The sequence below is a fragment of the Equus asinus genome, chromosome 12 (genome assembly GCF_041296235.1).
Source record: "Equus asinus isolate D_3611 breed Donkey chromosome 12, EquAss-T2T_v2, whole genome shotgun sequence".
Lineage (NCBI taxonomy): Eukaryota > Metazoa > Chordata > Mammalia > Perissodactyla > Equidae > Equus > Equus asinus.
Window position 1 is genome coordinate 27,507,273 of NC_091801.1, and position 288,358 is coordinate 27,795,630.

At 40.5% G+C, this 288,358-nt stretch overlaps 3 protein-coding genes across 23 annotated transcripts; 1 reads left to right on the plus strand and 2 right to left on the minus strand.

Annotated features, from left to right (window-relative positions):
* Positions 1 to 31,376: 31,376 nt before the first annotated feature.
* Positions 31,377 to 144,878, minus strand: LYN (LYN proto-oncogene, Src family tyrosine kinase). 2 transcript variants are annotated; one of them, XM_044744194.2, is made up of 13 exons: positions 144,581 to 144,878; positions 90,924 to 91,060; positions 87,825 to 87,870; positions 86,887 to 86,992; positions 84,792 to 84,890; positions 84,567 to 84,670; positions 83,886 to 84,035; positions 82,624 to 82,776; positions 72,735 to 72,917; positions 70,883 to 70,959; positions 43,316 to 43,469; positions 40,458 to 40,589; positions 31,377 to 32,843 (listed from the first exon to the last, which is right to left on the minus strand). In XM_044744194.2, exons 2-13 carry the CDS (start codon positions 91,053 to 91,055, stop codon positions 32,641 to 32,643), a joined length of 1,539 nt encoding a protein of 512 aa, XP_044600129.1. In that variant the 5' UTR covers positions 91,056 to 91,060; positions 144,581 to 144,878; the 3' UTR covers positions 31,377 to 32,640. The 2 variants fall into 2 exon arrangements, with proteins under 2 accessions (XP_044600129.1, XP_044600130.1); XM_044744195.2 differs by having other exon boundaries at positions 90,987 to 91,060; positions 144,581 to 144,733.
* Positions 144,879 to 195,227: 50,349 nt separating this feature from the next.
* TGS1 (trimethylguanosine synthase 1) lies at positions 195,228 to 240,853 on the minus strand. 4 transcript variants are annotated; one of them, XR_006512059.2, is made up of 14 exons: positions 240,389 to 240,853; positions 233,270 to 233,334; positions 230,938 to 231,110; positions 229,504 to 230,323; positions 227,103 to 227,220; positions 225,526 to 225,612; positions 223,066 to 223,240; positions 221,046 to 221,352; positions 218,744 to 218,902; positions 216,984 to 217,127; positions 212,648 to 212,864; positions 211,628 to 211,706; positions 209,183 to 209,310; positions 199,319 to 199,456 (listed from the first exon to the last, which is right to left on the minus strand). XR_006512059.2 is itself a non-coding variant. In XM_014857750.3 (13 exons), exons 1-13 carry the CDS (start codon positions 240,490 to 240,492, stop codon positions 199,328 to 199,330), a joined length of 2,577 nt encoding a protein of 858 aa, XP_014713236.1. In that variant the 5' UTR covers positions 240,493 to 240,853; the 3' UTR covers positions 195,228 to 199,327. The 4 variants fall into 4 exon arrangements, 3 of the variants coding, with proteins under 3 accessions (XP_014713236.1, XP_070337337.1, XP_070337338.1); XM_014857750.3 differs by lacking the exon at positions 209,183 to 209,310 and having other exon boundaries at positions 195,228 to 199,456; XM_070481236.1 differs by lacking the exons at positions 199,319 to 199,456; positions 209,183 to 209,310 and adding an exon at positions 210,735 to 210,947.
* Positions 240,722 to 280,386, plus strand: TMEM68 (transmembrane protein 68). 17 transcript variants are annotated; one of them, XM_070481247.1, is made up of 10 exons: positions 240,986 to 241,339; positions 242,443 to 242,500; positions 245,649 to 245,699; positions 248,000 to 248,044; positions 248,648 to 249,041; positions 259,267 to 259,434; positions 262,227 to 262,420; positions 267,395 to 267,455; positions 269,225 to 269,364; positions 279,189 to 280,386. In XM_070481247.1, exons 5-10 carry the CDS (start codon positions 248,717 to 248,719, stop codon positions 279,291 to 279,293), a joined length of 993 nt encoding a protein of 330 aa, XP_070337348.1. In that variant the 5' UTR covers positions 240,986 to 241,339; positions 242,443 to 242,500; positions 245,649 to 245,699; positions 248,000 to 248,044; positions 248,648 to 248,716; the 3' UTR covers positions 279,294 to 280,386. The 17 variants fall into 17 exon arrangements, with proteins under 17 accessions (XP_070337345.1, XP_070337344.1, XP_070337343.1 ...); XM_070481240.1 differs by lacking the exon at positions 242,443 to 242,500 and adding an exon at positions 250,148 to 250,281 and having other exon boundaries at positions 241,201 to 241,339; XM_044744190.2 differs by lacking the exons at positions 240,986 to 241,339; positions 242,443 to 242,500; positions 245,649 to 245,699 and adding exons at positions 240,749 to 240,956; positions 250,148 to 250,281.
* Positions 280,387 to 288,358: the final 7,972 nt, after the last annotated feature.

The following is a 288,358-nucleotide window of genomic DNA, read 5'->3' on the forward strand; positions in this document are numbered from 1 at the left end:
GTCAGCCTTTTTGTTCTATTCAAGCCTTCAACTGATTGGATGAGGCCCACTAACATGAAGGAGGGCCATCTACTTTACTCATCTACAGATTTAAATGTTAATCTTATCCAAAAACAACCTCACAGAAACACCCAGAATAATGTTTGGCCAAGTATCTGGGCACACATGGCTTAGTCAAGTTGACATATAAAATTAACCATCACAAATGGCAAACTGCGTGTTCCCACAGGAAGCCCTCTTGTGTTTAGTGCAACTACTAGTCCATGCCACCATCACTTCTTCTTTTTTTTTTTTTTTACAGTTAAGACATAAAATTTAACACCTTAACTGTTTTTAAGTGTAGTTCAGTTGGGTTAAATATATTCACATTGTTGTGAAACAGAGCTCCAGAACTTTTTCATCTTGCAGAACTGACACTCAATGCCCTTTAACAGCCACCCTTTCCCCCTCTCCCTTAGCCCCTCGACCACCATTCTACTTTCTGCTTCTCAGAGGTTGACGGTGTTACATACCTTATATAGATAGAATCATACAACCTCCTTGCTGGTCTCCCTGCTTTCATTCTTGTCCCCAACCCCAGGCTCATTCTACTTTTTTCCATGGGTGCTAAAATTACCTTTCAAGTATTTAAATCAGATTATGTCATTTTTCTGTTTAAACTTCTCCAACAGAGGCGTCTAGTTTCTGCTTGGAATGTACAAAACTAGGAAGAGAGTCACTCCCACCCTTACAACAATAACAGAGGCTAAACAAACCTCAAGTTCATGACTTTTCTTGAACTCATCAGGGAGCTGAGGTCTTAAGGCAACCAACTAACCAAATCTAAGGAGAGACAGGCACTTTCTGGGAGAGACAGAGGCAAGCATTCACCTATCTGAGGAAGATGCAGCTGCTAAGAAGAATAAACATTTTCATCTTTTATAATTTCTAAGTTTCAGGAACATGTCAATTAGGGAATGTTGCTTTCTCAAAAATAATTTTACAGAGAAGTAAAGTTTAATCCTTTAATTTCCAGAATTATGGAAGGTACCAGGAGACCAAAAAGGAGTGGACTGGACTGGAACCCATCTAGGGCCCTGGTCGGGCTTGTACCCATATAATTGTACTCATCTGCCCTTCCAAGGCTTTGAGAGCATATCTGAAGGACTACACGCCCACCAAACTCAGAAAAGTGGGCACACCCATCTGGGTCTAGTTATAATGCTTTCTTAGAATTCTGTATGGTATTATACCATGAACTCTTACTCTACAACGAGCTCTTCATTTAGGATCTTTGAGTCTCTAGAAATCTGTGGATGGGCTCCAGTGAATCTACTTTGAAATTATAAAAAAATTTTGTAGCTGCTTATGCTTGAATATTTTCTGGAAAGCAGGTTCGGTACTTTCATCAGCTTCTCAGAGGGAATGAGATGGGCTGAGATGTTACTCTTCTAACTCCTAAGCAAAAGAAGTGATGAAGAAAGTTACATTAGTCTTCTAGACAAGCTCAGTTTGAGCTGAGCATTAGGTATAAATAAATTCAGAGAACGAAGTGCAAGGGTTACTTCTCAGGAATTAGACCCCGAGGCATAAGTGCACATCACACTCAAGTTTTGGCATTCTCTACACAATGTCCTTGTTTTTCTTCACTAATATATCATGGACGCCATTTTATTTTTGTGTTTATAGGAATATTCTAATCTTTCTAAGGATTACATAGGATTCCACTGTATGGCTATACCATAATTTATTTATATCTGGCACGCCATTGATAGATATTTAGACTTTTTATTCTAGTTATTTTTTGTCATAAACAATGCTACACTGAATATCCATGTACATATGACTTTGCACAATGTATGGCAATGCCTTTTTGCTCATTCCCTTGCCACACAGGGTATCACTATTATCTTTTGGGCATTTTCCAGAATGATAGGTGATAACTATGTCTTTTACTTTTGCTTTTTATTTATCCCCTTAAGATTTCCATATGTTTATGGATTATCTGCATTTGTTTTTCCGTGAAATGTATATTCACATTTGCCCCAATAAATATGATATCTCTAAGTGTTAAGTCTTATAAAGTGAGAAGCTCAGAGTGTTATGGGAATGGCCCCCATTTACTAATGGATATATGATTTCATCTTACTCTAGAATAAATTATCCATGTCTCTATTTTCTATTTCTAATTATTTTTTGCAAGATCTTTTAAGAACAGCTGGAAATCTGATAGAAAAGTTAATTGCCAAAAGTGTAATGATGTACTGATGCACTAAGTCAAGATATATTAATATCCAAACTAATATTTCAGGAAATAATAGGAACAGAGCAAATTGGGAGGTAAAAAATTCTATAGCATGACCCCAACTTGAGTTAAGTATGAACCTACATGAGGAAATGCTCATAATAACTGCCATATTTCTGTATTTTTTGAAGGTAAAGAATTTTTTGTGTAGCAATAGCTCTCACTATTATCTACAGAAAAATAATTTTATGTCCTACAGTGAAAACTTATAAAACTTCAAAAGGGTTGTGATTTTTAAACACAAACTTTGAAGTTTTATTCCTTGAGTAATCTCCCTGAAAGTTTTTGGAAGTTGGTCTACTTCTTTTAATATTTTACTTGATTCTTTGAGAGTATATTAAGAATTTGGTTTCATATAAGGAAGAAGGTTGAGCTCTGTGTTGAAGGCAATGCTTGGTAAATCATATGTTTTCCTGTAAATTTCAACATGGTTATGATAAAATCATGGTTTCAATTCAATGAGTATTTGTTTTATTATCTGCACAGCTCAAAGCTAGATGTTTCACCTAACTCAGGCTTTTGGAGTTTGCCAAGGGCCTATTAGCAATGTGAAATACAAGTAAAAATAAATTAGATTGTGGGCAGCGGGGTGTGTGGGGAGGTGCCAAGGAGGAGGAGGAAAACAGGAGAAGGAGTGTCCCAGGCGGAAGGACCAGCTCATAGATGACAAAGAGCATGACACGTTAAAGGGTCTGAGAGAAGTGAGCTGTGAGTGGAATATCTAGTCTGGAGTTCATGTGAGGAGAGAAAGAGGGCCAGAGAGGTAAGACGGGTCACGTCATGCAAGGGCTTTACTCTATGCTGAGGAATATAGACTTAATCTTCAATAAAGGGGAGAACATTGGAAGGTTTTGGTCAGAGGAGTAAGATGATGACACTATTAGGAATGGACTGAAGGGGAGGGAGAAGCCTGAAGGCCGGGAGCCCATTTCAAGAGTGCAGACAAGACATGAATGCACTTAAACTAAAAGAGTGGGAATTGGAACGAAGAGAGTTCTATCACTATGAGAAGTTTTAAGAAGGCAGAATCTACTATATTTGTAAATACATTGAATAGGAGGAAGAAGGATAAATGAAGAGTGATGCAGTGTTTTGAGCATTGAATAGCTTGAAGTCCATTAGATTTATCAAAAACTTACACAAGGAGAGCTTCAAAAAGGTGATGGGGATGTGAGGTAGATTGTAGATGGTTGAGGCATAAGAGGAGAGAATGGAGACAGTGAGCACAAACAAATCTGGCAAGTTTGGCTCTAAGGGAGTTAAGAGATAAAGAAAGAACTGGAGTGCAGCAGCGTGTGGTTGAGAGTGGGCTTTTGTGTTTTTCAGATGAACTTCAGGCTGATGGGAAGGAGGCAGTAGAGAGGCAAGAGTTGAACACATGGAAGGAGATGACAAGTGAAGGAGAAGGTGATGATGGATGACATCATCATGGGAGAAAGAGATGATGGAGTGAGGTTCCTGGGAAGGTGAGAGGGATGGAATCCAGAAACAGGCGGAGGGATTAGCTTCAAGAAAAGGAGGGACATCTTACTCCTTTTCTGTTGTAAGTAGAAAGAAAGAGGAAAGGACAAGGTCTATTGGCAGGTAAGTTCTCTTGTTTAGTGCCTGAAGTTTAGTGCCATAATTTCTCATGTGTTAATTCCCAGGGTCTCTGTGAATAGGAGAAAGAACCATGAGAACATGAGTAAGGAGGGAACTGGTGGGATCCAAGACTAGAAGAGAATAGAGAAAGTTTGAAAAGCTTGAGGCAGACCAGGAGAGAGAGACAGCTGACCAGAAAACAGAAGAATTACTGGAGTAGTAAGACTTTGATTTTATAATGACAGCAATCTGAGCCATTTTATTACTTTTTCTCTAGTTGCCCTTGGTGATCAAGATTTAGAAATGAGAAAAGCAAATTGTTGTGTTGATTCAGGATTGGGGTTTACCAGGTCATGACAGTGGTGGAAGACACGACAAGGGAGTGGAGAATGTTATCAAGAATATTACCAATAGCAAAAAAGCTAATAATCCACTTTAAAAATAAGCTAAGAACTTGAATAGACATATTTCCAAGGAAGACATATAAATGGTCAAGAGGTATATGAAAAGATGCTCAATGTCACCAATCGTCTGGAAAATTCAAATCAAAACCACAGTAAGATACCACCTCACACCTGTCAGGATGGGGCTATTATCAAAAAATCAAAAGACAGCAGGAAAAGCATGCGGAGAAATTTGAACCCTTGTGCATTGTTGATGGGAATGTAAAATGGTGTAGCCACTATGGAAAACAGTACAGAAGTTCCTCAAAAAATTAAAAATAGAACTACTATATGACCTAGCAATTCCACTTCTGGGTATTTATCCAAAGGACATGAAAACACTGACTCAAAAAGATACCTGCACCCCATGTTCATTGCAGCATTATTTTTTTTTTAAGATTTTATTTTTCCTTTTTCTCCCCAAAGCCCCTCAGTACATAGTTGTATATTCTTTGTTGTGGGTCCTTCTAGTTGTGGCATGTGGGACGCCGCCTCAGCGTGGTTTGATGAGCAGTGCCATGTCCGCACCCGTTGGTTCGAACCAACGAAACACTGGGCCGCCTGCAGCGGAGCGTGCGAACTTAACCACTCGGCCACGGGGCCAGCCCCTCATTGCAGCATTATTTACAGTAGCCAAGACATGGAAACAACCAAGGTGGCTATCAATGGATGAGTGCATAAAGAAAAAGTGGTATGTGTGTGATATATATATATATCATTATATATATTCACATATACATGTCATTGACATATGTATATATGACATATATATTATTCAGCCATAAAAAAGGGAAATCCTACCATTTACGACAACATGGATGGACCTTGAGGGCATTATGCTGAGCAATATAAGTCAGACAGAGAAAGACAAATACCATATGATCTCACTTATACATGGAATCTGAAAAAAAAAATAACCAGCTGGTAGATACAGAGAACAGATTGGTGGTTGCCAGAGGCAGGGGCTAGGAGGTGGGTAAAATGGGTGAAGGTGGTCAAAAGGTACAAATTTCCAGTTTTAAAATAAACAAGTCCTGGGGATGTCATGTACAGCATGGTGACTATGGTCAATAATACTGTATTTCATATTTGAAAGTTTCTAAGAGAATAGATCTTGAAAGTTCTCATCACAAGAGAAAAAATCTGCAACTATGTGAGGCAATGGATGTTAATTAAACTTACGGTGGTATTTTGCAGTATATACATATATTGAATCATTATGTTGTATACCTGAAATTAATATGTTATATGTTAATTATATCTCAATTAAAAAATGAAAATATTTTTGGAATAAGATCAACAAATTAATTAAACCTTATACTTCATCTATAGAAAGACTTTTAAAACCTGCCTTCATAAATCACACGTCTTTTCTTTACATAGAAAAAGATACGTATTACGCCACAAACATCTCATGTGAGAAAATAATTATTGAAAAATTCTGTTCGGAAAATAAGTGGGCTTGCTTATTTATAGAAATGACAATGGAAATAACATCTGAAGAATACAGTAGTTTAGATGGAAAAGGTATTCACTCTGCTGAGGAAAGAAAATAGCTCTCTGATCTTTCTTTCTCCCTCTGAGACCCTGCCTCAGTTCCCCTCCCCAAATACAAGTCCCTGACCGTCACCCCACCCCGTCAGTCTCAGTCGCCGAATGCACAAATGTACACACTCTCCTCAGTGGGAAGCAAGGTCTCAACTAGGATTCAGGGGAGGGGGTGGCCCTTCCAGTAGTTTATTTTCATCAGCTACTAAGACATACTTCTAAGGGGAAAAGAGAACTCCACAAATTTCATCCAATGCCAAAGAGCCAGTGCCAAAGAAAAATAATTTTTCAGTACAGCACAGAGTTTGTCACTATTCTTCAACTGCCCAGCTTTACAAACACCTGAATTGTAGTGAAAGGAGAGGTCTCTATAAAAAGCGGAAGAAAAATCTCTGTCAGACATTGAGAACAAAGGAAAGCCTTGTTTCCTAAACCAGATAACAATTCAGAGTGAGGAGTGGATCCCTTGAGGACACAGCCACCTTAGGGGCAAGTGGGTCCTGCCCATGCTGGCGCCTTTGATGGGCATCAGCAGCAATAGCCTTGGCTGACACTGATGGCTTCCGCGGGCCCTGGAGTGATGCTTAGCATCTCTGGCAAGTTCTGCATCATCCGCTTATTCACCTTGCACCTCAGGAAGGAAGAATTTGAAAGGACTGCTAGTTGTAAAACAGTTGATGGAGAATAGGGTGAGGAAAATATTGTTTTGTTATTGCTGTTTTCATCCTACTTTTTTCCTGAGCTGATTTATTCTAGGGAACCACAGATTACCAGAACTTCTGACACCACCTTCAAAATATCTCCAGCCCCCACCCTTACTATTTCCTTTTCCATATTACTACTTAAGCTTTCTTCAGCTCTCAGCTGTGCTGTTGCAATAGCATCCCAACTGGTTTGACTGCCTCCAGCCTCTCCCATTTCTAATCCATCGAACACAGCTTCACTAGATTGTCTCCCTAACTAATCATTGTCACCACGTCTCTACGAGATGAAATTATGTACAAACTACTCACCATCTCCCTGATAATCTGGTCTCAGCTCACCTCTCCAGGCTTGAGCTTTGATGAAGCAGCCAGTTTCCCTGCTCTGGGTATCTGTGCTTAGGTCTCTGACTCTTCCCCATCTGGGTTCGTTATGATCCTCCCACTTCTTCAAGGTTTGTTTCAGAGAACAGCTTCTCTATGGAGCCCTTCCTGGTTGCCCACAGTCTCACCCACGTCTGAATCCCCACAGCGCATTGCTTGCACCTCTCTCCTCCAGCAACAAGTACTTATGAAGCATCTCCTCTATGCCAGGCAAGGATGAATAGACGGCACCTTGTGTCAAGGAAGCGAGATAGACACTTCAACAGCCAGATTGTATGGCAACCTGATAACTGATGCATCAGAACTGAAACACAATTTTACTGAACACTTGATAACACTCTCCGGTAAATGGCAAATTCAGTCTGGTCCTGAGTGATGTGTGTATCTCCCACACCTCCTACCACCAACTGACTGCATTGGTCACAGGTTGCCTGGGAATGTGTCTTACTCCATCTAGATCCATGGCAGGAATTCACACAATGCCTGGCACACAGACATTTTTTTCATTCAAATGAATTTCAATTTGAATAGAAGGGACAGAAAGTCCTGCTCATCTCCAACCCACATCCCTCTATCATCCCCAGTGGCCTGGGAGACCTATGTTCACCTTGCTCTCCGAGTGGTAGAAACAGTACAGCTTCACCACGTGCAGGGGTACTGAGTAGCCTCCACTCTCAGCTATGTCTATGTCTGGGTTTGGAAAGCTTCCTCTACAATATCAAAATCTATACCGGAAACAATTTTTCCCCAAGCCCCAATACCTTCAATTCCTTGAAATAGAAACAAGAAGCAAAAAATAAAACATAGGAAACAAGGAACAAAGCTAGATAATCACACCGGTGAAAAAAACGTAGTATATTTAAATTCCACGGCATTGGCATTAAGTAAAATAAGGGGATAAAAAAAAAGTCAAACCCGTAAGAGCAAAGAATGGAACTGTGGTTACTAGGACTCGGGGGAAGGGGAAATAGGGAGTTGCTAATCAAAGGGTATAAGATTTCAGTTATGCAAGATGAATAAGTTCTAGATATTTGCTGTACAACATTGTGCCTATAGATAAGAATACTGTGTGGTACACTATAAAATCTGTTAAGAGGTTAGAGATTGTGTTGTGTTTTTACTATAATTTTTTTAATTTTTGTTTTTGTTATTGTCGTTGTTGTTGTTTTTTGAGGAAGATTACCCCTGAGCTAACTGCTTCCAATCCTCCTCTTTTTGCTGAGGAAGACTGGCCCTGAGCTAACATGGTGCCCATCCTCCTCTACTTTATATGTGGGACGCCCACCACAGCATGGCTTGCCAAGCAGTGCCATATCTGAACCTGGGATCCGAACAGGGGAACCCCGGGCAGCTGAAGTGGAACATGCTAACTTAACCACTGCGCCACCAGGCCAGCCCCTATAATTTTTTTAAAAAATGAGTATTACCAAGTGATAGACCATGAAATCCATGAATGAAAGGGAAGATGTGCAACAAAGGGAGATTCAATAATTACATTCCGGCAGAATGAAAGAAAGTCAAAGTATGTGTTGACAATCTCAAAGCAGCATTCAAATTGTGATTATATATAATGTAAACATTCACACGATATGGAGTTGAAAAGGGCACAAGACTTCGTATCGGAAGATATGGTTTCCAGTTCCTTTTCTTCCCTCTTGTTTTTCCTTGAGCAAGTAATTTGACTTCTGTGGGACTCAGATGCCTGCTGCATCAAGGTTTAGACTAAATGATCTCAGAAGTCCCTTTCAGCTTTGAAATTCTAGAATTCTCTGATTCTATTGAAGAGAAATAGTTTTCCCATGATCCTAAACGGATGTGATGCTAACTTCCTCCTGTGGCTATTAAACATAATTAATAGGAATGATCATGTACTCTATCATTACAAGAGGACTTTCCATCCTTTTAATTATGACTAGAGCCCAGAGAATATTGGCATTAACAAGCTTGGAGAAGTGTTAGGATTTTTATTTTAAAGTGGCTACAGCAAAGAATCTAGTTGCATTCAATAAAACAAGTTTTTTTTTTTAAAGAAAGGAGTTCTAGTAAATAATAGATGCAAACATTTTTCATTTTTAAATAAATATATACAGTACTGCAAATCCAAGGAGATGCACAGAACTATAGAAGTAACAAAGAGTCAATGTGAAGAGAAAAAGGAGTTACTCTAAACTTATCTCTTGGCTTTTATTGTCTTTTATGATATGACTATAGCTATTAGTAAGGCTGCCCATATATCCCAATTTGCCTGGGACAGTCCTGGTTTACGTCTTTTTTCCCCCCACATAATTAATGAAATCTCTCCCTTTTATTCTCAAAAATGTCCTAGTTTGGATACTAAGTTATAAGGTCACCCTACTGTTAGTAGGTTCATTTCTGCTTGGCTTAATTCCTAAACCCACTTCAAAAATACTCTTCAGCTGGTTCTCAAACGTTTCTTCAGATGAGCCTTATGAAAATCAGTTGCAGCCAGAAGAGTAGGTTTTCCTCTTTCTTTATTTTTCATTTCCTAGCTGCAGCATTATTAAGAGCCAAATTTGCGATGATGATCAAAATTGCTGATGTTAAGGCAGTTTCTGCTCTGACATGTAAAGAGCTCAGAAGTCGTTACTGCCCTCTTTATGACAAGAAGAAGCCATACAAACTGAAAATAAAAGAATTTTCTTGTACTTAGAGAACTGAGGCCACAGGGCAAAACACAACCCCCAAATCTGGAGAGTTGGTCACAACTAGAAAGACACCTGGAGCGGAAGCTGCCAGATGCCAAGCTGGTAGGAATATTTAAACAGCAATTTTGACAAGTTGCTGGAGGCTGAGTGCAGACTAGCATAAAGGTGAAAATCTCCTGGGGGCTACAGTCATGGGGTGGGGCCCACACTTTCACAGGCCTTTACTTGAGGGACCTCACCAGATTCTCAGGAGGAGGATTCCAAAAAGCTCCCCAAGTGAACTGTCAGGGGTAGGGAAAGAGTTGCCATTGTGAGACCCTCCCAGACTCTTTTCCCTAACAAAGGGGAAGTGCCGAGGAGACAATTCTGAAAACTTATCCCAGCTGAAGAAGGGAACTGTGCCCCTCCAGCCTGCCTCAGCCTTTCTGTCTCACCTAAGGAAAAACAAATAAATAAATTCATAGTCAGCAGGGTAAGGGACTTTGAGGAAAAAATCCGAGGATGCTGAAGCCAGGAAGGGGACTGGGTGCAAAGAAGGGGGAAAGCTCTGCTGGAGGAGAAGGGACAGGCACACTTCTGAGTCACACTCCTGAGTGGGACAACCAAAAGATTGAGACTTAATTAGAAAATTAAAGCATTTTCCCCACAACCTAGCACTATACTAACAAAAATAATAACTGCAGCCATAATGGATTAGAGCTGAAAGAGCTGCAAGACACAGCAGTTGAAAAGGAGGCCCCAAAATCAAGATGGGAAGAAAAGACAAACCCACTAGAGGAATTTGAAGCTTCCAGTGCTTATAGCTGCAACAAACACTAAATACAGCCCAATTCTTAACCCAGGTATCATAAATTGTTACACAAATGACCTATTTACCTCAGTTCTTATTACCTGATTAAAGAGTCTCAGCTTTCAAAACAAAAAGGCACGAAAAATATGCATGTAGAGAGAAAGCAACCATCAGAACCAGACTCAGATGTGACACTGATATCAGAATTATAAAAAATGTAATTAAAAATAACTATGACGAATATGTTAAAGGAAAAAGTAGATAACATGCATGAACAGATGGGTAATGTAAACAGAGGATGGAAACTCTAATGAAGAAACAAAAGGAACTAGAAGAAGTCAAAAGCACAGTAACATAAAGAACGTCTCTGATGGGCTTATCAGTAGACTAGACACAGCTGAGGGAAGAATCTGTGAGCTTGCAAATAGGTCAACAGAAATTTCTCAAACTGAAATTCACAGAGAAAAAAAGAATGAAAAAACAGAGCAGAACATCCAAGAACTATGGGACAATTATGAAGGGTAACATGTGCATAATGGAATACCAGAAAGAAAATAAAGAGAGAACGGAGCAGAGGAAATATTAGAAGTAACACTATCTGATAATTTTCCAAAATTATTGACAGACACCAAACCACAAATCTAAGAATCTCAGAGAATACCATATTGGTTAAATATCAAGAAATTTACAGCTAGGCACATCATATTCAAACTGCAGAAAACCAAAGACAAAAAGAAAACTGAAAGAAGCCAGAGAGGGGAAAATACCTTATCTATACAAGAACAGGAATGAGAATTACAGCAGACATCTCAGAAACCACGCAAGCAAGAAGAGAGTGGAGTGAAATCTTTAAAGAGTTGAAAGAAAAACTGCCAACTCTGAGTTCTATATCCAGCAACATTATCCTTCAAAAATGAAGCAGAATAAAAGCTTTCTCAGACAAACACTGAGGGAATTCACCGCTAAAAGACCTACCCGGGAAAGTTAGAGGAAAGTCTTCAGGCATAAGGAAAATATACATCAGAAACTCAGATCTACATAAAGGAAGGAAGAATGTCAGAAATGGAATAAATGAAGGTAAATATATTATTTTATTTTTCTTATTTTTAACAGACCTAAAAGATAAATGTTTAAAGCAATAAACCAACAATGTGTTAGTTGTTTATAGCATATGAATAAGTAAAATGAATGCCAGCAATGTCACAGGGATGGAGGAAGGAATGGGGATGCTCTGTTATAAAGTACCTGCACGCCACATGAAGCAGCATAGCCTTATTTGAAGGCAGACTTAGATCATTTGCAAGGCGTATTGCAAATTCTAGGGAAACCACTAAAATGTGTTTAAAAGAAGTTAAATAATATCATACAGGAGAGATAAAATGGAATCAAATAAAATGTTCGTTTAAAACCATAGAAGGCAGAAAAGGGGGAAAAAGAAATGAAGTACAAATAAAACAAATAGAAGACATTTACAAAGATGGTAGATTTTAATCCAACTGTATTGACAATCACTTTAAATGTGAATGGTCTAAACACACCAGTTAAAAGACAGAGATTGCCAGATTGGATAAAAAATAAATAAATAAGACCCAACCCAGCTTAAAAATGAAGACTCACTGTATTAACCATGTTTCTAGCTTCCTTAACTTGATGCTTTAACATCTACCCTACATGTATGTGCTAGACATGTTTTGTTCTAGACAACCTGTTAACGTGCCTGAGTTACCTTGCCTCAACTTCCTGACTCCCTCATTGCCTTCCTCCCAGAGGAGTATGCTTTTCAAATACAAACCAATTCATCCAGAGTCCATAGCCCCACCCACTCTTTTATTTGGCTTTCACCCTCCAAGTCATTATCCCCTTGATTCATCATCAGGGGCAGGTGCTCCTATACCCCAGCATCCACTGAAATTATTCAAACTAGCCAAACCTGCCTGCCCTTCCTTGCCATTTCTGTCCCAAGGAAACCACAATAAAGGTTCTTGCCCATAGTTCCCCTCTCTCTCTGCCTCTTAAATGATCCCAGTCATTCTCCCTGTGGCCCCTTGGCATGGCGTGCCCCATCCTCTTAGGAACTGTGAGCAATAAACTATATTTTTAACGGCAATCATCCCCTCATCTATTGGCCTTACTTTACCTCAGATTTTCTATTAATACATTATATTTTGAAACACTCAGATACACACAAAGTAAAAAAGATAGAGAAAGGTATATCATGCTAACGCTAATTTAGAAAAAAGCTAGAGTAGCTATGTTAATTTCAGACAAATTGTAATTATGTTAAGATAGGATGAGGGTTTCTAAGCCATTGCACAAGCGCTATGATGTGATGAGACTTCCGTAATCTCTTGTAATTTAAAAAAAATGCTTGTAATTTAAGGTTCCTGTCTACCAGGATAAGGCATTAGGCTGGAAAAGATGAGGGGATCATGTTTTGCATTTGGCTCTAACATGTGTGCTGTGCATAAAAGCATTAAGGGTGAAGATGGAGAAATTACACGAACTTTCTCAGAGACCAATGGGCTCTGGAGGACTAACGAGAACAATGGCCTGGGACGGGTAGCATCCAAACAAGTAGATGACCTGCTGGGCTGCATGGGGAGTGCATTTACATTCACAGCGAAATAGCCAGTGAAAACAACTCCCACTTCACCCCTTATGTGAACAATGATTCAGATTTAGAAACAGGACAGAGTTCAGCATTTTCTATTCTGTAATGCATACTTGTAATGAAATACTATTTGACGTCAGTCTGAGATCTAAGCCAGATTAAGAAGGTGTCAAAAAAGAAATATTCTCTTTGTGGAAGCTAAATATAGAGAAAAATTTCATGTCTTAGAACTCAGGGGTTCCCAATCCTTTGTAGAATGTCTGTATCCTATGAACGTGTCCACAAATGACCATGCTGTCATTTATCCATTCAGGTGAGATTAAAGAAGCTTAACATTTTACATAGTGGGCTGTAGTAAATGAGATTATTTATCCTGTGTACAAGGACACCAACCTTGGCGATTAATTATAATTCCCATTGAAAATTAGTATTAACAAAGGTCCTGACTCTTTGCTCCTTTCCCCCTCACATACGAATGCCCTTAACTTTCCCAAGTACAGTGTCTTTCTTCTTCTCCTTTTTTTTTTAGCTGAGGAAGATTGGCCCTGAGCTAACATCTGCTGCCAATCTTCCTCTTTTTGTTTTTAAGATTGGTACCTGAGCTAACATCTGTTGCCAATCTTCTTTTGTTTTTCTCCCTTCTTCTTCTCCTCAAAGCCACCCAGTACATAGTTGTATATTCTAGTTGTGAGTGCCTCTGGTTGTGCTATGTGGGATGCCACCTCAGCATGGCCTGATGAGTGGTGCCATGTCTGCACCCGTGATCCGAACCAGTGAAACCCTGGGCCGCCTTAGTGGACCACATAAACTTAACCACTCAGCCACGGGGCAGGCCCCCAATCTTCCTCTTTTTGTATACAAGCTGCTGCGACAGCATGGTCACTGACAGATGAGAGGTGTAGGTCCTGGCCCAGGAGCTGAAGCTGGGCCACCCAAGCAGAGCACCCCAAACTTAACCACTAGGCCATCAGGGTTGGCCCAGTGTCTTTCTTCTTGACTTAGTTGGTTTGCTATGCCTCTCCCTTTTGTGATTCTGAGAGTGACCGGCTAGGCTAATCTTGGACATCTTTTTCTTTTCCTGTAAATACCCTGAAAAAAGTTCAACCGTCCCCAAGTTGGATCTAAAATTTTTATCATTCATTGGTGGATCCTACTGAATTGATTTGGCTAGCACATAGTAGAAATCAGGGCATGCGTGCCCTGATAATTTATGAACTGTTATAAATTTATAAACAGTTAGCTTTCTTCATTCTCTTCGTACTCTTCTACTTTTACTTTTTTAAAAAGATCCCTTTTCTTTTCATTCCCATATCAGCTCCTCCCTTCTCCACAAAAGGGTAAATGTTTATCATTTGTTTTTTCTTTTTGATGAGAACATGGACATAAAGCACTTACCCCAGTACCTGCCGTAGAGTGGATGGACAAGAAATGTTAATTTCTATCCCTTCTCTAGGGGAAATTAAAACCAAAAAACCCAAAAACCTTCTTGCTTTCTGGTTCTCTGTCGACTCCCCCTTGGAAGAAGTTACATCCATGGGAATTCAAACAATCTGATGTTGTCAAGGGGCCCTTCTCTCTCTTCTTTCTAGGCTTCGTGTGGCTCCTTGGGCCCCAGGTTGCACCCATTTCAGCCCAGGGAATGCTTTGCTCTTTTTCGGAGGATGGGCCTGGAGTCCTGAGTCTGGGGCCTGTCCCTGGGAGCCCGGCTTCTGGCCTGTCTGCTGAAGTGCTCCCCTTCATATGACATCATTCTCTTTCTGGTTCCCAACGGCGCCTCATGGATTTAATCCTAAGGAAGAATTTTCCTCCCACTCTCTTCACCCAGGAGAAGTCTTTTAAAGAGTATTTTATTTGAAAAGAATTTAAGTTGATGTGGGGTTTGGGGGGAAACAAATAAACTCAACTTGTGTGGTGGGATTTTATTCCCTCTCCCAGCCCACACATGCTCTGATCTAAACCGTCTCATGGCTCTCAGGGCCTCTTTCCCCTGTCGAGAGACGCTCGTGTCAGGACGTGTCCCGTGCACACACCACACTTCTTTCTTTCCTCATGCCTGGCTGGGAAGGGAGACCTTGGAAAGGCAGGATGGCGAGTCGTCCAAGTTATGCTATGATAGTCCTAGAAAATCTTCTAGATGTTTCCTTTTGGTGAATATGCAAGACCCCTGTCTACTCTGTGGGACACAGTAAGGGTCCATTACTGACTTTGCAAGATGATCGGCTGTCAACATGACTGGAGGGCTTTTGTAGCCACAAAGGTGGAGTTGCCAGAACCCCACAACTAGTGAGGGCAAGAGGGACCCAGGGAGCGACAGGTTAGCCTACAAGATAATTCATCCCCTAAAAACAAAATAAAAAGTCTTCATGCCATACGATTCCATTTATGGGAGATTTTAGAAAAGGCAAAACTATGGTGACAGAAGGTAGATCAGCAGTTGCCTGGGGCAGGGGTAGGGGCGGGAGCAGGAACAGAAAGGGAGCATCTGGGATGATGGAACTGTTCCATATTTTGATTGTGATCATGGTTAGATAACAGTATAGACATGTCAAAACTCATTGAATTGTACATTTAAAATTGTTTGTTCTTGTTGGTGCCATTGAGTCAATTCCAACTCCTAGCAACTCTGAGTGCAGCAGAGCGGAAACCTGTCCGGTCTTTTGTGCCGTCCTCTTATGGTCTGGTGCTATGTCAGACAATGCTCCATGCTGTTCATAGTGTTTTCATGGCCATTTTTTTCTGAAGTGAGTGGGTGGATGCAGAAGGATAGGTCCTAGTCTGTTTTAGTCTGGGAGCATCACTGAAACCTGTCCACCATGGGGACCCCACTAGTATTAGAAATACTGGTGGCATAGCTTTCAGCATCACAGCAACACTCGGCTACCACAGTATGACAACTGACAGACAGTGGTGTGATTCCCTGATGGGAAACAAGCCTGCACCGCGGTGGTGAGAGCACCGAATCTTAACCACTCGACCACCAGGCCTGGCTACGTTTAAAATTACACTTCTAGAATTAGCTGATTTTTCAAAACATCAGTGTAAGAGACCTTCATTTAAAACAGGCGGGAGAGACAAGGATGCAAACTGAAGCACCTCCTTTCATGCCTTTCCTCCCACATCTGGGGATCCCCTTCACTGGAGAACACGGTCCAGATGTCCTGAACATTGACCCGAGAGAAGGAGCCCTACTGAGTGGAGCTGATGGCTTTCCTTATTTTCTCACTTTCCTTGAGGCTCCAAGGTGCTGTGGAGGGTGACAGCAATACATTGTAGTAATGAAATAAATCTGGAATCATGTTCGTCTCTCTTTTCCTCCTAACTTGGGCCTTCTTGAGAACCAAGGGTAATCATTCCAAAACCCCCAGATTCCATTTTGCCACGTCCTTCTAAACACAGATGCGATGGCATTCACTCTCCTTTGCAGTTTTGCTGGGGCTGGAGAACTCGGCGTCCCACCCTGGCACTGCTTGGCCCCTTATAGGGAGTGGTGGCATTAGACCAGTCCTCAGGTCCTCTCTACCCACTCTGTTTCCTTGAGAATGTCTCTTCAGTTCTTCAGGAGATTCTAGAACTTACTTACAGCACCGTATATCTTTATATGTTTTTATTAATTCCGGGACTCCGGATTGGTATGAAATTTATTAGAGCAAAATTAAATCATTGCACAATTTAATCTCAAGAGATTCCTGAAGAGATTTTTTTTACTTAAAAATGTAATAAAATAAACCATTGGTCATTAATCTGCCTGGGCTGTTGGTGGGGAATGTGTTCTCACCTGCAGTGACTTCATTTAGTTATAAATCTCTATGACCTCAACTCACCTACCGATGGCACCAAAAGTCATGAAAATGGTTTAAATCTACTCAACCCTTAGGGGATATATCGTTATGTATAAAATTTTGCAAAATCATTGAACAGTTCCTGAGGTTATTTTATAACAAACACCAAAAGGTTGAGGAGTTGCATTAAAATTGAAATCCTACTTCATTCAATCAACAAGGAAATGCTTTTATTGTCTATAACTTTTATTTATTTTTAAATCAACTTGTAACCATTATGAAAGGACATTTTTCAAAGAAAATTCTACTAAATCCACAGTGCCTTTTGATATTGAGAGTGAGGAAGAGGTGTAGCTGTTGAAACCTCACTCTCTCGGGAGAACACGAAGGGAGAGCAGAAGCCCACTGGGGCTTCCATTTGTTGACTCAGGATTTGGACACAGAGGACCAGGGGCCACTATGTCAGGAGTTTGTGACTTTTTGCTTCATAACATCTGTTTCTCTATGTTAAAGTGAAAAGGGCCTTATCGTCATCTTTGGAGACAGCAAGAAAGTGGGAGCTAAAGAGAAGTCTGTTTTGGAGGACGAAAAGCCCAAAGGATAGACTCAGTGGTGGCCACCAGTGAGAGGAAAAGATCCTTGGGACCCTCAGCAAAGAAGAAAGGAGAGTACAGGAGCTGGCCTGGGTCTAAGGTGCAGCGGGTAGAAAGTGTCCCCCACGTCACCGCCTGAGGGCTCTTGGTGGCCTCGTGGGAGAGAGGAGGAAGTCATATTTCACTTGGCAGGAGCCCCACCTAACACCTGGACTATGCCTATTGGATGCCCAGCATTTCTTCCTTGTAAGTATCCTTAACGTCATTTTCTGAGATACGAAAAATAAAATCTTTCTTGAGCGTCCATTCTGTGTCGGACAGTATGGTAAACATCTTCACACACATTAGCTCCTTTACTCCTGAGCATAGCCTGTGAGGCAGACGGTCTTATCCTCAGTTTACAGGTGAGGTTTAACTGATGAAATCCAGTGATAACAACTGTCCCATTAGCTCCCCCATGAACAGCGATGGGGAGTCCACAGGCCCAAGGGTCCCTGCAGGTGAGACCTCCCCGCAGTGAGCCCACGGGCTTGCTCCCACGTCTCGTCCCCACGGGGCAGCTCTCCTGGCTCTTTGCTGGCACTGTTCTGCTGTCTAGGAGAGGAATTCTATCTTCCTCACCCCAGGACCCACTATTCTTCACAAGAACATCTTAGCACAGCAAAAGGCTGTTCCCTCCCGGCGCTGCTAAGATTCCAACCCTCTCCTCTTAGCATCCCGGCCAGTGTTCCATTTTGTTTTCTCTTTTGGTTGGAGTCGGTAGCGATGCTGTGTCCCGGGGAAGCCGCCTCTCCTTCGTGTGCCTTGGACGCTTGTCTCCTGTTCTCCTCACAAGGTACCGATACCCTGATGCTAAGAGATCTTAAGATGGTTGAAAACCCTTAAATCTGTGAAACCGTCAGAGTACAGAGCATTTGTGATACAGACTCAAAAGGAAATGCACTATGTCCCAAGCTTTTATTAGACTGATAACAGCAGTTCCAATCATTTCTTTGTAATGTCCTAGAATTTGAGAAGAAAAAAGCATAAAACCTGCATTGCCATAAAATAAAAGCCTGTCCATCTTTAGTCATTGTGAAACCTGGGCTCTATTCTTCTGGGGCCTGAGGGCTCCTGAGGGGTTTGCTTGTAATACAGGCCAGGTTTTCTCTGTTGAACACTTGCTCCAGCTTGGCCCTTGGCCGCTTCAGCTCAGCAAGGAGAGCAACACCATCAAACAGTAACGGTTGTTCTGATAAGTTCCTGTTGTGAAAAGGAAAATGTTTCCCAAGGACTTAATTGTGTCCAGCGTAAGCTGGCAGGAGGAAGACCCCAGCTCCGTGTCCCGGGCACTTCTCAGGCCTCTGCCCCAGCACACTGCGGCCGGTCGCCTGCGTCCATGTGCATCCTCCCCGGTACTTTCCCCATTCTTTAGAGCCTCTGTTCAGAGCCTCATGGGCAGAGGGCCGTGATCCATTGCTTCTTGTTTCTGTGCAGATTCCCAGCACAGATCAGAGCCGTTATTGGATCAGGATGGTGGTTCTGTCCCAAACTCCTAGCCTCTGCTCCAAAGCTTCACTTTCTGTTCGTTTCTATCGCTATGAAAGTATCTGGCTTTCTCTTTCTGTTCTGGGGGAAACCAACTCTATTTCATCTCATAAGTGTCGCCATTGATAAGATGGGATCAGGAGGACAACAAAGCGTGGCTGACCTGGGGCTGCTGGACAGTGGCAGGCCCCTGGCTTGTGCCTCTTTGCAGCCTCGAGTCCGGGTTAGAGCTGCCCAGGGCAAGAGTTGTGGTGAACGGGGTGGATGGAGCTGCGTGCTTCCAGGTGAGAGAAGGGAGACAGTCCCCAGCGATCACCAGGCTGACTGTCAGAATCAATTTGTCCAAATTCTTGTCCTGTGCTGTGTTACCATATAGTTCTCTGGAGGCGAAACCTTTGAGGAGAAAATATCTACACCCCTCTGCTATGTGTTTTACATTTTAGAACATCTTCTGTTTTCTTGCTGTCGCTGTTGTTTTCTTTTTTCAAGAGCCTGATAGTTTTAGTATTTCCAGGGTAAAGGCATTAACTAATAAAATGGAGTAAATTGTCAGCAGTCACATCACAGCTCTGAGATCATCATTTAAGTTAGATACTAAGTTACTCAATTTCAGGAAAACTGTTAATCCCCAAATCTAAGAGAAGTTTTTATGTGAAAAAACAAACCCCAAAACTAGAATAAATTATAACCTGGATAAATTGTTACCTGTGACTTTGAACTCTCTGCCAACTAAACTTTAGTGAAATCTGAAAAACAAAAACCAATTTTAGCTGGAAGGTGACTTCTTAACACAAGGACACACCTCTTAATCTCAAGTGGAGGGACATAATTGCTTCAAGGGCCTTTGGAATACGTCTTTGTGGTCAGGAGGGGGTAAGAAGCATCATTCAAATTAATAACTGGAGTGGGGTTTTTCCCTACCTATTCTATATGCCAAGTATTTAGGAAATTAGGGGGGAAAAGTAAATTCTTGCCATTTATATTCCAGGCAAACTGTTACTTTGGTTATTTGTGATCGGAAGGTGTGAGTTATTTCAGCTGTGTTTCTTTTTACGACACATTTCAAAAAATAATTCAGGTTCAAAAACAATATATATTACCTAATCGCTTGAGTTTTTTCACTTGAGACGTTTTAGACTTTTATTGAGCCCAGTTTTTTATCTTTTACTGTTTATTCTTAATAAAGCTATAACTTTATGAATAACAATCTGATATTAAAATAAGCATGGACTTATTAGGCGAGGGAACTTGATGTAAGTGCTGGATTAAAGTTAAATAACACAGTATTAACTCGTCAGAGCCTCACACATTCCAGAACTGACACTTGGAATTGAGATCTGCTGTCTTATAGGGCTTAAGTCATTTTATAACTTTTAAAAAGACACTATTATTATTTTTTTTGTGAATTTGTATTTCGGATAAAATCTCTTTCAAAAACATTTTTGGACTGAGTTTTCGAAAATAGAAGTAAGCATTTTATAGGCAGATTCTAGGTTGAAGTTGTAAATGAAACCAAGTTATTTCAATTTGATTACTTGAGTCATTTGAGATTATAGGCACTTTCTTGGGGATACGCTTCCGTTTCGTTGTTCTTTCCAGTTTTTTTTTTCCAAGAAAGTAAACAAATCTATTCACAGGGGGAAGAGACTGCATAAACAAACACAGACGGCAAGGAAGGAGGTGGCACAGTCAGCAGAGCCGAAACTCCTCCTCCCCACCCAGGAAGAAATGTTCTCCCTCAACAAGGTCAGGCAAGTCCTCAGGGTTCAGACCAGCATTTCCACGTGCCACTGAAATGTGCTGCTTTGCAAGTTCATATTATTTTGAGAAAAAGAGAGTTCATGGCAAATAAATTTGAGAAACAGTGGCCCAGTTGAAGTTAAACAGGAGTTTTTTTCTTACTGCAGGACTTCTCAAAACTTTTATTATTGTGACTGTGTACAGTGAATCTCCAGGAGGGCTGACAGTAGTCGGCACTTTTCAAACTTTCTCAACCAAAGGTCCTTTGTGGTTCTTTTCAGCTCTGAAATCGAATGTAAAGTGCTGTACGTATGTGGCAGTCGAAACAGAAGCGACCAGAACCACCTGTGGTTCGTTTACATGAACAAACACTAGATGGCGCTGTCCCCCGAGGGAACTGACTACAGACCCAAGCGTCTTTTTAAGGCTATCGTCAGGGGTTGGTGTTATTCTGTTTTCCAGAAGTCAGATACAAATATTCCCTTCACTTTTTGTTCTTATGGAAGTTTTAACTTTATGAATAAGCATCTACACATTAAACAAACATGGACTTCTTGAATAATGTAACTCTAACATGTTGGGTAAAGGTAATGACAGGACAGGAACTCTTTCTGGCCTCACAGTACCAAGAACAGACTCACGGAACTTGTTTACCTTTTAGTTGTTGTTAAACTTTATCTTTAGAACAGTTTTAGATTTACAGAAAATTTTCAAAGATCACACAGTGAGTTCCCATATAGCCTGCATCCAGTTTCCCTTATTCTTAACGTCTTACATTATTGTGGACATTTGTCGCAACTAGTGAACTGATATTGATGCACTATTAATAACCAAAGTCCAGACTTTATTCAGATGTCCTTAGGTTTTACTTAATGTCCTTTTTCTGTTCCAGGATCCCATCCAGATTACTACACTGTATTTAGCCCTCAGGCCTTCTTGGGCTCCTCTTGGCTATGGCAGTGTCTCAGACTCTGTTTGACCTTGATGGCTTTAGGGTTACTAGTTGGGTATATTATAAGTTGGCCCTTCATTGGAATGTGTCTGATGTTTTTCTAATGATTAGACTGGGGTTATGGATCTGGGGAGGAAGACCACAGAGATAAAGTGTCACGTCATCACATCATATCAAGGGTACAGACTATCCAGGGGACTAATCACTGTTGATGATGTTGACCTTGATCACCTGGCTGAGGGGGTGTCAGGTTTCTCCACTCTAAAGTGACCTTTCCCTCCCGCTTTATACCGAACTCTCTGGAAGGAAGTCACCATGCGCAGTGGACACTTCAGGTGGGCGGCAGTTTACTTCACCTCTTTGAAAGTGAAATATCTACATGAATTATTTGGAATTCTTCTGCATGGGAAAATTTTCTTTTCTCCTCCGTTTACTTATTTATTGAATTATTTATTTATACCAGTGTGGACTCATGAATATTTATTTTACACTCTGGGTTTTAATCCAATACTACTTTATTTTGTTACTGAAATTGTTTCAGCTTTGGAGCCTGAGAGATCTTTCAGTTGGCTGCTGTGTCCCTTTCATATGCCCCCATCAATGTGAGGTTTTTTGGGTTTTTTGTTTTATCTGTGAGGAAGATTGGCCCTGAACTAACATCTGTTGCCCATCTTCCTCTTTTTCCTTGAGGAAGATTATTGCTGAATTAACATCCATGCCAATCTTCCTCTATTTTATATGTAGGACGCCACAGCGTGGCTTGATGAGTGATGTGTATGTCCGCGCCCAGGATCCAAACCCACAAACCCCGGGCGGAAGTGGAGCGTGTGAACTTCACTGCTATGCTGCTGCCCCGGTCCCGATGTGGGGGATTTTTAAACAGCAACTTGTTTACTTTTTAATAGACTTTGTTCAGTTCAAAGGATGGAAAGATATTTTAAAATTATTTTTTTCTCAAAGGAGAGACTCCAGTCTTTGTTCTGCATCGCTCGGTGTAATAACATGGGAGTTTCTAGGTGGGGTTTTACATTCAGATTTTCAACCTCACGCACATCGTTGAATGTCGGTTTGGGGATGTGTGTCTAGGGGGGATCATCAAGCCGAAACTCTCCTCCGGGAGGAGCTGGAGGAGATTTCGCTTCTTCCTCTGCCTCAGGCTTGTGTCCTCTCCTAGAGAGAAAGGCCCTATGTTTTAAACCCCAGCAATTGTCCCAGAAGTTTGTATATATGTGACTCACTCCTTCAAAGGATTCTTTGTTAGAATATTGCTTAATAAGGAGAAAAATCCTTATTCTCATTTAATCACTGGAGTTGAGAGTTTTAATCTTTGAAGTTTTTCATCCTCTCTTTTATCTCCTACCACAGACTGAGCAGCTGTCTGGAGTATGGTTTGGCTATTTTTAAAGCCGTTGACAGATGGGAAGCTGCTATTCAGAGAGCTAAGTGACAACGTAAATCCCTGGGGGCGTGTGCTGGGTGGGGAGATGTCTGCGTATAGATGCCCTTTAGCATGAGGTACATTCCAAGTCGTCCAGCACGGGCACAGAGCCTCGCACACAGCAGGCAATCGAGAAATAGTAGTTGGTTGAACAGATGGATGAAGAGCTGGTATTTTATTGTTGTACGTTTCCCATAGTTGAGAATAATTCACTTCTATTTCCTATCCTTGAGCTCGGTTTCTTTAGGAAATACTTTCAAATGACAACATCAAGAACAAAACACCACAATCTCTGAGGATTGTGGCAAGAAATATTACGCAAGTGTTATCTCTCCCGAAATAATTTTATGTTAATAAAAGAAAAAGCTTGACATACTTACAGATCGTTTGGAATAATGATATAGTGGAAGATGAGGGCTACTGATGATAATTACTACCTGTGTGTGTACGTGCGTGTGCGCATGACTGTGGATGAAAATACCTGTGCTCATTGTGTTTTCCCATCCGAAGAATCAGAGATGACTCTGTGGTTGTTGCCGGTGCTGCAGAACTCTCTACCCACCTTCCATTCTCCCTCTGGCGCCCAGAGCTGCCTTAGGGGTCCCAGTGGGGCAGGCTCAGCCAGGTACTTCCTCAGGGGGCCTGACGAGCATTTCAAGCAATGCTGCTCCTCACTTCTGACGTTCCTTCCCTCCCCTCCCTTCCTCTCATCCTGCTTCTTCTTCCCTCCTCTCCTCTTCAGCTTAAAATTGTCCTTATTATAAGCCCCCACGCAGCAACCAGTTGGCTTCTATGCCTTGCACGGGCCTCCAAGTGCCACATTTCCGAATCGGGAAACGTGACTTCACACACTCGATCTGTTCGTGCAGTGGTTCTGCCGACGGCCTTTCCCAGTTACCGCGACCCGCACAGTCCATTGCAGACTGGACGCACTTCCAAGCCATTTTCTCAGTTGGTACTCACCAGCCCCATGCGCCTGGGGGAGCAGGTCTTGAGCAAACTAGGCTCGGGGAGAGGTTCAAATGGCCTTGGGGTTGGGCAACCCAGGGGTGGTGGGTGGGCCTGGCAGTTGTCGTAGGGGAATATGGACAACCACGCCGCTCTACCCAGTTGGTGCAGTAGGATGCTGTCTGGTTGCCTCTTTAGTTCAACATTTGCTATTTCCTGAGAGACTGACTGCTATGCTGAATTGTGTCCCCCCCATCTCCCAAATTCCTATGTTGGAATCCTAACCCCAGCAACTCAGAATGTGACTGTGTTTGGAGATAGAGTCTTTACAGGGGTAATTAAGTGAAAATGAGGCCGTGAGGGTGGGCCTTAATCCGATATGATCAGTGTGTTTATAAGAAGAGGAAATTTGGATGCAGACATGCAGAGAGGGAGACCATGTGAAGAGACAGGAGGAGGCAGCCATCTGTAAGCCAAGGAGAGGCCTCAGAAGGAACGAACCCTGCTGTCACCTTGATCTTGGACTTCCAGTAGCCAGAGCCATGAGAAATAAATCCCTGTTGTTTAAGCCCCGCAGACTTTTACAGCCTTCCTAGCAAACTACCGCACTGAGCTTCCATTAGAAGTCCTTTGTGTCGGTTTATGTTCTTTACGCCAGAAGCATTCCTGGGGCTGTGGCTGGAGCACTGTCCTGGAGGGGACCAGGGCGCAGCTTCCAGCATCAAGAGGTACAGGACACGCTTGGTGATCAGTGGCGTTGATGGCTCTGAGCAGTGCCAGGCTCTCTCCCTGGTGTGCTAGGGGCACACAGCTGCACTCAGTGCAGGGTTTCCATTCATTCACCTCTCACACTCACCTCAACCTTCCAAACCCTGGGTGCTGTCTCCACAGGTCAGTTGCATCCATCACTACCATTGTGTGGCTGCCTCTTCTGCTGAATAGACAGTGCCATCACCTCAGCCCCCATCAGATCCCCTAGCCTCTTCACTCTCCTCCTCCTCCTCCCCTGTTATCTCAGCAGGGAATATCCTTTTTACCTCCTTCTCTTTAACTGTTTGAAATCCCCTTTCTCCTCCGCCCACTTCCAGAAACAGCTGGGGCTTAGAGGGGCTCTGCTGGGTGCTGGGGATGGGACACTAGCTTCCTGATTCCCGCCTTCAGGAAGCTTATTCTCCTCTCGTGGCAAAACCCTTCCATGCTCTGCCCCATGTTTGTCTTCCTCCACCTTGTTGCTGCCTTTGACGCTTTGTCTTATTCTTGGGTTTTATTTTGTTTTTTCTGTATTCTGATGCTTGGACATCTGGGGCCTTGCTGACCCTGGAGGACTGCCCCTCCCAGGGTAGCCAATTCCTAGAGATAGGAAATGACTCCCCTGTGAGCTCGCCTTTCACATGCAAACCAACCAATGCAGAGCCCACACCCCAACACCTCCTTTATCTGCCTCCCACTCAGGGCCACAGGCTCCCTGCCCTAAACACCTCAGCGCCAGCAACCAGACAACCAGGGACGCCCTCCTCCCCAGAGCGGGCTGACGTCATTCACACCAGCCTGTCCTCAGCCTGCTCACCCTGCCTGCCTTTCCTGCAGAAACCACAATAAAGGCTCTTGGCCACATTTCCCCTCACTCCCTCTGCCTCCTGACCGACCCCAGTGTTTCCCCGTGTGGCTTCGCCTGGAGTGGCATGCGCTATTCTCTTGAGAACTGTAACAATCTGTCTTTTCAATGGCAATTGTGTCCTGATCTGTTGGCCTCACTATGCCTGAGTAATAATAAAATCTGCATTTGAAAACACCCTGCTGCCCAGCCACATCCTCTGAACCCTGGATGGCACACCATCAGCTCACCTAGTGTCTGCACTACCAACCTTTTTTTGTCTTGTTTGCTGGCCCAGCTCTCCTCTTCCTGACTGCAGATTCTCCCTCTTTCAGTTTTCCACAATTTTCTCTTTTATTAGCCGCTCCTAAAATTTCACTAGTCTACTGCATTAATTTGCTATGACTGCTATAGGGAAGTACTGCAAACTAGGTGTTCAAACAACAGAAATTTACCGTCCCACACTTCTGGAGGGTAGAAGTCTGAGTGAGATCAAGGTTGGTTCCCTCTGAGACTGTGGGGAGGGACCTGTTCCAGGCCTCTCTCCATGGCTTGTAGACGCTGTCTTCTCCCTGGGTCTCTCCTCAGAGTCTTCCCTCTGCATATTCTAGCACTTCTCAGGGCACCAGTTATATTTGATTAGGGGTCTACCCATGATGTCATTTTATTTTAACTAATCACATCTGTAACAACTCTGTTTTCAAACAATGTCACCTTCTGAGGTACTAAAGGTTAGGACTTCTACATACAATTTCAGGAGAACACAATTCAACTCCGAAATTCACTTCCCTAGTTGAGTTTTTCAAGGTTATAATTTGAATGCTTAAATCAATATCACAAAAGGGGGTGGTTGTTCAAAAAAAACACACAAGCAGATTTCTGCACCCCACCCCAAAACCAAAGAAACCCAATCTCTGGGCATCGGGCAAGGCATTCAGAGGGTCTGCGGCTAAGCGTCTCCCACAGCAGGCCCACACGGAGTTTGGGAGCTTGCTTTTCTCCACTGGGATGGCCATAATAGCCTCCTTGCTGGTTTTCCCGTCCGCCCATCCCTCACACTGCTCACTGATTGGACGTCATAATATGCTTTTCTGACATTGCATTTTATTTAACATCTTGATCAACAAACATCTTGATTCCACGTCTTTATTTCACAAACACACTGACTTAACTGTGTGCCTGGCTCACAGTGAGATATTACAGCATTTGTTCCTGTAACAGCCCTGTGAGGTGTTACTCCTCTTCTTACCCCACTTTGTAGCTGATCGCAATAAGCAGAGCTGGGGTACAAAGCCAGGCAATGTGGCCCCGCAGCCCATGGGACGTTGGCTCTGTGCTGTTCTCCCTGGCATGAGGTTTCTCAAGTGTGCAGGGTCTAAGAAAGTGCAGGCTCCTCACCTGGGACTCCACATGTTCTCCAAGATGTGGCCTCATCTTGGTCAACTGGGGTCCCCTGCTGCTGAGCATCTGTACATCCAGTGGGTCTCCAAGGGTGGTCCAAGACCAGGACTGTCAGCTGCCACTCTAAAGTCTCTCCCTAGACTTATACCCCAGAACTGGAAACTCTTTGGGGGGCAGGTGGTGGGGGACCCAGTGATCTGTTTTAACAAGCCTTCCAGGCGATTCTGATGCACACTCGAGAATTCGTCCCTAATTCTACCAGTCTGGGGGGCTCTGCGCTTCAGCGCTCCCCACGCTTCTCTGCCTCTTCCTCTGGCCTCGCTGCACTTTCTATGAAACTTCTCCCTGCAGTCTCCTTGCGCCTGCCAGCACCCTTCCATCTTCAAAGCGAATCCTGAATGTCACTTATTTCTGAAGCTTTTTTTCTTTACCTCTATGCCTGTTCCTGTAACCAGCTCTGAGATCTCTCCTCAGAATGATCTCCTCCATATTTTGCACCTATATTTTTCCGTTCTAATATTTTCTTGCTCTACCTATATCATCACTCTACTTCTCCCCTCAAAGCAGGCAATTTGAGACTGAGTCACTCACACATCTACTACTATCCCTGTGTTCAGGAAAGTGTTCCATAAAGCACTGTATTGAATGATTACTATTAACCCACAGACACCTTATTTAACGTTGAGTACTTTGACCAAAAGAGATTAGGAGTAATGATCCACTTAATAAAAAAGTCTTACAAAGAAGGATTCAAAATTTAATTCTTTGACAGAGCAAATGTTTTAAAATGATTTCATTTATTTCTCCATCAGAACATCTGTGCCATGGCTCCCATCAACTGCCCAAAGACTTCCACGGTGGACGTGCTCCCGGTTCCTTCATGTACACCCATGGCCAAAACAAAGTGACTTTTCTGGGGCAGTTAAGACTTGAGAATCTGCCTTGGAGAGTTCAGAATTGAATTAATGCTCCCGCATGGTGTGACTTTTGTGTTATGAAAGAGCACCTCTTTTTGTGGGTGGCCTCTTTCGAGCTCCTAACGCAGCCTACTACTGCATTCCTTAGGCATTTTAGCGACCACAGCAAACTGGTAGCTCTTGTGGTCAACTAAAACCATTAGATATTTATCCCCACTTGAACTGCTAAGCAGCAGACCTCCCAGAGGAGGTGTATTTGATGAGAGATTATTTTAATGACTGTCTTGTTTCAAAGAGATGCACAAATATTTTCCATCTTGCAACACAGCTGCATAAAATGGGTTTTGAGTAACTCCAATCCTGACGTCCTCCATTGGAATCAGATACACCACTGGTCATAAAAGGTCTTGCACATTCTTCAAGCCCTATGGATATAGATCCATCCCCTTACCCACAATTTAAAGTCCAAAAAGTCTGAAAACCAAATGTTTTTAGACCTCATTTGGTGGCAAAACCTCACCTAAAGCTATTTATAGGAGATATTCATCCCATTTTGTATGAATTCAGGCATTTTTCTGCAGAAATGTTTTATTCAATTAAAGGTTTCTTCTCCGGTGTTCACTGAGGACTTACCACCAGATATTCGGTACTGTGTATTCATTGCATTAACCTTTTAAATAAAAAAACAAAAGCCAAATCTCAAGTCAAAAACACAGTTGATCTAAGAGTAGCAGGTGAAGGATTAAGGACTGTCCAAGGCTGGGACAAGTGTAATAAAAAACAAATTCAGATTGTTTTCTTGCCTTGTGACAGGACATCTACTTTTGGTGCTGTAAATAAAGCCCCCTTTGATTCTAGAAGTTCTGTGTTAACACTGCACATTGGCCAATCTAGGTTATTTCTGACTAATCTTTCCAATGACCTAGAGTTGGGGGCCACCAAGACTGTCCCTATCATTTCCACATTTAAGGAAAATACCCGAGATCACATGGTGGCCACCTTGGGAACCCTGTGACATTTTTGGCACTCACTCCTACCTGAAGTATTTAGATTCACAAGGACACAGGAAATTAAATTGGAAGGCTTTCCTCCTACATATCTATCAGAATAGGACTTTTGGGGATTAAATTATATCAGTTTAGTACAATTTCATGTTATGAAATGGAGCATAAATGTCATCAAAGCATTTTATTCAAAGTGTAGTCTCTATAAATAGTCCTTTTAAAAAGTGTCCGTGGTGAGTTGAATTCGTGAATGAATTCTCTTCCAAAATCAAAATTTCTTAGAAGGAATTTTCCCTCACGTGTGTGGACCCCAATGGAGCATTTTGTAACTAATTCCTCTGCCCACTTAGAACACCCACCCAAGCCAGGGAGATTCCACTACAAAGGTGTTTCATTTGTTTTATTTCACAAGGAAACAACATGAAGGGAAGCCAATCTGTTCCTTCTGTGGCCTTTGATTTCAGATGATTGTGTGCATCTGATTTCTCAGCTGTGAAACAGTGACAGTACTGTCCATACCTTCAAGGGTTGTTGTATGAGTTAGAGGTAATTTGTATAAAGTGCCAAAGCACCAAAGGGAGCACTGAGCAAATGGCGGCGGATGGGTGTCTGTGTATTTTATCACCATTTCCATCAGGAAGAATGGCAATTCTCGTCCTCAGTCTAAAAACTTCAGGTAACCAAAATGTAGGCGCTAGAGAACTGGAGTCTCCATTCAACTGGTCAGAAGAAGAAAATGAAGATACTAAGGGGAACGGTGGGTGTTGGGATCTCCTCTGAGAGATGCTGTTGGCTAAGAATGTAAGAAACTAACTGGTTGTGAAGCATGGCGGTTAAAATCACAAAGGCTGGGGAGCTGAACTATAGGATGAGCATTTGTTTTAATTCATTCTAACAGATCAGATGCCAGTGTTTCAGCACAGAGTATCTACGTTTTAGCAGCAACTGCCCCAGATGTAGTTTGTTGGAACAATGGAAAGATAAGGGAAAGCCATCACCACAGGCGAAACTGGAAATGAGTTTATACTTAGGTTTCAGTGCCCTTGTGATCTGATCTATCCCAATGTGTAAGCAAATAAATATGGCCCCTGCTTTTATGGACCTCTTATACACTCTTGGGACAGAAGTCAAGTCTTCTGTGGTGGAGGATCTCCCCTAGAAGGCCTAGGCAGTATGCTTTTCCAGTGGGATTCCAGCAGAGCCTAGGGAGGGGCCTGGAGGGGCTCGGAAGCACCGAATGTCCCCTTCTACCAAGGATGCTGGTGTCAAGCTTTCAAGTTTTACTTTAAGTCCAGTGGGTTTCAAGTTCATAAGAAAGGAAGAACGTACATTTTCTCCTCCTCTTTCCCCGTCTACTTCTACATCCTCCCTTGGGAAACCAAGCCATCTGAGGAAAGAGAAGGCTGGTCTTTTGAGCAGATAACTTTGCAATATGTGTCAAAGCAGGAGAGTGGCCTCCAAGCCTGGGTGTTCCTTACATTCACTGGCGAAGCTTTTCAAGTACGTTGCCATATATCCCTCACTGCAGACCAGTGAAGGCAGGATCTTGGGGCGAAGGGGAGTGGGGAGTCTGTTTTTCAAGTTCTCAGTAACGACCTGGGATGTGATGATTTAAGCCACTCTGCACACCACTGGAGACCCTAAGATTTTACAAACACCCCCTCAGTCCCTCATTTTGCCTGTGAGTCATGAGGAGGTTGGAATTCTACTGCCAAAGGAAGAGACTGTGCTTGCTGTCCATTGAGTGCTACGTGGCTTGAGCACACGTTGAAAGTGACGAGGCCCAAGGGGATGAGGGGGACACTTGGAGGAAAGGATCACATACTTGACTGAGAGGGAAAGTTGAGTGTAAAATTGCAAAAGGAAGCAGAATTGAGAGAAGAAAAACAAGGGGAGGATGAATTTAGTAATTTTCTAGAGATTTCTTTTTGCTTTAGGGATTCTTTATGTTGTTTCTCCAAGCAACATGTTGGGTCATACGCGTGATTCTGAAGTAAAATATGAACAGGTGGGTGTATGCGGAAAACTTACCACCGTGAATCAAGCTTCATAAACATTATACGAAGATAATATTCTATCTTTGTGAATGCGGCACTTGTGAATTGAGAATTTTAGAATATTTTAGAAAGGACATTAAAAAAATGACACAGGAAAAGAAGTTAAAATTTAGGGGAAAGCAGAATATTTTATCCCTTCCCCTAGGCACCTAACACCTAGCCAGCCCATACCAAATGAAACCTTAGTGGTGCCTGCTAAGCCTATTTGAGAACAGATCCTACTTGCTCCCATCAAGGGATGTTCAGGTGTCCAGGCCATCAACTCCTCAGTTCTCCAATCTGAAAACACTCAAAGGATGGAGGGAGAAGTCGTACAAGTTTTTTAGACAACGTAACTATATGGGGTCACCTCTCATTTTCCCCAATTTGTACTCATTTTTCTATGTTGACGATAGTTGGAAATGTTAAACACAAGTAAAAAGCTTGAGACGTTACTGGGCCAGGTGTATTAAAATAAAACCACAAAATAGAAACATTAGATATATACACAACAGCAGAGTGACACGTGATGTGCCACAGCGTCTCCCATTCAGCGCTTACAGTAGGAAAGCTCAGTAAACAAGACCTCTCGTATCCCTTGCTACAGCGGCTCATCGGAGCCTCAAGTCACTTACTTTCCCTCACATTCTTGTATAAATAGTCTCACACATATCTTACATGATTTAGAAAAGATTGCTGAATCACGAAAATAGCCCCAAATATGGCATTTTTACTTTTTAAAGTACAACTAAAATTAATACTTGATCATTAAAATAATGTTCAAATCATCTGAAGCAACAAAGAAAATTCTTAAGTTTTATAAGGCCCTAGAAGGTTCTGCAGAGATTAAATCTTGCTGTTCTTCCACACTACACTGTCAAAAAAGTCTGTAGGTAGGAAACGGTGGAATTGAAAAGCTGGACCATTAAAAACATCCCTTTGGAAGGGAGAGCAGTTTCTGAGGCTCAGCTCTCTTTCCCGGGGGATCTGGGTGGGCCCGGCCGTCGGGGGCTCCACGTTGCTTAACGCAGCAGCTCTGCAGGCTCACAAGTGACGCGTTGACAGGGAAGAGACCAGGAAAGTGCTGCTGCTTCCCATCCGGGGGTTCCAAGCAGCCTCCAAGGAAGGAAAATGTTTAACAGTCTCAGACTTTGGGGGAGGGGAAATCACTGAAATCTTGGAAAGACATTTTTTAGCTTCTGACTTTACCTGCAAAATCTAACAGGTTGGATTAGTAATTTTTTAACAAATCAGCCAAAGCACAGAGAAAATAGAAAGAAGTGTCATAATAGGCATCTTGTTATTTTATCTTTATGAGTGAGTTTAGTTCTGCTGCTGTTGGGGATTTATTGAAACGGCCCCTGAATCTCCGAGTCACACAACCAGTTGTAAACGAGGGGCCCCAGTGGGTGCATTCTGGATAGGACAGGTGTTTTCTTCTCAGAAGTTCGTGTTCAGATCTTGGTCTAGCAAAGCAAGATGGCCAGCTGGGGGCCATCCGAGCTGCAAACCATGGGCATCGGCCTATGAGAAGAGAATACCTTTCCATGTGGAGAGTGTTCTTCCTGAGTAATTTAGCCTCACTTTCAGGAGCAGGGACGGTCGATGGTCCCAGCACATGAGTGACTAGTGCAACCAGGGATCACACTTTCTCTTTTCAGTGAGGCAGCCGTCCCTGCGAACGGCTGGAGTCTTCCTGCGCTCTAAGGCTGCTGCTGATACTGCCCTTCCGTGGCAGTGTAGAAATCATCCAGGACGCTCTGTAAGTAATCAAACGTCGGCCTCTCTTCCGCCTTTTCTTTCCAGCACATTTTCATGATGTCATAGAGCTCATCTGGGCAGTTCTCCATGCGGGGCATCCTGTAGCCCTGCGACAGGGCAGTCATCACGTCGGCATTAGTTCTCCCTAAGGCAAGAAAAAAAAAAACCCGTGTTATTTAGAAACCTGACTGAGGTCAAGCATTGCAATGGTCTTTTTGCTACCCACATCCTGCATCCATTACTGAAGCAAGCTTTAGAGGCTCTTATGGCTGAACCGTGTTCCCCTGCAAATTCATATGCTGAAGTCCTGGCCCTCAGTACCTCAGAATGTGACTGCATTTACAGACAAGCACTTTAAGAGGGAATTGAGTTAAATGAGCCCTAGCCCAGGCTGACTGGTGTCCTTATTAAAGAGGAGACTGGGACGCAGAGAGATGCCGGGGATGCGGGTGCACAGAGGAAAGGCTGCGGGAAGACAGGGAGGAGACGGCCACCTGGAAATCGAGGAGGAGGCTCGGGAGAAACCAACCCTGCCGACACCTTGATTTCACACTTCTGGCCTCCCAAACCTTGAGAAAATAAATTTCTGTCGTGTAAGCCACCCAGTGTGCAGTATTTCGTTATGGTAGCCCTAGAAAATTGATGGAGGCTAAGGACATTTCTGTAAGGAAGAAGTATACAAGTTTCAGGATAAAGGGGATGAAGACAGCATTCAGTTTGCCAAAGTGTAAACAGGCAAACGTGGTAAGTAGAAGACACAGCAAGCTCTCTTTAATGATGAGAGGACGCTGGACTTGACTGACCTTTTCAGTGAACTACTCAGGCTCAACTCTAACCTTTAATCTCAATTTCTTCTGTAGTATTTTTTTCAGCTTCATACATACACCAAAAAAATTCATTTTCACATACATTATCTCATGCTAGTACTTTTTTAAAAAATCAGCTTTTCGTTGTAAGTAAACTTAAAGAAGTCAGGACCCTTAAATCAGCCAGATGGATTGATTATGTCCCAATCATTACATTGTCCCAGTTCTCAGCACCAGCCAGAGTCAAAGCTCACAGGGCCCCTGGAACGTGCACCCTCTCACACCGGGGAGGGAACTAGCGTGTTCACTATTCCCACTGAGCTCTCCAAGAGGACTGCCACTGGAGGATGGGTTTTAGTGTGGTCCAATGTGTCAGGGTACTTCAGAAGCTGAACAGTTGATATTTGATACTGAGAATAGCTTTAAGGAAAAAAATGATCATTTCAATAACATTTCCCCTCATTATTAAAATGGGATAGAGAAATGTGCCTATTTGGCAGTTTTATCAGTACCTAACCACATCTGTATGTTTTGCCTGTTTTGAGGGTACCTTATTCTGTATGGATATCGCCTCTTCTAGAGAGGAACTGTATTTCATGAGGAATATTTTCATGTGGAATATGTACACTATCTGGCACATGAAGAACTCCCCCATCGTAACAATTTCTTTTCCATAGCTCTCTCCTTTCCATCGCCGGAGATTTGATTGCCAGTGGTCACTGGAAAGACTCTAAAAGAGAGCTAGTACTTTAGGGGAAATGTCCTTTACTAGATTTGAAACAGAACCTTCTTTTGAATTTATTCTCTAATCTGTTTTCAAATTGTGGGTCACCACTCAATTGGGATCAAAAAATGGTTTTTTTAGGGAGCTACCAGTGTTTTAAAAAATAAATTAGAATAAAATAAAAAAGATCAGAATGCACTGCACGTAGTAAAAGTCGACGTGGTTTTGTGAAATGTTCATTTTATATATGGAGCAGGTTTCTGCAGATTTGTCACTGTGGGTCATGACCAGGGACCACTGAACTCCTCTGGCCTTAACTAAGCTTTCTTCCTCTAAGGACACAATGACTGAAGGGCCCTGCCTGGATTTGAACCCCTGAAAGAAGACATGGTTATTTCCGTCTCGGAAGAGCCCTTGTTTTTGAAACTGAAAGATCCAAGCAAACTTTATAATCATTAAAGTCTCTTGAGAGTTATTTACATGGTGAATTAATTTGCTCAAGTCTACTTCTGAAACACCATCTTCAAATATTTGTGTAATTGGAATGTTCTAACTGGAAGACTTCATGTGATTCCCATTGCTTGAAGCCAAGGGGCCTATTTGCATCTCTTTCTTTTTTTGGAGTTCTGGTCTCCAGAAATTATGTGGCTTCAGTATTGCTCTGGCTCTTGTAACTAGCCAAGCTCACTTGGATAAATTTCAGAAGAAATATCTGTGTTTACTTCTACATGGACATTGGGTGAAGTTCTGGGATCCTGGTGGGAGGACTAATATCCAGGATGACGGAAACAGCAGCTGGGATCTGCAAACTTGGTTAGGAAGACCTCTTTCACTTCCTTCCTGGAGAACCCCCAGTTGCATAAAAGGTCAAAATGTGCCCACAGATGATAAACCTTTCAAGGCCTCCCCTTGCTGCACCACAGATTTTTTCTTCCTTGTTCTTGTATGTTCTCCTAACTCTGAAAAACTCTTTCAGTGACGCAGATAAAGGTCAGGCATGAGCCATCCTGCCTGGGGAATCTGACTTGATAAGAGGAATAAAAACAAGGAAATCTGAAATCTATCTTTTTATGTACAAGTAAACTGACAAACAAAATAAGGCTTTTAAATGACAAGTCTTATGGAAGAAAGAAGGAGAGGGGCAGGAGAGCTCCACCAGACCTAAGATTAAACCTGATACTTGGTAACTGGTCTGTTGGTGGGTTAAAGAAAGCAAACACCCATTGGCTGGTGATCTAAAAAGGCAAGCAATTTCATATCCCATCCTTCATCCTATCAACAAGCATTTATTGAGTACTTATTATGGGGCATGAGCTAGCACTAAGTTCTAAGAGATAGAAAGATAATTAAGTCAGAGTCTTGTCCTCACATGGCACACAGCCCAATGGGGAAGATACCCTTAGCAGAGGGAGGTGGGTGGGGAGTAGGAAGCGACATCTGAAACGGACAGGAATTAGCAGAAACTAAAAGTTGGTGAAGGAGCACAGGAAGAGGAAAAACGCAGTACAGCAGAGATTAGAAAAGGAATAGGGGCTTAGTAACAGGAGATGGGAGCCCAGCAGCTCTAGGAACCATCACAATCTTTGAAGACGCAGGGGCCTTCTGTGTGTGTGTGAGAGAGGAAGTACCGGCTACCACAGGATCACAGTCTCACACTAACAATACTTCCAAAAGGGAAAATTATTTTCTTTCCGAGCATTGCTTGTGACTGACGTGAGCATTTGCAGCAGGATGAGTTTCCTGATTCTGAGTCACTTACAGCATTAAGATGCTGGATATATCTGGTAAGAAACAGCCAGAAAAGACATGATGCTTCAGAAAACTTTGTCATTTTCAAATCTCCATTGTCTTTAGAAGAGCAAAGCAAAATAAAACCCCAACCACAAAGATCCCTCTATTCACTAGAAAATTCATACATAAATATTAATACAGTTTTGCTTTTAAGATAGTGAAGTAAGAATCTTTTGCCCTCCCCTCTTTCTCACCTTTAATTCATCCCAAAACAAAAAAGAGAACAAGAAACAGAAACTTAAACTCCCTCTTTGATGAAAGCAGGAGACACCTGTCAGCCAGAGGCAGAAGTGGTCTGAACCAAGAGGAGGAACGTGAAACCAAAGTGCCTACAAGAGAGGGACACCAAGAACAGACAAGATGCTTTATCCCCCCAAGTCCTGGGAAGGCTCCACATGGAGTTACCACACATGCAAAGGAAGGAGTGAAGCCAGTGGCCGCAGGCAGGACTGCACCCAGAGCCTGCCTGGCAGGTACCCAGGTTGACGCTGGAGAAACTGAAGGAGAGAAGCTCCATGCTCAGGAACGCCTGGCCCAGCGGAGGAGCGGATAAAGTGTGGCTGGACACTGGGGATGAGGAGAAAGGCTGAACACGAAAAAGTGAGACGCTTCTGACACATGCCACAACATGGATGAGCCTTGAGGACATTATGCTGAGTGAAATAAACCAGACACAAAAGGACAAAGACTATATGATTCCACTTACAGGAGGGACCTAGAGTAGGCAAATTCATAGAGCAAGTAAAACAGCGGTTGCCAGGGGCTGGGGGGAGGAGAAGTGGGGATTTAGTTTTTCATGGTTACAGAGTTTCAGTTTGGGAAGATGAAAAAGTTCTGGAAATGGATACTGGTGATGGTTGCACAAGATTGTGAATGTACTAAATGCCACCGAATTGTCCACTTGAAAATGTTTAAGATGGTAAATTTTATTCTGTCAATTTTACCACAGTACCAAAAAAAAAAGACATTGATGCCCCCTCCCCAATGAGCCCCCAGAATGCTGACAGCCAGCTGGTACCCACAGACAGGGCCTGGAAAATTCTCTTCTGAAGAAACTAAATGGTCCCAGAGAACAGACCTAGAGATACTGACCCATGAGGGGGCTGACAAGTAAGCTGAGTGGTCCAGAGACCCTCATTCCCAGGAGACCTCTTATCAAAGGAAGGGCAGGAAGTACAGAAGGAAAGAATAACAAGGACAGAAGACCAGATGTGAGACTCAGAGAATCCGTCCAGGAGGTCTACCATCCTGCCAGCAAGTGACTCAGAAAGAGAACAGAAAATGGAGAGGGGGAAATTCTCAAAGAAGCAATACTATATGAAAATTTCCCAGAATATATGGCTACAAGTTTTCAAATAGGAGAAAACAAGTACCCAGCATAACATAAAAACGGCAAAAGCACCACACCAAGGTACACTGTCCTGAAATTTCAGGAATGAAGAGAGATCCAGAGTTCTTCCACAGAGGAAATGAGCCCCTAGACAGAGGACAGGATTCAGAAGCCATCAGCCTGCGGCCCAGACATTTCAGAAGCTGGATTCAGTGGAGTTGGTTTAAAAATTCTAGGTGAAAATGTTTGGTATTCTAGCATTAATAACAGGCAAATTTGATAACTGTACTTATTTAGCTATTTAATTTTATTTAAGTCATCAGTCTCTCAAGAAAAAGTCCTATTTGGGAATGTATTCTATCTTCTAAGTATGAATTAGAAGCAGAATATTAAGTTTGATGCCTCAAATTTTCATGAGGAACGACTCCAAAATCACGTACGGCAACAACCGTGAGAAACCATCTTTACTCGTTCAACGCTCACTCATCAGTGAGACCAAGAGACTGCTTGAAGGAACAATTCCTCACAGCTTTGAGTCTATGGGGGCTAAACATTTTAAAACACAACAACAACAAATTGTTGAAATGGACCAACAGTAATTGAAGACAAAGCATTTTTGAGATTTGCACAAAATATGATTAATAGATGCAAAGCCATTTTCTAAAAAGCAAGTTACAAAAAAGCCTTTTCCTAAATTCTATTTGATGTGCACAGAAGTTCATGATATTAGATGTGCCTGCTCAAAGTATCCATTTCAATGAGTAGGACTGCAAATGGGAAGTAACACTCGTATACTATTCTACCACACGTTTAGTATTTGACTACTAGAATTTTAGTATGGAACTTTTATTGACAAAATTGCATACATAATTTTTCTCGTATTCCCAGAGGTTTGTCTATGTTGATACTATCAGTTTTGGCATCCAACCAATATGTGTATTTGGTACACCTTTAATTACATGTGCATGGATACTCCTAGAATGATACACCAGAAATTGATAACGTGGTTGCCTATGGGGGGCGTTGTGTGGCTGGAGGACAGGGGTGAAAGACACACCTTTCACCATACACCTCTCTGTATCTCTTGAATTTAGAACCATGTGATAATATTCTTATTTAATAATAAGTAAAATTGGGGAAAAACTCTACTTAAGAATAACAGTATGTGGATAATATTTAGAACTATGAGCAGCAAATATTAGAATAAATAACCAAGATTCCCGAAAGCAGATGCCTTTGAGGAGCATCAGCAAGCAAGAGGCCAGGGAGGCAATTTTTCACTAGAAGTCTTTTTGCACTACCTGATTCTTTAATGCACATATATTACTTAGACAAGAATGAAAATATTTAATAAAAACCCAATCTCAAAAACTAGAAATTTCAGAAATTTATTAAGAAGAAAATTAATATTACCTATTACCTCATTGCCCAATGATAGTAACATTTTGATACATTACACCTTTTAGTTTTTCTTTCCTCTAAAAATATGCATTCACTTTAAATGTGGCTTTATTTTTTTTTTTGGTTTTCCCCCCTCTTTTATAGTATTCTCTTTTTATTTTGTAAAGCTAGGCACACAGCTTCTAAACCACTTTAAAAAAAGAACAACATATCCAGCACCTAACCAGTTAAAGAAAATATTCTCAGACAACTCAATTACCAGTGGAGTCTCTCCCACAAGCAGTTTTACAACAGATGGAAATGGCATGTGTTACAATGTTCACCAATTTCTGTGCTATCTGTGAATTGAGTCCTCTGATATTTAAGTCAATAGGATTGTTCAACACGTCCTCACACGAGAGGCTCTGCTAACACACAACTCTTGTGACTGGAAACCTCAGCAACCCAGAACTCCCAAAGGTATCTCATGTCCCCAGTCCTCGCAAAGGAGAAGCCACCTGGAGACAAGACCAGCCAATGGTTTCTGGTTGATCTTATCATATATATTTTTTTGTGATTTGCACCCTTTTTCTACTGGTTCTTCTACACTTTTTATGATTTTTCACGCCAAATATTTTTAATCCTGGGTACTGAGCACAGTGGGTGAGAGCCAGATCTTGGGAGGCACATGGGTCTTGAGTTCAGAAGCTCTGCCAGGAGCTGGCAACGTAGTTCTGGGCAACAGTCTCATTCTCAGACAAGAGGGGCCTCGTCTGTGCATCACTGTGGAGCATGCTGTACATATCACGCATCATTTGATGAGTATAGGTTTATTTGATCAGGTATCAGATTATATATATATACAATCGCTCTTCTTGCACATTCCAGCACAGATCCTGGAAAAAGGGATGGCTGGCAGAATCTGGGATTCTCCAAGGGCTTCAGGTGCTAGGAATCTAGACACACGGAATGATGTCCTCATATCCATTTACTTAAAGATCTGAAGGATCTGTCACTGATAAACAGAGGTGGGTATTTCCTGAAGAGTCAGAGAGTCTAAAGTACTTTATACAAACCTCTGTTTTAAACTAACTAACTGGTTTAACTGCCTAAAAAGGCATCACAAATCCTCATTTCTATGTCTGTTTCCTCTTCCATCAGGTGCTGTGTCTAATCCTCTAATTTATCTTTATATCTGCAACACCTATGACTGTGCCAGGCACATTCTAGGCATTAAGTGGCAGAATTAGTTAGTGAAGAACATGCACTCAAGCAAGTCGGAAGGCAGAGAAGTGTCCAAGCATATTTTAGAACCCTTTCCGCTAAAGACAGTCAAAATCAAGTTCTAGCACAAAATGCTTATTCTTAGCTTTTGGATATGGGTTTATTTTTATTTTATTTATTTATAAAAGATTGGCCCTGAGCCAATCTGTTGCCAATTTTTCTTTTGTTTTTTTTTAGTTCTTCTCCCCAAAGCCCCCCAGTACATAGTTGCATATTCTAGTTGCATATTCTAATTCTTCCCTGTGGCACACCACGTCAGCATGGCTTCATGAGTGGTGCAAGGTCCGCACCCAGGAGCCGAACTGGTGAAACCCTGGGCTGCTGAAGTGGCGTGCAAGCTTAACCACTTGGCCATGGGGCCATCTTTGGGTTTATTTTTTTATGCCTCATGCCATTTGGCTTTTTCTCATACACACCTCTTGAATGGAAATAGGTCAACCATACCTGGGTAGGGGATTTTCCCATAGGTGACGATTTCATACAGGAGGATTCCGAAGGACCACACGTCAGACTTAATAGTGAAACATCCAAAATTGATTGCTTCTGGAGCAGTCCACTTGATGGGGAATTTAGCACCTAAGGGAGAAGACAGTGAGTCTTACTTGGGCCTCTGAGCTGAAACAAAAATGTCATGGGCATGTGACCCTCACACTTTCCTTCTTTTGGGAAAATTTTAATTATTTATTTGAATAGGCAACATACACATAATGCAAAAGAGAGATGGTACAAAATGTTATACTAGCAATGTGGGCCTCTCCTCTCTTTCCCCTTGGGGCATTCCCCTCTTAAGAAGCAAAGTTTCCGGTGTTCCTCCAGAGACACCATAACTAGCCCACATCACACGTGAAGAACATGACACAGAACGGAAAGGCATTTATTCTTAGGTTGTACATTTCTCCCTCAACACCAGCCTCCAAAGCCTGCATCTTCAGTGCTCACATTTTCTCTAATGAGCCCATACCACGTTTATAGGGAATGTCAACGTCTCTTGATGTGTACATTCTCGTGGATAAATCTCTTGAAGCCTGTACCAATAGGAATTTTAGATGCCACTCTACACTTTAATGTCTCACGCTCTCACTTGACAGGACCAAACATTATTGCACTTTCAGGAATCGGGTAGGAGGATGATGTGCCCAGAATGAGATAGTGATGACACTAGGTGTCTCATGAGGAGTTGGTGAGGCTAAGGGATACTTAGTCACTGGGTCACCTGAGAGGCAAACCTGGCTGGGGGCACCCACGAGGTCACCTTGAGGAAAGCAGGGACTCAGGTACAGACTCATTCCTACTCCCTGGAAAGGCAAAGGGTTTCAACCAGCCATACTTTACATTTTTAAACAGATTTGCCTTTATTATGTTTTTGCTTTAGAATTTTGGGTGGTGTCAGACTGAAACTGGAAATCCGAATAAGAACAATAGGACACCAGAGAGCCTCGTGGAGCAGCTCCTGTGTGCCAGGCACTCACTGCGTACAATCCGGCGTTAAACCCCACCTGCTCCGGGCAGCGGGGGCGGGGGGGGGGAGCAGGCACGAGGGGAGGGGAGGGGCGGGTGGGGGCACACTGGGTCTGCACCGCGCAGCCGGAGTTTGGACACTGTTTCTGCTATTCCAGCTCGGTGTGACCCTGGCAAGTGACTCATTGTCTTTGTGCCTTCTTGGCACCTCCATCTGTAAAATGAGGACACAACAGAACCTCCCCAGGTTGCTGTCAGGGTTAAGTGGGTTGATTTGCATGCTTGGCACAGTACAAATACCAGGGAAAGGTAAACATCACTAGGGTTGCCCTGCAATGGCTACCGTTTAATTCTAGAGCCCAGCTCTCTGCACTAGGCCACCTCTCTCGCATGAGAACAGTTATTTTTGTGAGACTCTGGACTTGTCAAATTCAACAAAACTAGTGGAATAAGTTCTAGCTCGCTTACTTTGAGGCTAGATCTCCTGGGTTTGAATCTTGGCTCTACCATTTACTATGGGACCTCAGAAGCTGCTGAACCTCTCTGCTTCCTTGTCTATAAGGTAAGAATAATATAATAATAATAATACTTATCACACAGTGTTATCGTAAAGATAAATGAGATAAGGTATGAAAAGCACTTAGAGTAGTGGCTGCCACACTGCAAATGCTCATTACATTTTAGTGATTATTTTTTTAACTCCTTCTCCTCCAACTCTTCTCCTTCGCCTGGCTTTTTTTTTTATTTTTTGCTGAGGAAGATTAGCCCTGAGCTAACATCTGTGCCAGTCTTCCTCTATTTTATAAGTGGGTCCTTGCCACAGCATGGCTGACGAGTGGTGTAGGTCTGCGCCTGGAATCCAAACCCATGAATCTGGGCCGCTGAAGCAGAGTGCGCCAAACTTAACTACTAGGCCATGGGGCCAGCCTCTCACCTGCCTGTTTGCTGAGGATAATGAAGGTCAAGGATAAGTTATCACCCACCTAGGAGAACACAGGCTTAAGGCAGGAGGAGAACCACCTTAAACATGACAGATGCAAGAGATGCTAAACAAATCAAAACAATGTTTTCAGACTCTTTGTCACCTCTCTAAATCCTGTGGACATCTTCCAGAAATCACACACATGTAGTTAAAAGGAAAATAATCCTTGTTTAACAATTCTTAGGAATGTCAAGAGAGTGCTCGGCTCTTTCAGAAGAGAGAAAGCACTGCAAAAACATTGACTCAGCTTTCCTGAGCAAGCCCATCAGAATCCTCAGGCCATAAGCAAGAGGAAGGGCCATGGGCCCGGCCATAGAGCCACATGCCAAGGACTGGGAGATTTACGCCTCCCTGTGCGTTTTTGGTTCCTGTGTATAATATGGAACGTGGGAAAATAAAGGAGTGATTTTTGTAGCATTATATTTACTTCCATGGGTGTGATAATTTCTATGTTTTAATTTGTTATTAAAAGGCTAGAATATAGAATGATTGTTACAAATATTTTCTGTGTAGTTAAGGAAAGTCTACTTCATTGTTTGGGTGAAAACACATAATATAAACATATAATGTAAACAAAGAATCTTGATCTTGCCAAATCTCTTTTTTGTTCTGCTTCCCTTAATTGAAATACAAATGATAGCATTTGTAAACTTTATAAAAGTCTCAGGTGGAGTTAATCAAGAAGGTAACTTTTTAAAACAGTTATTAAAATAGAACCACAAACAGCTCCTGTGGTACATTTTGAATACTTTACCAAATGAGTTTTTTTAAATGATGACTATTGCAACTTTGTTAAAAAAGGACAAAAACAAAATAACACTAAACAATAACAAAACACCTAAAGATGGTCACGAGAACATACCTTCCCTTGCTGTGTACTCGTTATCTTCAATCACTCGAGCAAGCCCGAAATCTGCAATTTTGCACATGAGCGACTCGGAGACCAGGACGTTTGCTGCTCGCAGGTCCCGGTGAATGTAGTTTTTCCTCTCAATGTACGCCATTCCCTCTGCAATCTGAAAACAGAAAGGCTCTCGGTTTTTGATTAGGTCATCATAGAGGCCATCAAGGAAAACCAAAAAGCTTATGAGTTCCTGAAATCCTTTCATGTATATTATTCTGCTCATTCAAGTTTTAAAAACAGTGGGTAAATTACAATCACCATCTTGATCCTTTCTAAAATAACTTCCCCCCCAATCTCCGATGATGGCGATCGCATCTCAACATGATTTCTTAAATAGCTACCTGTCTCAATATTGTCTAATGTGTGGAGAATCTTTTCAAGTTCTTGCACGTAGATATACAGATGTCATTATCCCAGTTTTTCAAATGAGAAAACAGAGCTAGAGAAAGTGACACGCTGATACAAAGAACTGCCTGGGGCGTCAGGAACAGGATGTCCTTGGTCAGCAGCATCCTTGCTGTCAGGTTAATCAACAGCCCACAGAACTGGTTCCCCAGGTTTTCTCTGCACAGTCCCTCCTGGATGGCCAGAAAGATTCACTCTGACAACAAAGTGCGACAGCCGGAAGGAATTAAGGGTTTAAACAAAACAAGAAAATGGGGGACGAGAGACTACTACTTACCACTTACTAGAAAATTGGGTTTTTCAGGAAATCAAAATCAGATTTTTAAGAAAAACTTTAACAAATTATAAAGATAAGGATCTGGAAGGACGGAAGGAAAGAAAGAATGAACCAAGCAGCTGTATCTGGTGAGCAGTTAGAGGGGAAACTCTAATTAGGATTATGTCACACAGGAACGAATGCATTCAGACAGATTTTACCTTGAATTCCAGGTGGCTCAGCTTAGAGGACCTGACTCCCCACTCATCCACAACGGCACTGCTTGTCTCAACTCAAACCCCGGTTTCAGCCAGGCCATGTTGCTTAGCACCGGTTTAGCTCCTTATTACTGGGCATGTTTCTCCTTGACCTCCTCCTGGAATGCCTTTCCTCCCTTCTTGGCCAATCCCTAGGCTGACCTTCTGCCCAGGGGGCCTTCCCTGAGTTCCTCCTGGATGACTTCTGTTCACTCTATGCCCACCCTCAATGGGTCAATTTGTATAAAAACCATCTGCACCTACTGATCATAGCTTTGTCCTTATTTCACGCTGTTTGCTGTGCTTATCATTGTCATGCCATCCGGACAGGAAGCACCTTCAGGGCAGAGGCACACTTACATCTTTTCTGTTCCTGCTTGTATCTAGTGGACCCTTTAACCCTGTCACCAAACCTCTTCTCAGAGGCAAAGAAAGTTCTTTGGAAAATGTGCTGGGTTTTGAATGCTACCAAAACACTATGTTGTTGACACACCGCTGCAGGAATTTGGCAGATGATGTTTTTGTGGTCACAAAACCTGGCATATAATAATCAGTCTCTGATTATTAGGTCAGTCTCAAAGTCCTGTCAGCCCAGGAGTGCACGTCTGACCAGCACCAAGGAATATTTTCTTGAACAGAGAAAATCATAAATCAGAAAGAACAAAAGAGGTCTGACCTTTTCCTTCAGTTGAAATGACAATTTAATAATGTAAAGCTTCTATAGCAAAGAATAATGTGTGCAGCACTCGAACAGCGCAGGTAAAGTGGAGAAGACCCAGGCTATGTGACGCCTGCTGGCTGAACTCGCATCCAGTCCCTCCTGGACAGCTTGGCCAGCCCATACTTCTGGAGTAGTTTGGGTTACCACATCCCTCCCCAAGAATTCTTTAATCGTTTGTGCAAGTCCAACTGGGTCACTGCCTACTTAAAACTAACCTCAGGACAATGTCCAAACTCCTTAACACTGCTGCTGAGGCCCCGTGAGCCTGACCCCTGTTTATCCCTCCTGCCTCCTCACCATGACGGTCTCCTCCCCTGGATCCTGGCTTCCACACCTGCCTCTGCTTGGAACATTCGCTCCCTGCCCCTTTGGCCTAGCTAATTCATTCCGCAGGTCTCAGCTGAGACGTCACTCGCTCTAAGAAGCCTTGCCCAACTCGCCTTCTCCTCTCGAGTGTGGTCCCAGGCTCCCTGCTCCTCACCTGTATACCTGTCTATGATCATCTCAGGAATGTAAGGACCCTAGGGAGGTATAGGATCTGCACATTGCTGTTCTTAGGTACTTACGTAACATTCCAATAATTATATACAAACTGGCCAGGAACCTGAGAGAGCCAAAGTTGGCTGCAATTCCAACTTACGCGTGAAATTGCAGCTGACAGTAGCAATCAGGAACGTGTGCCAGACACGCCTCTGCGGATGCTGACTGACCCACAGATGTGTGCTGGTGGCACTGACAGAGCCTCTAAGGCATGGCACCAAGGACCCACATCTCTCTCATTCTTGGTGATGGATTTTAATGATCAGTTTGTTAGAAAAAGCATTCTAAGAACTTGTTGGTAACACATCTACCCAAGTTCTGCATTTACACAAATCTGAATGCATTTTTAAAAATGATTCTCTGAAATAATACCAGACTTGCAACAAGCCCACTTTATGTTGGCTTTCTTTTCCATGTCAGAGTGCTTTACGGAGCTCGTGTTCCACACAATAATAATAGTATTCACCAAGACCAAGATTCGAAACAACAGCATTAGCCAAGTTGAATAAATAATAGATAGGGAAGCAAAATCAAAGCTTTTAGATATGACTTGCTTTTGAGGTCATAAAAGACTACGACTCTCTTCTTATATAAAAATTATTCTTTCCCTGGTCTACGTATATTGTTCTTTCTTGGTTTCTTTTTTTTCAAAACTTAATTTTTTTTTTTTGGTTGTTGTATTTACTTTGGCTAAAGTAAATCTGGCTCTATTTTGCAACAGCAGGAAGAAATCAGAGACTACTTTGGCTAATGGAATCTAGAATCAACTTTTCTTTCACGGAATACCTTCTTCCTCCCCAGGCCTCCTGGTCTAACAGTTGTCAGCACTGCAGAAAGAGCTGTCGCATAAATACGGGGACTGAGGGAGAAGGGAGCACTCGCCTCCCACTTTCTATTGCTCCATTAGCTCAGAAAGGCGACTCGTGAAGGGTTCTCTGGAGTTGGACCTGATACGGAGGTCTGGTGAGGACAGACTCTGATTCAGGAGATTGTTTTGTGCCCACAGATATTTTACTATGATGATGATGACAGGTAGGTAGATGATGGATAGGTAGATAGATAGATGGATAAATAGATATTAACAACTGCCACTTCTTCCACCATGAATTGAGCACTCATTATGTTCCAGACACTGTTTTACATTCTTTATACCCAATTCATGCTTCATTTGAATAACAAATCTACCAAGTAACTTTTATTTCAGTTGTACAGATGCAAATGTGGCTTAGGTACAAGAACCTGCTGAAAGCCAGAGGGAAAGAGAGAGCCACGACCCACACCCACGTGTGTCTACCCTCAGCAGCCATGCTCTCAACACCACATTCCAGGATGTCACATCAGCAAGAGAGCTCAGCGTTGGAGAGATAACTAGACGTTTCTGGAACTCAAATTTTTCATCAAAAGAATACTTTTTTACTGAGAAGACAGGAAGATGCTTTTGAAGTTTTCTCCTAGAATTCGTTGTTAAGCCCAAATTTCATTCCTCTGAAAAGGTAGCACAAACTTTCCCCAGCTAGAGTTCAGGAGATCCATCTCAGGAAGTACATACAAGCTTAGTTTGGGGTGTCTCTGACTAGAACAGTGTTTCTCAACCTTTTTCCATTATCACCCCCTAAGAAGAAAAATTTAATTCAATTAAAATTTAAAATTTTAGTTAAAGTTAATTTATCCTTAACAGGGGAAATTAAATACAAAGAAATCAGATTTTGTTGGATAGATTTGAGATTTGCAGGGCCACAAACTATTGTAATATCTAAGATTTCCTCATCCTCCAAGAACCAATTTTCACTCCCTTGGGGGCGATCTTGTCCCCATTTTGAATGCTTGGTCTAGAAGATGCTAAACCGAACAAAGAAGGTTTAAAGTCAATTTTTCCCTATGACTCAAAAGTGGAAATAAGATGGATGATGATATATTCTTGGCTTGGATGAGGTTAACACTCTGTCAGAATGAAAACAACCAGGCTAAAATTAAGCAGGAAAATATTCTTTTATCCAAATAGCCCTATAAGTTGTAAAAAAAAAAAAAAAAAAGCAATAACTGTCATTCCCTTTGGAACTTTGATGGGGCCAAAAGGAAATTACTTTCCCAGAGTCACACCACAGGTTAGTGCAATGGTTTGGAAGTAAATTTAATTTCCTTTCTGTGCATTTAGCAGTTAAATTAAGGTTTAACCCTTACACTAGTATTTCTTAACTCTGGCTATGTCCCTGGGGAGCTTTTAAACACTACCACTGCCTGGGCCTTATCCTAAACCAATTAAACCCGAATCTCTAGGAGGGGGGCCTCCCAGGTGATTCTAATGTGCAGTGCAGGTGGAGAATCGCTCCAGGGCCCTGCACATCATCTGAGAGCTTATCAAAGTGTGGCATTATGGACTCTGACCTCATTTACTCAATCAGAATCTGAATTTTAACCAGCTCTTTGGGTGATCTGTATGCACATTCAACTTGGAGAAGCACTGCAATAGATCATATGCTTTTAAACTTAAGCTATTTTAGGATTAAAAATTCTAGAATGATTGGAAAGACATCTCGGTCTCAATGCATTGCCTACAAACGACCTCACCAAGTGGACTGCTGTCCTCATAATGCTCAGGAAAGGAAGTCCTGATATGACTCAAGAGAATGAGCAAGATGTGTGTAGCCGCCATCAAGAGCCCAGGGCAGGAGACGGCAGGTGTCACGTGGGAGCCAGAGAAGGTACAGGGCCAGACAACAGAGGTGCTGGGAACACCCTGGCAGGAGTCCTAGTCCATCAACAGCTCAGAAATGTGTCTTGACCTTCATTTTTCCTATAACTTAGGGAGGACTCCGTCGGCCTCAAAGCTCAGAGGCAGGGCACCCCAGCATCTCTCCCACTCTATCATGGCTCTGGGGCTGGGCCATTGCTTGGATGGTTTAGGAAACTGACTTAATCTTTAGGTTTTAAATCATGAGGGGATTCTCTTCATCTTGGGCCATGCCAGCATCACAATGCCTGGTGATATACAAACACGAGAAAACCTCGACTTTCTAAGCTACCTGCCAATGCTAAGGAAGTAACTAAAACTGTTTCTTGTCTTCATGTGCTAATTTCTAACTCTGCACTAGAGTCTGTGTGCGAAGCTACTGGAAATTTGAAGTAAAAAGCCCCCCCCATTGCCTAAAATGAGAACAATCATTTAAGAAGACAATGTTAGTGACATTTTCCCCCTCCTGTTCAAAGCTAACTGGTTCAGGTTTAGACGTGCTTTGCATTTCTCCTGCTCTTACGCTCAAATAGCACGGCCAACGTGCATTTCTTAGTTCCTCTTTTTGTACCTTCTGTGGAAACATATGATGACGACATTTTCTCCCTTTCGTGATTCTGTGTGTGTGTGTTTTGCTGTCCTGGGAGGACAGACAGGAACTACTAGGTAGGAGAGTGAGCCACCGAGATCCCAACTGGAAGCCGTAACGAGATGGGTTCTCGTGAAATTCTAGGCATCTAGCACCTGGTGGAAGTTCTAGGACAGAGAAGATATTAAAAATGATGTTTCCTGAGTTAAAGAGCAGTCTTATCCTGTCAGGCGCTAAATAAACAGACTCCCAGTCTCAAGCAATGCAGGTCTCCCAGAGAGGCCCTTCAAGTGCACCGTGAGAAGGAAAGGACTCAGCCGTCAGATGTCTGCCAGTCAGCTTCCACAGGCAGAGCTGCGAAGGGGCGGGAAGCACGTGTGTGACCAAAGAGAGAAATAAGGAATTATCGAATGTTCTGACCACAAATACGCAGGCCTGCCTCTCCCACTGCTGGTGTGAATAGGAAGTGTCAACCCTCCCGGCAGACGACCTCATGGGGGCCCACAGGCACCGTTTCCTCCAGGGGGAGGTGACCCAGCTATCCTGGCCGGTGGGCGAGCTGGATCAGGGATTGATTTCAGACCCTCATCAGCCTCTCAGAGGACCATTATGGACACACACTCTGAAGGGTAGTATTGCCAGTATGTGTCTATTTTTTAGTATATCCATATCTACATACATGATTTACATACACACACACAAATACATACAATCCTATGGAAAGTTCAGAACCCCAGCATTTTGTAAAGCATTATCGCCTCTGTGCTCTCTGCTCATCGTTTTCTACCATACACACACACACACACACACACACACTTATATACATGTACACTCATGATGGGCAGGGTGGGGACAGAACACAAAACCTAGAGTCCCATTTACTTTGCAAATACATTTTTTTCACGGTATGAGGTGAGAAGCATTAAATCAGACTAAAGTTGTCAGAAGCATGTGAGGTGAGCATACTGCTTTAAATTCCCTCTCCAATATCAATGTTTAAACAGAAAGTCTGTGTTCCTCTTCCCAAAATGAGGAGTTCCTGTTGTGAGCAGTCTCAGCAAACTGCCTTCACACACCTCTGCCTGGACTCCTCTGAGGAAGCCAGCACAGGTCCCTCCATCTCAATGAACTACAGCCTCGCGTCATCAACTGCATTTACCAAGAAGTGGGTTGCCAGTGACTAACTGGGGGCTCGCAGTACAGTTACGCTTGGGACAGGAAATACCTCACAACTATGGTCCTTGGGTATACATAAGATAGACATTTTATGTGGAATACAATTCTAGAGAAAAAAAATCTCAATTATGTTTTGCATATCAAAACAGAGCTCGAATAATGCTCCTTACAAGTGACCTTCCTTGTTAGTAATGATGACAGAGGTCACTCATCTTTCCCTGCTTTTCTCAGAAGCCCAACCAGATGTCTGTCAACCCCAGCACCCCACACAGGATGCCCCACCTTCCAGCAGGTTCGTCCCAACCACACTCTGTTCAGATGTGAAGGCTCTGAGGCACTGGCAGCGTTGGCATGTATGTGCTCTATGAATGGTTTCCTCAGCACACAGACTGGGCTGACTTCAACAGTAACTTGAGTGATGCTTTGGACAAATAACAAAATGTTTGTGTGGATGGTCTGCTCTGGAAGTCTCGTTTTAGCTTTCTTGTGTTCATCCTCATTGTTATCACTTTTCTGAGACACTGGCAAATAACAGGCTATCTTGCTTAGTGAGTTATTTTTTTGTTTCTTTGGTTTTTTTATTTAGTGTTTAAAGTTAAACCTTTTTAATTTGCGTAACTTTTTTCTTTTTTTTTGGTGAGGAAGATTGGCCCTGAGCTAACATCTGTGCCAATTTTCCTCTATTTTGTATGTGGGACACCACCACAGCATGGCTTGACGAGCAGTGTGTAGGTCCATGCCTGGAATCTGAACCTGCGAACCCAAGGCCTCTGAAGTGGAGTGAATGAACTTAACCACTATGCCACTGGGCTGGCCCAAGTTATTTTTTATTTTAATGGGAAGAAACCCACATTTGAGTCAGATGACGGGGGGAATAAAGGAGTGAAAGGATCCTAATTAAGGGAATCAATGTGCTCTCTCAAGCAAAGCTAAAATCTACCCCAGGAAATTCCAGCTTCAATGAGAAACTGGAACTGAAAATGCAACGTGTTTTAGAATTGGTTGCTTGGAAAGCATTTGTCATCTAGACAAGAAGTGAGAGAATTTAAACAAGAAATCTGCCAAAAAGCAGGAAAGATAAAAATCTGGTGTTCGTGATACTTTATCTGTTCTATTAGGCATTGTCTCCTCATTCTCTAGATATGTATTTCCTTCCTACACTTGGGAAAAGTATAATTCAAATAATTCTTTACATTCAAAAGTCCTAGGAAGCCTATGAAATAGTGATACTGATAATATTAATAAGTTGGAACTGAACAAATGAGTAGCAATTGGGTGAAAGCTCCAGTCTCCCTGATGGGTTCTCGGGTCTCTCTGAGGGTCCCTTATAACAGGGAGCCCCTGGGTCCATCCCAGACAGACCTAAGAAGACCACTTAATGACAACAGAAAAATAGAATGTAAAGGAAATGGGGAGCATACAAAAAGAAAGTTTAAGTAAGAACACACGTCCTCAGTACTCCAAATACGACAGCACTTGTTTGATAGCACTTGCCCATTCTCATAGAAGCATTGTTCCATCTGTTATTATTCACTGATCCTCCATACTGGATCCCTACACTCTTTAATCCATAATTTGGATGGAGGAATGGATAGAACAGAAAGCTCATTCCTTGCTATGTTTTTGGGTCAAAATTTCTTAGAAATTTTGTTTTAGCTTTATTGGGTTATTATAATATTCGTCTTTATTCCTCTTTTCCAAGCAAAATTGCTAAGAAATAATGAAGTCCCTTACTTTGATGATGATGGTGATGATGGTAGCTACCATGTATTGGCTGCTTGCTCTGCCCAGGCACCTTGCTAGGCATTTATAATTCTTACAACAAGCCTATGAAGGAGCCATTACTTATAGTAAAGATGAAGAAGCTGAGTCTTGGAGAAGTTACATTTTTTTCCTAGATAGACTTGGATTTGAACCCAAGTCCGGCTGGTTCCACTACCTGTGCTCTTAACCATTCAGCCACAGTGGCTTCTTCCTTTAAAAAGAGGTACAAAGAGTGGAATGCTCATAAGGCAGTGCCAGGAAGAAGGAGGGAAAAAAGAAATAAGAAAACTAGGTAATTTAAAAGTGGCCAAGTTAAAGTTTGCAGTGTGTCATATCTTCATAGTTTAAAACTAAGGGGAGAGTTTGGCACATACAAAGTTGGGCTGGTGAGGTCTCCGTGAATGGTCAAAATTTAATCAATCCAACAGCACGCAAGGAACCACAATGCCACAGTCAGACATGATTTCCATAAAGACAGCTTTACTGAACATCATATTTAAATCAGTATGTCTCCATGAAAGGGATTTACCTTTTCTAGCAGAAAAAAAGAGAAAAATTTGGCAATTAATTCTCATAGACTTTCTCTTGGAAAAACTTATTAGACCACTTCACATCCATTAGCATGGCTATTATAAAAACAAAGAAACAAAACAAAACCAAAAAATAGAAAATTACAAGTGTTGGCGAGGGTGGGGAGAAACTGGAACCCTTGTGCATTGCTGGTAGGAATGTAAAATGGCACAGTTGCTGTGGAAAACAGAAAGATGTTCCTCAAAAAATTCAACATAGAATTACCATATGAACCAACAATTCCACTTCTGGGTATATACCCAAGAGAAATGAAGGCAGATATTTGTATACACCTGTTCATAGTAGCATTATCCACAATTGCTAAAAGGTAGAAACAACCCAACTGTCCATTGATGGATGAATGGTTGAACAAAATGTGGTATATACATAGAATGGAATATTATTCAGCCATAAAAGGAGTGAAATTTTGACATATGCTACAACATGGATGAACCTTGAGGACATAATGCTAAGTGAAATAAGCAAGTCACAAAAGCGCAAATACTGTATGATTCCACTCATATGAGGTACTTAGAGTAGACAAATGCATAGAAAAGTAGAATAGAACGTAGAATAGTGGTTGGGAAGGGCTAGTGGGAGGGAAAATGGGGAGTTGTTTAATGGGTACAGAGTTTCAGTTTTGTAAGATGAAGAGTTCTGGAGATAGATGGTGGTGAGGATTGCACAACGTGAATGTACTTAATGCCACTGAACTTTGCACTTAAAAATGGTTGAAATGGTAAATTTTATGTTACGTATATTTTACCACAATTAAAAAATAAAACTACCCTGGAATCTTCCACCTGTAGACGAGCAGGAGCAGAACCTAGCAAAGGCCACTTCCTGCAGGGAGACCAGCCGGCGCTCATCACCCACCCCTGTGGAAGTGCGGCTTATGACCAAGCAAAGCGTTTGGGAGCTCATGGTGGCACACTGGATGGAAGCGCCCACACACACCTGGGCAGGACCAAACCAAACTGGGAATCAAAGCTCCTCCCATGTCACTCCCTCCCCACAGGCTGCCCCTCAATCCAACCTCAAATAGACCTGGCTGTGATGTGACTACCTAATTAGGGATTAGCAGGAGGGAGAGTACCAATGACCCCTCAGAAGATAGCTGGGCAGTGTGACTGTGGGTCAGAGACTGTAGAATGAGTCAACTTGGGTGTATATAAAATGGGGCCAAGTTTCTTCTCAAAACTAGAGCTTTCCTCTCTGCAAAATGGCAATAATAATAGCATCAACCTGGTAGAGTCCAGATGAGATTGAAATAGAGAATGAAAGAATGCTCAATGCAAGATAATCATTAATTGTTACTATTATTAATATTAATACAAATACTATCAATAATGAAAAGCCCCAAATGCAAATTTAGTTTATAATGGTGAAACAACAAATAGTAGAGCTGCTCTTTTAGAGCCAAGGGTGGGAGGCTGCCCACAGGTACACAATGCAGTCCTGGCACACGGTCTCCCTTTTGCTGAGTGACTGTCATCAACCTCGGGATTCTGGTGTGACTAGGCTCCCTTTACCAACTGCCTAAGAGTGTAAAGGGATGCTCTATCCATGACCCACCCTCCTACCCATTCATGAAAGAGACTCACCACTTCTGTACAACCGGGACAAGGCAGTGAATAAATGACATTGTGGGACTAGAAATTTCCTTTGATTACTGTCCCCTCATCTAACCAATTTCACTGCTACTACTATGATCTGAATGACCTGCCCCTTGATGTGTGGCTAATGAGCCCTACTTATTTGAAAGGAGAAGAAGGAAGCAAAAAGTTCTCAACTTATCCCAGTGAGGGTGGAAACCAGAGAAAAGCCATCGGCTCTTATTTCATTGCTTTTGCAGGAGACAGGAGGTGCAAATGGCTGAATACTGATCGCCTCTGAGGTGAACAGGAACTGACCCAGTACACCCTCAAAGACCTCAAATTGAGAAGCAGTTCGCTCTACTCAAATGCCAAATTTCGTTCAGTGAAAACAGGCTGTGAATGTCAAGAGACTTAAAAACATTCATACTCTGATCTTGTTATCTGGCTACTGGGTGGGGGGGGATCTGCGGTAAGGAAATAAGGTGAAAGAAATAAAGATCTGTCCACAGAAATGTTTTATATTATTATTTATACTAATGAAAAACAAGATTCTCCAAATGTTTATCTATAAGAGAATGATGAGGAAATCATGATACAGCTATAGGACTAGAATATTATATTGTAATTGTACATACATGTTTATGGAGAGTTTTTAATAAAAGGAAAAACTATAATATTCAGTTCGATACATACAAAACAGCACATATGGTACAAATCTAATATGTAATGAATAGAATAATTAAAAAGGATGGACGGTGATGAGCTACCAGAAAAAATGGGCAAAGGGCTTAAAGGAAGAGTTCCCAGAAAAATAAACCGCAAAAACCAAGAATAAATATAGGAAAAGATGCTTGACCTTACCTATATGAAATAAACACAATTACAATAATAGAAAACTAAATTTGGCCTATCAGACTGAATTAGAGTGAATTAGAGTAGCTGGTTTGGACAGAGGGGTAAAGAAAAGCTACTCTCATTTTGTTGGAAAGAATTGTAGGAATAACCATCAAATTTAAAATGCATACCCACTTTTGATAAAGTAGATCTACAACCTAGAATTTATCCTTCAAACATATTTGCACAAGTATATAAACATTTAGAGAAGGATCATCACCATACACTGTTTGTTACAGTGAAAACAAACAACTCCCCCCAGAAAACAACATGTGTCCATAAATAAGGGAATAAATAGATCATAGGGCATCTATATAGGAGAATACTGAGCAGCTTTAAAAGAATGAGGAGGATCATTCTTTAGTAATGTGAAAAGACAGCCAAGATAATTAAGCTATAAAGTTGCAACATAATATATATTGTATAATTCCATCTGTGGGGGAAAAAAAGGCCATTATCTATGCTGTTATATGGAAGGATGCATTAGAATTGTTAAAATAGGTACCAAGAAGTCAGAGTATAAGGTTTTTAGTTTATAAGCTATAGTAGACTTTGACTTTTCTTCTTTTATAATTCATCATTAATGCTAACGCTTTTAAAAATCATTGGAAAAATAAAATAAAACAAATATAGCATAAGAACACACAAAAATGCCTGTAAGACCTGCCTTTGGAATCAAAGGACCTGAGTGCTATTTTTTCAATGATTCTTTAATAAACACCCACTGATTTCTAAAGAGAAAAAAATAACAAACCCTATTTTAAAAAATGAGACCTGATACAGATTCACATTTTCCCAGAACTTCCCAGAGCATGAATACTTGTTTTGTGCTATATGAACTCTGAAAGACTTCCAGGATTATTCACTAAGGCTATATTGACATATTCACATTTATATAACCATATCAATACATGTATATGCCACAATGAGTTAGAAAACGGCTGGGGGTGTAATTTAGGGTTCTGGTCATTCATAGCTTCACTAGATGCTATGCCTGGAGAAACTCATGTAGTAAAAGACTGAAGGTCACTATACTTCTGGGGCAGAGTCTTCCATTAGCCTAAGAGGACTGTCGTTCATTCTCCGTCCATTTACATACAGTCCCGCCTGCCTGCTCGGAGCCCAGCCCCGTTCTAGACACAGTGGGTGACTGAACGCAGTCTCTGCCCTGTGCAGTTTACTTTCTAATGGGGCAGACAGAAAAGAACTCATCAGCAAATAGATATACACGCGTCAGACAGCTAAGATGTGAAGAAAATACATAGTAGGCATGTGCGCTATATTTCAACTCCAACAAAATACCTTAAAGAACTTGAGTTTGGGGGGCAGAACGAATTCCCTTGCAAAGCCTGAACTCCAGCTCTGAAATAATCCCTGACTTATTTGTCCTGTGACAAATTTAAAGGAAGTCTGTAAGGAGAACTGATAAATTCCAAATATACTTAAAACAAGTTTGCTATAATATTTACGTGTATTTCAATTCTTTTGAAATGAGTTTTCAAAATACCATGTGTTTATCAATGGAGCCTGTGAAGGTTTGCTCCTCGTGGCTGCTCGTGTGCTTTCCTTTTCCTAAGGGTACGGGAGCAGGAGGGCAATAGTGCGGCTGTGGGGCTGGAAGGGGCTGATTCGGAGGAAGCAGCACCGTCAAGCATTTTGCTCACCAGGCAGAACTCCTCCAAACCTCATGGTCTGGGGAAACAATTACTGGGCTCCGCTAACTTAAAGTAGGGAGGGAAGTGCACTTCCTCCCCAGTGGCTCTAGCTGTATGAGGAGGGAAAGAAGCCTTCCTTTTTAAGATGTATGACCTAGGAAAATGATCACTCCTCAGTGCAGCAAATTCTCCAGGGCAGTGCTTCCAGACTCACCCACGCCTCCAGGGCACCCGTGGCTTGTCCAGGCCCTACTCCTTAATTACTGATATCCAGGAGAGGGACCCAGAATAGGTTTTTAAACAAGAGCCCAAGGTGAGTCTTATGATTAGGCAAGTACATGAAACTCTGCAACACAGATTTCAAAACAAATAAGAGCATAAAAAATTTATGAAAAAAGTGACTTCTGAAGAGAACCTATGACAAGACTAAGACTGCAGGCAAACAGCCTTTATGGGGCCTTCAGCTCGTATTCTGAGTGAGGCAAGCAGCACACGGAGGCTGAGAGGAGGAGGGTGTTGATCTGATTTTGTTTCAAAAGCAGCACTCTGGCTGCTGTGCTACCAGTGGGCTCTGAGGAAGCAAGAGCTGAGACTCAAGACTAGTTAGATAGTTACCAGGCAGTTCATCCTGAGAGAAGGCATTTGACGGGTCAGAAGGACAGTGGTGGCGGAGTTAAGAATGTGAGTCTATTTTTAAGGTAGAATCAGCCAGATTTGCTGAAGGATTGAATATGCAATGTAAAAGAGAGTCCAGAATGACTTCAAGGCTTGAGGCCTGACAACTAGAAGGATCGAGTTACTATCATCGGAAGGGGAGAAGCCTAGGGGTAGCAGTTTTGGACGGGGAAGGACAGGTGCTCGGTTTGGGAAGTGTTCAGTTTGACATGCCGGATACACATCCGCGTGGAGATGCTGAGTAAGCAGTTAGCTCAGGGGAGCAGTTTGAACTAGAGAAGCAAACTTCAGAGTGGTCAGAGTATAGACAGTTGTGCTGCATCAAACAGTGTCCCCCTCTCTTGCCCCTCCCCCTATCGAATTCATGACCACCTGGAAACTCAGAATGTGACCTTATTTGGAAACAGAGTCTTTGCAGATTTAATTAGTTATGGATCTCGAGATGAAATCATATCCTGGATTTAGGGTGGGTCCTGATGACCAGTGTCTTCGTGAGCAAATGGCAGAGGGAGACTTGAGAGACACAGTCCAAAGGAGAAGCCACGTGAAGAGGGGGGCAGAGATTGAAGTCACGCTGCCACAAGCCAGGGAGCCAGCAGGAGGTGGAACAGGCAAGGAGGAGCTCCCCTAGAGACTTTGGAGAGAGCACAGCCCTGCTGATACCTTTATGTAGGACATCGGCTTCCAGACCATGAGAGAATAAATTCCTGTCTTTTTAGCCCCCCAGTTTGTGGTAATTTCTTATGGCAGCCCTAGGAAAGCAGCACATCGCTTTCAATGAGATCACTTAGCAGGTGAGTACGGAGAAAGGGGAGGTCTGGGGATGGAGCTCTGGGACCTTCCAATGTTTAAATGTGGGGAAACGAGGAAGTGACCAGCGAGGTGGAGGAAAACCAGAGAATGAAGTCCCAGAAGCCAGGTGAAGAGAGTGTCTGGGAGGAGAGAGAGACCAGCCGCACCAAACGCTGCTGATGGGCCACCCGAGAAGAGGCTGCGGAAGGCCTGTGGACTCAGCATCGTGGGATCACCAATGACTGTCAAGAGAAGTTTGGTCAGGTGGTGGTGGGTTCAAGAGAGAGCAGGAGGGGAGGACTGGAAAAAGTGAGTACAGTCCTTCGAGGACTTTTGTTGTAAGGGGGAGGAGAAAAATGGAGGCATAGGTAGCTGGAGAGAGATGCACAGGAAAGGAGAGCTTGATTATAATTCGTGTGGGAGTGGTACAGAAATGAGGGGGGAATGCTACTGCAGAATTTCTAGAACAATGTCTTGAAATGCCAAGAGAGGACAGGACCTGGTGTACAATCCAGGGTTGCTGTCACACCAGGAAGGAGGAGTGTACGGGGGTTTTCTGCGATGGCTTTTTCCCCAGTAAAAGAGACAGTGAGGAAATCCAATGAGAGCTAAAGGGAAGGAGGAGTTAAGGTTTGGGGACAGAGGAGAAGGAGAAAGTGAGAAATAGTTGTGTAGGAGCGTGAATGGGATCACTAGGCGCCTCGGTTACTGGTCTTGAATTAGAAGTGCACAAAAGCCAATACGTGCCATCAGCCAAGCAGGTCACAGCTGACATGTGGATGCCACAGCAAAATGGGTAAAGAGCTGACTTAAACAAGGCATGTAAGACAAAGGGAGCATACAGAAGCCAGGTAAGGAGGGAAGAGAACACGAGGTGGGTGGAGGCATGGGAAAAGGTGGAAGGTTGGATGGATTGGAAGTGCTGGGGAGGGGGTGAAATAGTCGGAGTACTAGGGAGGAACCAAACAGACGGGAGGCGATAGGCTGGAAGGGCATCATGGAGGGTCAGGGTTATTGGTCAGATCCACAGAGGGGCTCATGGTGGCGGGAGGAGAGAAGACAGAGTACTGGAGGAAAGGAAGTCAAGAAACAAAGGCCTGAGTTTGAAGATCTACCCGCATGGATCACTGCACACAATGGCAGGCTGTCCAGGGGTTGGAGAGAGAGAGTGGGCCAGAGCACCATGTAGCAATGAGAGGAAGTGCCCAGGGATCCAGGACGACTGCGGCGAAGAAGGACCATGGACTGATGGACCTAAAAGCTGGGGTCCTGGGAGGAGGGGAGATAGGAGGTCTGGAAATGGTGAAGAGGATCAACGAGCACAGCTCCTTGTCATACATCGAGATCTTTAACACACCATTGGTCCTGTTTGCCAATGCTGGTATAAATATGATCTTTATTAACAAATGTGTAAGTCCTTCTAGAACAGATAGCTTTTACTCAGATACTTAGGTTATAGACCCTGAGGGAGACGTGGCAGAATAATTAACAAGAGCTGGAAATCCTGACTGAAATCTGCCATGACCACTAGAATTCCAGCATTATGGCCTCTGCCAGCTTGTGCAGTGCGGACAGAAGGCGCTCCCAGCGCCAAGGGAAAGGCCACAGAAGGACCTGAAGGATGCCGTGAGAGGAAAAACTTGTTCATGTATTTACTTTTCCCAAATTAAATGCATCTGCCACTGGCTTCAGTGTTAAATATTTCATTTCTAATTTCTCATTCGTCCTGGTGTTCTTTATTACACAGAGAAGGCGAAACAAAGCAGCTCTTTATCTTTTTATGAAAGCCCAGCCCTGTATTCTACTTCCTTCTTTTCTCACTTTTATTTCTACCAATAAGGTAAGTTTTGTGCAGGAAAGTAAACAGAGGAGGGGGAAGAAGAAATGTATCAGGAACATACCTTACAGTTAAAAACACCTGAATAGTGACCCAGAAAACATTAAAACCACGTGTTCTTCTAATTACTCATTCAGAGCTGTATGAAGCAGAGAAGAAGGGATCTGTTGTTTTAAAGTGAATGTTGGCAGCTCCCACTTTGGTCAATATAGTCATTCAACAAATATTTATTGAGCACCTACTACATACAAGGTGCTCTGCTGAGTGCTGAGCATACAAAGATAACAAGAACTTTCCAAAACACTCCCACTGCAGTAAGAAACAGCAGGAGGACAAGATGGAGAGGAATGGGGACGGGGGAGGGGATGGGATGATTTTAGGTGGGATGGTCAGGGAAGGGGTCCTTGGCAGGAAGGGGGCACGGCACGGAGCAGAGGGAGTAGTTTCCAGGTGTGGGCTTGGGAGGGACACTAAGATAGGAAAGAGCCCGGTAGGCTCCAGACCTGAAGAAGGCAGGATGATGCGGAGTTGTGCCCACAGGCTCAGGAGCTTTTACAAGTGTGACGGAATCTACTGAGGCGCTTAGCAGGGATGCAGAATCATCCAGTTGGTGAGAGACCGCCAGCAGTTAAATTCATAGAGACAGAGAACAGATTGGTGGCTGCCAGGGGCTGGGGAGCGGGTGTTTAATGGGTGGGGCTTTTAGTTTGGGAAGATGAAAAAGTTCTGGTGATGGGTATTGGGGATGGTTGGACAACAATATGAATGTTTTCATATCGCGGCTTAATGCCACTGAATTGTATACTTAAAAATGATTAAAATGGCAAATTTATGTAATGTTATGTATATCTGACCACAATAAAAAATGCAAAAATGGATTTATCCAATTGGCTCTGCCTACTCCATGGAGCTTGGAAAGAGGAAGCCAAAGACACAGGAGGGAGACCCATTAAGAGTAGGGTTGCCAGGTAAAACACAAAAGAAATACTTCTACTAAAAAATTATTTGTTGTGTTTCCAAAATTCACATTTAACCAGGTGCCCTGAATTTCTACTTGCCCAGTCTGGCAACACAAGTTAAGAGGTGACTGCAATGGTCCAGAGGAGAGAAAATGGTGGGTGGGAGGCGGAGATATGTTTGGGAAGAAGGAAGGAGAGGGTTTCCTTAACAGCTCTCTGGGCAGAGTGTGAAGAGAGGCTCAAGGAGACGCCCCTGGAGTGGGGAAAGCCAGGCGGGAGCCATTGTTCCCCGAGACAGCCTGGCTGGGAGGACTGTGCAGGCCCACCTCCTGGGGACTGGGACCTCCCTGGTGGAGAGCCACCCCTGCACATGCAGGCTCTGGCGGCCACGGGTCCCCAAGGCAGGGACTCTAGGGGGCAGGAGGTTGGGGCCAGCGCCTTCCAGGAAGGGATCTCTGTGTGAGGAGGGGGCAAGACTGCGTGGTGGCGCCATGGCAGGGGCTCCATGGGGTCTTGGGCACTGCCTAGTGGCCCCCTGGTGGCCCAAGGGCACTGTGGCATCCCTCAGTCCCTCGGGCAGGACCTCAGGCTGGCTGCTGAGGCCGAGGTGAGGCGCCTCAGACAGGGCATCAGGGAGGCCCGAAACATCATTTCCCAGTGGGGGACACTGAATCAGGGCTCTGCTTTGCCAGGTGGAGGCTGCAAACCTGACCACAGGGAAACCGGGGAAATGCATTCCCAGTGCCAAACCGATCTCAGGCTAAACTCTGAGACATCAAGACGTTCTTCAATTGGGGTGGGGGCTACTTTTGGTATTTTTAATACCAAATACTCAATTTAAGGCAATTATTATATTGTATTTTATGAAACCCCACGAGCAATGTAACACAAATGTCTTAGGGGCTGGCCCAGTGGCGCAGCGGTTAAGTTCCCACGTTCTGCTTCTCAGCGGCTCGAGGTTCGCCGGTTAGGATCCCAGGTGTGGCGGACATGGCACCACTTGGCAAAAGCCATGCTGTGGTAGGCGTCCCATATATAAAGTAGAGGAAGATGGGCATGGATGTGAGCTCAGGGCCAGTCTTCCTCAGCAAAAAGAGGAAGATTGGCAGTAGTTAGCTCAGGGCTAATCTTCCTCCAAAAAAAAAAGTCTTAAAGCACATGTTTCAAGGGTGGGAGAAGAATGTTTTTTTCCACAAAAGACTACAAAACCGTATTTTTCAAAGCGCAATCATTTAAAAGCCACTCTTTAAGTAATTTTATTTCATTTTTTTTTCTTCATAGAAAAAATCAATATGAATCTGCTTTCAAATTAAGGATTTCAGTCCATTTAAGTAATAGTAGAAATAAGTATTTTCAGGAGTGTGGAGGGTATACAACTATGTACCCCGGCGGGGGGGGGGGGGGCGGTTTGGGAAGAAGAGGAAAAAGGAAAAAATGAAGACTGGCAACAGATGCTAGCGCAGGTGCCAATCTTTTAAAAAAAAAGAGTGTGGGGGCTGGCCCCGTGGCCGAGTGGTTAAGTTCGCGTGCTCCGCTGCAGGCGGCCCAGTGTTTCGTTGGTTCAAATCCTGGGCGCGGACATGGCACTGCTCATCAAACCACGCTGAGGCAGCGTCCCACACGCCACAACTAGAAGGACCCACAACGAAGAATATACAACTATGTACTGGGGGGCTTTGGGGAGAAAAAGGAAATAATAAAATCTTTTAAAAAAAATAAAAAATAAAAAAAAAGAGTGTGGAGGGGAGTGGTCGGGGAAGAACCAACACGGCAGAGGAAGCAGAGGAGAAAGAAGAGGAAGAGGAGCCAGCCAGGTTCGGAGAGGAAGCTGTGAAGACAAAGTAAAGGTTTAAGGAGTCGGGAGCAGCGGAGCAGAGCCAGCAGCAGGGAAGGGAAACCAGGCCAAGCGTTTGGCTTCTACTTAAACTGTGACACTGAAAAGAGTCTAGCCAAGTTCTCCAATGACTTCCTTGTTGCAAAATCCAATGGACATGTCTCCATCCTGAACAGGCCCTGCCTCCTCCTGGAAGCTCTCTCCCAGGACCACGTTCCTGGTGTCCCCACCCTGGCCTCTGCACGTGTCTCTCTTGGCTCTTTCCCGGGGGGGTCTGCTCTGGGCCATCCTCTGCCCCTTCACACATCCTCTCAGGGACCTCATCAAACCCCCGCTGAAGTGACTGTCCACAGAGCCGAGCTCCCAGAACTCTCTTCAGCTCACGTCCCTCTTCTCCAAGCTCCAGACATTTATACTAAAACATCTCACAACCTATGACATCTCGACCTGGGTGTCCCATGACACCTCAAATCCAGCAAAACAAAACTGATTTCATCAACCAGCACCCTGCTCCCAGCCAAACCCGGTGCTCGTGATGCCAATCGCTCCGCTGCTCAAGCCGAACACCCGAGCAAGTCCTCTTTCTGCTTCTAACGCAGTTGGGAGGCGGGGCGCTAACTTCACTCAGCCTTGTCCTCTCTCCCCGGGTTCAATGGACTCTAACTTACTCCTTTCTCACCATGTTTGTACCCTGTGGCCAGGGCAGGACTTATAGTCCAGATCTCATCACCTCATAGCCCTGCAGAGATGTTCAATTGCTCCCCATTATTCCCCGGAATAAGGAGCAAACTCCAGCCAAGCAGTGTGAGCGGATTCGCGGCTCCAGCTCTCACCCCTGCTTCACGGGAAGCCACTTGGTTGAGAGGTTTAATTCTCTCCAGACTCGGTGTGAACTCCCTCAGATTTCAGTCTCTCAGACCAAGGTGCTCTTTGCCTTGAGGACAGGAAGACTGGTGCTGAGAAATCTAACTGACAGAAAAAGTTTAGAATGAGTCCTGTCCGTTTCAGGCTGTATCCCTTAAAATTGAGCTTGGACTGGAACACAGGTTCTGCCATTCCTTTTCCATCCCACCTTTCCTAGTTTCAGGCTTAAAAAACAAAACAACAACAAAAGAACAAAACAAACTCTGAGGAGCAGAAAAGCAGAGCCCTGTGGTCCTCAGTAGTCAAAACGGAGTAGTTTCTGTAGTGAACATCTCGGTTTGCGTGTGTGTGAGGCGTGGGTGGGGAGGCACAAATACATACACATTGCATACAAACAGCACCCACTCAAAGGTAAAATAAAACTAAAAGAGTAAAACTAAAGAGTAAACTAAGAGTAAACTAAAACTAAAATAGTCTCCTGGGAGACTATTTGCTGAGCATAATCATTTTCTGTTTTTCTCAATCCTTTTTTTCAGTTATCTACAAAACAGCTGACTGCTCCTCCTACGTAACTCAAGAGTTGACAACACCTGACATTTCCTTAATGTCCACATGTATCTCTCTCAGTGTCCCCCGTCCAATTCTCTCCACACACCCCCATTTGCACCCCCTTGTACTCCTTTTCTGTGCTACATCCAACCCTTTTCCAGGCTAGCAGGGCGAACTGTGGCTCTTAGGGTCACCTCCTCCAGAAAGCCTACCCTCTCGCTGCTACCCGGGCCCACGGGGCTCCATCCTGCTTCATGCGCTCTGACAGCAGCCTTCCGTGCCTGTCCCAGACAGCCCTTGCTGAGTGTCTAGTGTGCGGTCCACCGCCCCTGCCTGTACTTATCTGACTCCCACACCAAGCCATATGCTCCCTGAGGCAGGGATGTGTCTTGCTCATCCCATCCCTAGCACATGCCTGGCTGTGCTCAGTCCATGTTTGGGTGAAAAAGAGAGAGACATACCAAGAGGATGAGAGGAACAGAGAGAAAGCAAGCTAAGCGCTTAAGACGAAGATCAGCTGGAAATTACCCTCTGCAGTTCCCTACAAAGTACTTTCGTCACCACTTTGAAATTGTGAGCAGCTAGTACTGAACTCAGCCCTCTCCTAAACTCCTTCAGTTTAGCTCTGGCCTGGCAGGCTTCCGTGACAAGTAGCTGAAGAGGAAATTATTTTGTGACTTACAGTAGCACTGATCAGAAATTGCCACTCCTAGACGAAATAATACCCAGATAAGAGGCAGTTCTGGCACGCAGACCAAAAGTCCCACTATCTCCCCTTTACATTAGCATAAAGCTGCTTATTGGTGCTAGAAAGTTCTCCAATCAAAATGAAAACAAGCATAACTTCTTCTGCCTTATTTGCTATTTTAAACAACCAGCCATGGTTCCTCTGCTTAAATATGCTAAACATCCCCAGCACCACCTACAAAAAAGAGTTCCTGTTTTATACTATTTTTAAATGACAGTTTCCTATTCTTTCAAATTTTCAGAAGGAAACTGCATATAATCCAGTTTTGCAATTCTGACAGTAACTCTAGTTTCATTTGTCCATTTTGTAAGTTTTCAAGGCCAAAGTTTAAGCCTCAGACATAAAAAACATTATACCAAAAAGATAAATAGAGCATTTATATGTATTTATATGTAGTATCCTGACACAAGGGTACTATATTCATGTGAGGCATTCATATTCCTTTATTTAGAACCATGTCAAAATCCTATACCAATGTCATCTGAATACACTCAAAATCATTAATTATAACTTTTGAGTAATGATTCACATTTTGGGTAATGATTCTAAGTAGGAGGAGATTTTTTTAGTCATGGAATATTAGAGCTGAGGCTGTGGGAAACCTAACTTGTACCTCTCATTTCACAGATGAGGACACTGGGACCTTGAAGTGACTGTCCCCAGGCAGGAGCACATTTTCCACCTCTCACTTAATGCTTTCTCCACCATTAACATCACCTACTGTTCCATTCACAAAATAAAGTGATATTTTTCATATTCTGTAGAAATTGATAACTACCATGTCTACAAGATATTTTACATTGGGAGAGCTATGGCTTCCAACCAATGGTCCTTCATGATGCAAACTGGGGGACCACCACCTCCTGATGGCCGTGTGGCCCATTCTGTCAGAGTAGCATTGGCTCAGATTATTTTATGGAATTAATTAATTGTCTCTTCAGTGCTGGCCTCTTCCCCCTTGAGGAGGCTCTGGTGCTTGCAAGAAGAATTGAGAGTGTGGGCCCTCAAGATGGAGTCACATATGAGAATTCTCGTGTAAAGTGGTGAGATTAAATATGGAGTGGGGAGGGGATCTGGCATCCTGGATGAAACGCAAACCAAGTCTGTCACCTGAGGTTTCCACTTGCCACCGAATCTGATTCAATATCTCAATGAAATTCTTCCTCCAGTTTAAGTCAATTAACTATTAATCAGGGGTTAATATTAATAAAGCTTTTGAAAATAAAGTAGTTGTTTCTCTATGATATTGGGGGTGGGGGTTGGAGGATAGCCTTTAGCTGGAAAATGAGAACTTATCTTTTAGCTTCCTTACAAAGAGGCAGAATCAGGATGCCCATGTCTGATGGTGTTGAGAAATATTCTAGAAATTTCCCCAGAACATCTCCCTCCAGACACGTCAGACCTAATTTACCACATCAACAGACTGGTGGATCCCAACCTAGAGTTATTGCAAGGAATTCCCAATCTATATATTTTCTCAGTCCGTAGAGACTATAATGAGGGAATACTCAAAAAGCTCTGACGTCAAGAGGCCGTCCTACGCAGAAAGTTTAAGAATTACATAGACAGACTGAGGCTTTCTACCTTCCTCAGTTTACCAATTTCCAACTTAAAATGTGGCTTAAAATTTAATAGTAGGGGGCAAAATATATTTGAGCGTAATCACTGTATGACAGAAAGATCTATGTCTTAGCAATAGAGTTTTTGGGGGAAAAAACAAGCTAAAGATATGAATTCTGATAAGCAAAATCCCAAAAGGGGTAAAAAAAAATGCATATCAGCATAGTGTCAGGTGCAAAATGATCACAGGGGCAACTCTGATCACGCAATGACAGCAGGGTGCAGAGGAAAGAGTCAGTTACCTAGAGTCAGAAGACCCAGGATCAAGTCTAGCACTTCCCCTACTAGCTCTGTAACCCTGGACAAGTCCAAGGTCACCTTCTGATATGTAAGGTATATTAAGTAACAATCTAAATGCTTTCAAGGTTGTTGGGCTCAAACTAGATAACAGAAGTGTAAAAGCTTTATCAACCAGAAGGAGTTAAAGAAATGCCACTTGTTTTCATGATCATAATGACAACTTTGATTTTTTCGTTTTTATTGCAGTTTTACTCACACATAATTGTCCATTTCACTTCTGGTAATTTTTTCACTTCAAGGATCTTGCCATGAAAGAACAAGAAACCCTTTGACTCACTTGGGCTGAATCATAAGACGATTTACCTGACCTTCACATTGCAACTGTGAGTTTCCCCCTTCTTTTTCCTCTCAGTATTACAAGTCTACGATTCCATTTCTGCTTGGGTTGAAGGAAATTCCCAGAGTTTTCAACCCCTCCTTCTCTTTCCAAGTTCATTTTTCTTCTCTTACATGAGGCAAAGTCTGGAAGGGAATGAGGCAAAGTCTCTGCTCTGAAAATATCAAAATTCCTTTGAAAGAGGGTAATTTTCCTATGTCAGCACAAAAAATACAAAACTGCCTTATTTAATACAAGAAGAAAAGCTCTGGGTAAAGCTGCTTTAGTTGGAATTTCTTATTCTCTATTAAATGGAGAGGAAGACAAGAGGGCTGAGGGGGCGATGGAGAGTGTGGATGATGCTGGGCTCAGAAGAGCCTTTCAGAACTCATCCTGAGACAGGAAGTGATGAAACCAGCTCTCACATGAACTGAGAGGCCATTATGTGCACTCACCCCACTTCCCGTCTCACATGGCATATGCGGAGAATAGTGAGGGGACAGTAGAGCATGGAGAAGTAGGTCATGGGGACAGGGAAGAAGAGGCCAGATGAGAGACTGTGGGAAAAGTCCCACTGCTGCCCCTCACCCCTGATCCCTTACTCTTCTGCAGCTGGGAGTAAGTAAACGGGTTTATTTCCACTCTCAATCTCTCACTGTGAAAAAGTGCTGAAGTTAACTATATCCTCCTGTGAGCACTCAATTTCCCAACCCTTTAAGGCTATTGACAATGCTAATGGAAGGAAGAAAGCATAAACACATTTTACAGCCTACCGATTGTTTAGTTAGACTTCAAATGCCAAATGGACTTCTATAACTCTTCTGCTGCTTTCCCCTATTTCCACCCTAAACAGTCAAGTAGAGGAACGGTAGAGGAAAGGCTGGATTATTAAGGATCTGGGCACCAGGTATCTTCTTATCACCTTGGACCAGCTTTACTAATAGTTAGTATGCTCATGTTATTCACTATAGAAAAATTGACAAAGTTAACCAGTGGCACGGGATTCAGAGAAAAAGGCAAAAAACATCAGAGATTACTTTCTTTTCATAGAGAGATAATCTCAGAAAGGTACATGAAGAGGAAGGAGGGATGTTGGGTGGCACGAGTCATAAAGGGAATTGATGGCATAACAGGTGTGACAGGGCATCAGCGTGTTTAACAGAGAGCGGACGGGTAAGGTATGTGATCTCAGACAGAGACGGAGGTGTACAAGCCCCACTCCTTGTTGCCAAGGTTCAGATGCCCTCCTTATGTTATCAATATTCTAATAAGAAAAGCCACAAGCAAATGAAACAGATGATAATGAAGGATGTGGCAATAGGGGATCCCAGGAGCTCCACCTTGAGGGAGGGACTGGAGAAGAGTCTGGGTGAGGTTTGCACCATGAACAAAGATGAACTCAAAAGGAGATGGTATTTGGTTGTAAAGAAAGTGGACTTTGTGCTGAACCCACATGCTTGGGGACTTCCTGGTTGCTGCTGACCTGCTAACTCTCCCACTGACACCGAACACTCCATGCACTTAAACTAGATGTTCCACAGTTCTACCCAAGGTCACTGCTAGGAAAGGAACCCTGGGACAGGCAAACAAGGGCTCATCCAGCAGGAGCTGGATTTGGCACACTGGTTTCATGGTGGCCTTAATTGCCCCGGCCCCTCCTGTCACCGAGGGAGCTCAGCCCCATCACAGCTGACAGGAGAGTCAACTGGAGCTACCTGGAACCTACAATTTGAAAGTCATAGTCAATGCCAGGCTCTGGGATAATCTTCCTTGCAAGCTACAAAGGTGTAGAAAGCAATTTTTTCCCCAATTTATTTCTAAGTTAGAAAAAGTTACCCTCTGTAGTAATAGTAGAAATTTACTACTAGTAAATTTACTACTAGTTCAAGAATACATACAGAGACCTTGAGTTGGACTTTAAAAACTTTGACTATTTCAAGATAAGGTTTTATAAGATAAGATATGCAAAATCAAACACAAAATACCCATGTGACAAAATAAAGTCCTTCTCCAGGTATAGTACACACCCTGATATGCATAATTTCTACCCTACAGAACTGTAGGCACAGATCCGACCCTTGGGCAGACAGGAACAGCTACGAGGGTTCAGGCCTCCAGCCCAAATGTCCCACTTCCCCATGTCCTTGTCAGCCCCTTTCCCTTTCTGAGAAGCAGATATGACAAACCTTCATTACACTCAATTCTTGTCCAATAGGGGCTCCCCAAATCACTGCCCTGAGTAGAGGGCCTCATTTATCTGTGTCAAGTGTGACACAAGTTTACGGGACTTCTACTTTCTCCGCTTCCTGACTCCCTTTCTACACGGGATCTAGAGCTGCATCCACTCAAGTCATCTTCCCTCTTACCACAGAGCAGTGGTTTTCAAACTATGAGCCTGGAACCCTTGGGGTCCCATAGAGCTTCTTGGGGGCCAGCTTGCAGAGTTTGAGAGGGTTACAAAGTCAGGACTCTTGGATCCTTTCCCTTCCCCCAGTTGCACCACAGCAATTTTGCTTCCTTCCATATTAGATATGGTGGGTCCAGATCATATCTGAATTTCATACTCAGATAAGGAACATACTGAGCTTGCCAGGTTCTGGTAGATGAGACGAGGGCTGAGTCGGATGACTTCATCACACACCTTTACTGGAATGATGGGGACTGTCATCCCCAAGGTTTCCTCAGCCTTCACCACCAGGCTCTGAAGTGCTTGTGTCTATGCCAGTTCATTTGATTGACCTTCAACATCTCCTTAAAGGAGGAATTACCATTGCCATTTGATACGTGAATAAACTAATCTAAAGAGGCAAAGGACTTCCTGAAAGGGGTATGGCTACTGAGTAGCAGAGCTACGACACACTCTAGTCTTCAGGTGTTCAACCCCAGCTCTGCCCACAATCTCCAATGCAGAGCATCTGTTCTCATCCTATCTTACTGGAAGTACTTTACCTGTGTACTAATTCATTCCTTTGATCTCATCTTCCCAAGAAGGCCTTATCTTTTAAGAGGGTCTGAGGGAAGAAATGAGAGTAAGAAATGAAGATCATAAAGACCACTCTTTCCTAGAACTCCTAGAAATCTCTTGTGTTGCCTGTGCTTTATGGTACGCGGCCTTCCCAACTTGAACTACTCATGGCCAGTATTGAGAAACAAAATGAGCAAACTACTGAACATGACTAATGGACACAAGGAAGCTATGAAAAGTCAGTAGTTGGCATCATTCAAACGTGCATTTCCTTGATACACCAGGCACATTGCTGGATTTCCGAGTAACTTCCCTCTGCTCTTAAATACACTTCAGGAAACGTGATGCCAAAGTAAACAAATTTGCCACTTGTATGCTAGTACTAGAAATATTATAAATGACTATTTCTCAGAATCCTAAAGACATATCCAACAAGAAGGTTTGAAGAGGGGTAGAGTAGGAAAAGAATATTGTTCCTCTGTTTTCAAGAATACTAAGGACTTAAAGTATCAGTAGATTAGATTAGTAACTGAAATACCACAAACGCACCATTTAGAAGGTGCTGTTCTAACACTGAGCGGAACTGCTTCTCCAAAGTGCAGCATAAAGTTATCAATTCGGCTGCATTGTTACTATCGCTTGTGTGGAAATGAATATAAGTATAAAGAGGTTGACTTGTCTTAGAGAAGACCACATCCAAGTCAAAACTCGACGCGTGCACACACACATTCCATTTGAAACACCCACTCCTATCTCCAAGGAAGTGTACTTTGGAAGCTCTTTTGCTCATAACCACTACTGGGAAACATCCAACAGAAATGCTTTCCCCCTGGAGCAACAACCTCATCATGAATCTGAAGCAGAGAGGTCTTTGCAAATTCACATACGCACTAGCTTTTTAATACTTCACCTGAGCAGAAAAGTCGATTAGCTTTGGAAGTAGCACTTTGCCCCCTTCGTCACTCTTCAGGAAATCCAGCAAACTGCCTGTTGACAGAGGAAGAACAAGTCAGTGTAGTTGAAACACTCAAGAAAAAAGATCCAAAGGTAATTTAAACGATCGTTGCTGTTGGAGGAGGGAACCCCACAAAGTGATTGACTTTGCAAGTCTTGCAAGTCCTGAGGTTGGTCAAAGCCAGTCCTCTCTAACCTGTTACCTTTGACTTGTTGTGACATGCACGTGCGCTCCAGGGAAGAAAGGGTGGTGGTGGACGCTGCTTTTCCCGCTACAGGTGTCTGAGAGCAATGCATTTCAGAGCACTTGGTACCTGCCACCACCATACACTTACTGCAGCACCTGATCTTCAGAGCTTCTCTGGGACAGAAACCAGCAAGGCCTCCTGGTGGGCCTGCCCATAACAGGCACTCAGCTGGGCCCGCTTCTATCTGTGTCCAGCAAAAGCACAGAACTGGATACATGCTGCAGGTGCTCAATGAGTACCTGATGAATGAACTGTGCTTTAGAAAAAAGTTTGACCTACCTAAAAGGGAGTGTGCCCACCGACAGACTCTCCTGCTTCCTATGGCTTCATCTCAGAAACAAGACCTGCTCTTCCCCTCGAACTTAAAGTGCCAACCGGAGGGCAGCCTTGGGCCAGTTACTGACCTCGTCCGAGTCCCTGTACCATGGGCATGTCCTGGCAGCTCTCCCAGAGTCCTCGGGAGGACGGATTTAAAACTCAGGCCATAGTGCTTGGCAGGTAGTAAATTCTCAATAAACGTTCTGCTGCCTCAGCCACAACACGGAACAACAGGACTTAGCCCTCAGACCGTGGAAAAGACTAAGTGAGAGCACCCAGGGAAGGCATCAAGAATAGTCTGGAATACAGCAGGTGCTCAACAAAGGTTAGGTATTGTTATCAGGAGATACTCTTATTCACATTGATGATTAAGATTACTCTTAATTAATTCAACCAGTGTTTACCGAACTCCTACAAAGTATCTACCCTGAGTCTCGTTTCTGGGCTTTAGCAACTTAAGCCATAAGTTTTTTTTTTTATTTTAACAATGTCCTTTTTTGGAAAAACTAATATTCTGAAATAGTAACATATAATATTCATCTTTCTAACCTATTTGACTAAGACATCACACTATAATCTCCATCATGCATGAGAAGATTGTTAATCTTGGATTATTGCTAATATTTCTTTCCTTCCTTCCTAAGACTTTCAAAAAATCATTTGGCAGTCTATTAGCATCTCTGCTGAACTGGCGGGAGAAGGATGGTGATTCACACCCCTTTAACTGAAGCTGTAACAGTGGGAGAAAAGACAGTTGCTCAAAACCTCCTCTTCAGTGAATCTATGATTACACAGGAATTTAATCTCGACAAGTTTTAAAAATATTAACATTTTGAAGTGATACCCTGAACATTCAGATAATGCTAAAGAGGAAAATGAAATAGTTTTAAAATTCTGAGAACTTACATTTTAAATATATAACAAAAATACTCTTATTTGAAATATATATTTACTTGGCAAGTATTTATTGGGGGCCTACTAGGTATGGGGTACTATTATTTGGGCTAGTACATATATGGAGACAAGTGTAGAGAAAATAGGAAGATCATATATTAATTTTCTAACATAGATTACTTGCAGAGAGGTGGTTTATGAAAATCCTTTGTTTTCTCATAGTTTCTGATTTTTTGGTAGTAAGCAAGCTGTTTTACAATTAAGATTATCTGAGGACTCTCTGAATGTCAGACATTTTACTTCTTGAGGTGTGAGCCTTTGAAGAGCACTGGGTCCTGGGGCGCTCACCCTTGGCCATGTACTCGGTGATGATGTAGATGGGCTCCTCTTTGGTGACCACAGCATACAGCCTCACCAGCTTGTCGTGCTGAAGGGTCTTCATGAGGTTTGCCTCTTCCAGGAACGCTTGCACAGACATAGTGCCTGGTTTCAGGGTTTTGACAGCCACTTTGGTACTATTGTTATAGTAACCTAGGAAGAAAGAAGAAGGGAGGGCATGCTTTACAAACCCAAAATCAAAAAACTTCATGCAGAGTTAGATGAAAATTTACTTAAAGATAGAAAAAACTGGTATAAAACTCTACATAGTTCTATTATATAAAACTCTATATAGTGTTAACGTTAAGGAAGGCCAAGGAAAGGATATATGGGAATTCTCTGTACCATCTTTACAAAAAAATCTGAAATTACTCCAACATCAAAAGGTTCTTATAAAACAATAGTTTAAAAAAGAACACTCTATATGCACTCCACCATGGGGACTAAGGTTTTTCTCTAATTAATAAAATTTTTTTTTTTAAGATTGGCTGAGCTAACATCTGTTGCTAATCTTTTTCTCTTTCTTTTTCCTCCCCAAAGCCCCAGTATACTCTTACACACACACACACACACACAAACAATGGTCTAGAAGAAAATACACCAAATACTGGCTATCTCCAATGATGCAATTGTAGGTGATTTCAGTTTTGTTCACCATACCTTTACTTACCAAATTTTCTACAACAAATATGTATTATTTTTATAATCAGAAAAAAAAGCTCTGTGCTTAAAATACATATATATACTAACTTTTAAGTACAATATACTAGAGCCAAATAAGCATTTCCCAAAGTTTTCAGTGAGAACCTGACTTGGGTGATTCTCCATGAACAAAGGGTCCTGTGCTGAAATGTCTGGGAACCACAGCCTGCCACACCCCTCCCTGACCCAGGAGATGCAGCACAAGCAGTGAGAGCCCTTCAGGGCAGAAACCTGTCTGACTGGGTTAGCCTTAGCATGTCCTACATTTTACTGACCACAGAACACCTTCCATGTACTTTCTCACACCCATGGAACACACTTTGGGAAATACCAACTCCTTAATGTACTTCCTCCAAGGCACCACTTTTCTGGAACCTGCTTCAATGATGTGCTTAATTCTGAGCCTGACTGTCTCCTGGGAAAGCCTTTTCTCAGTGGTTTGCCAAAGCAGAAACATTCCCCTTCCCTTCCCTCTGTTTCCGTACTTCTCTTGGAAGTGACGAAAAAAAATGAGGGAGTGGCAGCTGGTTACCACCTCGAGTCTCCCTACCAGTTACCTCTATCTGGTGCATTACCGTTTCATAGAACCCGCCCTAAGAAAAATACAACTCTAAGAAATGGTGACTTAGAGCGTCTAGTCCCCTTTTTTGGGCCACGTAATTATCTGTATATGTACAGCATAGAGAGATGACTGGAAGATGCTCAGTAGAACGTCAACAATGATGATCTCTGGGTGGTAGAGTTTGGCGTGACTTTTACTTTCTTTTGTTCTTTTCTATTTTGATTAAATTTGTGAATGAGTATGTATCTTTTTTTTTTTACAAAAGGAATTTTTTTTAAAAGAAAATCAATTATGTTTCTATTTCCACAAGTTCAAATGGGCAAGAAAAAGTACAGTTTACAGCTAACAGTCAACCCTAGTTAATAATTTTTCTTCTGATCATTAACACTGATTTCTCTGTTAACACTTTTTCCTGTATATTCCACATAGTGGTAGCATGCAGTGCCCTACAGAAAAAAGAAGAATGTAGTATATAAAATAAAGTAAGTGTTAAAACATATGGATGAGACAGTAAGAGAAAGCTGACAAAATACTGTCCTATTCATTTTCAAAAGCCTCAACCTACACAAAATAACGGAATCATGAATACATTAGATTAATCTTCCATCTAAATGGATAATTACAAACAATATAATCTATCCTATGGCTCTTAAGAGTAAATACAAAGCAAATTCCACAGACAAGATTCCTTTAATATTACATTTGAATCAAGAAGATTCCATCATAAATTTGCTTAAAAGTTTATAAATAGGTCCTCAGTTACGTGAATATATCTGTGGCAAAGCATAGCAAGAAAATACATTCCTTTTGGCACATGTAACCAACAAAGGACTAGTGTCCAGAATATATAAAAAATTCCTACAAATCAATAAGAAAAATAAGCAAAGGCTTGGATGGGTATTTCAAAAAGAAGAAATCCAAATGACTAATAAATACGTGAAAGGAATTCAATTATATTAGTAATAAGAGAAATGCAAATAAATAGATGGGAGAAAGCACCATCTAGCTCGACAAAAACAAAAAGGCTGACAATCTCGAGTGCTGCTGAGCACATGCCCCTTGGTGCATGTGCCCCTTGGTAAGGAAACTAGGGCAGCCCCCTGGGCCCTTTTCTGTGCTCTTTTCTGAGCATCACTGAAATTCAGTTGCAAAGTTTCTGTCTTTAACAATATTCCCAGGGGCCCACGAAGGATGTTGACAGAACAGCCTCCTTTCAAGTGCAGTTATCTTGAGTGACCACACACACACACACACACATGGGCTGCTCTGACATGGGGCCCACATCCTTCTAGGTACAACTCTGTTGGCCAGGAAGTGGGACACTGAGAACTCTTGTATACTGCTGATGAGAGTCTAAACTGGGACACACACTTTGGAAACTAAGCTGGCAGTATTTGGTAACGTTGAAGATTCATACTCCTGTGATCCAGCAAATCCACTAGAGAAACCCATGTATCCTTGCGACAGTATGAAAATGTTCATAGCAGCATTGTTCATAGTAGCCAAAACCTGGAAACAATAATTCCATCAATAAATAGTGAAATCAATGGATAAACTGTTGTACACCTTAAACACACACACAACACAATACAATGTAGCAACGAAGATGAATGAACTGTAGCTATACCCAAAAATGTGGACAAATCTCACAAACATAATGTTGAGTAAAAGAGGCAAGACATAATAAAAGAGTATATTGGGGATGATTCATTTACATAAAGTTCAAAAACAGGCAAAACTAAACTATATTGTTTGGGGATGCATATCCTCATATACAAAAGTAGCAGAACTATAAAGAAAAGCCAGGAAATTATCACAAAAGTCAGAATTGCAGCTGCCTTTGGAGGAAGGTGAGGTTATGGCTGGGAGGGGATAAGTGGGGGCTTCTGGGTGCTGGCAAGTTTCCAGTGTGTGATCTGGTGTGGCCACCACAGGTTTTCACTGTGTAATTACTTGTGGTCTTGAATATCTGTGTTGTACACTCTTTTCTGTCTGCTGTTATGGTACACAGCAATAAAAGAGACAGAAACAAAACTATTCTCCCCTTGTCATCACAAAAGCAATGGAACTCACTGGGACTTTTACATAACATAAAATTATGGATAAAGGATGAAGAAAAAAAATGCTTTCCAAGGGTAGGGAGAAAAGTTATCAGGAAATATTGTAGCTGCTAAAGATATTAAAAATGCTGATAAAGAGTTTACGATGAACAGTGAATAAAGCAGCTGTGTCAAACACAGCTCGAGGATGGCAGCAGCTTCCGCTAAGTGGTCTACACTAAGGGCTGTGACATTTAAACAATAGGGTAGGTTTTTATCTTACACTAACAGAATCACTTTTATTCAGCACTAAAGATCAAATTATACTTTACCAAGATACTCCCCAGTAGTGTGCAGGTTCAATCAATCTAGTCATGGAGGTTTGGGTTGGCATTAAAAATGGAAAATGATTTTTAAAAAATCTTTTGAAGGTACTAAAGAATTTCTCATGGAGTGTCACTTTGCCACGGTTAAAGAAAACTGGTGTGACAATTTGAGAAAGCTCCATTTCCAAGTGTGATTAACTTCCTAAAAAATGCCTAAGTACCACAAAATGGAGGGTGGTCTTAAAAAAAGATTAATGCAGTTGATTTTGGAAGTTGGCTGGTGATTAATTTTAATGCAGCTGGCTCAAATGAAAATTATTCAATTCAAAATAAGTTTCCTTTCTTCCTCAAAGTCTCTTCATAGGCCAAGCGGTAACAGGAAACATCATCCTTAGCTTTCCTGCTCAGTCATTTGCTCAGAATCCAACAATCCACAGAGGAAAATGTGTCACCAAACCAGATGTCAAGAGGATCACACGAACAAGAGGAAACAGCTTGAGAGAGAAGCTCCTCTTTCTTTTATCCCCACCCCCTCTGCCCCCAGAACAGGTCACTTCCTAGTATTTGTCCACTGTATTTCAGACCAGAAAATGTGAGTGGTAGTCTATGAACCATTCCTCATGCTTCACAAAAATACTAACTCACTTGATTAACAGTGATGTAATTTTATACCCAAAATATTTGGAAGCAGAATCTCAAAAAGATATTTGTGCACCATGTTCACAGCAGCATTATTCACAGTCACCAAAAAGTGGACACTATCCAAGTGTCCTTGGATGGATGACTAGATAAACAAAATATGGTCTATACACACAGTGCAATGTTATTCAACCTTAAAAAGGAATAAAATTCTGATACATGCTACAATATGGATAAACGTTGAAGACATTATGCTAAATGAAATAAGTCAGTTACAAAAAGACAAATACTGTATGATTCTACTTATTTGAGGTACCCGGAGCATTCACATTCTTAGAGAGAGAAAGTAAAATGGTAGAGACAGGTGCTGGGAGGAGGCAGGAAAGGGGAGATGTTGTTTAAAGAGTATAGAGTCCCAGCTTTGCAAGATGAAAAGAGTTCTTGTGGTATGAATGTCCCTAACAGTACTGAGCTGTACACTTAAAAATAGTTATGATGGTAAATTTTATGTTATAAACATAGAACAATTACATATTTTCGTATGCCCCATTCTCACCTCCTTGTAACTGAAAGTTCTCTAGAATCAAAGTGTGAACATTTAGCACGTGGCCCAGTGGAAGCCCAGGAATGGGAAAGGGTAAGAAATGGGCAGGAGGATCTGGTATATCTGGAATTGGAAGCAAAGAGGTTTTCTCAATCCCAGAAAGGAGCAATGTGCTTGAGCTCCAGGTAACAATTTTAGTGCAGGTTTGAGCCACTCACGACAGAACTGTACTGTGAGCAGGCCTAGTCAGGCTTGTCCTGCCCTCCCCCAACTGCTACTTTGCTCTTGACTTCCCGCCAGCTAACATCCCAGTCAGTTTCTTAGGAATGGATGAGTTGGGCGGGCAAATGGCACCTCAAAGCACCACTGTCATGGAGCTGGTAAAGAGAGTACCATTCAACTTGCTAGCAGCCCTCAAGAAAATTTTGAGAAAACACAAGAAGACTATCATAATCTCTTCCCCCTCAACGTGATAACTTTCCAGACCAGTAGATCTTATTTCTTATCTCTCGGATGCAAACAGCACGCCGTTCGACGACTTTGTCCTGGCTTCACAGTGGAACACGAAGAGATTGGAACAAAACTCCAAACCATCACTTCATATGTTTTAGAGCAAACGAGTACACCCCAGTTAAGCTTCCTCTACTTTTCTCTTCATAGCTGATATGCAATTCCTTTGCCAGCAAATATCCATAGGATAGTCTAACTACATTATTTATAGTTTGAATTCATGATTAAAATTGGGAAAAAAACATTGAAATAAAGCTTCCAGCGACTATAGTCAAATACAGTAAAATGAAAATAATAATAAAAATAGAGTGCACCGCCAAACTCTAGAGGAAACACTTCAGTACATCTCATTCTTCCTTTCAGCAATGGATGAGATGGTTGTTTGCCCATCTTACTGATGAGGAAACTGAGGCAAGGAGGTCTAAGTTAACTTACAGATAGCTTAGCAAGTGAGTCCAGGTCTCTGGGATGCCAGAGCAGCCACCTTCCCCACTGCCTTCAATGACTTTGGACAAGTTGCTTACCTGACTCTCAGTGTCCTCATTTATTGAATGACGACAATAACTCCTATCTTACAATGTTATTGTGATAAGTAGGTGAGATAATCAATGAAAATGTACCTAAAAGGGGCCAGTAGACACTGTACAACTGGGACAGTCTTTTCTCCCCTCCTCCTGTTCTTCTTCCTCCCCTTCCACATCTTATCATCTCCTCCCCACTCAAAGTCACGGCAAATATGGAGAGGAAAGCGCACTCAGATGGACTCAGAGACATAGAGGACAATTAAATGTAATCCTGAACATGTCTTCCTGCCAGTACTCTCAATGAAGAGACAAGGCTGGAGAGGGAAGGCCAGAGAGAGAAGGCAGAGTCCCTGGTTACCGAGGTGAGCCAGGAGGTTCGAGTAGACACGTTTAGGGGAGCGTGGGAGGAGGACAGGGACGACGGCAGCTTTTTAGAGAAGTTATGGCTTCTAAGAGGGAAGAGAATTCAAAATGAGCAGATGATGCCCAAACCATTTGGGGAAAGTTCTTTCAGAGCACAGGATATTTACATAATTTTAAAGAATCTCCTCACAGATTATTAATTAATCACAAAAGGGAATTAAAAAGTAACATTTACAATGGAGAAATCTGGTGGACCTCCAAATCAAACAGAACACCAGCAATAATGGGACCACCTAATATTCTGTGCCTCCTGATGGATGGCACTGAGGACACAGCATCACTTAATACTTAGATATTACTCAGGCACAAAGACATAACCTGAGCCAAATCACGGGAAACACCAGAAAAATCCACACAAGGGACATTCTACAAAACAACTGACTTGCCTTCTACAAAATGTCAGTGTCATAAAAGATGAAGATGGGCCAAGGGACCATTCCAGGTAAAAGGAGTCTAAAGGCATGTCAACTAAAGGCAAAGACATGATCCTAGATAGCCACAAGGACATTATTGAGACAATTAGGGAAATTTGAATATAGACTCTAAATTAGATAATAGTATATATCAATCTTAAATTTTGTGAAAATGATCACTGCATTGTGTAAGATAACAGCCCTGCTCTTAGGAGACACATGCTTAAGAATTTAGGGGTGGGGGCTGCCCCATGGCCAAGTGGTTAAGTTCACACGCTCCGCTTGGGCAGCCCGGGGTTCAGATCCTGGGCGTGGACATGGCACTGCTCATTAGGCCATGTTGAGGTGGCGTCCCACATGCCACAACTAGAGGGACCCACAACTAAAATACACAACTATGTACTGGGGGGATTTGGAGAGAAAAAAGCAGGGGGGAATAAAAGAAGATTGGCAACAGTTGTTAGCTCAGGTGCCAATCTTTAAAAAAAAAAAGAATTTAGGGGTGAAGAGTCCTCATGTCTGCACCTTATGTTCAAGTGGTTCAACAACAACAAAAAAGGTATGAGTATGCATGGGTATATGCACAAAAAAGATAAAGCAAATACAGCAAAATATTAACTGGTAAATCTAGGTGAAGGGTATACAATGTTTATTATACTATTCCTGTCCCTATGCTATAGAGTTGAAAAAAAAAATTAAGAAATAAATATAAATGCCTGGGGGAAAAAAAAAGGTGGTATGTTTTTTATGCTGAGTGAAATAAGTCAGAGGGAGAAAGTCAGATGCCATATGATCTCAATCATAAGTAGAAGATAAAAACAACGACAAAAAAAAAAAACCTACATACCATTGGAAATCAGATTGGTGGTTACCACAGGGGTGGGGGGAGGGGAGAGGGCAAAAGGTGTGATTAGGCTCACATGTGAGGGGATGGACTATAGTTAGTTTTCGGGTGGTAAACATGATGTAATGTACACAGAATTTGAAATATGATGTACATTCGAAAATAATTAAAATAAAATAAAATGAGCAGACAACAGCTTGATGGCTCCTCAAAGAGTTAAACATAGAATTACCATATGACCCAGCAATTCCATTCATAAAAGAATGTATATACCCAAGAGAAATGAAAACATTTGTCCACCCAATAATTTGTACATGAGTGTTGATAGCAGCCTTATTCATAATATCCAAAAGGTGAAAATAACCCAAATGTCCATCAATGTTCATCAGGTAAATGAATAAACAAATTGTGGTATATCCACATGTAATGGAATATTATTCAGCCATAAAAAAGAAATGAAATTCTGACACCTGGTACAACATGGGTGAACCTTGGGGACATGCTAAGTGAAATAAGCCAGGCCAAAAAGGACAAATAGTATATGATTCCTTAAATATGAGGAATCCATATATACTTATATGAGGTACCTGAAGTAGTCAAATTCACAGAGACAGAAAGTCGAATGGTGGTTGCCATGGGCTTGGGGGAGGGTGAACGAAAAATGACTGCTGAATGGGTACAGTGTTTCCTTTTGGGGTGATGAAAATATTTTGGAACTAGATAGAGGTGGTGATTGCACAAGAATGTGAATGTAGTAAATGTCATTGAATTGTTCACTCTAAAATGATTGACTTCATGTTACGTGAATTTTACCTCAATAAAAAAGAAAAGAGCAGATAGAGAAAGGAGGAGGATAATATTACGACTCAGGCAACAGAGTGTGAAGGAGAAGAGACCACATCTAGAGGGAGCGCTCACACTCATGAATCCGCTGACTGGAATGGAGAGTGCCTGATACGCACTGCCAACTGGTTCTGAAATACCCCAACCAAAATGAAGAACGTGAGATTGCATAATGATAATTTATCTGAAATTCTGTAAATATGTTCACAAAGACGTACAGTACAGTAAGAATTAATTACATGCTGAGTCAGTATCCACCATATTTAAAAGACACTTGGGTTAACGCAGTGACAACAGGAGAAAGTGGACAAAGCTGTGATGTGAGGAGCCAAGATTTTAGAGGACAAACCTCTCCCTCACAGACCCCTGGATGGGGAAGTGAAAGGATACATGGCTGCGGCAGGCTGGAAGGGTCTTAGTTTCTGCTCGCCTGGGGCTGGACAGTGTTTAAAATCTGTCTACCCCAGGGGCCGGCCCTGTGGCCGAGTGGTTAAGTTCGCACGCTCTGCTTCTGCGGCCCAGGGTTTCAGATCCTGGACCCGGACATGGCACCACTCATCAGGCCATGCTGAGGCGGTGTCCCACATGCCACAGCTAGAAGGACCCACAACTAAAAATATATACAACTATGTACTGGGGGACTTTGGGGAGAAAAAGGAAAAATAAAATCTTAAAAGAAAAAATCTGTCTATTCTTTCTTCTCTTGAGAAATCACGTTTGCTTTCACTCACACAAAGCTGGCACCCAGACAGTGATCCAGCATGATGTGTATGACCTAACATATTATCCTTTCCAGAAGTTTCCAGAAAAATGTATTTTCAATTAGAACCATGAAGAGAACATGAAGCTTTAAAAAAAAAAAGCTTTTTTTATTCTTATCACAAAAAACAAAGAAACTCCCATTCACTATAAAAACTTTAGAAAAGATACATGGGCAAAAAGAATGGCCTGGAGAAAGCCACTGCTATAATTCTGGTCACCTCTTACCAGCCTGAGCAGGCAGCACTTAATGATGAGGACGGACTCATTAATGATGGCATTCTGAGCCTCTTCAGAAAACTTCCTGGTGAGAAATTGCAATAACTGTGAGGCCCCTATGAAGCCCGCTAGTAAGGACGGTCCTAAACCCAAGTGCAGCTTTCCGTGAGGCGGAAGCAAAGTTCCTGTACTTGAAATGTGTGTCCAGAGAACCTGGTGATGAGAGAGTCACAGAAGAGTAGAGAGAACAACCAGGATAAACACCTGCTGCTCTCTTCCTTATAAATGTTCACTTTAAAAGAGAATTACTAAGTCACAGGGAAGAGGAAGAGTCTTATCAAATAATTCTGCAGGCCAGTTCTTGGTGTAAGGTGGATGGAGAAAAGCAAAAGAAGGGAGGCTTCTGACACAGTTGAGCGTTTGGCTGAGAAAAGTGATAGAAATTGGCTGGAGCCCTCACTTCTCCTGTCGTCCCCCTGGAGTGGACTCAGCCTCCAGAGCCACACACTCACCCATCCAGACTTCCCCAAACTGCCCAGCACCGAGCCTCTTCACCAACTTAATGGACTCCCGAGGGATCTCCCAGGCATCTTTATCCCACGGCTTCTGTGGTTTGGGGCTGATGCACGCCTTCTCCAGTCTCCTGCACAGGCCGTCTGACTGCTCTAATTTGAAAGAGAAAATCAAGGTTAAGAAAGGTCACACTTTGCATTTTACTGGTATCTGTAGAGAAGTTTTCACTATTAGTCTTATAATTTCCAATGTGTCAAAGTCTATGAACCTAAAATGCTCATGGGACATCTTTTGGATCGTGACTTTTGAAATTCTTAAATGAAAGCTAATTTAAGACACACACAATTTGACTCATTAGTACTGCTAATCTATAAAACAAAGACAACAAACCAAATAGATAAACAAAGGCTGACAGGTTGTCACACTTCATAAAATGTAATTTCAGATTACTGAGCCCATGTAAGTGCCTCAGGGCCCAACAGGGGGGGCTTGGCCATGTCACCAGGGGGCCCCTGGCCCCAGAACAGGGCCAGAGCGCCACCAGCTCTCAACATGCATGCCAGACGAACAAGTGAACGGGGATGACAGAGGGAGGGAGAGAAGATTCCACAAAATCTGGTGTACCTTGCTCTCTCCATATTTTGAGGCCTAAGCAAATTGTATAATATGTATTCCTTAGAGTAGGTTGTAAAAATAAGCAGTAACAACAGCTGCCCACTACAACCAACTTCAGTTCATTCACAGCAGGAATGAATATAAAGGCTGGTCACAGCATAGCATAACACGGTTTGAGAATGTCATTAGAGAATGGGACCAGTGACTTGCCACTTCTAAATATTTTGTTGTTATTTCTGTCTTCTTTTACCAAGAGTACATGTTACTTTTACAAACATATACACACATATACACAAAGAAACAGATCTGCAAATCTGCATTCCTATTCCAAATATTTAAAGATGTGTTGTAAAAATACGCATTACACAAAAATAATATTCATTTTCCTCTTTGTGATGCTGGAACATTAACTTTCAAATAGTGCGGACCAGGTGGGAAGGACTGAGATAATTATTCAAAGATCAAATCTGACTTTGAAGGTATTTTTAATAAAAGATTAATTTAGAATCAATTACAGAATATGATCCTCTAACTTTATCCAAAAGAAATAGGATGCCTAAGAATTTTAATGTAAAAAAGTGTTTGACACCATATATTTATCATAATAAACATATTTTGTCTTGTCCAACTTTCAGTTTTGACTTACTTTGGTAATGCTTAATCATGTCACTGATACAAGGAAAAGTGATTCGTGGAGAGATGTAATAACCGCCATTGTCCAGACTCCTAATTTTGTAGTGCTTAATGACATCACCATGCACGGGGTCATAGTCTCTGACAGACAGAGAGAAACTTCCTGGAAGGGAAAAAGTACAGTAAAGATTACACTTATAGTCCATAAATAAGCTCTGCACTATACAACACTGTGGTACACATTTTGTGTAAAAATATGCAAAATATAAATTAACTATGTATACAGTGTATTATTTTAAAAGTCCTATAAAAAGTCTACTGAACAAATGAATCTAGCATTTGTTTGCTATGAAGCTTATCAACATGCCATTTTCCTTCTTCATGACAGTTTAAATTATTTCACTGAATTGAAGTTATCTTGATTTTCTTTCTCTTAAAATTTCAAGATTTACTCTAAATAATAATGTAAGAGGCTCAGCAAGCAGAAAGCATGGTAAGAAATGACCATAGCTATGTCTGCTTCCTATGTTACTTTTAGTAGCAAAACTAATCATTTCAGTTTATTTGTTATCAACCTATAAAACTTTCACTACTAGAACACAATATATCCCTTCTTCAAAAGATTCTAGCCCAGTTTCTAAGAATGATTTGCTGCTAATTAGTGTCTTTTAAGAGGGCTTCAGCCACTTCCTACCTTTTAATGTCTCACTTTCTCTGATGAGAAAAGCTCCAGGGCTGTTCCCGGGCGCCAGCAGCTGCCTCTCTGCGTCTTTCCTGGTTATATCCTTGAAAAACCACCTGAGGAGACATCATAACATTTCATGGGTGTTATGCTCCAGGGAAGGAAACAGATAAAGAATAAACAAGAAATCCCACACAGTGCACAAAACCATCAAGATGACAACATGCGAGGACTCACTCTTCTGTTTCCAAGGTGTTGACTTTGGCGACGTAGTTGCTGGGGATGAAGCCTTCTCTCTTTGTGGAGAGCGACTTGGCTCTCCACCACTCTCCATGCCTGCAACAGAAGCACATCTCAAAAACTATTTGTGTCCAATGACTCAGGAACTACAGGAGCAACTGTCTTAAGATGTTTGATTTTTGGGGGGAAGTGGGGGCTGTGACGGAGGGTGGGGAAGATCCCTGGAACCCCAGAATCCAGTAGGAAAATTCACTCCCCTTGCTGAAACAAAAACACATTTAGAGACTGCAGCAAAGGAAAACAGCCTCACAACTGAAGTGTGGGTCACTGTGCTCAGCACTACACAAAAAAGAGTTGGTGACAATGGTTCCTATGGTGCAGAAGCAAAACGTTTGTAACTCCCCCAGGATAGCTAAGAAATGCGTTAGGATTCCTACAGAAATGGGAATCCAGGAATAATGATCCATAGTTTCTGTGTTATAAACTCCTTTGTTAAAACATCTGGTTTCCATGGAAAAAGGAAACAGAAAACCATAAGATAATTCCAAGTAGGTAGGCCTCATCACTGTGCTCTTGCCCTCAGTGAGGAGCCAGGAGGAGGCTGGGGTCAGTGAAGGAAGCAGGACTGGATGGGGTCCTATGAACCTCAACTATGCTCCCCTTCAAATTCCCAAGCACAGATGGGACCCCTGTCTGTAGGACGTGAAGGACGACCTTCTTACTACATGCCTATAAAGTAGTCCCCCCTTATCTGAGGGGGGTACCATCTAAGACTTCAGTGGATGCCTGATACGGAGGAGAGTACTGAACTCTATATATAGTGTGATTTTTCCCATACATACATACTTATAATAAAGTTTAATTTATAAATCAAGCACAGTAAGAGATTAACAATAGTTAATAATAAAAATAGAACAATTATAACAATATACTGTAGTAAAAATCATGTGAATGTGGTCTCTCTCTCTCTTATCTTACTCTACGGTACTCACCCTTCTTCCTGTGATGATGTGAAATGACACAATGCCTACGTGATGAGATGAAGTGAGGTGAATGACACAGGCATTCTGACACAGCACTAGGCTACTATTGACCTTCTGACAATATGTCAGGAGGAGGATCATCTGCTTCCAGACCGTGGTTGACAGCAGGTAACCAAAATCACAGAAAGTGAAACTGCAGATAAGGGGGGACTACTGTGCTATATTTATATATATGCATACACACACACGATCCTCACATCAACACCATGACAGGTATTGCCGTTCTCATTTTATAAGTGAAGAAACTAAGGTATAGAGTTGAAGTGACTTGTCAAGGTCACACAACTATCAAGTGACAGGGCCAGCCTTAGGCCCAAGTTCGTGGTCAACCAGTAAGTGACAACTGCTCCCAACCACTTAATGCCTTATACTTAATAAGGAGTCTCCTCCTCCTTCTAACCCTGGTCAGCAGGCCAGGGTGACAAAGTATGCAAAATTAGTAGGAAAAGCAAGCAAGAATTAAGAGACTTGGAGTTCCTTATTCTCGGTACTGTCCTGAGCCCCAAGGCCACAGGTCTGTGAGTCAGCATGGAGGCGTCAGGAAATGAGGATGTCCCAATGTCTTCACAGAAGCATCTTCACAGAAGTGTCTTCGCAGAAGTGCCACAACTGCTGAGCAAGGGCTTTTCCAAGATGACTATTGCTTCAGCACAGGGTCCTTATAAATCACACCAAGTTGGGCCCATACACCAACTCTGAATTTTAAGTAATATAACTAAATAAAGATGGCATTTAAAAAGAATATGTCAATTCCACACAGACCTCAGCTTCTTTAGGCAGCACAGATGGATAAAGAAACTGGTGTCTATCTTCAAAGGAAACCACCTAGAGAGTGCTCACAGCCAAACTTAAGAGGAAAACCCCTTTGGCCCTACTCCTCTCACTCCCAAAGCCCTCCTGGCAGCAAGGAGGCTGGGGGGACCTCACGCCCACCACAAGAGGGGTATCTGGCAATCACTGTGCTGCTGGAAGCAAAAGGAGGGGGACAGCATGCAGGACTCGGTGCCTGAGCACAGGAACAGCAGGCACCGTGCACTTGGCGCACTCACTCTTCCAGCACTTTCATCTTCTCTCCTTTCTTGAAAGACAGGTCGTCTGGGTGGATGCCATCATAGGGGTACAAGGCTACCACAATGTCTCCTTGCTCCTCTGGATCTAAAAATGAAGAATACAAGCAAAGACCTTTACGAACCCATCAGCAGAAACCTTTTAACAAATGCTCATCAGGCCCAAAAGGATGAGATGACGGGCTGAAGAGCGGGGCAACTGGAAATAATGAAGTGTGTTTCCTCCCTAGTGGGGCCCAGGGCCTAACATGGTCTACACAAAGTAACATGCTGTACACACCAAGTACAGTATTTGTTATCTCAAATCGTACAGACCTACAGCTATAATTAATTCCAACTCTATATTTAAGAAATGATACACCCACGTGCATAGCAGCATTATTAACAGTCGCCAAAAGATGGAAACAACCCAACGTCTGGTGACAAATGGATGGATAAATAAAATGTGGTATATACATACAATAGAATATTATTCAGCTTTAGAAAGGAAGGAAATTCTGACACATGCTACGCCATGGATGAACCTTAAAGACATCATGCTAAGTGAAATAAGTCAGACATAAAAAGACAAATATTGTATGATTCCACTTAATGAGGTTCCTAGAGTAGTCAAACTCACAGAGACAGAAAGGAGGATGGTGGTGCCAGGGGCTGGGGAGGATGGAGGTAAGTTGGTGTTTAATGAGTATAGACTTCCAGTGAGATGATGAAAAAGTTCTGGAGATGGATTGTGGTGATGGTTGCACAATAATGTGAATGTGCTTAATGCCACTGAACTGTACATTTAAAAATGGTTAAAATGGTAAATTTTATGTTACAAGTATCTTCCCACAATAATAAAATAAATAAAAACACCCAGGACAACTACTTTATGGAGTCTCTAACAGTGAAGAAACTACCATGTTGCGATGAAAACATACCTTTAGTTTGAAACCTCTGTCCTGGTAAAAGCTGAGATTCTGAAACCTAGGAGAGAATATTTGTTAGAAAAAATTTTTATGTTTAGCTTTTCTTACATTCATGTTGTAGGTGACATATTTTTCTAACAGTAGCAAATGAGGTTCAGATTTACTAATTTATCAAGCCAGAAATGAGAGGCATACAGAGAAACCATCTTGTAAACTAGTCTTGACCTACACAGCTCAGTGAAACGGCTCTGCTTTCTAAAAGGGTCATTTGCCTGCAGTCGCAAGAAAAGAACAGGGCCCGAGGCAGGGGCTGCGAGAGGCTTACCCAATCATCATTCTCCCTCTGATTTGGTAACAGAACCCTAATATTATTTAGGTTGGCAACTTGCCCAGCTAAATGACAATGCTTCCAAATTCTCTAGCATTCTACGCAGATGGCAGCAGGGAGTGTATCTTTTACCAAAACAGTTGTGTGGGCCTTGGGGCCGGCTCTCCTTTCCCTTGCCCTCTTCTTTCTGCCTAGAAACAGGTGAAGGCTGGAGGCTCAGCAGCCATGGAAACTAGACACCAGGGACAGCAGAGCAAAAGATGCAAGTGGTCTGGGGCCCTCGTGGCTTTGTGAAATTGCCACCCTGGCCCAGGACTGATGATCTCCACATTTCCCAGACTTGCTTAAAAAACTGTGGTTGGGACTCTGTTACTAGCAGCTGGAACAACTCCTACCCAATCCGGGCTTTCTGTGGCTGACCCTGATCCCATCATGGGGACAGATGCCATCCCGTGTTCTTTTAGTTGGGAGGTGAATTATCAGGAAGGGTCTGGTGGCACAAAAGGCCACCTCAATGACCTTTTAGATCAAATTCCCTTTTCTCTCAGTGACGAAGGGGAGGACGTACAAGGCCTCTTGGGCCCCTTTTAAGGAATGTCCTGTCAGAGGCCTATACCCACAAATCTAGCAACTTTTCTCTTTGATTACAGTGACTTAATGGAGTGGGACTAAAATAGTTTGTACTGAACTTTAAATTTCTGATGAAAGTCAGCCTACAAAACCCCTAATTGCAAGGTTGGGGCTGGGAAGATTACTATATTTTCTGGCATTGGAAACTCATGGGTCCATATTATCCTTCAATAGTTATTTCAAGAAGTTTTATACTGATTTTTAAAATCATTTAGATTTGCATAATTAGGATGTATGATCAATTTTAAATGATTTAGAGGAAATAATTAGAAGATGAGAAACTAATTAAATCATTCTAAAAGCACCAAGCTGATTTTCAAATATCAGAGTCCTTAATTTATAAATGTTTTAATACACTTTTTATAAGACCAAAACACACATGTGCAGTTCATCTACCATTTTTCTTTGTAATGTCTTTTCCTTAGAGGGTTGTTGAGTTTGCACCCATTCAGCCTCATTGTCTCATCACATCTCTGGAATCAATCCAGGGCGCGCATTTTGGCACATCTGGCCGGAGCTGAGAGCGTTATCTATAGCCACAGGATAAAACCAAACCAACTGGCTCACGAAACAAGGGCATCGGTGTCCACAGAAGGCACAGACTAAAATACTTTATGGTATACATGAGGGAATTGAACGATTTCTAACATGTTGACTACTTCTGCTTTCTAACTTAATTTTTAGCCTCTTTTACTCTAAATAAGAGGAAAAATGGTGTGTAAGTTTATACTATTTCCCTTTGCTTTTCTGAATAAAGGACATCTTCGTTAATCATTCAAAAACAAAAGAAAACTTAGGTTTTAAAGCAAGTAAAATCTGGTATATGTGATACCAGCAAAAGTCGGAATCTTTTTATGGGATCTTTGAAGTCTATAACAACAAAACTATTTGTGTCTCCAATTCCTTACATCATTTTATTTTCCATTAATCATATTTATATAATATAATTTTATACCTATATCTATTTATATAATGTTTTTAATTATTATATGTATTTAGTATCACTAAATTATTAAAGCTATTAATAACATATATTTTGAGTTTCTATATATAAAATTACAATGTTAATTTATCTATCTAGAAACATCATGTATGATAATTAACAGCATGCTGTATTCACTCTTCATCTCCACTTCTTTTTAAGAAGGCCAATGGTGATTTATAAATTTCAACAATGATACATAATACTGACATATGTCATACCTGCAGGATAATGGGGTCCGTGGGGGAGGGGCCTGGCAGAAGGGCTTGGTAACATAACACAGTTAGAGAAGGCCAAGGCATTTGAAAACATGTCAAACTAGAGAAACTCTGAAAATTCTTAATAAAGGCATTTGGGCTAACCCGAAATAAGTTGTTTCCAGCTTAAATGCAGAGGAATTCCATAAAAACCAGGCTATGGGAAGATATATATATATGGTATAAGATAGTGAGAGAGTAGATGGAAAGGATATAAGATCTGAAATAAAGTGCACTTAATGTTGTAATTATCCAAAGTCTGCTTCTCTTTTCCACGAAATGCGGTAAGAGTTCTTCCTTTGCCAAGCATTTCCGAAATGCATTGAACAGCACATAATTCACATAAAATTTCTGGTACAGATATTTGTCCAAGGTTGGGGGCAGTTTTTTAGCTATGTTTTTTCTTAATCTTTTAATTTTCTAGAATAAGTCATGACAACTTCAGTATCTGTACTATTTGGAATTAATTAAAGAGTGATAAGATTGGATAAAGTACGATATGCCAAAGGACATTTTAGCTATTACTTATTTTAGCTTCTGACTTGACTCCAGCATTTCCTTCTGCTTCCAGACCACTGCACTAATCTCACGACCTGTCCTATGTCACCCGAGCTCGGAGAGACAGATAGATCCTCATATAAAGAGTGGGTCTTCACTCCAGTAATATGAAAGATGATTTTCTCCACACACAAGAAGGTGACCAAAGGCCGCTATACTGTACAATAAGTGGCCTGGTTATCCCTAAAATTTACGAGATCTTTAAAGGATTAAGTTACAAATCATACCAAAAATTATTTGAGGCCCAAGTAATTGATGTGACTTTTTGCATGCACATGTTACAGATTTGGTGTTTAAATCACGCAGCCATGCTTTGATCCTGCTGTGGGAATTCTCCCCTGAGACTATCTACTTACGGGCCTTTGCTGTTTATTGGACGTTGGATCTCTCACATAAATAGTTCGGTCAGTATTACGTACTGGTTGAGTCTTCAAATCTATTCCATCGTCATTCAGATTGTCTTTCCTTTTTGATTTTATACATCCCATATTTCCTGTTGGAATATAAGAGCAATGACATTGTTTTACTATTCGAGAACTGGCTTCAAGTCATCAAAATTCCTCCAATTAACGAAGAGTAAAAAGAATATACTTTATTCTTTATCATAGATAGTTTAACACACTCAAATGTGGATACTGTTCACAAACCAGTTTGCTTCATCATTCATTTGTGCATTCATTCACTCAAAAACTATTTATTGAACATCAATTTTATGTCAGCAAGACATAATTCCTGCTCTAAAGATGCTCATCTTCTTGTGGCAAAGATGTGTCGATTAATATTACAGTACAATGTGACCAATCAATGACAGAGGATGCAGTGGATCTAGGAAAGGACATCTAACTCAGGCAAGAAGAAAAGGAAGCGGTCAGGGCAAGCGTCCTGAAGGAAATGCTCTGGTGAGTCAAAACGGGAGGGATGCCAGGCAGGTGGTAAAGTCAGTAAAGGGCTTCCAGGAAGAAGGAACTTCACATAGGTTCGAAGTACTGGCCCTCAGATAATATGGCCCCTTCAGGCAACTAGTTCAATCTCACCCCTGAGGGAACTAGTTCAAGCTGATCCCTTCAGGAAACTAGTTCTACAACGTGAAAGCCTTGAGTCAAGGAGCCGGTAGGGAAGGCCAGGAGTAGGGCTGGAGAGAGAGGCACACCTCTGGTGCAACGCTGAGGAGTTTTCTTACCCTGAAGACGAATGACACAATGTGCAAGGCAAAGCGAAGGGGCTGGAGGCATCAAAGGCAAGCATGACTGGGAGTTAGAATGCACAGAACAAAGCTCCAACTGAATGTGGCTTTCACCAAGACTGGAAATAAAAGAGGAGCCAGGAATGGAAGAAAAGATGCTTGTAGGAACATCCAAATGATCAAATCCAGCAGGCTTCCTAGTAAGATATGTGAGTGTGGAAACCAGGAGAGATGGCAGAGCTAGAGGCACAAATGATGGTATCACAAGTCACCATTGTACGTAAGACTTTGGAGGAAGAACCGTGGACAGAAGCGGGCTTGTGCTTGACCAGTGCAGAACGACATAACCATGCTTCTAAAGGCGAAACTCTGATTCATTTATTCAGTTAATACTAGGATGTGTAGAGCACCACACAAAGCACTCTGGGGCTAAAAAGATGATTTTAAAAATTGAAATCGGTAATGAATCTTGCCTTACAGTATAGCCTCATGGTCAAATCTACACATTAAAAACAAAGCAAAATCTGTTAGGCTCTCCATTAGAAGGCCCTGTAGGGCAGTGGTTCCCACACCTCAAGCAACACCAGAATCATCCAGACTCAACAGACAGATTCCCTGGACACATTCCAGGAAATTCTCTTGGGGCCCAGTGTGGGCAGGGTGCTCCCATATGATTTGTGTCATTCTGAAGCACCGCCCTTTGGGGACCACTGCCTGGAACCTTAGAGGAAGGAAAGATGATTTAGAGTTTGGGGAAGGGGGGGTGGGGGGGAAATCAGGGAATACTGCTGGGGAGGATTTGTTGTAAGACTTCTCAAGAACTCCTCTCTGAACTGTCACCCACAGGCATTGTTGCCACAGCTCATCTCTGTTTTGTTCTGCAGGCTTCCAGTTGGTCTGCAAACTTCCACTTGTTTATCATTTCATGAGTTGACATCTGAAGCCTCTAAAGGACAGTCACACCTCTTTCTGAAACTAGCGAGCTGTAGTTCCCAAAATAAAGGGGAAGCAAGTACTTCTTTGATTCAAAACAGCACATTTTTTTCATATGCTAAAGTTTCTGACATGGAGATGGGTTTTAAAGACTTGTAAACAAGGGAGATGGGTTTAGAGTTGATCTGTAAACAAACAGACAAGTTCTTTTTTCACCAGTCCCCCCCATCCCACCCCCCACGCCCCCACACACTCCCACTCTCTAAAAAAAGCTGTGTTTAACTGGTAAGCCATTAAAATGGTGCTGTGTAACTGAGGGAACTTGGTACTGGAAAAGGCCTCCCAGCACGACCCATAAGCACACACCAAGCTCTGGGGGAGGAGCCCTGCGCGGGCCGCCCGCCCCCGCACCCCCCACGCTCTGATGCTGGGCTACTGGGACACAGGAACCCCCATGCCGGGGACTCCCAAACCGGCTGGGGCTGCCCCCCGGCCCTCACGGCTTGCTCCTGCTCTCACTTTTCACTTCTCTCTTCTTCCTCTCTCCAGCTCTCTCTCTCCCCATCTCCAGCTCTCTGTCTCTCCAGCTCTCTCTTCTCCCTCTCTCCACCTCTTTCTCTCACTCTCTATCCAGCTCTCTCTTTTTTTCTAGATCTCTACACAAATGTGACCTCCCCAGACAGGTCTTCGCCAACCACCCTATTGAAAAGAGCAGCCCTCTGCCCACTCCTCTCACTCTACCCTCTTATTTTTCTTCTTAGGACTGACACTGCATTAAACGCTGGTTCATTCATGGTCAGCTCCCCAACAGAATGGAAGCAGATGGGGCAGGCTCCCAGCCTGCTTCTCCAGTGCAGTTTTCCCAGCACTGAAAACAGTGCCTGCATGGGGCAGAGCAGGGGCTCCAAGAACATTTACTGAAAGAATGAATGGGTGGAGCGGCCCCGGCTGTGGCACTCAGCGCTTCCTACATCCTCACCCCCACCCCTCTTGCTAAAGGTGAGCAGGGAAAAGGAAGGGAGGAGAAATCCACCTCAGTCCTTGTTTTACAAGAAACAGAGAGACAGAGACCACTAGAACCGACTTCTCGTTTATAGGAAATACAGAGGTTAGAGGAACAAAAATGATCTGACCAACCCATAAAGTGTGCTAAAGACAACTAGCCTGGACACTTCAAAAAGTATCGGGGGAGCGGTGTGGGGGCAAATTATTCCATATGAAGAGAGACTAAAGAGGCACAATGTGTGCACCTTGAATGAATCCTGGATGGGGGGAGGGGAGGACACACAGCTGGGAAAATTGGGGAAATCTGAATATGTCAGAACATGATATCCAGGAATTGTCAGGTTTTACAGGCGTGACAACAGTATCGTGGTTGCAGGAGAATATCCATGAGGAGCCCTGGAGGGATGCAGGCTCATGGGGCCCGCCACTTCCAACACTTCAGACAAAATGAAAAAGAGAAAGGTGGGACAAATGTGGCAAATCAATCTAGCTGAGGACATTCATTTTTTTTTTTTCTGTAGAAGTGGAATTTTCAAAATAAAAAGGTGAAGGGGGGAGAAAATAAGAGGATATTATGAACAACTTTATACAGAAAACTTGTTCAAGATGTTAGACTGCCCCCCCGTGTGTGTGTGTGTATGAGTGTGTGTGTGCGTGTGTGTGTGTGTGAGGGCAGGAGATGAGATTAGAAATGTACTTTGTGGGGTGTTATTTATATGTCATGCCGAGCAGCGCAGGCTTCATTTCAGCAGGGAGCCATGGCAAGTTTTTCAACCAGGGAAACAACACGAAAGATCTCTACTTCCAAGAAAGAATGTTGTCGGAAGCGAGGAGGGAGAAGAGAGCTGGAGTGGGGAAATCCATGACCAGACCTCTGAAGGGGTCCAGATGAAGAGATGATGGCGATTGTCCCAGGGCAGTGGCCGTGGGAAGGAAGAAGCATGAAAATGAAAAGCAGGTGGATGTGTGAGGGGTGGCGATAGTCCACAGATTATCACTGATTTACACTTACATCATGTTTCTCCCCGCCCCCATCACCATGGATAATTGAGAACTAAATGTATGTACTGTAGATGGGAACAATCACAACGCTACTCCGTGTGGAGTTACCATCCCGTCACGGCTCAGGCAGAACCATGCCCACTGGGCACCGAGCTTTGCTTTTGGGGCCGTGCAGTTCAGACGCGCTCCAGCAAGAAAGCTGGAGGGCTCCTCGCTGTGACATGGGAATGAACAACTGGAAGTCATACCAGCTCCTGCAATTCCTCATGCTGTGTGAAGGTACCAGCAAAGTAGAAAATACAATGCAACCCCAACAAAAACTGAGAAAGTAGTTACATGTTTGCAAGTGATAGGAGTTACTCTTCACCATGATCATATTTTTTAATTAAACATTTATAACTTTCTAATTAGGCACCTCATTTAATCCTTGAAGAAACCCTATGACCCAGGAAGTATTAAGCCCACGTTACAGAGGAGTAAACCGAAGCTTACAGAGGTTAAATGCCCAAATCCCCAAAGCCACAATGCTAGTGAATCGTGGCACTGGGCCTCACACGCAGCTTTGGCCAGGTCTAAGCCTAAAGGCTGTGCTATTATCATTTTGCCATACACTGGCTACTTTGAAACTTGTGTTTTATCTACTTATTAATGAGATTATTTTTGTAGCCTGCTTCTTTCTCAAAAGAATTCTAAGTGCTTTACAAAAGAGACAATAATGAGGTTCATAAAATGAAAACAGAAAACTCCAGCCAAGGAAAAGAGGGAAATGCAAATGTGGTAACACGGTGGGTAACAGATTTGCTGTAGCAGGTTTCCTGGCAGGAAGACCAGGGGCAGCATGAGTCACCTCCAAGTCACCGCACAGTCACAGTGCTTTCACGCTTTCACCAGGGGAAGAGGAAGTAACCCAGGCTCTCCACGGGAAAGCCAGTCCCCAGCCGGAAGTTAAGGTTTCATATGATAGACTTTACATAAAGCCCTGTGGATGATGTAGTTGACAATGTCTTCAATTTTTTTAACAGTAAATGAAGGCATTTCATACTTGGAGACTTTGGGTTAATAATAGTAATAACCGAGGGTTTGACATGCAAATTCAGCTCTGGATGTTCATCACACGAGCTCAACTAGATGGTCTACCAAGACACAAATAGCTGGGCAACCCTTTGCTCACATACGGACATCCACCAGCACATCCAGAAAATGGGATACTGGTAACTTTTCTTTCCAGAAATTTTTTCATTGTAATAAATATCCACTAGGGGTGGCTCATCCTCATTCAAGGACCTTAGAATACTAAAATCCTTCAGAAAAAAAACAACCACCAAAAAAAGCAGACTCCGGGGTAAAAAACTAATTACAACTCTTTGTGTATCATCCTGCTGCCTCTGGTAAGATCTAATAATGCTTTACAATCGATTTTCCACCTCCTCAACAAAGAAGCAACTGTCCACTTGGAATTCCACTTCTGGCGATTTGTTCGTTTTTTTTTCCTCCAGCTTTATTGAGGTATAATTGACACAAAACATTGTATAAGTTTAAGGGTGTACAAGGTGATGATTTGATACACACATATATTGTGAAACGATTATCACGAAAAGGCTAGTTAACACATCCATCACCTCACATAGTTATCAGGTTTTGGTTTGTTTTTATGTTGAGAACTTTTAGAGGATTTCCTTTTTAGACACACTTGCACAAGGGCACAAGGATGTTCATATTAGCATTATTTATATTATAGACTAAGACAATCTAGATGCCCATCAATAAGGGATAATTCTTTAAATCAGGTAAAACTGACATATTATGAGAGTAGGGTGGGTTAAAAAGAGAGATTTGTATAATTCAGACATTCTTGACCATCAATCATTATTGATTGAAAACAACTTTAAATATATCAATCAATTTATATCTCTTACAAACTCCTAAGGCAGATACTACTATTTGCAAAATATTTTGGAGTAAGGACTGTGGAGTTGGATTGAACAAAAATCCTGGATCCATCAATTATTAATTGTGTGATGTTGGGCAAGTTGCCTAACCTCTCTGTACCTCACTTTCATTCTGGAAAGTGTTGTCAGTCTAGTCGTAAGTCATTCTACTTCTTTTCTGTGGGACGCCACCACAGCATGGCTTGATGAGCGGTACGTAGGTCTGCACCTCGGATCCAAACCAGGGAGCCCGGGCCACCAAAGTGGAGCGCTCGAACTTAACCACTATGCCACTGGGCCGGACCCTGCTGGACACTTTTGTATTGCATGATGACCTGAATGGACACGTATGTACTACTCTGTAATTAGGGAGGAGGAGAAAAATTGTGCCATGAAAGAGGTTCCTGAGTTTGGATAGAACATACATTTGGGGTAAAATTTTGTTTTTCATCATGGGTATCACAAGTTTAAAAGGTATTCCATCATATATATTATATTTTAACCTGAAGTCTATACAAATTTGCCTACTTGTCTGCTACATAAGTTTTTAAATGACTAATTTTTCATATTATCAGAGCTTAAAGACATCAAAAATAGGAAACTGGATGCTGCTCCCCTCTATGAAATCTGAATCCATGTTTTAGCAATTATTTCACACAATCCTAGATCTTAAAATTTAAAAACAAAGTTACTAGAATGTAACTCCTCAGAAACTAAATTTCTTGCCTTTAGAAAGTGTTACAAAAGAAATTGTGTTGGTACTATGTTTTGTTTTTATTATGACTCATGCATTTTCTGCCTTTATTCCAGCAGTCACCAAAAAGAAACTAAAAACTTTTTTTTTTTTACTTCACCACAACTTCCCAAACTGAATGCTTTAATTTGCATTGAGTTTTCCCGGCAACAGTGAATCACTCATCCAAAGGCTCACTGGGGGCTCAAGTCTTCCTCCTGTTCCTGACCTTCTCTTGCCTGACCTTGCAATATCATGTGGTCATTCTGGAGCAACCAGAAACATCTATGACGGTAGGAAATAAAGGAGGTGGGGAGAGAAAAGGGAAGAACATGTAATTGCCTACTTTGTGCCTGGCATTTCACCAACAGGAAAGCAAAGCCCAGAGACGAAGCAGTACCAGGTTGTCAAAGGTCTTCGGTAGAGTGGATCTTGGCCCATTGGCTTCAAAGCTGCCTTCTTTACCCACCCAAGGCCTTGCTGCCTCTCTGTGGAGGGAGCTTTGTCTCCAAAAGAGTTTTCTGAATTAGAGAGTTTAGAAAGACATAGAGATGGGTGGTAAAGATCCCAAACAAAAGTGATCTTGGGCTTCAGAAGTAGTTTGAGTCTGTTCAAGGGTCATTCATAGGAATCCATCCCTAAACGAACGCCCTCCAGCCCTCACACGTGCATTCCAGTGCCAGTTATTTAACTCAAGAGATTTACTTTGCCCGCCCAAATTGAACCCTTTTGACCCCCTTTCATTGTTTCCCTTCTTACTTTACTTTAGAGACTTTTTCAGAGAAGGAAGTCTACGGAGGAGTTGCAATGTTTTCTTCAAACTACCTTCAGAGAGGGGGTCAGGGGGCCTCAGGATGGCAGAGGAGGAGAGAGCGCAGGAACTAAACTCCACAGTCAACTCCAGCAATTCCTAACTTAAGTAGTTGTCTTGTCTTTTGTCAATTTTCCCAAATTCCTTTTGAAAGAGAGAGAATGGAAAAGGGTGTCACCAGACTCTCTTTACTTAGGCGGCTGAGATTTTTCTTCTTATATACCACGGTAACCATTTTCAAACATTCTCGATATTTTTCCTCTAAAAAATCTCCCAGAAAGCCATGTTGACACAGTTGGTAAGCTGGTAACCATCTCTGCCTGGCTCCAGCCTTTCTTATTTGATCAGCCTCTCATATAAGGTCCTCCCCAAGATTTAAATACTGCACGTAACAGGAACAGCGTCTTGGGGCGATTAAGTCAGTGTCGTTTTGGTCCTTGGTAACCTCTAACTCCTCATTCTCCTCTGGATTCCACATCAACAGCAAGTCCCGGACGACTTGGTCCACAGAGCCGCTCTGTGGTATGGAGCTCATCTGCAGTTTATTTTATGGATATCATCTGCAGTCTGGGGCTAAGGTTGAGCCATTGGGCCTCCCGAAGAAGGGAGGAGGATGTGATTTATAAGATGGACTTCTTGATTTACAAGAAGGGAGAAAAAGGAGTCTGAAAGAGCATTAAAAAGAGGAAGACTGGGATAGAACCTGTGTCCAAGGGGCCTGCCATCCCCCACCCACTTTTACTATTAAGGACCGGTTAGGAAAGGGAGGTGGGGCGGGAAGGGGTTTTAAGAATATCTAGATAGTTACAGGTCCACATCCCAAGGCCCAGCCTGGAGGAGGCGCTGGGTCGGCCGGAGGGACTGCTTCCCTCTTTGCTTCCCATCTCCCACAGGGTGAAGCACAAAGGGAAGGAGGTCGAGACAAAACAGCTGGAGGCTGTCTTGAGGCTCCCCTCACTCAGCCTGTTGAAGGTTTCAGGGGATCCAGACGTTTCTGAGTGCCCTGCCATGATCCATTCACTCTTGGGGTGGCTGTCAGTGTAACACTGCCCCAACCCCAGCGCCCAGGCATATGTCAGCAGGCACACAAGACTATGGAGAGAATCTGGCTTCTTTCTCCCCAAATAGCACAATAGAAACTCTGTTTGTGTACTTTACATACCATGTTGGAAAGAAACAGAGGAAGAAACGTGAAGGACTAAGCTCTTATCTTAAAGAAATGGAGTCATGACGGAAAAGAGACTACTTTTCCATCTCTCTGATGGAAAAGATTCAAACCCTGTTAGTAAACATAAAGCTATTTTCCCACCTGCTGCTATTCAGAGGGCTGAAGAGAGAGAGTTAGAGAATGTGAAGCCTTTTTTCTTTTTTTTTTTGCACAGCTGAATTGCAGTGGGTAAATTCTACAAGCCTGCTGCACACAAGATGTAGTGGGTTCTGGAATTAGATAGTGGTGAAGATTTTACAACCTCATGAATATACTAAAAACCACTGAATTGTATACTTTAAATGGGTGAATTTATGGTATGTGAATTATATCAATAAAAAATTAATTTTAAAAAATGCCCCCCCCCAAGGGTGGGCATGGGGTGAAGGGGAGCACTTACGTGGTGACAATCAGGAAATAATGTACAACTGAAATCTCACATTGATGTAAACTATTATGAACTCAATTAAAATTAAAAAAAAGCCCCCCCAAAAGAGAGGTACAATACAGTATGGCTAGTTTCCTCTTTATTAATTTTTCTTTATGCCTTTGTGATCAAAGTCTGATAAATTTTAATTTACCTATGTTTGCTGACGTCTTTATCTGGTTTGAAAACATTTCTTTATCATTTGCTGTAAGACATAAGCATAGGAGCAGGAAGACCCAGGGGTTATGTAGTTAGCTATAACATGGACGTGTAGTGTAAAAACGTAAAGCTAAGATGCTGAGATATTCTGAAATAATGATGCATACAAAGAGCAAACTGCATTTAGCGGAACCTTAGGAAACCAATAGTTTCAATCACTGCGTTTATTAGAGTGAGTCCAGAAAAGAAGCACAAAACAATTAAGGAGGTTGATGAGGGATCAAACACCTGCAAGTTTGGAGTCGAGAGCAGAGAATTTGCGGAGTATTTGACTCTTGGCTGGAAGAGAGAGCATGAAGGGTAACGAGAGGTTGAGGGAGGTAGGAATCGGGAAGCCTGGCTGTGGGGTCCAGTCTTGACGGTCCCTTTACTATGGACAAAACCGCTCTCTTCTCTGGACTCTTATTTCCTCACCATAAAATGAAATCATTGGGCTTGGCATGAGAGGGTAAATGATACAATCTTTAACTTGACAATACATATTACAGTCCTTTAAAATGTACGCACTTCTTAACCCAACATTACCATTTCTAGCAGTACGTTATTTCTAAGAAAATAACTGGGCAGTTACACAAAGCTTTGTATAATCAGAAATATATTTTGCCAAATAATAGATCAGCAATGAAATAAATGGAGACTAGCTCTCAAAATTCATTTCACCCATAGCCAGTTCTCTGAGGGTTTTCAAATTACAAGGTGATCAATTTACCAAAAATTTGTATCTTGTGAGGTTTATATAATTTCATATTAGATGGTTTTAACAGTTTAAGTTTACAGTAGTTTTCTATTAGTTGGAGTGTTTTAATAGCCTAAGGATATAACAAATCCTATCAAATGTAACTGTTTTAAAGGCTTTTGAAGATTTTTATGATGCCTTTTAAGGAATGTTCTATTTTTAAAAACTAAGCATTGTTGAGTCTTCTTAGGATTGTATTAGCCTTAGTTAATTGTAATTAATAGCTTAATTATTAAAAATAATTATGAGACAATTGGAGACATTTGATCATTTATTGGATATTTGATGATAAAGATATATCATCACTCATGTTTATTAATGCTAATAAATTTATGTTTAAAATGAGTCTTTATCTTTTAGTGATTAAAATTAAAATATTTATGGATATAATTTTAAACAGTAATTAGTAGCTTAAGTATAATATGAAATATGGATGTTTCTGTAGTTTCCTAGTTCATTTCTTACTTTACCAATCCTTACATTTTTAGGATTTTAAACTAATTTCTAAAAATTCATTGACCCTGGTGACATATTTTTATTACATTTGAGGCTCAAGTCTTCTGCTTTTTTCTAGAAATTCCTCTACACATCCTCACTTCCTTTCCACATCTCAGGATGGTTCTATCCTTTTGTGCCAAATGGTTTTGCAAACAGCTGCAAGATTCACGCATCCTAATTTCTCCTTAGAAACTAGAGTTTTAGTAAGTCATGTTTTAGGAGCACTTTGGTCACTTCCAATTTCTTTCTGATGCTTCTAAATTTAAATTTAAGCTTAAATTACATTAAAATTAAAAAAAAAATTTTTTTTTGAGGAAGATTGGCCCTCAGCTAACATCTGTTGCCAATCTTCCTCTTTTTGCTTGAGGAACATTCTAACTTAGCTAACTTCTGTGGCAATCTTCCTCTATTTTGTATGTGGGACACCACCACAGAGTGGTTTGACGAGTGGCGCTAGGTCTGCACCCGGGATCCAAATCTGTGAACCCCAAGCTGCTGAAGCGGAGCATGCAAACTTAACCACTGCGCCACCGGGCTGGCCCCTAAAATTTTAACTTTTTAATTGCAGAAACATCAAGGCTGATACACTATTTGAAGAACTAGCAGGAAAACATTAAAAATGCATAAAGTTGAAAGAAATTGGAGCTTTTTTTTTAAAGATTTTATTTTTTTTCCTTTTTCTCCCCAGAGCCCCCCAGTACATAGTTGTATATTCTTCGTTGTGGGTCCTTCTAGTTGTGGCATGTGGGACGCTGCCTCAGCGTGGTTTGATGAGCAGTGCCATGTCTGCGCCCAGGATTCGAACCAACGAAACACTAGGCCACCTGCAGCGGAGCACACAAACCTAACCACTTAGCCACGGGGCCAGCCCCTGGAACATTTGATAAATTCATCAAATTGGCCTTAGGCAACTGGCTTTCGGAAAATTGACCTGGAAAATGATACATCAACACAAAAGAATACTATGTAGTCATTAAAATATTGTGTGTGTGTATATATATATATGTATATATATATATTTATTGACATAAAAAGATATTCACAATATATTTAAGTGAAAAAAGTTAAAAAAACAGTACATATAGCATGATAGCATTTTTGTGTGTAGGGGGAATATATAAATGAGCAGAAAAAAAGTCTAGGAAGAAATATCCTAAAATATTATAATGTTCCCAGTGACGGGATTTGCAGGTATTTTTGGGTTTGCCTTTCCAAATTTTTAAATTTTCCACTGATGAACAGACAGACAATCTCACATGATATTTCCTATCAATGTGTATACATATGTGCATGTGTATATATGTATACATCCGAGGTTGAAAGACTTTAGGTCATGTGTTCAGTTATCCTTATTCTAAAATCTTAAAAGATGTTTATTCTATTTCGTATAACATATATTTATATACACACACAAGTATACAATGTATTTTTATTGTACATATATATAACATGTGATACACACACACATATATGTAAGCTTGCACAAAAATGGAAAACATTTTTGAAAATTTTAAAACAAAATAAGAGAATCTGCACCCATGGCCTAAGGTCCCTCAAACTCTGATAATCTGTGGGAGTAAAGGACTCGGAGAGGATGCAGCTGGAGCTGTGTCTTTGCTAAGAAGTGAAAAGGAAATGAAATGTCCATCATGAAGATTTTTATCAGACATAGGAAAACTGCTTGACGTCTGGAGGATGCACCTCTGGATGTGTACTCTGGAGGGACGTCAAGGGCTCTGCTGGGTGTCGCAGGAGGTGACAATCACTCAAGCTGCCACGTGAACACAAGAGGCAGGTTCAGTTGACACCTACAAGTCCCCTTCTCTTCAACTCCAAGCCACGTTGGAAGGTCTAAGGGGAGGGAGTTGGAGGAAGAAGAAAGAGGCTGTGCAAAGGTCCCATGACTGGGATGCAGTGAGGGTAGGAAAGGAGCGGGTATGGCGGAAGAGAAGCAAGCAAGGGGCTGAGTAGTAAGAGAAGGCCAGGGTCCTGAACCTCCTACAAGAAGTGTGCAGCTGACAGCAAACAGACGAAAGACGTGGGTGCTCTGCCCCCATCAGTGTGCAGTTGAAGCCTCTCCCACATGGCAGGTCCCATCTGCTTATTTCTTAGTCGAGCAATTTCACACCAAGGAAGAGAACAGGGATTGCTGAAACAAGTGGGGTTTTTCGGTTTTGTTTCTCTTAACAATAAAAGGGAACACTATGAAAACAAGATGAGCTCACGGAAACTTATGTATTAGAGGGAAATGTGTCATTTAAAGGACCAGAAGAGGAAATCAAAAGCAGAGTCTGCATTATGTATGTACAACCAACCAAGAAGTATATCAGACATCAACTTTGTTTCTAGCCTCAGATTTTATGACCAACAATCCAGCCACCCATATTCAGAAATACATAAAATTACATATTTATATTCCACTTTAAGAGTTAAGTCAGCTTTACATAAATGCATATAACATAATAAAAACTATTATGAAATCAGGAAAAAGTGAAACTAAGCCCAAGACCACAAAAAGAAGTTGAATGTTGTATCATACCATAAATTTCTGCACAATTGTTAGATGTAAACTACAAATCTACAAAAGTCTAGCTAGAGGCTGAAGCAAAGAGGAAAGCGTGCCCATGGATAGAAATAAATCTGCTTCTCTACAACATGGTTTCTCAACCTCAGCACTATTGACATGTTGAGCCAAAAACTTCTTGGTCATGGGAGCTGTCCTGTGCATCGCAGGGTAATTAGCAGCATCCTTGCCCTCTACTCACAAGATGCCCATAACACCCCTCTCACCCTCCTTACCACCAATTTTGACAACTAAATGTCTCCAGATATTGCCAAATGTCCCCTGATGAAAGCTGCATGGCAGGAAACCTGATGTTTTAATTACTGGTAATGACCTTAAAGTACTGATATTTTCTGTTACAGGTTGCGGCAGAATGCAATGCCTTGTTAATCATCAGTGAAAGATAGGTTTAATATCCCATTATAAAATTTAAGGCATAGCCAGAAATCTTGTCCAATAGACTGTACACACAGACAGACAGGCTCACAAACACACAAACACAGACCTGGTGTTTGTGGGAACAGACCCAGAAATTTTTTTTGAGAAAAATCACCCTGCCTCTATGCTTAAATATAAACTAGTCTCATGAGGTAAAGTTAGAAGAAACAGTACGAATGATCTGTTCGATCTACTCTCCTCTTACAAGGAAAGTAAGGCTCAAAGAAGTCAAACCAAGACTAGTTACTAACAGCTTTTATTTTCACTGAAGGAAACGAAAAAAATCATTTAAAAGTATATTGTGAACAAAATAGAGAGCCCAGAAATAGATCCACAGAAATATAATCAACCGATCTTTGACAAAAGAGCAAAAGTAATTCAATGGAGAAAGGATAGTCTTTTCATAAATGATGCGGGAACAACTGGAGATCCACGTGTAAAAAAAAAAAAAGGTATAATCTAGACCCAGATCTTACATCTTTTACAAAAATTAACTCAAAATGGATAACATAACTAAATGCAAAACTATAAAACTCCTAGAAAATAACATAAGAGAAAATCTAAATGACCTTGGGTTTGGCAGTGATTTTTTTTAGATACAGTATCAAAAGCATAATCCATGAAAGAAAAAATCGATAAGTTGGATTTCATTAAAATTAAAAACTTCTGCTCTGCGAAAGACACAGTTAAGAGAATGAAAAGACAAGCCACAGCCTGGGATAAAATCTTTGTAAAACACAAACAAAGGACTGGTATCCAAATATACAAAGATTAATTAAAAAATGAGCAAAAGATCTGAACAGACACCTTACCGAAGAAGATATACGGATGGCAAATAAGAATATAAAAAGATGCTAAATATCATGTCATGAGAGAATTGCAAATTAAGACAACACTGAGATATGCCACTGCACACCTGTTAGAATGGCAAAAACCCAAACTACCAACATCACCAAATGCTGGCAAAGAGGGGGAATGACAGGAACTCTCATTCGTTGCTGGGGTAATGTAAAACGGTACAGCCACTTTGAAGGATAGCTTGGCAGTTTCTTACAAAACTAAATATAGTCTTAACATATGATTCAGTAATTGTACCCCTAGTACTTACCCAAATAAATTGAAAACATACACACAACCTTATACGGATGTTTATAGCAGCTTTACTCATAATTGCCAAAACTTAGGACCAGGATGTCATTCAGTAGGTGGATGGATAAACAAACTGCGGTACATCCATACAATAGAATATTATCCATCGGTAAAGAGAAATGAGCTATGAAGGCACAAAAAGATATGGAGGAAACTTATATGTATACTTCTAAGTGAAAGAAGCCAATATGAAAAGGCTACAAAGTTTATGATTCCAAGTATACGACACTCTGGAAAAGGCAAGACTATGGAAACAGGAAAGAGATAGTGGTTGCCAGGAATTCCTGGCGGTAAAGGATAAGGAAGTGGAGCACAAGGGGTTTTCAGGGCAGTGAACTATTCTATATGATACTATAATGGTGGATACACAACATTATACATTTGTCAAAACGCACAGAGTGACCCAGCTGTAGACTTTCACTAATAATAATGTATCAATATTGGCTCATCACTTGTAACAAATGTACCACACTAACGAAGATGTTCATAATGAGGGGAAACTGGAGGGTGGTAAGAGCTATACGTGAAACTCTCTGTACTTTCCACTAAATTTTTCTGTAAACCTAAAACTGCTCTAAAAATCAAAGTCTAATTTTTTAAAAAGTATATTGTAACAGAATAGGCACCATCCACATACTTTTGAGTCAGTACTTCAGAAAACAGATCCTCAATTTTGACAAGACTATTGCCTTAAAATATTTCTGCTGAGAAAAGTTGCACTCATCCACATAATGTGCTCCTTCTTAAACCCAATATTCTTCACAGTCATCAAGGGCAAGCTGTCACCTGCTCTGCCTTAATAATTATGATGTAAACTACAATAGAATTTCATTAAATCTTCTTGGCTGAATTCCCAAACTTCTACAATTTTAGCTAGGGAAAATAAATGGCAAGAGTTGGAAGATCTATTAATGTTTAATAATAAAGTCATTATTCCTAACAACGTGCCTATGGCCATTTATGATAAATGACAGGTACAACTGAACTAGACGTATAAAGATGGCAAGGCAAAGTACATCTGATCATGGACACATATGTTTGCACAGTGAACAAGATTTTATCAGCAATTAATAATCGTGCAGAACCACCACTGTTGACCAATTGTTCAATAAGTCAATTAAGTAAAAATAGGATGAGTAGCAGGTACATAAACTATATGGTACTATTCAAGGGACTACTGTAGAGCTGGTGAAATTGAGGATAACAAAGTGGTTGGATCTGGTGAGTAAAACTGTATAGGGAGTATTAGGAGGATAGGGTAGGAGTCTGCTGTTTTATGTTAAAGGTTTTTAGTTGTTTTGGTTTTTAAATTATGTACAAGTATCACCTTGAAAGTGATAAGAATTAATTTTTTAAAGACGGCTAAAAGAACTATGTAACTAAATGAAAAACATTTATAATGTAATTTTCTTTTAAAAATCTAGATAAAAAGTTTTATATACATTATGATTACACATGTGGAAAAAAGTTTGGAAAGGGATATTAAAACCAAATTAAATCAAAATGAAAATAAAAATACTTTTATGCTTCTATGGTGGGTCAGTTTTTATTTTTACTTTTCTCCATTGCCAAAATGATTCCAACAAGCTACAGTGTTTTACTTTTATGAAAATATAGTTGTAAAATTAAAAATCAAGCACAGGGAGCCACTGATTTATACCAGGCAGCCCCACCCAGAGTGGCCTCTTCGACTTTCCCATTAACTGGGAGACAAGCTGCCCCTACAGGTGATGCTTCTGTCCTCTGCAATGCCTTGACATCGCAGCCAGCCTCAGTGTCCTCAGACACGAATGGGGTAATAATAGCACTCATCCCCATAGGGTTGCGGTGGAGTTTAAACTGTTTAAGGGAGATAAAGGCAAGAGAGCCTTCCCTCCCCATGGCCTGTGGTAAAGTATGATGGTTAAAAGCCAGGCAATGATTCTAACCTGGAAGACCAGAGGTCACAGCGTGAAGAGTTTGAACACAAAAGAAGTAAGGTAGAACAGGAATTGGAAACATTCTTTGGACTAAGCTTGAAGACAAAGCAGCTACTTCTCAAGTGGAGATAAGTATCAAGATACTACAAGTGGACTGGAGAGAGTCACTTTAAACTCACTCCAGGAGTTTAGAGGTGAAAAGGAGGAAACTGGAGGCCATGGCTGGGTCCAAAGTTACTTTCTTAAAATGGGTATGGCCAAGAAGTGTCATAGGATTGAGGAGGAGAAGAAAAAGACAGTAGAGAACAAGTCTGTATCATGGTTCCCAAACGGTCTGCTAAGGCACCCCAGGGTGCCATGGCAAACTCATGGGGTGCCTGGGGATGTTTCCCATTTTCAAAGGAAACACATTGACATCTATTGGACACCATGAGAACTATTAGCTTAAAGTAGTTCAGTTTCAACATTAGATTGTGCTGTATTCCTTTCAACAACCTCATATCTGTGCCAAACCAGGTTATCTGTGGGCGCTGTGATGAAAAAGCAAGTATCACATGAAGATAAGCATGGAACAGAAAGTGAGGATGGTGGCATCCAAATATGATTCCAAGAGTTGAGAAGCTGTGTTGCACAGGTATACACGTCTCATTAGTGCATACCTGTGTTCATTTAAGAATAACATAAAAATATTTTTTTGTTTTCAATGTATGTGTATTATTTTTTCAAATGGTACTAAGTTATTATAACAGATATATATTAAGCTGTTTGGACCTAACTACCTAATAAATGGAACTCTTCAGTGTTTCTTCTGCTCTAGGATTGCCATGAAAAAATGACCAAGACACTCAGGGTGCTGTGGACCAAGAATGTTCGGGGACCAGTGAGCCTGTAGTTTTAAAAAGTGAACAGCAACCAATAGCAGGTTATGACAGGGCAGCTGGGTACTGTCAGCTTGAGCATCAAGGCAGAAAGACAGCAGAGGGTGGGGACACCAGCCTGTGCCCCCTGGGGAGGAGACAGCGTCTCCTGGCACCAGGAACCTACTCTGTCTACCTTTCATACTGCCCGCACTGCTGTAAAGAGAAACAGCTGATGCTCAGCAAGTATTAACATTGTAGAGGATGCCCCCGATTTGTCTCAGAAAACTTTAAATCACTTAAATAGCATGACAGATATTCTGTTGTGGTTCCATTTTTCTTAGTGGAAATTTCTCATTTTTCTCACCATCCCAGTCACCCAGGCTCAAAACCTCCGTCATCTTTGCGACCTCCACATCACATTTTATTCATGAGAATCAACTCTCCATCAGGCCCTGTTAGTTTCATAGTATAATTGTGCTTCGCTTCTGGGCTTAGGAAAAGGCATGGACCAAATAAACAGTGTTTTCTGATGGGTTTTCCCTCCATGAGTCTTCTTTCTCTAGTATACCCTACACGATATCGACTACTAAAAGGGGTAACTGTTCTGGCTTGCTACAGCTGCCTCCAACTAGTCCCTATGGCATCAGTCTTTTCCCTACCCTTTACTCAACTTTGTGAATTATATTTTCATCATGCCACTTCATATTCAAAATTCTTCACACTGCCTTTTATTTACCTGATTAAATGACGTACAACATACACATACACAGAACCAAGCTTTAAAATTGTGAGTTTTCCTCTCACCCATCCCCTCCCTGCCCACTTCTCTATTTACGTTTCTCCACAGCCTTATTACAAGAGTTAAGGTGACAGATCTGTTTTACCATCTGTCCATCTCTCCTTACATGAATGTGACGCCCGCGAGCACAGGGGTTTCGTCAGTTCTGTATGCTGTCGTATTGCCAAGTGCAGACAACAGTGTTTGGCATTTGTAAATGCTCTATAAAGATTTGTAGAATAGAGTACCCAGGAGAATAAATGCTCAATAAATTTTAGACATTATTATTGTTTTAATACCATCGCCTCTAATACTGCTACCAACACCACTACTATGCCAACAAGATAAAATCTCAAATACTCAACTTGCCCCTCACAGTCTCTCACCGCCTGGCCCCGATCCATCGTGCCATCACTTGTGTTCCTCCAAACACAGGACTCTAGTCAGACATTTGTATTTACCGACATGGCAGCAGCATCCTGCCTTCACATCTTGGCTCTTACCCACGTAGGCAAATCCTACCTATCCTCCAGGGCCTAGCCCAAACCCGACCTTGCCCACCCCCTTCATCCTCTCTCCCTCTGATTTCTTCTCTCCATGATGGATTTGGAACTTAGTCGCAAGCCCCAGGACATCTCTTACAGCACTCTTTCATGTCATTATGTAACTCCTGGATTGTCTCTCTGTTAATGCGTGTCTGGCTCGCTCCTCAATTAGACGGTACACTCGTGGAGGGCAGACACTATTTACTCCACCTCTTTGCACACCACTCTGCTGCCACCACCAAAACATACAGAGTACCACTACCCAGCTGCCAAGCCAGCAACAAAACACCATTTTGAATTAAAGTTGAACTTAGAAATCCCATGGACTATATTTTGCAGTCAGAAGCAATTCTATAAGTAGAACCCATTATTTGTATTAGCCACAATCTATTTGATTTATAATGGATGATCAACAAATGTTAGATCCTCAAATTGTTTCAGTTGCAGACATATCTAGACCATGACAAGAACCAAAATGCCCCTATGAACTGAGAATCTGTGATCATTCAAAGAATTTGGGCTGAAAATGTCTGCTTTAAAAAAAATAACTTTCCCGAAATGGAGTAGCAAAGGGCTTTAAGATGAGGAAATGTGGGTCCAACTTGGTTCCTCTATTTATTAATAGCCATACAGACATCAGCAAGTTACTTAATTAAACAGCATTTTACTCATCTGTAAAATGTAGATAATACTCCACCTTCAAGGGTTACTGTGGGGATTAAATGAAATAGCATATGTTAAATGCTTCACCCAAAACAAGTAAACAATGTGTAACTTCCCGTTCTCCCTGCCTGTCCCCCAAAACAAGGAGAGCCAGATTATAGTGATGTTATTATACTTAGGTGAAGAAAGGCTCATGTGACCTTTGGCACAAACAAAATTGTTAAATAAAAATTGCTAAGGAACCTTTATGAATGTGGATTTCACTAATGACTAAAGTGCTACGACCCTCACAGCACTGCAGATAATTTCTGATGACCTCTCCCCGCCCCCTCTACCCCATCTTAGCCCTCCATCCACTCCTCTGAAATTTAAGTGATCCAGATTTCAGACTTTCCTCAACTCACAGTGGGCCGCCCACAATTAATCTGCTAGATCATTTTACTGTATTGACGGCCCACACTCACACATTTGGCAGGAAAACGAGTTCTGTATTTGCAGATACTTCTTTTTCAAGTGGCTTTGAGTTTTTTCTCTAATTTTTGTCACCAAGTGAGTAAAAAGTGAAGAATTCTATTTTTTGGCCTCAAGGAATGCTAAAGTGAAGGACAAAGGAGATGATGGAGCACAGAGCAGGGACACACGACAATCACTCTGGTCCTTCATTTTCCCAGGTGTACTCTGAAGTGGAAAGCTGCCTCTCACAGCTTCTCCTCCTTAAGAGCCATGGTCCAGCCTCACACTCAGCCCGTGTGTGTTCAGTTCTTATGCAAATGTCGTGTTCTCACTCCCATCACTGCCTCTTTGCCTCTTGGACGTTTCCCCAGCCAGCCTCACGCTGAGCAGGAGAGGACTCACGACAGGCTATCAGGATTCAAGCAGCCCAGGAGGGGGAAGTTACTTGTTCCCACGGGCCTGGGTTTTTCTTTGGGTGGGTGTGTTTTCTCTTTCTGAAACCAGGAAGCTAAATTTGCCTAATGGTTAAACCCAAAAGGATTACAGATTCTTTCTTCAAGAACCCCAGAGGCCTGCGTCCACCCCTCCGGGTTAAACCAGTCCATTTCCAACCACCCTGACAGAGGAAGGCTCTCCACACTTGGCAGTGAAGCCTACTCGAGTCCATTATTTTTATGAAAAGTACTATGTTAACAGATCATTCATATTTAAGTTTCCCATTCTTCCCACCAAAACTCTGAAAGTGCGAACACAAATTATATCTCAATTTCCCAACAAGACAAAAATTAAAATGTCATTTCTCCCTCCTCTATTTCTCTCTCCTCTTTTATCTAAACTACTTTTAAGTTCAGACTCACACACTTACATTCTTCACATTCCATTAACCAGCCTTGAATGCCCAGCCAGTTCTGGTTTCCTTGCAATAACTGAGATCTTCTTTCTCGCCTATCACTTTTGCTAAAAATGTGTTCTTCCTTGGTGACATATCCCAACGTTCAATAGCCCCGCCTGTCGGGGATGTCTTCCTAATGTCATCCTTTGCCGTTAAAGTCACCTCCTTCTGGTTTTAACCTTCAGACAGGTGGAGAATCCTTGCTACAGCCTGCATAGCCCCATGAGGGAAGCTGTGAGAGTTGCTCAGAATCTTGGCGCACTCAGCAATGGTTGTGTTTGTCAGAGAACTGTGGGCACAGGCTGAGTTTGAATCCTAAGCTACTGGTCGACCTTGGGAAGTTATTTAATTTCTCCACTTCAGTTGACTCATTTGGAAAATGAGGATAGTGCCACCTACCCCACAGGGCCACTGTAAAGATTGATGGAGATAATAATACACGCAGAGCAGCTGGCAAGCACGCAATCCAGGAGGGCTCTTGTCAATATCACTTACGTGTGATTACCCAGAAATGCCTTATTATTCCTTAATAATTCTTTCTAGATTTGTCATTCTTAATTCTTTTAAACATATTTTCAGCCGCACTGGATATAGCAATACATTCTGTATTTCTTCCATCAATGTATAAGTCCATGATTCTTTTTTTTTTTATTGAGTTTATGATAGTTTACAATCTTGTGAAATTTCAGTTGTACATTATTGTCAGTCGTGTTGTAGGTGCACCCCTTCACCCTTTGTGCCCACCCTCCACCCCCCCTTTCCCCTGGTAGCCACTAATCTGATCTCTTTGTCCACATGTTTAAATTCCTCATATGAGTGGAGTCATACAGAGATTGTCCTTCTCTGTCTGGCTTATTTCACTCAACATAATTCCCTCAAGGTCCATCCATGTTGTTGTGAATGGGATGATTTTATTCTTTTGTATGGCTGAGTAGTATTCCATTGTATATATATACCATATCTTCTTTATCCAATCGACAGTTGATGGGCACTTAGGTTGCTTCCATGTCTTGGCTATTGTAAATAATGCTGCAATGAACATAGGGGTGCATGGGACTTTTGGAATTGCTGATTTCAAGTTCTTTGGACAGATACCCAGCAGTGGGATGGCTGAGTCATATGGTATTTCTATTTTTAATTTTTTGAGAAATCTCCATACTGTCTTCCATAGTGGCTGCACCAGTTTGCACTCCCACCAGCAGTGTATGAGGGATCCTTTTTCTCCACAACCTCTCCAACGCTTGCTACTTTTTCTTTTTGTTATTTTTGCCATTCTAATGACTGTAAGGTGATATCTTAGTGTAGTTTTGATTTGCATTTCCCTGATGATCAGCGATGATGAGCATCTTTTCATGTGCCTATTGGCCATCTATATTCTGTTCATGTCTCCGTAAGGCCATGATTCTTAACCTCCACTGCACATTAGAACAACTCGGGGGCTTGTAAGAAAAATACATGTGCTCCAGCTCTACCCTAGACCAGTTATATCAGAATCTCTAGGCTAGGCATCAGTATTTTAAAATCTCCACAAGTAAACATAAGACTTTTAGGTGGTGGTAAGTGCAATGAAGAAAAAGCAGGGTACCAGGAGAGGGAGGGATGGGATGGTTGGTCAGCAAGCCCTGTGTGTGCTTAAGGGGAGGCCTCCACAGCAGGAAACAGCTATGCAGAGTCTCACATTGGGATCAGAGACAGAGCAGTAAGTGGGCTGAGCTAAGACAGCATCAGCAGCTGGAGATCCATGAGTTACTGCTGTCCCCAGATTACCCTTGTTCTTTCCCACTACCATCTTGCTTGCTCAGCTCTTCCTTCAATTCTGTGCAGTATGTGCAATACCTCAGCTTCCTTCCAATAATTCCCCATTTTTGCTTAAGCTAGCCAGAGGAGGTTTCCATAGAAACTCAAATAACTTCTACTAACACAACAGGTTATTTAGTTTAAAGTAGTCTCATTTATGTAGGCATATTTGACAAACATGGAACTTCAAATTAGGAAATTTGGGGGAATCTATTATAGCCCCTACCACTGAGTATCCCAAACATACTCCTTAACTTTTCTGAGCCTACATCTTCTCCTCACTTATGAAACAAATGGGTCAAACAAAATATCCATCTCTTCTGGCTCAACTGCTATGCATCTATGAATCTGGGATCATTTTCACTCATTGAACATATTATAAAAGAGACACTGGAGGCATAAATATGTGCAAGACACAGCCCTGTCCTCAAGGAGCTGAGTATATCGTGTCTTCATGCTAATGGAGGACAATTACCCAGTATGGGAATTTTTAGGGAACTCTTTTCCTTTCCTTCTTTCTTTAGTTCTTGTCATCAGCTCATTAGCACCAGCCTTCCCTTCCCCATTCCCTCAACTTCACAAGTTTGACAAAATATTATTAGTGCATCCAGTATATAAAAACTTTTAAAGAGCACTTTCAAAATTATATCTCTCCCTGACCTCAATCATCACCCCAAATTAACAGAAACCTGATTTTTTATTTTTGTCTGATGCAACACACACACAGGCAGCATTTCATTATTCTGCACAGTCTAAAGAGCAGTGTTATCATTCCCACATTTCTAGGATAGAGCGAGACAGAGGTTGGTCTGTACTCTTCTCTCAGGGTGGGGGCGTTGTGAAATTCAGCACTTGATGAGGGATTGATATCTTCCTTCACATCTGGTGCTCGGGAATCATCAAAGACAGGAACCCATCTAGAACAACTGTTCCAGTCTAACAGTCGACACTGGCTGCTCTCAGATATAAATATACGTCTCCATTGCTCTGTGAGCTACATTTTGCCCACACCCTTCTAGAGTGGAATCATGTTTGGAAATCAGGCATAAATCTTTCAAAATCACCCAAAATACTGACAAAGTTCAGAAGACGTAGAAAGTATAGTCTTAGAAGCACTACGTTTACATGAGAAAATGGGACAGTTTAACAATCTACAATGAGAAGCACAACCTCATCAGTTCCAATTTATTCACATTAAAAGCACATGAATGTTGAACACATCCAATATTTCTCTCCAATATTCTCCCTTTCTCCTCTCAAAAACCAAAACAAAGTGTTTCTTTAGAACCAGTACTTCTTTAGCCAATGATCAACTCGATAAATTTTTTTTGGAAGACTTGCTTAACAAACAGGACTATCACAAGAAATAATTTGACTTACTCAAAGTTCTATATTTTCCTGAACCTAAGATACCACCAATTTTTATATCATTATTTTATCTACTGTTAAAAAAAAGAAAAAGAATGGCTACTCTTTAAATATTAAGATGGCTTTAACTGTGATTTCAGAGGAATTAAAATGTAAAAGTACGCATGTCTTGGAGCTTGTGACAGTAAGTACACCTGTTTATGAATATATAGCATTCAATTATGCGTCGTACTCAATATTTACCGAGTACATACAGTAAGTACACGCTTCTTTATTTTAGAGATCATAATCTCTGTTCTGTTTTATCCTTAAACGTCTTGTTTTTTCTTGGCAGTGCTGCTTCACATTCTTTCTAGGTAGGGAGAACTTAATTATTATTAAATTAAGTTTTAACGGACTTGAGTGAGAAGTAAGTCTATCCCTTTTTCCCATCTAATGGTGAAAGTGAGGAGTATTTGAAAAGCCTGGTGCATGGTTTATGTACAGTAATTGCATTATCATCATGCCTAATCCATGCTGAACTTGTTTTCCAATTCAAACCTTGCCCTGACAGTAGCTGATAAAAGCTAACATCTATTTAACACTTACTGTGTACCTGGTACCATGCCAAGCACTTTACATGGATCATTTCATTCATGCCTTAGAATAATCCTTCAGATACTATTATTATCCCCATTTAACAGAGGAGAAAGTTGAGGCTTAGAGAGGTAAAGTATCTTTTCCAAGGTGATAGAGGGGGTAAGCAATGGGATTCGCCACTTGCTCTTCAGGGGAAGCAAAAAAATACCCCAAGAGGCCACATTTCAGACTGCATGGTGAAAGTGAGACCACCGCCCACCCCAAAGGGCTGCACACGGTGAACTGGGTGCGACCTGGCCTTCAGATGCCAACAGGGGGAGGGTTTCATAGTGGGTGGGGTGAACTGTTGGAGCAGAGAAAGGACCACACGGGAGAGAGTGGAAGAAGATTGCAGGAGCAAGGAGTAATTACAGAATGTACCCGTGAAAGGTGAGGGCAGAAATGCACAGACACAAACATCTATGTGGGAAATGTTACAAGTCCCCTCTTGATGCTTTACAGAAGAACACAGAATCCAAATTTTCAAGCTGGAGAAGACTGATGAGGTCCTCTAGTCCAGCTACCTCAGCACGTCCTGGGAATGGGTTAAAAATGCAAATTCTCAGGCCCCACCCCAGACCTGCGGAATCACTCTCCAGGGCTGGAGCCAGCAATCGGGGTTTGAGCCTACTCTCCAGGGGATTCTTATGCCTGCTAAAGTTGCAGAACCACTGATTAACTAGTCCATCCTCCTTATCCAACAGACAAGACAGTGATGCCAAGGTCCAGCAACATGGACACAGAGAAGTGAAAAAACGAGAATCCCAGCCTTCAGGATCTTAGTCCAGAATGTAAAATACTTAAGTGTTTGGTTCTGATTTCACAGAAGTATCAAGTTTCGAAGAATTTGAATTTAATAAGATATACTTAAACAAATCATAGTTAATATAATTAAACCTGGATATCACAGGCTTGAGGACATCTAGAACTTCAGAATGTAAGTTCAGGAAAGATCAGGCAAAGAAGAAGAGCTGCAATACAGAAAGCAGGCAGCACCCACGTCCAGAATGCCGGAGAGACTGGGCAGCTGCAACACAGCGTGACAGAAACGGAAAGAAGAAGACACATTTCCAAAAAGAAGAACAGAGAATAGATAAGGCTTTAAGAGCGAGTGTGGCCTCAGTCACCAGCCCATGGTTAGTTAATATAAGCATTATAAAATGTAACTTGTCATTTAACTAACAAACCTATTTGTACTCTCCCAGTCTAATTGGATATTATTAAATTATCGTAATTCAAAGCAGGTGAAACCCCAGGCACACAAACAGATAGCTAAGAGCCACTTTCAAGTTTAGCTGGCCCCTAATCCCACTTCAAACAAATCCATTAGCATTGTTCACCTTTTCTGCATTTGTTTGAAACTTGGCTCCACTCTTACAAACAAAATGAACATGGACAAAGGAGTTAAAAGACTAGCAACTTCCTTGATCTTTCTTACTTTACCAAGTAGATAAATCTGCTGGATTTTGTTCTGAAATTATGTTTTCTCCTGTCTGGAAGGGGAGTGTGAGGCTGGTCAGAGGAGGGACAAGGAACACAACCACCAAGGTGGTTTTGTTGTCTGGATTCCCACCGAAGTCCCTAGAAATGGAGGCTCCAGAGAAAGGCGCCAGAGCTTTGCTGTCACTGCCACGCCTGCAGATAGCTGCAAGGGCTGCGGTCTAACCAGGGGTCCTGGTCACGGCAGCTATTCAGGGCTGGTCCACCCCGATCCTCCCTCCCTTAGCTCCAAAGGACCCGAACACTTCTCATCTTAGGCAGTAAGAACATTCTCTTTTTCTCCTTTACTCTCACTTTAAGGGAGCATTTGCACCCTTAAATATGGTGTCATCACAGCATATTTCATGTTAAATACATAACATGTTTCCAGGAAGCAGCAGTGCTGGCCTCCTGAGGACGCCTTCAGTGTTCCCCCATGCCTCTCAGAATCAGCGCCTGAATCCCAGTGGCTTACTTCAGGGCCCAAACCACCTCACAGAGCTGTATGAAAACTCTCCAACCTGGTTTTCCCTTCTCTTGCTTTCCTATGACCATTCTCCTCTCTCTGTCACACACACATGCCCACACACACGCACGCACACCACCACCCATTCTCCACGCTACACGCTGCTGTTCCAGTTATCTTTCCAAAAACAACTACGATTCTCTCTCCCTTGTTTCCTCGTTCCTCATACAATAGAGCTTGGCAAGAACTCCCTTCACAATAACCTACCTTCCTGGTATTATAAGCTGCTCATCTCATTCCAACCCATCCTATAGAGCAGCACCATGGAAAGCCAATACCTTAAGGCCTTTCATACCTCTTCCATGCTTCCTGCTTCCTTCCTGGAATACCCCACCCTATGAGCAGCCTCCTTCTTGTTTCAAATGACCCACTTCAAATCCCATGTCCTGCATGAAAAACTATCCTGAACCTCCAGGCAGAACGGCACCGCCCTCCTCCCATGTTCTGATCCATTTCAGGCAGAGCACTCGTCCCACGTCTTATTCCACTGACTTAGTACTGTCAGCGCCCAGGGCGCTGCCAAGCCCATTAGAAGACACTCAATAAACTTTGCTGAATTATTTATCTAATAAAATAATTTATGTGCAAGTACTTCTTCTCCAGCCTCTCAAAAGGCTCTTCACTCATACCTTTAATATAGCTGGAATTCCACCATCACAACTTTAATCCTTTCACTCAAGCCCGTGTAGATTTGCCAGTTCACAAGAATGACTGGAGTATTTGTTAAAAATACAAATTCTTGGGCCCTGCACTTGGCAGACCGCTGAATTAGAATCCATATGGAAGTTGCAGGCATTTGTAGCAAACAATACAGGTAATTCTCATACTGATTTGACTTAGGTGACACTTTGTCACCTACTAAAACGTGAGTACCTTTGGAAAGAGAGCAACATAGTAAACTTTATTAAACTAAATAACTAGTCAAGTAAACTTTACTAATTTGTGATAAAATTCTTTAATAAAAGGTTTTAATAGAAGGGGTGGAGAAAAAGAAAAAGTAATGAAATACATCCAGTTGATTTTTGCAAAATATTCTCTGGATATGAGGCCATTTTACATCCAAATCCTCAAAATCAAAATACTCATATAATAAAGAATCAATAATCAAAATACTTACCTAATAAAGTGGCTTCAAAAGGCGGATCTCCCACTAACTATACTACATACATGATTTGCAATTTTTAACATGTAGCATCATCAATTCTTCTAATGGTTAAAATGCTGATATAATCACATTTAGATTTAATTATGGAATTTCACTATTATGTAAGAATAAAGTCAAGGTGAATAAACTTTTTACACAAGGGCAATTTTAAAATAAATTATAATACTTGTAGGCCATTTTTTAAAAGATTTTATCTTTTCAATCAGGAAATATAATGTCATAACGGTGCTTACATACTCTCACTTTCTCCTCACAAAAAGAATTTCTTTCTTGGGCTAAAAATTTCAGAAAATACTTAAGTGCAGCCATGGTAGGATCTAACTGTAATGTTGGATTTTATAAATGTTGTGATTAAGACAATCTTGAGCCTGGTTTATCTTGTCTGTCCTTGACTGCCCACATCACCACTTCATCGCAAAAACTGTGGCGTTTCATTATGCCTGTCAACGTATCCTTAAAGATACATTGCAAAAGAGACACATAGAAATCTGTCACACAGCAAAATACCAACATTCTTGAGTTCAATTTCTATGAAGTACATTATTTCCCCCACCATTTCTCTTAGCAGTAGCCTAGCTGGGGTTTAAATATTCATTTAGAAACTAGCTTGTCCCAGTCACATTTTGTTCTGAATCGGTCCTCTCCCCTTCCATTTGAGCAGAGAAAAACTCGATGGGGGAGAAGGAAGGGAGAAGGCGGGAAGGGCCGGGAATGGAGGGTGGAACAAACCACGAGGACTTTTAGCTCACTCAGAATCAAACTTCCACATGTCCACTTCATGTCGTCTCCACCCTTACATAAGACTTACATCACAGTACACATACGACCCGCCCCCCCATCTTCTCCATCGCAGTAAAGGGCACCTCCAGGTGCTGAGGCGCAAAACCAAGAAGTCATCCTTGATTCCTCTTTTTGTCACTCCCCAAATCCAATGCACCAGCAAAGTCTTTCCACTGACATGCACAACCTTTCCCTAATCTGACCCCCCCCTCCTCTCCACCACCACCTCAGCGCCCCAACTGCCAGATAAAACACAGGACGTGCAGTTACACCAGAATTTCACATATATGGCAAATCATTTTTTAACATAAATATGTCCCAAATATTGCATGAGACACACATACTAAAAAATTAGGGGCCAGTCCCCTGGCCGAGCAGTTAAGTTCATGCGCTCCGCTTCGGCAGCCCAGGGTTTTGCCGGTTTGGATCCCGGGCGCAGACATGGCACTGCTCATCAGGGCATGGTGAGGCAGCATCCCACATAGCACAACCAGAAGGACCTACAATTAGAATATACAACTATGTAATGGGGGGCTTTGGGGAGAGGAAAAAAAAAAAGATTGGCAACAGATGTTAGCTCAGGTGCCAATCTTTAAAAACAAAAAAGAAATTAGGGGCTGGCCCTGTGGCCGAGTGGTTAAGTTTGCACGCTCCGCTGCAGGCGGCCCAGTGTTTCCTTAGTTCGAATCCTGGGCGCGGACATGGCACTGCTCATCAGGCCACGCTGAGGCAGCGTCCCACATGCCACAACTAGAAGAACCCAGAATGAAGAATACACAACTATGTACCGGCGGGCTTTGGGGAGAAAAAGGAAAAAATAAAATCTTTAAAAAAAAAAAAAAAGGAAATTATTCATTGCTTACCTAAAATTTAAGTTTAATCTGGCATCCTGTATTTTATTCTCTAAATCTGGCAACCCTACCTGACCCCAAATTCCCCACACTGTCAAATCTTTATTGATTAAAACTCTCCCACAGCTTTCTTCAAAATTTAAAATAAAATTTAAGTTTTTTACCAAGCTCCTCAGGGCCCTTAGTCGGAGAAGGTGGGAGAGGAAGGAGAGAGCCCTCTGCTTGCCCCTCCAACCTCTCACCCTCTGGCTTCAGCCACAGGGGCTTTCTTTCTTCTCTGGAGACACCCAAGCTCATCCCCATCTCAGGACTTTTGCACTTGCTGTCCCCTCTGCCTAGAACCCTCTCCCCTTCCTTGTCTTCCACATCATTCAGATTACAGCTCAGAGACTCTCCTGGCCAACCTAACTAACACAGCACGCCTCAACATCCACACACCCTCTGTCTCCTTACTCAACCTTATTTTCCTCAGGGCTGTTCATCCAACTTGAAGATATTTATTGTATATTGTGCCTTTTTGTGCCAATGGCAATGCATGCACCATTATGTTTTTATTTTTTAGGAAGATTAGCCCTGAGCTAACTGCTGCCAATCCTCCTCTTTTTGCTGAGGAAGACTGGCCCAGAGCTAACATCCATGCCCATCTTCCTCTACTTTATATGTGGGATGCCTGCCACAGCATGGTGTGCCAAGCAGTGCCATGTCCGCACCTGGGATCCGAACCAGCGAACCCCGGCTGCCGAAGCGGAACATGCGCACTTAATCGATGCAGCACCAGGCCGGCCCCTGCATGCACCATTAGAGTAGAGCCGTGTCTCTTGTTCACTGTCTCCAGAGCACCTAGAGCTGAATCTGGCATTTAATAGTTCCTCAATATCCATTTGCTGATGAATGAATGAGTTTCCCCTCCGGAAAATGCGATCTCCTTAAATTCTTAGCAGTCTTCACTTTCGCATGTTCAACTTTCATCACATGTCGACATCTCTAAACGACCTTCCCTGCCCCAAATTCAGACTTTTTCCCATCAAGCAGCAAATGCACACTTGCGCCTGCTGCATGGTGGTGCTTCCCCCTCAAGTTCAGAGACAGCAGGAGTGGGGTCTTAGTCTGTACAAGGTGGTCGTTGGGTGCAGTTACTTGAGTGCTTCATTTAAATCTTGTAATTTTAAAAATTTAGTAGAAAGCCAAAAAACGAAGGTGTTGATACCAATACTATAAAAAGCAGAGATGCTATAAACCTAATTCAACTGCAACAAGATGAAAATCATGAGGTAGGCTAAAAGCAGGGACTTTCAGCCTTAAGGAAAACACTCTTTTTGATGTAATCTAGTAGCCTTATTGTGAAGAAATGCAGAAAATTAGAGACCAAGGATGAAATGCTGAACATGTACTGAAAATTGTCTAAATGGGAATATGCAATCAGAAAGGGTACAAATTGTTTAGCTGTCTGGGAATGGAAGCCCTTATCACGTAGAACTATTTTGGGTCTTCAGGCTTCAGAGAGGAAGAAGGGGCTGCCTGGGGGCCGTCTGTGGCTAAAAAGCAATGTGGCCAGGCCCTTAAACAGCAGCATATGATACTAAGACCCGTTATTTTATCATCCTCCTTATTCTTGGAAACTGTTGGAGTTTCTGAAGAAGAAAAACCTGAAGTTTTAGTTTCACCTCTTAAGAGCTGTAAGGAGAATAAAACACTTGCAGTGGTCGTCCAGAATAAAATGTTTGCGTTGTTTAGATAGACAGTTTGAAGGCAGAACAGGAAACCACAGGACATAGGAGGGAGGGAAGTGCCTAAGTCATGGTGTTGGGGTGGGAGGCCATAAGCTGACTCCAGCAAGAAGGAAGACAAGAGACAAACCACACACGTTAAATAGAAGTAGATGGTTCCAGGGGCCGGCCCCATTGCCGATTGGTTGAGTTCTCGTGCTCCACTGCGGCGGCCCAGGGTTTCGCTGGTTCAGATCCTGGGTGCAGACACGGCATCACTCATCAGGCCACGCTGAGGCGGCGTCCCTCACGCCACAAGAAGGACCCACAACTAAAATGTACAACTATGTACTGGGGGGACTTGGGGAGAAAAAGCAGAAAAAAAAAAGAAGATTGGCAACAGTTGTCAGCTCAGGTGCCAATCTTTAAGAAAGAAAAAAAAAAATAGATGGTTCCAGGAAGTCACCCTCGGTGCTCCCCATTTCAGGATTCTATATTCTTACATCGTTTCTTTAATCATTTTACAGACACTGATGCAAAAAACATGGGCACATGTTTTCTTTAAGAAAACCTTGAAAACGTACCAAGCCATGTTCTGACATTGGGACCACTTGGCGTTCAGCACACTCTCCTGAAAGCCTTCCCCACATGGATACCAGGGAAAAGTGGACACGAGCAAGACAGTCCCATCCCTCAGGAGCTCAGGAGAAACAGCAAATCAATGCCAACGTCGATGAGACACAACAGGTGCCACAACTGAGGAACGTCCAACACGCTCTGGGGCCACAAGAAGAACAGGCGGCCCTGAGTGTCAGGGTTGGCTTCACATACGCACAAGGTTAATACCTCGGTTACAGGTTAATTGGAACTCACCATACGGCATTATTTTTAGTTTGCTTTTCTTATTGAGGCAAAATTTATACATAGCGTTCTGGTGATGGACGGTGGTGATGGGTGCAGAACAATGTGAAAGTACTTAATGCCACCGTACATTTAAAAATGTTTAAGATGGTAAAGCTTATGTTACATTTACGGTCATCCCTCGGTCTCTGCAGGGAGACTGGTTCCAAGACCCCAGCAGAACTAAAATCCACAGATACACAAATCCCTTACATAAAACAGTGTAGTATTTGTATATAACCTACTGCACACTTCCCACATACTTTAAATCATCTCTAGATTACTGATAATATCCAACGCAATGTAAATAGTATGTAAATAGTTGTTATATTGTATAGTTTAGGGAATAATGACAGGGCGAACAGTGAGCACACGTTCAGTACAGACACAACCATGGGAGGCCTTTTGATCGGCGGTTGGTTAAATCTGCGGATGTGGAACCGCGGATACGGAGGGCTGACTGCATTTTACCACAAAACGACCAAAACAATAAATTTTTGATTTTCCACCAAAAAAATTATATGCATTGAAATGCACAGATCTTCAATGCTGTATAAGATCAGTTTTGATACACGTCTATATCCACATACCACCTTCCAAAGCAAGATACAGAACATCCCTATCACCCCAGACAGTCACCCCGTGTCCCCTTCTAAGTCACTCCCTCCCCACGATCACTGTTCTTGAACTTCATACAAATGAAATCATACAGTGTGTATTTCTTTTTGTCTGACTTATTTCACTTCATAGAAGGTTTCTGAGATTCAACCAGTTGTTACATGTATCAGTAGCTTTTGTTTGCCCGAGTGGTATCCCACCTTACGAACATATCATCCAAATTTATTGCACCACTACTCCTCTGATAATGGATATTTGAGATGTTTCCAGGGGCTTTGGGTTTTTTATAGCTGCTATATACATCACTGCACACATGTTTTTGTGGACACGTTTCCATTTCTCTCGTGTAAAAACCTAGGAGTGGAACTGCCTGGTTGTGAGGCGGATGTATGCTGAATTTTGTAAGAAACTGCCCAAGGGTTTCCTCAGTGGCTGTACCATTTTACACTCCAGTCTTTCCACCTCCTCGCCAGCATTTCAGTATGTCAGATTTTTTTAAAGGACGCACAAAAAGGGAAATAACTCTTGGGCTGGGTTACTGGTATCTTGGAGGGCTGCTCCTTCTCCCCTAGGCAGGAGGGCACACACCTCTGGCTCAGCTGGAGTTTAAATGGGGTTCTTTTCATTTCTTTCCTTTTCTTTTTTAACAAAGCACTTTCACAAACTCTTTCACAACCGATCCTGATAAGGAATTCTAACAGATGACAAAAGAGCAGCTCAGGGATGAGGTACTTTGCTCAGAGTTCACAGGGCAGACCTCACCATCCCAGTCCTCTGACGACACAGGAGCCCATTTCTGAGCATATCAGTTGACCTATGGTATGTAAAAAACTAAACAAATTACTGAACGATGAGTTATATGAACTATGCTACATCATGGTTTCCTACTACATACTTCTTTCTCACTCATGGGTCGCTTTGACAGGGCTTCGCTTTGCAGAAGTCAAGACGAATGGGCAACCCTCAGAGCTGCTGGAGCCACATCCCAGGTAGAAGGGAGCAGGCCACTCACACATGGGAGATCCTCTAGGCCTGAATGTGAAGTCCCCAGAGCAAGAGGAGCTCTGTGTCCCCTCACACAGCTTACAACACAGCCAAGACATGCCGTTGCAGTGAGTGAGGCTAGCCCAACAGGTGGTGTGTCCATGTCCCACTCAAGATGCTTCTCAAGCATGTGGGGGAGACGGAGTGGACAAGCATTCTAACCCAAGGAAACTACCCACCCTCCCAACTGGTGCCTATTGTGGTCACCTTTCCTCCAGTGGGGAGCTTGAGGTAGCTTTTCTAGCTAGGTAGCTATTCTGGGCACACCTCAGCATTCCAGGACATTCAGGTGAGAAATGACCAGGTATTGACAGGACCACTCAAATTGATTGATCTGAACGTTTTCTTATAATAGCCCAAAGATTCTGCGATGGCTGGATCTAGTGAAATCCTTCTCAATCTTGGGACACAAGCAGACCTCGAGGACAGCTCTAAAAGTACTGGTACCTGGGTCCCCCACTATTCTCATTTAATAGTGGGGTGTAGCTTGGGCATGGGAAGGTTTAAATGCTCCCCATTGATTCTAACGAGCAGCCAGGGTTGAGAACCACTACAAAACCCCTCCACTACAACCTCCCCTGCTTCTGAAAGAGAAATTTACAGTCCGATAACGTCGAGAACCTTATCAAATACTGAACTCCACATCAGAACTGAAATCATAGCAATGGAAATGCCATGGATGGTTTAACTTCAGGCGCACTCCTGGTTAACGGCTGCAGTCATTACCCTACATGGCATTACGATTCCATGCCTGTATTCAAGAGTGGGAGTGGAATTTACCCACTGCCAACCTAACCCCATACTTGAACTCAAAACAGAAAAAATTCTCAGAAAAAAAGCTCTGATTGATAAATAGAGCCCACAATTGCAAATGCATTTGCAGGTATATAGTAAAGTTGAATTCATATGATAATTTTGCTTCTGTGAACTTTATTTTTGTTCTATAAACCCGACAGCCAAAAGCGGAAATTTATTAGTCTTGAATTCGGTTACACTATAGCCAAAAAGAAAATGGTAGTATTTACAAAGTATTAGCTTTGGGGTATATTTTATAAAAAACAGAATATACTTGCACTAATCTCAGATCTATCTATTACAAAACTCTCTCCATCATTTTCCTTTATTTCAGGAGTCATTCTATCTCATTGCTTATAATCAACTCTCAAAGAACAAATATTTTTATGATTGATAAAACAACGCTACTTCATGTTTAAAACCTCAAGATCTACAAAAAGGACAAAAGTCTTTCAGTTCTACATAAACAAACCATAGTCAGGTTAACCATAAATAGGTAATAATCACTTTCAATAAACTACAACGTATTCAGATTAGACTCTCACAAAAATAAAAAGAACTTTCAGTGAACAAGAGCTTCCCAGGAAATAATTTATCCCCTGATTTTAGAGGTGAAACTTAGAATAGCAGACGATTTCCAGACTGTTCATTTTATGAAACCCTAGTAGTGAAAGCATTAAAAGTAATTCAATTCATTCTTCTCTTGTTGGGGTTTACTTCATCTTTTTTAACTTTATCCCACAGGTTTGGCATAAAAAGGCTTTAATAATTTTTATTATTCGCCACTAGCTCACTTCGTTCTTCTGAAGACTTGAAATAAATACTGCAAAGAGGGGCTCCACTCTTCTGTTTTCTCCGCTGTGAAGACACCTTCCCATTGGTATAAACACAATGGGACATTTTTTAAATGATGATACATCATCACTGACTCATTTGGCTGTTCTTACCCCAGATTCTTTCCTGTGTCTGTCCAGTGATGAATCCATTAGGTAGGATATTAACTCAAATCACAGTCCTAACGCCCTTTTTGGCTTAGACTCTTCTCATCTGTTTATCATTGGTCAAGCCAGGAAGTGCAACTAGATAATGACTTAGCACAAGCTGTGCAGCTAGGGGCCCTCTCCTTGCTGCATCCGGCTCAGCCTCCGAAAGATCTCAAGTGGTCAGTCTAGGAGGGAGCAGTGGCTCTATGGCCCACAGGTTCTTACAGGCTGAGCAAGGAATCCAAACTATCCGTCAGTGGGGTTTATTTAAGTGTAGGTCCCACATTCTTTCTGAATCGACATGAAAAAATATTGATGCAAGACCTCCCCAGCTCCACCCCCATTCCCACAGAAAGCAAGACTGACACACCACCTCTGTCCACACCAAGCCTTAAGCTACCATATCTGGGGACTATTAGTCCAAGGAAATCATCAGAAGTGGTTCCAGTTAACCCACAAGGTGTACCAAAAAAGGATCTTGCATGAGCCCAAGAGCAAGCAGCACAAGGGCTGATGTTGAGATTAAATAGCTCCTTTTATGTTAAAGTCAATGTCGAAACACTTCCGCTTACGCCAACTTCATCAAGACAAGAGAAAATCAGGGTTTTACTTAAAGAGTCACCTGATACCCCAGTGATGAAAGGAAGGAGAAGGAGCCTGATACATTCTCCTTTTTAAAGGCAAAGTTGAAGTCTTATCCATTTTTCTTTTAACTTCTTTTCAGAGGGCGATCATTCAGAAATGGAAACAGCCATGTATAAACCATACAGGAGACTTCAGTCATGGCGTGCCCACGTGCTGAACAAAACCGCTGGCCGCTGAGTTGACACTGCTTCCCAGGGAATAAACCAGTTTCCCTCAGGCATCTGAGACACACTGCTGCAAAGGCCACAGAGGAAAGCGAAGGGGAATGAGCTGAACATGGCTGTGTGACTCACCTGATCCCTACGTTCTTTGTCTATTGTCCTACCCTCTGCCAGCAGGAACCTATTAACTACAATCGTAACAACTTTTCAAAGTCCAAGGCTGTAGTCCAAGTTCTGCAGTAGCATTTTAAGGTCAAGAGTTATGAGAATGTAAGATATCTAAGAGTTACTGCTTAATGGGAAGAAACACACAAGCTAAATAAGCATTTAGCAAAAGAAAAATGTGAGATACATACTAAAAAAAGACTTAATCCAACCATGATTCAGTCTTAGCCATGACACACATTATTTGCTTTGCTTTGCCAGAAGAGGAAAATCATTCTTTCCCAACAAACAGTGACAATTATAATAGATATAAACTGAGTTGCCAGCTTAAATTAATGTGGATAAATTCAACTGGCTTAATCCTGATAAGGCTTTAAATTCTTGATTTAATGTTTAAATTTTCAGTTCAATGAATTTTTTTTCTCTTCGTCTTTTCAAGCTGTGATCATAGTCAAAATTACACCAAATGGTCAGAAATGGGGGCTGTTTCTTGCTTCGGCTACACTCACTGGTTTTTAGTGTCTAGGCTTTTGCCTCGCCCAAGTCAGAGCAGCTGCGCATTAGATTCCTGTAGCGGGAGAGCTGGGCTTGAGGGCCAGACTTCCTGGGTTCAAGTTCAGGCTCCACCTCACAGAGCGACGTGCCATAACGTGCCATAGGGCAAGTCAATTAATCTTTTTTATCTGCAGAAAGGGGATGATAACTGTACCAATTTCATAAGGTTGTGAGGATTAAATGAAACACTTAGCAAGTGTTTAGAATAATGAATGATGACATAGGGCGTCGTGCTCAGTAAGTGTTCCCGGCATCATATTTTATTATTAATTTCCAAGGAGTAATAGTATGCCTGTGTGTACACTTAAGCTAATGTATAAAGTCAACTTGATAAACTAAAGTCAAGGACATTACCTTCCACGTATTATAAACATGATTTTTAAAAAGTAACCTTTCGAAGTTAAATAAAACACATCAACTTGGGAGTCAAGCTGGCTCAGGTTCCATTTACTTAGCGGCTAAAGAAGCAAATTATTTCTTATCTCTGAATCTTGGTTTCCTTATCAATAACAAGAATATCAACAACACATCTTGTAACGAATTGGTCACCTAACGGAAGACACACATTAAATAAATGATTGCTATTTTATATTTTCTGTGAAAGATAATTATTGCCTGACAGAAAAGTAAAACAAGTAATAACTGTGCTAGCATTGTTATAAAATTCTTCCAATTAAGAAAGAAATTTGCTTTCTCTTTTGTGCCAAAACTAATCATTCCCAGCTCCTTTTTCTCCTTGGTCCTCATACATCAGTCTTTCGTTTAAAGAAACCGATTTCAGATTGGATCATCATTAGGTAGTCTTCAGTAAATAAGACTGTCTGGATTTGAGGGCCTAAGAGCCAGAAAGTTCCTTTTGCTCCCTACAGAGATTAAGCAATGCATGGAAAACTTAAGGCATCCTGGTGTGGGTTTCTCCTTTGTCCATCATTCATCCAAACATTCCTTTCCTTTTAGCTACACACTGTGCTTCTAAGCTTTAACAAACATTTCAAAACGTAGTGCTGGCTCAAGTCCAAGTATGCATCTAAGTTCAGACTATCATGGCCTTTGCAAAATCTTTTCAGTAATTTCTATATAGTTGCACAGAATAAGCTCCCTAGAAGACTACAATGGCCAAAAAATGATTATTTTAGCAAAAAGAAAAGCAAATATTAAATATTTGTTAAGCCTCTATTATGTTTCCAGTACATCCATATAAACAATCACAACTAAACTTCAAAAGACTTTCTATTATTAATGGTCATGTAACAGACGGCCAAAGCGGGACGACTGGAAGTTAAGTGGCTTGCCTGAGATTATACCTCCAACAGTGAGAATCCATACCTCCAAAAGTGGAGCCAGGTCATGTGACCAGGTCCTCTGTCAATCATCCCTACACAATGCTGCCTCTCACAAAGAAGAGAATGACCGAGAAACACTGGCTCAAACAATCAGATATCACTTGATGCTTGGGAGATCCCCTGAGAAGCTATGATCATGTCCACATTCTAGGTTGGGGAGACTACAGACCACACCCCCAAAGCAAACCTGAGAGTTAAAAGCACTGTCATCCCCCTCAGGCAGCAGGGAGGGGTGGCTGCAGAATTCAGCAGAACAGACCGCTCACAGCTTACCCCCAGAATTTAAAACTCAGCTTTCCAGGATTCCCTCCCAAATAACTTTCATTCCACTGTGAATAACACTGCCCTTTCCCATCTGGGAGGATTCTCATGGAGAGGACCTGTGTCTTTCTTAAGTAGAAGATTTAAAAGAGAAAAACTACTTTGAGTATCTTTCTTGATAAAAGACACCATAAAGATTTTTCCCTCCAACAACATTAAGTTTTTTAGAAATTGTGCAATAAATTATACCTCAAAATTCTGCAAAGTTAAATTAATAAAACTGGAAAGAGTTCAGTCTGGGAAACATCAAAACCCATGCACAAAATATCATTGAAAACAGTTGCCTGGAATCTACAGAGACAGAAAGTAGATCAGGGCTGCAGAGGGCAAGGGGGCGGTGGGGGCGGGGGGGAGGTGGGGTTGGCGGAAATGGACATGACTGTTCATGGATACGGGGTTTCTTTTTGGTGTGATGAAAATGTTCTCAAATTGATTGTTGTTATGGTTGCACAACTCTGAACGTACTAAAAACTACTGAATTTTATACTTTAAATGGGTGAAATTATATGATATGTGAACTATATCTCCATAAAGCTGTATTGTAAAAAAAAAGATCACATGCAGTATGATTTATTCATATTACATTCTGGAAAAGGCAAAACTGTAATGACAGAAGTCAGCCCTGGTGGTCTAGTGGTTAAGACTTGGCACTCTCCCACTGCGGTCCAGGTTCGTTTCCCAGTCAGGGAACCACATCACCCGCCTGTCAGTTGTCATACTGTGTCAGCTGTGTGTTGCTGTGATGCTGAAAGCTATGCCACCAGTATTTCAAACATCAGCAGATCATCCATAAGATAGGTTTCAGCGGAGCTTCCAGACTATGATAGACCAGGAAGGACCTGGCTATCCACTTCCGAAAAAATGGTCAGGAAAGCCCAATGAATAGCAGCAGAGTATTGTCTGATACAGTGCTGGAAGACGACAAGATGGCGCAAAAAGACCCGCAGGGCTCTGCTGTGCTGTGCACAGGGTCACTAGGAGTTGGAATCGTGTTGGCTGCACTAACAACAAACAGTGACAGAGAACAGATGAGCGGCTGCCAGAGGTTAGGGATGGGGCAGCACAAGGCAGTTTTTGAACTGTTCTACATCCTTATTAAGATGGCGGTTAAATGAATCTACTCAAAATCATAGAATTGTATAGCAAAATTTTAAAAGTTGATTTTTAAAAAGTTCCTTAAAATCAAATCTACTGTCCTTTAAATTTTTGTTACTCTATTCAAAAGAAAAAGTTGTGTACTAATCTTAAAAAGTTATTCTGATGCTTAGAGTGCTATATTCCTCGACTAAAGGGATTTTGAAATATTTTGGAGTACGTATTAAGCAGCAGGTTTTCCACTGAACTAGGGGAGAAACCAAGATAGAAAAGGTCAATTTCAGAGTGAGACAGAGGGGACAACCAGCAGAACCACTGTCAGAACTCAGGGGTCCTACACAGTCGAGCCTCCGTAAACACCACAGGTGAAGTTAGAGGTCTGTTCAGCATCTGAAAAGCTGGTTCCTGATCTCAAGGTGTTTTTAATTTAATAAGACTTCAAGCATCATGTAAGCTATTGTTAGGGGAGGGAAAAGTACCTTTTAAGATACAATAGAGAAAACTTTACTTGCCTTAATCTGAAGTCTGAATTTTCATTTATATGGCATGATAAGAGTCACGTAAATCAAAACTCTACTGTAGTAATGTTTGCTCCTCCACTCCTGGTCGGAAGAAAGTCGGCCACGTTTGCCAAGAGGTCAATCGGAGGATCTGCGCGGATGTCGAGCCTGCATGAAGTCAGCTCTCTGGGCACGGGTGCAGGGCTCCACACAGCTAATCAGGCCGCAGGTCCTTCACTGAAGCGAGGGCCACTGAACCCGAGGGGAGGGGGCCTGGGGGTGCCCCTCCACCAAATCAGACAAGAATTTTCTTCTATTTCTTTATCTATAAAACTAGCTTTAAAAAAAAACTGCTTTATTTCTCACACTTAAGGACCACCTACTAATAAAAGAAAATGCTTTCCCTTTGCCTTTTGCCTGAATATTTTAAGAAGAATAAGTTTGCATCTGAGGTATTCGCCAAGCCTCAGTTTCACGCAGGACTGGCAGTGAGGTACGAGCGAATCCAATCAAAACAGGCCAGGGGTACCAGGAACGGGGGAGGGGAAACAGGGATCCCCAGAAAACAAGAAAAGGCTAGGCATGCTAAAGTTGAACCCAAAACAATAGCCCCAAGTGTATAATGAGTTAGATTTCTCCGAGGACTCTCCGACATAGTGCCTCATTTAGTCCTTGCAACAATTGGATGAGATACAAGACAAGCACGTTACTACTGTTTTATGAACTAGGAAAATGAGGCCTGAAGAGCTTAAGGAACTTCATCTGATGCCCCAAGACCAGTACTCAACAGAGCGTGGGTGAGCACCCAATTCCTGACTCGCGGTTTATAACTATGATGTTACACTGCTCCTCAGACACCCTGAAGTTCACAATATAACAACACATTTCTCACAAGCTACCATTTTGTTACTAATGCACACCCTGCTTTGTTCAGCAGGGTAAGTAAGGAATCCAGCTATTTCCCCATCTTTTCTTGTTTTATTCTCAACTGAAGAACGCGCTTCCCCACTTGGAAGTTACTCCACTCTGGTGAGTCTTGTTGGCCCAATACTCCCCTCCCTCCATCCCCAGAGTTCACTCCTTGTTCAGATCTTCTGCAGCATCCAGCGGCTGACAACAGAGGTAAGCAGGGAAAAGGCAGAGACGTCAAGCATCAGAAACTGTGGCCGGAGGAAAGTTAAACTGGGGCAGCGGCTGCAGGCAGTCAAACCGCGGGCTCCGCGCCTCCTCCTCGGGTGCGGTTATCCCTGGCCTTGACCCGGACCACGATTGTGACTTTTTCATAGAAAGATGGGTACCTCGGTACTCTGCTGCCTGTGTGTGTGCTTCCTATTTCATATGAAATAGAAAATTATACTCCTCATTCTACTCTTTAAAATAGTTTAACTTCCTGAGTACATACAGAACAATTCTGCAATTGAGAACTAATGGATGTGACTGCAAGTCATACGCATGCATATTTATGATCAGTGAGTATCAAAAAAATGTTTTCCGAATGATGAATAAATGAAGCATTACTTCATGGATTAATAAATTCCACAGGTCAAACTATGGCCCTCTCTCACCCCCAACAAAAATAAATGTCAAAACTACATGAGGCAGAACAAACAGTCAGTAATAAGGGTACTGTGTTCCTTCACATCAGAAAAATGAGTCCTATTTTCCTGAAGAATACCATAACTGAATGCACAGAGCCACTGAGCACTTTGCACAGACCGGCTCTGTGTCCTGTAGCAGAATGTTTGATTACATTTGGGTCACTGGAAACCACCCTATCACACCCACATTTATAAATTTGCATCTATAAATTTACTGAGCTATGCAGAGATGGGTAGAAAAACAAGCTATATATGGCTAGAGCCATCTAATTTTACTGACTAATGGTTGAATAAAAAGGTATTTAAATAAGGCTCTGATCGAACTCACATGTGAGAATCTCAGCACCTCAAGAGCCGGGTATGAACCAGGGCACTTGCTCTCCACTGAACTGCAGGAATTCAACACACACGAGTCTGGTGCCAGCCAAACCCACAGCTTGAAAATCTGTTTATCTGCCAAACCAAATGGCTTTGTACTGCTGTACTGCTTTTCAATTTCCTACACTTTATCATTTAAAAGCCGACATTAGAAACTAAACTAAAACCAGAAGCAGCATGGCAGATGTCTTAGAGGAGAGAGCATTGTCTGGGGTCACACAGGGAGATGTTGGGTGTGAGCACCCTTCTCCTTTTTGATCTGGGGGTGGTTACATGAGGGCTTGCTTTCAGCTAGACTTCTCTGTTTTTTTTTCCAACTTTATTATGTGTATGTTATACTTAAATTAAAAGAAAAAAACCACTCCCACATTGGGAAAACTTTTTTAAAAACTCCCCTTCGAGCCTATTAGGAAGAACTCCACTAGAGAGATTTTTTCCTGTTATGTAGTTTGGAATCAGTGAGTACATGGCTAGAAAGAGCAGAATTATCCCATCAGAAAGCACCTTTTAGAGCCATCTAGTCCGACCTTTTCTAAAAGGTCCAGTGAGAGAATCGCTTAGCCGGTGCTTACAAACATGGAAGGATTGAGAAGGACCGCTCCACACCCCAGCCGGGTCCCCCACAGGCAGGGTGTATTGTTAGAAAGCTCCTCCTCACTCTCCAGTCCACAGTCGTCATAAAATTCTCCACTATCATGCTCTCTCTCTCACGCCACAGCCATTCCAATATCTTGTGAGCCATCAATCCATGTGGCCGTGTATTGAATGACAATTAAAGACCCTGTCCTGCCCCTCAAAAATGTGATCACCAGTCAGCTTGGTGGGCAAATCCCCAGTCAGAATAAAGGCAACTTATCAAACTCAATGAAATATCCTCTGGACCAGCCTCATCAATTTGTATACATTTCTGCTTATCAAGCAATTTTTTAAAAATCATTTTCTAAAATTGTGATAAAATACATATAACAAAATTTACAACTCAACCATTTTTAAGTGTTCAGTTCAGCAGCATTAAGTATATTCATATTCTTGTACAATCCTCACCACCATCCATCTCCAGAACTCTTTTCATCTTGTAAAACTGAAACTCTAGACCCATTAAACAATAAATTGCATTTCCCCCTCCCCCGAGCCCCTGACAACCACCATTTTACTCTCTGTCTCTATGAATTTGATCTCTCTACATAACTCATGTAAGTGGAATCATAGAGTATTTGTCATTTTGTGACTGGCTTACTTCTCTTAACATACTGTTCTCAAGGTTCATCCATGTTTTAGCATGTATCAGAATTTCCTTCCTTTTTAGGGTGGCATAATATTCCATTTTATGTATATACCACTTGTTGTTTGTCCATTCATCTGTTGATGGACACTTGAATTGCTTCCACCCCTTAATGCTGCTATGAACATGGGTATCCAAATACTTTTTCGAGACTATGTTTTCAATTCTTTTATATATATACCCAGAAGCAGAATTGCTGGATCATATATTAATTCTATGTTTAATTTTTTGAGGAACACGCATTGTTTTCCACAGCACTTGCACCATTTTACATTCCCACTAGCAGTGCACAAGGGTTCCAATTTCTCTACACTCTGACCAACACTTGCTATTTTCTGGATTTTGCCTTTGTTGTTGTTTGGTGTTTTTGCTGGCAACTATTCCAAGCAACTTCCTTTTGATAATAACAATAACAATGACCACCATTGGCTATGTGTTTCACATGTGGCTAGCTCTGAATCCATTACATCCTGGAATCCTCACAACCAGCCTCTGAGGTTTAAATATGAGGACCATGAGGCTAGCAAAGCCAGTACCTTGTCCCATGGCTAGAAAGGGACAGATCTGAAATATAAGCCTAAATGTGCTTTAACCACCTCACACACTGCCTTCTATCTTACCAGAAATACTGGTTTCTATGCACTGATTCAGATGCCCAAGGATATCCTGAGCAAGAAGGTTGCTGTCAGACCCACAGCCACAGCAAATTAATTTGTCAGCCTTCTGGTCTGGGAACAGCCCAGAATGAACAGAGCACAATAAACCCTTCTAGAACAGGAACCTCATACTTATGAATGTTTATGTTTACCCCCAAGCACCCACTACAATGCTTAACACACAATACTCTATAAATATACATTTGAAAAATAAATTGTAGTTAGAGAAGCCCAATTGTCAGCATTAATGCCACACAAGTCTGTGTGACTAGAAGAAACACAGGGTGGACAACCACACAGCATGTACATTACAAATTAGTAATCAAGATAACTTACAGTATTTTCCTTCCAGTTTCTTGACTCTCACCTAAGGTTTTTCGTTTCTTTATCCTTCTCTCACTTTCCTTCTCTCCCTCCATCCCCCACTCACTCCTTTTCTGCTTATATCTTAGGACCACCTATGAAATAATACTTTGCTTGACTAATTACTGTACAACCCAAAGTATACCCATTCACAAACCAATCACTGGCAAGAATAGGATCCTTTGACCAGTCAGGGCCACCCTATAGATGGGGATGGGGAAACTTCTGCTGACACTTCAGTGGAGAATATGGATCCTGAAACTCTGGGTTCTGTTAGGAAGAGAGGTGGAAGAACAGTGCTGGGTAGGCAGGCAGTCAGTAATGTCCCTATACATCCTACGCTTTCAGCCACAGTGAACGGCTATTCTATCAATCCGACAGTGGATGGCTTCAAATGTGTGAAAAAAGTGCCAGAGGGCAGAACTAGAACCAACAGGCAGAAACTACACAGCATGACAGAAAAAGCTTTCTAATAACCAAAGCTGTCCAAAAATGAAATGGGCCACTTTGGACAACAGGAGTCTCCCTGTCACATGCTTTTTTACAATATGACCGCCATCACCTGCATTAGAATCACCTGGGGCAGACACTGACCTCTGAGACCAAATGTTCAAGGGAAACTGACCACCTGCTAAGGACTATGTGTAAGACACATCACCAAAATCCCTTTCTTCTATAAGATTCCATGATTCTAATATTGGATATCAAGGTGGATAGGTGATGTCAGGAGCACAGTGGTTGACACTTGACACCAAAGGGGGTAAGTCATTTGTTAAACTGGATTGTATCCTAATACCTTGGTCAAAGACATAACTACAGCACCATAATAACATTTGAGAGTCATTTACCAAAGCATTCAGAAATCTTTTCTCTACTAGACTCTTGAAAGATTATCCACTTGTAAAAGAATTTATGGAAAATCACAATTAAATCCTCACTTAGTGGTTATCTTAATTTATTTAAAACTTTAAAAATAACTGAAAACCATAAAGTAAAAGATACACAGGCAGTTATGAAATTTCACTTGTTAAAATTTCTTTTTTATATACGTTTGGCATCCATTAAATTTGAAACAATTCAAAAAGTCAGTGTGGTCCAGAGAGACAAAAACCAACTCTTACGGTGCACAGTTGATTATATTGATGACCACCAAGTCTATATGAAAAATGCATTTGAAGCCAGGGATTGTGCCCATTACCGTATTTGTCTGTCACTCCCCAGGTGAGGAAGCCTCTCATTACTTAAGGATGCAGTCCATCCCTGTAGCACAGGCCAGGCAACGCCTCACCTTTCTGGAATCCCCAGGCTCTTTCACATCTTTGCATTTCCCCTTTAGGCCTCACCTGGTGAAGTCCTTCTTCCCCGACCAGACCGGGCTCCAGCATCTTGTCCTATGACCCAGAACCCTTTCCTTCTGCTCACAGAGCACTTCGTACGTAGTAGGACAACACTGATCACACTCTGTGAAAACCACGTTTATGTCCCCACGCCCCCACTACGAGGGCATCTTTGAATGCAGAGACTATCCTGCTCACCCCTGTAGCCTCTGGCAATTTCTGGTACCTCGTAAGCAGATCGGAAGGTCAACTGACCAAAGACCTGAGCCTCCAGCACATGGCAAACGCTGTGTTACATAGGATGGTTTATGACTGACTCACCTACTAGACTCTGAACTTTCCTGGGGCCGTGACAGAATATAAACTTTTTACTTGATATATGTTTGCTGATGGAAGGAATGAACAGGGTTCCTCTGCTTTATGAGGGAAGCACATAGTAGTAAAAACAGCCCCCTTTTATTATGTGCCTTCTTGTACCAGAAACAATGTCGGGAGATTACATGTTCACTCTGTTCACCACCACAAACCTGAGAAGTGGGTATTACCACCATTTTGTAAATGAACAATGGTGAGAGTAAGTAACTTTCCCAGAGTCACAAGCATTGGAGCCAAGCTAGGAACTCAGATCTGTCAAATTTGGAAGCCCATTTTCTTTCCACCATATTATACCATCTCCCCACAAACTTAAGATTAATAATCCCTCATAGGCACTGAATACAGGAGATACTCAATATACTATATCGGATTATGCAAGGTTGTTACTTGCATAATTGCCAAATTATGCCATTTTGACCAAATACAGTCATTCCTAGTGATGATGGTGCTTTTGATAAACTAATTTATATATCATAAGAACAACGCCAATGCTGAGCCGCTGCTTTACAACGCATTCTCCTTTTAAATCAAATGGAAAATACTGATAACCCCACAGAAACTTAGATCTCAGCTCCAAATTGCTTATTTCTTCAAGAAAACTGGGCAAGATCATCACCATTTGGGGCAGTTATCAAGTACCTACTCGCTGGTGACTATAAGTTTAAGCCTTCTGATGTCATGTTAAATAGCAATAAATGTTACTTTCTGGCTCCAAAGTGATCTCTAGGGAAGTCCCTTTGAGTCTCAGTAATCAGCCACCTAATGAAAGCAGTAAATGCGCGCTCAGTGTCTCTTCATTATCTGGCAACATCATAAATATCTTATGAAAGAGTCAAAGCAAGAAGTTGATTGTGATGGAAAAAAACTGGCTTCCCAGTAAAAGGCTCCAATGCTTCCCCTTTGTTTACACAATGAAATCCAACACTTAGTTCTGCACACGTCCAGTTCCGCGAACCTGGGCCCTCCCGCCTATCACCTCCTCGGTGGCGGGCGTTCTTGGCCGCTGAATGATCGCGCACAGTGGGATCTGCTCTTTCTCAGCGCCGACCCTCTTGCATTCACGCGGCCCTCTGCCCTTCAGGATTTCCACCCATGTCCCCGAGCCCAGCTCCTGACACTGTGCCTGACTCACAGGCGGCCCTCAAGAAACGTTTGCTAAACTCAACACTAATTATAACTAAATATAAGTGGATGCTTCTCCAAGAAAACGTTCTCTCCATTTACAACATTCCCAGCTCATTAGTTCCTCCGGGGGCAGATCTGCTTACAGTTACATCCACACAAGCGTCATAATGGTCACTTCTGCCCCAAAGTTTCCCGATTGCTCCTACCTTCCCTCTACAACCACGCTGACTTCATTTCATTGCTTATTATACTGCTGTTTCAAAAATAATACAACTGACGCTCTTTTTTAAAAAATAAAGATACACAAAAGAAAACATCAGTATTCACCCAGCACCCAGAAATAATGACTATTAAAACTTTAGTACAAAAATTATTGATTTGCATAACTCACAGATCATGTGTCCCATATATGAACATTTTATTTCAAAAATGGTACCATATAGTATTACCTACATATTTGTGTTTAGCTCTTTTAAGCATCTTTCATATTAGTAAGTGTAATTTAATACTATTTTTAAAAGTATCTACAAAGCATTCCATTGTATGGATGTATCAATTTCTATTTGCGTAATAAACCTCCCTGTTGGACAGCAATTGTGGAATTGCTGGGCTCGGCTGTGTGTGTTTTATTTTTTATTTATTTATTTTTTTTGAGGAAGATTAGCCCTGAGCTAACTACTGCCAATCCTCCTCTTTTTGCTGAGGAAGACTGGCCCTGAGCTAACATCCATGCCCATCTTAGTCTACTTTATACGTGGGATGCCCACCACAGCATGGCTTTTGCCAAGTGGTGCCATGTCCGCAACCTGGATCCAAAGCAGCGAACCCCGGGCCAGCAAGAAGTGGAACGTGCAAATTTAACCGCTGTGCCACTGGGCCGGCCCCTGGGCTCGCCTCTGTGTGTTTTAAACTCTGACAGATCTCACCAAGCTGGCCTCAGAGGACTGCTCCAGATCACACCCCTCAACAAGCGAGGGAGACGGGCTCTTTCACCAAATTCTGTTTCCTTTTTTTTTTCCCCATACAAATAGATGTGCATTCAGGCACATGGTAAAATATATTTCTTGATATGGGTTGTGGTCAAAGAAGTTAGAAGGTCACAGCTTTCTCTCAAAAATTTAACAAGAGGCTAATAGCTTAAGTAACTTTAAAAATAGCTTGAACCATTATAGTTAGGATGAAGAAATTATTACATTGCCTGAACATTAAAGATTTCAAAACATCTACTTAGAGTTTCATAATGGTTTCCATGATGGCGAATTTCAAAATGTACATATTTCTATTGCTGAAAAATCAAACATGACCACCATAGGCTTCACCAGAGAAGGCTCCACATTGACGACCAGATTCATTCTTTTTCTCTGTCCCCCATCCCTCTCTCAAGGGCAAACTGAAAATGAACAGAGCAGAAGGTGGTAGAAAGAATCCTGAGGAAAAAGCAGGGTTGGGTGGTAAGGAAGGTGGGGCTCAGGCAAACGACCGGGCCAGGGCCTTCGAAGCAGGAGGAAGTATCACTTCCTCGCAGGCCTCCTCCCTTGGGCTTCCTCTCTCAGCCCTCCCACTACAGGTCTGCTCTCCGTGACACAGCTTCCCCGTGGAAAGCAGAAGTGGTCCTGCCTCTCCAGACGGTCTCTCTGAGACAACCTTCTCCATTCCCCTCACCCCCGTGGGGGTTAACATTTACAGGAAGGCACCCAGGAGGCCCAGACACCAAGAAGACATCACTGCTGTAGCTGGAGGCAGAATGAGTGCAGACCCATCTCTCCACTCTCACTGTATTCTCTCACCAGCACCTAAAAGTGGGCCCAAAGAAGTCATTACAGCTTCCCCCCAGCGCTGTACCGAGAGAGGAAGGAGAATTGGAGAGGGGTGTTGGCAAAGAGCTTCCAGTCAGCGTGGCTTGGAGTCAATGAAGAGTAGTAGACTGACCTTAGATGCTCCCTGAAAGGTGGGATTGTGGGCAGGCCCAGCAATATTTGACTTTGAACTGTGAACTGTAAAAAGGAAATGACACAGACTAAAAGACCCTCTGAGCTAAACAAATGGGGACTTCTTCCCAGTGTCCTACAACTTAACAAGAATGGAGCCTAGACCATTAAGAAACACCCACTCAGATTCTGTAAATTTACTCCTAGTGGTGTAATTTTATGGAACATCATTTATACATTTTAGCGTTATGAAAAATGAACACAGTTGCAATAAGACTAACCAGTAATCTATTCCCATAAGTGATTAGCTCTCATCATGTCAATTCATGGTTTGAAGGCTTTGTAAGATGGTGAGGAAAGAGTTGGTGCAGGCAGCCAGAGAAGGGAGACTGGAAATACGCTGAGGGTTAATAAAGCACAGTTAAATAATCAACACTTTGGAAGAGTGCTATACAAATGAAAACTATCACTTGATTCTAAATTTAACCTTCAAGAAATAACTTTGTGGCAAATACGGAGTATGGACAGCTTATTCAGGACTAAGGGAAAGTGAAGTCCAGCATGAGATTGAAGAAGCAGCCCAGGAATGAAGAGCAGAGGCCACTCCAGGCCCGGCAACTTGTCAGCAGGAGGAGCCTTTGTCACACATCATCCCAAGTAATTATTTAAACTTGCTATTCTACATTACAAGAGAGCACTTCCAGCTCACTTAAGCCAAGGCTATCTAGAAGAAAGTCCAAGTCTTTAAACTGGCCTGTTGCAAAAATTCTAACTCTTCAACTGGCAGATTTCCATACTACTTGCTATACTTGGACTTCTCCCTCAAATGGGAACTTACTCCAAATAAATTTTAGAAATGATGATAGAGTGAACTCAACATTTCACAATTTAAGTATCAGGAAACTAGGGAGCTGTAAGAAATCTTTCAATATTTCTGACCGAAAAAAAAAACAAAACAACTTCCTCTTCCACGTCCCTCTCTTCACCACCATTCTTAAAAGACAGGAGGCAATGTGATCTATCAGAGGAGTGTGGGCCTATAACAGTGCCTTGGTTATCACAGGTGCTCGGTAAACACACACGTTTTAATCCTATGGGCCCTGTCTCCTTACTTTACTTTTTACCTCCAATGATGCTCTCACTGTTACCACAACCACACAAGGAGGCCCCCGGGATTCACAGGGAGGCATTGCTAGCAGAGGCTGGAGGGAATCCCTTTGCAAAGTATTTCTTGGGCAATTCTATATTAACTAGTAAGCACCTGATAGCCCCCACGGCAGTCGCTAGAGCTGTTCTGAATGCAGCCAGTATAGTTGTCACCTTGGCAGTTATCAGAACTCCTCCCTCCCCAGGCAGGAAGCGGTGCTGAAAGGCACCAAAGTTCATCTCCTCAATACACCTAAGTGTCCTGCTTCACAGTGCACCTGCTCATTTGCCCCTTAGGTCACACAATTCCCAGGTGATAGGAGAAAATTACCTTGTGATCCCCTGCTTTAAAAATATTTATTAAACGAAAAACTAATTTCTTTGCTTTTAAGTAACTGAGTACCTACTATAGATCCAAAGGGAGAAAAGTGGGAAAAGCTCTAAAGCTGGAGCCAGAACACACACCTACTCCGCCCAACGATGTCACTTAACCAGGCCTGTGACCTTGGACATGACACCTACCCTCTTTCTCTGTGGCTGCCCCTGCCTACCCTGGGGGGCCATGAGACAATTAAATGAAATCAGAGTTCAGGAAGGCTTCAGAGCCCTGGATAAATGACAGGTGTTAGCACCATCATCACCAGGAAGAACCCTGGAGAGGTCTGAGGCCTTCTCTGCCATCAACGTGTCACTTATCAATGTCCCAACTAATGATTGTGGTGACTTTCAATGTTAATACTATCCACGCCTGAGGACACAGAGGTCATTCAGGTCAGCAGTGTGAATGAGCTGTAACAGTAACATGTACACATTATATTCTCATTTATACAGGTTTAAAATTAATACAGGTTTGTTTATGGATAACATAGTTTAATTTTGTTAAATTACAACTCCATATATTCACTTGAACCAACTGGCGTATCAGATGTTTTGGTGACTTATTTTTTAACACAAATATGATAGAACTAAAAGGTTTTGAAAGTCATTGATTCACAAACTGCTGGACCACTTTTCTGCTGAAAGAATGCCATTGGCGGGGAAGTGGAGATCACAAATTCTCCACATACCTTTGCAACACCAATGACTCTAAGATAAAGTGGATCTTTTTTTTTTTTGAGGAAGATTAGCACTGAGCTAACATCTGCTGCCAATCCTCCTCCTTTTGTTGAGGAAGATTGGCCCTGAGCTCACATCTGTGCCCATCTTCCTCTACTTTATATGTGGGACGCCTGCCACAGCATGGCTTGCCAAGCAGTGCCATGTCCGCACCTGGGATCTGAATCAGCGAACTCTGTGCTGCCCAAGTGGAATGTGTGCACCACTGCGCCACTGGGCTGGCCCCAAAGTGGGTCTTTTTGATTGGGCAAACTACCTTTGCAGGCTACCTCTTACTACTCCAAATGAAGACCTCTCTCCCAGTGGTACAGCAGAGTAACCAGGGCTGAATGGAGATTCCCACTTAGAACACTACAGCAGGGATACACTGACAATCCAAAAGAGATCCCCAAATCCCCATTTTAGAAACCAGGAAGTGGGGGACAGCAGGCTGCAAATGCTTTAGAGGCCAGCCCGTTCTTCCACCTTGCACAGGACCAGGATCAGAGCAGATTTTCATTCCTTCTTCTAAGTAATCTTGACTACGCGACAGGCACGGGGTCTAGCGTTTTGGACCAGACAGAGAAAGCTGTTTTCACGAAGCCTTCATTGTAGTGGTGAATATAGACTATACACGGGCAGACAAATCAAAATATAACTCTGCTTACTGCTATGAAGGAAATGTTGGCTGAATAAATGGCCCAAGTCACTTAGCGTAAATCACAGCTCCGGTAAATGGTGGAAGAGACCCAAACTCAGGTTTTGCTCCTGCCTTCCCTTCTCTGACATGGGCTGCCTTGTACTCTTCACTCAGAAAGTGGTCACCGCACTCTCCATCCAAAAAGGCCCAGTCACCAAAAGCCTCTTGTAATCAAATTAAACTTCCTCAAGCCTCAAGATGTTTACCTTGCACCCCCAAATGAGAACCAGTGACAACGAATCCCACCCTTTTCCAGCAGAGCTCACCATGTCAGGAGGGACTTTTTGGTACTTAGTCAGCTCCTGCACTCCTTCAGTGCTTAAGGAGATGCTTCTGCCCTCCTGAACCCTGCAGCCGGCTGGGGGCAGCCAACAAGTCAAAAATCAGTCAAGCATCCTTGCTGGCTAGTTCTCAGGGTGAGTGAGACTTGTGGGGCCTGCTTTGGGACAGCAAATCCCTGGTGTATTTATTAAGCAGATTTACTAGTAAGGTCAGGTGGCTAAACTGGACATGTAGTCTTAGGTTTATAAGCAACAAATTACAAAGAACCATAAATCTCGATTTACGGACAGAATTATTTGCAATAAACAACAACAGCACCATTTATGGAATGCCTAGTATGTGCTTGGGGCTTTAAGTGCAATAAATAGCTCAGGAGGTAGATATATTCTCCTAGAGATGAGGAAACCCAAACAGGGAATTTCAATAATAAGATCAAGTTCACACACGGTTAGGAAATTGCAAGGCCTGAATTCAACTCGAGTTTCTGAGATGGCAAAGAAGTTGGGTGGATTGGGAGTAATTAAGACACATGCACACACACGCGTGGATATACAAAAAAATGACACAATCACAAAACCACGCCGGCTATTAGAAGGAATGTTATAAACGTCCAGCAACCAGCAGTCGCCACGGTCGCCAGGATAACGCAGAAAAGTGGAAACTGACGCTAACACCCTTCCCCCAAGGCGAAGGAAAGGCAACCCCTGATTCTTAAAATAACTCGCGCTTCCTCTCCGCCGGCCGGCGGGGCACCGGACTGCTCCTCCGCAGGCCGAGAGGCGCCGAGCTCAGCGGGAGGGTGAGCACCAGGCTCCTTCGCAGCCCCTCGACGTCACGCTGCTGCCGGCGCTACCGAGGAGGGCTGCTGCCCGCGGGCCTGGGGGAGGGCCGGCCCGAGCCCCATCCCTCCCCTCTGGGGACCCACGGCCCGGCGAGGAGACCAGACTGGGCGACCCGAGGAGTCCCCTCCAGGATCCCCGCCGCGCGCCCGCTCCGCGTGGAGAGGGGCTTCCCCGCGGCGCCGGGAGTGGCCCGAGCGAGGACAGCATCCGGCCCTCGGGTCCGCGCCACAGGGACCCGCGGGGCGCCCGCCCCCGCGCCCGCAGCTCCCGCCACGCCCCTGTGCGCTCCAGGGGGAAGACACCTGCGGAGCTGCGCGCCCCCGCGTCCTCACTCGGGCCAGGTCACCCACAGGCGCAGGGCTGCGGGGTGCCCTCGCCGCCGGGGCCGGGCGCCCGTGCGCGCCCCCCGCTCCCGCGGCCCGCGCCGACCCCCAGCCCCCGGCCCAGGGCCGGCCCCGCGCCCAGGACTCCGGCCAGGCGCACAGCCGCGGCTTCCGCCCGCTCCGCCCCGCGCCGGCGCCCACCGCCGGCCTCGCGCCCGGGACTCACCAGCTCGCGGTGAAAGTTGCGGGGCGGCGGCGCTCCACGGTGACTTGAGTTCAGAGCTGGGGACGCGACGGGGCGGCCCAGCGGGCCCCGCGTGGGCAGGGGCTGCGGGCCGGGGAGGGAGGGCGCGCGGCGGGGGGCTGCGGGCGCGGGGCCCGGGGTGGCGCGGCCGCCCCGCCTGCCGCGGGCTAGAGGCTGTGGCGCGTCGGGCCCGGGGGCGCCACGGCCGGGGAGCGAGCGGCGGGCGGCCCGGAGCGGCGGGAGAGGAACTGGCTGTCGCTGGGCTCGGCAGAGAGGTCCCAGCTACTTCCTGGTGCTCGGATTTGCATACTGCGCCCGGAGGGCGGGGAAGTGACCGTTTGGCCTCTGCCCAAGGTTTGGGTCTTTCGTGTGGCCGTCGCGCAGAGCTTTGAAGGCAGAGGAACCTGGCGTCCCAGTGTGCAGCTTGGGAGGGTGGAGCTGCCTCGGGCCCAACATTCTCAGGCAGATACGGACCGGAGGCTCTTCCACGGAAATCCTCTGAAGCCTTCGCGTCTTAGCGCGTCGACGAAACTTCTCACGCCTCCTTGCTTTCCCTTCCAGCCTCCTCCCCAAGGTGTTAGGAGGTGTTGTGCCCCTGGCAGCAGAGGGGACGCGCTTTGATCCCCCCACATTCGGAGTTCTCTAGACAGGGAATCTCATGTGCCGAGTTGATGCTCGGGTCTCATTACAGAGTAAGCTCCTGAAGGGTGTACACGAGGGTGTTCAGGGTATTGATGCGAGCTGGTGGCTGTGGATTTAATGCCCTGGCAAGCACTCAATTCTTCAAAACTTCTATTTCTTCCTGGGAAAATGGAGATAAGGATGGCTAGCTCGTAGGATTACTGGGAGGATGAAATGCCTTCTGTAAGGGGCTCACACCGTGCCGAACACCCAGTAATGAGCACTGTTATTCTGTCATTCCTACTATCTCTGCATCCCCACATGCAGTACAGAGCTTGGCATGCAGCAGGTGCCTAACCAGTGTTTGTTGAAAGAATAAGCTGCGTCTTGAAGCTCATATTCCAACTCAGTAAGTGCCACTTACAAATCCAAGATATAATAGTAGCCTCAGTCACTGTGGATGCCCACTTGTTCTAAGCAAGATTCTGCTCACTGGGATGCCAGCACTGCACCACGCTGGAGAATTTACAAGGAAATAAACAGCACTTTGTAGGAGATTTGGTATTTGTGTTAATAGCAGCAAATACTTACTTTAGGGTCTATTGGGTGCCAGACATTGCCCTAAGCACTTCAGATGGGTTACCTTTTATTGACCTTGTTATTAAGAGGTTGGCCCCACAGAAAGAGGCTGCAGCCACAGCCCAGTGGGCGAGTCAGACACCACATAATACAATCCCATACAGCAGTCACTATTCCTGGTAACAGAGGATGAAGGTTTGCAAACTTCTGCCTTAAACAAAAAGAAGTAAGGTGGTTTATACCTATGATGTTCAGTGGTGTGTAGCTGGTTAATTTCCTGCTGAAGAGGAAGGGGTGGGTTACTTGTTGGAAGGTGTCGAAAGTGCGGGTGAAATCTGTCACAGATCCTGCGGAGTGATTCACTACCAGGGGGCCTGTTCCCTGGACTTCTCTTCAGGATGACCTCTCAAATGTATTGGCCCTAACTTAAAACATCTCCTGTTGCCAGTGAGTCCTTGAGATCCTGGCTAAAAGGATACATGTGGCAAATAAGAATAGGATACGGAATGTTTGGTGTTGGTCAATCGATCTGGAATATCCTGCCAGTGTTTTTGGTAAAATGCCTCTTCGCGTGAGGAACAAAGCATCATCAGAAAGAGCTGGGCTTGCACCCGGCTACGCCACTTCTGCCTCCTCACACACAAGCATCCTAGCTGAGTTCATCTCTTTATTCTTATTTGGAAAAGAAAAAAACTATTGTCCTTCCCACATCTCAGGCTGTATTCATATATCCTGAATACTTCCTCCACCCTCTCTCTGTATCTCTCCTTCCTCTGTAAAGTCCCATGAAAGTTGCATGGCCCAGAAAAGTTGTAGGTAAAGCCCTCATTGGTAGCCTTCTTTTCTAGGTATCTAGAGCACTTAACAGTGTGCAACAGGCATTTTAAACTTGACTTAGGTACTTGTTAGCATTGTTGGCCTTCGTTTCATGTGAATAAATAGTAACCCCTGTTTGAAAGGCATTGCTTCTTGTATTTGTCTCTTTCCCGCTGTACCTCTCAAAAGTTCTGTTAGGTGCTTTAAAATACTTCCTTAGTATTGACTGATTGGTTCATTGATTGAGGGGCTGAGTTGTCTCAACAGTATTCTCTATTGAGAATTGAGCACGGGATGGAATGATCAGGGGGAGGTTGAAAATTAACAAAGACCCCTTGACAGGGTAAGCAGGCTTTGAAGAGGTGAGGGATGTGACTGAGAAGGACACAAGGAGGAAGTAGTGGAAATGGCATCAACCTTGTCTAGTCGATCCTCATTTTTTTCAGATTCTGTATCTGCAAATTCACCTACTCACTAAAATTTATTTGTAACCGCATAATCAATCCTTGCAGCACTTTCACAGTCATTCATGGACATGAGCACAGAGGTGAATATTTGAGTCTCCCCATGTACACCTTCCCAGCTGAGGTCAGATGAGGTGATGCTCCGCCTTCTTGTTTTAGCTCATGTTCTATCAACGTGTCCTTTGGGGGATCTATTTAGTGCCATGTTTTTTGCATTTTTGTGCTTTTTGATGGTGATTCCACTGTTTAAAATGGCCCCCAAGCGTAGTGCTGAAGTGCTGTCTAGTGTCCTAAGAAGGCTGTGATTGCCTTATGGAGAAATACGTGTGTTAGATCAGCTTCATTCAGGCATGAGTGTGGTCAGTAAGCTTAGTGAATCAACAATAAAGTGTCTTTAAACAGATTTACACCTAAAACAAGGTTATCTATCAATCAATTGATGAAAATGTGATGTCCAGAGGCTTGCAGCAACCTAACCCTGTGTTCCTCCTAGGAACAATGGTCAGCGTTAACTGCTTTGTTGTTTGTGGCACTTTATAGATCATAACTACCAAAAAACTACCACAGAAATTGACGGTGCGTAAGAACATCCCATCTTCCACTGGTAGGAAAACAAAACCCCTGATCTCAAGGAAATTCTCCTTCAACACAGACCTTCACAGATCCTGGCACTTACAGCCGAGTTGGTCATGCTTGGCACACACTTTCCTTTCAGCCCACCCACCTCGCCATATAATCTGCAGCCCATCACGTTGCCATGGTGTAGACTGTCCGTGGTGCCTCTGTCCCTCTTCTGGAAGCTGCCCTTCGGAATCCTCAGGGCAACTCAGGGACTCCTACAGACTGTCTACACAAGACCCCTGGCTGGCTTTGTGGGGAGAGGCAGAGTGGAGGCTAAGGCTCTCCATCTGACTCTCACAAACATGGACACACACCTGAAGCCCAAGTAGCAAATAAGAAAGAGCAGTGCTGCTCAGTCCGGGGCCACGTGAGAACCACTTGCCCAGGCCCTACTCAGATAATTAAATCAAAGCCCGGGGGGTGGATTGAGGGGAGACCCAATCATCAGAGATTCTGAAGCTCCCCAGGTGGTTCAAATGAGCAGCCAAGATTGGGAACCGTTGGGAAAGAGCCCCAACTAAACACCCTGGGAGAACATGGGCCACATTTGCTAGATAGGTTTCTCCTGATCACCAGGGATCTTAATAAAATACACTAGCGGGGGGCCGGCCCCATGGCATAGTGGTTAAGTTCACGCACTCTGTTTCAGTGGCCCAGGGTCCATGGGTTTGGATCCCTGGTGCCGACCTACATGCCTCTCATCAAGCCATGCTGTGGGAGTATCCCACATACAAAATAGAGGAAGACTGGCACAGATCTTAGCCCAGAGACAATCTTCCTCACCAAACAAACGAAAAACAGGCTAGCAGGCCTCTCATCTGCACACTTGGGACTGATGAATCAGAAATGTTGTTTAAAGTGGGGAAATCATAAAAATGATGTGAATGTGCCTTCAACATTTCACTTGAACTTCAACCTCAAGTTCATTCATTCACTGCCAACCTCTCGTGTAATGCAGGGGTTTTCTCTGAGCCGGAATCACTTACGTAGCATTCTGGGCTGTCTTTCCTACCTAAACCACACCAGTGACACCTCCCTGATTTCCAGTTACAGCTTTGTGGAAGCAGAGCCATCTCACCCACAATCTCCTGTCTTCCACAGCTGCTTCACTCACACCTAATTCAGTGCAGCTGTTGGCTTTTACCATTTTACCTGTGACTGCTTCCAAATATTGAACTTAGCTTACATAGAAACAACTTTTGCTCTCGTATTTTTTGTTTCTATATAATAAAATCGCCTATTTGTAATAGCAGGTGCACGTTGACACCAAAACTGCTGGCTTTTGGAAAAGTATGTGAGCATTGCCCAGAGGAGAAGGTTTACTTTGCTGGAGGGCTGGAGCCGTGCATTACAGAGAGAAGCGAGATTGTCGGTTCGTCCAGAGCCCGTGGGGAAGAGGTTGATTTCTGAGGCTTTCGGTCACCACTCCCACCCAGGAACCGGGCAGGTCGTTTGATGTTAAAGGCTCCAACCAACCCTCACAACCAGCAGGTTTTACTTTCTACATTTGATAGATAAGAAAATGGCCCAAATTCGCCTTGCTGGAGTGGCACATGCTGGATTCGAAACCAGTTCTCTCTGTCAGACGATATCACAGCTCGAGCTCGCACCCTTAGATTACAGTGCCTTCTGCAAAGTCCGGGCTTCTGAGCCTGACAAACCACAGAAACAGCACAGTGTGCCCGGAAGCAAGCAGGGCTAAATCTAAGCAGAGTCCTTTTCAGTTCTTTTACCATATAGTGTAAAGGAACAACCAAGCTAACTGGACAAGAAATTGTTCAAACTGAGCCAAATAATAATGGGAATAACACCAACCACATAATTAGGTTTGAAATGTTATCAAATTTACAACAAAGTTAATTTGTCACTCAGTGGTACACAAGATTGTGCTTCATGGTAATTACAGTAGACCAAAGTAGTGAAGCATGCATAAAAAATTGCCTCATGTAGTTGGAGTTTAGGGTTCTGGGGTCTCCCAGGGAATGTCCAGAAGGTACGAGGGAGAATTGCTTGTGACTTCATTTGTGTTTCCTCTCTGAGGGCGGAGCCCCAGCAACCACCTCCCCTCTGTCTCCACCTTCTGATCATCAGCAAGGCTGCCCAGCCCCTCAAATCAAGCTGGTCTCAGGACGCAGTGGCTGCCCTGCCCCAGTTCTAATTCTAGAGGTGCCAACCTGCTTTTTAGACGATCTCATGGTAAATAGGAACACATGTGTTTAGCTTTTCATAATTTCAGACTTAAATAAAACTTCCAAGGATAGCACAAAGAATCACCATATATCCCTCAGCCAGACTCTCCAGCTGTTAAGGTTTAACCATATTTGTGCTCCATCTATAAGTTTCTCAGAACTGTTGTTTTAGAGTACATTGCAGAGGTGGTGCTCCTTTAGCCCTCCATACTTCAGGTTGTGTTTCCTAAAACAGAGACGTTCTCTTAACAGGAAAGTAACCTTCATACAGCACAATCTACAGGCCAGATTCAAATATTGGCAATTGTCTCAAAACTATACTTCCTAGCCAAAGAAAATCACAGATCGTGCTTTGCATTTAGTTTTCATGTCTCCTTAGTCGTCCTTTAATTTAGAACAGTTCCTCAGTCTTTTTTGTGCTTCACAATATTGACATTTTTTTAAGAATACCTACCAGTTATTTTGTAGGTTTCTCTCAATATGGGTTTATGTGCTATCTCCTCAGGATTAGATCCAGGCTGTGCATTTTTGTCAGGAGCATCACTATAGTGAAGTGCTGTTGTGTTCTTCTCAGTGTGGCTATCAGGAGGCACAGGGGGTCCATTTTCTCATTGCTGGTGAGGTCAACTTGGGTCACTTGGTTTAGGAGGTGTCTGCCTAGTTTCTCCACTTTAAAATCATTATTTTTACTTTTATAATTAATCAGTCTCTTATAGTGTGATACTTTGATACTCTTTCCTGCTCTTCATCAAACTTTTACCCACTTGTATTAGCATCCATTGATGATTCTTGCCTGAATCACTTATTACTGTGATGGTTGCCAAATGGCATATCCTATGACTTTTGAAAAGAAAGAACTTTCTGGAATTGGATTGTGTCAGGGAAAGGAGATAGAAGAAATTTAGAAAAACAAGTGGCAAGGATCAAGAAAAAGGACATAAAAACCACTTGATTTTCAGAACAGCTTCATGAGGTAGTTTAATCAGAGAGCTTTCTTAAGGTCTGTTGGCATTAAGACTATGGCAGTTTGGACGAAGGTGGAGGGGCAAGGGTCATGTGGTGCCTAGGACATTATGCAGGAAGGTGGGCCTTGGGGGGAAATAAATGAGTGTATTCTGTAAGCAGAGGCTGGAGCCTGTGTGAGGCGCTGGGTTGGAAAGGGCTGCAGAAAGAGACATCCCCCTCATCACCACCACCAGGCCCCCCCCTGCCCCCACCCTGCCGCGGGGCAAACTTGGCCTGCTGCTCCAGGAGTCCAGGGGTGCACATGCAGACATTGATCTTGAAAGCTGGTTATATTGTTTAATTCCTTCTGGAAGATGCAGCTCCACTAATCCCCTTTAATGTTAACAGCAACAAACAAGTCAATTAACAAAGAGGGGCAGAGGATGGATGGGGGGCCTGTCTCCAAGGGTGAGCAGAGGCCATCAACCCCACTCTCAGAAACTGGGCAGGCATCTTGCTCAAGTGGGCTGGGCCGTGGACACAGACGAAGTGTGGACCTCGAATGCTCAGCTGCAGTGCTTCCGGACTCTCGCGATAGGCTTTCTACTCCACCTTCTTTTAGCTCTGCTTCTCCTCACCTTCCAGAGAGCAGAGGCCGCCTGCATAACCTGAGTGTGTGTGGGAGGAGGGCTGGCCCTTCAGGCTGGGTTCTGGTCCTAGGCCTGTGGCTGGAGGCCTGAGCCCGGCTCGCCTGCTTCTTCCAGCTCAGGGCTTGGAGTCTGACCTTAGTAGAGGTTTTTGTCCTTCCTAGAGACAGGGCTGACCCCATTCCCTCCCTTCTCCCCCCATCCCTTCTCTACTGCACATGCCAGAGATTCACCTCAGTTCTCAGAGGGGGCTCCAGCATCCCTGGCCTAGAAACTGGCTGTCCTAGCAACAGCAACCTCACCCAGGGCCCCCACCCCGAGACCTCTCTGTCTTTAAGAGAGTCGCATGTACATATGCGTATGTGTGCATAAAAGATAAGGACTAAAAAATCAAACCTGTGTTAACAGCAAAAAAGGGTGACTTTAGCTCAAATGGTTATAGATACCAGGAAATTAATAAATACAAAAGGAAAATCATAGAAACCCTTTCAGGCTATAGAAAAATTTTAATAATTTTTGTAAAATATTGTTTATGCATAAACTACCACAAAGCAGAATTTCTCAAAACGTTTATTAAATATTAATAGGGGTTACATGGAAAAAGTATTCATGGTCAAGTTGGTTTGGGGACCTTGAGTTGCGCTGAGACTTAGATGCTCCTCATAGCGCAGTGATGTCACCGTTGAGCTCCAGGAAGGGGCTAAAGTGTGTGGGTGTCCAGACTCCTGGACCCAGGAGCTGAGTTGCTGAGAGATGCACTTGGGACCAGCTGTCAAAGAGAAAACCCAGCTACTCGTGTTAGTGCTTGGTGCTGCATGGTGCTAGCAGGGCATTGTGTCTGAGGCCCCTGGAACTGTGCTGCTGCCTTGGCCACTGTCATAGACATGACAGCAAAATAGTTTAAATCCTGAGCATGAAAGTGATGCAATGGATGTCTGCACTGCTTTCCCAGGAGGAAAACATACCCAACCTCCCTCCCAGAGCTTTATGTCACTCTATGTTGGTAGAACTGTCCATCATAACCTTTCATCGTGAACTGTCAGGGGCTCTTCAGGGCCTAGCTAATGCTATCACCCACCTCTCATTCATCTACCGACCCTTTCAGTCAGCCCATAATTCTGTTCTCTGAGTACCACCTTGTGGGCCAGAAGCAAGAGGGCGTGCTGAATCGGATCCTCACAAGCACTCTGAAAACAGCTGTGGAGTGAAGACATAGCCAGAGGAGGATGTTTACGTAAAGTTGATATCAATTCTACATTATGTAACATTCTTTGTTTGCACTGACCGATGTTGTATCATCTTTATGTATGTACGTATTTAGTTTGATGACCATTTTGGATATTGTTTCTCAGTCAAAGCTGCCTTTCAATGAATTTAGCCTCAAATGCAACTTCTGTTTTTTGCCCTGGTAGGAGGCGTCGACTGAATTTGCCAGTTCTCTGTAGAGCCAGCCTGATATCGCGATGTGGTTATTACCACTTCTTGTACACACATGGCCACCACTGCTGTAAGATGAGAAGGATTTCACAGGAATCTATAGATTCTAATTATGTGTGAAAAGCTGTTGGTGCTTTAGTATGAACCCCATTGGCTTATCCTCAAAGAGCGTGTCAGACCAACAAGCTAGTGATGCCTTTTGCCCAACTGAAGTGTCAGGGGAGACCTCTATGGCTTCACTGTAGTCATTTTCCATCATTACCTCCACCTCTAGAAAAGTCCTGACAAGGCAGAGTATTCTTACAGGTCACTCCATAAAACCTCAACCACCTTCTAAAGGTAGAGTTCCTTCCAGGGTTGGTTGATGGTTTTCTCTGCCGCTGGGTGTGTCTTTTTGTTGATCTAAATAGTTTATGTGTGTCTATCCCTCGGAAGTCCTGTTTATTTTGATTAGTTATTGTTAAACTCTGGGAATAAAAATAGACTGTCCTGTGAGACAGAGTATTTGGTTCTTACGGATTCTTCAGATCTGATTGTAGGTAGGATTCAAAGTTACGAGAGGAAAAAGTTGCATTAGGAAAGTTGGAATTTAAGACAGTATTTATTTACCTTACCACCCAGTGGGAGAGTTTTCACTGAACTAATAGGATTTTGAAACTGAATTGCTCACTTATGTGACCCAGGGATATCAGAAGAGGTTCTTCTGTGATTACAGGGGAAATTAGACTTAATTTGACTGTTTGCTCCTATGTAAAGTGAGTCACATCTAGCTCATACAAGTACAGTGAAGGCAGTAAAGTAACCCCATTTTCCTAATCTATGCATAAAGTAGTGATGGCATGAGGTGGGAGACAAGGTAGAAGGAGGAACAGGTCAACTAACGCTTTGAGTACACACGACATTGAGGATATTTTTATGTGGCTTAGACCACACTGACAGATAACTCTGTTTTTATTTTCACATGCTCCCCTTTCCCTCCATCTTCACATGGCTAATTCTTACCCATCCTTCAAGGACCAGTTCAAGTGACACCTCATCAAAGAAGCCTTTTTCAGATTCATTGTATCTCTTCCCCACTTGAAATCCTATGGAAAGTTACCTCTAGTTCTTGTTGACACTTGCCACTTTATACCTTTATTCTAATATTATTATTTATCTACATGGAGCTCCTACAGTAGACAGTGAACTTATGAAGGAGGATCCAGGCCTGGGGTTTGTTATTGAGGTATAATTGTCATATAACATTATATTAGTTTCAGGTGTACAACATAACGATTTGATATTTATATATATTGTGAAATGATCACCACAATAAGTCTAGTTAACATCTGTCACCATACATAGTTACAGAATTTTTTTTTCTTGTGTAGCACTGTTTTCTTGGCTTTGTTTTTGTTTGTCATTGTTGTTACTCCAGGCACTAAGGGCAGGACATATAAGCAGCAGGTACTCAGAGCGAGTTCGCCTAATGAAGAGTATGGAATAAGAGGTTGGAACCCAGAGAGGCAACGTTTTGTTTTGGTTCACGGGAGAAACCTACTATTATTTGTTGTTATGGGTTGAATTGTGTCCCCCTAAAAGTTATTGAAGTCCTGATCCCCAGTACCTGTGAATGTGACCTTGTTTGGAAACAGGGTCTTTGCAGATGATCCAGTTAAGAGAGGTCATTAGGGTCGAGCTCAATTCCATATGACTCTGTCCTTTAAAAAAGGACAACTTGGACTCAGATATACAAGCCTGCACACAGGGAGATGCCATCTAAAGATGAAGGCAGGGATTCAAGTCATGCATCTACAAGCCAGGGATGCCAGATATTGCTAGGAAACCAGCAGCAGCTAGGAGAGAGGCAGAGAAGAGTTTTCCTTATAGTCTCAGAAAGAACCAACCCTGCCAACACCTTGATCTTGGACTTCTGGCCTCCAGGACCATAAGACAATCAATGTCTGTTGTTTAAGCCACCAGTTTGTGGTACTTTGTTACAGCAGCCCTAGAAAACTAACACAGTTCTTGAGTTCCCAGTCGGCTTCAGGAGCTGGGCCAGTGACTTATATAGATCATATATATAATTCTCACAGTAATGTTTGAGGCATATGCTGTTTACTCTGTTTTATATTCGATGAGACTAAGTCACTGAGGGGTTAAGGAGGTTTTCCAAGATCACACAGACCACTCACAGCCAGTGAGTAACAGAGTCGAGTCTTGACTTTAGGTTTAGCTACCCAAGCCTATGGCCTTCCCACTGCACCGTCCTGCCTCTTCCTACCTCCTTCCATCATATGTTCCTCTGTAGCTTTAATGTCAACATTTGACCATCTTATAGCAATAAACACCTAGTATAGTGCTAGCTACACTTGGCTAAAGCACTCCTATTTAGGACTTCTGTATCCCCTAAAGTGGGAACTGCAGACATATTCAGGCTCTGCCATAGTATTTGTGGGACCTCTTATGAAAGTACAAATGGAGACCCAAATAATGTATGTTAAATATATCTAGTCTATAGAAGTCAAGCAACAGTTAAGTAAAATATGACCTAGGGTTCTCCAGAGAAACAAAATCAATATGATATAATTAATATACTAATATAATCACTATCAGAATATAATCAATATCCATATAATATATAGACTATATATATGTGTGTGTATATATATATGTATCGTATATATGTATTTATGTAGAGAGAGAGAGAAGAGAGATTTATTTTAAGGAATTGGCTTATGCGGTTATGGAGGCTGGCAAGTCCCAAATCTGCAGGGCAGGCCAGCAGGCTGGAGACCCAGGGAAGAGTTGATGTTGCAGCTCGAGTCCGAAGGCAGTCTGAGGGCAGAATTTCTCCTTCCTCAGGGGACCTCAGTCTTTACTCTTAAGGCCTTCACCTTATTGGATGAGGCCCACCCAGATTATGTAGGTTAATCTGTTTTACTCAAAGTCTACTGATTTAAATGTTAATCTCATCTAAAAAACTTCACAGCAACCTCTACACTGGTGTTTGACCAGATATCTGGGTACCATGGCCTAGTGAAGTTAGCTCATAAAACTAACCATCACAAAGGTCAAAAGGGCTTGGGAAGTTAGAATTCTCAGACTCCTTGAAGTTGTGCATCAGGGTGTGGCAATACCAGAAGGGCTGGCTGAAAGCCACCTCCTCTTCTCGCCCCTTCTGCCCCTCACTTTGAGCAGCCTTGCATGCAGGAGTGTGGCCTTCCTAACTCATACATCCAGATGCCATCTGCATCCCCACAGCCAGCTGTCCCTTGGCCACCCCTCAGCCTGGGGTGGGGAAGAGCACATGCTGCAATGCTATCCTCCCTATGGGAGGAGACCTGAGCATCTGATCTACCCAGGGGCACATAGGCAGGGCCTCTGTGGTTTGTGGTCCTTGGAGCATGGTCTGGAAGTGGGTCCAGACCCCACTACGGAAAGGCAGGGCATGGCAGGAGCAGAGCCTTTACCATGTAGAGAATGGGGCTGGACCCCTCTTACTGGACTCCAAGGCACAGGGCATAGTCATGCCCTCTCGGCTTCTGCTGGGCGTGAGATTCAGAAAGCTTCAGTGATGGGCCTCAGGCACTCAGCTGATTTGATGCAGGGCTGGCACCACCAGCTACATCTTCTAGTTCCCAGCCGGTACAGTCTCCATTATTCTATGCAGCATTGCTCTAGACACTGGGCTTAGTTTCATCACAAATAGATTGTTTGGGAGATTTGCTATAAGCTACCCTCAGGCGTGTGTTTTCAAACTGCTGTATAGCTAAATATGTTTCATGGGAGTGTCTTTCCTTTATTCCCATAATCACTGCTCTCAAATAGAATATCAGATTTAACTGTATCAAATTGCCATTTTTACACATCAAACATGGTTGAAGATTGGCAATTTTACATAATTCAACATGCTACCAAAGTTTAACCTTAATATTAACTATGTCTTTTTTACAAATAGGGATTGGTCTTTCAATAAACTCCATGGGAAATAAACAAAAAATAAAAACAAAATCTTAATAAAGTTAAAGACTAGAGATAAGATAAAATTACTACCTAAACTCTCTTGGAGCTTACTGAATGAAAAGTAACATTGAACCAAGGGAGATGAGGTCAGGCACACAGAAACATAACTTCTTCCCTGGTCTAAACTCCTACCTCTTACTCTGGTCTTCATGTTTTTTGGAGGGTAGTGGGCCCACACAGATGGATTTTGTTCAAGTGGTTGGAATGCTCTCACTGGAAAGAAATGAGGTGTAAGAGGGTAGTTGTGATAATATTGTGGTAAAAGAAATATAATAATAACATTTAAAAAATTATTTTAGAATGCATTATTTCATTCAATTTTATAAGAAGTCTGTTTTTTTTTTTTGAGGAAGATTTAGCCCTGAGCTAATATCTGCTGCCAATCCTCCTCTTTTTGCTGAGGAAGACTGGCCCTGAGCTAAAATCTGTGCCCATCTTCCTCCACTCTATATGTGGGATGCCTGCCATAGCATGGCTTGCCAAGCGGTGCCATGCCCACACCCGGGATCCGAACCGGAGAACCCCGGGCAGCCGAAGTGGAACATGCAAACTTAACCGCTGCGCCACTGGGCCGGCCCCTATAAGAAGTCTTTGAGGTACAGAGGGTAGGTGTGATTTACACCCCTGCTTTTCAACAATAGAGAAAGTAACTAACGTTTATTGAGTGCTAGGCATTGTTCAAGGTACATTACATGTCTTATGTCATTTAGCCCTGAAAACCACACTGACATGCTACTCCGACCCTCATTCTACAAATGAGGAAAGTGTGACAAAGAGAAATTAAGAGACTTGTTTAGGATCGCATAACTAGTGACTGGGGAGCTGGGATTCAACTCAGGTCCTCTGAGCGAGAACCAGGGTGCATCCTGCTGGTCTACATGCCGTTGTTCAGTGATGACCCGCCTCATCTGTCCATTCTCTGCCTCAAACGCAGATGGCAGATGGCCGCATCCCAAGTCAGTGTCCCACAGGCAGGTGTCAGAGGACCCTGAGCTTCTTTAACTTGAGGACAGTGTCTCACTCACCTTTATATTCCTGTGCCTAGCACAGTGCCAGGCACATGAAGATGCTCAATGAATGTTTGTTAGATGAGTTAATTTTTCAGTGTATCACAAATTCATTTTATAAACAAAATGATTTTATGCATCAATAAAGCCTAAGTTCTCTGGATTGTCAGCTGGAGAGAAAAATAACCTTTATTTGATAGAAAGAATTATATGGGAATTATAAAATCTCAGTTTAGGCCCCAGCTCTACCTATTATTAGCTATGAAAGCTTGCTTTCCTCATTTTTGAGCTTAGAGGTTGGTCTGCATAGCATCTACAATAACTTCCAGGTTTGAGATTCTGTGCTTCTGACAGTAACAATCTGAGGACTTTCATTGCCCATTCAGGGCATTTTAACCTAAGAAAATAATTCACCTGATCAGCTGAGCAGTATGAAGCAGAATTTGTGCTTGGGACAATCGGAAGCAGCTTTTTGTTTCAATAAGGAAAATCATTCGAGGGGCATCTGTGTACAAAAGAAGTGGTAAGAAGATCGTTTGTATTAAGGAGCTTAAATCTTCACCAGCTATTGTGAGCTTTCATAAACCAGTCCGACTAGATGCTTCTGTTCAATGGAAAGAAAGAAAACCAACCATAAATCTAAAGTTCCTCTACATGTGGACGTTTTGGGATCTGAACCTGAAGGTTAGAATGCTACTGAGTACACGGCTGCAGAAGGCATGTCCTGAGGGAGGGAAGATGGTTGTGTGAAATCATTTTTCAATTTTTACTTATTCCTTTGGCAGGACCTGAGTTTCAATCCTAAGGGAAACGTGCAAAGAAATGGGTTCAGGAAATGATTGAGAACTAATTAAGCTATAGTAATCAACTACCTTAGGCTAAAGACAGACTGAGAAAAAAATTCCAATTTTAGGACAATTTATTAAATGAAGTTGAAGAGACCGTAATTGTAGTATATGTGTATGTATATGTGTACATATGTGTATGGCCTGGATTATGACGTAAGTGTGACTTAAGTCTGGAAACAGGAATAAGAAATGGGGGGCAGGGGCGCCGAGAAGGCTCCCTTTGGAAGCAGCTGTAGGCTTCAGGCTGGATTTGCCGAGCAGCAGATTTTAAACCCGAGACAGTCATTGGCAGAGCTCCTCTGTGGAGAAGCAGGGGAATTCAAAGATGCAATGAGCTCTCTGAAAACTGGATTCTCTTTCCAGCTTTTCCATTAATTTACACATCTTGCACACCTTACATTGCACTAATCAAGAAACAGTGGTTTAGTTAACATAAATGATGTTGAACTGGTTAATGGACTGGGATAGGATTAATGATAAAATGGAAATAAAAACTCTTTTTATTTAAGGGTTGTTTTTTTTTTAAAGATTGGCACCTGAGCTAACAACTGTTGCCAATCTTTTTTTTTCTTTATTCTTCTCCCCAAAGCCCCCCAGTCCATAGTTGTATACTCTAGTTGTAAGACCTTCTGGTTGTGCTATTTGGGATGCCGCCTCAGCATGGCCTGACGAGCGTGCCATGTCCACACCCAGGATCCCAACCCACAAGAGCATGCAAACTTAACCACTCGGCCACGGGGCCCGCCCAGAAGGCCATAACTATTAATTGAAGCTTTCTGTACATGATTGTTCCACGTTTGCCACACAAAACCTCTCAGACGTCACCTATCTTTAATATATGCTTCATATGTATAAAACTATGATCTATTTTGGGGAATGCTACCATTCTTCTTATAGTCTGAAATCATCTATATATGGCAAGAATACTACTTCTTTTCTCTCCCAGTAAAACTCCATCACGTTTTGTTGCTATTTTTCACTTTAATGTTATAGCTGAAGAATGAGAGGGCCAGGAAGGAGCAGAAACCGGAATGTAGTAGCTGCCTGCTACCGGCCGGGAGTGTCCTGGGGGCTTCCCATGTTTCTCTTTGTTTCATCTCACTGTAAGGGAACGGACGTGCAGGAAAGAGAAAATCCTTGTCCAACATTAAATGAGTAAATTGGTGGTTCCAGGATGAAACACAGTCTTGACTCCACAGCTGGTGGTCCCTCCTGCACTCCTCACCTGCTTCATTTTTGTTATGTGCTAAGCAGGACACTTGCTGTATATTGTCTTATTGACTTCTCACAGCAATGATTTGCAGTTGGTATTGTTAATCCCTAGGTTGCAGATGAGGAAAGAAAGACTTGGCAGTGTGCCCGATATCACACCGCCGGTAAGAGGCAAGAAAGAATAATTGTCAAAGTCATACGTTACCTTTGTGTAAATATATTAACATCTACAATTAAAGGTTTGATCAAGTTCAATGAATTACATTTTTGTCCTTTGGGTTGTAACTTGAGTTCTGTTATAACTTGAATTGGACTATAACTTCTCAGTATGGAATACGATGCTTAAGAAATTTGAGGACATCTGTGAAAATCAAATACAACTTATTTTGTTAATGTTTACTAAGGGTCATTGTCATCATCATTAGGTAAAGAAAACATGCATTTTGTACTTTAAGTATAACCTAAATAATAATTTGTTAATTTCTTAATTGTTCATCCTTTTTTTTACATATTAACTGACTTTTGTTCTGTCCTTGTGAATCCTCAGCCATTTCATGGGTGGCCTAGTCTGCTGCTGTCTACTTGATCTGATGATTCTTTCTCCACTCCGTTGGGAAGAAATATAAAATCATTTCAAAGTGGTATGGGAACGCTGTACAAAATAGCATGTCACCAAAACAAAATTATATTTCCTTTGGCCTTTCAGAGAAGTTCCTCATTTCCCAGTAAAAAAAAGCAAAAATAATAGCCAAAACCAGACACATGGCAAGAGCAAGAATGAGGGGGAGAGGAGAGTACCAATGAATAAAGATCAATAGAAAGGGGATTTGTGCTCTAAAATAAACATCTATTTTGCAGGGATGTTATTAGATACAGTAGTCCTCTAGTAGTCTCTTTAAAATTCTCCTTTGGTACACAATTAATTGCAACTATAATTATAACATATTTTAGTATTTGGTTAAAGTCTGGTTGCCTTTACATCTCGTGCAGAGCCGAAAAAAGAAAAAATTGAAGCCATTGGAAAAACTGCACAGTGGCTACAGGATGTCCTGTTACATTTATCTGGTTGGGCAGACCCATGACTCACTGTAAAACTTGACACGTCGGAAATGGTTTTATTGTGCATGGTACTTTTCGCCTCATAAATATTAAACACATAGATTTGAGGATGACAAGCTATCCTCGTGCTAATATAAAGGTATTGCTATCATTCTTTTCGAAGTGAGAGAAATTTACCTGTAGACATGCAGAGGATGATAACTCAGAACATCTAAGCAGAAACAAGCCAGGCCTTCTATCTGAACTCGAAACCTCTAGCAGTTCCTCCTTCTTAAGTTCTTGATAATAAATGGTATGAGGAAGATATCTCTTGATTGAATCTCTGTTTTGCAAAGCTGGGAAAGCACTTGCTCAACTGAAAAAACCTCTTTAGCCCTTGAGCCATACAAAAGTGGTGTATTGCAAAAACTCACCAGTAACTGAATAAGAAGAAGAAAAGGAAGAGTAACAGCTTCACATAAAAAGGGATGGCAACACTTTCTCATTGAGATGCAGTAAAGCAAATTCCATGCTTTCAATTCCACAATCCTTTGAAGAGCAAAACAAAGACACACGAAGGTGAATTCTTCCTCTTTTTTTAAATTGCACTTTTTTTTTTTTTTGAGGAAGATTAGCCCTAAGCTAACTGCTGCCAATCCTCTTTTTGCTGAGGAAGACTGGCCCTGAGCTAACATCCATGCCCATCTTCCTCTACTTTATATGTGGGACACCTGCCACAGCATGGTTTTGCCAAGCGGTGCCATGTCCGCACTCAGGATCTGAACCGGCGAACCCCGGGCCCCTGAGAAGTGGAACGTGGGAACTTAACTGCTGCTCCACCGGGCCAGCCCCATAAATTGCACTTACTGACACAGTCTTATTAGGCTGCTTAAATGTCTCCTCTGCACAAAAATTCAATTACACTACCTGAAATGAACTTTCTCCTCTCAATATATATTTACTGCCAAATCATGTTATTAAAAAAAAATTAGCAAAGAAAGAAAATTTCCCTCAGTTCCATCATTGGAATTGTTAAATGGTAAAATGTAGCTCTGGTTTCTTCCACTCTTCATCCATATTCAGATATTGGCCTAGTTGTGCATGTGTGTTAGGGTGTGTGTGTTCGTGCAGGTGTGTCTGTGTATATAGAGCATGTTATTTAGGGGTGTGTATATGTTACCGGCACATTGGGTTCCTGTCCCCGGGGATAGAAATCAAGAGAGACAACGGGAGTAGGAAAGTAAAAGTTTATTAGCTTGTGCACAGGACAGGCATGAGGGAGCCGGTGCGGAAAGGAAAGGGGCCGGCTGTTTAGGGAGCAGGATTGTGGGGCTTTTATTAGGCAAAGGCTGGGGAGGAGGGCCTTGTCATGGCATGTAGAGGCGGGGTTGTGCTTACGCCTGCACTGTCACGTAGCATGCTACTACAGGCAACACATGTATCATTGGCATGCTGGCTCTCCACCCTGGGTGTGATTTGTACTATGGTAATGGGGCTAGGGTCACCTTTAGTGGACTCCTGGGTGCTAGGGCGCATGTGTAAGCCCAAGAGAGTGGGGAGGCTGCGGAACGTGGAGCTTAGTGGTCTCTATCTGATCCTCCAAGCTTGCGGATTGGCTAGGGGCCTTATCTTGTTAGTCCAGGGGCCTTGCAGATGGCCCTGTCTCGTTAGGCTAGTTCCTGTCTCGTGTATAGGAATGGAATTTGAATGTGTGTAGAGGTGTGAGTATGTAGCGGAGTATGTGTGTATAGAGATCTGTGTGTACACAGATGTGCTGGGTGTGAGGATGGGTAAAGGCGTGTGTGTGTAGGATGTGTGTTTGTGCTCAGGGGCATGTGTGGGTAAGGATGTGTGTATAGGGGTGTGTTGTGTGTAAGGATGTCTGTGTGTGTTTATGCAGGAGTGGGGGTCTGCGGGGATGTGTGTGTGTTATATCTGTGTGTAGAGGTTTGTGTGCATGCAGACACATGTCTGTGTGCCCAGTGAAGTGTGTAGGGATGTGTGTGTGTGTGTGTGTAGGGAGCGTAATGTCTGGGGAAGGAGGTTTGAAAAATGGGTCAGCTGTGGGGAGGGGTTGAGGGAAGTTTAGAAAATAAAGAAGACAGGGCGGCTTGAGGCCAGATAGTGCAGTCTTGAATATGGAGGTTACAACTTCGCTTAATGAACTCTGAGAGTCACTGACCACTGTTTCAGGGGCAGGATATAAAGATGCCACAGGGAACTACTGCCGTGCTGCTGGTTCCTGCGGATTGAGAGGTTGGAATTTGATGGTGGGGGTTGGGAAGCGTGGGGTGAAGGAAAGGTAGAGTGGTCACAGCTGGGGGAGATAGGGGCTCAGTTATCCCTCAAGCAGAGGTCAAGCTTGGGAAAGTTAGTGAACTCACTAAACCTTGGTTTCTGATCGTTAAAATAGAAAGGACAAGACTTCATAGGACGGGGGTGAGAATTAAATGAGACACAACTCATAAAGGATGCAGCGTGGCTTGGCTCATGGGAAATTCTCAATAGATAATGTCAAAGGAGAAGAGGAAGAAGAAAATACAGGGAAATGAGAGGAATGCTTTCTTTTGGTAGAGAAAGAGGAACTATTCTGTTTTTGACCTTTCAAACTCTTTTTACTGTGTCTAGTTCAGAGTCAAAGTATGAATGCCTCCAGACTGCATGGGGTAAAACTTTCAGCAGCATTCAGACTGCTCGAGCTGGTCAGGGAAAGGAGAACAATCCCCTGGGGGAAATACAACCCTCCTGGTCCCCCCCTCAACTGCTTTGTGCTGTAGTAGCAGAGGAGGGATGACTCACTGAGATTTAAGAGGAATTGCAAATGCACCTCCAGGAGGAAGAGCTGAGTTTGAAGACTGGACGTCTCTCCAGTGCACCAAATGAAATAAAAGGAAAGTATGATGGTTTGCGTAATCTAGCATATCAATATAAAGATATGGGAAGGTTTGTCCAAAGGAAATGGGTTACAGTTCCTCCGATTTTTAACTTATGCTGTCACACCTCCTTAGTCCTTTACCCTATATATCTATAAATAGGAATAATAAAACTTGCCATTTATTTCTTTTTCTCTACTGCCTTTTTTCTTGATTCTTCTCTGGGCTAATAAGTGTTGTTGCAGAAGTTTTTGCGCTCTTCAGGCAACGCGCTGAAGTATTTGCACACATTATCTCTTTTCGATTCTCACATTTATTCCACATTGTTATCGTTGCGCATTTGCTGTGTGCTAGGTGCCCTGACTGTGGCGATTGTTCCCATTTCATGGCAGAGAAAACTGAATCTCAGGGAGATCAAGTCTTGCCCCAAACAGCCCAGCTGGAAGTTGGCGGAGCCCAGCTCTGCAGCCTGAGCCCGCACACTGCGTACTCCCACTCCCCGAATTTGTTCACCCAAGCCTAGGGGGAGAAGCTTTGTGAAAATTCCTCATGACAAACATAAGTTACCCTTGGCCAGAAGGTCAAATACCACACTTGTGTTATCCAGCATAAAATGTAGATGAGCGTGGTGGAACCTCAAGACAGTGGGCCTCTCTAGCTACCTTTAGATAGCATCCTCTACCCTGAAAGGGGCTTCCTTGGAACACTGAAACCAAAGTGGGAGAGAAATTCTCTGGTCTTTTTCAAACATTGTGCCACATGAAGGAGAAAAAAGAGGCTAGGAAAGAAAAGGAACGAAATAGCTGGTTAACCATAAAATCATTTTGAATTTATTATAAGATGAAATTATTTTCTTTTCTAAAAATAGCTTTCTGGTTGACTTTGAGATAGCTGGGAAGTTTTAGTCTAACGGATACCAATTTGTAAAAAAGCAAGATGGAAATAAATGAAGAAGAAATTTGTTTCTGTTCCAATACACTTTAGACGTTAAGAAAAAAGTGAAACTTGGTTAAATGTAGAACTGACAATACTGTGGAACAAAGAATAAAATTTTTGAGAAGTAGACATTTCTCAATGTTGTTTTTGCTTAGGTTGAGGGTCAATCTTAAACAATGAACTTTTAATAAATTTACAAATTCTAAAAGGACATTTTTCCAGGACATTAAAAGTAAAATTAAAATTATAAATTGAATATAACTACATTACAGATGTTATGAAGAATAGACTCCCACAGGCCTATGAGAATGGTCTAGAAGGGAAGGAGGTTGTAAACTGAGAACAGACTTGGCCCACTTCACAGTGGACTGGGCTTCCACACTAAAGGAAGGAAATATAATGCTTTTTGTTTCTTTTAAAAATCTTTATTGTTGTTTGTTCGTTTTGATTTAGAACATATAGACCTTTGCCAAATTGCATGCCGATTTTTCTGTAAATCAAATGTTAGGGGCTAAGTTATATCCACCCCCCCAAATTCATATATTGAAATATACGAAATATATATTAAAATATATGAAAATAGGTTCATGTGGGTGGGCCCTATTCTAATATGACTGGTGTCCTTATAAGAAGAGGAGATTAGGACATTACACACAGACCAAAGGAAGACCATGTGAGGACATAAAGAAAAGGTAGCCCATGTACAAGACAAGGAGAGAGGTCTCGGGAGAAAACAACCCTGATGTCACCTCGATCTCAGACTTCTCGCCTCCATAACTGTGAGAAAATAAATTTCTGTTATTTAAGCTCCCCAGTCTGGGATATTTTGTTATGGTAGCCCTAGCAGACTAATACAGCAACCAACCAATAAATAAACAAAACTCAGGGAAGAACCAAATCTTCAGGATCCCAAACCTAGTGGCAGCATCTCCCCAACATCTTCTTCTTCAATGATGGAATCACAGATTAGGGAAATGTAGACAGAGAAATAAAGGTAAACGTAGCGTGTGTGTGTGTGTGTGTGTGTGTGTGTGTGTGGGTGTGTGTGTGCATGCACATGTGCCCATGCATGTAAGTACGTACTTCTATTCCCTCATTCTGCTCACCAAGAGGGCTTGGGAGCAGCATCATCCCAATAAAAATGAGCACACCAGTACCTAGATATTGACTTCTAAATACTATTCTCCTCTGAAGAGGTACAGAACACCATGGAGGAATGTCCAATTCCAGGCCTAGGGCAAGGAAAGTACAAGATGAGGTTGGAACATCTTTTGAGACAGAAAGCAAGAAAGTACTCAAAAAATGGTGAGGTGTCAAAAGGACACTGAAGTCACTTTTCAGGAACTGCCACTTGCCAAATCTGGTTCAATTTGGATATAAAATAAATAATGAGAGTAACAAATTTATAATGCATTATAGGTAACAGATTATAACCAACAAGTAAAATAGAAAACATGGGTTTATGCTGATATGTAAATTGAAAGTTTGATGAGAAACAGGATATTTACATAGTTTCAAAGCTTCTCCCCACAGACAAATTTGTTTTAGATCAGACAAAATAGACTTTAAAACAAAGACTATAATAAGAGACAAAGAAGAGCATTACATAGTGATAAAAGCGGTCAATCCAACAAGAAGATATAACATTTGTAAATATTTATGCACCCAACATAAGAGCACCTAAATATAAAGAGCAAATATTAACAGACCTAAAGGGAGAAATAGACAGCAACACAATAATAATAGGAGATTTTAATACCCCACTTACATCAATGGATAGATCATCCAGACAGAAAATCAATACTGAAACATTGGCATTAAACAACACCTTAGACCGGGTGGACTTAAGAGAGCATTCCTTTTATGGACTCACAAAGCATTCCTTCCAAGAACAACAGAATACACATTCTTCTCAAGTGTATATGGAACATTTTCCAAGACAGATCATATGTTAGGTTACGAAACAAGTCTTAATAAATTGGAGAGGATTGAAATCATATCAAACATCTTTTCTAACCACAATGGAATAAACCTAGAGACTAATTACATGAAGAAAACTGGAAAATTCACAGTACGTGCAGATTAAACAACATGCTGCTGAACAAGCAATGGGTCAAAGAAAAAATCAAAAGAGAAATCAAAAAAACACCTTGAGACAAATGAAAATGGAAATGTAACAACCAAAGTTTATGGTTTGCAGCAAAAGCAGTTCTAGGAGGGACGTTCATAGTGATAAATGCCTACTTCAAGAACCAAAAAAGTCTCAGATAAACAGCCTAACTTTACCCCTCAAGGAACTAGAAAAAGAAGAACACATAAGCCCAAAGATAGTAGAAGGAAGACAAATGACAAAGATTAGAACAGAAATAAGTGAAATAGAGACTAAAATGGCAGTAGAAAAGACCAATGAAACTAAGAGCTATTTCTTTGAAAAGGTAAACAAAATCGTCCAACTTTCAGCTAGACTCACCAAGAAAAAAAGAGAAAGGACTCAAATAAATAATATCGGAAATTAAAGAGGAGATGTTACAATTGATACCACAGAAATACAAAGGATCAGGAGACCATTATGAACTATTATATGCCCAAAAATTGGACAACCTAGAAGAAATGGATGAATTCCTAGAAACATACAACTTACCAAGACTGAATCGTGATGAAATAGAAAATCTGAACAGACTGATTACTCATAAGGAGATTGAATCAGTAATCAAAAACCTCTCAACAAACATAAGTCCAGGACCAGACAGCTTCACTGGTGAATTCTATCACACATTCAAAGAAGAATTAATACCAATCCTTTTCAAACTCTACCAAAAATAAGAAAGGAAGGCACTCTTACAAACTCATTTTATGAAGCCAGCATTACTCTGATACCAACACTAGACAAGGATGCAACAAGAAAAGAAAATTATAGGCCAATAACCCTGATGAACATAGATGCAAAATTCCTCAACAAAATATTAGCAAACCAAATTCAAAACCCTGGTAAAAGGATCAAACACCATGATCATGTGATTTATTCCAGGGAGGCAAGGATGGTTCAACATTGGCAAATCAGTCAACGTGATATATCACATTAACAAAACGAAGGATAAAAATCCTATGATCATCTCAATAGAAACAGAAAAAGCATTGGACAAAATCCATTTATGATAAAAACTCTCAACGAAGTTGGTATAGAGGGAAAGTATCTCAATATAATGAAGCCCATATAGGACAAGCCTACAGTTAACATCATACTCAATGGTGGAAATTCGGAAGATTTTCCTCTAACAGCAGGAGCAAGACAAGGATGCCCACTCTTACCGCTTTTATTCAATGTAGTATTGGAAGTCCTAGCCAGAGCAATTAGGCTAGAAAAAGAAATAAAAGGCATTCAAATTGGAAAGGAAAAAGTAAAATTGTCACTATTTGCAGATGACATGATATTATATAAAGATAACCCTAAAGACTCCACCAAAAAACTGTTAAAACTAATGAATGGATTCAGCAAAGTTTAAGGATACAAAATTCTGTTGCATTTCTTTACACTAATAATGAACTATCAGAGAGAGAAATTAAGAAAATAATCCCATTTACAATTGCATCAAAAAGAATAAAATACCTAGGAATAAATTTAACCATGGAGGTGAAAGACCTGTGTATTGTAAACTACAAGACATTAAAAAAAGAAATTGAAGAAGACACAAATAAATGGAAAGATATTTTGTGCTTATGGATTGAAGAATTAATATTATCAAAATGTTCATACTACTTAAAGCAATATACAGATTCAGCGCAATCTGTATCAAAAATCCAATGGTATTTTTCACAGAAATAGAAGGAACAATCCTAAAATTTGGGTGGAACCACAAAAAACCCAAAATAACAAAAGGAATCTTGAAAAGATGAACAAAGTTATAGGCATCACATCTCCTCATTTCAAACTTTATTACAAAGCTATATTAATCAAAACAGTATGGTATTGGCATAAAAACAGACATACACATCAATGGAACTGAGTGGAGAGCCCAGAAACAAACTCACATGTTTATGGTCTATTAATTTATGACAAAGAAGCCAAGAATATACAATGGGGAAAGGACAGTCTCTTCAATAAATGATGTTGAGAAAACTGGACAGCCACATGCAAAAGAATGAAACTGGACCACTATCTTACAGCATACACAAAAATTAACTCGAAATGGATTAAAGACTTGAAGGTAAGACCTGAAAACATAAAACTCCTAAGAAAACGCAGGTATTAAGCTCCTTGAAATAGGTCCTGTTGATGATTTTTTTAATCAGACACCAAGGGAGAAAGTAACAGAAGCAAAAATAAACAAGTGGGACAACATCAAATGAAAGAGCTTCCGTACAGCAAAGGAAACTATCAACAAAAGGAAAAGGCAACCTACTGAATGGGAGAAAATATTTGCAAATCATATGTCTGAAAGGGGCTAATATTCAAAATATGTAAAGAACTCATACAACTCAATAGCAAAAAACCCAAACAATCTGGTTAGAAAATGAGCAGAATATCTGAATAGACATTTTTCCAAAGAAGATATGCAAATGGCCAACAGTTACATGAAAAGGTATTCAGCATCACTAACCATCAGGGAAATGCAATCAAAATCACAATGAAATATCACTTCATCCTTGTTAGAATGGCTGTTATCAAAAAGTCAAGAAATAACATGTGTTGGCGAGAATGTGGAGAAAGGGAACCCTTGTACTCTGTTGATGGAAATGGAAATTAGTACAGCCACTATAGAAAACAGTATGGAGGTTCCTCACAAAATTTAGAATAGAACTACCATATCATCCAGCAATTCTACTTCTAAGCATTTATCTGAAAAAAATGAAAACAGTAACTCAAAAGGATATATGCACCCCATGTTCATTGTAGCATTATTTGCAATAGCCAAGATGTGGAAACTACCTAAGTGTCCATCAATGGATGAATACATAAAGAAAATGTATTTTATGTATACACACACACACACACACACACACACATTGGAATATTATTCAGCCACAAAAAATGAAAGTTTACCATTTGTGACAGTGTGGACGGACCTTGAGGGCGTTATGCTAATTGAAGTAAGTCAGATGGAGAAACAGAAACACTGTGTGATTTCACTTATATGCGGAATCTATAAATAAATAAACAAACCAAGGTTATAGATACAGAGTACAGATTGGTGGTTGCCAGAGGTGGGGGTTGGAGGAAGGGAGAAGTGGGTGAATTGTTTTTGTTTTTTTAGTTTAAATAAATTGAATTAAAAAAACTTTCTCCCCACAAAATGCTTATTAATTCTAAAGGGAAGAAGAATAACTGTTCAGTGGAAAAGCCTGGAAGACACAAATTTCATCAAGTGACCAAAGTAATGAGTTGAATTGATATTGACATGACCTGCTACAATACACTGAGAAGGATGTAGCATCATTTCTGTGATATTCCATCAAAGATGCAGACCCTGAGTCTAATCATGAGAAGAAACATCAGACAGGCCCAAACTGAGGAACTTTCTACAAAATAACTTGCCTGTAATCTTCAAAAGGGTCAAGGTCGGGGGCCGGCCCTGTGGCGCAGGGGTTAAGTGTGCACATTCTGCTTCTCAGCAGCCCGGGGTTCGCTGGTTCAGATCCCAGGTGTGGACATGGCACCACATGGCAAAAGCCATGCTGTGGTAGGCGTCCCACTCATAAAGTGGAGGAAGATGGGCATGGATGTTAGTTCAGGGCCAGTCTTCTTAAGCAAAAAGAGGAGGATTGGCAGTAGTTAGCTCAGGGCTAATCTTCCTCAAAAAAAAAAATGGGTCAAGGTCATGAAAGTTAAGGAAAGACTGAGGAACTGTTCCAGTCTAAATGATGCTAAAGACACCCAATAATTAAATGTGATGTCTGATTCTGCTCTGAATCCTTTGCTCTAAGGGACGTTATTGGGACAATTGGCAAAACTCAAATGGGATCTGAAGATTAGATGATAGTAATGCATCCAGGTTAATTTCCAAATTTTAGTATTTGTTTTGTGGTTATAAAGGAATTATAGACAAATTGCTCAGAGGCGAATGTCGTTTAATATAGGTTTTATTATTATTCAGGTATGGTGAGGCCAACAGATTAGGAGATGATTGCCATTGAAAAGATAGTTTGCTACTCACAGTTCCCAAGAGGAGGGGGCACATCGCTCCAGGCAGGGCCACATGGGGAAGCACCAGGATGGGTCAGGAGGTAGAAGGAGGGAGAGCATAAATGTGGGCAGGAGCCTTTACTGTGGTTCCCATGGGAAGGAACAGGCGAGGCAGGGTGAGCAGGCTTAGGATTGGCTAGTTTGAATCATTTCAGCAAGCTCTGGGGCACAGGGCTGTCCCTGATTGTCTGGTACTTGACTCTGGGGTGATCAGGATAGGTGGAGAGTGGCCTGGAGTGTGATAGTTGGGGCGTGGACTCTGGATTGGTTGGTGTTCATTGAAAAGTGCCTTGCTGGCAAGTTGTTTGTTATCTCTAGGAACTGGCTGCCCGGAGAGGGGCAGTCCCTCAAGGGTCAGCAAGGCCCCAGATGTCAAAGCGTCAGGATACAGAAATAAAGGACATAGTTACTACAGATGGGACAGCAGGTCAATAACAGCGTAAACTGATGGAAGAGAAGAAGTCTTTGTATTGTACCTGCAATTTTTCTGTAAGTTTAGAATTAGTTTGAAATTAAGAAAACAAGTGAGAGAATGGTTTACAGGTGCGCCCACCTTCACTCCACTGGACTTTTGGAGGGCAAGGGGGATGTTTGACTCACTCTGCATTCCCCAAGGTGAATGTATTGAGTGAAGCAAAAGGTCCTGTTGTTTCCCATTGTGTGGTTGCCTCCTCTGATGCTTCTGATGCAAGTTTCTGTGCTCTCCATCCATGGAGGACAGTTTGTGTTTTTCTCCTAAATCAAAGTCTGCTATTTTTTCAAGATTTTCTAGCAAGTATGAGACGTCAAACGTAAAATAAAAGCACCGTAGCATTGTTACTCCCTCCTTTTTCAGTTGCTCGATATCTACTTAGACCCAAAAAGGTACAAAGTCAGAATTATTCTCACAGGTGCTAATAGCAACCTTCCATTATTTTCTGTACTGGGCAAGTGGTCATATTTTCTCAAATGAGAGTTAGGGTCTGGCAAACAGAAAATTTTACATTAGAACTTTCTGGAAAATCTGGTCATTGTATTTACATGAGATGGAGAAAAATTGGGGGCATGAGTTATAGAACAGTCTCTGTGGAGAATGGGAGATGAGGGCAAGGGATGCTGTGACGTGCCAGCTTTGAGCCTGAGATGGGAGGAAGGGAAGGGAGTGGTTGGTGGAGGGTTATCCCCCTTCCATTCCTGCTGACCTACTCTCTACTGGTCCTGAGGATGGCCATGGGCTGAGGGAGAAGGGGGAGAAAGGGGAGAAGGAGGAAGAGACATCCCAAGAAGCTGAGCAGCAAAAGGAAAGGAAGCCCTATGGTCGTGGATCCACCTGACTGGGGCCCCATTCCCTGGTCTATTACTGTTTGAAGATGAAAATGGATTGGGACACATAAGTCAGAGGCCACCGCAGCTAATAATGGACCATAGTGCCACCCTGGAAATAACAAGGATGACCGAAATCGATGATGAAGTGTCCTTATGTGTGAAGTAAGGGGTATTAATAGATGATTTGGTCACTGTAGGTACATTCATGGAAGATAGAACCATAAGGAGATGTTCAGAAACTTAAAGAGTTTTGAGGTACGTGATTGCTTGAAGGTGACATCAAAGCTGGATTATTCAATAGGCAGACTATGCAGGTACACTGGGCACTTGCAAAACAAGGCAGGAGAAGGAAGGAAGGAAGGAGGGCGGGAAGGAGGAAGAGAGGGAGGGAAGAGAGGGAGGGAAGAGAGGGTAAGAGGGAGGGAAGGAGGAGTGAGGGGGTGGAAAATTACCCCAAATTTGACAAAGAAATCTAGAATGAAGCTATTTTGTTTCAACATACGTGTATTTTTCGGTTATATGGACTGCTCATCCATCATTTTTGTTTTGTCTGATACGTGAAGTGTGAGCTAACTTGTCGATGCTGAGGGACACGTTGAAGATAAGAGGAGGTGACTGCCAGAGGCTTGAGTGGCATGGCCAGTGTGGGAGAGAACTCAGATGCCCCACTGGTCTGACCTAATGAGGCACAGTTTATGTTTACAGAGATAACTCTGGCTTTTCAAGCATTTACAACAAAACTTCATACTTGGTATACAAGTTTGAAAAGATCTGAAAAGCTTCAGTGTTTTTAAGCATTTGGAAAATTAAACAGTGGTTTGTTGTATGTTAGAATCCTTGTCCAATTTGCCTTGGACAACCATTCTCGGGGCGCATCTGCTCATATTCTGTTAACATGAGAGACTATTCCTTGAAACACTTTTTTGGGAAAAGCTACAGCCCTCTTCTCACTGAAAACAGACAGCAAGGCAACCTGTCCCAAGTCCCAGGACACAGGGACAATGGGGGCCCGGCAGAGCCCCGGTAGATATCTGTCACTGCAGCGGTCCCTCAGGGTCCTCCCTCAGAGCTTTCTGTGTTCCCTGGAGCTCTGAACCCTGCCCTTGCCATCAGCGTGGGGTGTTGGGTGACCTCTGGCATGTTCCATGGCAGTGCTTGAGTTCTGCCTGATTCCCTGTGTTCTCCACGTATGACCAACTGAAGCCTCATCCAGAACCTTAGCAGATGGTTTGCTCTGTGCTGTGTTCCGGAAATAACATTTTTGGCCACTTGGAAAAGAGACCATCAGTTATCAGGAGCCATCTGTATTTGGGTGTTGCTGCCTATTTCCTCGAGCTTCTACCATCAGGAACTGCCCCCGGACCGTGCTGCATTATCAGCAGTTGGTATCAATCTAGCATCCTACAGCCTTTTCCGATAACTCTACCACGTTCATAAATCTACAGCTGTCTTTTTACCAGGCCCAAACATTTGAATGAAAAGCTAAAACATTTATTCATCAGATTTTTTGGCATAGATGAAACCAACCATTTGGCTGTTCCCAGGATCCAGCTGTTCAGCATCACGTAGATAAATCCTAAGATCTTGTTATTTATCTCCCTGTCTTTCATCACTTACCAGGACTGTATCCCCTAAAAAGTAGGGAAAGTCTCATACCATAGGCAAGTCATAGTAAAAGGATTATTTTGTGTAGGCGCTGAAAGAACGTGAAGTTAATTTTCCTCCTTTATAAGCACCGAAAGAATATGAGTTAAATAGAAATCCAGACAAGATTAGAGCCGAGACGCCTGGTTCTTGGGGTCAGCCTTGCTCTCCCTCAGCTCTGTGGCATTGGGCAAGCCACAGCCTCATCTGTCAAAGAGAAGGCTGTGTCACATGACCTGTGATTCTTCCGTGTTGATAGGCCCGATGCATAGACTGTCTCAGTAAGATGGGGCTCTTAACTATTCAGCAGTAAATACTCATCCCGGATGTTACATTTTCTTTGGAAAAGGTCTGAGATGGATGTGAGGTTATGGTGGGAGGAGATATGATTCTCATGATAGGGTCTGATAGGGTCTGGGGATTACTGAATGGTAAAGTTAACTTGAAAGGGGCAAGCCATTCCTCCACTGCACAGAGACGGTCCTTTTTGAAGGGGGCCGACTGCGATGGTCCGTTTGGCTACCTGTGGATGAAGTGACTGTCTCAGACTGAAGAATAGAATTGAGTGGGAGGGCTGTGAGAAGTGGGGACACAATCAAAGAACTTTTGTGCTGGACAGTGGCAAGGAAGTAGGCAAGTCCCCTGGAGAAGTTTCCTGCAAGGCAGGAGATAAGGCCATTGTCAGAGCAGCATGTCAAATGGAAATACAGTGCCAGCCACACATATTGTTAATGTTCTAACAGCCACATTGCGGAAGGTAAAAAGAAGCAGGTGAAATTAATTTTAACTGTCTATTTTATTTACCCCAAATAACCAAAATATTATCATTAAACATGTAATTGATATAAAAAATTATAAATATATTTTGTATTTCTTTTGGTGCTAGGACTTTGAAATCAGGTGTGTGTTTCCCCCTCAAAGTACATCTCAGTTTCACCGGCCACATTTCTAGTTCTCTGTAGCTGCGGGAGGCTGCGGCCGCCATACTGGACAGTGAAGTGCTGCAGACTTGAAAGGAGCTGAGTGGGTGGTCCCTGGGACCCTGATCTCCTCCTCTGGAAGCAGAGGGTATGTCATTAGTACTATCAGAAAACTGTTTCTTTCTTTAATTTATTTCATTTAATGAATTAATTTATTTTTGAGGAAGAATAGCCCTGAGCTAACATCTGCTGCCAATCCTCCTCTTTTTTGCTGAGGAAGACTGGCCCTGAGCTAACATCCGTGCCTATCTTCCTCTACTTTATATGTAGGACGCCTACCACAGCATGGTTTGCCAAGCGGTGCCATGTCCGCACCCAGGATCTGAACCAGCGAACCCCGGGCCGCCACAGAGGAACATGTGCACTTAACCGCTGTGCCACCAGGCTGGCCCTAGAAACCCATTTCTTTTGGACCATGACCTCAGTTATTCCCTAAATAATTCCTCCTTTGGTGGCCCCCTCCTTGGTTTTATGCATGCCAGTCTGCTGTGTATGCAAAGTGGAATCCTGGGAGTTCATTTGTCTGAACCCCTCATTGGTATACTTAAAATAATGTCTAAGAGAAGTGGCCTAGGGCTGGGGCCAGTCACTAAGCGAGACGAAGGAATCACAAAGAGATGCTCAAGGAGCAGGAGCCTGCCAAGAGGGTCCTGCAGTCCCTGTCCACTGAGAACTCGTCCTTGCAGCGTTGGCTGTGGCCATGGCCAGGGGTTCAGATCAGAAATAGATGAAGATGGAGGGAAGAGGGAATGAAACAGATGGTAATAGATGGAAGATACAAATACAGAAATACCAAGCTGTTGTTTATAACTCAAAACCTGCAGAAGCCACATGCTGGGACTCCCCTTCAGGAGGCACAAATAAAACAGTGTATTGCAAATCTTTGGAGAGAAAAGAGAAGGGTAAATCAATAATTCCAACAGAAGAACCCCCTTGCTGGCCCAGCAGGCGCAGGTATAAGCAACCCCTGGCTCTCTCACGGGTCATTCAGCACGAGGGGATCAGGGGCGGCCTCCAATTAAACACTAAAGATTATTATCACCAGTAATAAAGGAAATAATTCCGCTGATCATGGTTTGGGCAAAACTTTTGACACTCCTTTGGTAATCAAAAATAGCATCATACGTAATTTAATGTACAAAAACAAAACAGTGACAAAATATAATCGTGTTGAAAAAGAAAATCCTTTTTGTCCAAATTTCATTGCAGACCAAGCATTTGAAAAAACGTTTTATGCCGCGTAAACAGTCATTTAAAGTCCTCCCGGGGGGCAGGTGTTGGGATTAGAGTACTTCTTAGAAAACCAGCAATTTAGAACTGTGGCAACTTGCTGAGGAGTTCCAGTCCCGCATAGAGGCCCCAGCCGCTCACACGCAGATAGAGACCCGCCCAGGGCCGCCCCATTCCCGCCTGGGACCCGCGACGACTGCGGCTCGTGCGACATTCCTGCACAGCCAGAGGAGGACGGCAGATGCCAGCAGCGCTCCGCCCCCGCCCCGAGACGCTCTCCCGGGTGCGCAGAATTTTCTCCTCTCTCGGCGCCGCAGAGCTCTCCTGAATTCACCTTCACGGGGAACAAGAGAGCCTCGTTCAGCGAGTCCCAGCGCGGGGCTGGTAGGGGATTCGGTGATTCCCTGTTGGGGTTGCCCTCTGAAATTGCTCTAGAGTCTGAGACTGAAAACAAGTATTGGAGATACCGCTGGGAGCGGGGGATGCACACAAAAGGCATTCAGAGACCTATGTTTCTCTCTGAAGGCCTTCACTCCTTCCCTTGGAGCCAGTGGAGGCTTCTCGGGAGAAGAACGTCTGAGTGGCAGTTGGAACGACCATCTTCCCCGTCACTCTCTCTCCATCTCCTCCCTTGATTCCCCATGCCGGCCTGAGGCTGGAGATTGAGAATACAGACTGTGCAGTTACGCTTTCCTTAAAGTACATTTCTGCACACTTCAGATAGATGTGCATACAGAGTTTACTTGAACTGTACAAAATACCTCCCACTTCTCTATATGTAGAATATTCTGCATGTCCCTATGCAGACCATGGAGACAGACGCGGAGTGGGGAAGAGTATGGCATCCTTTTTTACAGCCCCCCAGCCACACCTCACACAGATATCTGTTCAGAGGATGAATGAAGCTTCATTCAGCAAACTTTCCTGAGACCCACTTTGTTGGAGGAACTGTCCTAGGCATTGGGAACACAGAGACATCCGCTAGCTCACCTGGAGGGAAGCTAGCTCTCATCAAAATAAGGTCTGGGGAGATAAAGGGTTAAACGTGCACGTTAGATAAGGGAAGAATAAGGTCGGGGTGCTGTCACATTACAGATACACCTAGACAGGTGCCCAACATATTTTTGATGAGTGACTAGGTTAGGAAAATAAAGGTGCTACACTAATTATGGAATAAAATGGAAGCTTTTAGCTAGAAGTTGAAAGGCCGTCTGGGGTTTTTATGTTTAAGAAACTTGCAAGGTATCAGATCCTAGAGATTGAAGCTTGAAATCTAAAAGGTAATTTAATGATAAGCTAAATGGCTTCATCCAAATTAGGAACCAAACCAAACCAAACCAAACTGAGGAGGGGACAATGCATGGGATATTCTTTAAAACCATCAAGGTATCCCCCTCAAGTCGGCCTCTCAGCAGTCCTCCCGCTCGCTGTCCTGTCCGGCAGGCAGGCTCGGCTTTGCACCACCCCTGAGCAGCGAGGGGTGTGGCTTAGGTCTTCTCGGTGCCTGGAGGGGTTCCCGCGGTGTCACTCCAGGATCCGCCGCAGAGATCTAATTTAATTTATTTTCCCAAATGGTTAACTAATTTATAGGAGGAAAAAAACTCGCTTCCATTAGCAAATAAGCCCTTCCTTTTGCTCCACGTGTTTGGCAGCGATTACCAATCTGTTTACGGCGTTTGTGAGGGGACAGAGGGCTCGCAGCCTCGGAGGAAGGCCGCATGGATCCCGAATTGGGCCGCGTGGAATCCGCTCACAGCACCTCCTGGCCGGAGCGCCTTACCACGTCCACAGAGAACCGCCAGCTGGTCGCCAGCTGGTCGCCAGGAGGAAGCCCCGGGAATGGAGAAGTGAGAAGGTTTCAGCATCGTAACGAAGTGCACAGCCCCTCTGACCGTGGCCGGAAAACCGCGAATGGAAAAAAAAAAAAACTGCCCTGAGAAACCCTTCGAGAACTTGCGCAATATCAGTACCAGGGCTTGATTTCCTTACCCGAATTAAAACACACACTTTTCTTTTTAATTGCAGACTCCTCTTCCGTGCTAGTTCAAGGTTCGGAATCTCGCAAAGGGCTTAGTCGGGAAAGGCGAGACGTGCGGGTCCTCTGCTGTTTGGTTTTCAAGGAGGGCGTCCGTGCGCCTGCCGAACACAGCTGAGCCGAGGAGAGGATGGGGTCCCTCGGTTCCCGTCAGCCTGGGCCCTGGGGCCGCGCCGGCGTTTCCAGGCAGCTCCTCTGGTGCCCTGAGACCCGCTAACTTGTGTGACGGCTCTGAGCTCGATTTCCTCATCTGCAAACTGTAGCCATGGGTAGCGCTTCTCTCCCAGGGCGTTGTGAAGAGGACATGAGATTAGGGTCAAGAGAATCACCTTGTATAGCCTTAACGCACTATTTCAATCTTTGGTTAACTGTTAACTAAGAGAATCACTTTGGTTAACTATTAACTAAAAGAATCACTCATATAGAAATGTCAATGTCTACCCCAAACTAACTTTCCCCCTCTCTTTTCTCACTTCTTCTTTTTCACAGAATCAGATTACACATTTTGTTATTAGATTAAGTCAATAAACATCTAGTGAGTTCTACAAGGACACTGAGCTAAATAGGTTCGGGTTGAAATGCCCTCAAGAACCTTACTATCTAGTTGGGAAAAAAACCACATAAATACACTAGAAGCTTTTAAGTGATACTCACATCAAATTATAAAGGAACAGTGGAGGAGGTCTGTCTCCCCATGGCGTGGTTAAGTACTGTATTCGTTTGCTAGGCTGTCATAACAAAATACAGACAGGGTGGCTTTTAAACAACAGAAATTAATTTTCTTATGGTTCTGGAGGCTAGAAGTCCAAAATCAAGGTGCTGGCAGTTTCTTCTGAGGCTTCCCTCCTTGGCTTGTAGATGGCGATCGTCTTCTCCCTGTGTCTTCATGTGGTCTTTTCTCTGTGTGTGTCTGTGTCCTAATCTTTTCTTATAAGGACTCTACTCCTTTTGGATTTGGGCCCATCCCAATGACCTCATTTTAACTTCATTACCTCTTTAAAGACCCTATTTTTACCTTTTTAAAGACCCTAAGATTGTAGTAGGAGATATTCTAATACAGTCATATTCTGAGTTACCTGGGTTAAGGTTTCAACATACAAATTTTGGGGGACATAGTTCAGCTCATAACATTTAGCAAATAAATGGTGCAGACTAGGGGTCCAGATGCTGCCAGGGGAGTCCTGGATGAGCCACAGAGCAACCTCTCACAGGAGGTTCAGGCAGGTCCAGACATACAAATCCTTCTTTGGTTCTTTTGGGGATAGGCTGCCTGCAAATTAGTGCTATTTAAATAATTTGCTATCTTCTAGTTTAAAAGTTCAATAATTCCTGGTTTATTTTTATGTCTACAGGATATTGTATCAAATATTCAAATCAAATGAACAAGTTCAAAGAATCATTTGAATAAATGACTTTGCTTGTGAAAAACAGTAAATAAGTTCATTGCAATTTAATTATTTTTATCGTTCCCCTCTTTCCCTTCCTTATTCCTTTGGAATGGGGAGGGTGCGCAAGGCTGTGGAGATTTTGACCGTCCGTAGGCCATGGTAACAGCAGAGGTGAACTGTAGATGCTGAACCGTGGGGCAGGAGATGTTGCGGGAAATTCGGTGATGTGGTGCCTCTTCACAGAGGAAGTGCCCCTCAAACTGAAGACTTGAGCAGATCAATAGATCAATAGATCCAGTTCTACCAGATTGTCATAATGGCTGCACAGAACTTCTCTGCTGAGTTTTACATAGTATTTCCACAACTGTGCTGCATAGTTCTAAATAGTATTTCTCTATGTGTGTGTACCACAATCTATTTAAGAATTCACTCCTTTTGAGTATCTTAGCTGTTTTCAACTCTTTACTCAAAAGAGCACTGCAATGAACATCTACCTTATGAGTTTTATTTTGCATTTAAATTCTTACTCTCCTATAACCTGACTTTTCTTAAGCATAAGCAAAGTTCTCTGAGGCTTATGGTCTTTGACCTATGATAACATTCATGGCTTGCTTCTGGTGCCTAGTCATCAAGATTAGACTCAGCTACTGAACTGGTGTCGCTATTACATTCTCTCTCTCTGTCCTGCCATCCACAGACGCAGACACACAGACACACAGACACACACACACACACACACAGTAAGCCTCAAGAGTCTTGTAAAGGAAAACCTTTGAAATTCTAGGTAGGATTTCCTCTAGTCAACGTAATCTAGCTTACCTTGCGACCAAAGTAAAATAGAGAATTAAGGGAGTTATCTCAACAACCGCTGCTAAAACCTTGAATAATTTAGCTGAGGATTTTAATTTCATTTTCCACAGTATCAACTTCAGCTTCATGCCTAGTCAAGAACAACTGTTTCTTTCCTTTTTGAATAAGAGTTTCAGACACAATCATGGGATAGGGAGTGCATATTTGGCATTTGGTTTACAGAATAAAGATTAAATACAATACTTTTTGTTATGGTTTTCTCCTTTGTTTGGGTCAAGTCCTAAATATTTACAGATTAAATTCTGAAATTAATTTTTGACTTAGAGCACTGCTGGAAAATCACAATTTGTCATATTAGGGTGGAAGGATTTCTTGTTTTATTTATTCATTTATTTTTGTTAAACTGCATGGAAAAGAAACTTCCCAACTAATAGTGAAGCCCTGCACTTATATCACAAAAGCAACCAAAGACAATGTGTAAATGAATGTTCTGTGTTCCAATAAAACTTTATTTATAGGGGTCAACCAGGTGGCATAGCGGTTAAGTTCACATCCTTCACTTCGGAGGCCTGGGGTTTGTGATTCGGATCCTGGGGACAGACCTACCCACTGCTCATCAAGCCGTGCTGTGGAGGCATCCCACATAGAAGAACTAGAAGGACTTATAACTAGGATATACAGCTATGTACTGGGGCTTTGGGGAGGAAAACAAAACCAAAAAACCAAAACAAAACAAAACTTTATTTATAGACACAGAAATTTGAGTTTCGTTTCATTTTCATGTGTTATAAAATAAAATACTTTTCTTTTTCAAAATAACTATTTATAAATATAAAAACCATTCTTATCTGACAGGACTTACAAAATAGGTAGTGTGCCAGATTTGGCCCGTGGGCTATAGTTTGCTGACCCCTGACCTAGAAGAAGTCAGAAGTTTTGAATATGCATCGCTATCCTTTTTAGTTATAGGAAATTGAAGGACAGTTGGTGCAAGGTAAGGAAGATGAGGTACACCAGCCAGGGAGTGAAGCTTTCTCACTTTAATATTTCTAGAGACTGGCTATGGCCACAGTAAGTCTAGAATTGCTGGGTCCCCTCCTGGTTGCACTGGCTGCTTGTTGCATGGTGGCTTTGAACAAGGGCTACAACATGTTTTGAATGAAAAAACACCTGCTTACAATGTTAACCAGACTCAAAGGCAGAAAGCATAGCAAATGAAATCTTTCCATGCAAGCAGGCTTTTCCGGTAGTGAAACTAAAAAAGCAGCAGCACATACTGATGAATCTGTTTTCACATTTGTACTTGAGGGCATGACATGGGGACCACACCTGGGAACTCTTCCACTCTGAGTTGCTGCACAGTAGAAACCAGCAGACTTCCCAGGAGGGGAGGCTGTCTCATGAGTGTTTCATGGAGTGGGCCCATAACTGCCTTTAATGTTGAATCCTAGTTTTTTGAATGGTATTTTAAATCCCATTCTTAAAACTTGTTTAGGAAGTAATGGAAATAATAACCTGTATTTTCTTAGCACTTTCACAACACTACAGCATTGTTATCATCAACATCTTCATAGTCTAATTTTTTAAGGCAATATAGTGTCTGGAACAGCACTAAGTGCTTTGAGCCCTACAGCAACCCCATGGGATCTGATCACCTCCATTTTACAGCTAAGCCAAAGGAGGGTCGGTGAGACACTGGCCTGTAAACACAGGGGTGAATGACTCTCAGACCTTTAACCACTACACTACACCGTCTCTTAATTTATCTCCCCAATTATTTTGTGAAGCCAGAATTGTTATTTCCATTTTAATGGGCAAAGAGTCAGAGACACCGAATGACTTGTCCACACTGGATTAAATTACCGTCTTAAGCTTTCAAGCCCAGTATTGACACTTCTTTATGATGAAAACAATGCAATCAGGAAGGTGAGGCTTTTAGGTTTAAAAACAAGAAGACATAACTCTAATATTCATGCCTTTAACTTTACTCATTTGCAAAAGGATGAAAAATGACAAAATTCTTAGGAAGGTAGGGTTTTTTGTTTTGTTTTGTTTGAGGAAGACTGGCCCTGAGCTAACATCCATGCCCATCTTCCTCTACTTTTTTAATATGTGGGACGCCTACCACGGCATGGCTTGCTAAGTGGTGCCGTGTCCGCACCCGGGATCTGAATCGGTGAACCCCGGGCCACTGAAGCAGAACGTGCGAACTTAACCACTGCACCACTGGGCGGGCCCCAAAAAGGTAGTTTTTATGTAACAAAATAAAAGGTTTCTCATTAACACCCTGACAAACATCTTTTTTTAAATTGAGATATAACTGACATAGAACATTGCATTAGTTTTAGGGGTACAACATGATGGTTTGATATATGTATATATCCTGAAATGATTAGCACTATAAGTTCCATCACCACACACAGATACAAATGGTTTTTTGTGATGACAACTTTTAAGATCTACTCTCTTAGCAACTTTCAAATATGTGATAAAGTATTGTTAACTATAGTCACCATGCCGTACATTACATCACCAGGACTTATTTATCTTATAACTGGAAGTTTGTACATTTTGACCGCCTTCACCCATTTCACCTGTCCTCCACTCCTGACCTCTGGTAACCACCAATCTGTTCTCTGTATCTGTGAGTTTGTGTTTTTTAGATTGCACATATAAATGAGATCATATAGTATTTATATTTCCCTGTGTTACTTATTTCACTTAGCACAATGCACTCAAGGTCCACACACATAGTGACAAATGACAGGATTTCCTTTTTTTTTATGGTTGAATAATATTCTATTGTGTGTGTGTATCTGTCTATCTATCACATTTTCTTTATCCATTCATCCATCAGAGGACACTTAGGTTGTTTTCATGTCTCAGCTGTAGTAAATAATGCCACAGTGAACATGGGGGTGAAGATAGCTTTTTGAGATAGTGATTTGGTTTTCTTTGAATAAATACTCAGAAGTGGAATTGCTGCATCATATGGTAGCTCTATTTTTAATTTTTTGAAGAACGTCCATACTGTTTTCCATAGTGGCTGCACCAATTTACATTCCCACCAACAGTGCACGAGGGTTCTCTTTTCTCCACATCCTTGCCAATACTTATTTCTTGACTTTTTGATAATAGCCATTCTAACAGGTGTGAGGTGATATCTCATTGTGGTTTTGATTTACATTTCCCTGATGATTAGTGATGTTAAGGACCTTTTCATGTAACTATCGGTCATCTCTGTGTCTTTGGAAAAATTCGGAAACTCTGCCTAGTTTTTAATCAGATTTTTTTTTCTATTGAGTTGCATGGGTTCTTTATATTTTTGGATATTAACCCCCTATCAGATATGTGATTTGCAAATATTTTCTCCCATTGTGCAGGTTGTCTTTTCATTTTGTTAATGGTTTTCTTTGCTGTACAGAAGCTTTTTAGTTTGATCTTGTATCACTTGTTTATTTTTGTTTTTGGTGTCAATCCAAAAAATCATTGCCAAGAGCAATATCCAGGAGCTTACCTCCCATATTTTCTTCTAAGGGATTTATAGTTTCAGGTCTTATTTTTAAGTCTTTAATCCATTTTGAGTTGATTTTTGTGTATGCTGTAAGATAGCGGTCCAGTTTCTTTTGCATGTGGCTGCCCAGTTTTCCCAACACTGTTTATTGAAGAGAGTGTCCTTTCCCCATTGTATATTCTTGGATCCTTTGTCGTAAATTAATTGGCCACATATGTGTGGATTTATTTCTGGACTCTTATTCTGTTCCATTGATCTATGTGTTTGTTTTTATGCCAATACCCTACTGTTTTGATTACTATAACTTTGTAATATAGTTTGAAATCAGGAAGTGTGATGCCTCCAGCTTTGTTTTTCTTTCTCAAGATTGCTTTGGCTATTTAGGATCTTTTGTGGTTCCATATAAATTTTAGGGTTATTTGTTCTATTTCTGTGAAAAATGCCATTGAAGTTTTGACAGGGATTGCATTGCATCTATAGATTGCTTTGAGTAGTAGGGACATTTTAACAATATTAACTTTTCCAATCCACAAGCATGGAATATGTTTCCATTTATTTGTGTCTTCTTCAATTTCTTTCTTGAATGTCTTATAGTTTTCAGTATACAAGTCTTTCACCTCTTTCGTTAAATTCTTTTATTCTTTTTGATGCAATTTTTAGTCTTTTTGATGTGATTGTAGATGAGATTGTTTTCTTGATTTCTCTTTTTGGTAGTTATTTATTAGTATATAGAAATACAACAGAGTTTTGTATATTGATTCTGTATCCTGCAACTTTACCAAATTTGTTTATTAGTTCTAGCAGTTTTTTGGTGGAGTCTTTAGGGTTTTCTATGTATAATACCATGACCTCTGTAGATAGAGTTAGTTTCACTTCTTCCTTTCTGATTTGGGTGCATTTTATTTCTTCTTCTTGCCTAATTGCTGTGGCTAGGACTTCCAGCACTATATTGAATAAAAGTGGCAACAGTGGGCATCCTTGTCTTGTTCTTGAACTTAGAGGAAAAACTTTCAGCTTTTCACTGTTGAGTATGATGTTAGCTGTGGGTTTATCATATATGGCCTTTATTATGTTGACATATGTTTCTTCTATACTCAGTTTGTTGAGAGTTTTTATCATGACAACCATCTTTGATCCTTCAGTTTTCCTTAAGAATAATAACAACGAATACTAGCTAGTCCTTACCACATGCCGGACACACAGAGCACTTTACAAACATTAGCTCATGTAATCCTCATGACCACTCTATGAGAGAGGTGTCATTGTTATCTCCATTTTTCAGATGGAGAAATCAAATCGCAGAGAGGGAGTCTCCATTTCTAGAATCATCTCTGTATCCTCATAGGTCTAGGGCATAGAGGTCCCCAGTTTGTTAAGTCTCATTGGGGCAGAAGAGTGCAGTAATTCTGGAAATGGAGTACCTGGGTTACAATCCCTGCTCTCTCATTTACTAACTCTTTGTACTTAGACAAATCACTTAGTCTTCCAGTACATCAGTTTCTTGATCTTCAAAAGTGAGTGAGATACTATTTAACTCATAGAGCTCTTATGTGCGTTAACTGAGTTAATACACACAGAGCATTGACAGCAGTCTGCCTGTTGTGAGCAGTGCATTATTTCGTTTTACCACAGTTGGAGTTGCCTCCATGGAGCTGTTTCCCAGCCCTGATGATGACGTGTGCTGATGTCATCTAGTTTCTCTAGTCTGCTCCCTATAATCATCAAGGGCTAGGCTGGAAAATGGCTTAATAAGGAAGTAATGCAGGTAAGGCCACACTAAAAATTATAGTTGTATAATTATGTAATGCCAGCCCTGGTCTAGTGATTAAGATTTGGTGCTCTCACCACCATGGCCCAGATTTGTTTCCTGGTCAGGGAACCACACCACCTGTCTATTGGTTGTCATACTGTGGTGGCTGCATGTTGCTGTGATGCTGAAGGCCATGTCATCAGTATTCAAATACAGGCAAGTTCACCCATGGTGGACAGGTTTCAGTGGAGCTTCCAGACTAGACAGACTAGGAGGAAGGACCTGGCCACCCACTTTGGAAAAAATTGGCTGTGAAAAGCAGTGGACCATTGTCTGATATAGCGCTGCAAGGTGAGAGGATGATGCAAAAGACCAGGCAAGCTTCTGCTCTGCTGTGCACAGGGTCGCTGTGAGTCAAAATCGACTCGAGGGCACTAACAACAACAAAATTATGTAATAAGTACTGCATATTGATGTACATCAATGTATATTTATATACATACTTTTGCATTTTTTTGTTGTAGTAAAATATACATAAAATTTACTTCTTTAAAATGTATATTTCAGTGGCATTAAGTACACTCACACTGTCATGTAATCAACACCACTCTCCATCTCCAGAAATTTTTCATCATCCCCAACATAAACACTGTACCCATTAAACAATAACTTCCATTCCTCCCTCCTCCCAGCCCCTAGGGTTATCTGGGTTACTGTTCTACTTTCTTTCTCCGTGAACTTGACTATTCTAGGTACCTCACATAAGTAGAGTCAAATTTAGATGTATAGATTGAACACGAAGAATTATGTGCGTGAGTTAGAGTTATCCACTCTATTTTTTTCCACTCCATTTTTTTCCTTTCTTCTTTTTCTTCCTCTACTTCATTTTAAAAACAAATCATCTTTTGCTGCTTTTTCATGTGGGGAAAAAAGGCCCTCAAAATCTGTGGGGGAAGGAACATAGACTTGGGCAAGGAAATCATGGCAAAGGAGAAGCATGAGCCTCATGAGAGAGGAAGAGTGGGAAGTCATTAGGACATAAAAATCATCCCTGTAAAAAAAGAGTAGTAAGGTGAAGAAGGTAGAAATCCCTTCCCCCTTGGTGGGCCCCTCCATTTTCTCATTCATTTTATTTTTTATCCATGTTTTTCTGGACTCTTTCTATACGATGGTGGAAGCAATTGAAGACATCCCCGACAGCTGTTTTTAGGTCTGTACTTTTGAAAGGCACAGTCTGATGGATAGGGTCTTGATGGCCACTCTCTCTATTTACTTGTTTTAGTTAGAATGCCTTCAGCTGCAAGAAACAAAAAACCTGGCCCAACTGGCTTCAATAATAAATGGAATCATTACTAATGTTGAGTTGATCAGGAGTATGGTTTCGGGTGCGATTCGTTCCAGAGATTTGTGGCTGTGGTTTACCCTAGGCTGTAAGAAGGCTGCTCTACCCCAGGGGCTATAGCTTCTTATTTATGTCTTCTTGACCATATACAGCAAGTTCTACTTTCCTGCTGATTGCAGTGACTTAGGTTGTGTGTCCACTTCTGATCCAGCCATTGTGACAGGGCACATCGGCTTTGATTGGCTTTGGCTACTCAGGGCCCACCTTTAGAAGAGAGGAGAGGGTCCATCCGTCCAAATCACATGGCAGGGAAATTCGGGATTCTTTAGGAATGACTGGTAGGTTGGCAACCACTAATATCTTCTATGATAGTGCATAGGTTATTAATGCAAAATCATGTATATTGTACTTCATAGGGCAACTTAGGGAATATCAAATCAGAGCTTAAATTAAAACATCCCAACTCCACCTTGCTGTTAACATCAATTGCCTTGGGGTATTTTAATTCAAGTGCTGCCTCGAGAGCCTTGTCCTGCTGCCTAAGATGTGACTCTGCTTTAGGAACTGAGTGTTGGGACTGGGTTTTAAACCCAAAATTAAAGTTGTGGCTCTAGCCTTTAATAACAAATCTGCTCTTAGAGCTGGGCCCTGGGCCCCATGCTTTAGAGGGAGCCACGTACCACAAACACCAGTATACTGACAGGCACAGTGTGTGGGCTTCCAGTGGTACTCTTGGCCTGGGTCCTGCAAATGGTAGGGGCGGGCCTGACCATGGATTTATTGAAACGCTCTCAATCTCTGCTACTGTGTGAAGGATGATCACAGCTGCCAAACATCCTCCTGGGACCGCCTGGTCGACCAGCTGAGGTAGCCAGCTCTGTGAAGGTGCATGCTGAACCGTGAAAGCACCACACACACAGATTAATTGCTACAACATACAGTTGCTGCTGTAAATATTCTCTGGAAGGATATAGACTGCTTTACAGGTTTTGTTTTTTTCAAGTGCCCAAATATTTAGTTTTGATTACAGATTTTTTTCACTGATTTATTGCTCACTTTTTCAACTGGAGTAGGTCACTTTCCTCTAAGGTGAGTGAGAGAGAAGCAATTTTAAAAACTTGTCACATTACAGTCTTCCATAATTCAAGAACTAAAAAATTATTTTAAAAAGAAATTAAAATTAAAAAGTTTAATGTAAATTTTACAATCACTTGAAAAGTAGTAAAATAGTAAAATTAAATCTTTAAAATTCTTTCATGTATGAACAGTAAAAAATCGGACAGAGCAAAGCTACAAAGTGAGCTCAAAATTGGCACTTTAATATTGATCACATGGTGATGCAAAAATGTCACTAATTTTTGTCATTTTTTTTTCATCAAGAGAATAGGAAAAGTAAATTTACCTTTAAGAGTCCTGCTGGGTCTGAATTTTTCAGATATGGTGAAAATGTTCATGTAAATAAAGACTTCCCTGTCAAAGTGTCTTTGGGACATATGCAGTGTTTGGTAAGGCTGGATGGGTGTTGCCTGTATTATGGGCAGAAAGGAGAAATCAGTGGATAAGTGAGCATGAGTCGAGAAAGTGCTCTTAGGAACTCAGGGCAGAAGACAGAGATTTAAGAATTGTATGTACTATTCTTGATTTTGAAATGAACTGATCATCTGATTGTGGGTTAACCTCAATTTCTCTAAACTAAAGAATTAGACGATGCCAGAAATGCTTGCCATGTATTGAATGGAGTAATTTGTAAGAAGAACTTTTTGCCATCTTTCCAGGAAAGTACAAGGACAAGGACACATAATTATTCTAGCTGCAGATATGAAATGCAGTGATTCTTAAGGGTTTTACATTTTAGCAGAGGTTTTTTACTCAAGGTTTCGACTCAAAGAAGTGGTCCATAAACTGTCATAGGACAGTGTGATGGTCTGCAGGTGAGTATGCAGGAATTCATGGGAGCTCAGGGAGGAATGGATCCTACAGAGGGTTTGGGGAAGAAAGAGGGGACTGGAAGGCAAGGCAGTGACAAGGAAGGCCTCCTGAAGTAGTGACGTCTGAACAGAGACCTGAAAGCTGAGTTGGTTTTAGTCAGGTGAATTACAGCTCGTTGGGGGAACATTCCAGTTGAGGCAACAGACTGTGCAAAAGCTGGGAGGAACTGAGAGCAGTAGGATCAGGGTGGGATGGTAGGACGCAGAGGGTGAACGGTGTGGCTGGGACGTAAGCAGGAGCCAGACTGTGCTGGCGTTTTAGGCCATGGGAAGGCATTTGAGCTCTATCGTGAGGGCAATGTGAGGCAGGATTCATAAGTGATACTCAGAATTTTCACTTGGGCAAAGACAAGGATGGAATAGCCATGAAAGAATTTTAAGTTGGGAGAGATGTGATCAGATTTAGCATTTAGGAAGAGCACTTGCTCTTGCTGTAGAGTTGGAGGATAGATTGAAGGGGAATGGCCCTGGAGTCAAAAATAACAGTTAGGAGGCCACTGCAGAAATTGATGCTAAAGATGAGGATGGCCTAAACTAGGATGTTATCAGAGAGACTCAGTGGAGAAAAGATGATTCATCAATTATTTAGAAATTAAAAATTCTTGCTGATAAGTTGCATACGAACACTAAGTCAAAACTTCTTTGATCAACCAGGTGGACATAGTAGCCTCCATGGCTTCCGTACTGCGTTAGTATCTATTGCCATGTAACCAATTGTCCCCAAACTTAGCAGGTTAAAACAACATACATGTTCACCTCACAGTTTCTGTGAGTCAGAAATCTGAGTGCAGCTTGGCTGGCTGTCTCTGACTCAAGGTCTCTCATAAAATTGCAGTTAAGCTATTGGCTGGGGCTGTGGTCTCATCTGAGGGCTGGGCTGGGGAGGCATGTGCTCCCAAGTTTGCTCACTCACTTGTTGGCAGGCCTCAGTTGCTTGCCACAATGGCTGGTTTCCTTCAAGGTGAGCAATCCAGGAAAGTGAACAAGAGAGCCCAAATGGAAGCTAGTCTTTCTGTAACCTAATCTTAGAAGTGACATACCATCACTTCTGCCAAATTCTATTTGTTAGAAGAGAGTCAGTAAGTCCAGTCCACACTAAAGGGGCGGGGACTCATACAAGGGTGTGAATACCAGGAGGCAGGGATCATTGGGAGGCCGTCATAAAGGTGGCTCACCAGTTAGCAACTATACATTAAAGGCATCACCTTAGCTTAGGTTGTCCATTAGTAAAGATTTTAGAAGGCACTATTGCAAAATGATGCAGAATTCCAGAGAAAAAATTATGAAAATGCAAATCAGTTTTTAATGTCTCATTATCGGTGTTATTAAGAAGCACTAATGATTATCTGATGACAGTGTAAAGATTTACTTCTCATACCATTTATAGTTTTTTATCCATTTTTTCTGTCTCTTTTCATGCTATACTGTTCACTGGTTTTATTTTCATATGCTACTGTACAAAATCTTAAAACAGATGGTCTCATCTGATATAGTTGTCTGGTAAAATGCAACTAGAAACTACTTCTCTCTAGAGAGAACCTTGATACCAAATGGTGAGACTGTCACCAGAATCTAATTAAAAAAAATTAAAAGCCCATTTTGTGAAATTCAATTCTAGGGAGATAAGCCATAATGGCTTCAAACTGTGGTTTACATTTTCTCCAAGAGAAGAGCATGTGACCATTCCAAGGTATGGTATCTTTTCTGGCACAGGTGTTAATTTTGTGGCACGAATAAATACGTGTGGTGAGTCCATGCAGTGGGCACAGAGAGAACAAACGGGTTGGGGTCCCAAGGGGGAGAACTTGAAATCTCCCTCTTCAGCCCACTCTCAGCTCTCCTGGGCTCTCCAGTGTTTGTCTTGAGGTTGAATAAGAACAGAGAAGGACAATGTAGATGTGCTGGGCTCTGCAAGGCTGAGCAGACAGAAATCACAGGGCTCACTCTGATCACCCGAGAGGTGGTATCAAGACCGAAGAAGGGGGCCTCAGAGTGCACTATTTGTGCTAGAGAATATGCTGTCAAAATACTTTTGAACTGTAAACATTTTGAAAAAATGCATTTATGTGTTTTCATCATCTTAGTCAAAATACAAATAGCTGTATAATATTTCCTTGAGTAGAAGAAATATAATTTACTTATCTATTCCTCTTCATGGAACATATGGGTTGTTTTTAAATTTTTCCTTATAATCAATAAACATCTTCATGTATATATCTCCCCCCGACCCCCACCACCCCACTCAAGTGCTTCCTTAGGACAGATCCTCAGGAGTCAGATAAGTGACATAAAGTTAGTTTATCCAGGCTGGACTGAGGGCTAAAGATCAAGAGGCCAGGATGGATGAGACCATGGCCAAAGGCAAAATGGGAGTGGAAATGGACAGCTGTGCAGCCAGTCCAATGAACGCATCAGTGGAGAGGGCCCAGGAGGAACAGCAGAATCCGGGGACAAGGCAACAGACAGACACAGGGACACAAGACAAGAAACTGTGTATTTGGAATGAAACGTACCTGTTGGAACATAAATCATTGAGTTGTGGTCACAGGCTTGGGTTGGAAGTGAGCTTTAAAGAGCTCTAAGCCATTTCAGATTCCATTCCACTGCTTTTGCAAAAGGCATTAATGATGACCAGCCAGTGAATGAGTGAGTTATTTTATCATGACACACTGGCACTGGATGTTACTACTTTTAAATCGCTAACTGATGAGATACAAACTAGTATGTAAAGGTTGCTTTAATTGGTATTATGAATCTCTGAAGTCTATCAGGGCCTAACACACTTATTTAATAAATGATTACTAGGGAGAAGAAATATATTTATTGTGTTTGCATACTATTTGCATTTTATCATGTAAATTAATGTTTAGATGCTTTTTTTTCTATTTACTACTAGAAAAATAACTTAAAGAAAATGAATTTGGATGAAGGGAGCACATGTCTTAAACAGAGTTAAACGCTTCTCTGGGCCCTTGCTGCATGCAGGTTGGGAAGGGATTCCCCAGAATGGCTTCCTGTGGAGCCTGAGTTCTTCATTAGGTCCCAGGGAGAGGTGGTCAGGCCTCCTGAAAGAATTCAAGCAAATTCATCCAAGATCCATAGGCAGTCTAGGCTCAGGAACAGGTGGCTGCAATAGATACAGCAAAAACCTTCAGCACATACGTATACTAAGTTTAATCTGTTATATAATTCTTAATTATTTAAAGGATTAAAAAATCAAGAATATATTTCAATCGGGACAATTAAACTATTACAACCTTAATTTAGGACTTCCTAAGCTCTTATCTGAGATAATGTGAAAGACTGATTTTCACATTTCCGTTTGGCAGGAGGAAGACTTTTACAGTATTTCATCCTGTGCTGTAAAATGCAGATCTGGTAATTTTACTTTCCAGCTTAAAGTCCTATGGCTCCCTATCACTAAGAATGAAATCCAGGGGCTGGCCCTGTGGCCAAGTGGTTAAGTTCACGTGCTCTGCTTCGGTGGCCCAGGGTTTCACTGGTTTGGATCCTGGGTGCGGATGTGGCACTGCTCATCAGGCTATGCTGAGGCGGCTTCCCACGTAGCATAGCCAGAGGCACTCACAAGTAGAAATATATAACTATCTACTGGGGGGCTTTGGGGAAAAGAAGAAGGAAAAAAAACATAACAAAAAAAGAAGACGATTGGCAACAGTTGCTAGCTCAGGAGCCAACCTTTAAAAAAAAAAAAGAAAAAAAGAATGAAATCCCAATTTCTAAGCATTTTAGATTTAATTACAAAGTACCAAAAGCCTCAAAATGAAAAATAGCGTTCTTTTCTGTTCTTCAGAAATCTAGACCTGCACTATTGAAATGCGAGCCATTAACAACTAGTCACATGTGGCTGCTGAGGATGAAGCGTAGCCGGTATAAATTGAGATGAACTCTAAGTTTAAAACACACACTGGATATTGAAAACTTAGTAAGAAAAAAAGTAAAATATCTCATTAATAATTCTTTATATCCTTTACATATTGAAAAGATAATATTCAATATGGTTAAATATATTATTAAAATTAATTTCACCTGTTTATTTCTTCTTTAAATGTGGCTACTAGAAAACTTAAAATTACATTTGTGGCTCATACTGTATTTGTGGGATAGTGCTGATCTAGATGATTCTCATTAATATTCTTTAGTATTTCCACTAGGCACCTTGCTTAATTACAGAATGCCTTCCCCAATCAAAGCTGGAGACTTAACCCACTCTTCTCTTGCAGAAAAGATAGTTTTGTCTTTCTTCCAGGGTCTCCGGGAACTCAGCATCTAGTGGGGAGAGTGAGTAAGGAACTGCACACAGGGCTGACACTAACTTGCCTCTCTCCTGCGAGCCCCACCGCCTACCCTCTCTCAGATCTGCTCCCCCCACACCGCCTCCCTGCTGCGGGCACATCACTGATTGCGGATGAGGACCGCCTCCCATGCCTCCCACTTCCAGTCAGGCCTAATGCTTGAGCTAGATCTCTCGAAAGGGGATCTTCACCTGGAGTCTGTGGGCCACTATGGGGATCAAGATAGAATTCAGGCAGTCTGTGAACGTGCATGGCCAACACAAAACAAAAACAAGCTTTTAGCAATACCTGTGTTCTGCCATCAAAAGAAATTTAGAAGTTTTCATGTAATATTCTAGTTGTGGCAGCTTTCTTGACATATCATTTACACGTATCACTACTTAGAAATTGCTGTAGCCAGTAGATCGTCCCATAGATTTTACTTAATGTGCTAATAAAAAAGGGTCCTGCTGGGTTCAGGATGCAGTTGGTACTCCCTAGCATGGCACAGGATATCCTGCGTACTCTTTAGCAACTTCTCCATGAATTTGACATTTTATATACTCAATATTCTTTTGCCTTTGTTTCTTCTAAATGTTGTTTCCTTTCTTGGAATGTCTCCTCCCAATTTGTTAACCTGCAAAATTTCTATTTCTGTATCTCCTCCTGTGATAACTTATCACGCTGTTTAAAGGGCAACCTTTCCATGGTACACAGCATACTATGTCACACTTCCCAGCTCCTTGAGGGGACAATATGAGTCTTTATCATTCACCATCCATTCCACTGTTTCTCAAAGTCTGGTATGTAGCATTCTTCTAGGTAGTAAATGGATGAACATTTTTTATATTAACATACAAATACTAAAGGGGATAGTGATTTTTCCTTTATGGCACTATTTGAAATTCTTTTTTGAATAAATTTTAGGTTTTTAAAAATTAGCTGAGTTAAAAAAAACAAACAGCACATATTGACACAGATGTGGCAACATTATGATGGTAGCAGACAATGGCCTGAAGTTTGGGAAGCACTGGCGTGGCTGAGGTCTTCCCTCTGCCTGGTTAGGCTGTGACCATGGCAGGTGAGGGCTTGGGGAGTATTTCAAGTTGCCTCTTAGATTCCTCTGCTATTTCCTTCAGTATTCACCTGGGTCCACTTCTCAGTAGCGTGAGATAAGATTAACATTTGGGAAGATGAGTGAAATGTATACAAAAATCTTTTGTGCTAGTTTTTCAACTGTTTTATGACAGAAACTACTAGAAATGAAAAGTTAAAGAATGAGAGCAAATATCAGGAGATATGTACTAACTTTATATCAATAAACAAAAATCTAAGTGAAAGCAGATATTTTCTAGGGAATTATAAATTATTAAAAAAATTTTGAAGGCATTAAGAAACTTGAATAGAAAGGTAACTTAAGGGGCTGGCCTCATGGCTGAGTGGTTAAGTTTGCGTGTTCTGCTTTGGCAGGCCAGGGTTTCGCCGGTTCAGATCCTGGGTGCCGACCTAGAACCACTCATCAGGCCATGCTGAGGCAGCGTCCCACATAGCTCAACTAGAAGGACCTACAACTAGAATATGCAACTATGTACTGGGGGGCTTTGGGAGGAAAGAAAAAAAAAGAAGAAGATTGACAATAGATGTTAGCTCAGGTGCCAATCTTGAAGAAGAAAAGATAATTTAAGAAAATGCTACCATCACAATATCTTGCTTAAAAGGTATCAGGCCCAATTTTCCTGGAGTTCTACCAAGGGTTCAATGAACAGATATTACTAATGTTATTTAGGACACAGAAAAAAATGGAAGATTTTCCAAAGCATTCTGTCAGAATAGTGTAACTCTGATACCAAAACCAGGCAAGGTGCACAAAAAACAAAACTAAGCAAAACAAAGTAAACTTATCAAGCGCAATCCCAGAGTGAACTAAAATAATACATTATGATAAAGCAGGATTTAATGGTTGAATAATTTGAAATTTTTAAAGCAATTTGGTACTTTATTAGATTAAATAAGAACAAAAAGACTCTGGAAAAGTAATGTCTTTAATTTTAATGCAAGCTACAATAACATTTAATAGAAATGCTTCTAAACTTTCACTGCAAAATGAAAAGCAAGGAAAGAGTGCCATTATCACAACATTCCTGGCAGTTCTAACCAATGCAATAGGAAAAGAATAAGAATTAAGAGGCACACATATTGGCAAAGACAAAAACTCATATGTGGATGCCATAACTGCCTATTTAGAAAATCGAAGTCAATCAATTGAAAAGCTATTAGAACTATTAAAAGAGTTCAGTAAGGTGACTGGATATAAGAAAAACTAAAAGCATTATTACATACAAAGGATATATCTACTAGAAAAGTTAACAACAAAAAAGATCCCATTCAAAATCAGACAAACTAAAATATCAAGCAATAAACTTGGCAAAAATATGCAAGATTTATACAAGTAAAATGATATAGACATAAAAGATCAGAATAATAGAGGGACACATTAAGACTTTGGATAGGAAGATTCAATGGTTGAAGATAGCTTCCTAAACTAAAATTAAAAATCCCAAAGGATTTTTAAAATATACCTTGAGAAATTCCAGTGCATCTAAAAAAGTGAAAATGCTTAGAAAGAGCCAAGAAAATTTTAAGAGACTAATGATGGGGGGGGTGGGAGGTGGGGAATACACAACAGTCAACACATATAATGAAAACTACAGCAATCAACAACATATGGCACAGGAGTGGACAAGTGATCAATGGAACAGCAAGAATTTCAGAAACAGAATTACATACACACACACTGGTTAGATTTCAAATTAACAGAGAAAGGTTAGTTCATTTAATAGAAAATGACGTAGGAATTAGCTATTCATTTGGTGAAAAAATCAGATGCCTCACACATGTATTTGGGTAATAAATATATGAAAGGTTGCTTATACCTCACCAGTAACCAGGACATGCAAATTAAAATAACTTTATTGTCTGTTGATTACTTTGGTAACAATAAGTGAAAACATGCAATGTTTTGAGGGGGTGGGGAAAACTCACCCCTTTCATGCATAGTTGGTGAGAATATACATTTTCGGAGTACAACTTGACATTATATACTAAGTAAAAAAATAAGCATGAACTTTGACCTAAAAATGGCACTTGTAGGAATTTATTCTACTGAGAAATACACATTGCAGTACTACCTGCAATTGGAAAAACCAGGAACAATTTGAATGTTCACAATTGAGTAATGGTTAAAGAAATTCTCATAGATTTGTACTACGTGACTATTAAAAATGATAACGCAAATGTGTATGTATTGATGTGAACAAATTTCTAAAACGTATTAAAAACAAAATCAAATGTCAAAATAACATAATCCCACTCCATCTCACTGTGGGACAGCTTTCATTGCATAGGGAAATGCTTCAAAGGATTCATACCAAAGTGTTAACAGTGCTGGCCTCTGGGAAAGGGAAAGGAAGCTGGGAGAGGGGGTGCAGAGAAGGGGCTCAAGGCAGGGGGTGTGGGGGGGGTGTTCACTTTATATTCAAATTGTTAAAATATATATCCATTTTTACAAAAATGTGTTTAAAAAGTTTTGCAATCTAACAAGAAAAAAAAGCCTGAGTTGGGCTAGAGCAGGGCTGTCGGCCTCGCTTCTGCCTGACGCGGAGCAGCTCCAGGGCTTTACTTTTCAGTCACTTCACACATTTGGCTTCTTGGTAAGATTTCACTTGAACACAGGGGTCTCCTAACAGACTAAGGTTCTTGTGAGCACTAATCATCTATCAATGAGTGTATAAATCAGTTATATGTGCTGTGATTAGTGGGCAGGAATATTTTAATCTTGGTTAGGCTTCCTGTTACTCATCTCACAGAAGATCATGTATGTTCAGGAAGACAAATTAGTTTTCATATTAACAATACACAATTAAGAAAATGTATTGTGGAAAATGTGTATGCATGAAAGGTTAAGTGACAAAAACTAAAAATAACTGGTGATTTTGGAAATCTGCTTTTACCCCTCAACCTCCTACCCCAGAGGCTAAGTATAAGTAGTTCTAGGGGCCATGTATAGAACAGTTTATCACCAATGCTGCCATTATTTAAAAAATGGTGACAAGTTTATGATATACACACTAATACTCCATGATGAAAAATTACAAAAACTGAGAACACTGACAGATTTTGATGTTGTAAATTAATAAAAAATTAATTTAATACTTAACGACCAGCTCAATTGCTACTGTACTGCAGGGCAATCACACACACATAGTAAAGTTTCCAGAAACTAAAGTTAGCATTGTCTCCATTCTCCAACAAAGTTCCTTTTATTTAATAGTTATTTTTTCCAGTACTTACTGTAAATCCCCTCAATTTATTTTGATTCCCCCAGCTCCATCCCAGCTGAAGCCATGTTTTCTTTGATGTTTAACATGCTCACACTGTTAAAAGATAAAGGTCCCAGATCCCCCAATGACCAGAGTCCTTTGTCTCTGTCTTTTTACCTACGTGTAAAAATGAATGAACACACCTTTTAGATGAATGAATAAGCAACACATATTCTTCCTCCTTTCATGCCATTTTAATAGAAAAAGAATACAAACTCCTCTATTACAAAATATATTTCATACTGTTTTTGCAGTGTAAATTTTAAAAAATAGTAACATTATAAAAGGATGTTAAAAAGAAAATTCCAGATGGAACAAAGACACAAAAACAAGAAAGTTCTAGAAAAAAGCTTGGATAAATATATTTATATTCTAGGATTGGAAAAGATCTTTCAAAGGATGTAAACCCAGAAACAAGGAAGAAAAAAGACTGCTAAGTCTGAGTACACAAAAATTAAAAAGTTATGCATGAAAAAAAAAAAAAGAAATCGCAAAGTAAGTCTAAAGGCCAACAGCTAACTGGAAAAACACATTTTTAACACCTACTAAAGACAAAGGGGTCTTCAATTTACAAAGAACTCATACATATTAATAAGAAAAAGGTACAAATCCCAAAGAGAAATTGATAAGACAGGAATAGCCAGTTTAAAAGGGGAAAACTATTTTAAAAAACCCACGATATATGGAAATACTCTCAAATCTCATTCATAATTAAGGAAAAGCATACAAACAATAAGATACCATTTTTCTTGCACACGATAGCAAAAATTAAAATGCTTGATGATGGGGAGCTGTGGAGGGGCACTCTAATCAGAGCACAGAAGAGCTGATAACTGCAAAAATCTGAAAACAGCCCAGTGCCCATCATTAGGGAACTGGTTAAATTAATTATGGCATATCCAGAAGATGGAATACAAGCTGGCCATTACAAGCAATGAGGTAGATCTGTATGCAGGTACGACTGTGGAAAGGTCTTCAAGATACACTATTAAAAAAGTAAATACTTAAAAAAAAAAGATACGTTAAGTAAAAAAAAAGGAAGGGGCTACTGAAGAGTGCAACGATAAGGGAAAAAAGTATATTAGGGTATACTGCAATTCCTTTCTGCCCTCCAAGGAATTACACAACACAGGTGTGGTTATCTTTAGACAAATGAAGAAAGGGCAGGAGAAGGCGGTGGGAGACTTGTACTTTTCATTTTGTATATTCTGTACTGCTTATGTTTCTACCCTTAAAGGTATAACATTATTTATTTCAGCAGGGGTTAAATGGGTGGATAGACTTTTTTCTTTCTGTCTCTCTGTATTAAAAAAACCACAATAATTGTTTACACACACACACACAAAGGTGTTAAACCAAAACATACGAAATTAAAAAAATATAGATACACGCACGTACATACATAAACATACACTGACTGATGTTAAGCACAAAGAAAAGACTACCTTTTCCATATCAGACACTCACTATCCTAACATAGTTTAAATTATCCAAGTATCTCCAAGTGCATCATTAAAAGTCATTTAACTTTCAATTTCATATGTGATATAAGACTATGGGTACAAAATACCAGTGACTACAGAAAAGAAATTCCGAGTGCCCCATCTGAATAACGTTCTGACCACTGCCTTATCTTTTTGTTTTTGTCCCAGCTCACAGAGATGATTCAGGGGCTGATCTTCGGATCAGGTCCCCAAAATAAGCAGTGATTGTCTTCAGTTTGTTATTAAGAAAGTTTTGTTCTATTTCCACTTGCCCTCCAGGCCCAGCTAAGGACGCCACCTAAAAAAAGGAAGAGAAGAAAGTCACACATAGATAAGTATGATTTCAAAATAAATCTTTCATCCATATGCTTTATCAAATAAGATGACTCTGGCTTTTTCTTTAAGTCCTTCAAATCATGAGACATCTCAAAAGCTCATTATTACTTTCCAGGTAGGTGTTAATGAATATTTGGTGGCAGAAATACCTTTTTCAGAGACTTTTGATATTATGGGAAAGACCATAGGGCTATCTTACTGTACAGGACCTAACCTCTCCAGGGCCAGAAGCTAAAAAACTCAGAGGAAGAGAAAACGAACATTACCCTTCCCAAATATCAGATTTATTTATTAAGATAGAAATGTAAAGAACGACTCCCTTTCCTGAACTTTTGTCCTGTTTACCTTACCTTCTGCCTCTTGCCCTCATCTTCACTCAACAATATTTGTTGAGTTCCTGCTTTACGACACTAGGAATACATCAGAGAGCAAGACAGATATGACCTCACTCTCACGAGAGTTCTAGTCTCTACTACCTAATTTTTCCTTCTCTAATTGGCCTCTTGTGCTGTTCTCCCAATTTGGAGCACCTCCTCCACCTGCTGCTCTTTTGCGTACGTGTGTGTGCATGTGTGTATTTCTAATGTTCCCCCTTTCTTACTGTGGTAAAATAAATATGGCTCTTTTTAAGGTCTACGAGAGTACAGTGAGCAATCCCTTTATTAGGAAGCTAAAAGCACCAACCCCCCTCCACCTCCACAGAGTTAACATCAAAAGGATGCTTCAGACTAGCAATGCTTTACCCTAAATTCTTATAAAGTTTTGTTTTAGTCCAACATTTTTTCATCCAACCTCTCAGGTCTATTAACTAGCAAATATATGACCTTCTAACCCATGATTACATCACCAGAGATCAGTTCACCAGGGTAGCAGTGAGAATGATTAAGGGAAAGGGGAACGTAGTGGGAAGCCCCGGGTGTCAGAGAATTGGAGACACTGAATGTTGGAGAAAGGCATACCCAAAGTATCAGGGACAGGTACAAACAACAGGAGACATGCAATTTCTGTTACAAATTCTGTAATTGTAATTGGCAAAACTGTAGCTGTGTATTTTGCAAAGAGAGGTGTGGTCAGTTTAGTTTGGTTTGGAGGCTGCAAGCTCTACTGTCACAGGTATTACACATATGACACCAGCATCTGGCACAAGGTAAGATTTATTGTGCATCACCAGTGAGTATGTATTTTAAAGCACTTCAACTTCCTCTTATAAAAAAAAGTCACAGATACAGAAATAGGGAAGAAACAACAGGTCATTCTATGGTACATTCTTAAAATAAGAAAAAAAAGAAGCTGTCCCACCAAGGCAGTAACAGTGTCAACATGAGCCCTTGCCCACAATGGGACATGAAAGAGATGGCTGTGTTTTTATCAACAGGAATAGATGGTAACAGAAGTTAAACACAGTATTATAATTATTAAAGTAAAACTAGAAATTAAAAATAGCTTAGTAGTCTTAGAGTGACAATTATTAGGAATAATTATTTTATTTTCTATCTTGGTAGCTTCACGTCAGTCTGATTTTTCACAAGGAAAGGCAAAATGAAGAATTTTGTCTTTAACCAATAAAAGGCATTTTTGACTACTATATCTAAAGTACAATTGTTTCACAATTTACCTATGAGTTTTACCTACAATTTTTCTATGAGTTAAGATATACCTTAAGTGCAGTACTTCTCTTGTTCCTTTAAACAGAGATTTATTTAAAGAAGGTGAGGTTGGTGAGCCGAAGCTTTCTCGGGGAGTTGGCGGGCTGAGTAGGGGTGGGGAATGAGAAGGGAGAACAGGTCAGGTTCAGAGAACCCAAGTAGACCTGAAACAACAGCAAAAAATCTGCTACGGTTGGCCTAGCAGGAAAAAAAGCAAAGTCAAAGGCAAATTTTAATACCAGTTCTACCAATAATTTGCTACATCAATTTAGAAAGCCATTAAGATAGGCTTTGGTTTTCTAGATCTGAAAAATAGGAACACTACCTGTCTCTCTGAAAACAGCATTTTGTAAGCCATAAACAGGATTACATTAAAACAAATCTGAGAAGATAGGGTAGTTTCTTTTCTCTCTCTACTTTTTAGAGGGTTGCCTGGAGTTGGGGGCTTTGGATAGAAAAAGGAATGAAGACAGGCTTCATGGGAGTTTTCTGAGGTCCATTACAAAATAGTTAATAAATTATTTTATTCAACAATTATTTACCGAGTGCTTATAGTTTTTTGTTCTAGGCAGTGGAGTACAGCAAAAAAACCCCCCAAAATCCCTGCCTTCATGAATCTTATATTCTAGCCGGGAGAGTCAGATGATGGACAAACAAAGCAAGTATTGCTCTTGATACTTCAGGAAAAGGTAAATCTATGTTAAAATATAATGAGCAAACTCTTATCTGGTTCAGTGTTTAGAAAGAAATAAAAAAGCCAATGTTACTTTCAAGTGTTCTAATTAAAAATAATTTCTAACTTTGGCCTTTTTGTACTTTTCCACAACTATATATATTTTAAAGGTCAGAATTCTGGAGTTGGAAAGACTGTAAAGATTACGTAGATCAAGCCATTAATACTTTGCTTTAAGCAAACAATGCCATCAATTTCCATCTGTCTTTAATTTTTCACTAGCAGGTTTAACTGGCAAAACGTTATTTGGTTCCTTCCCCTTTGTCAGTTAAAGTTTAATAAATTGAGAGAGAGAGAGAGAGAGAAATAGAGGGAAGGAAGAGGGGAGGAAGAGGCAAGGAGGGAGGAAAAGGTAGGTGTAGGTAAACATATAAAGATTAGCAGCTGTGGTTTACATGCTAAGTTTTTGGCATATTACCTAAACATACTAGATTTACCAAAAGAAATCCCAATTAGCCCGGACTGGAACTACAACTAAGGACTGAACTTCCAGCAACTAGATTTTATACCAGGCAAAAATTTGTCTTCAGGGACTGGGAGGGGAGAGACAGGTGAAAATCACAATGAAGGTCAGAACTTTAGTAAAGGGTAAGGCACAGATGATTTAAGAGTCAAAGAAACAGTAAAAACTGCACTTTTTTCAAAAGCAAACTGACAAAGTAAAAACGTATGATAACAACGAATGAGAGAGCATAACTTCCAAACTGGATAGTAATGGAAAAAGATATAATAAAGACTAAAGACAAGAACACTTCATTATAAAAAAGATGCAGAAGAATTAGAGCACTGAAAAAATGTGCTATTATTATACTGGAGAAGTGATTATCTCTGTAATATGCAAAAGTTTGCTCAGAAGCAAATTACACTGGGTGAAAATGAAGCGCACTTTTTATGGGGCCTACAGATCTGTCGATTACAGTAACAGGGGCAGGAGGCATCTGAAATACTGGCTGTGATTAGAAACCTAAGGCCAAACAGGAAAGTGTGGTACCCATGATTCCTTTTTGCCCTCATGTTTCCTCTGTTACATCCAACTAATAGCTACACAGAAATAAACGTAAGTTGGGTAAAAATATTTCTGGCGAACAGTTCTCTGGGAGATAAAAGAAGAAAATATTTTCTATCAGTGGAAAACCAGGCAACACTCAAACTTACAGATATTTATTAAAATTAGTTTCATTTCTCTATGTGGCAGACAGAAATGAGATTTCTGTGCCTAAGTGAATAAATCTTACTTTTTTGCTGAGAGTTTTCCAGATAACTTTACTGCTATCTCAGGCTCTCACAGATATTATTTCCTCTCTTTTCTTTCTTTTCTCAAATATTTGCTTGTTGATTAAAACAAATATGATTTTAAAAAGCCATCATTGTCAACAGAAGCACACTGGTGACAGGTTGAAAAACCTGGGCACCAAAAGCTCCCCTATGTTAGTCTATTAGGAGAAGGCTGTCACTCACCAGTTCACTAAGCTTAGTCCCTCACTCATTCTCAGAACCCGACACCGCAAACATGAAGACTGCTCCCAAATTCAACAAGTCACATACGGCACAACAGACCAGAGAACTGGGAAGCCCATGGCTATTAGCACAGGACCTGAAGGTAGTACCATGTGTGGCATCCTTTTATTTTCTATCTACATCATTTATTGAAAAATTTATTGAACGGAGTGAAAGAAATATAAGCTTATCTTCAGAAGCACTGTGCCTTCTCAATTTGACTTACAAGGCCAGTGTTCCCAGCCCTTCTGGAGAATGATTATGTTTGCAATACAAGAATGAACAATATTATTCTAATTGTCCAGTGGCAAACTTTGAGGGAAAAGCTGGCTAACAAACACTAGAAGCTGATCAACTGCATCCTTAATTGCAATGTATGATTAAGCAGTGGATTTCTGTAAGAACAGAGTTGGTCCAAAAACCTGGCAACCAGTTACTAGAAGAGATGAAAGAATACCTGTGGCAGATAAAGCTCAGCAGCAAGTGCCTTTCATTTTGTGGCGAATTTTTAGCCCTCTTTCTCTCCAAGCAGGAATGGAAAAGAACTCCTGCAGCAGAAATTCTTTATAATTCCCTTTGCTTCTCTTGTCACCTCAACTTCTATTCACTGCTCCCAATCTCATGGTGGGCTAACTCTCTAACAAGAGATGAATCTGCTCCTTTTTGGCAATGAATACCTCGTCAGTGGAAGACAGCAAGGCACTCTAACTCTGCCCTTGAGAGCCAGAATGACTTGGCAAATCACTAAACTTCCCTAGTTCACTCATCAATAAAATCAGGCTGATAACCTGACTTGCTTACTCCAGAGCTGTTACAAAGATCCAATGAAACATACAGGGGATCCTACAAACTCCAAGAATGCCATTAAGACAAGAAAGATTTATTAAGCTTCTATGTTGTATATAAACGCAGGGTACTGGTCCTTTGGAGGATGAATGCAATTTTGAGGGTTCTTTTTAAAATCTGGGTATTTTCAGGTTAAGCAGTTTTAGAGTTTACTATCCCTACATGTACCAAAAGTCTAACCCACTTCGTAGCCCTCCTTCTAAACTCTCTCCTGCTTCTGGTGTCTACACCGGTTGGGATGACATCATCATACTTACCACATGGATATAGTCGTGGCTGTATGAGAGTGCTGCCATTAGACAAGATTTTCACCATGGAAATTTCATTTAGAACAATTTGATACAAATTTCTTATCAATCTCAATATTTAGAAACCAGTAAGGCCCCAACTGTCCTTTTATTAAATAAGCAGATACTATAATAGCTTAGAATGAATACTTGCAAAGAAATTAGTGGTAAATGTTTATTGTATTCAGCCAAAAACAAACACTAAAAATGCTAATAAACTCAATTCAATTATATTTAAAATGTTTTTCCAAATAACAGTATTACTCAACAGTTTCCATATTTATAAAGCTTTAAGTATTCAAAGGCATATATATATATACATATATGAAACTATATTCTTCTATATGGTAAGTTTTAGAAATATTGCCAATAAATAAGTCCTCCCTCCCTAATAAAATAAACTATTAGAAGTGTGATGACTGCTACAGGTAGAAACTTTTCCCTGCCTAGACACCGTGTATTGGCTCCAATGGGAGCCTCAAGAACCCTGCCAACTAGAAAGAGATCTGTTGATTAAATCTAACATTAATTTCTATACTTAAATATAAAATTTAAACAACTGCAGGATAAGTTTTTACCTACAGTATTAGGTCAATCTGTAAACATTTTCCTGCTTTATCAAGAAATAAAGGGGCCAGCCCGGTGGTGCAGCAGTTTGTTCTGCTTCAGTGGCCTAGGGTTCGCCGTTCGGATTCCAGGTGTGGACCTATGCACCACTTGCCAAGCTGTGGCAGGCATCCCACATATAAAGTAAAGGAAGATGGGCATGGTTGTTAGCTCAGGGCCAGTCTTCCTCAGCAAAAAAGAGGAGGATTGGCAGCAGATGTTAGCTCAGGGCTAGTCTTCCTCAAAAAAAAAAAACCAAAAAAGTAGTAGTAGTAAACTAGATGGGGTCTAGACTCATTGTTAGCATGTCTACTATCTGGGGGAAGTCATGGAAAGGTGGAGTATATCTACTACACGAGTGCCAGAATTTATAAGATGTAAGGCCTCCTAGTTAATGTTTTCAACACAATTCTTAGCAATGATGCTCAAAGTTGCCCTGCTCTGTATATAGAAATGCGTCACGTAACAATGTTTTGGTCAACTATGGACTGCATAATATGACAGTGCTCCCATAAGATTAGTACCACATAGCCTAGGTGTGTAGTAGGCTACACCATCTAGGTTTGTGTAAGTACACTCTATGATGTTCATATGATAAAATCGCCTAATGACGCATTTCTCAGAACACATCCTTGTTGTTAAGCGACTCATGACTGTACTGATATAAACATATTATAAGGAAAAGTAACTAATTTGACCCAAAAAGTACAAATGCTATTACTTTTCTGAGGCTAGACATTTTAAGAGTTATGAAATCAAACAAAGATAAGGAGGTACTATCTCAAAGCAACCAAGAGCCATTCCTCTCACCATTCCTGTGTCTGCCTAGGAGACAGGACTCCTGTTGGAGATTCCGCTCACAGGGATTTCATACAAAGATGGGGTCTGATAATCGTTACTGCGTAGCTTCCTTGGGGAGACTAACCATTCTACTCTGCTCAGAGACCTCTATCTGTATTGTACATGTTTACTACTTAAAAGAGAAGCTTTTCATGTTTGGAAAGCATGGTAGATCCAAAGCTAGTATTGGCTGTAATTCTATGGCTGCCAAAGGAAAGAAAGAAAAGAAAACACAGCAAGATACAGGCATCAAGGAGATAAAATACTTTTACCCTGGGCTCTCTGAATGGAATATAATCAGTTCCCAAGTTTCCATAGTGATTTCAGAGCGTGAGATATACCTCCCCTCCAAAGAGCCTATCACAAAAAGATTGTCTAAATTATTCACTTCTTGAGTTTGATAGTGAGAGTATGGATAACAAGGGATACATGTCCTGGAATAGCCCCCTAACAGAAAAAGGGAATAAGAGATGTAGGTAGTAAGGGACCTAGAAAAATATTTTACTAGATATAGAAAACAATTAGACTCATCTCCTATATGGAAAGACTACAAGACAAGTTATATTGGTACTGAGTCCATACTCTGTTTAACTATTCTCAATATAAATATTATCCAGAATACAAATCTCCCTGGATGGGAAATGAATTGTTCTTTATAGACATTCCTATGGGAAAAATACAGCCTGAGCTTCAAAAGCAGACCCATAAACTTTGGGAACTCAACCCATTTGTAAGTTCAGGTTGTTGTGACATTCTAAAGGTTCCTTAACGAAAAAGTTGACTTCTCTGTAACTCTGCTCTCTCGATCTTGTAGTACTGTCTCTCATTTTTTAAAATCCTACATATGGATAGATTTCCTTCACTTTAAAAAGAAAACTTGACTTCCCACCATAATTTGATCCAAATTCAATACCAAACAATATAATGTACTTGAAATCTCAAGTTTCCTTTTTTGACTTTTATTATTCTCTAGTGTCGTTACTCCCTCTAGAGGTAGAAAATTTGAATCAACTACCAACTGTAATTCTGGTAGGTTTTTGAAAGTAATAAACTAAAAACACAAGTTAAAGAAAAAGAGTTAACTTTCTCCTTGGGCAAGTGTTAATTTAACTAGAAAAAAATTTACTCACTGTAACTTTTACAATAAATAGTGAATTGCCTATTGTCATTCAAGTACCCAAATAAGCCCATCTAATGTTTAATTTAAGAATCATATAGCTCTAATGAGACTAGTATGGAGTATAATATTTACATATGAGAACAATAAGAATTATAGAATCAATAGGCTCAACCTTATCTGGGAGTCTAGAACGCAGATCTTAGTCACAAGAGCAGCAGATATTAGGTTTAATATCAAATTTGGTATGTAAATGCATGAAGCAAGGGGAGAGTGCTTTTTCTTGTAACCGGTATAGCATACAGTATTTGGGAGGCCTAATGTTTAGATGAAATGGCTTATAAATAGATGACAGGCAAGATCTAATTCCATCTTCTTCTAACTCATAGAGTACGACCTTAGGCTTGTTAATTTTATTTATTTTTTATTTAACCCAGAGACTCTCAACTCTGGCAGCACATTACAATCACTTGGGGAGTTTAAAAGATTTATGCTTGGGCTTCAACCCACAAAATAAATTAAGAGAGAATCTTTCCTGGTGAACCAACATATCAGTGGTTTAAAAAAGCCACTCAGCTAAAACCATAAAACTCTTAGAGGAAAACATAGGGGAAAATTTTCATGACATTGGATTTGGCAATGATTTCTTGGATATGACATCAAAAGCAGAGGCAACACACAGAAAAAATAGGTAAGTTGAACTTCATCAAAATTAAAAAATTTTGTGCAGCAAAGGACACTATGAAGAGAGTAAAAAGGCAACCCATGGAATGAAAGAAAATACTGGCAAAGCATATATCTGATAAGGATTAATATCCAGGATATATGCACATAAAAAGATGGTTAACATCACTAATCATTAGGAAAATGCATGCCAAAACTACAATAAGATAACATTTCATACTTATTACTATGGCCATCATTAAACAATAACAACAAACAAAATAACAAGTGTTTGCAAGGATGTGGAAAAACCAGAATGAATTGCTGGTGGGAATAGAAATGGCTCAGCTTACGTGGAGAACAATATGGTGATTCCTCAAAAAACTAAACACAGAATTACCATATGATCTAGCAATTCCACTTCATGGTATCTACCCAAAATACCTGAAAGCAGGGACTCCAATAGATATTTGTATACCTATATTCACAGCAGCATTATTCATAACAGCCAGAAGGTGGAAACAATCCAAAATGTCTGTGGTGAATGAATGGATAAACAAAATGTGGTATACACATACAATAGAGTATTATTCAGCCTTAAAAAGGAAAGAAATTCTGACACATGCTAAAACATGGAAGAACCTTTAAGACATTATGCTAAGGGAAATAAACTAGACACAAAAGGACAAATACCGTATGATTCCACTGAAATGAGGTACCTACAACAGTCAAATTTATAGACACAAAAAGTAGAATGCTGGTTGCCAGGGGCAGGTGGTGGGGCAATGGGGAGTTAGTGTTTAATGGGTCTAGAGTTTCAGTTTGGGTAGATGAAAAAGTTCGGCGACGGATGGTGGTGATGGGTGCACATAATGTGAATGCACTTAATGCCACTGAACTGTATGCTTAAAAAGGATTTATGGTAAATTCTGTTATGTATTTTACCACAATTGAAAAAAAAAAGCCACTCGAGCAACTCCAACTTGCAGCCAGAACTGAGAACCAGTGTTCCAAAGACTAACCAGAGAAGCCAAGGATGGGGAAGAATAACAAATTAACATGAAAATATGTCCAGTAACAAGTGAGTGTATCTGGTTTCTGACAGGAGGAAGAGAAAAATCTATAATCTGGGATATGTGTATAAATTAAATTCTATCATTTCACAAATATTAAAGTGGTCTATTCTTCCCTCTGGAGAAAACGTTATTTTTTCATACTGGTCCTCTTCAGAATCTTAGTCACATTTACATTCTTTTCGTAATAACTTTATAATAGGATCTTCTACACAACAGACACGAGACTTTATTGAGGGTTACAGGCTAAAGGTACTGTGATAAATGCTTTACACACTTATTTCATTTATTTCTTAAAACCACCACCTGAAAGCTATTAAGTGGCAGGGCTGAGAATAAACTCAGGTTTGACTATGAACAGCTTTTTTTTAGCCCATTACCTGAACATTATCCACATATTCCCACTTCCATGTCATCAATGTTCTTGCCACGTTCTCCGAACCTCCTACAACCAACTCTTCTTTACCTTTAAAGTCCAGTTTACATGCGATATCATCCAGGGCCTTTTCTGAAATCATCCACCAGAAAACCAGCGCATTTAATCTCTACCTTTCTTATGAGAAGGTTGCATTATAATAATAATTTATGTATTTATCCTGTAATCCCTCGGAAGAGGCTGAACTAGTATGACTGCTGACTCCTGTAAGATAGCTCTGGAGACACTAGAGGGAAACCACCAAACAAAAGAACGGTAGGATGAAGGGTAGTGCCTCTGGCCTGGAGCAGGAGGCAGGTGCTTGTGGGAAGATAAGACAGGAAGGAGGAGAACACGAAACGTGAAATTTTCTCTTGTTTCTCCTTGCCCAGTGCCTTGCCTCGTAGGAACAGTGTATGCCGTCTCACTTGCACAAACTGAGAACTCTGGTCTATGCTCAGAAGTAAAGTTAGGGCAGTCTAAAAAGAAGTTCTGCTGTGAGAAGCTGAGACAAACAGGTGGGACCCAAGCTGTGGCAGCTGCCTTCTCACTCCTCCCTGTCCAAACCCCAGAGCTAATGAATTACACTCTAAGATTAGAGTACAGCCTTTAAATGCTACTTCTGTTTGGCCCCATACCAAAGAGGCGGGAGCTGTGTCCTGAGATGGTATTCCGTGATAAGTATCTATGGTCTTGTGTGCCTGGGTTAACCACCCCAGAGCTTACTTGCCTTCATCTCGAGGTTATCACTGGGGCCGTCACAGCCTTCCACAGGGGTTCTCATCCAGGCTACACATCACAATGACCCAGGAAGCTTTACTAAACTGAGGCTTGGATAGCCACGGTTTTTACATGTGTCCCCAGTAATTCTAAAGCGCAGCCAGGGTTGACACTCACTGGATTCTGGCCTGTCTTTTATCCTTTTGCATTACCTGAGAATACCCAACACTCATGAACACAGACAGTTGAGGATTACAAGTATTTCATAGAAGAAAAACAAGCCAGATTATAAATTACATCAAATGCAGAAAGGACAGAACAGATTAAGAATTTAAACTTCTTATAATAATAAGATTAGGGTGCAAAAGAAGAAAAACAATGCAGAAATATTAACCATAAAGAATATAAAAGAAGTCTAAATAACAGTTGAATTAAAAAACAAAACACATGGGCCCGATAATAGAATGTACACACTTGAGGAATGAATGAGATGGGAGACCAGGTTGAGATAATTTCCCAGAAGGACAAAGGAGACAAAACACTAGAAAATATACTTTTGGAAGGTTAACGTCCCCATAATAGATGCCCCAGAAAAAGGAAAACAATGGTGAGGAGAACAAAGCTGAACAAATAATGGAGATAATTTCTCCAGAATAAGATGGAAAAGCTCAGAATGATAAGGTAAGCTCTCAGAGCATCAAAAGGAGAGAGAGAAAAAACCCACACCTAGGAACATTGCAGTAAAATTTAGAATATGAAAGACAAAAGATTTTCAAAAGACTATTTAGCACAGAGTAGACATGTAATAAGTGTTTATAAAAAATCAACAGAGGCCGGCCCCGTGGCCAAGTGGTTAAGTTCGCCTGCTCTGCTTCGGCGGCTCAGGGTTTTGACAGTTCAGATCCTGGGCACAGACGTGGCATCGCTCATCAGGCCATGCTGAGGCGGCATCTCACATAGCACAACCAGAGGCACTTACAACCGGAATATACAACTATGTACTTGGGGGACTTTAGGAAGAAGAAGAAAAAAAAAAAGAAAAAGATTGGCAACAGACGTTAGTTCAGGTGCCAATCTTCAGAAAAAGAAATCAACAAAAGCATGAAATAAAGACATTATCAGATCTTTATGAGGCAGTTATGACACCAGATCCAATTCTACTAGGGAAAAAATAAGATGACTAAAATAAGTGTTCATGGTAAGAATGGAATAAGGATATGAATGTTAGAATGTCTGAATGTTAGTCAAGCATCCTATATCCCAAGCCTATAGTTGAAACTGATCTTGGCCAAATTAAGGTTTCATCTGCCTGTATATTTCTATTTAGGCTACTAGTTTCAGGAATACCTAAAATCTCTATTCTCAAGGTAGGTTCCAGTTTAGAGACAAACCTTGGCTAGTTTAGGCGAGCACATTTGAATCATAACACATTCAGTTATCTTTTCAGAACATATAATTAAAAGCGCAGAGCGCTCTATTTATGTTTAATTATGCCAGGAGCCATGGAGATGAAGAGGATGAAACAGGCAGGGATTCAATGGCCAAACACTTCCAGTTTTCTAATAATAGTCAAAACCATGGACTTCTCATGAACACCTTCTCAATTAAAGAAATATTCTGTATCTTTTTATGCCCATTCTTTGTAATAGTTATGCCAGGGGCTCATAGAAGTTCCTCAGTAATGGCTTACCTGGTCAATATCAGCATTTCTTGGAAGAAAATAAACAATGTTATTGGTGATCTTCTGAGACAGTCTGAAAATTTCAAAGGTAGACAGCATTAAGGAAAAATAACAAAAGCAGCAGTTAATTTCTGATCACAGATATGTTGTTTACTTATTATAGCACAACCCAAATGTATTTTGATATGTAACAATGAGGCGCACATTTAAATCCTCTAATGGAACCTAAGAGAGAATTAAGTAGCGGATTTTATAATTCCGCAGCATACTGCACTTGACAGATCCGAGGTTAGAGGTTAAACCTTTTTATTCAATTATCCTAGTGGTGGGCAACCAAGGGTGAGAAATATACATGCTTCCTCTTTTCTGCCATTTCCTAGTTATTGTGAAAGACAAAGAATAGGAAAACAGTACCACCGCTCTCCAGTTAAGTAACTGTCCATTGTAGTCTACATTCTGTTTTAATTAGCAATTGAGAAACACATTTCCTGTTAGAGTCAAACAGATGATTCCTCTGGGGAGTAGAGATTAAAAGGGGATAAATAATAAATAAATGCTATTCTTTATGAAATAAAGGTATGCTTCAGTATCTTGGAAGAGTAACAGGAAAAATCTGAAGATACACAGAGAATTCGCACACGTCAGTGTGCGCTGAAGAAAAGTTAAGCAATAATCACCCAGACTTTAGGGACAGGTCTTGAGGAAATTCCCAATTTCCAGACACTAACTCCACAAACAATTACTGCTTTCTAGTTCTTGTTTTGTAATGGTAACACTGGATAGTAACCAAAGTAAATATGATCTCACATTTGCCATAACTTTCGGAGATCACTAGTTAATTTTTACATATCTGCTTTTTAGGCAAAACAAACTGGACTCTATCAACTGCTATCAGCTAATATCTCTCCTCTTCACTAATTTCTTTCTTTCTCTCAAAGACACACACACGCACATACCCACACACACACACAAAACCCTGCCTCTCCACAACCTCTGTTTGAGTAAACTCTTAGGTCTTTCAAAGGATATCCATCAGGAGACATCATCGTCCTAATGTCAAAGGTCTCTGCAGTAGCATAGTCTGGCCCTCCCCACGGAGGGCTGAGGAACACAACATCGGCCTTTAATTGAGAAGCCAGCAGCAGGAAATCTCCACAGATGAACTCTATCTTGTCTGCTATCCCATAAACTTCTGCATTATTGCGAGCAAGATCAATCTTAACAGGATCAATATCAATGGCAATCACTAAAAATGGGAACGGGAAAGACAAATCAAATGATACCGGGTTACATAAAGTAGTTCATCTCAGCAGTCTGTTTATTCTCTGTACAAGAACCTTTTTTTTTTAAAGATTTTATTTTTTCCTTTTTTTCTCCCCAAAGCCCCCCGGTACATAGTTGTGTATTCTTCGTTGTGGGTTCCTCTAGTTGTGGCATGTGGGATGCTGCCTCAGCGTGGTCTGACGAGCAGTGCCATGTCCGCGCCCAGGATTCGAACCGATGAAACACTGGGCCGCCTGCAGCGGAGCGCACGAACTTAACCACTCGGCCACGGGGCCAGCCCCCTGTACAAGAACCTTTTTTTCAAAGACTAAGGGAGATTTGGCCATATATGCCAGAGACAGAGAATTTAATAAAAATTTAAATCTAAGTTACAATGTTTCACTTGTGTTGTATCAAGAGAATGCAACTGAAGGACCTGGCTTTCAGTTCTGACTCACTCAAAAAGCTTTACCAAAGCAAGTCGCATGTATCTATGCCACCATATATTTACTGAGAGCCACACATGTGGTCGGCCCTGCGCTCCATGCAGTGGACAGTCTGAGGAGCGAACAGCTGGAGAAGCCACCAACTGCATGTAAAGCCTATAAATGCCAAGATTGCAGAAAAGACCAATTTCCTCAGAACGAGGCAACCTCCAAAGGATGACAAATTCGACAACTTCTACAGAAAAGCAAAATAAAACACATTTTGAGAAACCTATATGGCCACCTTATGAAGAAGAAATGCAGAAACACCTGCTGATGATGTTTAATGAGACGTTTTAGGCAGAGGGAACAGACAATGTTATGTTTTCACCAAATGGGCTTTCATTTAATGTATTACAATTTCATAATTAGCAATGCAAACATGAGTTAATTTTAGCGCTCTCATGTCTTGCAGTAAATCACTACTCGAGTGCAGCTGTATGTGCACCAGTGTGTTAGTGGCAATATTTTATATCTGGAAGGGCTAAGTGCAACCCTGATGCATATACCATGGCCGTCAAGGAAATGGAGGTGTTTTCCAGAAAATGCTGGTTTTGAAATATGTTAACACTTTTGAGAAATAATGCACTAAATAAATTACTTGAACAATGAATACAAGCAGCAATTATATGTTGCAAAATCATGCATTTACGATGCTATTTTTCTGTTCTAAATGAACTGACATACATATATATAAGAGGAAGGATGAAAATGTCCTTTTCAGCTGCTCAGTCTGCTACATTTATAGTACAGAGACAGATGGAAAGATATGCTGACAATACCAAAAATTCGATGGAGAAAATGACTTTCAACATCAAATATATTCAGTAATCCTCATGTTTTCATCTGCACTTCTCTTGGAGGCCGACTTTGTTTCTAGGTCTCACAGAATGTAAGCATTCAATCTATCATATAAATGAAATACTGACTAATGTTTGATGATACCATATTGAATTGCACTATCCAATAATGGTAGCCACTACCCACATGTGGCTATTACCTTTAAATTGATTAACATTAAATAATATTATGAATTTAGATCCTCAGTTATACTGCCACATTTCAAACACTCAATAGCCATGTGTGGCTAGTGACTACCATACTGGGCAGTGCAGATACAGTACATTACTTCATCACAGAAAGTTATACTGGATAGCACTGATGCAGAAATACTGGAATACATAAAAGGGAAAAAAAATCTTTAACAGCAAAACACAAAACTTTGTGGATTCTCTAACCATTCAGTTGTTATATGCATAGATAGCAAATATGTGGAAAGAAGTCTGGCACAAAGGGATCATGTCAATTATATACAATGCCATTTTCTCATATGTGTATGTATAAATGCATGTGTATGTATATATTTATACAGAGTTAAAGAATAATTGATTATATGCATATGTGTGTATATAAACACACACACACACACACACACACTACTTTAATCGTTTTGAATTCCCTAACATAAGGCAGTCAGCTCGACCACACTAGGGGTAGCATATCTAACTAACATTAGAGTACCTGTGAGCTACTATCTTTGGTTTGGGGAGAAGGTCATAGGACATCCTACGCTGAACACGCTTGAGGGTTTCTGAGCTTCCAGTTCCATACGCTGCAAGGACAGAAGCCAGACCATGACGACAGTGGGGAAGCACGGTGTTTACTCCCTGTCTCCTTTTCTTCCCAGAGGCTTGCAGTCCGTGAGTGCGACTGACTGGAAGACCCTGAGCGGCTGTGAAGGACGTCAGCTCTGTAAGGACACGGCAGAAGCAGTCTCCTCTCAGCTCCACATGAGACCTCGCCCTTCACTGAAGGCCTTGGTAACAGGCCTCTATTTGAAGAAATATAAATCTACAATACGGACTGTTTCCAGAATATTTTGAAAAAATTTCTGATCTATTTGCTGCTTTATCAGAGGGCAGATATTTTCATTGTCATGTTACAATACAATGCCAAAATGAAGACAAATTTTACAACTTTTGAGGAAAAATCATGTTCATGCAATAAAAATTGATTTGAGTTCGTAGAAAAGACAGAGAAGAACTTTAACAAGAGTAAACAGTGAATTGAAGGGGCAGGCCCAGTGGCACAGAGGTTAAGTTCACATGCTCCACTTCAGCAGCCCAGGGTTTGAGGCTTTGGATCCCAGGTGCCAACTTATAATCAAGCCATGCTGTGGTGGCAACCCACATACAAAAGAGAGGAAGAATGCCACAGATGTTAGCTCACGGCCAATCTTCCTCACCAGAAAGGAGAAAAAAAACTAGTGAATTGAAGGAAAACGAGAAAATAATTACTATTCCAGTAAATATGAAAAAACCTTTCATCCAGGCTACCACTAAAGTCAGCGAATGTCATACTCTGAACTGTAGGAGTGACTGGATAAAGTCATCAGTATCAGTCTTAAAATCAATGTTAAGTTTCACTTTATCATTTTCTAGCTTCTATATTATGCTTTTCAGAATCATATGCTCTCCTAGTTAACATTAACAACTTTATATAAATTAACAAGCCTCAACTGAAATTTTCAAAATGGAAGCTACAATAAAAAGACACTGGGGGAAAAAAAAGCATTTTCAGATTATGACTTAACAATTGATATCTCTAAAATATCACATTATACTACACTTTAAAAATATCACATCATACTACACTTTAAAAGGAATTTAGAGGGCCAGCCCCAGTGGCCTAGTGGTTACATTTGGCATGCTCTGCTTTGGAGGCCCAGGTTTGGTTCCTAGGCAAGGACCTATACCACTCATCTGTGAGCAGCTATGTTGTCATGTTGGCTCACATGCAAAAAAAGGAAGAATGGCAGAAGATGTTACCTCAGGGAAAAATCTTCCTCAGGGAAGAAAATAAAAGAGTTTAGAATGAAAGACAAAGGGTATCAGATTCCGAAAAATGAGTAAAAGCCCTGGCTTTACAACTCAGCTATGTCAATTTGGGCAGATTGTTCAATTTTTTACAGCCTTCTTTCCCTGGGGAAACAGCACACGGACTAGCTACTTGATGCAGTTCCTGGCAGATACATAGTAACAGAGGTTTTCCTTCTGGTGATTCCAAAGTCTAACCACCACCAGGATGCTCTAATAGTTAAAAGATGTTCAGTGTCTTAGAATGTTAAAGCTGAAAAGTATCACAGAGGTTATTTCAATTTAACGTCTCCTTTAAATTAAGGTTAATTGATGTCCAAAGTCATAAAGGTAATGATTGGCAAAGCTGGGACTCCGGGTCTACTCTTCTTGTCTTCTAAAAAATAGGCTCCCATTTTAACATTTTAAGTTTTATATAATGTTATAATCCTGGCTCCACCAAGCTGTGTCTGGGTAACCTTGGGCAAGTTACTTCATCTCTTTATTCCCGTTTATCTGTGAAACGCAGATAGTAAAAGATACACTTCACAAGACTGTTGACTAAATAAACGCATATCAAGCCATTATACCAGTATGTGACACAAAGTTTATGCTTAATACATGCTAGCTATTATAATTTTAAATATGTGGCATTAAACTTTTAATCATATATTAAATCTCAGCAAACGTCAGCTGAAGCAAAATGAAACATTTAGAATAAACTGAAAATAAATTACTTTTCTTCCATTGATGGCTAATTACCTCTCTTTCCCGTTAAGGCAAACTGAATGGTATTTCCTCCAACTCCACAAAATGCATCTACTACAGTGTCACATTTGAAGGACTGATTGACCCGGCCAGCAATGTGCTCAGCGATCTTCTCAGGTGTAACTGAAAACCAGCCCTCTGTGAAGGAAGGGGATTGCTGTGAAGATGTTCAATTTCAGGAAGCCAAGCCAAGCATAAACACCGCAAACGTTACTATATATTATATAGTTAAAAAAAACCCTTAGTTTCTCTTTTCAAAAACTTATAAATTACCTAGTTTAAAGAAAAGCTCTCTCTCTACAAAGCTTGTTATAAAAAGCACTAGTACCATTCCCATTCCAAATTTCCACACAAGCAATGACCTCAATTCTTGCCTGATTCTTTTGTAATATACTTCCAATAACTGAACGCAATTCCAATTTTTCTGTTAGAAGTATTAACTATTGACTATCTACTATGGGAAATGGGAAGTTAGCTAATCTAATAGGCCAGTTCCCCAAACTCCACTGAGTTTCCCAATTATTTCATTCCCAACAGGGAGGCAATGATCCCAATTTGTACTGGACATTTTGGAAAAGTTCACACATTTCTAAAGGGTCAGGAAAAGCAAGGAGCTGACAGCAAAAGGCTGCAGAGTTGCAGGAAGAGCAGAACCCTATCGTTTTCAGAAATGACGTCCTACACCCACTCCAGAGGAAAGAGGTTACTGTCCTCCTTCTTTCTTAATAGAAGAAATTTACATTTTTTGTAAAGATATTTCTCTGAATAAAATGATGCACCAATTTTCTGGTTGCCTTTCCCTACCAAAACTTTAAATGGCTCCTCATTGCTGGAAGAATAAAAATATAAACTCTTTTTATAGAATTAAAAGCTTTTACCTAGTCTTACTTCTCCTAACTAATTTCTATGTACTTTCCTCAAAGCACAGTATTTTGTAAAAAATTATATGAGGTTCACAGAACCCCTGAAATTCTACCACAGATCAAGTCCTCCTGATTTTGACAGTTAATAAAGATCAATATTTAAGTGGCCCCAATATGAAAATAAGCATCAGTGTGCTGAACAGCTGTTCGAGGTCACAGGAGGAAAATGAGAAAGAATTCAACATTTTCAGCATTAATTCATTAAATTACATCTTTCTGCACTAGGTATTTCTTCATCAGACGTTGTGTTTAATAGCCTATCAATTCCTTTTGCTATCTACCCTAAGATGCTACAAATACAGATTAGACCTGAGTCTGAAGTTTTAAATCACGTATAAACCCAAATTGAGAGACTGTAGAAAATAACTGGCTGCTGTATTTTGGAAAATGTCAGTCATGAAAGACAAAGAAGGCTGAGCCATTATTCCAGATTAAAGGAAACTAAAGAAACATGAAAACTAAATGCAATACATGATCCTATACTAGAAGAAAAAAAAACGCTTTAAATTATTTGATGAAATTAGAGTACGGACTGTAGATTACAATAGTGTAACAATGTTAAAGTTACAATTTTACTGAGTACATAAAAATATCCTTGTTCTTAGAAAATACACACTGAAGTATTAAAGAAAAGGGGCAACTGGATGAGGAAAAAACACATACACACACATATATATATACACAGAGAGAATGATAAAGCAACTGTGGCAAAACATTAAAAACAGCTGCACTTTGGTAAAGGGATATGAAAATTTTCCTCCCATTCTTGCAACTTTTCTGTAAGTTTGAAATTCTTTTGAAATACAGGTAAAAATTACATGTATACTTTACCTCTGTCCAATTTAATCCCATCATCAAAACGGGAGAAGAGCCTGTATCTCTGGGCCCAGTACTTTGCCAGCTCAGGAACAGCAGCTATCTCCGGAGGCAGACCAATTATCTTTTTGTTCTTGTTTTTCTTTTTCTTCTTCTTCTTCTTTTTAATTTCAGCTACAATAAAAGAATATAAAGAATATAGATGCTAACTATGAAAAAAGGAAGGCACAGGTGACTTTATCTAAAAGTGTAGCCACATCAAATCATTATTTGGGACTGTGCTCCAGAACATGTATACAACACCAACACCACACCAACACCATACCTGGAGAAGCAGGAGGGTATAATGGAAACTGACTTCAGAGTACAGCCTCTAGTTTGCTACTCATTGGCTCCTCAAGCTTGGAAAAGTAACCCAGGCTCTCTAAGCTCCAATTTTTAATTTCTCAAAAGGAATGAAGGAATGAGTGGTATTTTATATACTTACTTCACAGGATCGTTAAGAGATATGTAGAGGTACTATCATAGGTATAAATGTTATTCTCTCTGTTAGATAAGACACTGCCTTATTTGGTGAATTATAGAATTCCAAACATTACCCTTCCCTTCTTTAAAATAAAACCTCCCAAGGACTGATTAAGCTTGAACTCTCAGCTACATCAATCCTCTGAACCCAGCCATGACCTGGAAGTCATATGGCCTCTGAGAAATTGAAACAGAGGTCACTAGCTCTATTCAATAGAAAAGGATCTCATTCATTCAGAGACTGACTTTTTCTTGGATAGACAATTTTTATTAGTTTTGTTATTTGGCTTCAGTTCTGAACAGATTAGAAGCAGCAACTTAGAAAGATGAGAGGGCTATAACAGCTAAGCACAGTGACAAGAACTGATGTTGAGAAATAAAACTCTACTACATTTAAATGGTCCTCAAGGATAGCACTGTATCTTAATATGGTTATCTGATCATTGCAAATAGCAAAAGGTGTCATCAACAGCAATGTGCAGCGAGAGCTTGTCAAGAGAGGGGACAGTGACATTTTGAAGGAACAATTCCTTAGTGTGCAAGACCCTCCCGTACAAGACTTAACATTAAGTAATCCAAAGTACTAACTGCCAGAATTCCCCAGGTCACTCTAACAACCAACATCTTCCAAATGCCCGAGACGGTGCTATCACCACACATAAGAACTACCAGCATCGACACAAATGGTGATGAGGGAAGTAGGGTAGAGCAGGAAAGGGGGATTTAGGAATCAGACAACTTGGTACCAAGTCCTAGCTATGCCACTTACAGCTGTGTGATCTCAGGCAAATTTCTTAATTTCTCTGAGCTTTACCTTCCATATTTATAGAACAGACATAATTACACCTACCTCCTTGGGCTAATTTACAGATTAAATGAGAATAAGGCTTGTAAAAGCATTTCAAAAATCTGCAAGTGCCACAGGAACATCAGTTGTACAATGACAGTAAAAATAATTTAAACTACTTTAAGTATGCTGTTTAGAAAGGCAAAGAATATGTGATTCGGAGATCACAGGTCTACACAGACACACACATACAAAGAAAAAAAAATCAAGATTCAAATAAGGTATTTTCCTCAATACTAAGTTAAGAAAGAAACCATCACAATAAATATAATTGTTTCATTAGGGCAAGCTGAAGTAATTCATCAATAAAACTGAATATTATGGAAATAATTTTTACCTTATAAAAGCCTGAATGCTCCATTGAATACAATTATTATTTTGTAAATTATAAAAGAACATCTGCTGTAAAAATAAATTCAAATAGTACACAAGGGCATAAATTGAAAAGGCTACTCTGTTCTCCATTCATTATAGCCAATTACTGTAAATACTTTTTTATATCAATGTACTACTCAAAAAACAAACTATCACCACCAACCACCACCACCACAAAAAACCCAAAAATATAAAAAAGAACTATTAAAAAGAAAGCCAGGGCAATACTAAATTTCAAGAGGAATAAAAAGGACTGGCCACTTTTGGCCCATTGAACAGAATGTAGTGGCAGAGATCAATCTTAAGGGCAAAGACAAAGGTACTCAAAGAGTTCTCCCACATACTTTATCTTTTATTTTATCGAGCTTGCTCAGCCAAGAGTGAAGAGTGCTCTGGGGGCCAAATCATAGCCATTAGCACACTTACATTTAATATGCCTTCTCTCAACTTAAAAATAAATAGCAGTGAATCCTTAGGTCTAGATGTTTCATAAGTGAAAACTAAGGAAAAACATTTTAAAAAGCGCATTTATCTAAATCCATTAGCAAGTTCAAGCACATTTAGTCTTACCTTCAGTTTCTACCTGAAAAGACACTGGTGCATCCTGAGTAACGCAATCCTCCCTATCTGTAACAGCTGCCACTGTACTGTCCCCTTCACGTTTTTCTGTTTCGAGTTCACCAGTTGAAGAGATGGCATGACATGTTTCCGGTTCTGGATTGCTTGTCTCCAGTGGGTCATCATCTTTTTTAACAGACGTTTCTTGTTCCTCTGAACCACTGCTTGTACAAGTGTCTTGCACATTGTCATGAGAAATTGACTCCTGCGATGCTTCCTCATTCATTGGTTCATTAATCCACTTTAGGAATTTTTCTACCTGAAATTGTAAGATGTTACAAGCATGAATTAATTCCAAATTACACAGAATATTTCCACCTGCTTTACCATTTGTGACTTGACTGACAAGCTGCGTCATAGTTATTAGCTCTGTTAAGTATGCTGTATCATACAAGCTAATGTGAGGAAGTAATTCCAAGCTAACTGCACTTTGTTATCTGAACATACCATGACTTTGGTAAAGACGTCTTTAAAAGGAAGAAAATACCAGATTAAACACAAGACTATGACCTTCCTGTTATCAATTAACACTAAGACGACAAAACTGTTCCAGTAGCTTTCCATAAAGGCTTCTAACAATGTAACTGTACCATTACAAAAGTACTTATCTATTGTTGAGTCATTAATTTTAGTTTTCCAAATCATATAGAGCTTTCCGCAATGGCCCAGGCCACAATCTGTGTTAAATGGTACTCAGCATCAAAGAGGAACTCTAAAAAGATTTAGTGCCAATCTGTCTATGAAGCAGGAGAGCCAGTAAAATGATTTCTGAAAACTAGGTTTCTTCTTAAATGTTAACAAGGCTCAAGGTCAGATGCCATATACTTCCTTGCAATCTTCTGGAACAAGAATATTCTTTGTAACAGATCTTCATGACCTTCCTAAGAGTTAAGAAATCAGAACAAGAGTGGTAGACAGAAGATGGGCATGGACGACAACCCAGAATCTTCCTTTGTGGGGGCTGTGCCCATGTATCAATCAGATATCTAAGGACACAAGAGCCACATTCATTTTTTTGCTCAACAATACTTATTAGTTATGTTTCTGCTCTTCTACAGATGAACGTATGGGGACTATCACACCCAGCACACTATAAAAAGTCCTATATGACTGACTGGACTGATATTGGGAAATCTGTTCCTGATATAACCAGGGCCACCAAAAAATTAAAATATCACCAGCAACCAACCAATCTGAAATACAATGAAAACTAAAACCAGCTATAAATTTGTAGCATGGTCTGGAAGAATGCTGGAGTTAGGAAGGATCATGAATGTATCCTGAGGGTAAAGCCAAGTCCTCACAGGTTCTGAGATTTTCCTCCATTGCCCTGAAGAGCCGCTGGAGGTGTGACTGTGACAAAGGTTCTGCTCACTAGAAGGCGGCTTTTTTTCCAATAATGGAGAAGGATCACTCATCAAACCAAGCAATAGCAACTGCAATTACATTTGCTTTCCAGGTACTTGGATGGCAGGTACAGCAAAGCCCGAGAGAGAATATGAATATTCTAGTTAACAGTGTAAATCACTAAATCAGCCTTGAGCCTGATGCTGTTAGGACGAATTTGTCAGGGCAAAGGCTGATCGATCACCTCTAAATGACCTCAAAATTAAGGCTGATAAGCTTAATAAAAGTTTTGTCAGAACTGGACTTCTAGGATCCTACTTAGACGCAAGTAGATAAGAAGAGAACATCTCATTGTAACTATTTACACAAGGCAATTTTACCTATTTATCTTCCCAGACACTACATTTTGTAGCTTTCAGAATGTCCCCTTTTCATTTTATCCCCAACTTACTTTTCTCCAAATTTAGTTCACACAATTTTTGCCTTTAGGATGCAAGTGGAAAAGAATTTTAGGTACCCTTATACCTGGTAGAAACAGGGTTCCCAATTGAAAACAACAATTTCAATAAGTCAAGCTAACAAAATGAGATTCTACCTGTAAATATAAAACAAAATTTATGCATACCTTGCTCAAAGTTTTGCTTTTCTTGAAAAATGTTTTTTCTGACTCTTCAGTAAAGAAGATGTGTTTGTTTTTCATATTTATTTGCCTTCTCATGTCCAAGAACTTTGACTTATACTTCACATTCTTCTGTAGATACCTGACCCGTCGCTGACTGAAATTTGAAATTCCACCATATCTGTGACCAAACCAAAAGAAGCTGACTCAAACCTTAAGTTCTATGAATTTGTTTTTTTATATGACTAGAGAATATAACCACAATTTTCACTATTTTTCTATTTAGCAGATCTACTTTAATTTCATTTTTCTAAACTATGAAAATTATGAAATAAAGTTTAAAATGCAGAGGAGTTTAAGGTCTAGCTTGTATGTTAATTCTCAAGTAAATGTGAAACATCAAAGTTGGAAATATCAGCATATCTTATACAGAGAAGAAGGCAGAAATTACATAGTAAAACGTAATAAAGAAATAGTAGGAAAATATAACCCCATTGCATGTTGGGGAAATACAATTTTTTCTTATGGTGAGGTGATGCCAAACGTCTTTAACACATACCTGGATATGTTCAAGTTATCTTAAAAGTAGTCACTAAATTCTTAACCTAAATCAATCTGAACTCACCAAACAAGCAAACCCCTATTATTAAAATAGAGAATGTCTACTGATTTAACCATCTGAATTTTTCCAGTCCTAAAAAATATATATTTGCAATGAAGCCATCTTTGACTCTGTCAAGCTTCACTGACTGCCTCTCCTACAGACTATTAGGGACTTAGGGTGTAGTATACATTTTAGCACTTATAAACCCCTGAACAGTTTGATTTTAAATGTCAGATGTTTTCTTCTAGCCATATTATAAACTTCCTTATAAAAAGTATATCTTATCCTTCTGTTTTAAGTAGAATTGGGTTATTTAAACAGGAGAATAGTTAAGTTAAATCCCAGGTAACAGAATAAATTTCTGTGTGTGTATACCAGCAAGAACTACCCAAGAAATTTCTCAATAAAACCACATGTGGGTAGAAATAAATTCTGCTAGCAATCAAACATGGCAATATCAGGAAAACTCTTTATACTACTAATTTTTATGATTGTTAGCCTTAAATGGTTACATGAACTACAACTGCCTTCAAGTACCATACAGGAGAGATTAACTGATAATCTTTAAAAAAAATATTCATAGATTATAATTATGAGATGTATTTCTGAACTAATTTGTATTCAATTTATGTCAGCCTTGAGACCTATGTCTTTTTTTTGCTGATTTCATAATGTGTAGGTATCCACTAAAATTTCACAACTAACAAAAATAAATCTCCATGCTTAGAAACATCAAAGACTAACCTTCATTTAAACCACTGGTGCAAGCTGACATAAATGGCAGGTCTTTAGTGTGTCTTATCTACTCAGTTCAGTCATCAAGTCACATGCAATAAAGCTTTCAAGTTTCCTTATATTTAATGCTTGGGAATTTAATCCCAGAGAAAACTTGTATTTTCTGTACACAAAAGTTCAGGGTAGCTTTATTTGTAATAGCAAAATACCACACAGGATCCAAATGTCCTTCAATAGACGAATGGTTGAACAAACTATGGTACACCCATACAATGGAATACGATTCAGCAAGAAGAAGGAATGAACTACTGGTACATGCAATGAACCAGGGGGACCTCAAGGACATATGATTAGATCTCAGGAAACAACCTAGATGTACATACAGGATGACAATTAACGCATGCCTCCACCAAAAGGGATGAGGTAAATGTATTGATAAGGCAGGGTGTTCATGGTACACCGTTGAGGGAAAAAAGCCAGCTGCAGAATATGTATAGTGTGATTCCATTTTTGTGTTTTATAAAAAGGCAGTAACGTGTATATGTACATAATCATAAAAATGCACATTAGTAAATTTAGTAAGGATATATGCCAACCACTGCCTACCTCTGGGAATGATATGAAGAAAAGATTTTCACTCTTTACTTTTTACTTCTGCTTTGTTTGAGTTTTACCACTTTCATAGTAAAAAAGAAAAAAAATACTGCAGGTTTGAACTTTTCAAGGCATGTTCACTATACACTTTAGATGTACACAGAGGTAGATACGTGATATGCTAGGGGAAGAGACAACCATGCTTAGAAGTCTCAAGCGTTGGGCTTGAGTCCTCTCCAGGAAATGTTGTGATCTTGACAAAATGAAAACCTTTGTGAGCTGCAGTTGCTTTACCTATGAAATTGGAATTGTAACACTGGATTGCTATGAGGTGCAAATGAGTTGATATATGTGAACATATCAAATGTACGGTGATATCTCTAACATTCTTATCAAGACAGGTTAGTGTCTTAATTAACATCTCAGATGCGACCAAATACATAATCATTATTAGCTATCTGAATATCAGAGAGCTTTAAAATAGCTGAAGTGCTTAAGATTTCTGGAAGACAAGAGTATTTATGTATAATTACTTTTGTCCTGAGCCATGCTGGAATCCTAGAAGGGAACCATTGTCATCAAAGTCTGAATCTGGGTTTTCATCGATGTCCAGTTCATGGCTAAACAAATAAACAAAAGGCAAACAGTGATAAGCCATTACCTCCAGAGCACACCAGTACAGGCAAATATCAAAAGGTACATATAGCCAACCCATGCAAATTCCCCATCACAACAATCAACCGTGGCTCACAAATCGGGGAAGACAGGAAAAAGCACTTTAATCAGGATTTTTCCAAACAAGATAAAATACGTAGCATGTTTGGAACACAGCAATAAGCACTCAAATCTTAAACCATGTCAAGTAATTATCTCTATTCTTGAACATGGTACAAATATGGATCTCTCCATTTTCCTTTGGGAAAACACCAGTAAAAGCAGCAGCCTTAAACTAATCTCCTAGAGTGCTATCTCTAGAGGTTTTCCTTGAAAATAAACAAGGAAACATTTGAAAAGTATCAATCCAACCAAAAAAATTACAAAGGAAAAAATACTGTTAAGAAGAATAAAGTTGTGATACAAGTGAGTGACATTAAGTAACCCAAGATCATCCATCTACTGGGGATGCCTTCTAGTGAGCCCTACTACCTGGGCGACAGTAACAAATGAAAATGGTGAGAAATAATTCTTACAAATTACCTTAAGCTCACTGAAGATTTATGGAGGAACTACGAGGTCCCAGGAATCTAAGTACACACACACAGTCTCTGCCTCCAGGAACTAGCAGGAACTAATGGAGGAGTTAACAAGCAATGTCTACCATGTAGAAGGAACACAGTAAAGGCATGCTTTTATGTGCTAAGGTACTGAGCCTCTGAAGCTTGCTTACTGTTTTTCTAGAAGCTGTACGGAACATAAAAGTCTTATGTGAAACACTTCATATCCTGTCAGAGAAATGAAACGTTTCCAGCTAACAACCAAGTTCTGTAATGTGCATCTTTTTCTTGTATTTTACAGCACTAGCATTTGACCATATCCTACCTTACACTACTCTCTACTTGTTTAATTATACATATCAAGGGCGTAGCTAGAGAGTACTGCCTCTGAAAAAGCTGGTCTGGGCTCCGGTTTCAGAGCTGCCACTGTTGCTATATAAATCGGGGCAAGGCATTTACCCTTGTTTTGTCTTAGTATTCCTATCTATAGAATGGGAGCATTACATTGGATATATCTGAGGTCTATTTTAGCAATAAAATTCTGTGATAATACATACTCAGACTTTTGGAAAAAAACTAGAACTTCCTCAAGAGAGACCATACCTACTTCTACATTGATAGCTACTGTGTCAGATCTATTACAAGCTAGTTCCAGTCTTCCCAATGATCTCGCAAAAAGGCATCAGTTCCTTTTTACAGATAAAAAATTGCGGCAGAATAAGAGGCAGAGTTGGGATCTGACCATGCTCCAAAGCCCAGGGTCTTGCCAGTGTGTCTTGTCTCTTCTCCTCACAGGATCTGCAATGTTGTAACATAACAAGTGCTTTATAGCCACTCACTCCTGGACATGAGTGCTTATGCTCACACATTCTGGAGAGAGAGTAATAGCAACTTGCCTCCTCTTGAGTTTGCTTGGCTTATGATCAGGCGGATCTTCTTCACTCTCATCCCCATCAATATGTTTGGGATGAGGTCTGTCTTTGACTGTGTTTGCTTCTGAAGACCTCTGTGAATCTAAAGAGGCAGAGATATTGCAGTGAACTTTCCCCTTGGTTTGACAACTCTTCTGCCATTTGCAAAGGCAATCAAAATATTTCAGTGCCTTTCCTGCAATGAACCCTACGTGCACATCAGGGAAAATGCCAGATCACATCTACCTGGTCTGTGTATCTACATGCAGAGTCTGAACACAAAAAATGGAAGCTATGTCTGTTAAAGTTTACAAGTTTCCATGATCTAACTACTTAAAAAGTGAACTAAAACTACCTTTATCTCTTGGCTGTCCAAATCTACACAAATTAATCCACACAGTTACCTTTGCAATAGCTGTTACCTAGCACATTTTGATGGAATTTTAATCTAAATGACTCTAAAGATGGCACGATCATATTGATTAAAAATAATTTCTCATGGCTGGCCTGGTGGTGTAGTGGTTAAGTTCATGCACTCTGCTTCATCGACCCAGGGTTCATGGGTTTGGATTCCAGGTGTGGACCTACACACCACTCGTTAAGCCATGCTGTGGCAATGTCCCACATACAAAATAAAGAACGATTGGCACAGATGTTAGCTCAGGGCTAATCTTCCTCACCAAATAACCAACCAACCAACAAACCAAAAAACCTCTTAAGAAGCAAATACATTTAATTGTCTCTAATATAGCTCTGAAATTAATGATGGAAGTAACAGAAAGATAAGCATTTAAAAAGCATTTTTAACTTGTGGTGGCTCCAACTGAGGCATATGTGTTTGTTCTATATTTCTTCTAACTGGAAAAAAGTGGGTGGGCAGGACTAGAAGTTGAGAGGTGTTTGCAACGTAGACAATGGGAAGCTTTGACTGCACGGGGACAGACTATTTCAGGAGAACAAGGAGGCACAAAAAGTAGAAAATATACTTATAGAGAAATGCAATAAATACCCTACGTTTTGATCTCAAGGGAAGATCTACAACAAAGCAAAACCTAGAATTCTCAAGCTGATCTGACGGCAGTCACACTGGAGCTACTTATAGAAACGGCCAATTAGATACATAACTTAGGAAACAGGCAACAGAAGGCAGAAACTATCAGGTTTACTATGTTTGAAAAAGGAAAAAAGTAAGATCAGAAAGGATAATCAAAAGGAGCAGCACGAAGCAGTAAGATAGGGGCCAACACGCTGACCAATACACATATTTCAAGTTGTATGGTCAAAAGAAGTAAAGAAAGTAATCAGGAGGGTAGTGAAGAGTATGAAAAGACTGATATAAAATAATCATATAGAAAAAGGATGGAAAAACAGCAAAAGAGAAAGGAATGAGAATACTGTACTGAATTGAGCTCCATTGTAAGAGTACAGAGAAAAGAGAAATAAAAAAGTAGATAGAGCACTTTCATAACTCAGTAAAGGAAACTCTCAACTCGATGAAGTTAAGATCAGCGATCTGAGACAACAAAGCAAACCCAAGTGTTAAGTAAAAGGCCAAAGCCTTTTGCTTCATATAGGAAAAAGGCTGGGAAGAAAGTCCTTATAAACCAGACTTTTCCAGTACCAAACATCAAGGATGTCAAGACAACATCTTAGTGGGCGTCATAAAAAATTCAAAAGTTATATAAAAATTTCCTCCTCCCCCGTTTTCCTAGTGCCATCAGTTGGTAGTATCCTTCTCTCTATCGAGAGCATTCTCATTTGCCCTACCCTAACTTCTCTGAACAGACCTCTTGCTGGCTTTTAGTCCTGACAGTGGCACCAGTCTGCAAAATGATTTTTTTTTAAATCACTTAGGCAGGAGTCAACCAATTTCCTAATCCTGGATATTTTATGAGAATCCTGAGAGCAACCCTTCCACTTATAAATTAGTATTGTGCTCTGTTCAGATTCTCTGTAGACCAAGACTTCACTTGCTCTGACTGAATTCTAGATATGACTCACCTTCACACTGGCCTAATGTCAAGTGCGTACTCTCAATCACCCTCTAACAACCTCCCATGAGCTCACAGGAGAAACTCTGACCTTCCAAGCTCATGCTCAATTAGATTTCTCAAGGGATTTCCAAGTTTTAATTCACTGGCCAACAAGGTACAAGAGGAAGGAATGATAATTCCAGAACCCCATGCAAATATTCTTTTTATTTATATAAACGGTAATAAACAACTAGTGAAATAAAAATGACAGGATTAAATCATTTCATTGTTATACTAGAAAGCATCAGTTGGCATTATTTAACTCTACCATAAAGGATTAGTGCTAGTTATTTTGGGAGAGAGATTCATTTTGCTAACCATTACTCAGTAGGATAAATCTTGGTCAATCTTACCCTGAGCTGGTTGGTCTGTGCTTCTATTCCCAGATGAGCTCCTTTCCTTGGTTCCACCATTACATGGTTCACTTTGGCCAGAAGCAGGGCATTCTCTTCTGCTGTTAACTTCACTTAGCCCCTGACGTCCATCACAACTTACAGAAGAATCTAACTGGCTCTGTTCTACTTCCTCTGAATTCAGACTTATATTACTAATTCCATCAAGTATTTCATTATGATCTTTATCACCTGAACTAGAGCTTTTGCTACCAATTGATGAAGATGGAAGGGAAAGTAAGCCTGCTTTCATGCAATTTTCACCTTTCTTGTTGTCAACTTCTGTTTTAGACCCACAAGTATCTGTGTCACAGCTTTGTGAGGCATCAAACGTCCAACCCTGAGCTTCCCAATACTGAAACTGTTCCAAATAATACCAGTAAAGTTGACTATAATGTTGTTCCCATTCTTCTTTTGTATCAGGAACGTTCCAAGGTTCAGAGCATAACGTTTGACCCGAATGTTTTTCTTGCCAGCTTTGCCATAAGAGTACTCCACCATACTCGTTCCAATACTTTTCCCATTTCTCTGTAATTTCTAGCTTTGGAGATAACGTATTTTCAACAGGAAGATTTTCAGTTTCAATGTCTTTCTTGGTTTGAAGCTTACACGTTCTGGTGTTCTCACACCGTTCAACTGAAGATGGATCATCTGAAGCCAAAATGTCATCCTCTTCATATTCTTGTCTCCAAGATTCTCTCATCATTTCATCTAAGTACTTCTTTTGATGCTTCTTCTTTTTCTTCTTTATTTTAACTTTATTTCTAGTATTCATAGATACCTACATAAGATAAATAACTTGGATATAAAATGCACTTCATAAACTATAATTAGAACCCAAGTCTACTTTGGATCCAAGTCTATTTTGACATTAAATTAAACAAAATACCTTCAACCTCCTCCACCCTGGGCTTTCAGTTACACAAATAAGTGAATCTTACTATCTAAGTTTCTAAGAGGAGGAAAAATCATGAGACATCACAACTTGCAGTTTTGGTTAATTTATAAATATGGACATTTAAAAAGAGGTGGAGTGCTCTAATTCATAAGTGCATTAGATTTAAGATAAAAAAATTCCCTGTGTTGGACCTGGCCCCAGGCCTAGTGGTTAAAGGTCTGCACGCTCTGCTTCAGTGGCCTGAGTTCGGATCCTGGGAGCAGACCTACTCCACTCACAGCCATGCTGTGAGCGTGTCCCACAAATAAAATAGAGGAAGACTGCCATGCATGTTAGCTCAGGGCTAATCTTCCTCAAGTTAAAAAGAAAAAAAAAAAGGAGGATTTGCAATGGATGTTAGCTTAGGATGAATTTTCCTCAGGAAAAAGAGAAATTCCATGTGTTATTTTATGAAGAAAACTAAGAAATAGAAATAATAAAAGCAAATTAATATTTACCTCAAAATTTTTATGTGCAGATGTCCCACCAAACTGAAGTGGCAGTCCCATACTTCTCATGAGTTCAGCCTCGGAATCCAGTTCACTTTCATTTAGGCCTATGCTTTTGCTGTCATGTGATTCTGTAGTGCCATGGGAATAACCACCTTCCTCCTCTTCTGTAGCCTGCTCTCCTACAGACAGCATTTGTTAGCTTAGTTTTACAGAAAATTTACACACAGGTTTTATTATCCTCATTTTAAAGAAGAACCTGAGATATAGTTATTACATGATTTGCCCAAATAAAGATACATAAATGTTACAATTTTTAAGGGGAAGAAAAAAAACGGAAAAAAAGGAATTGATGGTAATATGAACTAGTAAGAAAACAGCTAACTAAGAATTAAGAGACAACGTCCAGTCTGGCTCTGCCTGCCTCTATCCCTCCAGCTGCCAACTCGGCTTGCACTTACTGAGCATCTCCTCTGTGCTAAGCACTGTGCAAAGTACTGAGGATGTAAGAGGGAACACGGCAGAGTAACCAGAGGGAAAAGATGTACATCTTCACATCCCTTACCTGAACTAGATCAGTGGATTTAAAATAATGATTTGTGGAGTTATTCTAGGAGCTGTTAACAAGAGAGGTGAGAGGTGAGTCTTTAGGCCCCTCACAGGTACTGCAATCACAACTGGGATTTACGCCCTGGGACTCCGTGAGAGAGCTGATTTAACGAAAGTGTTCTGCCATTAAAAATATGAAATCCACTGAACTGAAAGATCCTTTCAAGCTCCCTGATCCTAGGTCTTATAGGAAACCTGTTTTATTATAACAAAACCAAGTTTTCCTTTATCCGAATATGATTGTCTAAAAGTAGATCATACCACTAATTGGACTAATGCCATTCAAATGCTCTATTAACCACTTAAAATGTGAGCTAAAAATCACTTTATATATTAGCATACTCAATTAGGGCTGAGCTGCACTCCCACTAAATGATTTTAGGCAACAGAACAGGGAATCTTACACAGCAAATAAGGAGACTGAAAAAAAGAGAAATCCTATATGCACAAATTCTACTAAAACAAAGAGGGAAATAAGATACCTATCTAAATAACGAAGGGCAGTCCACTCACCATTCCATTCAATGACCTTATGATAGCTCAGGAGAGAGCAAAATAGGAAAAACAAATCAGCTAAGTTTTACGTTTCTCTCACAGTGTGCGTATTTTCTAACGTGCAGTGGAAGTCTCGTATCTAAAAGAATCTTCTTTGTACAACATAACACTGAAACACGACCAAACATTTCAGCCACTGAAGAAACAGTGATTTGCTCCATTACTGTGAGAATTAAAGGGCAGGTAACATGACACACTACTTGTGCTGATTTTAGCCTATAACTCATGCTGCAGTTTTCCCTCTGTCTAGAAAAACATAAAAGATCTGTGTGGAAAGAACAAATGGGGTCCTGATAGTGAAGTCTGAGAGAGAGCAAAATGGTTTTCAGGTAACTAGGTGAGGCTCAAAGTACAGAACAAATTCTATTTGTTATTTGAGAAAGTTAACCCAGACTGTGTCCTCTTTACTTCAGGCAAGACTATGGATGTTCACTTGGAATTTACCCTGAATCATTTATCTACACAACTGTTCAAGTATTTAAACAAGGAGGCCATCAGGGTGAGGTGGCTCTAATGTCTTGGTAGCCTAGCCAAACAAACCCAACCCTAAGCCAGAGTCAAAGCACTGGAAACTGAGAAAATGAAACTTAACACCAACCAATCACAAACAGCTAATTCAGCTTTCCCAAATAAGGTGACTGCTTAAACCATGGCCAATCAAATCATTTCCTTGCTTTGTTTCAGCATCTTCTCTAGAAAAATCCCTCCGGGAGCTTCTGTTGGTGGAGCGCTCCTAATCACCTTTGGTTTGGTGGTGCCCAATTTGAATCCATGTGTGCTCAAATTAACTCTTGAAAATTTTAATGTGTCTCAGTTTACCTTTTAACATAATAAAATTCTGCTGAAGAAACTGTACATTCTCTGCTTTTCAAAGCTTTAAATTTTAGGTTGCTTTTATTTAAAGACGACAACTGGGGAAAGAAAGCTTACAAAGGGTAAAAGAGGCTACCTGGAGCCCACACAGGAGCTACCTACAGGAAAAGAAAACACCTGCTTTGATAGGGATTCTAGAACCAGATTATAATAAAAAATAAGGACTGTCTCTGATTATAGGATTATTTGCCATTTATAGTATTTTATGCTAACAATACAGTATTATAACAAATCATACTTAAATTAATACAGTACTATAGTTAATTTTAGCAAAAAAGGGCTATATAGTTTTACACTGTATTACCTGCATCACTGCCATTGTCTTTAACATAGTAGCCTTTTAATCCCAAATTGCACAATTTTCGATCTCTGTGAAGCAAATTAAACAGTCAATATCGAAAAAAATTAAACTATAAATTTAGAGAAAAAACAAGTTCAACGCAGCATAGATTAATTAGTAAGAAAGTTAAGAAACAAAAAAGCAATCTGATAATATATTTTCTTCATCTGTAATATAGAGGTAATAATACATCTCATGGGATTGTTATAAAGATTGAGAGTATATGTAAATCATTCAGTATACACCATATGTCAAGCATTTATAATTAAAACTACTAATTATTAAAATTAAGTGGTAGTTTTGGATATTGGGGGAAGAATCTGACCCTCCCTATGATATATAAACAATGAAACGTTCTCTAAGAAGTGAGCACAAAACTGGAAAGACTGTTTTACACATGTATAAAGCCACATGCCGACCCTAGACCATTTGCAAATGGGCCAAATTATTCATTGCCTAGCAGACAAGATGTTCAGAGGCTGAGCAAAAACTATCTTGGGGACTAACATAAAATGAAGTTCTTATTTAAATATCATCAAACTGAAACATAAATCAAGACAAAACAATTCAATGCCAATGACCTTTAAAAACACTGAATAAACTGTTCCTTACATACATACTTCTAAATTTTTCCTTTATTTTCTAAGATTGGAAACTACCTAACTAAAATAAACCTAACAAAACGCTTAAAAAAAGGTGGGGCAGGGGGAGGGAGGATTTTGCTGTTATTACCTTCCTACCAGTAAATTCAACTCCATCATCACTGCTATAATAAGGCCATCTGCAAGTAATAGTTAATACTACTTTTCTAATGGAACTACAATAAATTCAACAAAAGAAAATTCTTGTGTACTTGATATATTTCATATCCTTCTGTTTGTTTTCTGATACTTTATAAAACAAAGTAGGTGGTGACACCGCAGGATAGTGAATGGGGGAGGGGATGAAGTGCAAATGTGATTTGGCAGCATGCCCACTGGCCTCCAAGAACATGGGATACTGGTGGGGCGAGGGAGGGAGTGGCAGCCACAAAGAGGGTATCAATGGCGTGCCTTGAGCACTCAAGGATATGGGACACTAAGGCGTCAGGTGGAGGAGAGTGCCCAATATGGTTGCAAGATTGGTTACATGTAGCAAATAAGTAAATGTACTGAGTGAGGATAATGATAGCCAAGATTCTCCTACACACACACATATTTATGTATGTATGTAAAATACATATATGTACTGCCTAACTTTGTCTGCTGAGAGGGCACAGAAGCATTGAAATTCCAGGAGCAATGAGCACAATGAGCACCCAGGACTTGGTTTCTAAATATTCTCCACTAAAAGGAAGCAGGGCACCTTGGAGAAATGGCAATTCCAGTTTGGAGCACGGACTGTAAAAGATATACCTGTAGCATCTTTTTGTACCAGAAGGTTAGGAAGAGTTCAAAGAATGCCAGGGACACATCAAAAGGATACAGGAGCCACCTCAAGGGGCCCCCACTAGCCAAACTGGAGAAAATATGAACATCAAAATAAATGATGATAGTAACAGAATATAACTCATCAATAAACCAACAACCCACAGTCCATGTTAATATAAAAGGAGTAAACAAATACGGGGGAGAGAAGGGAAGTGCTCCATACAGAATGCTAACCAATAAGTGCAGAAGGAATGATGCAGACAGAGAATTGCTCTTTGGCAACCTCCAGAGGTAGTTGATTCAGGCAGCAACAGGGCACTTGACATTGGAATACCTCCCCACAAAACACTAATTCACACAAAGGGAACCATTGTGAGTTTACAGTAGAGAAATCTGGGAAAAGGAACACGATGAGTTAACGGAGGTCAACATCACTAATGGTGGTATGAGTCTATAGAAAGTGCCTCCAGAAGTGAAGCAGAGCTGAGCAAAGGATCATTTCTGTGGCATTCCTGAAGAGAAGGCTGGCCTGGCTCTTCTCCTGTTGAAACGTCAGACAGACCCAGGTTAAGTAAGGTCATCCTACGGAAGGTAAGGTCTGAACCTTTCAAACTGTTGAGGACATGAAAGGGAGAGAAGAGTGAGAAATTTTTCCAGATTGAAGGAGACTGACAAGACATTAAGTAAATATAACAAGTTCCTACATGGAACCCTAGGTTGGAAAGGAAAGAAACCCTGTTGGCAAAGTTGGGAAATTTTAATTTGAGTTCACTAAAGTGGTTATGTAGAACAATATCCTTGTTTGGGGGGAAATATACAATGAAATATTTAGGAGTGATGGGGAATCAGGTCTGCAGCTTGCTCTCAAATGGTTCAGAAGACTCAAGATTGTGATTGTGTGTGTGTGTGTGTTTATGGAGAGGGAGAGATGCAATAAATGCAGTTAATTGTTAACCGTTGCTGAATCTGGGTGAGGGGAATATGGATGTTCTTTGAACTATTCTTGTAAGTTTGAAATTATTTCCAAATGAATTATTTTAAAAATAATTACATAATTAGAGCCTGTTATTTATAGCACAGGCAGCTTTATAACAAATATCTACCACTCCATCATTTTCTATTCTAGGCTTTGTATATAAGGACACACAAGTTTTACGTAATTCTAATCATAGTATAGCTATTTTGTATTCTGAGATGTCAATTAACACAAGGCATTTTTCATGTTACTACAGAGCCACTTGTAACGATTATTTTTAAGAGGCCCCTAAAATTGTAATTACGTCGTCTTCATACAGATAATGTATAGAAAATTGAATGTGTAGATGAAATAGAATTATTACTCCAATTACAGAGTTCATAAGACAGTATGTTAATGTAATGTCCTCAGAAAGCAAAAATTAATTACAATACAATGTTCTATTTCCCACTTTTGAGAGGAAGTGCACAAGTGACCGTATTTAGTATGAGAATCAACTCAATTACTGAGAAGTTATTTGGAACCTATGCTAACACTCATTTTCTATGCTTTCTGCTATATGGTACTGATTTTTCAGTTTAATAATCTCTTTTAGAATTTTGCCAACAATCAAATCTGTTGTTGTGAGATTTTGAAACAGATTTTTCTCTACCTGGAAAATCAGGGTTACACTGAAAAGCCTCTGAACTTCCAGCATGTCTCCCACTCTGGAGGACTTCTCGACAATTCCAAGATCATATCTCCAAGTTCTTATTGTTCTAAAGGGTTATAATTTGAGCATTAATTGATCTAAAGGAAAAAGCCATTCTTTTTTCTCTACTTATTTTGAACACAGAATGTAGTTTCTGAAAGTGAAGTAGAGCTTGTAAGTTTTAAGAATATACATGAGAGGCCAGCCTGGTGGCATGGTAGTTAAGTTCGCACACTCCGCTTTGGTGGCCTGGGGTTTGTGGGTTTGGATCCTGGGCAAGGGCCTACACACTGATTATCAAGCCATGCTGTGGCGGCATGCCACATACAAAATAGAGGAAGCCTGACATAGATGTTAGCTCAGGGACAATGTTCCTCAAGCAAAAAGAAGATTGGCAACAGATGTTCACTCAGGGCCAACTGTCCTCATCAAAAAAAAAAAAAAAGTATGAAATTACGTGTAATGAAAAGAGTGCACATTTTAATTCAAAAAGAATAAATTCAATGTAATTGGTGATTTATATGGTAGTTAAATTGTTTTAAATAAAGTCACTCTAATTGAAATTCCGTCACAAACAGTTTCCTAGAGGTACGGTATGAGAATTTTTCTCAACTTTCTATATTTTGTAACTTAGATTCCCTCTCTTTCTTTTCTTTTTTGGAAAGGAGACTTCACGAAGACAGTGCCAAGACTCAAATGGGCTGAAGGCTAAGAATTAAGGATGTAGCCTTGGCTGGCACCATATGCAAGCTGACTCTTTCTTGGCTTGCACATCCAACAATACAGCCAGGTACTCTCTTCTGGTGAGCTCCTCGGCCCCACCCACAGTGCTAGCCTGCACGCCTTTCAGGGTATGGGCCACCCCAATAGGTCAGGCCAGGTCCAGAGGATGGAGCAGAAAGACACTTCGTGGGTGAGAGGTGAAATAGGTGTCCAAAGTTACCACTAGTATATCACAAGGTTCTGGATAATCTGAGGCAGAAAGATTAGCAGCAAGAGAGAATGCTAGCTTCTAAATTTTTATGAAAAGTGTTTCTTACTTAGGGCAACTTTCAACAATCTCCAAGAACATTCATCACCAGAAAAGATGCATTTCTGATGCCTGGTATTCAAAGAATTTTCCATTATACTTGCTAAGTGTTCTCTATAAAGCAATCTTTGAGTTTGATCAGTGTAACTCAATCCACAGAGAATAATGATTCTGGAAGAGTATCTGGACCCGGCACATTGTAAGGACTAAATAAACCCTAACTGCTAAATTGAGTTGTAAAGCTGGAGAAGAGACCTGCACTGTAGTGACCCCACTAAGATACTGCTCCCCTCAGAGCCCTGACGAAGCAGCTCATCATCACATCTTTGAACACAACCATCATCACTACCATGCCTAAGTCATCCTGTTACTGCAGTACCTGACACATGGATGGCTAAAACACATGCTGAATAAATGAGGAATTTTGTGGGAAAAAACAGATGAAATGATTTTGTTGTGCTGTTTACGAAATACTAGAGGTCACCAACAGACACTGCTACCTGGGTATAATCAGAAGTAAATACAGGCCCTTCAATTTCCAGAATGGTTCTCTATCTCGACTAAAATACACTAAAGTATTTTAATAAGGCTCCAGCTGTCCTAGTGACTTGAGACCACTTACGTACCTCAGTCAGGAAGATTCAATAAAATCTTATGTTCTAGACAAATTAGTGGGATAGTGTAAAGACTATGGAGTCACACAGATCTGGGGTAGAAACCAGGGCTGCCATTTACCTGACAGTGTGATTTTTTTAGGCCATTACTGAAACTCAGTTTTCTACTAGGATAAAGTAATAACAGGACATTCCAGCTCAGAGGGCTGCTAGAATGCTTAAATGGAAAACAACAATAACAACAAAAAACCCCCACACATATATGAAATGTAAAACAATTAGTGCCTGGCACTGAGCAATTCATCAGTCTGGTAGATTATTTAAAAAAACTTCTGCCAATTCTACTGGATATTTTTTTAGTCCTCATTTTGCTTGATTTAGCAGCTTTGCAATGTACTCCTTCCTTCAACTGTTTGGTGACAGTATACTTGAGCTCGCCTTCTACCTCCTTCTCAGTTAATCCATCTCTCTTCTCTTTTCATCTTTAAAAAATGTTGGAATTCCTGAAGGATGGATCCCATTCCCTGACCCTCTCTTAAATGTTAAATGACTGGCTTCAGTTACTATCTGTACCAGAATGGCTCAAGTTTTTCAGACCAGCCCAGACTTCTCCAGAGCTCCAAACCAATATATCCAACCATGTATAACATCTACCCTTGGACATCTCATGGTACTCCAAAATCAAAACGTGCAAAATCGATTACCTTCTCACTGCCATTCCAAAATAAAAACCCATGGCTCTCCAGTGATCCCTATCTCAGTGAAAGTCATCAATACAAGCCAGAAACAGAAAAGAGGGAGTTACCCTTGACCTAGTCTCCTCCTCCTTTCTCTTTCCTTCATTCCCCGACATCTAATCCAATCCTAAACTCAACAATTTCTCTCCTATATTTCCCCCTTTCTCCATTTCCACTGCTACCAACTCCAATCCAAGCCACCATCACCTGTAGCCTGAAAAATGGTTCTAAGCGCTTCTCCTCCTCCAAACCATCCCCTCTGCTGCTGCTGGAGTAGCCTGTCTTCTACAAAGCCCTGCGTGTTTGACGCTGCCTACCTCATCAACCCTGTCTTCTACCTTCCTTTCCCGGTCATTCTGCTCTAGTTTCACAGGCTTTCTTTTGCTCCCTCAGGCTTTTATAGAGTTCTGCTTCCGGAATGCCTCCTCCCACTCAAACACATCCCAGTATATTTCCACACGCTCTTTAGACTTCTTTCCAAACACTACTTCTTCAAAGTTAACTCTCTGTGATCCGTGGAGAAAGGTTAGGTTTCTGCTGTCCTGGCATCCTGTACTTCTCTCCTGTAGCACTTTTAACTATAATTAACCAAATAATTATGTAATTATGTAGTATAATTACATTAATTATGCAATTATGTAGTATAATAATTAATTATGTAGTTGTCTTAATATTGATCTCCTGTGCTAGAACGTAAACTCAAAGGATGTAGGGACAGCTGTGTCTTGTTCTCCAGTGCCTATCAGTACTCAATACAAAAAGCACTCATTGAATATGTGCATGCATGAATACAAAGATACTTTTTACCTTACATTTGACACAGTGTTTAATTTCTTTTTGGATTAATTTTCCGATTACTCCACAAAAACACATGACAAATAAGAATTTCTTCAAACTTAAATTCTACAACATTAAACTGTATAAAAGTCTATCACCTAAAATTCACTTCCACAAGTTGTAACAGTAACCCTGTAAAAGGATTAGGGTAAATATACCTGTTTTACAGAGGAAAAAAAGATTTAAGAAGTTAAACGCACACACCTAATATGAAGAAAACCATTCTTAGCATCCAGTTCTTTAGTCATTTTTTTTTAACCTATCTTCCATGCAGGGTAATTTTTTACACAAAACAAAGATTTTCCAAAAATAAAGACAGCTCAAAAACTGATGTAATTATGGTTAAATCTTTTATCTCAGGTAGTCAGAAGTTCCATTTGTGCGCATTTGCACTTTAACAAATGTTCAGCTTTTAAAAAAGATGCTAACCAAAACAAGTTACTCATCTTTAAACCCGCACCTTGAGGTGTCACATCCATTAGACATTTCATTTTACATTTCACTTTCCCCCAACTTTTAAAGTCCCCTCAATTTATTATTATAAAATGATATCTATCAGCTACCACAGTTTTTCCTAACAGCTTACAAGGCAGATTTACTCCCTCACTTAACGGCAGTAGGCTACCACGCCGCAGTCTGAAGACGTTTTTTCTCTTTCTTAATCACCACCATGCCCAAGGGTCAAAGACTCCGGTCGTGGTTTCCGGGATCAATTACAACTAGCAAGCATCAACTACATTTCTGGGAAACGATGGTACCAGAAATGAAGAGGAACACGTTTTTACTTACTCCACAAACGCCCTGGAGCAGAGGCAAAGGATTTTATAATCCTCCCCTAGGTCTTCAATGAAGAGAAACATTTCGGCCACGCGGCTCCACTTCTCGCAGCACATCTTCCCACCTCGGAAGAGGCAGCCCTGCGGTCAACGGCGCGGGACCTGCCTCCGCCGGCTCTGCTCGGTTTCTGGAGACCAAAAGAAGCCTCGGCGACCCGTCCCGGAGCGAGGGGTTAAGAACTGGCCCGGGGCCGCTCGAGACCGCTCGAGACCGCAGCAAGCAGAAGACCGCCGCCGGAAATGGCTCCGGGAGGCCACGGGAAGGGGCGGGGCGACGGGCGGTGTCACACTCAACTCCTCCCGGGCTGCAGCCGCGGCGCCTTTTGGCTTTTTTCTCATAGGTGGCTCGGGGAAAAGCCGGCCGCTCAAATTTCTCTGCTTCCCTCGGCCGCTGAGCCGCCGAAGAGCTCCCGCTGCCGCTCGAGGGTGAGGGCGAGCCGCCTTTGCTCCCTCCCGCCCGAGGTGCGTCAGGGCCCGCCTTGGAACTCCCCGCGGTCCTCCCGCCCGGCGCCCGGCCGCCGGTGAGACGCGCGGCGCTGGGAGTGGCCCGGGCCGCGCGTGTTGGGTCCCCGGGGCCGCCCTGGAGTTCCCGGACTCGGCTTCCCGCCGGCCTCGGTGTTCGGCTCTGGCACCAGAGTGGCCGGGAGGGGAGGCCCTGCTGGGTCACAGCGAGCCCATTCACCTCGCCCTGCATCTCCCCTCGCGCGCAAAAACCTCCAGTTCGGCGTGTTTCGTCCCAGCTCAGGTCACGGTGGGGCGAGGTGTCTCCGGGCGCCCTGGAGGCCTCTGGGCCTCCCGCTGACCTCCCTGATTCCGAGATCCGAACCGAGCCTGCTGTGTATCGAGCTCAGGGAAATTGTGTGGCGATCACGAGAGTGTAGTGGAGAGGCCGCCTGGGTAGTGGGTGAGAGCGCTCGCGTCCAGACAAGTCGGGCTTGGCATCCTGATTAATGCCCTTTACTACTATCTGATACCCGCGCAACTGACTTAACCTCTCCGAGCCTCATTGTGATTATCTGTAAAATGGGGATGATTAATAGTACTGCTTCCTAGGGCTGCTGAAAGGACTAAATGAAACCATGCTTATCAAACCTTTTATCTGTGCTATTAATAGTTTGGACGGGTACGGGCTTTGTAGCCGCCGGACTGTCCCGGTCCTTGGGGTTTGCAGTTTGTAATACAGGTCTGTGCCCTCAAGCTGCTGATTAATAAGAAAATTGCGTGTGCACATAATCAGGATGTCGAAAACTGGAACTGCACTGCTAGATTTGAAAAAAGTCAGTATTTGGTGCGTGGGGTTCGCTGAGACTTCCCAGGCAGCTTCCTCCGAGGAGCAGGTTCGGACTTGAAGGTTGTTGGAGCAGTTAGGGCTTGGCTTGTGCTATTGATGCCGAAGTTGCTTTGGTCTTTCTTTAGAGGATATAAAACCTGAGGTAAAACCCAGACGTTTAAAACAGTCGCTGATGTTTTGCCCACATTTACAGGTGGGTGGAAATAGAAGCTTAATTTTCATATGAAATGTTTATTTCCACATCCTTCCTACTGCCTTACTTTGATGTTGGAGAGTTGCTCGTTTTAGTGACTCAAGAAGGTAGGAGTGCTACACGGGTACGGATACACCAACATGGCTGTGCAACATTTTAGGGATGAGGCTAGGTTAAGAAAATAAGAGTGGAACAGTGATTATCAAACAGTGGAAGATTTTAGCTAAAAGTTGGAGGACATTCTAGGATTAAAAAAAAAAAAAGCCTTGAAGGGTAATTCATATCAGAACTAGTGTTTGAAGCTTCAAATCTAAAAGGTGTTGTTTTAAAGCTAATATGATTGGCTTTGCCTGATACCTCAACTAAAATATTAAACTTCAGCTTTACGGATTGTTTGAAGTAGAATGCTTATTCACTGCAACTGAGTACTAAGCACCTGTTAAATCATTATTAAATATGCAAAAAGGAAAAGGGCAAATTGACTTGTATTTCAATGAGTATTTCTTTTAATTCACATTTTCAGGATATCCTCAATGTGGCTCATATACTAAAAGTAAGAAATGGATCTGCTGCCATCTGTGGTAAAAGAACTGGTTTACTGTTAGCGCTGTCCAGTTGCTTCCAATTCCTAGTGCCCTTGTGTACAGCAGAGTGGAACTCTGCCTCACCTTTTGCTCCATCCTCTCATCTTCCAGCAGTATATCACATGATGCTCCATTGCTATTCATAAAGTTTTCATGGCCAACTTCTTTGGAAGTAGGTGACCAGATCCTTCTTCCTAGTCTGTCTTAGTCTCCTCCACTGAAACCATGTCCACCATGGGTGACCCGGCTGGTATTTGAAATACCAGTGGCATAGCTTTCAGCATCACAGGAACATGTAGCCGCCACAGTATGACAGCTGACAGATGGGTGGTGTGGTTCCCTAACTGGGAAATGAAAGTAGGCCTGGGCAGTGAGAGGGCCAAATCTTAACCGCTAGACTACCAGAGCTAGCGAAAAGTACTGGTAATGGGTGTTCAAAAACAGGTTTATTCCTTTAAAGTTTTCTAGGAAACAAACCAAAAAGTTCTCTGTTCTGATTTATTAGTTTTTGAAATATACTGATTTAAACATCTGTAACGTCAATTGTAGTAAATGTTCCTCACCATCAGTATCAACGTGGTGACATTTCAGCCTGTCAACTTTTTCTTACAAGTTACATGAATTTCGGGTGAGAAAATTGAGACACTTTAAATGTGATGCATAGGATTGCATTTTATCATAGATTTTTTTTATAGGAAATAACCTGGAATTTTGGTAACTAAAATATTCTATCTCCCCCCAAAATCTTTAAACAATTACAGTTTTTATTGGATTAAAATAAAGTGATAAGGAGTCAAGTGCAGCCTGTGGTAAATCAGAGGAGGAGAAGGGCCAGGCATAAGCAGAGGGAAGACGGATATTGCAGTCTTAATATTTTCAGCTTTTCTATCAGACAGAGAGGGAGAGAGAGATCAAAGAAAGTGTAATGAATACCTGAGTAGGAAGTAGCAGAACTGGGTTTTAATTTTGGCTCTTGATTCTTCACTGAATTAATATAGTAACTTTGGGCAAGTCAACTTGGCTTTCTGTTTTTAACTTTTTTCCTTCAAAATTAAGAGGTTGCATTCAGTGAGTTCTAAAGCCATTTTCTCGTATTATCAAAAGTAAGTTAAATTTTATCAAAGCATGTTACTCAAATTCCTCTCATAGTTCTCTAGTGGCAAGTTTTAGGACACTGTCTTGGTCCACATTTTTGTAAAAGATTTGGATCTATAGTTCAGATCTATCTGTATTTAGTTGGCATTTGTTAGGTGCCTGCCATGTGCCAGACACAGTGTTCTAAGTGCTTTATGTGTGTTTTCTCATATAACTATCGATTTTGTTTGCTGCTGTATCCCCAGTGTTTAGAATAGTGTTGAGCACAACCTACTTGCTTGATAAATATTTGTTGTGTAAATAAATGCATAACCCAATGATGAAGTCTTCTTGGGCCATCCCCTTTCTTGTACACTGTGTTCTATCCCCTCTGGCCTAGTCAAGGACAGGCCCCAACAGTTCCCTCCTCTCCTGCATTATCCTTCTCTCACTCTCCCGTTGACAACATTATCATTGGTATTAAAAACTGCTGTGTTTTCTCTCATCTTAAAACAAGAGTAAACTTGACCTGCATTTCCCTCTGGATACCCATCTGTTTCTCTATTCATTTTTGCAGCGGTATTCCTCTGAAGAGTTGTCCATATCTGCTGTTTACAATTCATTTCCTCCCATTCGTTCTTGAACTTACTCCACCTGACTTTCATCCCCACTGTATCAAAGTAGTTCTTGTCAGGGCTTGCCAACGCCTCTGTGTTGTAAAGTCCAGTGGTCAGTTATCATTCCTAATCTTACTATACCTTTCAGCATCTTTTTAAACAGCTGAGTACTCCTTCCTTCTTGAAACACTTTCTTACTTTGACACACAGAATGCTGCTCCTGGAAGAAGGATGCTGGTTCTTCATTGTCTTCCCAACTTGTAAAATGTTGAGTGCCCCAAGGCTCAGTCCTGGACACTTTTTTATTCTAAATTCACTCCCTAGAGGGGTCTTCTTTAGTTTTATGTTTTTCAGTACTATCTATATGTCTCCAATTTCCAGATATTTCTCTAACCCTGAACTTCCTGCTAAACTCTGCTTATGTCTAGCTCTCCATTTAACATCTTCACTTAGATGTCCAGTAGAATCTTAACATGTTCAAAACTGAGTTCCTGATCTCCATCTCACCCCAAACCTGTTCTTCCTGCAACTCCATCTTTTCACAAGCAAGCTAATGATGATGATGATATGGCAATGCTTATTTAGTACTTACATGGTGAAAGGCACTCTTCTTACCTTTTTTAACGTATAATCTTCACAACAGTCTTATTAGGTAGATACTGTTATTATTCCCATTTACAGATGGAGAAACTGAGGCAGAGGGGTGTTCAGAAACTTGCCAAGGTCACATAGTAAGTGGCAGAGGCCCGCAGGATACAAACCCATGTTACCAAAAAACCAGGTAGTCATCCCAGACCTCTTTCTCACTCACATTCTGCATTCATTCATCAGCAAATCCTGTTGGCTTTATCTTCCACATATATCCAGAAGCTGGCCATCTCTTAGGACCTTCACTCTGCCCCACTTGTCTAAGCCACTTTAATCACTCATCTCCATGATTGCAATGACTTCCTGTTTGCTCTTTCTACAGTATGTTCTCAATACAGTACTCATTTAAAACCCAAGTCAGGCAATCTCACCCTTCTGATGCTTTCTCCATCTCACTTCGATAAAAGCTGGCCTACATAGTTTTAGTTTCTGTGCATAGTTTCTCTCTGCGCATTGCTGTCTGCTCTTCCTGTCTTCCTCAGCCTGCCAACCTTGCTGTACTTACTGTGCTTTTAGCCAGGCATTCTCTTCCAAATACCCGCATGGTTTACTTTCTCACTTCCTCCGGTCTCTGCTCAAGTGTACCTTTAGAGAGGTCTTCCCAGACTACGCTATATAACGTAGTGACCCCCTCTCCACTCCTACCCTGTTGCCTTCTATAGAACTCCATATTCGTCTTACCCTGCTGTCTATTTTTCTCCATAGCACCTATCATCATTTTACTGTTATTTTCCCAATTTTACAGATCTGTTATTATCTGTTATTCTCCCAATTTTATATATACTGTTATTATCCTAATTTTACAGATTATCCTGTTATTACCCCAGTTTTACAGATCCCAGCAAACTGAGGCACAGGTGGGTTACTCTGCATGTGTCTCTCAATATCAGGTACCTCAAGTCAATCACAGTGAGTGACCTGAATGATGAAAAATTATGAAACCAAAATATGAGGAGTGGTTGAAAGAATTATGGATTTTGACTGGAAAAGGGGGTTTTGCAGCTCATGATAGCTGTCCTGAATCTTAAGAGGTTATCGAACGGAAGAGGTTCTATGGTACAGAACTCTTCCCCACTAGGAAAAGGTTACAGTGACGTAAGTATAAGGAAGATCTTTTTAGCAGTTTGATGGATGGTTCTGAAGATAGAATGGGACACCTTTAGAGTTTTCTGGAAGGGTTTAAATCAAAATCAAGGGTGACCATTTGTGGAGAAGGTTCTCACACGCAGCACTGCGGCGCTATAAAGGGACTGCCGGATCTCGTGAAGGTTTCCGTGTAACCTCTCTCACTGGAACTCTTCCCTGTACTGTGTTTGTTAAGTATATATATTAAATCAGAATGCGATTGAGGTTAAGAGGTGTAATTCTGTTAGCAATTTGGGTTGGGGGAGGTACTAAAGAAGGTTTTAAAATCATAAGATTTTACAATCCTATTAAAAATGGGAAAGGAGACTAGATTACTGTGGGCAATTGTATTAAGCAGTAAGGGTTGGATATCAAAATGATTGGTTTTTAGGCCTTGGAAAAGCTCCTTTTAACATATTTGAGAGGCTATCATAGATTTTATTTTAACAATATTTAAAAGCTCTTTTTCTGTTGAGATATAATTCACCATAACATTTGCCATTTTAAAATGTACAACTCAGTGGTTTTTAGTATATTCACAAGGTTGTACAACCATCACTACTATCTAATTCTGGAACATTTTCATTATCCCCAAAAGACACCTCTGTTTCCATTAGTGGTTACTTATCGCCCCATCCCCCTGGCCCCTGACAACTACTAATCTTTCTATCTCTATGGATTAGCCTCTTCTGGGTATTTCATATAAATGGAATCATAGAAAATGTGGCCTTTTGTGTCTGACTTTTTTTTTTTGCTTAGTATGTTTTCAAGGTTCATGTGTATTGTAGCATGAACCAGTACTTCATTTCTTTTTATGGCTGAGTAATATTCTGTTGTATGGGTCTAGCACGTTTTGGGTTGTTTCCACTTTTCGGCTATTATGAATAATGCTGCTGTCAACATTCCTATACAAATTTTTGTGTGAATATATTTGGTCCTCTTGAATATATATCTAGGAGTAGACTTCCTGGGTCATATGGTAACTGTGTGTTTAGTTTTTTGAGGAACTGCCAAACTGATTTCCACAGTGGCTAGACCATTTTATATTCCCACCAGCAATGTATAAAAGTTCTAATTTCTCCACATGGTCAACACTTATTTTCCATTTTTTTTGGATTATAGCCGTCCTAGTGGGGAAAGCTCCCATTTTAAAAAGTAATAGGTTTTGCTCTTTGGCATTCTAAATAATCAAACACTGGTAAATTATAGTGGTTTGACTCTTTAGAGGGATTGATTAGAATTAATGTAAATAAAGCCCAGGTTGTGAGCTTGGTGTGAACTATCTTCACCTTCTGGTACCATAACCGGCCCAGATGTCTCACAAGTAAATGCTGTTGGTTACAAGGAAATTAGGCTGAATCCTCCATCCCTGGAAGAACGTGTAAAAGCGCATGCCTTGCTAATAAGTCAGTTAGCAGGGTAATCTTGGCATAAAGACAACATATAATTGCTCTTGTGTATCTGTTTCTCCTTCTCCCGCCATCCCTTTCTTTCATTCAGTCACTTTCTGCTTCACCCACTAAGGATTTGAGATGATTTCCATTAAGTTTATGTGGTATGGAATAATGATAAAATATCTCTAAGAATAGATTCAGAACCTGAGAAAGCAGGAATGGAAGAAAGAAATCTTATGTAAGAGAACATGATCATGAGGGCTAGTGTGAGCATATCATCAAGTATCATATTTGACCATCAGCTTATTATCTGGCAAAGTTACTAAAAAGAGACATAGCTGGTTACACATCTTAAGGCTTTTTCTCTGAAGAAGCAAAGTTTTTTTATAGCTATGAATTAAAAAAAGTCTCAGGTGGGGCTTTATATAGTGGAACTCAATAGTGTAAGAGGTGTCCTCACAAAAACATTGGTAGTGTGAGTTTAATTTTTAACTGTGATATGCTAGTGTGGGGCTGTATTCATATTTCTCACACGTTTGTGAATATCTCTTATTTATTTTATGGAAATTCTAACTCTAGGTATTAACAATAATCTTTTTTTAATCATGCTTTTCTTCCATTTGTATTCTCTTTTCCAGAATTGATACATTGAAGCTTAGAACAAGATATTTGTCTAATTTCTGGTGAGTTAAGTGGCTGGTTTAGAGAGTGACGTAATTGTATGGCTGTATTTTCAGTCATTTAAGATTTAAGAGAAGTTTTAGTGATTGTAAGATAAAAATGATATTGATAAATTTTTATTATTGCATAATGTCAAAAGAACAGAGCTTTTCTATAAACCTGCTTATAAAGGACAGTACCCAACAATGAATGTCATCATTTCCTAAAGAATTGGGTTACTTTTATTGAGTCAGATATTGATGTTTTCTTTTGTGAAGAACAGAGTTATCTCAGCATAACCTAGTTTAAGATACAAACATTTAATATGACCTACTTAAGATATAAGTCAAATTATTAAGATCAATCTGAAATTTCATTCTTCATCAGCTTCATTTTCCTCTCTAAATTATAGCTTGCGAGTTATTTCAAAAGCTGAACCGAACACGCTTCATGAGTGGACAGATGAAACCTTATAATTTTTACATTTAAATCTGCAACAAAATTAACCATTAACAATCTACTAATTTGTGGTATTAAGAAAGGACTCTATGTAGTATTTGTGTAGACTAAAACATACAACTTTTCAGCTGTGAAGAGAATAACACTGGATTATTTTCCCCTTCTAGTGACAAAATTAAAGACCTGCCATGACAATGAAGAAAGAGACTGGATTTGTCATTTTCACCTAAAGAAAAATGATAGACAATAATCAAACCTGCGGTGTGGGACAGGATACTATACCCTATATGACTTGTCTGATTCACATACTCGAAGAATGGTTTGGTGTGGAGCAATTAGAGGACTATTTAAATTTTGCAAACTATCTCTTGTGGGTTTTTACACCACTAATACTCTTAATACTTCCTTACTTTACTATCTTTCTTCTCTACCTTACTATTATTTTCTTACACATTTATAAGAGGAAGAATGTATTAAAAGAAGCATATTCTCATAATTTATGGGATGGTGCAAGGAAGACGGTGGCAACTCTGTGGGATGGACATGCAGCAGTTTGGCATGGTAAGGAAGATTACTTTGATCTCTGTATGTTGCTATCCGTGTGTGTGGCACTGAAGCTATATCATCATTCCATTTTATTGATTGAGAAGATCCTGAAAAGCGTAATGGGCAGGATATTAACTATTTTCCTGTTATTTATTTGTATGCCTTGTGTATAAATATCTTTCTTAAAGTGTTTTTTTCCAAACACATAAGTTTCCATTAAGCAAAGAACGACACAGCAGTGTAGAGCATTACTGTAAGCTAAAATATAAAAATTTATATTTAAGATATCTAAGAGTAAGAGACTAATTAAAACTATATAGAAAACTTTTGAAATGAAATGTATCATTTACTTCCATTTTGTTCAAAGTAAGTTTGACTTTCCCAGTGTAGAGATTTTTAAAAACTGAAATAATATTTTTATTTAATTTTATTTAATATTATTAAGTAATATTTTAATATAAATGAATAATATAAATATTAATGTAAAATAAGTAATATAAATAATGTTAAATTAAATATAATTTGCATACCATAATTTACCCATTTTCTATTTGATTCATTTCAGCAGTCATTATATCTTTCTGAATAAATAAGATAGCAATAAGTTTCTCTCCAGGATATTTGTTCTTTGAGATTGTGATGTTATATGTGTAATGATTGGTTCTTCATTTGGCCATCATGAAAATTTCCCTCTAGTGGCCTATTTTCAAGGACTTGGTGTTTTTCTCTACCAGTGTTTACCTTATTTGTTGGTCTCTTCTGTTTTTGGACTATATAAAAATATAGAGCATTCAAAGGCAGGTAACAAAGATATGCTTTCTGTATCATGTTTTTGAGCATCAAAGTGTTTTCATAGAAAGACGTGGAAGGAAGTACAGATTTTGATACAGGCACTTGAGGATATGCATCACTGTAGTACAGGCTGCTATTAGCAAAGATCACCGATGACATGCTTCTCAGGCTAACATGTTGTTATTTTCATACTCCATACATACTTACATACTTAGAAATCTCTTTTGAGCATTTACTGTGCCATACACTGTCAAATGCTTAACATGCATTAATTCTTTTAAACCTTATAACATAATAGATAGATTCTCTGTATTATTTCCGTTTTATAGTTTTCCCATGAGGAAACTGGAGAACAGAGAGGTTGTTATTTGCCCAAGGCATGCTAGGAAGCTAGGAAGAAGAGCAAGGATACAGCCTCAGATGTCAGGCTCTCACAATCTGCTGTTGTGCTCTGTGCTGTGTGGTAAGTTTGTGCCAGGTCAGGGATTCAGGGTCATAAGTAGTGGTATTCAGCAGGTTTGCAAACAGGAACCATATTTCTTTGATGTATTGAATTTTTAATATTTACTTATTAATGCTAGTGCTCTTGCCACTCAGTATATCGCTCATCCCCTCTCATGGTTGTTTTACGTGAGGCAAGATGATGCTTCAGCATTCCATGTGTGTATGTCTGCAAAGACTGCATCTGTGTAGACTGCTGTTGTTCATTGTCTTTAAAACAGTGATAGAAAAATTCAGTGGCATCGTTTATAATACACCCCCTCCCATATATACACCCCTATATTTCAGGATAATATATATTTGAAGAATTTGGATTTATTTATATTTCAGGAGGCATGATTAATTTGGAATAATTCAAGCACTAAACTTATTTTGTAGCAGAATATATAAGGTTTATTTATTTATTTTTCCGAGGTATTTTTAAATGTACATTATGGCTCAGAAGCAGTCAAATATATAATTCTTAACCTGTTTTAATGTTTTATTATGATAACATTATATTTTATTAGGAGAAGTGATACTTTAAAAAATGATTTTCTTTACCCTGTTCTTTGGTAACATATATAAAAGGCTTTTGTGTGCATATTTGGACTTTGTATTGGTGTCAAATCAGTTTTAATTGGTGGTTTTTAAAGACTCTTCAAAGGAATTTTTTAACTAATAAAATTTTCATTGTAAAAAAATGGCAAATATAAAAAAATATAAAGAAGAAAATAATAGTGACCTAAAATTTATCATGCAATTGAGTTCTATTAAAATTGTGGTGTGATTATCATTTTTTGTATTTGTGACAAATTAGTCTTTTCTCTGCTACTAAAGCCTTCTTAGTGACTTCTAATGACTACATGGAACTCTGCAAATCCTGTAACTAATTTAGTCAGTTACCTACTGAATCATCATTTATTTATAATTTGTTTACTGTATCTTTGTACAAGAATCTATGCAATGTTTTCTGTTTTGAAGTTAAATTTTACTCTCATACTGTACATAATGTAAGCGCTCTGTTATTTTTCAAAAAATTCTCTGATTCTTATGTGCACCATAATGCCTATACTACATTAAGAGTTAATTTGATGTTTCTTAAATACCTATATTTCAAGGTAATTTGCTTGGTGATAGGTCAAGGAAGTCCCTACTCTCAAGTTGCTGACAGCCTTTAAGCTATAAAAATTTTGACTTATATTTCAAAAAACATGTTTGGAAAAAATGAATGGTGGACTCTTAATATTTAGTGATTTCCCATGAAAAGTAATATGATGAAGAGTCCTCAATTAGATATGGAGATGTTTTTGAGAAAATTAACAACTATATATTTTAGCACAACTGTAAAGGTAATGAAGACCACAGCTTTCACTTCAGGGAAATAAGGAATATTTTATCTTTGGGGCTTTGAGTTTGTTTTATCTTGTGTTTTTGTACGTATTGTTATGGTTTTGTTTTTTGTTTTACAAAGGAATTTACTTCATTTTCTGAAAATGATATTTATGCTTACCTAACACTAACATAACTGATTCAGTTCATTGTTAATGCAAAATTTTGGAAGAATGCAGTGATTTGATTAAATAGTCTGATCATACGTTTTACTATTTATGTTAGTTACTGATTTAAAAAAATAGAACGTAATAGCACAAACTCTACTTTCTTTTACTTCATATTATTTTTTTAAAGAAATGGACACACTTTATTCACTGAAAGCTTCCTATAAATTAAACCATATGTAGCAAAGTTTTTTATCGGGAAATTAAAGTGGAGTATCAAGAGAACATCCCTCTCTATGTCAGTTGGGTGAGAGTTTCCTTTCACCTCTTCTGTCTTTCATGCTGTGAAGGACTCCTCAGTCAGACTGCCTGAGTTCAAAACCAGGCGCTCCCAGGACCTGACTGGGTGACTTTGGACAAGTTACCTAACTTCCTTCCCCCTTTTCTCTTTCTTCTCTTCCTCCTACCCCCTTCTCCCTCTTCCTTCTCCTCCCTTCCTTTTGCAACAATTATAATTTTCTAAAACTTCACTTTGAAAAAATTTAGAATTACAGAAAAGTTGCAAAAATATACAGAGAATTCCTGTCTATTTTTCACTCAGCTTCCCCTGATGTTAACATCTTATATAACCAATTGAACAATTGTCAAATTAAAAATGGTACAATATTATTAACCAAACTAAAGATCTTATTCAAATCTTACCAGTTTTCCCACCAGTGTCCTTTTTCCAGGATCCCATACTGTGTTTAATTGTCATGTCTACTCCAATCGATGACAGTTACTTAGTTTTGTTTTTTTTTCTCTTTCATGACCTTCACGTTTTTGAACAGTACTGCTCAGTTATTTTGTACACTGTCTCTCAGTTTAGATCTGCTGTTTTTCCATAATTGGATTAAATTACATATTTTTGACAAGAATACCACAAAAATGATGATGTGTTCTTCTCAGTGCATCATCTCAGAGGTTCATGATGTTGATATGTCTTATTACTGGTGATGCTAACTTGATCACTTGGTTAAGTGTCTGCCAGGTTTCTCCACCATAAAGTTGCTATCCTTTACCTTGTAATTGATACGTAACTTGGGGGAGCTACTTTAAAACTGGGTAAATAATCCTTCTCAAAGATGCTTAACTTTTCTGAACTTCATTTTCCTCTTCTGTAAAATGGGTTGTAAAAATTCAATGAAATTTGGTGTGAAGTATTTAGCATAATTTCTATTACATACCAAATGTTCAATAAATGTTAGCTATCATAATTATCAAGCATTTTTCTCCAGTAATTTGGAAGGCACTAAAATACATCATCTGCCTCTCAATCATTATTCATATGTTCAAAATCACTAGTATTTTCAAGATACAGTTTTAGGCTATCAAATTTTTGACTATTATTCCTGGTAGGAAATGCAGTTTGCCACCTAATATGCACACACATGTAGGTACTGTTTCATGAAAAGTGGATATACTTCCTGCGTGTGATCTGTTCTATTTCCTATTCTACTCTTTTTTATTTAAAAAGAAAATCCTGGTCACAACTTACTAAAGGGATTTCACAGCTCACTAATTAGATTATAATGAGCATTTGAAAAATCACAGATGTAGGTTAGTGTGGACTTCCTTGTAGTAGGAGGTGTGATATGCGGCAAAAGCCTATGCTTTGGAGTTAGACAATGGGCTTGCATCCTGGCCCTGCCACTGTGACCTTGAGTGAGTTATATGGGCTTTTCTCACTTAGGTTTCCTCATCTGTGGAGGCTTTTTGTGAGGGCTAAATTAAATAATTATTATGGATCCAGTACAGTCCCTGGCATGTAAATGCTGAGTGAATGTTCATTCTTTTTTCTACAGGCCAAAAATAAAAGCACTGTTCACAGAGGAGGTAACTTTTGAACAAAGCCTTGACAAATGAGTAAGAAAAAAATTGAGTAAATATTTCCCACTACTGTATTTTAAAACTAAATGAAATGGACAGTTTTGCAGGAAAACAGAAATGATCAAAATTGGTTTAAGTAGAGGAGAGAAATAGAATAGACCAATAATCATAAAATAAATTGGAACAGTTGTCAAAGTCTATCTCCTCCTCCCTTCACAAAGGGCCAAGAGCTTTATGACAAATTATACCATATTTTTAAGGAACAAATAATCCCCATCAAACTGTTTCAGAGTGTAGAAAAAAGTGTGGAGCTACACAGTTTATTTTGCAAGGCTAACATAACTTTGCCGTCAAAACTAAGGAGATTTGCAGGTCAGTCTCATAGAAAATAATTTTACTAAGTTCAATACTTCCGATAAAAAATCTTACCAAGTGAGGACTTAAAAGTACTACTTTAACTAATAAATGGAATGTTCCAGAAATCTTCAGCAAACATGATCTGTAATGGAGAAGTGGAGAAATATTAAAGCAATTCCAGTAAGTAGGAAACAGGATGAGAATGCTCTCACCTATTTAACATTGTCCTGGAGGTATAATATAATTATAGAAATAAGAAGAAAGATTAGAAGAGACAACTGAAAGAACCAAGTGAAGCAACTAACAAACCTACCAGTACTAATAAGATTGATTAGCAAGGGAAATGGGTATAAGATCAACATAAAATTAGTAACTGTTCATATGCCACAAATACTCATTTTAAAAATGGAAAGGAAAAATTCTATTTAAGACAATCTAAAAAACATGTAAGAACACTATGGAGAAACTGTATACTTTATAAATGGAATTCAAAAGAGTTGAATAAGTGGATAGAAAGTATCAGTGCAGTAAAGATGTCACTCTACAGCCCATATTTCCGGTCCATTTATTAATTCAATGCAATTCCAACTGATTTTTTCATGCAACTCTAAAAAGTTTCATATAGAAGAGTAAATAAGAATGACCAAGGCAAATTTGAAAAAAACAAAAAGAGAATATTTTCCCTGTCATATCAAAAACATCAACGTTATTTATAAGAGTAAAATTATATGGGGAAAGGATTGTCATAAATTGATCAAACAGATTAAAGAGCCCAGAAACGTGTATTTAGTAAATGATAAAAGTGGTATTCCAAATCAGGAAAAGATTTTAAGAAAATGTTTGACAATCTCCGAATAGGAAAGGTCTTAAAGATGACACGGAAAAACAAAAGCGACTGAAAAAGACATAACTAAAACAGATGTCAAAAGATGGGGCAGGTCAGAACAAGTTATTTACAACATATCTTAGAAAATAATAGGAAGAAAAAAATGTAACTTAAAAATAGCCTAAGTGCGTGATTAGGAAACATAAATGGCTGATAATTATAACATACACAAGCCCACTAGTAATTAGGAAAACACAAATTAAGACCACACTGAGATAGCATTTTTATCCAAAGACTGGCAAAAATTAAAAATCTTGATAACATTAAATGAGGAGAATGTGGAGAAATGGGAACTCTCATTCAATGCATGTGAGAAAGTAATGTAGTACAGCCAGTCAGGAGGATGGTTTGGTAGAATCTATTGTAATTTAAAATGGGCATATCATAGACCAACAGCTGCCCTTCTTCGTATCTGTTCTATTGGTATACTCACATGTTTAGTGCACAAGGATGCATATAAAGGGATATTCAATGCAATGATGTTTGTAAAAACTTGGAAACAATCCAATTGTCCTTGAATAGGGAAATGGCTAAATGAACTGCGATAGGAATTTTTTATAGAATACTTTGTAGCCTTTACAAAGAATATGATCACTATATGTGCCTGTCCAGGGTAGATCTCCAGGATACGTTGTTGAATGGAGAAACTATAACTATAGTCATAGTAGGATACCATTTATGTTTTTGTTTTTAAGAGACACCAAATTGGGTATTGAAAGAGGTGAATTTTTTTTTTTTAAAGATTGGCACTGGAGCTAATAACTGTTGCCAATCTTCTTTTTTTTTCCTTCTCCCCAGTACATAGTAGTATATCTTCCATACATATGAGTGAGTGCCTCTGGTTGTGCTATGTGGGCTGCCACCTCAGCATGGCCTGATGAGCAGTGCCATGTCCGAGCTTGGAATCCCAGCCACTGAAATCCCGGCTGCCAAAGGAGAGCGCAGGAACTTAACCACGTGGCCACGGGGCCGGTCCCAGGATACCATTTATGTTAAACATACATCAGTGTCAGTAAATAAAATGCAGGGTGTCTTCAGGACTAGAAGATGGATCATTCGCGGGTGAGAAGTATGCTGCATGATGACCCTGGAAAGGCAGACTGAAGCTAGGTTTGGAGGAATCTTGGATGCTGTGCTCAGGAGTTTGGGCTTTGTTTTGTAGGTAGTTTAGTTCTACGTGCTTTCCTGAGGAAGATCCGAAAGGATGGCATTGTTAATTTACCGTAGTGTGAAGGCACATAGGCTTAAAGATGGATTTTTGATGACAAATTTAGAAGGGATCTACCTCTTGGAAGATTATCGTTATCTAAATTCATGATACTGATGTCTAAAGCAGTAGGCAGTTAACTCATTTACATAATGAATAATTGCTATGGAGATGAGCTCCATGTGACCTTCACATCCCCTCTCTGTGGGCTAAGCTGCATGGGAAGCCAAAAAATCAGAGAGTGCTTAGTGAGCGTGGGGTCAGAACATGGGAGACAAAAATTCATATTTAATGGCATCAAATAAGAGCGATTTTTATTACAGAATAGGAATTCTCTTATTAATGGGGCCAAGACTACCACTCTAAACCTGTATTTTGAGGCTTCCCTTCTCAGGACAGTGGTTGGATGGACAGTGACAATAATTGCCTTTGGGCTTGCTTTTTCTGAGCTGCTATTGCTCATCAGATCCCCTTAGTGTTGGTATGCTATAGTCAGGAGATGATGGGGCTCGACTTTGAAACTAAGATTGGGAAGATGGATAGATTTAACAGAGTTTTGGAGGTAAAATGCACAGAACTTGGTGACCAGGTGGATAGAGTCTGCAGGAGGAAGAGTTAAAGTGCCCTAAGATGTCTACTTCTGCTAGACAGGGAAACATGGGACAGGAAGTGCTGCATGACACTTGAACAGGAGCACAAAGGTGGGAAGGTATATTCAAGGAGCCACTGTTAGTCTGTGTGATACATGAAGGAATCTGACTAGTATCACTTGATAGGCAGTTGATCTAAAGGGGCTTCGAAATGTTGGACTGGAGTGATAATCCACTGATGCTTTCTGAGCAAGGAGTGGCATGATCACGTCTACTCCAAGAGTGACACAGTTAAATAATATTTGAACATGATGGTTGCTGGTACTGTGGTAACTATAGTCGTCAATAATTGAATTGATTAATTACTGAATTTTTCTGCTTTCAGTCAGGTAAGTTGGTTTAATATAAGTAGTTCAATTATTTCTTAATTCTTTTTTTTTTTAATATTCTGGAAAGTGAGAGAGAACCTCAGGAATATTCTGTATGGAGTCCCTCAAAGAAATATTCTTTATTTCTCAGAAAATTTATCTGATGGGACAATTGATCCTGTTGGTAACTTCAGACAACCTCAGTGATTGTTCTGTAGAGCTTAAAGTAAATTGAATTACTTGAATTAGAATTAGGTAATTGGAAAGAAATGTTCAAAGCATAGAAACATACAAAGTCTTGAAATATCATTAAATTTAATTTTTAAAAACATTCTCTTGAGTCCATTTAAAATATTGCCAAGTAGTTTATTCCTTCAATACTAGAATCACAGTTATCACACGTAATTTAATTTGTTTGGTGAAGACATTGTAAACTACATTAAAAATGAATTTTCTGCTCTAAAATACACACTGAAGCTATTTAAATGCTTGTTTCTTAGTAAATCAACAGGGATAAACTTAAGGCAAGCAACAGACTGCTAGCTTCAGATTTCTGTCTTCTGGACTTTCCTTTCATCTTGTGCTTGTGAGCGGCAGGCCTTCCTGGGACAGATGTTGTATGTGGGGCGATGTGGCAGCAGGAACTTCCTTTCCTTTTCCGATAGAGCCATTCGAGCTTTCCTTCGTTTTTACCCTTCCTTTTTCTTTGAGCTTAATTCTGCCCTTGGCCTCTGAACACCTGTGTTTTTCTTGCCAGGACCAGGTGAGGCCATGGTCTGTGATGGCATACCTGACAGTGATGAGATGGGAAGGAAAAGCGGGTCTTATGACTAGAGCCGTGATCACATTCCATCTGCTCCTCATAGTATGAGTTCCCAACACCTGTGATAAAATACCCAGGGTATTTTCTTCTGAAGCTTAGGTGGATCTTACATAAATCTTTTATATTCCCCACAATCCACCAACAGCACAGGATTGGTGTGAAAATGTGTTGTTGGTGGGTAGCAGTGTGAAGGACTGTAGGCAGGTTAATCTCTTTAGCTGTGGAGGAGAAGAAAGGGATGGCCAGGAAGCCAGCCTTGAACTGGGGTTAAGTTAGCAGGCAGCCTGGGAGGGTTTTCTACGCCTCTCCCGGTGTCAGGTTTTGCTTTTACAAGAGAAGCTTCCAGGAAGTGAGTGGGGTTTTGTTCTCTGTGCTGTTAGCAGAGCCTCTCTTGGGTCTCCTGCCTGCCCTTCCCCTAATTTTTCTCGTGAGCACCATTGAGGCCTGTGGAGGAATGCTGGTGCGTGAGCGCGGACTTTATGTCGGGTTCCCAGGGATTCTACGCTCAGTGCTCGCCTACATCCGGCTTTTAGTGGTTGTGAATGTTGCCGTTGTTTTCTTCTACCCCCTTGTATAGCACCTGCCTCTTCCTCCCATACTCAGTTTTTTTGTCTCTTGTTAGAGGGGCTTGCACCCTTTGGAGCTCAGTTCACCTGATTGAGAGGACCTCAGCTTTCTGACATGCTGCTTTGTCTCATTCTTAGGGTGAGAACAAGATTCTCTGATGGCTACAGAGTTTATTCTAGTTTTCTCCTTTTCTCTATTGGCTACCACCTCTCTAACATTGAGAAACCTGGCTCACATTGTCTTTAATATGTAGACTTATTTGATCAATTCACCTGTATGTAACCAATTTCCCATCACTGCCACCATCCTCTGCCACTCACAGATACCCCCTTACTCCATTCAGGTTATGACATCCCAAACCAGGCTACTTACGTGTCTGGATGCCATCCTCATTTCACTCAGCTCTCACCCCCCTGCTTGCCCCAACCTTGGCTTCCCTCTTTTTCCCACTCAGGCCCCAGCACCCCACTCTCGCCTCTTCTCCTGTGCTTGGGCTTTGACTCTCCACTTTAGGACACCCAGTATGGATGCCCTCGTCACCCTACCTGGGCTCAAATACTCCAGGCCACCCCTCCACACAGGTGCCTGCTTCACTTTGGCCCACCTAATGGCTACAGGACTGATTTGTTCAAGAAGGGAAAGAAGGGGAAAGAGGAAGGAGAAGAAGGGAGAGTGGATGGGAAAAAGGAAGGCGCATGCACTTCTGTAAGGAAAGACTGAGTTTCTGAATTAGTAACCATGCTTTAGGTGTAAATAAACTAATAAATATATTTTAAGCATGTGTATTTTGTCTTTCTAACAGGTTATGAAGTTCATGGGATGGAAAAAATACCAGAGGACGGACCAGCACTTATAATTTTTTATCATGGAGCTATTCCCATAGATTTTTACTACTTCATGGCTAAAATTTTTATCCAGAAAGGCAGAACTTGCCGAGTAGTAGCTGATCACTTTGTCTTTAAAATTCCAGGTAAATTTTCACCGTAGATAATGATATTAAAATATTTAATTAACATGATCAAATTATGTGATAGTTTATGTCTCTGAGCTCTCTGGTATCGTTTGGAAGAGCTTTTTGCCTTTTCAGGGTGACACCCTTGGAACTCCAATTTAAGAGTGTCTAATTATCCTTTTTAAGTAATATATCTAAATGTCAAAACTTTATGGCCAAAATTTTCTTTCTTTATTAACAGGTATTTAGTCATTATTTTCCAAAGTTAAATCCTGAGCTTCACATCTTAAAAATAAATGTAACTTTTGCCAAACAATTAATTTATGTTTTGGTGTAGCAGATAGTTGATTTTTCATATGATGAATTTTTTCAATGATTTTTGGAGTTTAGTTTTATAATGATTAGTGTTTGATTACTGTCAGTTTGATAGCAAATCAAACTTAGTAAAAAAAATTAGCCAGGATGTATTTTGTCTTCATGTAGAATAATATTTCCTCAGAAATCCTGTCCTAAAGAGTCTATTCTATCTTTTATCATACTTGACTTGCCTGATAGACTTATAACACTTAAAATTGAGGACTACATTCTTTTTAATCTGTTCATAAAGGCTTTCTACCTTTTAAAAAAGATTAATTAGCTGAATGGTTTCAAACATGATAAAGTTTTAAAAAATCATTCTAAAATAAACTCATTGAGATTAAATCTTATTTTCTTCTGTCACTAAATCACCAGAAACAAGCTAGGAAAGTGTATAATATGTTCTCTGGAATAATAAAAGCAAAGGCCACCCATCAACCAGGCAGATAAACACCAAGCAGTGAATGAAATGACAATCTACTCAGTGCCTTTCATAGACATGGTTAATGTTTTGCGTATCCTTGTGTCACTAAAAAGCCCTTTCTGCTTTGTCTATAAACTAAATTGGCTATAAAAAATTTTTCTTTAGAAAGTAATATGATCACTTTATAATAAATTTGGAAACTAGAGAAGAGTAGACTATCATTATAATCTCACCACCCTAACATAGCCAGTTATCAGTTTGATTTATTTTGCTTCATTTTTGACTTGAATTTTTCACATATTTGCAAACCATTTTGAGTTCTTTTTAAAAAAATTTAATTTAGCATTAACATTTTCCCATATTTTATAAAGAATAGTTTTAATGTGTGACTAAAATACTTGATTAAGTAGTTTTCTCTTATGGAACATTAGGTTGTTTCCATTTTTTTTTTCTTTTTATACATAATAGAATGTGAATATTTTTATTTAACATTTGGCTTTTTTTTTTGTGGTGAGGAAGATTGTCCCTGAGCTAACATCTGTGCCAGTCTTCCTCTATTCTTTTTGTATATGGGATGCTGCTTCCACGTGGCTTGGTGAGGGTATGTAGGTCTGCGCCCAGGATCCGAAGCTGTGAACTCTGGGCCGCCAAAGTTGAGTACACAATCTTAACCACTACACCACTGAGCTGGCCCCTAGTATTTGGCTTTTAAACTATTTTTTTCCCCTTTATGATCTTGTAATTTATGAAACCTCTCCTGTTCATTTGTTATGAGAAATACATATAGTTAAATCAGTGAACTTTTAATGTAATGTAGGATGAAAACTATTTCAGTCTTAATAATATTTATAATCTTGCTTCAGATCCTTAAACCTATGAGAAGTTTGGTTAGTCTGTACAGTTTTCACTACCCATCCCCATATTTTCCAGTCTCAAGGAATAATGTATACTAACATCAGTCCTCTAAAGTTCCAGTTTAGGATTTGGTTAAAATATTTAATTACTGATAGAATTATTTCTTGCATCTATAAGTAGTTATAATTTGAAAAACTGTATAATATTAAGACCTAGAATTAGCTGTTCCTGAGTTAAATACTCACTTTATTAAAAACTCTTAGTGATTTTGCTATTATTATTGATTTTAAAAAATTTAATTGTGGGGCCTGGCCCGGTGGCGTAGTGGTTGAGTTTGCACGCTCCACTCCGGTGGTCCAGGGTTCACAGGTTCAGATCCCCAGCACGGAGTCAAGCCACACTATGGTAGCATCCCACATAAAATAGAGGAAGATTGGCACAGATGTTAGCTCAGCAACAATCTTCTTTAAGCAAAAAGAGAAAGATTGGCAAAAGATGTTAGCTTAGGGCCAAGCTTCCTTACCAAAAAAAATAAAAAAAAAATTGTGGAATTAACATCTAACTTTTCGTTTCAATAGGTTTGATTGTGGCTTGCCAATTTTGGCAGGGCTAAGCATAGTCAGATTCATGTTCTCTTGAGTGATTCTCTTATAGGGTTCAGCGAAGATTAGTTTAGTGATGGCTGATGGGTTACCATTTCTGATTGCACTAATAAATACTGTAGACAGTGTTTGGCCATGAGATGCAGTGGAAGGTGCTTTGGCCGTACATGCCTGGACCGGAATCTCTGCTCTGCCATTTGCTAAGTGTGTGACTTTGAGCAAGCTACTACTCTCTGAGCCAACTTTCCTCATCTGTAAAATGGGGATAAGAATCCCTGTTTTGCAAAGCTTCTGTGAATTTTAATTGAGTTTGAATACATAAAGTAGCCAGAGTAGTAGGTGATCACTAAGGAGGTGATCATTAGTAGGTGATCCAGAAGACATAATTATTACTTTACCAACAGTATTAATCTTACATTAACCCTAAGAGTTCTTGTTGATTTTAAAAAACGTAAAGAAGAACTTGCTGATTTAAGTATAGATAGTAAGTTGTGTAGATTGTGAAAATTTTTGTCTTAAAGAATTAGACAAGAAGTACTTAAGATATGTCTTCATCCTAATGTTTCTTACAGGGTTTAGTTTATTACTTGATGTATTTTGTGCTCTACATGGACCAAGAGAAAAATGTGTTGAAATTCTGAGGAGTGGTCACTTGTTAGCTATTTCACCAGGTGGAGTTCGAGAAGCCCTAATTAGTGATGAAACCTACAACATCGTATGGGGTAATCGTAAAGGCTTCGCTCAAGTTGCAATTGATGCAAAAGTGGTGAGTTGGATAAAACTAATTATTAAAGTAAAGCTAGGTTGAATTTAAAATAAATGCTTAAATAGTGAGCCAAAGTATATAAGAATGTAGATACTTACATTGCACTGTTTGAAAAATCAGTGTATATAGCTCTTTATAAGGTAACAATAGAGAAATATATTTCTTGTGCATGGGAAGCCATCTTTGAGAAAAATAAATCTGGAAATCTGGCAAATATATAGCAGAGTTTTATTTTACATTTCAAAATCTGGCTTCTTTTAATAGATTTGTAAAATTCTTTGTATTCCTTCAGTTATCTTTTTTCATACGTATAATCCAATTCTGTGTATTTTAATCTTTTGGTACAATTGAGTTGGCATATTTCGGTGCTGGTTGTTGGTTGGTTCTATTACAATTCTTTCATCTTTGACCAATTTATATAACAATAGGCCTCAAATAATATGTGACTCCTATCATTTTTTATCAACAAATGTGATCAGCTATCTAGTAGTATGAAGATGAGAAATAGATATTGATGTAATTTTGATATTTTTAAAAGACTTTATGAATGAATTAGTCACTAAAATTAAGTGTTGCTCTGGGATTCACTGTAATTATTCTACTTAGTAGACTGAAGAATGTGAAAGCCATTTGTCCCTTTCTTTTGCTTTGGTTAGTATTTCTTAGCTTTTTGGTCTCCATATTGTACTTTATCCTATGAAACACTTATTTATTACTTATGGAATGTTTCTTCTTTGTTTTCATTTTAGATTGTCTGTCAGAAAAAGAAATTATAGTACCTTTGACAAGGTGGTGGTGTTTTTTCAGGCCAGTTAGTTAGAATACTGTCAGTCCTTTCACATTTCACTTTTTTTGTATACCCATTGCTGCCACATAAAGAGACCAGTCTGCACCCTTAGCTTGCCTGTTCACCTTGCAAATACAGACTGTTGATTAAAAAGGAAAAGATTATGGGTGACTCATTCTAACCCAAGACCAGTATTTGAAGAAGAATGGAAATTTTTATATAAGTTTTTAGTTGCAAAGTTAAAGTGCATTGAGCTCTTGTTCTCTCCCGTACATGTGTGTATATACCTCCTAGAAGTAAGTTATTGCTACAGTGCTTTAATAATGTGATCCTAGTATAAGAGTTAATGTGCCTGCCCAAGCGCTTAACAATAGACAATGTAAAAATTTAAACACTACTGTCCTTCAGTAGATTGCCAACTCCCTGAGGACAAGGCCGTCCTTTATATTCTGAGTCCCTAGAACAATGACTAGCACTTAGTAGTCTATTTGTATTTGTTGAATTGAATTGATTTTTTTTAACACAATATTAAACATTACTAGAAAGGAGCTTTTTGAATTTAATTTTATGTTAATAGTATTAGTGATATAGAAAATTAACTTATAACACATTTTATTTTCCAAAAAGTCTTAAGTCCTGATATAGAAAACAAAACCTTAGACTATATGAATAATATAGAATACAAAAGGATATATGCACAATTGTACAAAAAGTAAGAAAAACCAATGTAATGTGTATTAAAGCAATGATAAAAGCTGAAAACCTAATCAAAGATAGTTCAATTTTTAGGCTTATATTTTGAAAGAATTATTTCTTCTAAGTTTTAAGATAAAAATGACAAAAATAGATTTGGAATCACATAAATTGATCATTGGATTCTAATTTCTCAGCTTTGAGTTTACAGTTTTAAGGAACATCATCTGGAAGAAGGCCTGAAAGAAAGAAATTATATAGAGAAAGAAACTCTTTTTTCCAATCCTTGAAAGAGTTTCTAGAGAATTGACATAATCTAGATAATTTAATTAAGGCTTTTATACAAAAACGAGAAAATTTAATAAACAGCCTTTTGTGAGTTTTAAAACAAAAGTCTTTAACATTTGCTGATTTACAAAATAGCAATATAAGTTTGATAAATATTGTACCACTTCAACTTTTTGTAGTGCTTTTAAAGGCTTTCTGTTGGTACTCCTGTAGTAAGTAGGTGACATATGTAATTATTCCAATGTTGCAGATGAGGAAACTCAGTCACAGAGAGATGAAGGGATGGAGGGATCGGGTCATGCAGCAAGGCAGAAGCAGAGCAGAGCAAACAGTTCAGGACTGCAGGCAACGGTGCTGTTGCCGTCCCTGACTGCGTTTCACAGTGAGTCTGCTGACCTTGAGATTAGAGGGGCCTTCCAGGTACATGAGGGAAATCTCTCAGTCATGTAAGGATATAGTTGTAAATGGCACAAGTATCCCGTCTGGAAAACCCCTTCACAGGCCTCACACAATTATTGTAAACTTTGAGTAAAAATTTAAGACTGTTGTTGCAGGATTAACTACATTTAAATTGTGACGTATAAATTAAATTGAAAAAAATCTAGATTGTCAGTGCAAGTTCATAAAATATTGGTAGAAAATATTTAAGGTTCATCTGAAAGTTACAGGCTTTTTGATATAACATAAATCTCTTATTTTGTGAGTTTCTGAGAATTATGATTTTGGTAAGTAGTTTTAGGTCGCTTCATATCTAAATAAGTTGGGAAAAAAATTTGCCCATTTACTCTAATTGGAAAACAACAGATGTAAAAGAAAATAGCATTTGTGTCAATAAAATTGTTTATGTGTATTATTGTAATCTATAAAAAACCTTTGAGATGGGAAAATTATTATTACCCCCATTTTTTACATGAAGGGTTAGACATGGTAAGTAACTTGTCAAATGTTTCCTGCTTTTTTTAGTGGCAAAGACTCCAAGACCATGTTAAATCGATTCCGCAAGACTGGTTTTACCAAAATACACCTTCTCTCTCTCTTGCACACATATGTGCACACACATACATACAAAGACACATGTATACATGTAAGCAGAATTTAATTCTGGGTTACTTATGCAGTTACCTTGTATACAAAGTATGTACAAGGAAAGGAATGAATAGTTGTTCTAGAGTATCCAGTTGTAACAAGGTAATATGGTTTGTGGCTTTAAGGCTGCAAGCTTGAATGCAAATTTAGAAACCATGTGTCCAGACTATAGCCTGGAATACCCAACCTGCTAGGGTAAGCTTTCTCCTGTTTAGTAGAGTCTAGAAAAGTCCACCTTCTGGAGAGTTAGCTATTTAAAGGAAGATATGTAACCTGAAGAGACTTTATAAAGTGAACACTTGAATACAACTTTGCGGTTCATGCTAGTCAGTAGACATAAATCCAGCAGTACTGGTCAGAGAAGGCAGAATGGTGTATATATATATATATATATATATATATGAGCTGAATGGTTTCTGTTCCTTTTTGGGCATTTTAAATTTTCACCTCTAAAGACATTTTATAGCTATTTAAGACATTAGGATTTCAACCTTTTATTTTACAAAACTAGTGGTGGTTTTCTAGATTATAATCTGAATTTTTTACAAAAGAGTCAGTATACTTTGTCTTATGTGTTAGCTGTGTCAGTTAACTCCATCAGATTTTAAATTCTTTACCTGACTACTTTTCTTTACCTGACTGCTCGTTTTTCTAACTGGTTTTAGGATTGCCACTGCCTATTTCTGCCTAATTTGTTAGAAGCAATGTCTCTCTGTTCTGTTTGTTCATTCATCACACTTTCTTTTAGCACTAAATCTGTTCCAGGCACTGTTCTAGGTGCCGGGGGTACAGTAGTGAACAAAGCAATGTCCCTGCTCTTAGGGGTCTTCCTTCTGGTGAGAGGAGAGATGCGATAAATAGATGATCAGTTACATGCGAGGCAATAAGTTTTATGAAGAAAGCTATACTTTTAGTCTCTTTCCTTCTGTCCACCGTATTTTACTGTTTTCCAAAGCTGAACAGGAATGACTTTTTAAATGTTAGCTTATTTAAATATTTCAAACTCTGCTCACTAAGGCAGGTAATTCTGATTTAGGCAAATGCTGATGGTAGACTACAAGTAGAGTGGTGCTCACTCCCTTCCCCAAGTTTTATCTATTGTAAAACATCATTTAATTTGGTATATTTTGTATACATGTTAAAGTGTTTCATTCAGTTTTTTATCTACTTCAGTTCCACCATAGCAAAACCTCCTTACATGATCCTTTGCTACTTCATCCATTGTTTTATGACGTTTAGTTAACGTCTCCATTTAAAAAAGTCATACTTAATCATTGATATTCATGGAAAAATAAAACCCATGAATATGTGAGCAGAAATCCTCTAAAACTGATATACAAAGTTCTTTTCTATATTTCCTTTTTCTTTTTGAGGAAGATTAGCCCCGTGCTAACATCTGCTGCCAATCCTCCTCTTTATTTTGCTGAGGAAGGCTGGCCTTGAGCTAACATCCGTGCCCATCTTCCTCCACTTAATATGTGGGATGCCTGCCACAGCATGTAGCTTGACAAGCGGTGCCATGTCCGCACCGGGGATCCGAACCGGCGGACCGCGGGCTGCCGAAGCGGAACGTGCACACTTAACTGCTGTGCCACTGGGCTGGACCCCGCTTTTCTTTTGAAGTGAATCTTGTAGTTACTTTTCATTGATGTTGGACATTTTTAGGTTTAATAAGCTCACACACAAAAAATGGACCCATCATTTAAATTTATATAAATTTGCTGTAGAGAGAATCTCTATCTTGTAACTTTTCCTTCAGTGAGCATACTATTCATTAGCACACTAAAACCAATTTAATTTACCAGATTCATTTTATTTAATGACATTATGATAACTGTAATCTTTATTTTGAGTTTCAGGTGATTATGTGGAATGATAGGAAAGCTGGTAAATGAAATACTAGATACTACCACTAGAGGGTGGTGCTTCCCATTTATATTTTTACAAATGATCAAGTTAAATTTAGTCTGATAAATCACACTAGTGATAAAGTATATCTTTATTTTAAAATACCCTATTTTCATAATCTTAAACAGGCTCTTAAAAGTTTGCATTAGTGACTCAATAGAGACATTGAATGGATTAATTTATTTACTTTTTAATTCAAATTCTCTCTTTAGCCCATTATTCCTATGTTTACACAAAATATTCGAGAAGGATTTAGATCACTTGGAGGAACAAGTAAGTTCTGATTCATATGGTTTTTATAATTATAATGTAGTATTTAGAATGTAATATTTTAAATATTTGGGCTTTTGAACTCTGTAAGGAATCCTATTGAATTGTCACTTTAGATAATGGATGTACTATTTAGATGTTTTTCTGTGTAAAGTCTAAATGATAACTGATTCTAAGTAATGGCAGTTCTTTAGTTAGATTTTTGTTGAGTCTCATATACATACTGAAGCTTATTTGTCAAGGGTTTTTTGAAATTACAGAGTGAATTATCTAATTTACTGTGTTAAACCATATTGTTGAGGTTTAGAACAAATTTACGTATTACTCAGACTATCTTCCTAACTTACCCCTGAAGGAATATGATGTTGAAATAAGATTAACAAGCTAAGGAGATACCATTTGCTTTGGTTTATTTCTGTTACTTCTTGCTTTTTGTTTTTTTTTTTTAAATATTTTGAACTACGATACATTTACATTGAAGAGTTCTTTTTGCCTACCTCTAATTTATTGATAACAGAATAATTTGGATCTAGTTATAGGAGTGATAACAGTTAGATTTGCTTTTTCTTTGCTGTATCTTTGTTGCTTTCTTTTATTTTGAAATTTTTGTAGTTTGTTTTTGTATCCACTGGTTTAGGTGTTCTAGCTAATTGATTATATTTTATATCCCTAGCACTGTATTGTTAGTGTTCCCATCCACATGCAACTCTCCTCCTGAAGACCTTTAAACTGCTGTTGTTTCTTTTATGTCTAATGTTAGTATATTGTTGGTATTCCATTATGTTTTTTAGGTCTTACTTTTTTTTTTCCAAATTTAAGTGGAAAGGCAGATTGATGTAATATTTAACTTTTGTTGTAGAATTATTTCTTCTAATTTTCTTTGGATTATTTCTGCAGAATTTAAGTTGCAACCCAGAAGTTATTCCTAATTTTGTTTCTTTAATTGTAAAGTGGTTTTAAAATTCTTTTTGACTTTTTCTTTTACATTAACAGTTGAATATCTCAAAAATTAGTCTAGTGATTTTTTTGAGTATTACTTTGGGTCTTTATATTCTCTGTTTCCTTATGTAAACAGTGTTTTAAAGTTTCAGTATAGTTCATGACTGTGTATTTCATGTTGCTTGCCGTTTTGGATTCATTTTTTTTTTAAACTTAGTCCATCAGTTTGTTTTACATTATTACCACTTCTAAAAATCTTGCTAAATTTCATTCTTGGTCATTTACATTAATAATTCCTTGCTTGTGTTTTTTTCAATTTACAATAATGTTTTTAGTCTTTACCCAGTTTATTGGATTTTTATTACCCATTTTAGTCTCAGGTTTACATTAATTTACCTTATGCTTCTTTTTTTTTCATATAAGTCATGTATTTGAGAGTCTCTAGATTTTTTAGCTTCTAGATTTGGTTGAAGTCTTTACCCTTTGTTTTGCCTTTTAGAATTCTCATATTTTTTAAAGATCATCTTTTCTTTTTGATTAACAAGCATTATTTTGTTGAGCACTTTTAGGTTTACAGAAAAATTGAGTGGAAAGCACAGAGGGTATATACCCCTCTCGTCCCCCAGTTTCTCCTATTAACATCTTGCATTATTGTGGTACGTTTGTAACAATTGATGAGAAGCTCATCTTTTAAAAAAAAATACTGTATTAATTGCCAGGAGATGATACTGTTTTCCACCTTGCTCGAAGTCTTACGTATTACAGTTTGAAAGTTTACAATTACATTCTCAGAATATTTAACCAATTAAAATGATTTTGTTACTTTAAAACAGGGTTTTTTAGGTGGCTTTATGAAAAATTCCGCTATCCATTTGCTCCAATGTATGGAGGTTTTCCAGTGAAGTTACGCACCTATTTAGGGGATCCCATTCCGTATGATCCAAAGATAACAGCAGAAGAATTAGCTGAAAAGGTGAATTATTCCTTATTTCTTAGTCTTTGGATGGATTTTTGCTTTCAATTATCATATTAAAAATTTATTTATTTATTCATTTATTTATTCATTCATTCAATAAACATGTTTCAGATCTGTGGGGACTTTCCACCCAGGGGACATTTGGTTATGTCTGGAGACATTTTTTATTGCCACGATGGATAGGACTTGGGAGGTGGTGGTGCTACTGGCATCCAGTTGGTATAGGCCAGGGATGCTGGTAAACATTCTAAAATGCACAAGACAGCCCCCACAACAAAGAACTGTCCATTCTAAACGGGCAGTATGCTGACATTGAGAACCCCTGTTCTTGGCACTGATAGTTATGGAGTTTTGTAAGTGATGTTCAGAAAAAGAAAGCTTTGACCTCCATGAAAAGAAAGAAATTGTTCCTGTCTGGTAGAAATATCTTGGGAGGAAAATGGAATCGTGTTTAAGAGTGTGGATTATGAAGTCAGGTTGTTCCTGGCTCTGCTATTTGCTTGCTGTGAGACCTTGGGCAGTCCCCACCTCACTCTCCTAGTCTGCAGAGCAGAGAAGAGGATAGTACCCACTCATAGTTATCCCTGAGGAGTGCATGGGGTTCTTCATGTTGATTGTTTAGAACAATGTCTGGCAGATAGTAAGTGCTCCATGAATGCTGGCTTACTGTTGTCATGGTCCACTGGGGCGGATAAATAACGGGATCGGTGTTTATAACATGATAAGTGTTACCACAATGGTGTGCCTATGGCAGAGTTTCTCACCCCGGGCACTATCGACATTTTATTACGGGGCCTGTCCTGTGCATTGTGGGATATTTACCACCATCCCTGGCCTCTACTCACTAGATGCCACTAACTCTCCCCCTCCCCACCTCTCACCAGTAATGACAATTAAAAAGTGTCTCTAGACACTGCCATATGTCCCCACAGAGGGCAAAATCTCCCCTGGTTAAGAACTGCTGTGCAGGGTATTATGGAAGCACAAAGGAAAGGCATCTAAATTAGATCAGGGACGCCTCCTTGAGGGAGGTAATACTTGGACTGAGTTCTGAAAGACAAGAAGGGATTAGCTGGGCAAAGAGTAATGAGGTAGAGGAAACTGAATGTTTAAAGGGACGGCAACATGAAATAGTAGAAAATCTTTGGGAAGTTGAGGGTAGTCTGGTTTAGCTACTAGGGAGATTGCAGGAGATGAACCTAGAAATGTAGGGAGGGTCTGGACTGTGATGGCCTAAAATTGATTTTGTTTCCTGGAAGCCAGGGGAGCTGTTGAGAGCAGACGACTGAGGTAGTAGGTTTGCATTTTGAAAGATCACTAGAAGCAAGATGGAGGCTGACTTTGCATGAGACCAGTAGAAGCTCAAAGGGGAAGGAGACTGCTTTGTGAGGGAAAAGTAGGCAAAGCTTCCTAGAATGAGAGCATCTGTGGTGGGTTTTGAAAGATGGGCATGACTTGGACGTGTGGACTTGGGGCGGGGGGGAAGCGTATGAACAAAGAAACAGTGGAAGGAAAGCTGACCGCTTATACCAACAGTGCTGAGCAGTCTGATGTGATTAGAATAGCAAGGTTGGGATAGACCTAATAAATTCTCCTCCAGGAATTTTGCAAAGCACATTAACGTGTTAAAGGTTCTAGGGAGCCCTGCAGTAAAGGGATCTATTTAACTTTGTTTCAAAGAGCATTTCCCAGTCTCATCTGACCAAAACTCTTTCCCTGTTTTCCCGTGAATAGCACTTAATAATAGCTGTGGAATAAAGTTGGGGGATCACTAGCTTAGTGGGTAGAGTTTGGTTAAGATCAAACTGGGAAAGTAAGTAGGAGCTACATTTTTAGCCCCTTAAATATCAGACTAGGGAATTGGTCTACCAAATACATTTCAATTGGGGTTGGCCTCTGTTTGCAAGTGGCTTACATTGGTTCCACTCAAATTTTTTTGGCCGAGGCAAGCAGATGTATGACCTCTTCCTCTACAATGGTTTGTGAAAATGACTCTAGCAATTGTGATTATGTAGATACATATAAATAAAAGTGCAGAGGTTATACTATTTTTTTTTTTAGTTTTCTTATTTATTTATTTTTTTGTGAGGAAGATTGGCCCTGAGTTAACATCTATTGCCAATCTTCCCTTTTTGCTTGATGAAGATTGTTGCTGAGCTAACATCTGTGCCAATCTTCCTCTATTTTGTATGTGGGACACCGCCATAGCATGGCTTGATGAGCGGTATGTAGGTCCTCTCCCGGGATCTGAACCCGTGAACCCCAGGCCACCGAAGCAGAGCACATGAACTTAACCACTGGTCTGGGTCCTAGTTTATTTTTTAAGAGGTGAGGTTATGCTATGAATTTTTGTCTCTAGTTCCCAGAACAGTGTTAGGTGTTTAACTAGATCTCAGTAAATATTTGAGGAATGAATGAATTAGATAATGATCTCCTTATTTACTTGAAAGGGAGAGCAAAGTACAAACTTGAGAGATTTTACAGCGATAGAGTGTACCACACTTGAAAACTAATTCTATATAGTTACCTGCAGGATATCCAGGTATATATTTATGTACATAGGTTTTTGGAAATATTGTACTAGAGTTTGGGAGAGAAGTCAGAATCGGTGATAAGGATTTAGGAGACATTTGTACTGAGACGATTACTGAAGCCATGAGCTTTACACGGCAGATTAGAGAGAGATTAGAGGACTGAGGAGAGACTGGGAGACGTAACATTTAAGGAGTGGGCCAAGGAAGTACTGTCAAAGCTGACTGAGAGGGACGTGGCGGAGATGTAGGATAACAAGTCAGGTTGTATGAGAGAAGTCAGCAAGTGAGGTTTGTAAAAAAATAGGACTGAACAGTAACATTAGTTCCTGCAAAGAGGTCGAGGAAGATGAGCATGAGAAAAGACCACTCAGTTTGCGATTATACTTTCAAAGAGTATAAAACTACATAAGAAGCAACAAATATCTTGCAATTGAATCACCTAGGAAATAGGATGAGGTATTTTGATTATAACTTTTACACCAGCCTTTTGTATACATAGCCTGACTTTTAAAAAATGTTTTAAATTATGATCAGAAACACGTAAGTTTATCAACCATGTTGAAGTGTGCAGTTCAGTAGTATGAAATGTCTTCCTGTTGTTGTGCAGCAGCTCTCTAGAACCTTTTCATCTTGTAGAATGAAATCTCGGTACCCTCTGACACCAACTCCCCATTTCCTTCTTTCTTCTTTTTCATATATATCCATCAACACTTTATTTGGGTTCCTTTACGGGCTGCACAAGATTCTTTTCTATTTCCCAGCTTTATTGAGATATAATTGACATATAACATTGTGTAAGTCTAAGGTGTACAATGTGAAGATTTGATACATGTATATATTGTGAAATGATTACCATAATAAAGTTAGTTAACACCTCCATTATCTCACATAATTAACCATTTTTTTTGTGTGTGTGACAAGATTATTTAAGATCTACTCTCTTAGCAACTTTCAAATGTATAAGATGGTATTCTTAACGGTAGTCACCATGCTGTTCATTAGATCCTCAGAATTTACTCATAACTGGAAGTTTATACCCTTGACCAGCATCTTCCCATTTCCGCCACCTCCCAGACCCTGGCAACCACCAGTCTACTCTCTGTTTCCATGAATTCGGCTTTCTTAGCTTCCACATAGAAGTGAGATCATACACCAACCCTCTGTTTCCTCCTTCCCCCAGCCCTTGGCAGCCACCATTCTACTTTGTGTTACTGTGAGTTTGACTACTTTAGATTCCTCATATGAGTGGAATCATATACTATTTGTCTTTTTGTGACTTGCTAAGTGTCATTTCACTTAGGATGATGTCCTCAAGTTTCATGCATATTGTAGCATGTGACAAGGTTTTCTTCTTTTTCAAGGCTTCATAATGTTCCACTGTATGTATATACCATATTTTGTTTATCCATTCTATTCATTGATGGACATTTGGGTTGCTTCCATTTTCTTGGCTGTTGTGAATAATGCTACAGGGAACATGGATGTGCAATTATGTCTTCAAGATCCTGCTTTTAATTCTTTTGGCTGTATACCCAGAAGTAGGATTGCTGGATCATATGATAATTATATTTTTAATTTTTTGAGAAACCTCCTCCATACTGTTTTCCATAGTGGCTATGCCATTTTACATTCCCACCAACAGTGTCCAAGGGTTCCAATTTCTTCACGTCCTAATCAACACATTATTTTCTGGAGGTTCTTTATAGTAGCCATCCTAATGGATGTGGCTGGTATCTCATTGTAGTTTTGATTTGCATTTCTCTAGTGATTAATGATGTTGAGCAACTTTTCATAACTTTTTGGCCGTTTGTCTTTCTTCTTTGGAGAAATGCCTGTTCAAGTCTTTTGCCCATTTTTTAATTGTATTATTTGGGTTTTCTTTGTTGTTGAGTTATAGAAGTTCTTTATATATTCTGGATATTAACCCCTTATCAGATAGATGATTTGCAAATATTTTCTCCCATTCCATAGGTTCCTTTTCACTCTGTTGGTTTTTTCATTTATGTGCAGAAGTTTTTGAGTTTGTTATAGTTCCATTTGTCTACATTTGCTTTTGTTGCCTGTGCTTTTGGTATCATATTCAAGAAATCATTACCAAATCTAATGTCTTGAAGATTTTTCTCCTGTTTTCTTCTAGGAGTTTTATACTTTTAGGTCTTATGTTTAGGTCTTTAATCCATTTTGAGTTAATTTTTGAGTATAGTATAAGGTACACATCAAACTTCATTCTTTTTCATGTAAATACCTAGTTTTCCCACCACCATTTTTGAAGAGACTGTCTTTTCCATATTGTATGATCTTGGCACCCTTGTCAAAGATCATTTGACCCTATATACAAAGGTTTAATTCTGGGCTGTCTGTTTTGTTCCATTGGCTTGTATGTCTATCTTTATGCCAGTACCACACTGTTTTGATTACTGTAGCTTTGTAATGTGTTTTGAAATCAGTGAGTGTGAGGCCTGTAACTTTGTTCTTTTTTAATTCAAGATTACTTTGGCTATTCAGGGTCCTTTGAAATTCCATATGAATTTCAGGGTGTTTTTTTCTATTTCTGCAAAAAATACTGCTGGGATTTTGATAGAGGTTGCCTTGAATCTGTAGATCACTTTGGATGGTGTGGACATCTTAACTATATTAAATCTTCCAATCCATGAACATAGGATATCTTTCCATTTATTTGTGTCTTCCTTAATTTCTTTCAGCAGTGTTTTATGGTTTGCAGTGTACAAAAATTCCTCCTCCTTGGCTAAGTTTATTCCTAAGTATTTTATTCTTTTTGATGCTGTTATAAATGAGATTGTTTTCTTATTTTCTATTCAGATTGTTCATTGTTAGTGTATAGAAACACAACTGATTTTTGTGTGTTGATTTTATATCCTGCAACTTTGCTGAATTGTTTATTACTTCTAATAGTTTTTTGTGTGGAATCTTTAGAGTTTTCTATGTATAAAATCATGTCATCTGTGAGTAGAAATAATTTTACTCTATCTTTTCCATGCATACTCTGATTAAATCCTCACATCTACCTTATAAGGTAGCTCTCTTATTGCTGTTTTACACATGAGAAAACTGGATGAGTTATTCAGCTTTGCTAGCTTATGCTGTGATAATAACCAACCACAGAATCTTAGAGACTTAGGACAATAAAGCTTTCTTCTTGTTCATGTTGTGTTTCCCCTGAGGTCCATGTCTTTATTCTGGGATTCACCTGAAAGAACCCCATGTGGGATGTTGCCATTTGCATGGTCAAAAGAAAAGGTTAGGAGTGCAACCATGAGATGGCCCTTAAAGTTTCTGTTTTAAAGTGGCTCGCTCACCCCCACTGACATTTTATTGGCCAAAGCAGTCACATGGCCACCTTGGACTTTAGTGGGGCAGGACCTGGATTCCTCCCACAGGGATGGCCCAGAAGAGAGGGGCCTAGGAGGCAGAGGGGATGAATGACTGTAATACGCTCTGCCTTACTGGGACTCGGCAAGGTCAGACATTTAGAAAAGGATGTGCAGCTGAAGTAGCTGTAATGTTGTATTAGATGAGACCGTTCAAACCAAGCAGCTGATATGGAGGAAGTTTCGCAAAAGTAACATTAATGATACGTTATGTGCCTCGTGTATGAACTTCATTCTTAGAAAACTTACCTCCAGTTACTCTGCTGGTTCATTAAGTATACTCACAGTTTATTGCTCTCCTTTTCCTGAAAGTAAAACCCCATGACACTGGTTTCCCGGGTCAGGACCTGCTCTCCACACAGTGCGACTCTTCTCTCAGCCACAAGCGATACCTTCCTGAGATGGCTCCGGGAGCCTTCCACCAGGGCTGAGACCTCCCCCCGTGACGCTGTTCGGCCCCCACACACTTTCTGTTAATATAGCACATTTCTTTGCTGCTTCCTGACAAACTCTTTCTTCTTTAGGATATAACTGAATTCTGTTTTGTTCTTTTTAAATTTTTTCTTGCCTATCAGGATTTAAGTGAGTCAGAGCTACTTAAGACTGCTTTTTACAAATACTGTCTATTTTTATGGTCACAATAGAAGGTAGTGGAGAGAGAAGGGGAAAAAAAGCCTGGATGCTAATCCCCTTTCTCCCGCTAGGCAGCAGTGCCACTTTGGATAGCTGCCATGCTCTTCTCCTGCCTTGGTTTCCTTATTTGTAGAATGGGGAAATCGAACTAGGTGATCTCAGAGGTTTCTTCCAGGTCTAAAATTAAATGATTCCTGTTCCCTTATTTTTCTCAGTTAAGGAAAATATATTACTGATAGTTAAACTCCAGTAATTTTTCATATGATAGAAAAATTTACTCACATTCATGTCTCTGGTAGAGTTAGATATTTTGTGTATTAAAATATATAAATGTAGTAAAATCTTAACTAATTCAAGTTAAGTAAGAAAGAAAAGGCCTTTCCAAATCATTGAAATACCTCAGTTATTGCCCCCAGTTACTTTATGGACTTTATTATACAATACTTAAAGTAACAGAAGTAGTCTACCAAAGCATAGGTTAGTAGAATTTCTTGAGGGAATTTGCTTAAATATATAGTTGCCATATCCATATTTTTTATTGTAAATTGTCATTATTGAACTAAAATATACTTGAAATAATACTTGAAATTTTCCTTTTGTAAATATATCGTTGTGATTTTCCCATCTTCATTGTTAATAATATAAGCATAAACTATAGCATAATGACCCCTGGATTATCACAAACTCAAAATTACTAGCATCCAAATTAATGTAGAAATGAAACTTCATTTAAAAAATGGATGATAGACTGTTCAGGTATTTGATTGTGGAGAATGACCATTTTGTAAACACTATCTAAATCTGAATTAAAATACCCTGTGCTGATGCTGAAGAGGACACCTGGGATATTTCCTTAAAGTTCTCTCAGTCTTAATCCCTCTGTTGTTTTGTTTCCATGTTTACACTTTCTGTCTCTTTGCCTCTCTCTACATTCTTATACACACATCCACATATAAATACATTTATATAAATAATATATATAAATATAATATACATATTAAAGTAGAAAGAAGATGGAGAGAAGTAGATAGATTTGCATGGTATTGAGGAGGTGAAACTAATGGATGCCGTCAGTGGATTGAGTGTTATGAATGAGAAGCGTGAGTTAAGGATGACTCCCAGGCTTTGGCTTGGCTAGATTCATGGTAGTGTCATTTGCTGAAATAGGGAACTCAGGAAAGGACAGAGTGTGAGGGAGAAAGAAGGTTAGGCTAGTCTTGAATTGAGCAGTTTGAATTTGAGGTGCCTTTAAAATATTCAAGGGAAGTCTTATTGAACGTTCCTATCTGTAGCTGAGAGGGCTGGAGATAGAAATTTGAGAATCATCTGCAAATGGGTGGTAATTAAAGCTGTGGAAATGGGTAAGATTACTGAACCTTTGAAGAATAAGTCAGTGCCTGATTCTGGGATTATAAATCTGCAAAAAGAGGTTGAAAGGCCAAAGCTAGCTTTTCTTCAAGTGTGTGAGTTCCAGAAGCAAGTTCAATGGTGATTGAGAAGTCAATTAGGATTAAAAGGACGTCCATTGGATTTAGTGACAAAAGGAGGTTGTTGGTGATCTTTCCAAGAGTTGTATTTTCTTAATGCAAAGCCCTGATATTTCTTCACCCAGCAATCATTCCTTGACACCTCAATTTGTACTGAACAAGTTCTGTTCTTTTTCACTTGGTATTTAACTCCATTCACTACTTAATTGAAACCTAATTTTAAAGCCTTATGCCACCCAGCTTATGAACGCATACCTGAAACTCCAGCAGAACCCTCCAACTTGCCTTTCCTTAGACAGTGTTTCCCGGTGGTCTTTCTCCTCATGCTCCTTCCTTATGGAAATCTTACTGGTCCTTGGAGACCCAGACTGAACAGTACCTCTGTTCATGCGTCCTTCCCTGATCACTGCCCACCAAAGGGGCTCTTGGTCTGAATTTTCACACCTTCTTTTCACATTTCAGATGATATGTCTCACAAATGATCTTATATTTTACTTACTTTGTACTTGATTATGCTTATTGAGTTATGTCCTCATTGAGATTAGAAACTTAGTTCACTAACATTATAGCTTTCAAAGCATCTAATATTTTCTGAATGAATGAATAAAATTTTAAAAAATACTTCACAGAACACGACCTGTGTGTTAGTCACTGTACGAAGTACCTGAAGACACGGTTTCAATTTCATTTAATTCTTATAGTAAGTGTATGAAATAGTTCTTATTCCACAGACATGAAAACTTGTGGTTTAGAGAGGTGTATTTTTTAAATACATCTTTGGGCTAGGGTTTATTAATTATATTTAAAAAGAGATGAAGGTCCAAGATTATAAAAAAGAAGGCTCATTGAAAGGTTGGCATCTAAAAGGAAGCGTGTTTGCATGTCATGCATGCACTATCTGTATGCATAAAACATTTTCTTAGATAGCCACAAACTGATTTAAAAGTAAAAATTGTTGAGGTTGGCCCAGTGGCATAGTGGTTAAGTTCGCATGCTCCACTTTGGTAGCCTGGGGTTTGCAGGTTTGGATCCTGGGCACGGACCTACATACTGCCCGTCAAGCCATGCTGTGGCAGTGTCCCACATACAAAGTAGAGGAAGATGGGCACGGATGTTAGCTCAGGACCAATCTTCCTTACAAAAAAAGAAGGGTAAAAAGTGTTGAAATTTGTCATGAATTTAATGGGAAACAAATAGTTTTAGAAGATTTCTTGATATATCCTAATTGACTTTTCTGTTGCTATGACTTAATTTAAATTCCTGGTAAACTATCTAGAAATTAAGGTAATGAACGAAGATTATCAGCTCATTCATAGTTTTCCTCACTTTTTCCTGTTGTGTTGCCTGAGGTAATTGGTAGGTCTGGTGATGAAAGAAAAATACACAGAAGTTTATTACTGGCTGGAAAGGAGTGAAGCTACCACCTGGCTGCTAGAAAATTTCCTGCTACTTTTTTTCTTCGGATTTTTTTTCAGTCCTTTGTAGTGTTTAATGTGTGCAAGGCATTGCTGTGCTCAATGCTCGAGAAACACTAAGCTGTATCTTAAGGAGCTTACGATCGGGGTAGGACATAGCCCTGTGGACACTAACTGTGATTCATGCGTAAGTGTAAGAAATATGCTCTGGGTGTCTGAGGAGGAAATGATCAATTCTGAGGAGAGATGGCTGCCACATTAGGGAGGGCCTCTTGAAAGTAGTGGTATAGTAAATCTTCACAAAATAAATGATCTATATTGAGAACTAAAAGAATAATGGCTTTTCTTTTGTTTTCTTAATAGACAAAGAATGCTGTTCAAGCTTTGATTGATGAGCACCAAAGAATACCGGGAAACATCATGAGTGCTTTGTTAGAACGTTTCCATAAAAAACAAAAGATCAACTAGAAGATGATTTGATACATTTATATTAATATGTGTGTCTCTAGTACTGTCTTCTAAATTTTGTAGGTACTACAATAAGTATTTTTTAACAAATCATGTTAATAAGCATCTTTTGCTGAACTTGGTTAAAATTGTATTGTCAGTTTTGTGTTTGCAATCAAATGTGTCAAATTTAAACAGTAACTCATTAATGCCTATTAATTCAGAAAATGATCATGTTTCTTTTTATAAATTCCTAATGTATGATAAACATTTAGATTCTTAAAGTTAAGTTTATTAATAAGAGCAATTTATGTTAAACAAACATTCCGAAATATGCGTCTAATTTCTGTATCTGTTGCACTGAGGTAATTTTGCGAGATGGCATAACCTAGGGTTTAGGACAGACGCTTAAGTTAGAAAAGAAAATGCGCTTTCCTCTTCCTTTCATGATCTTGGGCAAATCGTGTAATGCTTTCGTGCCTCAACAATTCACTTTTTAAAAACATGTTATACTATGGTGAGCAATATTATTTTAAATTCTTTATATTTGCTGTGGTTGATAACCATAGAACCGAAATTATAAGTGAATTAATTAAACAATACCAAGATCTTTTAGAGTTTATGTATATATTTTGTTTATAAGATGTTTAAATTATTCCTTCAGATATGATGTCGAGTTGCCAAGCACAATGAAAAACATGTATTGCTTTTCATAATGAATAAAATGTAGAAAAAATAAAATTTCTAATTATTATTATTTTTTTAGTATTGTGTTTTTAATGAGAATCTGTGAACAAACAGTATAGGGTGTGCTGTACATTGTCAGCCCTTACTATGGCATTTAATAGTGTCAGGTTAAAATCACTGTTGTGCTGTGTTTCATATCTTAGAAGTGGATTCTAGGCTGATGACAGCGGAGCTAAAGAAAGCTCTGCTTTTGCTCCGTATCGTGGCTTGTTCAGTTTGACTTTGCAACTAGTCAGATGGTTTATTGTTTCATTAAAAATATACTTGAATGATGAATTTATGTGAACACAAAGCTTTCTGAAAAATTAATGGCTTTCAATTTGTTGTCTCCTTGAAATCTGAATTTTAAAAGTATTTAAATGGAATAGTACCAGAAATCAAATGCAGTATCTCTTCTTCCTTTATAGATATTAAATTACTTGGATTTTTGTATAACAAGTGTATATGTATGATATGTGTAATGTGTATAAAATTAAACAACATAAAAATAAAAGTCAAACTGCATTGTAATTCATTTTCTTGTGAAGTTGCATGTGTGACATTTTCTTATTTTAAACTGATTTTTTTGTTTTATTGTTTATACTTTCTCACCCACAATCATAATCATCTATCTCAGCCACAATGAATAAACCTTACTTTCCAATGTAATAAGTATATTTGAATTTCAATTTCAGTGAAAAGACTCAATTAATGATTATTTGCAGCTTTTTTCCCCTCTAGCAGTTTGCAGTGTTTATTTAAAATTGATAAATATTTCCAGAATGAATGAATAAATGATCATAAAGTGAATGAGAATAATGTTTCTGGGCAACTATTGGATTTTAAAAACTGAAGAAAAAGCAACATTCATTGCTAATGTAGCAAAAGCGATCATTTTTTGCAGTAAAGTTTACTGCTTTACTTAAAACCGTTTTTGTTCTCTGATACTCGAACAGGAAGGCTTCCTGTCTTGCTTGATACGAGATTTTTATCTTTGCTATTTTATCTTTGAATTTAAATCTCACGTAGAAGAATGAGAGAATATGACTAAATATAGAAATATAAATAATAATGGAAAGAGGGTGTTCTTGACCCTTTTTGAAGGGAGTGTTCACAAGTCAGAATCTGAGGAAAGGTAGAGACTCTCCAGAAGCATGAACATGGCACACTTTTATGGAAATCTTTCATACCCTTTTTAAAAAAACTTTCATTTTGAAACAGTTTTAAATTTACAAAAAATTTGCAATAATAGTGCAGAGTACTCTCATAAACTCTTCACCCGGATTCACCAGTTGTTGTGGCACATTTGTTTTATTCCTTTCACACACCCCTCCTCCTCTCTCTCTCTCCATGTAGATAGCTATAAAATTTTTTCTCCTGAGTCATCTGAGAGTAAATCGCAGACACCATGTCCCTTACCTTTACCCTTGACTGTAAGGCCATCTGTTTGCAGCACCACATAGCAATGACCAAAATCAAGAAATTTATCATTGCCATAATAGTATGATGCAATCTGAAGACTGAGTTCAAATTTTACCAGTTGTCTCAATAATGTCCTTTCTATCAATTTCTCTTCTTATCCATGGTTCATAGCAGGATCACACATGGCATTTAGTTTTCCCCTCTTGTTAGTCACCTGTAACTGGAATGATTCCCCAGCCCTTCTTTGTCTTTATGATACTGACATTTTGGGAGATGACAGACGATTTGTTTTGTTGGTAACCCTTCAATCTGTGTTTCCCTGACATTTTGTCATGATTTGATTCAGGTTATGTGTTCTTCCAGAAATATGACATTATTGGTGCTCTTCCCAGTGTGTCACATTAGGAGGTGCACAATTTTTGTTTGTGTCATTAGTAATGGTAGTAACTTTGTTCACTTGGTTAAAATGGTGCCCACCAGCTTTCTTGCTTGTATAGTTATTTTTTCCTTTGTAATGAATAAGTTTATGGGGAGATGCTTTGAGACTATGTAAATATCTGTTTCTCATCAAACTTTCACCCACTAGTTTTAGCATCCTTTGAACGAAATATTGCCTGAATAAATTATAACTATGAGAGTTTCAAAAGTGTGATTTTCTACCTCTATTATTCTACGTTTATTATTTGGCATTCTACAATAAGAAAGATCTTTCCAATTTCCATCCCTCACACAGTTATTTATTATCAGCATGGACTAAAATTCAGATTTTGAGTCCCTGCTTTCAATTCTTTTGGGATATATACCTAGGAGGAGAATTGCTGGATCATATGGTAATTCTGTAACTTTTTGAGGAGCTGCCGAACTTACCCACAGAGACTGTACCATTTTATATTCCCACAGCAATATACAAGGGCTCCAATTTCTCTGTATCCTCACCAACACATTTCATTTTTTTTGATAATGTCTATCCTAATGGATGAAGTGGTATCTCATTGTGGTTTTGATTTGCATTTCCCTAATGACTAATGATGTTGAACATCTTTTCATGTGCTTATTGGCCATTTGCATATATTCTTTGGAGAAATGTCTATTCAAGTTCTTTGCCAATATGTGAATTAGGTTGTTTGTTGTTGTTGAGTTTTTGGAGTTCTTTATATATTGGATATGGATATTAACACATTAGATATATGATTTGCAAATATTTTCTCCTGTGGGTTGCCTTTTTACTCTTATGATAGTGTCCTTTGATGCACAAAAGTTTTTAATTTTGATGAGGTCTAATTTATCTTTTCCTTTGTTGCTTGTGCTTTTGGTGTTATATTCAAGAAATCAATGCCAAATCCAATATCATGAAGCTTTTCCCTCATGTTTTCTTCTAAAAGTTGTTTTTTTGTTTGTTTGAGGAAGATTAGCCCTGAGCTAACTACTGTCAATCCTCCTCTTTTTGCTGAGGAAGCCTGGCCCTGAGCTAACATCCATGCCCATCTTCCTCTACTTTATACATGGGACGCCTACCACAGCATGGCTTGTTGAGTGGTGCGATGTCTGCACCCGGCATCATGGCACCCGGGATCTGAACCGGAGAACCCCGGGCCGCTGAGAAGCGGAACGTATGAACTTAACCACTGCATCACCAGCCGGCCTCTCTTCTAAGAGTTTTATACTTTTAGTTTTTAAGTTTAAGTTGATTTCTGTGGTTTAAAGTAAGGGTTCAACTTCATCTTTTTTGCATGTGGATGTCCAGTTTTTTCAGAACCATTTTTTGAAAAGACTGTCTATTCCATTATGTGGTCTTGGCACCCATGTCAAAAATCAACTGACCACATATGCAAGGGTTTATTTCTGGGCTCTCTATTATATTCCATTGGTCTATATGTCTGTTTGTATGCCAGTACCACACTGTTTTGATTACTGTAACATTGTAGTTAGTTTTGAGACCTAGAAGTGTGAGTCCTCCAATTTAGTTCTTTTTAAAAATTGTTTTGGCTATTTGGAGGCCTTTGAGATTTTACATGAATTTTAGGATGGGTTTTCCTATTCAGGGAAAAAAAAAAACTATTGAGATTTTGGTAGAGACTGTATTGAATCTGTAGATTGCTTTGGGTAATATTGTCATCTTGACAATATTAAGTATCCTATGAACACTGAATATCCAGTGGATATTGAGTATTCATGAACATGAGATGTCTTTCCATTGGTTTATATCGTCTTAAATTTCTTTGGGCAATGTTTTATAGTTTTGAGAGTAAAAGTATTTTGCATCCTTGGTTAATTATATTAAGTATTTTATTCTGTTTTAAATGGAATTATTTTCTTAATTTCCTTTTCCACTGTTCGTTGTTAGTCTATAGAAATGCAAATGATTTCTGTGTGTTGATTTTGTATCAGCAACTTTGCTGAATTCATATATTAGCTCTAACAGATTTTTTTGGTGGAATGTTAGCGTTTTCTATATATAAGTTCATGTCATCTGCAAACAGAGAAAATTTTTCTTCCTCCTTTCCAGTTTGGATGTCTTTTATTTCTTTTTCTTGCCTAGTTGCTCAGGGAAGAACTTTGGACACTATGTTGAATAGATGTGGTAAAAATACACATCATTGTCTTTATATGATTATTTTTCATGTTCCAAGATGATGCCTGTTTATGTAACTGAAAGAATAGATGTGAATCTATATATCTCTTCCATGTCACATATGTTGACTTCTACACATAATGCTAGTTTGTGGTAATAGGGTTATTTTGCATTCTGGGTGGCTTCTGGTATATTTTAGATCATAATTCAATATCTGTGAAACGTTCTGTCTTGATCATCCATCTAATTTACTCTACAGCAGCTGTTTGCTTATCCTATTCTCACTTTTCCACTATGTGCCATACAGCAGTGTTGAAAGTCAAGTACTCATTCTTTATTCAGAACCTTTGTTCAAAACTACATTTAACATTATTTCCCTATTTAGGACTATTGTTTGATAGGGAATACAGAACACGCTAATCAACCTAGTCGGCAAAATCAAATTTCAAGCGTAAACCCTCTCTTTTAAAAATTACTGTCTATATATCATTTTATACAAATCAAAATTGTGACCCTAAACTCTATAGCTCTAAATCAGAAGACACCATTTTCTGAAAAAGCTGTATTACTCTTTACCTCTCCTCAAAAAATTCTCTAACACAAAGCTGCCTTTGGCTTATTCTGGGTCAATGAAGGAAGAAAAAAGATTCTCAACAAAATGTATCTACTAAACGCTCAGTAATTCTCTGCCAGTGAAATTGGGCTTGATCCTGGTATCTATTAACTTACGGAAGTAAAAGTACACTCTCATTCTTGTTTTAAATCCAATTTTCTTTTATATCGGAGAAGTACATGTGCTGAATAAAGCGTCTAAGGAAAAGCAGCGAGTGGTCCTTTGCCCTACGTGTTCCCACATCGGCTAGTCTCCCACTCCAGACACTTGCAGTTCTTCTAGCTGCTTCTGGGAATCACCTCTAAATAACGTGCTTATATACCACTACTTCTGGATTTGCCTGCTCATTTTCCTACTAATGTCCTACTGAGAAAGCTGGTGATCACTTACATCCACTGTTCCTCACACCTCTGCTATCTCCGTTCTTCCAATTGAGTTATCACAACTGGGGCTTATATCAGTATTCAGTATTACTACGACTATGCAAATATGTTTATGGAGGAGCCATATAGTATACTATGATTAAATTTCCTTTCTTCCACAGCCTTTTCCATTCTCCTGCCAAATTTGTAATTATTTCCTTTTTCATTTGGTTAATTTTCTGTGGGTCCTTACAGTTCGTCCCCAATCTTTTCTACATAGTTGTAAAAACACTCAAAACAGCATTTACAGTCAAGCACATCAGCCAGTTTTTATTTGTTCCTCTCTTTTCGTGGTGCTAACTCTGCTGGCGCCTTCTGTACATCTGTTGCAATCTAGCATAGTTTCTCGAATCCTGCTGTGTCATCCTAGGAATTCCTTTGACTTTTCTCCTTTGGATTCCTGTTTCCTCCATCCCATTCTCCCTTTTTCTTGGCTAATACCTCTTGGTGAGACATATCCTCCAGCAGTTTCCAGAGAAAGGTTGCATCAGAGATACATGGTTAAGCTTTTGAGCAGCTTCACACTTGTTTGGTAAATTACCTGGGCATAGAATTCTATGATAGAAATCATGTGCAGAATTTTTGAATCGTTTTCTATTATCTTCTAGTATCTATTGTTGCTCACATAAGATATTTGGTGCCATTTTGATTCTGAATGCTTTACATGGCATCTATTTTTCTCTCTGGTAGATTCATTTTATCCCAAGTCTGAAATTTTTTGATGCTTGTTTAATTTTTCATTGTTTGAACTGGGTACTTGATGGGTTCTTTTAATTTGGAAATTTACATATTTTATTTCTCAGAAATTACCTTCCTGTTTTTGTTTTTAGGTCTTCGAAATTTTTTCTTCTTTTGTTTTTGCGAGGAAGATTGGCCCTGAGCTAACCTCTGTGCCAATCTCCCTCTATGTTGTGTGGGATGCCGCCACAGTGTGGCTTGATGAGCAGTGCTAGGTCTGCACCCAGGATCCCTGGGCTGCTGAAACAGAGGGCACGAACATAACCACTATGCCACTGGGCCAGCCCCAGGTCTTTACAATTTTTAATTGTGAAATGTATCATTTTATCCAAAAGTGACTATAATGTATATCCACATTTGCCTGTAAGTTTTCTTTCTTGCAATGTTTTTGTCAGGTGTTTTTGTTTGTTTGTTTGTTTGTTTTTTTGTGAGGGAGATTGGCCCTGAGCTAATATCTGTTGCCAATCTTCCTCTTTTTGCTTGAGAAGGATTGTTCCTGAGCTAACATCTGTGCCCATCTTCCTCTATTTTGCATGTGGGACACCACCACAGCATGGCTTGATAAGCAGTGTGTAGGTCTGCACCTGTAATCCGAACCCAGGAACCCCAGGCTGCTGAAGCAGAGAGTGCCTACTTAGCCACTATGCCACCAGACTGGCCCCTGTCAGGTTTTTGTATCAAGGTTATGTTGGGCTTAAAACTTATAAAAATAAGCTTTTCTACAGTCTGGAAAAATTTCTATAATACTGCTATTTCTTCCTTAACCAAACAGAAGAATTCACCAGTGAGGCCATCTGGTCTTGGAATTTTCTTTCTAAGAAGGTTTTTACTTGCTAATTCAATTTTTGTAATAGGTATGGTTTTTCTTCTTGGTAAGATTTTCTATTTCTTCTTGATAAGTTTGGGTAAGCTATGTTTATATAGGAATTTGTCCATTTCCCTAACATTTTATTGTCATGAAGTTGTTTGTAACATCTGGTAGGATTTGTAGGATAATCCTCCTTCTCATTCCTGCTATTGAGAATTTGTACTTTCTCACGCTCTCTCTATCTTTCTAATCTCTTTGTGTCTCTCTTTTTCCCTTGATACAATAGAACAGGGCTTGCCAAGCTTTCTTTCTGTAAAGGGGCTCTTTTACAGTAGATATTTTTGATGTTGTAGGCTATAAACTGTCCTAACTAATATAATGAGGCTTCAAAGTCTGCAAATTGATTGGTTGCTCGTTTATTGAGCTGACGAGTTTTTAATCAGCAGGTAGTTTTCAAGTATTTATTATGTGCTAAGCATTGCTGTATGCTCTGTAAAGCGCCAGATAGAAAATATTTTAGACTTTGCAGGCCATGTAGTCTCTGTCGTGACTACTCAACTCTGCAATTGTACTGTGAGAGCAGCCACAGACAATATATAAATAAGCAAGCATGACTATGTTCCAAGAAAGCTGTACTTAAACGGACACTGAAATTTGAATTTCATGTGTCACAAAATGTTGTTTTTCTTTTGATTTTTTTCCAAACACCTAAAAATGTGGAAACCATTCTTGGCTCACAGCCCATCTAAAACAGGTGTAGGGCTGGCTCTGGCCCACAAGCTATAGTTTGCCAATCCTTGCTATAGAAAATTCAGATTCCTTGTCCTTTTCAGAGTCTTCTTTTTGTTGTTGTTGATTTTCTTCCCATTTATGTTTCTTTTCTTTTCCAATAATTTCTGCTCTTATCTTTATTATTTCCTTTTTTCCAGTTTCTTTAGGTTTAATTTATTGCTTTTATAACTTTCTGTGATGGATACCTAAATCATTGATTTTTCAGCCTTGCTTCTTTTCTAATATATGCATTTATTTTTAAAAGTTGCTAGGAGAGTAAATCTTGAAAGTTCGCATCACAAGTAAAAGAATTTTGCAACTATGTCTGATAACAAGTGGTAACGAGATGTATTGTGGTGATCATATTGCAGGGTATACAAATATCGAATCATTATGTTGCACACCTGAAACTGATACAATGCTATATGTCAATTATGCCTCAGTAACAAAGAATAAAGTCGTAAATTTCTTTCTAAGCACTTTTTTAACTGCATCTCACAAATTTTGATGTTATTTTATCTTTCAATTCAAATGTATCTAATTTCATTTTACTTTCTTTTTTATTTTCTTTATTTCTTTCTTTGATACTAGAGTAGCTTAGAAGTGTATTGCTGGGTAATTTAAAAGTGTATTGCTGGGGCCTGTCCAGTGGCGCAGCAGTTAAGTTAACACGTTCCGCTTCTCCGTGGCCCGGGGTTCGCTGGTTCAGATCCTGGGTGCGGACATGGCACGGCTTGGCAAAAGCCATGCTGTGGTAGGTGTCCCACATATAAAATAGAGGAAGATGGGCATAGAAGTTAGCTCAGGGCCAGTCTTCCTCAGCAAAAAGAGGAGGATTGGCAGCAAATGTTAGCTCAGGGCTAATCTTCCTCAAAAAAACCCACAAAAACAAGTATTGCTTAATTTCCAGCCACTAAGTATTTTCTTTTTTGTTGTTGTTTGTTTTTAGTTGATTTCTAGCTTAATTCTACCACAGTCAGTGAACATACTTAAATGATTTCAATCATTTGAAAT

What these genes read in the sequence shown, in the direction of transcription:
- LYN (XM_044744194.2), bottom strand. Translation starts at nt 91,055, where the DNA reads ATGGGATGTATAAAATCAAAAAGGAAAGACAATCTGAATGACGATGGA. An exon ending in AACACCTTGGAAACAGAAGA is followed by an intron (nt 84,671 to 84,791) that starts GTGAGTCCTCGC and finishes ATGTCTCCTCAG; the next exon opens with GTGGTTTTTCAAGGATATAA. An exon ending in CGAGTACACAGCAAGGGAAG is followed by an intron (nt 40,590 to 43,315) that starts GTATGTTCTCGT and finishes CTTCTCCCTTAG; the next exon opens with GTGCTAAATTCCCCATCAAG.
- TGS1 (XM_014857750.3), bottom strand. Translation starts at nt 240,492, where the DNA reads ATGTGCTGCGAGAAGTGGAGCCGCGTGGCCGAAATGTTTCTCTTCATT. An exon ending in CACAGACCAACCAGCTCAGG is followed by an intron (nt 227,221 to 229,503) that starts GTAAGATTGACC and finishes CTGCCTCTTTAG; the next exon opens with ATTCACAGAGGTCTTCAGAA. An exon ending in GAAATGCTGATATTGACCAG is followed by an intron (nt 199,457 to 211,627) that starts GTAAGCCATTAC and finishes TCCTTTTTTTAG; the next exon opens with GTGGCGTCCTTAGCTGGGCC.
- TMEM68 (XM_070481244.1), top strand. Translation starts at nt 248,717, where the DNA reads ATGATAGACAATAATCAAACCTGCGGTGTGGGACAGGATACTATACCC. An exon ending in TTGCAATTGATGCAAAAGTG is followed by an intron (nt 262,421 to 267,394) that starts GTGAGTTGGATA and finishes TTCTCTCTTTAG; the next exon opens with CCCATTATTCCTATGTTTAC. An exon ending in TAGATCACTTGGAGGAACAA is followed by an intron (nt 267,456 to 269,224) that starts GTAAGTTCTGAT and finishes ACTTTAAAACAG; the next exon opens with GGTTTTTTAGGTGGCTTTAT.